The sequence below is a fragment of the Cervus canadensis genome, chromosome 10 (assembly GCF_019320065.1).
Source record: "Cervus canadensis isolate Bull #8, Minnesota chromosome 10, ASM1932006v1, whole genome shotgun sequence".
Taxonomy (NCBI): domain Eukaryota; kingdom Metazoa; phylum Chordata; class Mammalia; order Artiodactyla; family Cervidae; genus Cervus; species Cervus canadensis.
In genome coordinates this window covers 46604851-46893208 of record NC_057395.1, presented here as the reverse complement: position 1 = coordinate 46893208, position 288358 = coordinate 46604851, and the positions used below count along the sequence as shown (strand labels likewise).

General features: G+C 47.2%; 2 protein-coding genes and 2 long non-coding RNA genes across 7 annotated transcripts; 2 read left to right on the top strand and 2 right to left on the bottom strand.

The window, feature by feature from the left end:
• Nucleotides 1-114751: 114751 nt before the first annotated feature.
• On the bottom strand, nt 114752-120954 carry LOC122447905. Its single transcript, XR_006271451.1, has 3 exons — nt 119752-120954; nt 119409-119468; nt 114752-115257 (listed from the first exon to the last, which is right to left on the bottom strand). It is a non-coding gene; the product is annotated as an uncharacterized LOC122447905 (long non-coding RNA).
• Nucleotides 120955-132911: 11957 nt separating this feature from the next.
• Nucleotides 132912-136447, top strand: LOC122447906. Its single transcript, XR_006271452.1, has 3 exons — nt 132912-133172; nt 134832-134971; nt 136321-136447. It is a non-coding gene; the product is annotated as an uncharacterized LOC122447906 (long non-coding RNA).
• Nucleotides 136448-139414: 2967 nt separating this feature from the next.
• Nucleotides 139415-188310, top strand: LOC122447904 (phosphofructokinase, platelet). Of its 2 annotated transcripts, XM_043478641.1 has the most exons (22): nt 139438-139711; nt 148877-148950; nt 159504-159581; nt 163469-163658; nt 164833-164998; nt 165932-165976; nt 166134-166242; nt 167823-167918; nt 169188-169280; nt 169842-169967; nt 171912-171976; nt 172427-172496; nt 172781-172927; nt 173289-173359; nt 174919-175006; nt 175507-175659; nt 182049-182213; nt 183229-183290; nt 183528-183639; nt 185134-185233; nt 187812-187914; nt 187996-188310. In XM_043478641.1, the coding sequence occupies exons 1-22, from the start codon at nt 139597-139599 to the stop codon at nt 188141-188143; spliced, it is 2376 nt and encodes a 791-aa protein (XP_043334576.1). In that variant the 5' UTR covers nt 139438-139596; the 3' UTR covers nt 188144-188310. The 2 variants fall into 2 exon arrangements, with proteins under 2 accessions (XP_043334577.1, XP_043334576.1); XM_043478642.1 differs by lacking the exons at nt 182049-182213; nt 183229-183290; nt 183528-183639; ... (1 more) ...; nt 187812-187914; nt 187996-188310 and adding an exon at nt 180537-181956 and having other exon boundaries at nt 139415-139711.
• Nucleotides 188311-188777: 467 nt separating this feature from the next.
• PITRM1 (pitrilysin metallopeptidase 1) lies at nt 188778-215904 on the bottom strand. Of its 3 annotated transcripts, XM_043478638.1 has the most exons (28): nt 215804-215901; nt 213422-213521; nt 209778-209884; nt 209451-209602; nt 208893-209007; nt 208718-208814; nt 207951-208111; nt 205965-206091; nt 205637-205725; nt 204898-205026; nt 204219-204332; nt 203962-204058; nt 203041-203175; nt 201660-201798; nt 195644-195760; nt 194479-194611; nt 193612-193732; nt 193435-193511; nt 193058-193223; nt 192712-192812; nt 192052-192172; nt 191800-191856; nt 191237-191349; nt 190531-190656; nt 189677-189822; nt 189363-189465; nt 189175-189283; nt 188778-188974 (listed from the first exon to the last, which is right to left on the bottom strand). In XM_043478638.1, exons 1-27 carry the CDS (start codon nt 215854-215856, stop codon nt 189184-189186), a joined length of 3096 nt encoding a protein of 1031 aa, XP_043334573.1. In that variant the 5' UTR covers nt 215857-215901; the 3' UTR covers nt 188778-188974; nt 189175-189183. The 3 variants fall into 3 exon arrangements, with proteins under 3 accessions (XP_043334573.1, XP_043334572.1, XP_043334574.1); XM_043478637.1 differs by having other exon boundaries at nt 188778-189283; XM_043478639.1 differs by lacking the exon at nt 213422-213521 and having other exon boundaries at nt 188778-189283; nt 215804-215904.
• Nucleotides 215905-288358: the final 72454 nt, after the last annotated feature.

Genomic DNA, 288358 nt, shown 5'->3' with positions numbered 1-288358 from the left:
TATCTCCATGCTTGCTAAGTCACTTCAGTCGTGTCTGATTCTTTGCAACCCCATGGACTGTAACCTGCTGGTCTTCTCTGTCCCTAGGATTTTCCAGGCAAGAATACTGGAGTGGACCACCATTTCCTTCTGCAAGGGAGCTTCCTGACCCAGGGATTGAACCCAAGTCTCCTGTTGCTCCTGCATTGCAGGCAGATTCTTTACTGCTGAACCAGGAGCCTCTAAGTAGATTTGTCCCATAAACTCTTGACTGGTTTTGAGACTAATCCCTCCTGGGAGAGACAATGTAGGGACCCCCTCACCAGAGCCCAGTTCAGCTACACCATTCAGGTTGTGGAGTGCTTGACCAGGATATATGCTTCCCCTAGAGATGGAGGCAGGATTTTCCAGAGGTACTGGTTTCCCTTTGCGATCCAGAAGAAATCAGGTTAGATTCAAGTCTCTGGAATGAAAGAAAACCTTCAGTTTTCTGAAGTGGGAAAGTCTATCTGCTCCAAGCATAGCTTGAATGAAAGGAAAAGCGTTACAATATATATCAGCTTAGTAAAATTGGAAAACACCCTCATTTTGCCTCATGAATACCTGGGAAGTGCAAGAAACAGGTAAGGCTGATTCTTCAGAAAAACAAACACCTATGGAATTGGATCCTGTGCCACTGCCCTTATGTTACCACACACACACCCCCTGGTCCTTCTCATCCTTTGCAGGCTCTCCGATGCTTCTACATGGCTTTTGACCCCAACTGTGCTTCTGCTCTTTGCTCCTACAGGGACAGGAAAAGAAACTCATTCCCATGGGTTCTGCTTGCTAATATCTAATCTGATAAATAAATCAGGCCCCACATTACTAGTAAATGGATTCTTTCCTCTTGAATAATATTTGTGTTTTAATCTCTATCAATTATGTAAATTATTGAGACCTATAGTAGCGACACTGATGATAGAAATTGTAGGCAGTCCGGCTGGAAAAGGGGCTTGGGGGGAAAATGGAAATATAGGAGCCACACTTGTCACATCTCAAAAATAGGTGCCAATGGGAACAGACTCTAAATCCATCTTGAATAGTGTTAACATATAAGAATTGGTATTTATGTTCTATGTAACCAAAGAGCTTTAATTGTAAATTCTCAGCACTGTTCACCTAGTCTAAAAATCAAGAGCTGTAAATATAAGTAACAAATAAAATATAAAATGCTTTTTAAAAGCTATGGATTTTTAAATCCACGGTGGGGGATTAGTGGTGGGGGTAGTGGTGGTGATGGTTTTTTGTGAAGATGAAGACATAATATTTTACTGAGGCACCTGCACTTGAGGTAGCTTGAGCTGTGATCTTCAATTAAACAGAGGAAAAGAAGCAGTCGATTGTCTTTAATATCACTGGCTCCTTAGAAATTCTGATCTGGTGAGGGTCTATATAGTCGAGAGGAGAACACATGAGACAGAGTTGGTGGCTGGATTGGTTGTTCGGCCACGTGAACCACCAGTGTGGACAAATGCATGAACAATGCAAATAGGTAACCAGAATTAAACCCAAAACAGGACCTGAAGCAGTCATCATTCTCCCTTCTTCCCCGATGAATATGACAAGTTCACATGTTTGTATTGTTTGCTTAGAGGCAATCAGATCAAACTACTTGATACCAATAAAATATTTTTTTTTCATTTACTGGAAGAGCATAGTTAATAAGATGAGATATTTTGTCTAAAAGAAAGTGCTCCCTAATAGCAGAATTTTTATATTCTATCCCCTTTTGTTTTCTGTATTTGTATTCTGTGTTTGTATTTTGTAGTCTGTATTCCATTCCCTTCTCTGGGTGGGCATAATTGTTCAACTCCATTGTAATTATATGTTTGTCTTTATCTCCTCACCATTTTGTCTAACTCAAATCAGCTGAAAGTGGCCTAAAATTTTGAGTTATATTTGGCAAGAGAGACCAGACCAAATCTATAAGCATTTTTTAGGACAAACGGTGGAAATATTTCGTTCCCCAAAGAGAATTGACTGTGCTGACATTAAGAGAAACAATGACAACAATGCATGGATCAAACTCGCAGGATAATTGACAAATCTTCACTTCATTTTGCACTGTGACATGGGGATCTAATCTCTTTTGCTATCTTAATGATCAATACCATTTGCTACAGCCGAATCAGTCCTGACACAATCCTGATCAATCGTGAAGGTAGCTGAAGTGACCAAATCAATTGAGCGGCTCAATGCAGCCCTCGCCTGCATAAAGTCTTCCTTCTCTTTTTGTGTGTAATTTCTACTGATTTCAGACACAATTTCAGGCTGTGTATATTCCAGACTTTACAGAAACACATTGCTCTGTGTCATCCCAGAAACCAGAGCTGAGTTTAAAGCACACACCCATTGGCTTCATCCAGCCCCGCCCCTGCGGGCACACTTCACCCTGACAAACACGGATGGTCACAATTGTGAAGCTCTTGATATAAGGCTGAAATACTCAGAAAAAAAAATCTCCCAGAAGGTTAATTATTTTCTCAACATCCACATGTCAGGCTGAGGTCAATGGCTACTTTAGAATGAGAGGAAACTGAAGATTAAAGAGAAAACTAAGAAAGAAAGGAGAAGAGGAAGGAAGAAGGAAAGGAAGGACAGGAAAGGAGAGAGGAAGAGAGGAGAGGAAAGAATTTAGATCTGTCCATATGTATGGAAGTTATTTCAGAAACGACTGTGACCCGTGGCATCCGAGCCCTTGCTAACACAAGCAAGAAGAGAACATCTCCCCAAGGAGCGAGTCAGATAACAGACCTGGCGAGACTCCCACCCCAGTGCTTTGCCCTGCAGAACAGGGGTTGAAGCCAGAAGAGCTTGGCTGGCAGAAGCCACCAAGGGTTAGCCTGCAACTGATCAAAACTGATCACACAGCAGGTGTTTCTATGGTGATGGGAATAAGCTGGGGATTTAAGGATTATAGGAATGGAATCTGGACGGCCATGGGAGAAAGGAGGATGGGAGGAAATATGCCAAGCCCCGAGTCTCCGTAGCTGAAAAATATTGATTTCTATATCATATTAATCTCCACATTTTCTGGAAAGGGACTTAAATTAAGCCAAACTGAGCTGTTCCTGTGAACCTTTTAATTTACTATTCTAATGAAGAGGGTGAGTGATAACTCTTAAGGTTAAACAGACAGTGGTTTGCAAATCACAAACTGCCAGCTTTATTGATTCCTTATGAAAGCTCTGTTGAGCATCACTTGCTGATAAACTTTATTGCCACGTTTAGGCACTCATTCCTATTTCCTTTTTCTTTCTTTTTTTAATCCTCTAGCACTAAAAAAAAAAAAAAAATAGCCTTTTCTAGTAAGATTTTACTTGTTTCTTTTCAACTTCACCTCTCAGATTGATGTGATGGGCAGAACAGCAAATTCAAGCAACACAATGATTAAACTTTTCATTCCAAGAAGGATTCAGGACAGATCATCAGAACTTATAAGTACCCTTGTAACAATTATATCAGAGCTCAAACACAGTTGAACAAGATATTTGGAGAGCCACTTAGACCCATTATTCCTGGAAAACGGATTCTAAAATTTCTCTATGACATGTCATCTCTGGTGAAAGAAAAGCATAGTGATATATTTTAAATTATTTTTAAAATATCTAAGCAGGCATGAAAATTTCAAAAGGACCAACACACTTGTAAATCGTTTACAGTGTGTGTGATCCAAATTCCTTCCATTATATGGGTTTCTCAGAGCATATTCTTTCCAGTGTTCATTGTACCCTCAGGTTTTCTAAGAAGATGACACACTTTCTTAGAAAAATTTGCTCCAGGATTTTTATTTTAAATGTACAAAGTGTATAAGAAGCAGAAGAAATATCACAGAACACCAAAAAGGGTGGCGGGGACCTTCTCAGGAGTGTTCTCTGGTACCTCTGTTTACCCCTTCCTCCATGCAGCCTTCTCCCATTTCCTTCCTTCTGGAGGCCCTGGGACCTTGATTCAGCCACGCTGGTTAAGCACTCCCTGTGCTGTTTCTACAGGTAGCCCCCTCCTTCTGTCTGTAAAAGCTCTTTCCTCATGGGTTGCCAGTGGAGGGAGGAGGGGAATTGGCCTTTAGACAGACATTTGCCATCCCCACTCCCCAGCTGCCAGCATCTGAAATAAAGCAAACTTTCCTTTCCACCAACCTGGCCTGTCTATTGGCTTTTGAGCAGCCAGCAGCCGGACCTCACTCTCTTTTGGTAATAGTAACAGCTGAAGGACTACTTAGGGGAAATTTAGTCTTAAATGCTCACACAGAAGAGAAGGAAGGTAGGAAATTGATGCATTAAGCATTTGACTTCAGAATACACCCAAAGAATAGGAGAATAAACCCAAAGAGAATAGAGAATAGAAAATAGCAAAGAAAAGGGCAGAAATCAATAAAATAGATAGTAATGCAAGGATTCAATAAGAAGCTTACAAATGGGTAGAAAATTGTTTGAAATATTCCAAATTGTTAACAGCAATTGCCACTTTTTAGAGGGACAAGTAAAATTGGGGTCAGAATTTGGAGGTGAGATATAAAAAGAAGAATTTTCATTTTGCATTATATTATATATGTACTTTGATATGATTTATATCCTATTATGTATAACATTTTTATAGTAAAAACTTATTTATTTTAGTGTTAAAATATAGAAAAAAATAATATATTATCCATGTTACAAAAACTTTTTAAGGAAGATGTATATTTGCAGGCTAAAGTCACTTCAGTCGTGTCCAACTCTTTGTGACCCTTGGACTGTAGCCCTCCAGGCTCCTCTGTCCATGGGATTCTCCAGGCAAGAATACTGGAGTGGGTTGCCATGCCCTCCTTCAGGGGATCTTCCTGACCCAGAGATCAAAACTCGTGGTTCTTAGGTCTTCTGCATTGGTAGGCGGGTTCTTCACCACTAGCATCACCTGGGAAACCCTTTAAGGAAGATGGAAAGAGAGAAAAGAGGGAACAAAGTTAAGAATACATAGTTATACCTATGCATGATGTTATGAAAGCAATCTTGATCGCTGGCAGAAAACATCTGATTAGGTCCCAATAAAGTATTGAAGGTATTTGACCAACCTCATGATATTTACCTTTTAAAATCTTGCTTCTGCAGCCAAATGAATCTCTAGATGGTGTAATATCACTCAAAAGGAATAAAGTGAAAGTAAGTCACTAAATAGATATTTACTAAGGAGGTACTATGTCCCAGGCAGTCAGCTCAATTTAGTTTTACAAAATGAAAAACCCCACAGAAAAAAAATAATAGATGTTTCCTCATAAATTGTACATAGTGGTTTAAAACAAAAAACATGGGGTATTTCTCGCGGTCCAGTGTTTAAGATTTTGACTTCCAGTGTGTGGAGGGTAGTGCAGGCTCAATCCCTGGGTGGGAAGCTCAGATCCCACATGCCTCAGGGCCCCAAAACCAAAACTTAAAACAGAAGCAGTATTGTAACAAATTCAATAAAGACTTTTAAAAAATGGTCCACATCAATTCCAGAAAAATAAATGACCCAATCAAAAAATAGGCCAAAGAACTAAACAGACATTTCTCCAAAGAAAACATACAGATGGCTAACAAACACATGAAAAGATGCTCCACATCACTCATTATCAGAGAAATGCAAATCAAAACCACAATGAGGTACCATTACACACCAGTCAGGATGGCTGCTATCCAAAAGTCTACAAGCAATAAATGCTGGAGAGGGTGTGGAGAAAAGGGAACCTTCTTACACTGTTGGTGGGAATGCAAACTAGTACAGCCACTACGGAGAACAGTGTGGAGATTTCTTAAAAAACTGGAAATAGAACTGCCATATGACCCAGCAATACCATTTCTGGGCATACACACCGAGGAAACCAGATCTGAAAGAGACACGTGCACCCCAATGTTCATCGCAGCACTGTTTACAATAGCCAGGACATGGAAGCAACCTAGATGCCCATCAGGAAACGAATGGATAAGGAAGATGTGGTACATATACACCATGGAATATTACTTACCCATTAAAAAGAATTCATTTGAATCAGTTCTAATGAGATGGATGAAACTGGAGCCCATTATACAGAATGAAGTAAGCCAGAAAGATAAAGACCATTACAGTATACTAACACATATATATGGAATTTAGAAAGTTGGTAATGATAACCCTATATGCAAAACAGAAAAAGAGACACAGATGTGCAGAACAGACTTTTGGACTCTGTGGGAGAAGGCGAGGGTGGGATGTTTCGAGAGAACAGCATCGAAACATGTATATTATCTATGGTGAAACAGATCACCAGCCCAGGTTGGGTGCATGAGACAAGTGCTTGGGGCTGGTGCACTGGGAAGACCCAGAGGGATCGGGTAGAGAGGGAGGTGGGAGGGGGGATCGGGATGAGGAATACATGTAACTCCATGGCTGATTCATGTCAATGTATGACAAAAATCACGACAATATTGTAAAGTAATTAGCCTCCAACTTAAAAAAAAAAAATGGTCCACATCAAAAACTCTAAAAAGAAAAAAAAGCATGTAAAGAAATAAAATAATTACAGACTATGCTGTGTTCTCTGAAGGGTGTGCATATAATGAGAGGCAGATAAAGTTAAGGTTATTTTCAAGATGGGAAGAAGTGCACCCTTGAAAGTGTCGGGCAGAGGATGCTGAGGCACATGGAGGAGATCATGAGCAAAGGCCCTGAGGCAGGAACAGTCTTCACTCCAGTGAGCAGAACAGAGCAGACTCATGTGGCTGCAGCATGATGAGTGGGAGGGACAGGCAGAGAGACTAATCAGAGATGCGGGCAGTGGCTGCATCACAGGGGCCTTTGGGCTACGAGACACTGCATGGATTTTATTAATATTGAGCTTGGAGAATATATTTAGGGGCTGCTTTCACTGTGACAAATCTTACCCACTTCATCATGTTGTCTCTTTCTGGTTTTGTGGTTATTTTATATAAACGTGTATAAATCTCAACTCCCTTCTAAGTTATGCAGTACCCCCTCCCAAACAAGGGGCCTATCTGAACCGTTTTTGATGCCCATCCCAGGATGCTGGGAATGTATCCGGTCTTTAGCTAGCTGGAGAGAAGGAACGAATTTCTGCCCCTCCTGAGAATGCCTCCCGGCTGCTTTTCCTGCTCCCTGCATTACTGAGCTCCCAAGTACAATCGGTGAGGCTCTCGATGTGTTCATAAAAGTGGCGCTCAAAGTCCCGTATCCCCTGCTGCTTTATTGCTCTTGACACGGCTTGTCCATTACACTTAACAGCCCTGTCCTCACTGCCACATTTCATCCTTACCGCACCTGGCTGGACCACACGGAGGAAGCCCGCGGGCTATGCAAGATTACTCCCAATTTAGAGACCTCTGCCACAGTCTGGGGAAAAGGAGCCAAGAAAGATCAGGAGCTTTGCCTCTGAAGCATTAGAATGAGCCCTTCCTGTTAACCTAACCACGTGCTTCAAATTGAATATGTAAAGCACCACTCAGGTCGGCAGCCCCGTTAGAGCAATCAGCACAGACAGTGTTCCATCCTGACTGTTCCGTCTTGTCTTCACCCCACGATGGCACTTGTAATCAACCCTGACCTCAGAGATCAAGGAAATCTACATCCCTGACAAGCAGAGTGTAGACATCCCCTTGCTCTTCCATCACAAATAGCAAATCTAGGTGAGAAAATGATATATTTGATTGCATCGCCTTTTCTTGAGGAATTTTTTTCTCCAGCTTATCGCATAGCTCGTAAACATACCAAGGAGACAACTATTTTAACTAAGAGAAACTGACCAGATAGCGACTTCTACCAGTTACACCAAATTAACTCAAATAGAGAAAATTTGTCCAAACACTGTATCTTCCTAGGTTTTAAATCCCAGATCATTGTGACCATCTTCACCTTCAGTAAATCATAGTTGAAGCTTATTAAGCTGATCTGGAAATCAGACTCCTAGCAGCTCCCGTTATTTTGAACGTATCCATCAGCTTGAAAGCAAATGAAAAGCTTCTGTAAGAGTGAAAGATCTGCCACACACACAAAAAAAACTGAACCTTTTTTCTAGCAGAGGACTGTTCTGCTTGTTGTTGTTGTTCAGACATTCAGTCAAGTCTGACTCTTTGCAACCCCATAGATTGCAGCACACCAGACTTCCCTGTCCTTCACCATCTCCCAAAGTTTACTCAAACTCATGTCCATTGAGTTGATGATGCCATCCAACCATCTCATTTTCTGTGGTCCCCTTATCCTCCTACCCTCAGCCTTTCACAGCATCAGGGTCTTTTCCAATGAGTCAGTTCTTTGCATCTGGCTGCCAAAGTATTGGAGCTTCAGCTTTAGCATCAGTCCTTCCAATGAGTATTCAGGGTTGATTTCCTTTTGGATTGACTGGTTTGATCTCCTTGCCATCCGAGGGACTCTCAAGAGTCTTCTCCAGCAGCACAATTCAAAAACATCAATTCTGCCTGTTTGAGCCCTGTTCAATTATAGTCACCCACTCAGTAAGGCAGAAAATTAGCAGCTGAGGCTATTGACAAAAAGAGGAGTGAATGACTGACCCTTGGGAGGGGTCTGGGGAGAACTGTACAGACCAGAGCAAGACTTCGAGTTAACCTTGTGTAGTTGTGTGTGTTGTTTGAGACAACCCTTTTTTATCATGGAGAAGCTAAATTACCCTGAACTCTGTCCTTATGAGAAGTAAGCTGTTTACACCTTTACATGTCGCACTACAATTTTAAAAGTTCGGCTCTACCCAATACATAAAAGCTGGCCAGACTAACACAAAGCTAAGCTGGTGCTCCTCCAGATTTAAAGCAAGTTGCACCTAAGGAAACATTTACATTTCGGGGTGACCAGCCCAAGTGAGCAGGAGCAAGGGCTTTTGGTTTTAACCCAAGATAGGTGAAGGCAAACTGGGGTAAGTGGATCACCTGCTGGGCCTGACACAAGGTTCGAGATGCTTCACTGCAATGGAAGAGCACTGTCTGTTGAGAATTAGAGCTCTGGGGGCTTCCCTGGTGGTCCAGTGGTTAAGACTCTGCACTTCCACTGCAAGGGATACAGGTTCGATCCCTGGCTGGGAAACTAAGATCCTGCATAACAGAGGTGTGGCCAAGAAAAAAGCAGAGGGAAAATGAGATCTCTGTCTTCTTCTCTGTTCCAAGCACCTGAACGTGGTCCAGGAGGGAAAACTTCCTTTAGTTTTTAGAAAGTGAAATTGAAGTATGAGAAAATGATGGACATAAAGAGGAGCCATGAATGAATCCTTCTGTGTCCTTACAGACTTCTTGGGGTTGAAGGCTGGCAGGAGAGGCAAGGTGGGAGAAGGGAGCTTGGTTGACCATGAGTGGCTGTCTTCAAGGTGTGGAAGCAAGATGGCGAGGAACCTACCTCTCCAGGACAAACCCAACCTCCTGGTAAGTTTACTCTTGCTTTATTCCCAAGAACGTGTTGGAATCCCTGCTAATCCTCCTGTTTGAATCATGGATAAATCACAGTGAACTTGATGAGGCTCCTTTATCAGCTATATGGAAAAGTGCATAAAAGAAAACTCTTACCCAGCCCCCTGTGAGTTGACTCTCCAATCAGGAATTCTCTGTCCCATGATGCTGTGATTTTTCCGGGTTCTTTGCCCTGAGAAAAAGTCTAATCACAGCTCTCTAAGTAAGACAGAACTTTATTTACAGGGTTTTATTTCTGGTCTCTGTGTGTATTCTGCCAAGATCTTGAGAGAAATGAAGCACTGAGTTATAATCATACCTGAACGTTTCTTTCTTTTTAAAAAATTTTTAATTGAAAGATAATTGCTTTACAATATTGTGCTGGCTTCTGCCACACATCAACATGCATCAGCCACAGGTATTCACATATCCCGCCCCCCCACCTCCCTCCCATCTCCCAGGCCTCTAGCTTGTCAAAGAGTACTGGGTTGAGCTCCCTGTGCACACAGAAAATGCCCACTGGCTATCTATTTCATACATGGTACTGTATATGTTTCCATTCTACTCTCTTGATTTGTCCCACCCTCTGCTTCCCGCTCTGTGTCCACAAGTCTGCCTCTCTATTACTGCCCTGCAAATAGGTTCGTCAGTACCATCTTTCTAGATTCCATATGTTGAACCTTTCTTTCTTAAAAATCTCCCAACAGTCCCACCAGAAAGAGTAAATCTTTCACAAAACCCTGAAGTCTTGTCAAGTTGCCAGATAATGTGTATGCAAAAGCTTGGTAAAAGACAAACTAGATCAACCCACTTAAATGAAACTGTAGGGCTCTGCTGGTGGCTCAGACAGTGAAGACTCTGCCTGCAATGTTAGGAGACCCAGGTTGGATCCCTGGGTGGGGAAGATCCCCTGGATAAAGAAATGGCAACCCATTCCAGTATTCTTGCCTGGAAAATTCCATGGACAAAGGAGCCTGGCGGGTTTCAGTCCATGGGGTCACAAAGAGTCAGATACTACTGAGCAACTAATACCTTCTTTCAACACATTTTACTTTTGAAAAATATCAGCAAGTTGGAATCCAACCTTAAAGTGTAGGAAAGTGTCATGATAACCAAAACAATATTTTAATAGTATTTACAAACTAGGACATTCCCAAAGCTCTCTGTTCCTCTTGTGATCTGAGCATTTACAAAAATGCCATTGGTTACAGAAATATTTAGGAAAAAAAAATGAGCATTTTTTTGTTCTCTGTAAAGACTGAATGAGTATTGTACATAGCATGGATCAGAAGACAACCAGGGCTTCCCCCCTCTCCCCCTCCACCACCCCCAATGCCTCTAGTTGTGTGTTTTTTTTCTCTGTTTTTTTATTTTTAATTTAATTCTATTTTTAATTGGGGGATAATTTAAAATGATCTCTCGTGTGAGTGACTGGGCTAATGCGGCCTGGCCTGGGAGGGGGTATGAGAAAGGACCTCAAAAAGCCTCTTTTCCACAAGAAACTTGTCAACAGAGCCTTGGCACGCTTGAAAGCATCACTCCTCTCTGTAAAGACCTCCATCCCCTAGGCGGCAGGGGTCCTCCTGCTTCAGGTTATAAATGACTGGTCCGTGAGCTCCAGGTTCCCCAGCCCCCGGCCCGGCCAGTGACCCCCAGAGAGCACCGAAGCGCATTCTTTTCTTGGGTGACTCACTTCCCACTGCCCCGACTCCAGCATGGACACAGCATTTATATAAAAGGCTTTCCTCAGCTCCCGTGCCATCCAGGTTGCAGGCCTATTTCGTAACATTAATTCTCTCCCTCAGCAGCGGCCACATCAATTCAGGACTTTACAAACTATTTCAGGGATCCGATTTATCAGGCCTGACAGTGCTGCATGCTGAAATACACAGCCCAGCCTCCTATTTGTCATTATTTAATTCAAGGGCCTAAAATCCTCTGACATTATTAATAGTAAGATGAATCACTGGAAAACTACAGAATCTGTGACCAACGAGGCTGAAATAATCCATTTTGGTGGAAACGTCCATGCGGAATTGCACTCCCTGACGGCGGGCCTCTCTCATTAGCACGCGGGGTGGGGCACCGGAGCCTGAAGTCCCTCCAGACAGAGACCTAAGGCAGTTCTCCTCCAAGCAGCTCCTGCCAGCGCCGAGGGAGGGGGACAGAGGGAGGAGCAGGAGGGTGCAGGTGTCAGCAGGGTTCCTCCCCTTGGTCTGTCACCGGGTTTTCTGTGGACTAATTGAAGCTGTTTTGCACTTGATTAACTTGAACTTGTCTTGGCTTTGAACTTGGATGGGAGCTGGCCCTGGAAATCTATCGGTTAATGATGAGAACTGGATTCCTTAGCCCCTTCGGAGCCACCTTCCTTCATCATGTGGTCAGCACACATTCTGACACCTGACTTTTGCTTTCAGGCCTCATTATTGGCCTGCTGTCTCTCTCTCTCTCTGTCTTTTAATTTAATTTAAAGGAAAAGCTATTTCCATCTCTAAATATGAGTTTTCTTTTTTAAAAGACGCCATTAGAAAAAAAATAACTAAGGGTATATTTGCTCATCTTTTACTCTAAGAGCTAGAGAAACAATGAACATTACAAGTGGATTATCAGTGGGACAAGGGGAATGGTCTTTAGCAAAGCTGTGGAGTGGATGTAACAATAGAAGGATCCTTCCAATAATGATGTGTTTCTTTTTTAAGCCTAGAAGGATAATCTTCCTGAGAGAAAAGTCTTTTGAAGTGATTTTTAAATATTATAATTTTATAGTTGACCCAAGCACTATCAAGTAGGATTAAAATTAAGTCTTCCCAATCTTAAATATTTGACGGGAAAGAAAGTACTTGACTTTTCCCAGCAAACGCTCTCAGAAACACCAGAGGGTTATTTCTTATAATTAACTTCATCTAACTGTACTAATACAAGCCCATGTCCTCAAGGTCTATTTTGTGGAGCAAAGAAAGAATGTTCAAGCAGTGTGCTTCACATAACAAAGTCAGGGTTTTTTTTTTTCCCTTTAGCAAGTGTGTACCAGGCACTGTGTTAAGCAATGAGATTAGGGCTACATATTCACCGTTACTTATGTTTATTGGTGGTAACACGTACCAGGCAGAGACTCTGTGTTTGCAATTAGATTTCAGTCACTTCTGGAGGAGTATGTCATTCGGTAATATAGCCATGGAGGACCAGACCTGTCTCCCCAAGACTGAGCAATCCCCAGATTTCTGTTGGTGTCTCCAAGATCTAAGTTGGCAATTTCTGAACTGTCCCAGGTGCTCATCGGGCTTCCCAGGTGGCTCAGGAGTAAAGAACCCACTTGCCAATGTAGGAGATGTGGGTTCATCTCTGACTCAGAAAGATCTCTTGGAGGAGGAAATGGCAACTGACTCCAGTATTCCTGCCTGGGAAATGCCATAGACAGAGGAGGCTGGTGGGCTGCAGTCCACAGGATCTCACAGGCAGGCAGACAAGTGCTCACCTCCCTTTCTTCAATGTTCCTCCTACAGTTGACAGGGTCAAACCAAAAAGAAAATAGCACAGAACTGTTCAAAAATAAAGCTCTGCTTACCTGTCAGCACCTAATATTTTTCTTTCTGTAAGATTAGCCAAATTCTGTGTTACCAATAGAAGAGTTATTGGGAAGTCTTTGGGGGCAATGTTGAAAAGAAAGATAAAATGAATTGATTCCTATGTTTATAGATAGAGCTTTGTTTAACATGTCTACCAAAATGTGTCCTTATTAGCTGTTATGTCTTTATGGCAGGTGCTTTTTACACTGATGAAGGAGTGACCATACTCACTTCGAACAGAACTGATCTCACTGACTTCCAGTTTCTGGTCCATCCTGTAAGGAGCTTAGAAGTCATAATGCCATCATTATAAGAAAAAGCAAAAAAACTGAGCAAACTGAAAATCAACAACTCTTCTTAGATTCAGCAAAGAATCAAGGCCACAGGGAAAACTACTGCCCTCGGTATTGGAAAGACAAGTGGACACAGAGAATCCCAACTTACTAGAGTGGAAATTCACAAGCCACAACCTCCACAAGAACACATTCCTTGTTCTCTTTACCCAGTACATCATGTCTAGCTTTCAACAGAAAATCACAAGGCAATTAAAAGACAAAACACAAAAGCAAGCATCAGAACCACCTTAAGTTATATGCCAGGGGTGCTGGAACCATCAGAGCCATGATTACAATATCAAGGTCTAATACACACCTTATCTTACTCACTTTTCATAGGACAGGAGTCCCTATGACTCTCCTGTGTCTGAGTTTGCATGCAAATAATCCCCTAAGAAAAGGAACATGACTTAGAAATGTAGACTCAAGAAGGCAGAGGAACTCTTTATAATAGAAGGGTGTTGTTTTTTCAAAAAAGAGAAAGAACAAAGCAAAGTGGAATTGACCCACCCATGTGCCTATTCAAGCCCAGGAGGCTGCAGAGGTTTCTTTCAGCCACTCTGCCCGTGGCTCCCCTATGCCTGCATGATTTCCATGCCCTTGTCCTCCACTCACCATGCAGAAGACACCTCTCTGCTCTAGCTCCCACTAAACAGTCAGGCGATCGTGTGATGCTCTCTGTGGCTATTCTGAATTCTCTGCTTCCTTATATTGGTGGGAATCACAGTGTGGACTCACAGAGACTTCCCCTGCAGCCTGGATCATGGAACAAACATCTCACTTCATCTCAGGTGTTGGCTATGGGCTAGTCAACGTGATTTTGTTGTTCAAGATTCAGAAATAGAACTTGCATTGCCTGTGAGACAAGGAAAACTCTATAAAAGAGCTTCCGTGCGAACACAGAACCCAGGGTTCAGGGCAGCGCCTTCCTCGGCCACGGGTCTGTTGGAGAAAATCCTGTCCTGACGGTGGGGAGGAGGCAGTAACTCAGAGTCCCTGCTTTGTCCTGGGGATCCAGACATTCAGTGTGCTTGTTTACGAGAAGCCCACTCACAGTTTGACTTTTTTCTCTGTATATTGAAAAGCAGGGACTAATTTTAGACACATAATCACAGACTTTACGTTCTTCCATTCTTCTCAACTTATTTATCACAGTATCTATGACAACTTTATTTTCGTCCATCTATGTTGGAAACATACTGAATTGAGTTCAAAATCAAAGTAGTCATTTCATATGCTATTAATAGCCATACTACACTCCTTAAGTTCAAAGGAGAAAAACACCTATTTAGAAACTACAAAATATGTATGTTACATATGTCAGAATTCCTTTCTGTATTCGTGTTACAGCCAAATCCAAGGATTTAAGATTAAATTTTAACTGATGATTGAATTACTAAAGATCCATCAGGAAATTAGAGATATATATGAAAACAATATATATTTTTAAGAGTTCCCTAGAATAAAAAATTCACATAATTTAATTCATATATATGATTTTTCTAATAATTGCTACAATCTCTATGCATGTAAAGCTAGAAATGATAAAATCCATCAAAAAAACCATGAAAGCACTTTTAATTCTCTCTAAACCCTTTCATGATTTCAAGTAGTTAAAGAGGCTCAGTTCAGTTCAGTTCAGTCGCTCAGTCATGTCTGACTCTTTGTGACCCCACGAATCGCAGCACGCCAGGCCTCCCTGTCTACCACCAACTCCCAGAGCTTACTCAAACTCATGTCCATCGAGTGGGTGATACCATCCAGCCATATCATCCTCTGTTGTCCCCTTCTCCTCCAGCCCCCAATCTCTCCCAGCATCAGGGACTTTTCCAATGAGTCAACTCTTCGCATGAAACTCTTAAATTAATACAATACGTATACATATATAAAACAATATTACACATACACACAACAGAAGATATTTAAATAACATCTAGATTTAGGCTGGAAGAAATTTGAGATCGGCACCATCTCACTGGAAAGGCATGAGACAGAAAACACTTCTAAATTTATTCTAAGTTGCTTCTAAGTAGCTCAGCAAGAGATCTTCATGGAGACACAGCCTTAGAACAAGAATTGGATAAGTACAAAAAGCACATTTCATGATTTTTAAGCTTATTGTGTTAGATCTTAAATTTCTAAGCAGCACTTATGACACAAATTCCTTTTAATTTCATTAATTTGAAAATACATACTTATCAATAAAATAAGCCTAATATTTTAAAAGAAAAGTTTGTCTTTCTTTTTCATATAAACCCCAATTTTGTCTTCTATTTTTGAGACAGCTCTGAGTCCTCCAGATGCTGCGCGGGGGCAGACTCTGCTTTCCTGATGTCTGTCTTAGTCCTTTTCCTCCTTATCAGGGCCGTCCCCGGGGAGGCCAGGACAGAGGCAGGACAGAGGTGCAACACGCATCAGCCAATTTGCTGCTCATTAGCTGCTCTGATGAAAGAGCTGATGGAAGGGAAGTGGTAACTACTAATTTAGGTGAGAGCTGAATAGTATCCACTGCCTGCACCCCATTAACATGGGTAATGAGAGTCGCCTTTAATACATCTCTTTTAATTTGTACTTCACTATTTTGGAATTTGTGAGAAGCCCACCGTGCCCAATTGGAACTCGGTTTCACACGACTGAAAAAGAAGTTTGCTAAATCAAAGAAGAATATAAATAGTCGTTAAGACAATTTTTTAAAGCAACGAATTAAAAGCTTTGAGAAATGAAGCCTTTGTGTCAGCTAAAGGGATCCACCACATGGTGAAACTAGTAAACTTGTAGGGACTTCCTCCAGCTCATCAAGTACCTCAGGCCCTTATTTGAAATTCCAAAATCCAGGGTTTAAAAGCCAACAGATTTTTTGTTTTTTGTTTTTTCTTAAGTCATTTGGTGGCAGCGCCTGGCTTAACCTGAAATAAATGGATGGTGAAATCTGGCCTGCTATGAGGTCATTAAACTTTCCTGAACTTGAGCAAAACTTGAAGGAATGACAGCCGTTTCTATCTCCCTGAGATAAAAATACGTCTCTATCTCCCTGAGATAAAAATCTCTGAAAATCAGGTTGCAACAATGTAAGTTGCCATTTTTGGTCAACAACAGGATACTAGCAGCTTCACAGGGTTCAGACTAATAACTATTTTAAACTTGGAGAAAGTCAAGTCCCTGAAAGGCATGACCCAAATAGGGACTCAGTCTGTGAGCGGCTGTGGAGCGTCTTCGGATGTGTCTTTCCTCAGAAGTTGGTCTCTTCCAGCATGGGAACAAAGGGCTCTTTAAGAAGACAAACCCTAGGCTGGCTCAGTGAGAACCAGCCTCTCCCAATCCAAGGCTGCCCTGAAAAGCCCCCTGAGAGTCTCTGTTTCATGGAGACGCCAGAGCCAGAGCAGTGCAATGGGGGCCAGGGTGGGGAGACAAGGCTCCTTGCTGTCTAGTATCTGACTGACGGGACTTCCCCTCCAGATCCTAATCACTAAAATTGGACACAGGAAAAGACCTGTTACAAATGGATGAAATATTTTAGCCACCAGCTGACACCTCAGAACATTCTCTGGATGGTACCTCTTTTCAGGATCACACACCCCTTTGCCTGCATCATCCCTCTGTTTGGGATTGCTCCCACTGGCATAATAATATACCAATATTTTCCTTTAAAAAAAAAAAAGCTTTTATTGTCTGTACCTCATCCCTTTTTTCCAGCTACCTACTTGTAACTTGTAACAGGAATCCTGTGAATAGTGCAGGTGAGGGAGAGATGCCCATGGTCATACCGTATGGTTCCTTTCTCTCTGTTCCTCCATAAACAACCTCAGTCATGCCTCTGCTGTCTTCTGGCCCCTAAAAATGCCTTTGCCACAGCACCTGACAGCCTTAGCTTGCCTGATACAGTGGTGAATTCTGTCTTCTTTCCACTTACCAATGGCCAGAGCAAATGGTCACTCTTTCCTTCTTGAAATTCCTCTTTGAGCTTCAGGCTACAACCTTCTTCTGATTTCCTTCCTACAAAAGGGGTCCTTTTGTTCAACACTTTCCTTGGCTTTTCTTCTCACTCTGTTGGATTCCCAAAGGTCATTTTACACACGTATTCGATGCTAATCTCCTTTCCTTCTCAAGTCACACTTTCCAATGGCCTGCTGTTGTCACCGTGAAATCACCGTGTATCAGTGAAAGAACTCAATATTCTCATTTCGCACTTTGACCCAGAAATTACATAGCCCATCTGGCTATCACCTTGAAGCCAGAAACTAGCAAACTTGCATCTCTAGCCCTAAACTCCCCTAAATTTCTGACCCATACATGCAGCTGCCAACCTGACATCTCTGCATGATTAGGGTCCCCAAGCATCATGTGATCACACAGTCTTCGGATTCACTACTAACTGACCCCTCCTGCTTCCTTCTCAACTCAACAAGCAGCAAGTGCATCTGTCCAGATGCTCAGAGCAAAACCATGGAGTCACCGCTGATTCCTCTTATTCTTTTATACAAATCATCCCCTTTACCAGAGAGACCTATGACCTCTGCCTGAACACATAAGCTATCCAGCATCTGATAACTTCTCAGCTTTTGCAAAGCCTTCCAACCAAGTCCCCTGCTTCACTTTTGTCCTCCTCACCATTCATTTTCCATAGAGAAAGCAAATGCTATTTTAAATGAATATTCTATCCTGCCACCCTCCTGCTTGCCCCAGGCCACACCACTGCACTCAGAGTAAAACCCAAGTCTTTACCCTGGTCCACACAATACCACCATGTCCTGCCCGCCTTCCCAATGGCAGCCCCATGGTTCTGCGTTCTGCACCAGGTACAATTAGTCTCCTCGTGATTACTCCTGTTTGTCCAGGGATTCATGTGTCTGAAAAACTCTGATCTCTGCATAACTGACTTGGTGTCATTTGAACCTCCCTTCAACATCCCTTTCTTGTCCCGTTGCTTGTTTACTTGTATAATCACAAGTTGCCTGTCTCCTTAATGTTAACTGATTTAATCACTGGAAATTAAATGTGTCAAGAGTAAAGATTCAGGCTGATGTGTTGGCCACGGACTGTGCTAGGCTCAGAGTGATGCTGTGAGCACAGTAAACCCTTAGTCGAGGCTTGTTGCGTGGAGGGATTTGACTGCTCTTGAGACGCATAAATATGTATCAACTGCCCACTTCTGCTCTCCAGAAGACACTTCTACAATTTCACTATTATATTTCCTAACACTGTAATTCATTAAAACAGAAGGAACACTAACTTTTATCTGCTCTCAACCTTCAAAAGTCCTGAACCATCACATCACAGACGACAGACATCTGTTGGTATACACACCGTGCCCCTGGCGGGCAGCTTTGCTTTCTAGGTGAGTGCTAGTTCTCAATGGCTCAGTCATGTCCAACTCTTTGTGACCCCATGGACTATAGCCCACCATGCTCCTCTGTCCATGGGATTCTCCAGGCAAGAAGAGTGGAGTGGATTGCCATGCCCTCCTCCAGGGATCTTCCCAACCCAGGAGTCGAACCCATGTCTCTTAGGTCTCAGCACTGGCATTCAGGTTCTTTAACACCAGCACCACCTTCAGACCTCATCAAAACATTAACTTTACACATCCAAGTTCTAATACTGCATGATTCACCCATGCTCAGAAGTTTTCAAGGAGTTGTACATGTCCTTAATAGGACTCGGAATGCAGCTTGTGAGCAGTCATTGTTTTTAGGAAGAAGAAAGAGGCTTTAAAGTAAAGCTAAATGAAAAGTTCTTCTACACTGTAGAAAATGCTCCAGGTCTTAATGTTGTAACTTTCTCAATCATAAGCCTTGGACCTTTCACAGAGAGCAATTTCAGCCTCTGAAATGATGATGTGTTGTATTTCACACCAAATTCTGAAGAGGGTTGCCAAGTACAGAACCCTGGAGACCAGCCAGCTTCAGAGAAACCCAGCCCTGGGAAGTGTGACAAAGTTCTGCTGAAGTCAGCCTCTGCTTGAGACAAATACTTTGAACACACATTCTCCTTGGCATCATCATTAGGAATAAGAGTGAAGACAAATGGAAAATAGACCAGAAACTGCCCTCTTGGCTCCATCCTTACCTGGAAGACCCAGGCCCAGCCATCATTTGATTCAGAACAATTGACAATTTCACTTCTTTACTGGTAGCCCTGCCTGCCTCTGGATCAGAAGCTCATTTTATTTAACATCTCTTCTTCATTAAATAAATTTGAAAAATATGAAAATTATAGAGAAGCAAATAAAACTACGCAATCTCACCACTGAAGTATACTCAAAGTATTCCTTTCAAGTCTTAATCCAAGGCATGAATTTAGGGGAAGTAACTTTGTTTTTACATACCTATGGGCATAGTCCATATAATTTTGTCTCATTTTTTTGCATAATATGATGGCATAAGCATTTTTCATGTTATTTTAAACACTTCATGCTTGGTAATAACAGGCACTTAGTATATAGTTGCAGTATAAATTAATTAAATGGCTTTATTACATGTCATCAAGTTACTATGCATAATTTACTCTAATATGACCTGATATTTGGTCAACTGAAAGACTCTCTTTTTTTTTCTTTGATTCTTTCCTCTGTACTTACACTAATTTCTCCTTAAGTATATTTCCTAAAAGGAACCGCTAAATCAAAGAGAATGATATGGGTATAGATAAGTCTTTATACATCTATCTATAGCTTCATCTAGTTCTTGATACACATAAAGAGCCCTCCACATAGGCTGAAAAAGAAGTTTAAGTTGTAAGAAAGAGAAATTAAACTATAAGCAAGGTGAAAAGACAGCCTTCAGAATGGGAGAAAATAATAGCAAATGAAGCAACTGACAAATAATTAATCTCAAAAATACACAAGCAACTCCTGCAGCTCAATTCCAAAAAACTAAGTGACCCAATCAAAAAAATGGGCCAAAGAAATAAACAGACATTTCTCCAAAGAAGACATACAGATGGCTAACAAACACATGAAAAAATGTTCAGCATCATTCATTATCAGAGAAATGCAAATCAAAACCACAATGAGGTACCATCTCACGCCGGTCAGAATGGCTGCTATCAAAAAGTCTACAAACAATAAATGCTGGAGAGGGTGTGGAAAAAAAGGAACCCTCTTACACTGTTGGTGGGAATGCAAACTAGACAGCCACTATGGAGAACAGTGTGGAGATTCCTTAAAAAACGGGAAGTAGAACTGCCAAACAACCCAGCAATCTCACTGTTGGTCATACACATTGAGGTAAGCAGAATGAAAAGAGACATGTATACCCCAGTGTTCATCGCAGCACTGTTTACAATAGCCAGAACATGGAAGCAACTTAGATGTCCATCGGCAGATGAATGCATAAGAAAGCTGTGGTACATATACACAATGGAATATTACTCAGCTATTAAAAAGAATGTAATTGAATCAGTACTAAGGTGTACTGAGGTGGATGAAACTGGAACCTATTATACAGATTGAAGTAAGTAAGAAAGAAACGCCAATAAAATATACTAACGCATATATATGGAATTTAGAAAGACAGTAACGATGACCCTATATGCAAGACAGCAAAAGAGACACAGATATAAAGAACAGACTTTTGGGCTCTGTTGGAGAACATGAGGGTGGGATGATTTGAGACAATAGCATTGAAACATGTTTGTTATCATATGTGAAATAGATTGCCAGTCCAGGTTCGATGCATGAGGCAGGGTGCTCAGGGCTGGTGCACTGGGATGACCCTGAGGGATGGGATGGGGAGGGAGGTGGGAGAGAGGGTCAGGATAGGGAACACATGTACACCCATGGCTGATTCATTTGAATGTATGGCAAAAACCATCACAATATTGTAAAGTAATTCAGTTCAGTTCAGTCACTCAGTCGTGTCCGACTCTTTGCGACCTCATGAACCGCAGCACGCCAGGTCTCCCTGTCCGTCACTAACTCCCAGAGTCCACCCAAACCCATGTCCATCTAGTCGGTGATGCCATCCAACCATCTCATCCTCTGTCATTCCCTCCTCCTGCTGCCCTAAGTCTTTCCCATCATCAGGGTCTTTTCCAATAAGTCAGCTCCTCATATCAGGTGGCCAAAGTATTGGAGTTTCAGCTTCAACATCAGTCCTTCCAATGAACACCCAGGACTGATCTCCTTTAGGATGAACTGGTTGGATCTCCTTGCAGTCCAAGGGACTCTCAAGAGTCTTCTCCAACACCACAGTTCAAAAGCATCAATTCTTCGGTGCTCAGCTTTCTTTATAGTCCAACTCTCACATCCATACATGACCACTGGAAAAACCATAGCCTTCACTAGGTGGACCTTTGTTGGCAAAGTAATGTCTCTGCTTTTTAATATGCTATCTAGGTTGGTCATAACTTTCCTTCCAAGGAATAAGCGTCTTTTAATTTCATGGCTGCAATCACCATCTGCCATGATTTTAGAGCCCAGAAAAACAAAGCCAGCCACTCTTTACAGTGTTTCCCCATCTATTTGCCATGAAGTGATGGGACCAGAAGCCATGATCTTAGTCTTCTGAATGTTGAGTTTTAAGCCAACTTTTTCATTCTCCTCTTTCACTTTCATCAAGAGGCTCATTAGTTCTTCTTCACTTTCTGCCATAAGGGTGGTGTTATCTGCATATCTCAGGTTATTGTTATTTCTCCCAGCAATCTTGATTCCAGCTGTGCTTCCTCCAGCCCAGCGTTTCTCATGATGTACTCTGCATATAAGTTTAATAAGCAGGGTGACAATATACAGGCTTGACATACTCCTTTTCCTATTTGGAACCAGTCTGTTGTTCCATGTCCAGTTCTAACTGTTGCTTCCTGACCTGCATACAGGTTTCTCAAGAGGCAGGTCAGGTGGTCTGGTATGCCCATCTCTTTCAGAATTTTCCACAGTTTATTGTGATCCACACAGTCAAAGTCTTTGGCATAGTCAGTAATGCAGAAATAGATGTTTTTCTGGAAATCTCTTGCTTTTTCGATGATCTAGTGGATGCTGGCAATTTGATCTCTGGTTCCTCTGCCTTTTCTAAAACGAGTTTGAACATCTGGAAGTTCACAGTTCACATATTGCTGAAGCCTGGCTTGGAGAATTTTAAGCATTACTTTACTAGCATGTGAGATGAGTGCAATTGTGCAGTAGTTTGAGTATTCTTTGGCATTTCCTTTCTTTGGGATTGGAATGAAAACTGACCTTTTCCAGTGCTGTGGCCACTGCTGAATTTTCCAAATTTGCTGGCATATTGAGTGCAACACTTTCATAGCATCGTCTTTCAGGATTTGAAATAGCTCAACTGGAATTCCATCACCTCCACTAGCTTTGTTCGTAGTGATGCTTCCTAAGGCCCACTTGACTTCACATTCCAGGATGTCTTGCTCTAGGTGAGTGATCACACCATCGTGATTATCTTGGTTATGAAGAACTTTTTTGTACAGTTCTTCTGTGTATTCTTGCCACCTCTTCTTGATATCTTCTGCTTCTATCAGGTCCCTACCATTTCTGTCCTTTATTGGCCCATCTTTGCATGAAATATTCCCTTGGTATTTCTAATTTTCTTGAAGAGATCTCTAGTCTTTCCCATTCTATTGTTTTCCTTTATTTCTTTGCTTGATCTCTGAGGAAGGCTTTCTTATCTCTCCTTGCTATTCTTTGGAACTCTGCATTCAAATGGAAATATCTTTCCTTTTCTCATTTGCTTTTCACTTCTCTTCTTTTCACAGCTATTCGTAAGGCCTCCTCAGACAGCCATTTTGCTTTTTTGCATTTCTTTTTCTTGGGGATAGTCTTGATTCCTGTCTCCTGTACAATGTCACAAACCTCCATCCATAGTTCATCAGGCACTCTGTCTATCAGATCTAGTCCCTTAAGTCTATTTCTCACTTCCACTGTATAATCATAAGGGATTTAATTTAGGTCATACCTGAATGGTTTAGTGGTTTTCTCCACTTTCTTCAATTTAAGTCTGAATTTGGAAATAAGGAGTTCATGATCTGAGCCCCACTCAACTCCTGGTCTTGTTTTTGCTGACTGTATAGAGCTTCTCCATTTTTGGCTGCAAAGAATATAATCAATCTGATTTCAGTGTCAACCATCTGGTGATGTCCATGTATAGAGTCTTCTCTTGTGTTGTTGGAAGAGGATATTTGCTATGACCAGTGCATTCTCTTGGCAGAACTCTATTAGCCTTTGCCCTGCTTCATTCTGTACTCCAAGGCCAAATTTGCCTGTTACTCCAGGAGTCTCTTGACTTCCTACTTTTGCATTCCAGTCCCCTATAATGAAAAGGACATCTTTTTTGGGTGTTAGTTCTAGAAGGTCTTGTAGGTCTTCATAGAACTGTTCAACTTCAGCTTCTTCAGTGTTACTGGTCAGGGCATAGGCTTGGATTACCACGATATTGAATGGTTTGCCTTGGAAATGAACAGAGATAAAGTAATTAGCCTCCATTTAAAATAAATGGAAAAAAAAAAGAGAAATTAAAGGGTGGAGTTAATTTTAGAAAGTCCCACAAACCAGGTAGCCCTTGACACCATTTCAACAGCCTGAAATTTTCCAGTAATACTTCCATGCCAGCCAGCATCTTTTCAGGTCTTGCCAACCCTATACCACCTCCTTGTCCGGTCAACTGCATGAACGCAATGACACCACCACTTCTGAGACTCAGGGCTTAGCCAGCCCCCATCAACGTGGTCAGATACTACCTGCTTTGTTTATTTTTCCTCCAAACCCTGATGCATTGTTTGCTGTTGTGGTTGGACAGGCTGACCTTCAGTAACATCATGTGTCCAAGTGTCTAAACCTAGCTCTTAGTCTGGCTCATACACACACATGGAACCCCTTCATCCTACTCTTGCTTTTCTAAGGATTTCCACCCTTCCAGGTCTACTTGGAGGAACCCTGCTCCCCGAGACTTGGCTTGCCAGCTGTAGAACAGACCCCTCTCCCTTCCTCTGAATTCACAATCTTCTGCCTGCATCTGTCTAATTCCATTCGAACAGTTATGTTTTGAAATGTTACCCACACTGCCCCAGGCACTGTGTCACTCCAGCTAGATTGTAATCTCCTGGAAACCAGAGATTCTGCCTTGATTTCTTCCATATCTTCCCAGACCTTAGCTCTCAGTCCAGGGCTATGAACAAAGATTAATCTCCTCCAAAAGACAAATGAATCTGGTCACGCATTTTTCTGCTGTCAGAGATGCAGTCTTGGTGGGAGGGAGCTTCCTTTCTCTGTCTCCCTTTCCCAGAGAGATACCAGCAGGACCCCCTTGGGGCTCCTGGGCCCTAAAGCCTGTGTCCCCCATTCCTTGATTATAGGAAATAGACTTCATTCAATCCCAAAGACCTTCCCTGAGTTCCAACAGGCAGGTTCAAACAGATGCTAATTAGGGGAGGGAGGAGCAGCCTAGAGAAACTGTAGTGCCCCTAGGGGCAGGTCCTGGTTCATGCTCAAGGGATCAGTTCAGTTCAGTTGCTCAGTCGTGTCTAACGCTTTGCAAACCCATGGACTGCAGCACGCCAGGCTTCCCTGTCTATCACCAACTCCCGGAGATTGTTCAAACTCAAGGGATACACACAATGTATCAAGGGATACATGGCTCAAGGGATACACACAACCATGTCTTTGAACTGTTTTGCCAATACTGAAACCCCTACCAGGTGGGAGAAGTTAACTGTGTGCTTCCCACAAGCACGAAGGCCCAGAAGGGCTGTAACCGGAAGGATGATGATGTTGACTCCCACTTACCTCACCATCAACCGATCAGAAGAATCCACAAGCTTATCATGCCCTCTTTGAACCATTACTGTCAGACTCCTCATTACCATGCCCCCCACCCCGTTTGGGGCACACAGTTTTGAGGACAGTAGCCCACTGTGGCCCCCCATTGCCTGGCAAAGCTATAAAGGTATTCTTCTCGACTTCATCCAGAACTCGGTCTCGGAGAATTAACTCAGTGTTGGGGCACAGATGCTGGCTTCAGCTTCAAGAGGAAGACACTCATGAAAACAGCCCTCTGGACTCCCTGCCCTTCCTCCTGCCTGAGGAAACTGATGATAGATCTAGAGGAAGATCTAGGTCTGCCCAACTTCTCTGACTGTGGAAACCAGCTGCCAGCAGGGTCCTGCCCCTCCCTGCTAGGATTCTTAGAGGCAGACCTGCTGGCGTCTGGTCAATGCAGCTCGTTTATTATGAAGTGGTGGACAAGTCTTCTTAATCTGGAGGTGAAATAGGAACATGACCACTGGCTGAACACCACGGTCCTCAGCAGGTTTTTCACATCTGTATCTGCCCGATTTGATTGTCTGTTTCTAGACTGATTTCAAATTTTCATGGAGAAGAGAGAGATTAATTGGATCCCTTCTGCCTCCCTGACACAACAGTGCCCACCAGCTCTTCATACACCTCTTCTGGTCACCACCCCACTGGTAGAACCTCAGGCACCCAGGCCCCCCGGCCATTCCTGGGTCACAGAGAGCAGAGTCTCAGGCAGGACCCTGCCTCAGGCTCAAAGGGATGAGGAGAATTGTCTCTGGCTGTTCAAGGCTGTAAGAACAGAAGCTCTCAGGAAACCTTTGGGCAGTGCTTGGAATGCTCAAGTGAGGAAACTCCTTCCCAGCCAGGGGTGAGAGTTCTCCAGCCACCACTGCTCCCCTAACTCTTAAAAGACCTCTCATCCGCCTCTCCCATCTAGCATCACCTTCAGGGAAGACCAATCAACGTTCAAAGTGGCCAACCCAACCCAGAAGCAAATGCCAATGAGCTGGAGAGGATCATTTTTTTAGACTAATTCCCCAGAGCTGGCCACAGTCCTGCCTCCCCAGCTCCCTGTGGGTATCTGGGCTTCAGGAGGAAAGTATAAGACAGAAAGAAAAACTGGAACGCTCTGCAAGTGGGAAACTCTGGAGCAGAGCTCAGTGGAAAATGTATCCTCATATATATTTCCTTTAAGTGAGTAAATGTTTTCCCATCGTCTAGAGAAGAAATCCTAGAAACGTCTCCAAGAATAGAGCTGATTATTTTGAAGAAAGTCGTGCAGGAAATTTAAAACAATGATTACATTTAACATCGGAAATTGGCTGCTGTTGTGCACATTTAGATTCTCATTGCATAAGAATGTTCTTTGCATATTTTGTCTAAATAAAGCACACACTGGTATGATCAGCTATTTCAATGAGGGTGAGCACTTGGGGTCTCTCATTTGAAGAACGAGCTTTTCAACATGTTTCTAAAAGTGTGCTTTTCTGGCTAGCAAATAATCTACATTTTTTATATGTCCCCAAAATGATTTACATTATCCTCCTTTTAAAAATATTGTAACTATGTATTGACATGATAAAGTATGATTTGATTCTACTATCAACTCATATTTCCATGAAGAATATTTCCTCCTTTTAAAAAAATGCAAGAAAAACAAAGGAAATTTATATAAGTTTTACTCCCCATTTGTGCATTTTAACTTAATCCACATATTTATTCTGAAATATAATCAACTGATAACACAAAAAACAATCATTCATAAAACAAAATATATATATATATACCTTTAATTTTACCTCTGCAGTAGTGTCTGCAATTTGCTAAGAATAAGCTTCTTATGTGAAGAAACCAGTCAGGCTTTTGCTAAAGGAGGTCATATCCAGAAGGCTTATATCATCGGATTTAAGAAAAATAATAAATTTTAAAGGTAGAACAGCTTCAGATTTACAGAAAGGTTGTAAAGATAGTACTGAGTGTTTCCATATGCCTCATGCACAGATTTTCCCCTAATTAACATCTCACATGGGTATGGTACATTTGTTACAACCAATGAACCAGTATCGATGCATCATTTTAAAGACGCATCCATGGTTTAGTCAGATATTCTTAGACTCACCTAGTGTCCGCTTTCTATTCCAGCATCCCACCCAGGGTACCATGTTACATGTAATCAGCCACCCATGTCTCTTTAGGTTTGTCTTGGCTGTGACAGTTTCTCAGATTTTCTTTCTCCTAGACAGTTTTGAGGAGTACCTGGCCAGGTATTTTGTAGCAAGTTGCTCATCTGAGTTGGGTCTGATGGCTTCATCATGATTAGACTGGGGTGATGGATTTTACAGGAGTGATAACAGGGTAATCTTCACTTTATATCATTATTGTTTATATTCCTTTCGTTGTTACCAATAATGTTATGAATCTAGTGATTAATAGTATCCAGGACTACCAAGACATCTGGTCAAGTAGGAACAGATTGCTGTCCAGGTGGTCCAGTCATTAGGAGACTGCTGGTCTCCTCAATGAAGACAAGCTGTCTGAGTCCTGAGGACAGAAGTCACCACAAGCCAACAAGAGTGCTTTGAAGCAAAGGTTGCAATTGTTTCCAGTGGTGTGAAAAGGGAAAGATTCAGGAGTAGGTGGAGAAGCAAAATGGGGTTAAATGACAGTTTCGTTGTTGTTGTGCTTAAATTAGAGCATCAGTATGTTTCCCAGTGGAGGAAAGGGATCCAGAGAAAGGGGAAATGTGAGAGAAAAGGAGTCAGAAAGGAATTCAGTGCCCCCAAGGAGAAAAGAAAGGGTCAAAGTGAAAAATCAGAAGAGTTTATCTTGAGCAATAGAGACCTTCACTCTTCGTGGTGGAGCAGAGAAAGCAAAGTGACTGTCCCCACATGTACGTTTATAAAGAGAGGGTTTGCATGTAAATGCTGAGTGAATGAGAAATGTGGCATCTTCTCGGAGACCTGGAGACAGTGATGATGACAATTCAGAATGATAATCACAGGGACTGAAAGAGAGAGCTGTTCAAACAAGAATTAGGTGCAACTCCATAGCACAGAAAACCCAAAACAGCAGCAACCAAATAGCAACTATGTCTTGTTGTATTTTGGACTTCCTTGGTGGCTCAGATGGTAAAGAATCTGCCTGCAATGCAGGAGACCTGGGTTTGATCCCTGGTCAGGAAGATCCCCTGGAGAAGGGAATGGCAATCCACTCCAGTGTTCTTGCCTGTTTACCTCTCATGGAGAAATCAATCTGAAGACACCATCCAAGGCTGGAATGGCAGCTCCATGGTCCACAGTTCTTCTATTTTGTGACTCCAGGATCCTTCGAAAAGGTGGCTTCTGAGATAGGAGTCAGAACACAGGAACAGTCCTGTATAAGTGGTCCATCCACTGACATTGTAATCCTGAGGGACTTCTCTGCCCCTTCAGTTTCCAATAGTACTTTGAATTTGTTCCCTCCCATCCACTGATAGAAGGAGCTGCAAGTGACATTCACATGTATCCATAGAAGCGACTCATGGTTAGTGCTGGATGTGTCCAGTAAAAATAAGAGCCAGTGTCAAACAGAGGCTAGAAAGAGAGAGGCTTCTGAGACATTGTTCTGTATCAGAGGGGGTCCGTACCCTCAGCTCCCTTCCTGGTAGGCCTCACCACTCACTGTCGAGTAAGATCTACTGTCCCAAAAGACAACAATGAATATGACACAATTGTCTAAAACACAATGAAACGTGAAATCAGCTACACAAATCCGGAGGCGTACATTGCAGTTCCATTTGTTCCATGAAACGATGAAAGCCCACATGTTTATCAATAGAGACATGTGTAAAAAGCATTGTTAAATGAGCAGCAGTCCCTGTGAGAAGGGACTCTCAGATGGGATTACGCCTTCCCCTACACCTGCTCCACTAGTGTTTAGAAGGTCACCAGAAGCACCCATTCCTGCCTCAGAGAAGACGGGTGCTTGTGCACTAAATGACATTCTCTTCATTGTCTAAAAATGAGCTATTTACTTAATTCTTGTTCCTTGATTTTAATCCAATATCCCATAATCAGTTTCAATTTTTTTGCAGGAATAACAGCTACTATTTATTGATCACATACACTGTGGCCGACAAAATATATACATTATCATCAATCTTAAAATGGTGTCATTAGCAACATTTTCCCGGAAGACTCAGAGAGATGAAACAAGTTGCCCAAGGTTACAGGGAAGGGAAGTAATGGAGCTAGGTTAAACCAGACCTGCCACTCTCCAAAGTAATTGTCCCCTACAAAACACAGGTATGTATAGACCTACTAAAAACAACACAGCAAAAATAGACCTACTGAAGTAGAAAGTGGCATGACTTCACAATTGTGGAGCTTGCCAATAAATATAAGTCAAACAGGTTGAGAGTGAGCCAGTTTTGTGGATGTTGGTTATTCCCCATCGTAATTAGAATTTTTCAAAGATGCCCTCTAAATTTATAGCACACCTGTGCCCATGACACAAGTGAAGATATATCAAGATGAGTGGGTATTGACAAAAAATACTTGACATGATATTTATGTGATAATTTTTAAAATAAATTATTGGAAATGCTGGGCTTAGGGTTCACAGAAAAAGTGTTGCCATAAGACAATCAATCTCCTGATTTAGCAAATAAATTGGACCACATTCTGGTTATCTAGATATTTAAGGTCAATGAGATGGATTTCATTTAGTGTCCTGATTGTTGATCAATCCTGGTTTGTCCTTATTATATGATACTGCTTTGGACTTAATTAGATCAAGCACCTCCCCTTGTGATAAAGAACAGAAAGGCAAAACTTTTCATGTACCTAAATTACATGGTTTTATTATTTCAGACTGTAAATTGCCCAACCTACTGATTATTGTTCCAAATTTATTATCAGAAAGAAATGTTCTAAATAAAAATCCTTAAATCAAAAATTTAGTCTTTATAAGCTGTCCAGTTTTTAAAAGGATGCTATTAGTTGCATAAAAGTGATATATATTCATTATAAAAATCCAAGGAGTGTCAAAGAATAGGAGGACTGTGCCATTGATGGCTCCTGGCAGGATGAAGTCGTGAAGAGTCTTCCTCACTCCAGTCCTGCACCCACTTCTGTCCCTGGATCTTTATCTTGGTCAATCATCTTATTTCAAGTGTGGGCTCTTTGCATCCTTTCAGAACACAAATGTGACTCATACACACATGTTATATGTGAGTGCCTGCAGGTACATTTTTTGGGCATTTAGCTTGCTGGAAGTTTCACATACACAAGTTCATTTAATTCCCACCACAACCCTATGAAACAAATGGGCTGTTCATTACTTTTTAAAGTCAGGCATACAAAATAAACTTCAAAAGGGAGTAAATAATACTGCTGGTACATTGCCAACTTCAAACTTGAATCAAGGTCTCTGACCACAATTCTAGTCTTTTTCTCACCACACTTCCTCACTCACATGGGTGCACATCTGCAGAAAACCCTCCCATTCATGAGAGATGGAAACTCCAAAGATATGGAGTAAGAAACAACAGGAATATCCTTTAATAATAGGAAACAAGCTACACATAAGAATGTGAATCAAACAACTGATTTTGTATTTTGGCCAGGATTCCAAAAGTTACTAAGGTGTAATGAAACCACAAATAATATTTTAAAAAATCAAAAGCTTTCATATATGCTCTGCTATGGACTGAGTGTTTGTGTTCTCCCAACATTCATATATTGAAGCACTAATCCCCATCCAAAGTGATGGTGTCAGGAGGGGGGCCTTTGGGAGGTGATTATGCTGAGGGTGGAGCCCCCATGATGGGATCAGTGCCCTTATAAGATGAGACATCAGAGCACTCCCTCTCTCTCTTATTCTTTCTCTACACCCCACCCCCACCACGTGAGGCTATAAGGCGAGCTTGGCCCTCTATGGACCAGGAAGAGAGCTCTCCCCAGAATCTGACAAGGCTGGCACCCTCATCTCAGACCTCCAACCTCTAGAATCATGAGAAACACACTACTGTTCTCTATAAATCACCCAGTCTGTGGATCTTTTTCACAGCAGTCCAAGCTGAGTAAGACATCTTTAACTTAAAAAATATGAAGAAAAAGTCCTGATATAGGAAAGAGATTCCTGACCATTGGAAGATATTCTGCCCCCAGGGCCCCTTTTCCACATGACCTTTACACAACCAGGTGGAAAACTGACTTTCGACAGGGTACCTATCTTCAACCCAGAAAATTAAACTGTTAAACTCAGTAGTTTCAAAAGTTTCATGATCTCAGTAGTTACATTAAATTATCTAAAATATTCTCTTACCAGTAAATTAGTGATAGCTGAGCAAAGTTTCAAAACCATGGAGAAAATTAGAACTTTTTGGTGGCTGTAACTTCAGAGGAATCTTTTATCAGGAAAAAAAATAGTGAAATGATGTATGTGACCCTTTCAATATATTTTCCTATTGAATCTATCACAAAGGAAGAGAAAAGGTAGCATTTTTTTTAAAGGAAAAGAATACTGAGTGTCGATGAAGTCTATCAAATAATGAATTCTGGTCTCCTCATGTCCTTTTCACTTCCCCTGGAGGACATTAGTTATGGCTTTTCCCTATTATGGGAGATGAGCATGGAGGAGATGACATTAATGCAATCAACATAATTTCATCAGCTTCATTTTTCTTACTTTCAGTACCTGCTGACAAGCACTGAAAGCACTTTGAAAGATTGAGAACTTCTTTGAAAACCTTTTCCAGTTACAAATTCAAAAGAAAAGTTTTTCATTTGTAATGCTTCTCCTTGCCTTGTAAATACACTCTGCCAAGCAGGTAACGTTTTCTCCTGTAACACTCAGTATTGATTTTTTTTTTTTTGGTAGGGGAATGGAATTTGGGTATACCTGCTATGAAGTCCATAACCCAGTTAGAAGGGTCCCATTCTAAGTTAGAAAACAGAGGTCAGGGAACACAGCAGAGCAGGTGAGCTCACAGATTCCTGAGCCCTCACTGGATTCTCATTCTTCTCAACCTTCAGTTCCCCTTGGGTTCTCATCCTTCTCCAAACTAGCCTCTGTGTCACCTTCAGCAGCACTTCACAATTCCAGACCCAGTTCATCTCATGCAAAGCATTGATAACAAAATAAAAAGATGAACGCTTCAATATTTAAGAGCTGAGACCTGTGCTTGGCATATACTAAGTGTTACATGTGTTTGCTTAATAAAATGCATAAATAAACAATCAGATTACAGACACAATCACTTCTGATGCTGAGAAGACTCTTTCTACCACACCCCCTCCTCCCACATAAGTTCATCTTTGGTACCTTCACAGATAATGTTACTTTGACGATCTCAACTCACTGTCATCAAGTAAAATAAAACTCTTACTAGAAGGTGATACAATGAATCACATGGAGAAAAGGCCCATTAAGAAGATTTTGAAGATGAGCAATAAGGGTGTTTTCATTTTAGTGAAATGGCAAACCTGAAGTAAATTCTAACTGTTCTCTGTGCCATGCCTTCTCATTCTAGCAGCCTGCAAAAAAATAATACCGGAATAATAATTTCAAAATAAAGAAATAGACAAGTTCACCGCATTGTGAAAGATGAGTTATGAAATCGAAGTTCAGAGAAAATAATTTCAGGAGAAAGAATGTAACATTGAGTTAGTTTGACTCTGCTATTGTTAATACATGAAACTACCTGTTGTTCAAACAAAGTATTTCAAGGTGAGGCCTTACATAGGCTCAAGAGAACTTTAAAATTAGTCAGTGATGACGGATCCATATTGGTGCAATAAGAAATTAGTGATGTTCAATTAACAATCTCCAGAACAACTATGATGTTTAATAAAACATACCTGATTTATGCTGGGAATTCTGAGTTCAATGAGCTATTGCTAAAGATGTGGCATAGTGCACTTTCAGACAATTCCATTTAAGCCAGTAAAGACATAACAAAACTAACTTATTTTTCCAGAAAGAAGATTCTGATATTATGTAATTGTTTTCATTTCTGTTTTTTAAGCCTGAGGAGCAAACCAAGAGCCACAGATATATAGATGTGGGATGCTGTGTTGGCAGAAAATTCATCTATATCTGCTAAGAAGTAAAACTAATTCCTCAGGAAATCTTAAGCCAACAGTTGAGAAAAGATTTACGAGTGTCCTCAGAATTATGAGGTAGTCTATTAACTTGCCATAGTTTGTAATTAACACGCATAGATAATCAGTGTGTCCTGGGTGAAGATTCATGTCGAGGACACAAACAATAAAAAAGGAAAGAAATGACTCAATGTGAACCGCTCCATCATTCTCCTCCATGAGGTATCGAAGGCTTTCTCAGACATTTTGGACCAACCTAAAACTTATTTCTCTCTCTTATACTTAAGCACTGTTAACAGATGTCCCTGCACCAAGATGAATCCTTTCAAGGCAAAAAAGGATTTACTAAGTCAAACCCAGCTGGCTGATAACCTCAGCAGAAGTTCCAAATACACGAATTGCACCAAAAAGGAAAAACTGGGGCAGTGAGAAGGCGAATATCTAGCTCACTCAGTGTGAGGTCTGTATCTGTAGGTAGATGGTATCAACCTTCTATTTTAGAAAAACATGACTTCATCTTAAAGACAGTCTATTTCCAGGCCAAGGGAAGTACAAAACTAAAATAAGTTTGCTTGCAGAACTGAACAACATAAAAGATAAACAATTACCCTGGGGTTAAAGTTGATGCTTATGCTCTGGTTTTGGGGTTTTTGTGTTGTTTCCTCCCAGGGGGTTAACACATTTCGTTTAGTTTTGAACAAACTTACCAAATAAGGAAACAGGGTAAATTTAAACTTCAAAAATAATTCCTTTGTAAGTTCTAAGGGGGAAATAAATAGTATAAGATAATAAACCATACAAGATAAAAAAAATAGTAAGAGTGAAATATCAAAACCAACCTGTTCCTTACCTTCATGGAAGAGAAGGCACATCACAGTAAAATCATTTCAGGAAGGGTCCTCAAGTTTCACAGCAGGAAGGGAGGCATCTTCCCCTCTTGGCTCCAGCTCAGACAGACCCGCCATGGTGCCCTGAGGACCCGGAAGTCCTTCCTCAGGAGGAGGGCGCTCTCCACCCCACCCCCACCCACCCCTCCCGCTAGAATTGAAGATGGAAGACAAGCAGATCCTGGTGCTTGTTCTTCCCACCCATGCTTAAGAAATCTGCTGATGGCAGAAAGCCATACAAAGAGATAACTCTTTCTAGACAGTTATTTCTTTCCTTATTTTGGAGGCAACATCTTTTTAATAAATTCATTAATGTCTCATAAAGCTGCATACACAAACCTTGCAAACCTCAGGTGCACATTATACAATTCCATTTACATGAAAGTGTAACTACCTGAAGACTAAAGTCACCACAGTGATGTAATTTGTTATTACATATTATATATAATTTTGTATATTATAACCTTTACTATTGTATATTATGTAATTATATATTATTTATTGCTATTATTTTTACATATTACATATGTAATTGTATATATTACATAGCTACAGATAGTGTATGCATATACTGCATATACATATTATGTGTATATATGCATACATATGTGCACATGCTCAGTCACTCAGTCGTGTCCAACTCTTTGCGACCCCATGGACTGTACCTGCCAGGCTCCTCTGTCCATGGGATTTTCCAGGCAAGAACACTGGAGTGGGTTGCCACTTCCCCCTTCAGGGGATCTTCCTGACCCAGGGATTAAACCCAGTTCTCCTGTGTTTCCTGCATTAGCAGGCAGATTCTTTACCACTGCTCCACCTGGAAAGCCCTATACATACATGATGCATATGTGTATATAAATACATACATGTATATACACACACAGAGACACTGAATTTTCACCACTGTGTCTTGAGTTGCTTCATGGTTTTATTCATAGACTTGAGGAGCCATAGAGACCTAAGTTAGTTAGCTCTCCTCTATTTGTTGAAAATCCAAACATTTCTCATCCATACATTAAACCTTGATATGAACAAAGACTGAGTGATGAAGGGCACAGCAGGTATAGAGCCCTCTCTAAGACAGGGGACCAGGAAGAACAGTGAAAATAAACAGATGGTAAACACAGTCCACCACCCACAAGGTCTGTATGCCTTGCTCAGGTGAGGGAGGGAAAGAAGAAGGCTGAACAGGAAAGAACAGCGGGGCATAACCATCCTGCAGAAAGCACCCTCCTGGTTAGGGCCACTCCGAAGCCCTGCCTGATCAGGACGCTTGGAAGGAGGTGTTCTTCCTCCATCTCTGGACAGGAGCTTTGTGAGCTTCTCTGCGGGTAATTGCTCCAGATCCCCCCTCCCCACCAGGAAAAGTATAGCCTCTCCTGGTGCAGACTCTGTCTTCTGTCCTCACTCATTCCACATTGCCTGGCAGGACCATGAAGAGATAATCAGTAAATCGTTACTGAATTGAGTAACCAATACAGTCTTTTCATTTCCCAATTATGTCATGAGGTCCCTTAAGCCATGTTGGCAAATTTACATTATTCTGCTGATAACATTCTGTTTGTTTATGCATAAAAAAGTTTCTTGTAGCTTAGGAGAAAGGTCCTTTTCTTGGGCCAACAGTGAGATCAAGAACTTCCTTCTTACCTTTATTGATTCACAATCTTTTTCCAAAACTGACTGTACTTGCCTGCCTTTGCAGATGATGAAACAAGTAATCAGAATAGAGCTATTTCCTAATGAAGAACTTTCATCTGGCTAGTCTATATCTTGCACTGAGGTGATGGGACATTTATGAATGGATACAGTTTCCTCATTAGTTAGTTTTCTTGAAGCTATGGAGTTCACTTTTTCAAACTGTTTTCTTTGGCAAGCACGTATTTGTGCTTGCACATAGCAAAGGAAGGGCCTTCCCGAGTGGTACAGTGGTTAAGAACCCCACTGCCAATGCAGGAGGTGCAAGAGTCCTGGGTTCAATCCCTAGCTCGGGAAGAATCCCCTGGAGGAGGAAATGTCAACCCACTCCAGTATCCTTTCCTGGGAAACCCCATGGACAAAGGAGCTTGGCAGGCTACAGTCCATTGGGTTGCAAAGAGTCCAACATGACTGAGCACACACGCATAGAAAAGGAAGGAATAAACGTTTCTATTTGCAGGCGATAAGATTGATCATTGATGAATCCAGACACACACAGACATACCATGTTTGCTGTGGGTTTTTTTGCACAAAGGTGTACATGCAATACAATGTAGGAAAGATGACCTTTCAGCAAATGATGCTGGGGCACCTGCACAGCCATGAGTGAAAAGAATAAGAAAATGAATGCCATCATGTCATCTCAAGTCTCACACTTTATACAATTAACCCAAAGCAGATCACAGATTTAAGTGTAAAGTGTAAAATTATAAAAATTCTTACAAAAAAGTAGAAAAGATTGGGGAACTTAGACAATGAGTTGTTAGGCTTAATACAAAAGGCACAATCCATTAAAAAAATGATAAATTAGATTTCATCAAGATTAGAAGTGTTTACTCTGCAAGAGACCCTGTTAAGAGGATAAAAAGACAAACTACAGATGGCGAGTAAGTACAGGGAAAGATGTTCAACTTTATTAGCCATTAACAAATGCATCCTAAAACCACGGCGAGATATCACTACACAAACCACTATTTGAATACACTACACAAACCACTACACATCCACAAACCACTATTTGAATAGCTTAAAAATATGTAGTAACAGCATCAAATACTGACAGAGTGAAGGGAATAAATGGTTCCCTCAGACATCATGGCAGGAAAGTAGAATGGTATGGTCACTCGGAAAACCAGTTTCTCAGAAAACGACACCTGGAACTATGACCCAGCAATTATATTCTTGGGCATTTATCCCAGGAAAATTGAAACATGTTCACAAAATTATCCATACAGAAATGTTTACATCAACTTTATTCATAGTAGCCAAACACTGAACACAATCCAAACGTCCTTCAATGGGTAAACAGTTCAACAAAATCAGTGGGTGAGGATCCTCCTCAGCAATAAAAAGGAATGAACTGTTGATACACACAACTTGATCTCCAGAGAACTATGCTGGGTGGAAAAAAGCCAATTCCAAGGCTTATGCACTAATTCCACTTATATAACATTCTTGAAATAGAGAATAGATTAGTCATTTCCAGGAGTTAAAGATGGGGCGAGGTAGTGAGGATAGAAGTAGATGATTTAATAAATCATGGGACAAGGGGCCCACATGGTGATGGAAAAGTCCTGTATCTTGACTGTGGGATGGATATACAAACCACACACACAATAAAACTTCATGGAACTAAATACATACATCTATAAATAAGTACCATCTTCCCAGGTGGCTCAGTGGTAAAGAATCTGCCTGCTAATGCAGGAGATGCGGGTTCGATGCCTGGGTTGGGAAGATCCCCTGGAGGGGAAAATAGCAACCCACTCCAGTATTTCTGCCTGGAGAATTCCATGGACAGAGAAGCCTGGCGGGCTACAGTCCAAGGGGTCAGAAAGAGTCGGACATGACTCAGCCCTGCATGCATGCACACATAATTAAGTACAAGTAGAAATGGGGAAAATGTGAACAAGATCAGTTGATCATATTAATGCCAGTCTACTGGTTGTGCTATTACATCATGACTTTGCTCAGTGTTCTCAGAGAAGGACTCTCTGTGAAACATATATGGGATTCCTGTCTTATTTGTTACACATGCACATGAATCTACAATTATCTCAAAATAAAAAGTTGAATTGAAACAGTTTTTAAAGTATTTTCAGACAGAGCCAAAGATCTCAGATAGAAGCATATGCCAGGTGGGGATGGATGGACGGATTCCTGGCAGCTGCTGGTGTCCTGCTCCTGTAGGACGCGGTACCGCTACGATGCGTCTCTACCCCGTGTTCTTTCTACTTGGCTGCGTGACAGCTTGGGCTGGGGATGTGCACATGGTCTGTGCAAATGACTATATTATGTCTCATTAAGCATCATAAATGCCAATCAACCTAATCACAAAAGTACCGTTTCTGTGTTCATATGGCTATTTAATCTGGACGATAGTGACAAAGAGGAAGAATCTTATTCTGTTAATCACTGCATTTACTGCTGTGGAGGATGGGAGTGCATCCCTTTCGCTGTTTTGAATATCACATCTGAAATTTTGTTTGTGAGATTTCTTTAAAAAGAGGAAACAGAGGAGAAAAGAGAGGGAGGAAGAGGGGGAGAAAGAAGAGAAGAGGGAGAGAGGGAGGGGGAGGGAGGGGGAGGGAGGGAGGGAAGAAAAAGCTGTCCTTCAGAAATAGAAACAAGATAAAGGCTTTCCCTTTCAAATAAAAGTTGAAGGAGCTCATCACCACTAGACCTGCCTTACAAGAAATGCTGAAAGTAGTTCTTCAAGCTGAAATGGAAGAACACTAATTAATAACATGAAAGCACAAAAGCACACAACACAGTGGCAAAGGTGAGTATACAGTCAATACAAAATACTCCAATAACATAATATGGTGATGTGTTAACCACTTAATTCTAATACATAGGGTAAAGAACAAGAGTATTAAAAATAACTACAATTGCAATCATTTGTTGATGAGAACACAAAAGAAAAATAGGCAAATTATGACCTCAAAAGAGATGATAATTACATGGCATTTTAGCACTGTTAGCTAACTGCCAATGGTAATTATATCACATTGTAAAATGTATCAAACCAGCACACTGTAACACTGTAAACTTGCACAATGATATATGTCGATATACCTCATTTTTTAAAAAGGGCATGAAAAAATAAATAAAGACTGGAATCTTTGTATGTGACGGAAGTTAATTTGTTAACAGTATAAAATGGACTGCTACATCAATATGCTCAGTCGCTCAGTCCTTCCCGACTCTTTGAGATCCCATGGACTGTAACCCATCAAGTTCCTCTGTCCATGAGATTCTCCAGGCAAGAATACTAGAGTGGGTTGCCATTTCCTTCTCCAGAGGATCTTCCCGACCTAGGTATTAAACCCGGGTCCCTTGTGTCTACTGCATTGGCAGGTGGATTCTTTACCACTGAACTTCATGGTATCTATCCACAAAGCAAAATCCTAAAATATATTTAAAAAAAAAAACAAACATGTAAACAATCTAAGAAAATCAAAGCTATCACCAACTACCAAAGGAAGACTGTGATAAAGAGAGAGAAGGAAAGAGAAAATGAAGGAACTACAAACAGCAAGAAAACACTTAGATGCCAATAGTAGGTCCTTACCAATCAGTAACTACTTTACATATACATGGACTAAATGCTCCAAGCAGAAGACATAGGGTAGCTGAATGGGCTGAAAAACAAAAGACCCAACTATGTGCTGCCCACAATGGACTTACTTCAGTCCTGAGGACACATATAGACTCAAAGTGGAGGGATGGAAAAAGATACTTTAGATGTTCTTCATCAACTGTGACCAAGGAGAGCTGGAGTAGCTATATGTGTATCAGACAAAATAGACTTTAAGTCAAAACTATAACCAGATTTTTTGGGACACTGAGTCCATCATCTCCCCAGATTGCTGGCATTCTGATTAAAAGCAACTTTTCTTTCTACCAACAAAAGCAAAACAAACAAACAAACAAAAACTCTACACAGAGATAAAGAAGGTCGTTAGATAAGGATAAAAAGTCAGTTCATCAAGAGATGATAACAATTATAAATATAAATGCACACAGTATCCGAGTACCTAAATATATTTAGCAAATACTAACTAATATAACTCTTGAGAGCACCTTGGACAACAAGATCAAACCAGTCAATACTAAAGAAAATCAACCCTGAATATTTGTTGGAAGGACTGATGTTGAAGCTGAAACTCCAATACTTTGGCTACCTGATATGAAGAGCTGACTCGTTGGAAAAGACCCTGATGCTGGGAAGGATTGAGGGCAGGAGGAGAAGGGGACGACAGAGGATGAGATGGCTGGATGGCATCACCGACTCAATGGATGTGAGTTTGAGCAAGCTCTGGGAGTTGGTGATGGACAGGGAGGCCTGGTGTGCTGCAGTCCGTGGGGTCTCAAAGAGTTGGATACAACTGAGAGACTGAACAACAACCGGTAGAAGGGGCATTCTTTTAAGTGGGATAAATCAGACAGAAAAGCCAAATATTGTATGATTTCATCCGTAACATTAGAAACATTGAACTCACAGAAACAGAGTCGCTGGGTGGTTGCTGGGGCCTGAGGGGATGGGGAGATGTTGGTCAGAGGGTACAAACATTCAGTTACAAGGTAAATATATCCCAGAGCTCTAAGAGCAGTCCAGTAGTTGGGACTTCACCTTCCACTGGGAGTGGTGCAGGTTTGAGCCTTGGTCGGGGAGCCAGGATCCCACAAGCCTCATGGCCAAAAACCAAAACATAAAACAGAAGCAATATTGTAAGAAATTCAATAAAAACTTTAAAAATAGTCTACATTAAAAAAATATTTTTTTCGAAAAAGTAAAAAAAATTTTTTTAAAGAAAATGATGTTTCTGTATTACATTTCTATAAGAAATATCAACAAAAGTGCACATTGTTTTTATGTCTGGCTTTAACCAATCAATCAATAGACAGTCATCAGAACCACATTTTCATGCTGTAAAATGAATAATAAGCTCATATAGTTAGCAGGGCTGAGTTTGAACTCCCCTGCTCAAATGTGCAGAGTCTAGCGTGTGACTCATTTTTCCCTCCTGCACATCCATTTTCTCATTTGTAAGATAGAGACAATACCCTTTTCACAGGGTTATCATGAGGATTAAATGTGGCACTGGGGGGAAAAAAAAAACATTTTGCTAATTATGAAATGCTGTAAAAACACAATGCGTTAGATTAATAAAAAGGAACCTGGGCTGCACTTACGCATGACCATGCCTCTTTTGTTAAAATCTCTTGGAGGCAACTGTCACGACCCAATAGAATGATAGATTAATTTGGCTGGAATGAGTTTTCTAGCTCCTGGCTAGAATAATCATAATAAATATTTAATGTGGCATCTTTATAACTCTTTTTTTTAATTCACCTTTATTCCCCTTGGATCTTTACACATTTTTCTCCTCATAGCTGCTGGATAACTTAACATTTTTTTTCCTCAGTCAGACCTGGGATATGAGGAAATTGGGCTTTCTTATTTCCTTTCTCCCACCATCCTTCTCCACTCAACGTATCATATCTTGATCTACGTCTGCATTCACAACAGACTTGAGCTGTCTCTCATGCTGGTCCCTGCTTCTTCTCCAACACATCACTTCCTATTTACCAGGACGATGCTGTAAGTCACATCAGATCCTGCCTCGGATACAGCGGCTTTCACACATCACTGTCAAAGTGCTTTTCATGATATCGCGTTTCTCTTACTGCCAGCGACGGAAGAGCTCTTGAAGAATTGCGAGCTTCTTTATGACAGCATCTGCCCTCCAACAAGGAGCCCATACTGTATTGTGGAGCCTGGTCTCCATAAACAGTGACCGTTCATTTGGGTCAATAAGCCTTTACAGGGCACTTAGTGCCACAAGTCATGGCACCAGAGGAATAAGTCAGAATTCTTGCCTTCAGGAAATTTAGAGTTTAACAGGAAAGGTAAGAATCAACACAGAAAAGTCTAACAAAGGTAGAACAGACTTCTCAGGATATGCAAACACAACATGATAAAAAAAGGAAAAAAAAAAAACCTGTCCAACTGGTCCACCTGAACTCGACTACAAATTTCTTTTCTGCATCTTTTTACAAACATTAAGCAAGATCTTTTCAGAACATAAATTACAAAGAAGTATTAACCCATTTGGATCACCTGGATTTTTGATAAATCCTCCCATGGTTTTTTTTTTTTTTTTTTCCCCTTTGAAATCATTTCAATTTAAGTGTCTTACCAAGACACTTAAGTTACTCCAGAATTCTGGCAAAATGTAAATTTGTAGGGTAGCATTAACACATTCAGTTGAATCTGTTTTGTTTTTACTTGTAGAAACCCTTAATACTTATGTTATAATACTTATAATATAGAATAATATAGAATATAGTACCATATAATACTTACAGCTCTCATTTTATCAGATTCTGTTTCTTAATTTTCATCATATTTTTAATATGTGATTAGCTTCTACTTACATGAAGATTATTTTAGCTTATTTTAACTGATTTACTGCAAGCCAATTCATCATCTAGTATAGTTACCATTATTCTTCTTAAATGTCTTTTCTCACTGTACACTGGCACTAAAAAGACTTTCCATCTTTTATTGGAACTCATAGTCTCCCTTTTTCTGGTCCTTTTCTTGTTCCCAAACATACCTTTCACATTGTGATGACAAAGGACAGTAAATTAGCACACACATTCCTATGCCACAGAAATGTTAAAACCTGTTTTCAATTATATCTGTTGTTGCTGGTGATTTTTCACACTTGAATGATATTGTACATATATGAGAACACTCCCTCAACTTAAGTACTGCTTACTGTGGGCACCCTCTCTGAAGTCTCCAGGCAAGTATTAAAATTCCCTTGTGCACCCATTCACTTTAGACATGCTTTAACTAAAGAGCTTTTAGTATGATACAGTGTTCAGGAGTGTGATGTGTATGGCATGACTAGACTGTCAGGACTGGTCACTTTTTGTCAGCAGCCTGGTGACTCCCTCTGGAGGCACCTCCTCCCTTTCCTACTCACCCAGTGCCTGGCGCTGACATATACCTCTTCTCACTGGCCTACACCTGGACTTGGAGAAGGAGGCATCTGGAGGAGATGGAAGAAGGAAATGGAGCAAGGTTGGAGCAATGTCTCTGTCAGCTCCTGCTGCCATAACAAAAATACCATAGTCAGGGTGGCTTATATAAACAGACATTTGCTTCTCACAGTTCTGGAGACTGGACAGCCAAGATCAGGGTTTCAGCAGACCTAGTGTCTGGTGGGGACTCTCTTCCTGGTTCACAGATGGCATCTTCTTGCTGTGTCCTCCCTTGAAGGGAGAGACAGGGAGCTCTCTGGGCTCTCTTCTATAAGGACACTGATCCCATCCTGGGAGCTCCACCTCTTGGCACCATCACCTTGGGGGTCAGGACTCAACATATGCATTTGCAGGAAAACACAGACATTCAGTCCATGGCAAGACTTCATCCTCTTGAGAGGGTAACAGGCAGGAAGGCCAGGGGTCTCCAAACGGAGGAAATAGGCTGCAAGTGTCAGACATTTTTTTTCTCTCTTAAGCAGCAGAAGGAAACAAACTAGTGATATATTTTCTCCCCTTCTCTATACCCTGACCATCAGACCTGCAGATCTACGGGGTCACTAGCTCCATTCTTACAAATCTCTGACTGTCTTTTGTTTGATTTTTTTCCTTACAACCTGTCCACACTTTTATAAAAAGCTCCTTCATTAAATTCTTTCAAATACCCCATTGAGTATTCCTACTGTCTCTTTTGGGGGACTGTTTCTTTTTTCTGATAGAACAAGTGACCAGCCCAGTGCCTGGCAGGTGGAACTGGCTTATTAGTTGAATTAAGTAAATAAAAAGACTTGTAATGTGACCATATTTCCTTGGGAAAAGGATATTGAAGAAAAGAGAATGGCCTCTAGGTGATAGGGCAAACCAGAAGGGTGTCAGATAAGCAACTTATTTGCTAAATTTAGGTCGCCACGTTCTCAGAGGCAGAATCCTAAAGTAAAGAGTTGCACAATGGCTCACGCCTCTGACCTCGATTTTGCCTTTTTTAAAAATAAATCTGATCTGGAAAACATATATTTTGAAAAGTGGCCTATTTTATGACCCAGTTGGATTTCCTCAATGAACACATCAAAGACTAAGGTCAAGGTAGAGAGTCTCTTCTTGACAGAGAGGGAGGGTGATGTGGTCCCCAGCACAGGAGACCTTATAATGTATTTAAAGGGCTTAATAATACAGGGCCTGTCATGATACTAATTTTAATCAGTAAATGGGTCATTAGCAGATTAAATGGTATAATTTCACCTTCTTGAGACAAATCCTCTGTTAAGACATAACGACTCCCATGAAGCCTGGCTAAAGTGTCCCTCTCTTGGGAACCAAGGCCTCCAGATGAACAGAGCCAAGTTATTAGGGCGGAAATGATCTTTCCCAAGTGGGTTGTCACCGGTCAAGGTGAGAGGGCCAGTCCCATATCTGTCTCTTGTTACCCAAAACAGTGTTTTTCCTCCCATTGGAGGACAAGGTCTCTGAAATGCAAAGACATTTTTGTTTAAATTTTGTCACTTTTTTGGTAGACATTTGAAACCAATGCCATCTGAAGCCAATAGTCTTGCTTAAAGAAATTACAAAGTTGTACATGTGTTCTCTTCCTTCTCAAAAACCATATTTATTTTCTCCATGAAACAGAGCTGCCTGGAAAGACTTGAACCACAGTGGAACACCCAGAGTTATCTTCAGTTCATACAAGCAGGGCGTCACACCCAGGCTAGAGCATGGTGACTCTTTAAGAATCCACATATTTCTGATATCACCTGACATGGTCATCCCAGCAGACCCTAAACATGTCTGAGAAAGTCAGTCACCCACTTTGAACCTCCATTTCTTCATTTATTAAAGGTTCCAGAAGCTGTGACACATTACATTGTAGGCAAAGGAGATTCTGATTCAGATGAAATTAAGGGACTTAATAAACTAACCCTAGATAGGGAGACTCATTTGGATTACCCGGAGAACAGCAAGGATGTGATCACAAGGGTCTTTATACATGAAAGACAGAGGCAGAGAGTCAGCCTCAAGTAGTCCCAGGACCAGTAGCTTTGTTACCTCCCAGGACAAAAGAGGCTTGAGGGTGTGGTTAGAAGTACAGACCTTCAGATGGGAGATGCCCCTGGGCTACCTAGCAGTCATCTAATTACATGGGTCCTTACAAGCAGAGAAGCTTTACCATCTGAGTTAGAGAGATGAGACAGAGAGGAAGGAGGAGAGACTGGAAGGTGAGAAGGACTCGACCTGCTGTTGCTGGTTCAGAAGATGGAAGAGGTCCTGGGCCTGGAGTGCCGCAGTCCCTGGAAGTCAGGTGCGGACAGCACTGTGCGTGAAGTGCTAATGACAGCCAGACAGCGCGGTCTCTATTCAGCTGCCCTGACAAGATGTCCTCTACCAAGGGGCATTCATCTGCACCAGACATTCATCTCTCCCAGCTCTGCAGGCTGGACATCCTAGATCAAGGTGCCAGCAGATTCTGGGTCTGGTGAGGATCTGCTTCTTCCTGGGTCACAGGCGACATCTTCTCATGGTGTCCTCGCCTGGAGGAAGGGGCAGGGGGGTCTCTGTGGCTCCCTGATAGGGACACTAATCTCATCCTGGGAGCTCCACTCCTGTGACTTTGTCACCCCCCAAAGCCCCTACCTCCTAACACCATCACATCAAGGGTTAGGTGTCAACCTGTGCATGTGAGGGGACACAGACACTCAGACCACACACACGGCTGTAAGTGGAAGGAGTGACATGTTAGAGTTTGGTGATGACTTCGTGTCTCTTCGGTAGATCACTGTATTTCTGTGACTTGGAACAGCTGACAACGTGTAAAGCTGGTAGATGCCCGTCAGTAGCTAATACTCCCCGAAGCTTAAGCAGCTGGTAGGCAACAAACAAACACAAGAAACTTCAAGGGATGGGGAATACATGTAAATCCATGGCTGATTCATGTCAGTGTATGACAAAAACCACTACAGTATTGTAAAGTAATTAGCCTCCAACTAACAAAAATAAATGGGGAAAGAAAAAAAAAACTTCAAGGGGAAAAAACCTCTTCAATACAATAGTGAAGGAGCTGCCCCAAGGCAGGTTCACCGTCACATGAATGAGGCCAGCTGTGAGAGCTCTGTGGGTCCCAGGCATGCAAGGTCAGCCACGTCCACAGTAATATTTGCTGAACGTTCTGCGCCATCCACCCAAGGTGACCCCTCAACATGGGTGTGTCATCCTCAGATACAGGACCACCTGACACAACTCTGTGCTAGAGAAAGCTTCGGTCATTAATCAGGCATTTGTAACTCCCATTTTAGGCTTGTTAACCCTAATAATAGATTCAAAGAAGTGAAGAAATTACTTATATTACCAGGTTCTGTGTGAATCAGTGCTCTCTACATAAGACTCTTTTCTTCAACATGGTAACTGGGATAAAATAAAAAGAGAAGGAAAGCTGAGTCACTTTCTACTTTAATCAGTTTTTAGCAGAATTTTTAAAGATGAATTTCTGCTTCCCTGCTTGGTGCTGAGAGGAGTGGCAGGAGAGGCTGTCGCCGTGGAGATGAGGTTTTCTGCTGACTGGGACCACACTGATGTCTCTGATCACTAGGCTGCCATTAGCTTCAGAGGCTGCCTCTTTGCAGCCTCGAATATATATTTATTTATCTTGCTGTCACTTATATTTCGGAAGATCCACCACACTGAGCCTTCTCCATCTCACCCATAAATTTCCCTGAAGGTGGCCTGCCTCCTGTGCTCTGCCAACACAGCCATCGACCCCTACACACACAGACACACACACACACACAGACACACAGACACACACACACACAGACACACACACACATACAGACACACATACCCTTTCTTCTCATGTTCCAGTTCATGATAACTGTAAACCCTGTGTAAGTTTTATGTGTACAACATCATATTTCTACTTCTGTATACCCTACAGCAAGCTCACTAAAAATTTAATTTCCATCCATTACCCTTTGGAGGAGGAAATGGCAACCCACTCCAGTATTCTTTCCTGGAGAATCCCCATGAACAGAGAAGCCTGATGGGCTACAGTCCATAGGACTGCAAAGAGTTGAATACTACTGAAGTGACTTAGTATGCTCACTCATCACCCTTTACCCATCTCTCCCTCCCCTGCCATCCCTCCCCTTATGGTAGCTACTACTTTGTTCCCTGTATCAACGTGATTGTTTTTGTTTGATTTGGTTTCCTCATTTATTTAGGGTTTTTTTTTGTGTGTGGGGGGGGGGGCTTGTTTGTTTATTAGTGTTTTAGATTCCACATGAGTGAAATCATACAGCATTTGTCTTTTCCCATCTGTAAAGAGTCTTCTTGCAATGCAGGAGACCCCGGTTCGATTCCTGGGTTCTGACGATCCCCTGGAGAAGAGAAAGGCTACCCACTGCAGTATTCTGGCCTGGAGAACTCCATGGACTATATAGTCTGTGGGGTTGCAAAGAGTTGGACACAACTGAGTGACTTTCACATTTGACTTAGTTCACTTAGCATAATATCCTCAAGGTCCATTCATATTGCTGCTTTTTGCTGCTGAATAATACTACCTTGAATATATATATATATACATATATAATCTTTACCTATTCATCTGTCAATGGAAGCAACAACTTAGTTCTGTCAGAAAAAAAGACTTCCATTACACTTATAGTTGAACATTTTTAATATTTCCTATTGATTCCATGATATTTATTTAAAAATATTCATAAATATTCTATCTTTATTGGAGATGATCAGACTTTTTGCCTTGAACTCTACTTTTTCCTATTTAAGAATGCATTATTTTACTTGCATATGCTTAATATGTATTTGCTAGCTCTTTCATTTTTATCTTCTCTATGTTATTTTCTTATATCTCTTTGTAAATAAATATCATGTTTCTTATTCCATATGAGAGATTTTGTCTTTTACTATCATGAAAGTGAATACAGCTGGTATATCAACTGTCGTCATAGTTACAATTTCAGTTTCACTGTTTCATTTTCTTGCTATAAATTCTCACACTTTCCCTGAAGTCTGATGTGATTCTCAAGCCTTTCTGATATCCTCTTTTTGTTTTTTCCAACTTATTTGGAATTGAATGTAACTGATTTTTATCCCACAAATACAGAAAGCATGTTTAAAACTCCATTTTCCACCACATCAAGAATAATTGACTACACTGAGGCTCACTCTCTGTGCAGAAAACTTGGTTGTTTTATTACCTATTTCCCAAACACATTTAGAAATCCCATTGGAATAACCAGATTTATTGACCCAGTGATCATCAATATATCTCATATTTATCTTCTTTGAATGATATTTATATTTGCATAAAACTTACATTTTATGTTTACATAAATGCAATGTGAATTTTTAGATTTATTTATATTTTATATTTTTGTATATATATTTTATATACATGTTATATATTTCATAAATATAATATAAATAGATAAATGTAAATATGTTACATTTATACAAAAATTCATGAAAGTTCAACAGTAATTTTTTTAGAATAACTTTTATTTTTATTGGTCAAATATTCAATGGTGTTGCTCCTATATCTCACTCACACCCAGATGAGCGTTTTGATGTGTTGTCTCTGAGACAGCTCCGTATCCCCATCTCTTATGTTACTTTTGGATCTGAGGATAATTTCCACAGCTGTTTCTTTCTGCAATAAACAATCAGCTGTTTTAATTCAGAAATCAGGTTTTTCTACTGAAAGCAGTATTTACTAAACTTAGTTTGTTCTGTTTTGATAGATGTAATCTCAAAACTGAAGAGACTACAAATCATAGACTGTGCTTTTTTTGCCCCGTTATTTTTCATATTTTCATATTCTGAGGTTATTTTAGTGAGAAAGAGAAAGAAGCAGAAAGCAGGGGCCCCAACCATCCTCTTACATCTTCGCGTCGCATCCTGGGCCTGCCATCAATCAGTCTCCTTTCTCCACAAGTCCCATGATCCTGGGACATGAGCACCAGGCCTCTCACTGCAGCTCAGACGCTAGTGTGTGCCAGCACTGGGTTTACCAGGATGCCAACTCGGTATGGGCCTTCCTTGTGGCTCAGCTGGTAAAGAATCCACCTGCAATGCTGGAGACCTGGGTTTAACCCTGGGGTTGGGAAGATCACCTGGAGAAGGGAAAGGCTACCCGCTACGGTATTCTGGCCTGGAGAACTCCATGGACTGTATAGTCCATGGGGTCACGAAGACTCAGACAGGACTGAGCGACTTTCACTTTCAACTCAGTATACAAGCCATTTTGTTCTGACCAAGCTGAAAAGCAGCCTCCTGAGTAGCCCTTTGGGCTTTCTCCATGGACTGGACTCCCTCGTCCAAGCAGATGTGGGCATAACTGGTGTAATCACCTTTTGTTTGAACAGTTCAGGGCTGAGTGACTGAATTCCTGCCCCTTCCCAACATGGACAAGTAGATTTTTCTCTCTTCTGCTTCTTCCCCTCCTCTGGACCAACCCCAGCATGACTGGGGAGCAGCGAAAGGGTGTGGGCTTCCAGCCAGTGGCAGAGGAGATGCTGCCTGAAGCGCAGAGCACATGGGATGACAGGCGATGCAGACTGAGCAGGACTCCAGTCAAACAGCTGCCTGGAGAAAGAGGCAGCAAACACCCGCTCCAGACTCAGGATGGTGTCTAGGGTCTAGAAATGCACAGGATGGGCAGCGGCAGGTCCGAGGAGGACAGGCTGTGCGACGGACGCGGCTCCGGGCCCAACCTCTCTGTGAAGGCCGTGCTCTGCTCCTTCATGGGGCTGCCTTCCTGCGTTTCCTGCCCGCTCCTCACAGACATCCCCTCCTTGCCAAGTCGGGCTGTCAGCCTCTCTGTCCCTTGTTCAGACCACGGCTCTCGCTCCCAGGACAGGCTCACATCCTGAGTATGCGAAAGGCAGGAAGGCATTTGTGCCCCAACTCAAGCTTTGATGTCCTATTAAATCCACGTTTGCATTTTTTTTTTCGCAATCCCTCTCTGTAATACAATGTATTGATCAAAAAAGTGGCTTCTGTCCCTGGAGAGAAATGGAGCTAGGCGTCTGGCTTTTGTTTGTTTCTGTTTCCTAATGTTTTGTACTTTTGCATTATTCATGCACCCAGAGGCTCCACATGACGGCCACATTTTTATAAATTCCTCAAATAAATAAGTAATAGCCTACTTAGGAAGGCTCCTTTGGTTCACCCAGGGCTGTGGCTGCTCGTGTCCGATGAGGCACATCTGGCCATGCCAGCCAAAAGACAGGTGACAGCAGTGTCCCCGGGCGTGCTTCAAACATTGAAAGTAAAAATTATAACGTCCCTCCAAGCATCAGGTGGGTGTGGACATTGCAGGGCACTTGGCTGTCCAGCCTTCCTCCTCTGCTTTCCTGAGATATCCAGCTCACTCGTGAATTCTAGACAGCACACGGATAATTGAATGACAGGTGACTTTATGAAGGCTCTTTCATTCAGAATAAATAAAGATATTTTTGTTAAAAAGCACTATTTTTTAACAACTGTTTGTCCTATGACCCATGAAGTTAATGGTCACTCCACAGAGATCTTGCAAGGGTTGATTCACTTTGGCAGACCGAGATAGAAAAGGAAGATAATTTTCCTCATTATGCTTTTGTTACTGAAGAAAGGAACAGAAGACGTGAGTTTAGGTGCAAATCTGACATTAATTCTCTGGGAAATTCCTCAAGTCTCCAAGAGCCCAGACTCCTCTCCATCAACCTGTTCACCTTCAGAACGGATGCTTGTATATGGACCACTGCATCCCTTTGCTGTCCACCTGAAACTATCACAACACTGTTAATTGCCTCTACTCCAGTATAAAATAAAAAGCTAAAGAAAAAAAACCTGTCACCCTCCACAGCTGTGTCTACCCCTGAGACACAGACCACGGCTCTGATGCCCTTACCCCACGTGACTTGCAATGAATAAAACTCATTTAAAAGGATTCACACTGCATTAAGATATCTTCTTCTCCGAAGTCTATCTTAGTCCTCTAATTGCAAGGGCAAATCTCCATGACAACCTGCTGGGTTGTCAGGAATCCAGGCTATATGCCGGATTCCGTGGTTCTTCCTTCACTGGACCGCCCCAGGAGGGCACCAGGCTTCTGGGCACTTCTGTCCCACCCCTTCTGGAAGCTTCACTTTATAAAGCACATTTTATGCATACGTCCCTCACTCTCTCCTTTGTGGTGAAACGCATTAAACTTTCCCTTAGTTTCACTTTGGCTTAAGATCAATATTTCGACTAAATTCATATCTTTGATATATGGCATTTCACGAGGAGAGTATAAGAAGTCATATATTATTTTGCTCTTAAGAAAAATGGGAATCTGATCTGGAGATTACCTGCTAAGCGGTTGTGAGGATTTATTTGAATTCCCCTAAGAACCTGTTAGTGTATAATTTGCTGCACAGGATTTATGACCCTCCCAGGAGATTTCATTCACCGCGTAAGAACATTTCCCTGACATGTCAGAGATGTGGCACCGTGCCCAGGAGTTTTGTGTATTCACAATGGGGTTGCCGTGGTGCTTCTTGTGAAGACTTGGCTACTCCAGGCGCACTTGCTTCAACGTGGGGACCACATGGCCCTTCCCTGCCAGGGAGCCCATCTGCATCATCAAATTCATCAAATTGTAAAATCCACCCCAAGTTGGCCCTGATGGTCTTTGTCCTCTCAAATCTCTACAGCATTCATTACAACAAAAAGGTCTCTGGCAATTGTGTCCCTGTCAATCCCAAACTCCCCAACTATCCCTCCCCACTTCCCCCTGGCAACCACACAGTCCTTCTCTAAGTCTGCAAGTCTGTTTCTGTTTTATAAATAAGTTCATTTGTATCAATTTTTTTTAAGATTCTGCATAGATGATACTATACAATATTTCTGAATCATGGAAATCACGTAGGTTGGGCTCAGCTTATTTAAGTAATTATCTATTTTTTCATTTTCAAGATACTTCTGGTCTAAATGTATCCCTTGAATCTAAGCCCCCAGTTTGCTTCTTTCTTGCCCCCAGCTACTGTGCCTCTGGAGAGTGAAACTGTCAACAGGTGGAATCTCCTGGACGGTGATGAGAAGCCCCACTGGCCTCCCCTGGGTTCCCTGGAAAGATAAGTTCCAATAGGCCAACAACACAGCATTAAGTGACAACACTCAAATGAGGCAGGGCTTTGTGTCCCTGTCCTTAACCTGAGGGTCATGGACTAGATTTCTCCAAACTCTCCAGCAGCCCCAGGGTTAGAGTAGACACCACTCACCTGTGAACCTCTTTGGGGCTTTGTGCAAAACCCAGATGTTACATGGCTCTTCCTTGGAAAGGAAGCAGCTGTCCTGCTGATCCAGAAACTGCTGTTTCCCTCAGCCTCTCGCTTCTCATTAGGGTGAGAGGGACCAGGATGCATCCCTCTCAGAAACAACCCCTCACATTTAGACCAGAAGAAACACTGGGAAGTGTTTCTAGATCACAGACCGGAGTGCTTGATAGATGTGAGGACACACTTGTCAAGATTGGAAAGTGCCCTGAGCTCTGGAAGACTGTCCTTGGGCTGGCCCTCACTCCATGGCCCAGCGGAGCCTCCAGAGCTCTTACTGGAGTGTCCTTCTAACAAAGAGAGTGAGAGGAGAGCCATGAAACCAGGGGAACATCAAGGATTCAGAGAAGTAGGCTCACAGGAACGAGGAATGGCCAGCAAGACAGAGGCAAGTTCCACTAGGGAGGTGGGGTCCCCGAGCTGCATGCGTGACCCTGGGTCCAGACCCCCATTCCTCCCATGTGAGCCCCCCAGTTGAACCCAGCTGGCCAGGTTGTGATCCTGAGAAATCCAGATGCTTCCTCATGAGAGAGAGTACAGGCCCACACCTTGTGGCTCCAGCTGCCGTGGCCTGTGCCACTGTGGCTGCGGGCAGCTCCGTCCGCCAGCTCCCGAGGTCCGGCCCCGACTGTCTGTCAGGGAGACGGATGGCAGCTCTTTTCTCCACCTCATTTCCAAGTGACTTCTTTTTTTCTGTAATTCATAAATCCTTACTTTCATGTGAGGCTTCTTTATGATACTTTATCAAATGCCTTTTGAAAGCCTCTGTAGAAAATAGAACCTGTGTCCTGGACTTCCTTCTCTCAGCTGTTTCCTCAGTAATGGAATCAATTTTTTAAAAGGGAGACATGCAGTGGGGCAGGACAGCTCTCGGGTACACTGTGCCTCCCCCATGCAGACCCCAAAGCTCTTCATGCAGACTCTGTGTAATTTACCCTCATCACGTACTCTCTGTGACAGGGAAAGATAAATTCTAGGTTCTTCCTGCCGTGAAAACCTCCACTTCCCTGAAACCCTTTAATAGGAGCTCTCAAAAATAATCCTACACCCCAAATTGGTAGGAAGCATAAGTTGTCTTCCCATAATGACAAACGGCAGGGTGTCGGGAAAACACCTCTGAGACGGGGCCCCCCGAAATATTGGCTTCTGAGTTCTTCTATTGCCTTGGCCTATGGAATAAGGGGCTTTCTCTTTTTTAAAAAAATATTATTTTTAAGCAGTTTTAGGTTCACAGAAAAATTAAAGGGAGAGTATGGAGGTTTCCAGGCTTTCCTGGTAGCTTGGTGGTAGAGAACCCACCTGCCAATGCAGGAGACATAAGAGATGAGGGTTTGATCCCTGGGTTGGGAAGATCCCATGGAGGAAGAAATGGCAACCCACTCCAGTATTCTTGCCTGGAGATTACCATGGACAGAGGAGCCTGGTGGGCTCCAGTCCATGGGGTTGCAAAGAGTCAGACACGACTGACGCAATGGAGCACCTACACATGCACACGCCGATTTCCACACACCTCCTGCCACCACACGCATGCCTCCTGCCATCAACATCCCCACCAGATGGTCCATTCGTTATAACTGATGAACCTACATAGGCACATCATCATCACCCATGTCTTTTCAAGGCTTGAAACATTTCTTTTTAATGCTGAATAGTGGCCTTTATCTGTGTGGATCACAATAAGTTGTAGAAAATTCTTAAAGCTATGGGAATACCAGATTGCCTTACTGGCCTCGTGAAAAACCTGTATGCAGGTCAAGAAGCAATAGTTAGAACCAGACATGGAACAATGGACTGGTTCAAAATAGAGAAAGGAGTACATCTAGGCTGTATATTGTCACCCTGCTTATTTAACTTATATACAGAATACATCATGCAAAATGCCAGGCTGGATGAAGCACAAGCTGGAATCAAGATTGCTGAAATATCAATAACCTCAGATACACAGATGACACCACCCTTATGGCAGAAAGCAAAGAGGAACTAAAGAGCCTCTTGATATAAGTGAAAGAGGAGAGTGAAAAGCTTGGCTTAAAACTCAGCATTCAAAAAACAAAGATCATGGCATCTGGTCCCATCACTTCATGGCAAATAGATGAGTAAACTGTGGAAACAGTGAGAGGAGAGACTTTATTTTCTTGGGCTCCAAAATCATGGCAGATGGTGGCTGCAGCCATGAAATTAAAAGACACTTGCTCCTTGGAAGAAAAACTATGACAAACCTAGACAGTATATTAAAAAGCAGAGACATTACTTTACCAACAAATGTCCATCTAATCAAAGCTGTGGTTTTTCCAGTAGTCATGTATGGATGTGAGCATTGGTCATAAAGAAGGCTGAGCACCGAAGAATGAACTTTTGAACTGTGGTGTTGGAGAAGACTCTTGAGAGTCCCTTGGACTGCAAAGAGATCCAACCAGTCCATCCTAAAGGAAATCAACCCTGAATATTCATTGGAAGCACTGATGCTGAAGCTGAAGCTCCAATATTTTGACCACCTAATGCGAAGAGCTGATTCTTAGAACGAACTCTCATGCTGGAAAAGATTGAGGGTGGGAAGAAAAGGGGGCAACAGAGGATGAGATGGTTGGATGACATCACTGACGCAATGGACATGAGTTTGAGCAAGCTCTGGGATATGGTGAAGGACAGGGAAGTCTGGCATGCTGCAGTCCATGGGGTCGCAAAGAGACAGACACAACTGAGCAACTGAACAGTAACAACAAATATTCCATTATCTGATGGATCAGTTTATTTCCGCATCACCTACTGAAGGACAACTTGGTTGCCTCCAAATTTGGCCATTATGAATAAAGCTGCTGTACACCTCCGTGTACAGATTTTATTGCAGACATAAGCTTTAAGCTAGTTTGGATGTGATTGCTGGGTCATGTGGGAAGAGTATGCTTAGTTTTGTAAGGAACTTCCAAACTGTCTTCCCCAGGGGCTGCTCCATTTCACATTCCCACTAGCAATGAATGAGAGCCCCCAGTGCTCCACACTGTCATGCATTTGGTGTTGCTGGTGTTCTGGATATTGGCCATTCTAATAGGTGTGTAGTGTTTTCTCAGTACTATTTTATTTTGCTTTTCCCTGATGATATAAGATGTGGAGCATCTAGTCACATTGCTTATCTGCCATCTGTGTACCTTCTGGTGTCAGGGGTCTTCACTTCACAGACCATAACCATAACCTGGAGACCACACCCTGTGCCTTGCCTGCCCTCCCTCCTGAACCCTGCCTGCCTCCATAACATCTCTGTTTGGAATTTTAAATACAGCCCTAGGCAAGGAGTGACTCCCACTTGCATCACCACGAACCAATCAGAAGAATTCCATGAGCTGATCATACCTTCTTTGAACCATATATATAAAACTCCTCACTGCCCCCTCCTAGGGCAGGACACACAGTCTTGAGGGCATAAGCCCACTATGGCTCCCTTTGCCTGGTATATTCTTTTCTACTTCACCCAAAACTCTGTATTTTAGACACATTAATAATTCTATGTCGGGGTATAGAGGCTGGATTTGGCTTCAATGTTCACACAGAAGGAGTCACACACGTGAGACCTTTCGCCTTAACTGTTCCTACATTAAGTCGGTCCATAGGAAGAGAGAACACTGTCTCTATGCCCTAAAAAGAAAAGCCAAATTCAAATAGAATTCATTTATCTCACACTTTGGGAAGAAATACAAATATTTAAATTCACCTCTTGATAGAGAAACTTGAGAGAATTTTTTGAATAGCATTCTTTAAGAACAGCCTTTATGTTAGCATTTATATGATAAGAACCTAGGACAACAATAGCACAGTGATTTGGGGCCAATTTTCCTTAAACACATCTCCTGTAAGGTACTGAGCCCTTCTGACATGTGGAAGCCTGGGGACTCTGTCCTCTGAAAAGGCTGCATAAATTAAGGAGTGCTCACAATGAGGGCTGATCTGGTGTCTCCCACTCCTGATGTCTCAGTGGCCCATGGTTCTGGCTGATGGACCGTTCAGCCAGATCTCTGTCACAAAGGCAACTTCAAGAGGGGCTGGCTGCCTTCTCTTTATCAAACCCCTTTGTCAGAGCATTATAATTTAGCTGTAAAAATCAGTGTGGGCCATAGCTCCATCTATACAAGCTGAGGAGACCTTCTTTAAAAGTCACTTAAACTTCATCTTAAAGCATTGGGAGCTTTAGAAGGTAGAAACTGGCAATGAGAAAAAATAACACTTTATCCCTTGTCTCAATTTTCTTAACCCAGATGTCTGGGAGGAAAGGTTGATATTTTTCCAAAGCATTTCTGACTCCAGGAAAAATACCTTCCTTCTAAAACTTCAACTATTTCTTTGGATGAAAACTCGTTATTCAGAAGGAAATCCCGCCCCCCCCCAAAAAAAGGGATATATGTACACGTATAGCTGGATTCACTTTGTGGTTCAGTAGGAGCCAGCACAACATTGTAAAGCATCTAGACTCCGATAAAAATTTTAAAAATCTCTTGATATTTAGAACGTGTAATTGTTCATAAAGTGTCTACCCCAGCGCTCCCTTATCTTTCTTTCCATTTGACCATGTCATGACTCAGCGCTTTCTAGAGAGTCTGGGCCCCCTGGGTTGATGTGACATGGCCCCATGCAGCCATCAGCAGAACCTGAAGACTTGGACAGACAGGAGACGGTCCTGACCCATGAGAAGCCCACCACCCCCTTTCAGAGTCCCCCAGGGCACCTCAATTCCAGCCCCCACAGCCCCCCTCAGCCACCTGTATACAAAGGGCTACACGGCTATAAGCTCCCAAATTCATTACTTATTGAATAAATTATCAAAAAAGCAACAAAACACTAAGAGCCTGACATCCTCTTTACATTGTTGTAAATCAGCTATCCTTTCGCTTCTGTTTCTGTTCCTACTCTTAGTTTTATTTATCCTTTTCTTTAATTTTTTAACACTAAAAGCATTTTGTATTGGGGTATAGCCAATTGATAATGTTGTGATAGTGTCAAGTGAACACCAAAGTGACTCAGTCATACATAAACATGCATCTATTCTCCCTCAAACCCCCCTCTCATCCAGGCTGGCACATAATAATTGAGCAGAGTTCCATGTCCTATACAGTAGGTATTTATCCTTTTTTAGAGTTAGAAGGGACCCCAGAGGAGAACTTGATTTTACAAAAATCCACTCTCCACTTCACATAACACACTCCGGCTAAACAGAATAAATAATGAGAAAATATGACTCACAGATGCCACATCTCCTTCAAGGGTTAGAAAACAGTTCATGCATATCCATTCAGGGATAAAAGTGTCTTGACCACAACTGGCCAAGGTAACATCACCTTGGAGATAATTTGTGGATTAGCAATTCTAGATGAACCTGCTTCTGGTTTTTATCCAGTCAAGTGAGAAAATGGGGTTAACCCTGCAGTCCTGGGGCCTTAGGAGTGGGGAGGTCAAGTGTGCAGTGAGGTCAGGTTAAGTGGATCATCACAGCAGGTCTGGAGGTAGTCAGTATTCAGAATATTCTTTAGAAGTAGAATTTCCTAATTACAGACTCTAGACAAATCACTCTTAGTAAGACTGATATTTAGGAGTTATTCCCCCTCCCCCACCTTCATTCCAGCATGTCCTGTCTGCAGCTGACCCCTGGAAGCAGAGACATTCCTCTGAGTTTAAGATCTATAATTTGCATTATATTGAAAACAACAGCTAGCTGTGCGTTTTTAAACTAAACACCCTTCCTGAGAGGATTTGCACCCCTCCACCCTGTCCCTTCCCAGCTGAGATGAACAAATTAAACCAGAGATACCGCCCTGGAAACCCCCCGTGACTCTGAAAGCCACCAATTGACCCTGCTCACCCAGAGCACTCTTGCTTCAGGAACCCTCCACTAACCACTAGTCATAATAATTTATTGATCCTGTAGCCAAAATTTGGGCTCTGTACTCCACACACAAACACACAGAGTTTCTTCTCCAGTCCCATGAAATGACCTGGAGCCTCATGCTTGTCCAAGGGTTTGGGGGAATAAAGTGGGTGCACCAGAGCAGGGAAAAAAGTGGAATGCTCATGGCAAACAGGAGGGGGAAAACAGGAAACAGTGACCGATTTTATTTTCTTGGTTTCCAAAATCACTGTGGATGGTGACTGCAGCCATGAAATTAGACACTTGCTCATTGAAAGGAAGGCTATGACAAACCTAGACAGTGTGTTAAAAAGCAGAGGCATCACCTTGCCAACAAAGGTATGTCTAATCAAAGCTTTGGTTTTTCCAGTAGTCATGTACAGATGTGAGAGCTGGACCATGAAGAAGGCTGATCACTGAAAAATCGATGCGTTCAAACTGTGGTGTTGGAGGAAACTCTTAAGAGTCCTTTGGACTGCAAGCGATCAAACCAGTCCGTCCTAAAGGAAATCAGTCCTGAATATTCATTGGAAGGACTGATCTAAAGCTGAAGCTCTAATACTTTGGCCACCTGATACAAAGATCTGACTTATTGGAAAAGACCCTGATGCCAGGAAAGATTAAAGGGGAGAGGAGAAGGGGAAAACAGAGGATGAGGTGGTTAGATGGCATCATCAACTTGATGGACATGAATTTGAGCAAACTCTGGGAGATAGTGAAGGACAGAGGAACCTGGTGTGTTGCACTTCATGGGATCGCAAAGAGTCAGACATGACTTAGTGACTGAATAACAACAACTGGTTATGAGAAGGTTCTGACCTCATGAACTCCTTTTTCCCCTAAGGGAGTTACAGATGAACTATGGGATGGTGGGGAGACTGGTAGAGAATGAACAGCCTTGATTGTCTCCTGAAGCTCTTGTTTTGGAACTGGAAAATCAAGCCTTCTGTTCTGAGTATGCCTCAGAAACTCCATGCGTCAAGTCTTAGAAAGTAACTTCCTGTGAATTACAAATTCACCACATCTACTCTTTTCGTTGACACAGAAAAGTTTTGTCTTCTACAATCTTTGGTGTCTTGTCACTGTGTCCTTATGGAGGAAGAAGGGAAGGACTCTCTGGGGGCTCTTTTATTTGGACATTAATCCCATCCTGGGAGCTCCACCCTTATGACCTCATCACCCCCAAAGACACCTTCTGACACCTGACCTTATGAGTCAGGACTGAACACATGAATTTGAGGGGGATACAGAATTCAGTCCACCACAGGAAATATAAAAGGGAAATAGGGATCTGAAAATATAATATCTGAGTGTAAGGGATACAACATTAGAAATAATTTATACTGAAATGTGAACATGTAATTTCACTGGAGTAGATTAGCAGTAGGGGAAAAAAAATACTTGCATTTATAGTATTTTCTTTACTTGCTTTTTCCCTCAAAAATATCAGCTGTAAAAAAATATCCTGTAAAAAATCTGAAAGACAGTGTCCGTGAACTGCGCCCTTTGGCAGCAGAGCCCCATAAATCTGGAGGTTGTTATGGTGCCCAGGAGAGGTTGCCAGGTCAACAGGGAAAAGACAGGACCTGGGGAAATGATGCTTTTGTCAGAACCCTGGTTCCATTGTTGTCAGCCCCAGCGGGGTCTGTGAGAGTGGAGCGGGCAGTAGTGGACAGTCCTCGGTGCGTGGAGGCTGAGCACCATGCTCCTCTGTGACCTGAAATCCCACTGAATTTCTAACTCTGAAAGCTTTCCTTCTTGCTATGTTTCAAATCTATGTCTCTGATTCATCACTGGCTTCAGCCCAAGTCCTCCCATCCACTCCTCAATGCTGGCAATGGCCACCACGTGCCACCCAGACAGTAGCACCCACCCCCACCCCCTCCAGGACCAGCTCAAGATGGGAGCCAAGTGCGTCTTGATCTGGATTCTGTGAGGCTGGCACGTCGGCCTCACAAGACACACTGTCGGCTTTTCTCTGGTACAGAGCCTAGGAGACGATAGCAATCTACCCAGAAAGGGTTTATCTGTCCTGCCCAGATGGACAAAGCTTTGTCAGTCTCCCCGGGAAGGTTTAATCAGATGTCTTTGAATATGTGAGAAGGAATACAGCCCGCTTAATAAACATGTCTTGCTTAAAAACTCTTTGTAATAGCTCAAGATTTGTTTCCTTTTCTTCCCTCCACTTTTTTTTTTTGATGCCTTTGAAAGCCGCCATCTGAAGCGTCTGATGTCTGAACTTTCCCTGCTCTGCGTGCACACAGATGAGAAGAAAAGCCGCCTATTGTGAGCCTGCTCTTCTTTTGGCGTGAGAGATAAGGCTCGGAGAAAGCTGCCACGCCGTCCTGAAATTTAAGAAGACATGCAACCCAGAAGCGCCCGGCGCTAGGCTTTTAGGAATGCTCTTATATTATTTATACGAAGAGACAAAGACACACACACACACAAAAATTCCCCTTAGATGGGAGAAAATAGGGCACATCAACACCATGAACAAACTCATCAGCCACCGGGAGAGCATGAAAGTGAAGCAGACACAAGCTTTTTCTTAGGATGAAACTTTCAGGGCACCGGCTGTGTTGAGATGCAGAAAAGAATCATTGCTCTGGTTTGCTTTTGTCCTCCCTCGAAAACTGGAGCTCCACGTTCCCTACAAAGGTTAGTAAGAATCATGGACTGTTTATAGTCTCCCCAACACACAAAAATAATGCACATTGTGCTTCAAAACTTCCAACTGCCCGGGTTATCCACACTCACATCCCTAGATGCATGTCGTCCACCAGGGACAGCCCCTGGCTCATGGACATCACTGCACAGACATTTCTCACCATCGTGTCAAAACCGTAGGTTAGTGGTCCAGCCAACTTGGAGAAATGTGTCATTTCATTTCACACACCTGCGACCTTGGCCTATGGACTTCATTCCTCTGCACCCTGGGCCCTGTCTGCCAATGGAGGACCACCTCACAGACCTGGGTGGATGTAAATGAGATATGAGAAGGAAACAAGAAAGGGCCCGGCGCTCACATCACATCCTTCCAAACGGTCATGCGCATCAGCGATCTTTCCTCCCTACATCCTCCCGTAGGCCAAAAGGATTCCCATTTGTCTAACATCTGGCCTGAAATGATTTCTAAACAGACGGGCTCAAATGGTCTGAATAACTTCCTTTGCCACTGTCAGCTCCTCTCTGATTTACAATGCATTCTGACACATTTTTGCATCAATTCACAAATCACCCTCTAAAACAACATTCCCTGGGAAATGGTGAATTTATGAGATGCTATCCTAGGCCAAAATGACTCAGGCCGACAACGTGAAATTAATCGGCCCCCATCCATCTTTATGATAACGTCCTCTGCTCACGTGTGAGCCTCTACCCTGTGAACGGAAGCTGGTGACCCTGATATGTAGGAATGAGCTGTGAGTCCTCACTCATTAAAAAACAGAGATGCTGGGGCTTCCCTGCTGGTCCAGTGGTTAAGAATCTGCCTGCCAGTTGAGGTGACAAAGGTTTGATCTCTGGTCCGGGAAGATCCCATGTGCCTTGGGGCAACGAAGCCCAGGCCCCACAGCTACAGGGACCATGCTCAAGTCCGGGAGCCACCACAAGAGAAGCCACCACAGCACGAAGTCCACACACCACACCTAGAGAAAGCCCACACACAGCAATGAAGACCCAGCACAGCCCAAAAATAATGAATGAATGAACACATTTTTAAAAAAACAGGAGTGCTTTTATGTAAAATAGCACCGGGTCTGGGGCAGTGATGTTGCTCTAGACGTGATGACTCCTGGCTTCGCTCCCACCCCGCAGGTCCTCAGAGCTGATGCCATTCCCCAGCCGCCCTCACACCCGCAGTGTGACAGGACACGATGCTGTCCAAGGAGACAGCTGAGGTCACACGTGGCCTGTGATGGTTCATCTCACATGTGGACCTGACTCGGCTGACAGATAGCCAGCTGCTGGTAAGACTACTTCTGGGTGTGTCTGTGAGGGGCTCTGGAAGAGGTCAGCGGATGGAATAAGGACCCTTCTCAGCAAAGGGGGACCAGTCAGTCCCCTGGGGGCCCAAGTGGATCAGAAAGGCATCGGGGAGTTCATGCTCTGCCGGAGCTGGGACAGCACTTTCTCCAGCCCTTGATCAGCAGAGCTCCTGGTTCTCAGGCTGCCATCAGACTCGACTGAACCCACAACCCACTCTGCGTCTGCATGGGCGATGGCGGGTCAAGGGAGTGCTCAGCTTCCACTCGTACAACAGCCAGTTCCTGTGAGAGCCTCCTCTGCCGTCTAAGTCTATCAACTATCTTCCTCCGATTGGTGTGTTTCTCTGAAGAACCTTGACGGGTACAGGATTCTAGGAAATTCTTCTTTTCTGATTCAAGTCAGTCTGAGGTGCTCTCCCTCCCACTTCAGGATTATCTTGTAACTCAGTTGGTAAAGAATCTGCCTGCAATGCAAGAGACCCAGGTTCGATCCCTGAGTCAGGAGATCCCCTAGAGGAGGGCATGGCAACCCACTCCAGTATTCTTGCCTGGGAAATCCCATGGATGGAGGAGACTGGTGGTCTACAGTCCATGGGGTCTCAGAGAGTCGAACACGACTGAGCAGCTAAGCACAGCGCACATACCCTATCACTTCTGCCTTGAGCGTGAATGGGCAGCCTGCAGCGGGTCAGCGTCTGGCAGCCCTGAAACACCAAATACGCACCCAAAGTCTGGGGAGGCCTCCCCCCACTGGACAGCTAGATCCAGGACATGTTTTTGGTGCTAAAATAGGAAATGGAATGCAAAAGCATTTATGGAATTATTGTAGCCGAGTACGGAGGTGTCTGTTTTCCCAAGGTGAACAGTCTGCTCTGAAATGGTGACTTACTTTAGTCTTCTTCTATTAATTAATACAAGTATTCTTTTTAAACAAAACTAAGGATATCCATGTTGCATTTTAGATAGTCTCAAAGTCATGAAGTCTTTGGTGACCTTGAGAGAGACTTTTGGGGTCAGCTGGGTCATTTACTCTTCCTTTGTTTTTGTTATTTACTAACATTTCATTTTTAAATTCAGTTCAGTTGCTCAGTGGTGTCTGACTCTTTGGGACCCCATGGGGTTTTTTTTTTAATTAGCAAATACAAATACATCATTTCTTATATTCTTATATTTATGCTATTTTCTTCTATATATAAATGTAGTTAGTAAGTTTAGCAGTTATTATGAGGGCTTTCAAAAGTTACTTCATTAAATGCTCTTAAATATTTCAAATGGCATTTATGAATTTAATTTATTATGGTTTCCTTATATTCCTTCCACGGTCTCGATTATAAGCAAAAACTTCCCACATATTTAACAACTCAAGTAAATGTAATAAACTGAATTTACAAATATAGTGATTCTCAAGTTCTCTTAGACATTCCAGTCCTGTATACAAGTGTTACTAAATTATCTTATGCCTTTCAATTTAAAATAACAAGTCTAAATTTAACTAAGCAATTACACATTTTAATTTGGAATCATGAGTCTAATCTCTTAGACACTCTGTGTGTCAGATTCTCCTAAATATTACAATTACTTGAAATACCAAATATAAACAGATTGTTCCTAACACCCACAAAGTGTTGATGCTCTGGATTGGACTTACTTTATGTTCATAGTTTTCATTCTAGATCTTTCCAAGGTTAAAAGCATGTGCCTGTTAATACAGAAATGATACCAGCCCAAGGGAATCAAGCACCCCCTGGTGCCCCAGGAGCTGAGATGGAGGAGGAAGCAGAAGGCTGACACCCCAGAAGTTTTACCGTGACCCCAACTGTCACTGTGAGCCTTATTTAAAAACAGTTGCTGCTCCAAAGAGGACTCTCAGGCTATTCCCTCTGATTGGGTGATTTTCCAGCCCTTTTTCCTCCCAATTCGGTTGCTTCTGGCTTGATTCCTCTGAAACCTCTTTCAACACCCTCACCTGAGCTGGGCATTTGAAATCCCATGACCGTCCCCAGATCAGGGCACCAGTGCCCCAAATTCAATAACCTATTTTCCTCTGATTTTGCAGTGTCTGATCATAGTCTCTTTAATGGTAGAAATGTAATGTTTTAATGAGTTTCTTTTTAATTCCTTCCATGCAGTGAGCTTCATCCTCACCGACGTGATTCCCAGGTGACTCCCAGGATGTAAAGGAAAGCTGAACCCGACATCTCCCTCACATTCCCAGATGAGTTCTTCACTTGGAGTTAATTAATTTCAAAAAAGAAAGCAGTCTTCCTTCATCTACAAAAAACTTCACCACAGTTGAGTGCTGAATAACCTCTTCCAAAATCTCTCTGGCTTCCTGCACACTCAGTGACTTTCAGCAGTCCCCTGGACTGACCTCATCTCAAAAGCTGTGAAAAACGGAGTCTCAGAAAGACTACACTATGATTCTAAACTGTATCACATCAGTGCCATGAAAACAGAACCAGCTGTGGCCCTGGATTCTCCTCCTTAATGTGAAGGAGCATCTCTTCTTCTGAGTAGTAAATATCTACCTATGAAAACAGAACCAGCTGTGGCCCTGGATTCTCCTCCTTAATGTGAAGGAGCATCTCTTCTTCTGAGTAGTAAATATCTACCTATCTACATATATACATATATATAGAGAGAGAGGGATTTAAAAATATTGACTATGGCTTTAGAAGCTCCAAACTGAAAGTTTTTCCTGCTCCTCTGTAAGCTGACTGACACACTTTCTCTGAACTTCAGTTTCCTCATATGTAAAAAGATTAGTCTGGACTAAGGGTTTGCTTTGTTTATTAATTTTTAGTATATTGGATAGTTCTGTGTGCTACACTCATTGGCTTCAGTTGGGTCCGACTCTTTGCAACCCCATTGACTGTAACCCACCAGGGTCCTCTGTTCATGGGATTTCCCAGGCAAGAATCCTGGAATGGGTTGCCATGCCTTTCTCCAGAGGATCTTCCCAACCCAGGGATCAAACCTGCATCTCCTGCAGCTCCTGCATTGCAAGCAGATTCTTTACTGCTGAGCCACTGGGGAAGCCCTTATGTTGGATATAGTTGATTCATAATGCTATGTTAGTTTCAAGTGCAAAGTGATTCAGTTATACATATACATACATATATTCTTTTTCAGATTCTTTTCCTGTGTAGGTTAATACAGACTATTAAATAGAGTTCCCTGAGCTAAGGTTTCTTCCTTCTAAAAGATCACAAGTTAATGGATTGGCCAGAGAGAGCAAAAAGAACCCAGTAGCAATTATTTTTTATCATAACCATTGTAAGTGGAAAGCCAAAGAGGCTGGAACTTTCCCTTCCAAATCGCTTACTTTACGGTTGCAATATTTTCATAAACGGACCTGAACTTCCTGAGATAAGAAAAAACATGAACTTTCAGATGACCGAAATGGAATATTGCAAGGGGAAAATACTGTGAAAATTATGCTGAGATTGCTATCCTGATGGAAATTTGGCCAGGTTCTCCTTATCCTGGGGAAGCCACTTATGATCAGACAGTCACAGAAAGAGGAGGGTTTTTTTAAAAAAGGACACACTACAACATTTCCTGGACTTGCTCCTACATCCAAAGGTTTGAGAGTAAATCCTCGTGTGAGATGCTGCCACGATGCACACTCCAGCAAGAGCTGTTCCTCCAGGAGCCACAAGAGAAAGGAACCAGGTTTGTTAATAACAATCAGAAACACGGGCAGTGTCACTACACTGCAAACACTGTTCTGAGAACATTTGTTGTTGCTGTTTAGTCACTAAGTCATGTCCAACTCTTTTCCACCCCATGAACTGTAGCACACCAGGCTTCCCTGTCCTTCACTATCTCCAAGAGTTTGCTCAGGTTCATGTCCATTGAGTCGGTGACACCATCCAACCTTCTCATCATCTGCTGATGCCTCCTCCTCCTGCCCACAATCTTTCTCAACATCAGGGTCTTTTCCAATGAGTTGGTTCTCTGCATCCGGTGGCCAAAGTATTAGAGCTTCAACATCAGTCCTTCCAATGAATATTCAGGGTTGACTTCCTTTAGGATGGTCTGATTGACTGAGCACATTATGGACATCATTTAATAATTCCTATGTTATTATTCTTGTGATAAATGCAAGAAATCCTGAGTCCAGAGGTAAAGTCACTTCTGAGACACCAAGCTGGTAGCTGAGGGATTCAGGAGGGAACCCTCTGAGTTCAGAGTTAGGGAGGGTTTGTGGACCTCTGTTGGAGTGTTCTTCAAATGACCCTTTGAAATCAGATTTTCTCCCTTTTCATACAATGCAAGTGATTGCTTGAGGGTGGGTGCTATTTATAATTTCATGAGAACAGTTTAATTCTAGACAGCAACCTACATTTCTGTTACAAAGATTCTTCACCTTGAGCTTCTTTGGAGAGAAATGGGTTATCTGGAGAAAACTGCTTTAAATGTTTGACTGGGTATCTAGGGCAAAGGAAGAGAGAGGGATGGGGAGTTCATAGAATGAACAAAGAGAGCCTCTAACATACCAGCCAGCAGTAAATAAACCAGGGGAGAAAATGTAAAGAAAACAAAATGCTTAAATGTCATTAATGTAGAGTTCATTCACATGACTCCACTAGCAGAGAAAGCTTTCAGCAGACCTATACCCAAATTTATAGTTTTTCTAATAGTCATGTACAGATACGAGAGTTGGACCAGAAAGAAGGCTGAGTGCCAAAAAATTGATGCTTTTGAACTGTGGTGTTGGAGAAAACTCTTAAGAGTCCCTTGGACTGCAAGGAGATCAAACCAGTCAATCCTGAAGGAAATCAGTCCTGAATATTCATTGGAAGGACTGATGCTGAAACTGAAGCTCCAATATTTTGGCCACCTGATGCAGAGAACCGACTCATGGGAAAGACCCTGATGCTGAGAAAGACTGAAGGCAAAAGGAGAAGAGGGTGACAGAGGATGAACTGGTTGGATATTATCACTGACTCAATGGACATGAGGCTGAGCAAACTCCAGGAGATAGTGAAGGACAGGGGAGCCTGGCATGCTGCAGTCCATGGGGTCACAGAGTCAGACACAACTTAGCAGCTGAACAACAACAAAATTTCCAAGGCTCAATATTTGGCCAAAGTGTGGTGAGTGGCCTTCAGCTTAATGTCTGAGGCTCTGGGAAAAAAGATCTTACAGCTGTCCTTGAATCAAGCTGTTTCTACTTTGATTTATAATACAAGACTCTGAACCCATGTTATTTAAAGAAAACAAGAACAAATCAGCTTTAAAATAACTTAAAAAGTTGATTTCATCAACCCTTGTTCTGTGACAACCTAGAGGGGTGGGATGGGGTGGAAGATGGGAGGGAGGTTCCAGAAGGAGGAGACATATGTATACCTCTGGCTGATTCATGTTTATGTTTGTCAGGAACCAGTTAACATTGTAAAGCAAATATCTTCCAACCAATAAAAAAGGTATTAGAAAAAAGTGATTTCAAGTGACTGAACATCATATTAATAGTACTTTTCCTTCAGGAATTCTGAAAACTTCTTCTTTTCAAGGAAGGGATCATTCATTTTGTAAGATGGGAAGAAGAAATTTTGTTTCATGCCAACAGCATCTATTATGCAGATCTGGTTCCATGAAAATTTTCATAATCACCTTAAACGACATGAGGACCTATGGAGCAATGGGAGTGGTGGGCCAACCCCTCCCTAACTGTCCTGATTTGCAGTCTGGTTGGCCACTCTTGCTTGACTTGCTCTGTTTCTCAGCATGTACATCTTCCCTTCCATGCACTGCCATGCTCTACCTCTCTAACCACATACATGTGTGAGGACTAGGAGCACACACATTAGCACTTCCACAGCATACAAGAACTATGCAAATAACACAGGGCACCGTCAGGCACTCTTGATGGTAAGCCGTTTGGGTGGTTGGGTTCATGGTGACCACAGGGCAGCAGGTTCTATTATAAATATAATAAGCACTTCAACAACTAGTTTTCTTTCCCACTCTTATTTCAAATCTTATTATATCCTGGGTGGAAACCATATTTCCCAGAAGTGACTCATTGAGGCCTTCCTTGACAACTATGCCAGACATTTTTACCAACTCTGTCTATTTCTGTTTTATTGACTATGCCAAAATCTTTGACTGTGTGGATCACAATAAACTGTGGAAAATTCTGAAAGAGATGGGAATACCAGACCACCTGACCTGCCTCTTGAGAAATCTGTATGCAGGTCAGGAAGCAACAGTTAGAACTGGACATGGAACAACAGACTGGCTCCACATATGGAAAGGAGTATGTCAAGGCTGTATATTGTCACTCTGTTTATTTAACTTATACGCAGAGTATATCATGAGAAATCCTGGGCTGGATGAAGCACAAGCTGGAGTCAAGATTGCCGGGAGAAATATCAATAACCTCAGATATGCAGATGACACCACCCTTATGACAGAAAGTGAAGAAGAACTAAAGAGCCTCTTGATGAAAGTGAAAGAGGAGAGTGAAAAAGGTGGCTTAAAGCTCAACCTTCAGAAAACTAAGATCATGGCATCTGGTCCCATCACTTCATGGCAAATAGATGGGGAAACAGTGGAAACAGTGTCAGACTTTATTTTTTGGGGCTCCAAAATCACTGCAGATGATGACAGCAGCCATGAAATTAAAAGACGCTTACTCCTTGGAAGGAAAGCTATGACCAACCTAGACAGCATATTAAAAAGCAGAGACATTACTTTGCTAACAAAGGTCCATCTAGTCAAGGCTATGGTTTTTCCAGTGGTCATGTATGGATGTGAGATTTGGACTATGAAGAAAGCTGAGCACCAAAGAACTGATACTTTTGAACTGTGGTGTTGGAGAAGACTCTTGAGAGTCCCTTGGACTGCAAGGAGATCAAACCAGTCCATCCTAAAGGAGATCAGTCCTGGGTGTTCATTGGAAGGACTGATGCTGAAGCTGAAACTCCCATACTTTGGCCACCTGATACAAGGAGCTGACTCATTGGAAAAGACCCTGATGCTGGGAAAGATTAAGGGCAGGAGGAGAAGGGGCCGACAGAGGATGAGATGGTTGGATGGCACCACTGACTCTGTGCACATGAGTTTTGATAGACTCCGGGAGTTGGTGACCAACAGCGGGGCCTGGCGTGCTGCGATCCATGGGGTCACAAAGAGTCAGACATGACTGAGTGACTGAACTGAACTGAACTGAACCAAAGCTGTCAGTATCCAAAGCATGACTGTGTTCCATAAAGAAAACACAGCCCAGTTACTGGTGCCCAGCAGAGTTGAAGAAGGGAGAAAGGGCATGTTAGGAGGGGAGATTTCATCTTGCTTGACAATAAAATCATCCAGCAGAGTGATGGGACCCCACTCTGGGAGAGAGCTACAGATTCATTAAGGTGAGTGTCTTCTGAAGGGACGCTGCACAGGGAGCTTCTCAAAGGACTATGAGAACTGGAGAGGGACCAAGAGAGAGGGGCTCCAGGCCTAGGCCTGGGGAGAGTGGGCGAGGCCAGTGAGTGAACAACAGAAGCCGCACCCTCGGTTCCAGGGCTGCGGGTCTCCCTCTAAAGATGGGACACAGCACACAGGATATCCCAAAACATCAGGAGGACTTCTGAACTGAGTCCTAATCCCTTCCAGTTTCTGTGCAGATTCTGTGCCATCACCCCACTGGGCTTCACAGTGGGTGCTGAACCTGGTGATAGACAGGACCGGGAGGGTCTAAATCTTATCTTGTTCTCTTTCTGGGGCAACAGAGAACAGCAGCTCTCCAATCCGGCTTGAATGCGTGTGTATGTGTATCTCGGAATCCCTAAACATGCCCATGAAAACAGAACTCCAAGGCGGGACTAACCATCCATCCGTACTTGTAAAGCTCCCTGACACATGGCTGAGGTCAAGACCCCACGCTCCATGCAGCCTTGGAGATGCAGGTATGTACCTGGGAGAGTCTGAGGACACGCATGGGTCTAAGTGAGCAAGTACACAGTTGTGTGAAGGACTGGAATCTGTCTGAAGGATGGGGACAGTATGGCACAAACGGAAATGGAGGGTGGGTGGCAGGTGCTCCTGATGGCCCTGCGGAGGACAAATCCCTTTCTGCCCCCAGGTGAGCGCTACCTGTGGTCTCCACTGCTGGTGTGTGCAATGAAAACCTGCACTTCCGCAGCTCCTTTTGAGCTCCTCAATTTTGAGTCTCATGTTTCGTGAACAACCATAGCAGGAAAATCAGCTACAACCTCCCAAGCAGATGTTCGTCAGCTACTTTTGTCACAATATAGAAGCCTAGGATTTTCTTCTTTTTTTTAAGAAGGGGAAGTTAAAGGGCAAATTTTAAGTAAGAAGGAATTTTACCTGGTAATTAGGAAAGAAAAACAGTTTTGAAGCCTGAAGCTAAATCTGATTTTTGCCAAGGTTTCTGACTCCTGGCTCCCGGCTTTCTGAGCCTCCATGTCAGCTCTTGGGTATGTTCTGAGCATCCTCTTGTGGAAGGAGGAAGTATCGCCTTTGGAAGCTTGCAGAACGCCTTGCTGGGGCTGCACAGCTTGTCCCAAACCTTTGCATTTGGGATGGGAAGCGAGCCGAGGGCTTGCTAACGGGTTAGTCAACAAACACCCAGAACAAAGAACCATCTGCTTCGTTGTTCTCAATTAGGCAATTTTGCAAGAAGATTGAGCAAATTATCAATTTGACACTGCAATTACCAAAAATAACTGAATTCTGTCTTCTCTTCTTCCTACGTCAAATCATTTTAATTTACAAGGGAAAGGGAAGGAGACATTAGCAACTTTTAATTATCAAGACTGCTGATTTGTTTTTTCCCCTGAGAAACTGTGAACCATTAAAAGTCAAGATGCAGCTCAGGTCAGAGTGATGGCCACTCAAGCGGCCCCCTCCATTCAAAAGAGATTGACTTTCATCAGCACCACACTGGAGATACAAGCGCATTATGTATTCATTTCCTTTCCTCCTTAGCCTGGCTGCACTAGGGGTTCAGACTCAGGGACCCAGGGTCTGAGAAGGATGTTTCTCTAAGTGGAAAGTCTGTGTTACTGTTCTGCCTGCATGTGTTGGAAGCCCCATGGCCAGAAGGATGTGACCTTGGATACAATTTCTCTCTGGTTCCTTTAAAGTGTTAGATGTTCTAAGGTCCTGAGGAAGTAAATCATTTGTTGTTCAATCACCAAGTCGTGTCCAGCTCTTTGCCACCCCATGGACTGCAGCATTCCAGGTATCTGTCCCTCACCATCTCCCAGAGCTTGTTCAAACCTGAGAAGGTAAATCAGAGTAATTGACTAACCCAGACTGTTGGATCCTCCATGGATCCCGAACATGTACCTTAAAATTTTCCCACTTGGAATCTTGATGAGTTTGTAGAAGAGATCAGACCAGGGCCTTAGGTATCACATTATTGTGTGTTTATACAATACTATCAGCAGGCTAAGCATTTCATATGCATTATCACAGTTTACCTCAGTGGACACGTAAGGTGGATTTTAGCATTATCCTTGCTTCGTATATGACACACAGAGGTCAGAAGCAGGGAGCATCTTTCCCGAGTGTCAGGAGGCAGTGGTGAACGTGGGACTCTCTTAACTCATACCCAGAGGTCATCTCTGGTCATAATCTGCCTCCTCGGAGTGTTTTCCATGTCAGAGCGCTAGGAAATAGGAGAGCTACAGCCTTAACCTGGACTGTCTGACTCAAAAGGCTAGGCCTTCAGCCCGATTCCTCTAGGGTAGAACCTGCCCACCTTCTGGGTTCTTCAGACCTGTGGGATCCTGTATTCCAACCAGGATACCTGTAAAATTAAGTGGAAAAGAGCAACTCATGGTGGTGAAACCATGGCAAGAGGAAGGCTGCACCTACGTGGAAAGGCAGAAGGCTGGTCTGATTTCCTCGACTAGGGGAAGATCAAGACTTTGGGAGGCTGCCACACAGGTGTCTGAGTTGGCTGGCCACTGACCTGGCTTTGCTTGAGGTGAAATCACTAAGTCTGATTCTCTCTCTACCCTCTGTTCTTTAAACTACCATTACATGCATTATGGCTCACAGCCTCAGTGAAAAGTAGGGTTTTCAGAAGAAAGTCTTCAATTTTCCTTTGTACTATTCTGTCCCTGCTGTAATTTGCTCAGTCTGTGTTTAAAGGTTTTCCTAATTGAACAGGTGCAGGAAACAAAAGTAGTGGGTGCTGTGTTTGTACTAAGTGTTACTCCATAGCCATCACTTACAAACAGTTGTTGAGTTGTAAATACTTAGCTCATCTAGTAAAACAGGTATGTGTATATGTGCTATGTGTGTCAAGCCCATGATGTCCTAAGAGAATCATGTGTGGGTAGGGAAGAGGAAGCCCAGTCAGGGACTTCCCTGGTGGTCCAGAGGTTAAGAATCCACCTTGTGATTCAGGAGACGTGGGTTTGATTCCTGGATGAGGAACTAAGATCCCAGGCACCATGGAGTAACTAAGCCCATGCCACAACTCCTGAGCCTGTGCATCACAACTACAGTCCAAGTGCAACCAAGATCCCGCGAGCTGCAACTGAGACCCAACACAGCCCAATAAATAAATATTCTTTGAAATGCTGTAATTTTTTTTTTTATAAAAAGAAAGCCCAGGCAGATCCTGGGCTACTGGTCCTGAAGGTATGCAGGAACTCTAGATTAATTGAAAAACAAAGAATATATGACAGTATATGTGCCTCAGTGTGTGGACTGATAAAATATATCATTTCCAAGGCTATAAATATGATTGTCATGTAAAAATAAAATAAACACATGTTCAAAAATGTACTTAGCTCATTAATAAGTGAAGAAACAAGAGTCTAGTTCAATAGAAACTGAACCGTGGAAACATGCACAGGTGCTCAGAATGCTGAAAGTGTTTGCTAATAGATTCAAAAATGGCTAAATGTCCTATAGGCCAATAGAAAGTAATGCTTGTGCTTATACTTTCTATAGAGAGGAAATCAATTGTGTCTCTACCAGGCAAAGTTTATTTGCATTGATGCAGACAAAACTATTTGCATTATTGTCACTTTTCTGCACCAACTGCTGTGCCTGTAGCTCTATAAAATAGCCTGGTCGATAGAAAGTGAGTGGAAAGAGCCCTGTCCTCCCACAGAATGGGATCCCCAAGGGCCCGCCAGGCCACACTCAGCTCTCCCCAAAAAGGATCCCAGCCTGCTTCTTCACCTGCCCCCAAGTCTTGGAGGTCATCCCCCTGCAGGTGCAGGTGTGTCATGGTCATGGACAAGATCCGAAGACTGAACAGTGGAGTCCAGCCATCAAGTGCGCGTGTCACCTGAAATTCACAACTGGAATCACCACCCCAACCTTCAGTTTGCCACCTGGAGTTATTAATCATTCCCGTGAGACTAATCCTTGCAGGAAAGCATCTGCTGGACTATGGAAAAAATATAACTAAGCAGAGGCTTGGGGAATGCAGTATTAAACAGAAGATCTGCCTAATAGGGAGATCCCAGTTTATCCCCTGGGAGTGAGGACCGTGGGGACAGGTGGTGTTTTCAGGTACCTGGACTCCAAGGGGCAGGCAGCAGGGGCAGTGGCCAGGCTGCCCAAGCTCACGTCTGATCAGAGCTGAGCATGAACGTGTCCAAAAGCTCTTGGACGAGTGAAGCTCTCTGCGGAGGCAGAACGCGAATTGTATTCAATCACCAGAGAAGCACTTATCTCAGATCTGAATGGGCCACCCCAGCATTCACATCTAGAAACATCAAATCAAGGGAACGCATTTCCTCTCTGGACAGTCTTAATTCCTGTGCCTCAGATGGAACTCAGCTGCAGATTTCTGGGAATGCCACTGCTGAGAGACTGACCATCTGTAGGCAGTCATCAAACGCTCCAAAGTGAAAACGATGTTCAAAGACACCACCTAGCCGTGGGCTCTGTGAAAAACAGTTTTTCAAGCAACTATTCTGGGCACCTCTTCCTGTTCAATCATTATTTGCTTCTGACTAGAAAAATAAGGCACGCTCATTGCAAAAAGGAAGAGAGAAACGGGGGAGGGGGTGCGAGAGGGGGAGAGAGAGACGGGAGGATTTTCTTCTGTCTCCTGCAATTCCACACGTTCGGCCAGAGGAGCCATTAATAGTAAGGTCTGGGCACCTCTTTAATTCAGTTTTGCTGAAAGAAATGATGATCCAAATTAGCAATGTTCATCACACCTGAATTAACAGAGATTTCCACCAAATTAGGATCATTTTTGTGAGATTGGAATTGTTTCTGCAAAGCCTGAGGCCCAGAAATGGAGGCATGACAGCGAATAAAAATCAGGACATCAAACGGATCGTTGGCAGAACACCGCCGCTCTTCAGACTGGGGGCCGGAGGCGGGGGCGGCGGGGAGGAAATGGTCTCAGGAAAACTTGACTCAAAGACCGTCTTTGGGAGGGTGAGTTGCACAGGGAGCAGAGACTCCAGAAGCCCCTGCCTTCCCAGAGCAGAGGTCAGCACTGTGGGGACTGATGAGTACCGACCAGCTTGCATCTCCCGCTGGCCCAGTGTGGGCGGGCACTGACTGTTTCTCAGTGCTAGAGCTTGACTGAAAAGTACCCCCATGCATTTGGCATCCTGGAAATACAAGCTATTTTCTATAGCATCCAATTTTAAGGGAATCCATGGAATGAAATGAGTAGGGAGGGTGTCAGTAGATTTCACATGTATTTTGTATACAAGTAAGTTTGTTTTTATCTATATCTATGTACATATCTATATACACATATATGCAAAATCTCTTTGCAGAAATGCACAATTTTTAAAAAGTTAAAAGGGTGTCAGGTAAAAGATGCATTTCTCAAAGTTGGTATGCTATTTAAAAAAATCTTGACTAGATAGGATGCAACACCTTTCCATCGAGCATAAGTAATGGAATCTTAAATTAGGCAGGGAAACCACCCTTCTCTGTCTGACTCCTCATGGGGAGCTCCACTGACTGTGGGCTGCCTGACTGCACTGATGCTTCAGACATAAGGGCGCAGGTGCTGTCAGCCTAGGAAAAAGGAGCTAACTGCTTCCACTTTGGGGGAAAAAATGGGAATTTATATTATTTTCAAAAAAAAATCTGGAAAGCAAAGAGCTCAAATGTTTTAAAAGACCCTCCCCACAGAAGGTAAATGTGCACTGGAAACTTTAAAAAATAGTAGCTCTCTGAAATAGTGGAGATAAAATAAATTGGGTGATCCATTGAAGGAATCTTATTTAATTGTCACCGTTACTTTCTCACCTTTTTTCAAAGCATGTTTTTCCACTTGTGTTCACTAATTTGAAATGGACTTGTACTAACACTGATCTATAAAGGAGAAGAAAGCTCTGGAATTATATATTGGTTCATTATTTGCAAAACAGTTTACTGCAGGTGTCAGGCACCAGGGTTTGTTTCTGTGTGTACGTGTGAATACATGGAATGCTTTTATAAACTTTTTTCAAAATGAAAGAAAAGAAGGAAGGAAGGAGGAAGAGGAGGGGAGACAGGGAGTTCTAAATACAGAAGAACAGTGCGCGACCACAGCTTCAGGTGCATTGGCCCTGGGAACCCCCTGAGATACTCCTGAGCCAGACCCACCCACCAACTCACTGGGCTGCCCGCCGCCCCTCTGAGACTGTGTTTGCATGTTGTCAACACAGGCCTCTCACGCAGTGAGACCTTCCAGTGTCCAGGCCCTTAAAGGTGCTCCGTGATGTCCCCTTTGTTCTCCCTTTCCTCAAGGCTGCTGTCGCTCCATCCATCACGGCACCAGCTTTCCAAGGACAGTCAGCCCTCATCCCCATGAATCCCACATCAGCAGATTCACCCAACCATGGGTCCAAAATGTGGGAGGGAAATTCCTGACAGTTTCAAAAATCAAAACTTGAATTTGCTGCAGGCCACCAACTACTTACATAGCATTTCCATGGTGTTAGGTATTATAAGTCATCTAGAGATGATGAAAGTATACAGGAGGGTGTGCACAGGTGACAGGCAAATCCCACGCCATCTTATACAAGGGACTTGAGTGTCCTCGGATGCTGGTATCTGTGGAGGGTCCTGTGACCAATCCTGAGATACCTGAGTATGACTGCAGCCTCCTGGAGTCCATCTCTTTCTCTTTCACCTCAATCCTGTGCACTTGGCCCATATTAATAACCAGACTTACAGATTTTTTATTCTTTCTCCAAAAATCTTATTTGTTCCTCACCAAATTAAATCTAAATCCATCTTACCAGATTTTTTTATCCATGACTTTTCAACTCTCCCTATGAAATGAAGGTATTATTTTTCACTAATAACAGTTAATAATAAAGACCTTTAAAGTCATAGCAACCATTTAGGTTTGTCATTTACAAAACTGATTTCATGCATATTAATTCTTTTGCCCTTTAATTCAACCCAGCGTCAAAGATGCTATTTGAAATGTGGAAGATTGCCAGGTGGGGTCTGTTGTATTAAACAGAACTGCTTCATTTGCTGGTGACACAAATACGATGCAAGCTGGCCTGCAAGGGAGGGCAGAGGTGTATGGGTGCATCTATAATCCTGTTTCTCTCACTGTCTCTTTTTTCCTTCCCTCTGTGCGTTTTGATCTATCAACCCAGCTGCAGAAGATGAGAAAGATGGTTGTAGCAAGTTCCTAGACTGCCTCTTCAAGGATTTGACCAAAATGAAGTGAGCATCAACCCTCTTCCCCTTGGCAGCATCCACATAGCTAATCTCTGTGAGAATTCAGGTCACCACCGCTCAGGGGATGTCACTATGTACAAAACAGACCACAGGAATGTGGACTGCATAGCTGGGGCACAAGCTCATGGCTGTCCGAGGGATGGGGGTGACCATGAGGGGAAGACAGCCAGGACCATGGGAGGCAGGGTCCTCAAGGAGAGAGAATGCCTCTCCGAGAAGCTGGGCAAGCAAGACCGACCAACAGCAACTGCCTTCCAAGACCTAGACTCCTCTCTCTAAACTCATGCCCATCTCCCACAACAGCTGAGGTCCTCTGACCCTCCCACTTCATCACCAGGGTTGTGTTCTAACTCCAGACCTAGAGGCTCCTGGGGACATTAATCTGCAAGGCTGAGTATCAGAAGCCTCCTATGCTATTGTCGTCTAGGTGAGGAAAGATGTACCTGCTGCAAAGATGAGACCACATCTGTTCATCTCCATCACTGCCATCCAGAATTTGGGTTCCTTGGGACCAGAAGCTTGAACTTGGGCCAGCCACCACTGCCCTGGCTGAGTGAGTCTTAGAGAGTTACTGTTAGTGGAAAGTTACTCTACAAAAATAGAAACAGTCTGAAGGATTTCAAGAGGGGTGGACTCAGCTGTTGTCTTTCCTCCCAAGGCCGTTGGTCAACAACATGTGCAGTTGTGGGGAGAGAAAGAATCGGTAAAGAAAATGTCAAACAAATATTCAAGATATTTGTACATTTCTCCCAGAGATGCTAAATGTTTTGCATGATTCAGTTAATAATTCATTAACATGAATCATGTTGAGCACTTCATAGCCTATTATATACCACCCTCTTGCCTGCCTAAATCCATCCCTTAGTCACGAATGTTTTATACGTAGGTCACTTTTTCAGTCGGGTTTGATGTCTTACACTTCATGTAAAAAGTAAAACTGCAGAGTCACATGGGTTGATGGGTATAGCTGACTCAATCTGTTTTATGTCCCTTCACTATTTACTTTCGGTAGTAGGAACTGAACTGAACTGAGTAGGATTTAAGCCTTTTGCTTTTTTTTACACGTCAATGAAATATTTAGCATTACTCTGAGCTGGTGTTATGGGAAAACAAAAGTGGGTGAAATATGGTTCTTGCCTTCAGTCAGGTAACGATCTCTAGGTATTAGGACACTCTGGAAAGGGTCGGCCCAATATGTGACTTTTTAGTTGGAATCCTTGAGAGTTGAAAGGATTCTGAACTAAAAGGAATGCAGTGATTGTATTAAGCAGGGAGAGACCTTGGGAATATTTTGAAATGAGGATTTATAGATATGAGCATCTGATTAGAAGTAACAGGAAAGTTCAGAAGTGCAGAAAAAAGGAAAAAGTATGATTCCAAGGTTTAGAACAGTATTTTATAAATTATGATCTCATAACCTCCTGCACCAATAGTACCTAAAATTCCCTTTAAAATAGTAAATTCCCAAGCCTCATTACATGCCATCAGAATCTCCATGGAGTAAATTTTGGGAAAGGAATAGAAGATATCAGTTCTGTTTTTAGATATGTGAAGTTTGAGTTGAAAATGACATCAACAACAAGATATGTAGCAGAAGTCCATTTTTTGCTTATGAATATTTAATTGTTTCCAAACTGTTTATTGTCTCTTCTCTATTTCAATACTTTTGCATCTTTATCAAAAATCAATGGCATGTGTGTGTGGGTTTACTATTAAACTCTCTAGCATGTTCCATTGATCTGTTTTTCAATCATTATACCAATAATAGTTAATAAAAGTCCGCCAACCTTATTCATCTTGTTCGACGTTATCTTAGTTCTTCTGGGTATTCTAAATTTCCAGATGAATTTTAAAATCAGTTTGCGAATTTCTACCAAAAAAAAGACTAGGGGGATTTTTACTAGAATTGCATAAATCTATGGATCAATAATGGTAGAACTGACATCTTAGTAATATTGAGTGCTTTGATCCATGAACGCTTACTTCTTGGAAGGAAAGTTATGACCAACCTAGACAGTATATTAAAAAGCAGAGACATTACTTTGCCAACAAAGGTCCATCTAGTCAAGGCTATCGTTTTTCCAGTGGTCATGTATGGATGTGAGAGTTAGACTGTGAAGAAGGCTGAGCGCCGAAGAATTGATAGTTTTGAACTGTGGTGTTGGAGAAGACTCTAGAGAGTCCCTTGGACTGCAAGGAGATCCAACCCGTCCATCCTAAAGGAGTTCAGTCCTGGGTGTTCTCTGGAAAGACTGATGCTGAAGCTGAAGCTCCAATACTTTGGCTACCTCATGCGAAGAGTTGACTCATTGGAAAAGACCCTGATGCTGGGAGGGGTTGGGGGCAGGAGGAGAAGGGGATGACAGAGGATGAGATGGCTGGATGGCATCACCGACTCGATGGACATGAGTTTGAGTAAACTCCGGGAGTTGGTGATGGACAGGGAGGCCTGGTGTGCTGTGGTTCATGTGATTGCAAAGAGTTGGACACAGCTGACCAACTGAACCGAGCTGAACTGAACTGATCTATGAACACAATATATCACCCCATTTATGTAGTTCTTATCTAATTTCTCTCAGCTATGTCCATAGTTTTCAGTGTACAGATCTTGCACACCTTTTGTCAGATTTATCCTCAAGTGTCTCTTTTTTTGGTACTGTTGTAAATGCCTTTGCTTTTTGAATTTCAATTTCCAGCTACTGGTTATAGATATACAGAAATTGAATTAATTTTTGTTTATTGATCTTACATCCTATAGTCTGCTAAACTCCCTTATTGGTGAGTTGTTGTTACTAGTTCTAGTAGTTTTTAGTAGATTCAGGTGGACTTTCTTTGGACTTTCCAGGTGGCGCTAGCGGTAAAGAACCCACCTGCCAATGCAGGAGAAGTAAGAGTTCAATCCTTGGGTCAGGAAAATCCCCTGAAGCAGGAAATGGCAACCCACTCCAGTATTCTTGCCTGGAGAATCCCATGGACAGAGGAGCCTGATGGGCTACAGTCCGTAGGGTCGCAAAGAGTTGGGCATGGCTGGAGCAACTTCACACACTCTAGAAGACTCTGTACAGGAAAGACTGTGTCATGTGCACCTGTGCTTGGAAAATATTTGTTGGATTAATGATTCTGCAGTTCCAACCAAAGCTAGAAAACTGAAAGTAAAAAGTGAAAAGAGGTAACATTTCTAAACAGACCACGTAGTGTGAAAAAAGAAGGGAGAGGGGACAGAGAGGGAGCTGCAGCTGAATGTTATTACCGGAGACTCATGTTGGGGGTGGGGCTCCAGAGACACAGGATGCTCCGGCGTTTTCATTTATTCCTGAGGATCCGTTTCTTTCCCGAGTACGTGTGACTCCCCTGAGCCCTCTGTGCAGCCACGCTTCTATAGACACACAAAACCAGGCAGTGCACTTTCACACGCTATTAACCAGCAGCAGTCGTTTGGACTTGCAAGGAAGTGCAGAAGAAAGAAGTTAGAAATAAGTATCTCAGTAGAAAAAAAATTCCCCAAAACAAAAACATAGGTGGGAAAAAAAACTGATGTTTGAAGGCCATTTTCCTATAAGTTTATGGCTCTGTAAGTATGAAAAGAACAGCTATGACCTAAAAATTCATCAGGATGCTCCATATGTTCTTGCTATATCACTGCGTGTGTGCATGTGTGTGCATTGCTTATGTGTGCATGTGTGTGCACATGTGAATGGGTGCACACGTGTGTGCATGTGTGTTTGCTGTGTGTGCACATACATGTGTGGGTGGGTGTGCACATGTGTGTGTCTGTATGTGCATGTGTGTGCAGATGGGTGTATTCATTGCATGTGTGTGCATGCATGTGTGTGGGTGGGTGTACAAATGCACATGTCTGTGCACTTGTGTGTACAGATGGATGTGTACATGTGTGTGTGCAGATAGGTGTGTGTGTGTTCATTGCATGTGTGTGCATATGTGGGGTGTGCACATGTGTGTGTGGGTGTGCACACGTGTGTGTTCATTGCATTTGTGTGTGCATGTGTGTGCATGTGTGTGCAGATGGATGTGCACACGTGTGTGTGTGCACACATTTGTGTCAGTGCGCTGCCCACAAAATGGAGCCCTATTGTCAGAACAATGCTATTCTCACCACAGGTATTTCTAAAGGCATCAGAAGCAGTAACAGTGTCACTTGTAGAGAAACCCTGAGCAGAAGTAGAATCAAGTATACGATGAGCCCTGGGAGTCTCCAAGCCACAAGACAGAATGAACTGCCTGCAAGTCAATGCAGATGGCCAAGCAGGCGACACTCCAGGAGGCTCTCTTCGGTAGATCAGCCTGTAAACCCGAGTTCTTTCCACGGATTCGTCTGTTTCTCTTGTGAAGGAAAATGACCCTGTAGCTGAAATGCAGACTTTGCACTGCAAGAAAAACAGCATCTGGAGCTTTAGCCGGGGGCAAGGCAGGCCAGGCAATGGGCGAGGTCTGGTGGGGACCGACTGTGGGAGCCGGCGCTGCACCCCGTGTGCCACACCGACAACATATGTTTCCATGCTAATGAACGCCGGGCTCATTTAGAATAAATTTGCATCCATCAAAGTCAAACAGCGAGCGAATGTTCTGTGGTGTGTAAACAGCCCTCGGATACCCGGGGAGTTTGAACCACATTTCCATCTGACTTCCAGGAACCGTGGAAGGGAGTCGTCGACCACAGCGAGAGCTGGGAGCCGCACTTCCAGGGCACCTGGAGTGGCCTTGTGGCTACTGCAGAGGAGCACTGCTGGGAGAGCCTTTGGAGGGATGGGGCGGAGGGGGGGGAGATGGAGAACTGAGGCTGGAACCCCCATCCCAAGGAGAAGTGAGATGCCCTTGCAGGCCACCCGGGTCAGGTCTCACTCTGCCATGGCTTCTGTGGAGCGAAGAGCAGGTTACTTCATGTCTCCAAGCTGGTCTCCTCTTCCGTGAATGGAAGGTTCAACTAGAGGAGCATTCAAGTCACCTACAGCTACCTAGCCCTCTGGTTTGTGGCCTCAGGAGGCCTCAGGTGGACCCAGCCCTGCCCACACCTCGATCTCAGCCTCCGGGACTGGGAGAGAATAGATGTCTTTTGTTTATAAGCTCCCCCAACTGCGGTTTTCTGTCACAGCAGGCAGAATGGACTAAGATAACAATCCAAAAACTTAACATATGTGTTGTTTGTCTAGCACACGTCTCCCACTAGACTGTGACCCTGTGAAGCAGAGGCACAACTAACCAGCTCACCAGTATCGCCCAGGGCCTGGCTCCATGCCCACCATGCAATAGATGTGTAGCCATTATTTTTCAGATGGACACATAGACAGATGAAAGCCACATTAAACAGTGAGTGGCCTAATGTTCCAGATATCTGAGCTGAACCCAGCTCTTACTAGCTCTTCTCCCCAGTGAGGAAAGAAAGCCCTGAGGTTTACACATCACGCAAGTCCACCTCCCTTCAGCAAGTCCGTCCTCCTGGCATGGCCTCCCTGACCTGAAGATGGGTTCTGGTTTGAGCTTCTGCCTCGGTTTCTGAACACTTCTGCCTTTTCCCTCCTGCGCCTGATGGCTCAGAGCTCAGGCTTAATTTCACACCCACAATTAGTAAGATTCATATTCCAGAAGAAAGCTAAATTGTTCATTTGCATTAACTCCGCACTTGGGACCCATAAGCTCACTGAGAGGAAGCAAAGCCACATTTTGTCTTTTCAGAACGGGCCCTCCGTTTTGCTCCAGGAGGATCTCCCACCCTGGGGACCCAGCCCTCTGTGTCTCGCTTAGAAACACAGCATTTTTACGAAAGTCATCTTTCCCGACCAGACATACAGAAATGCAAAGCCATTTTAGCATTGAAATCTTAGGAGGAGAAAAGAGAGGAAAACTCTACGTATATTTATATTTATATAGCTGAATTTTCATTTGATTCTAAGACTGAAATCTATTTCAGCTGAAAATATCTCACTAAATCAAATCTCAGAACACACAAGACAGGGTTTCTTTTCTCTGATGAAAATAACTTCTTTGTTCATACTGTTGAGCATATAATACTTTTTCTGAAGCAGCAAAAACGGACCTCTCCTCGGAAATGAAGACACTCAAGCTGTAATTCATACGAATAAAAGAAAGAAAAGAAGAAAGGGAGGGAGGAAGGATGAGAAAGAGAGAGAAAGAAAGAAGGAGAAGGTGAGAAGGAAATAAAGAACACAGCCCCAAGTTCTGAAGCACAGCTGCTAGATTTATAGCAAATGCAGCGACACATTCTAGTAGCTGAAATGACAGTCTCGCTCTGCGGTTGGAATCTGTGCATGACCGCTGGTCCCGTGTACTTTTAACAGCAAGTTATAAAGCCATTTGTGCAGCTACCAGACCAAGACTTTCTGCCTCATCAGCGGAGACTGAGCCCGGTGGGAGGTGACATCCTGGCAGGAGTTCTGAGGATGGGGTGGGGGGCAGGGTGTGGAGTGAGGAGTCAGCGCCTGCAATGCTTTTCTGGGATAAGCTGGTCCTTAGGACCATGGACCAATCTCATGTGTCCCAGAGCCATGTATTAAAATTGGCTAAAACTCTCAAATCAAGTCAAGGCAGCAGGCAGACAGGTAATTCTACACAGTATCAGTGCGGGAAGGAATTTAAGCTCCCTCACAAATCCACATGTGCAGAGACACACACACGTCTCGTCAGATTGCCCATAATGACACCTCGGAAGGGCCTTCGCCTAAAAGTGATTGCAACCGAGCCAGGTAGACGGCAGGATTCGGCAATCATGCCCACGCGGCATCAATCGGCATGATGAGTCTTTTACATAATGTGAATCACTGTCTAATTGTGAGTCTGATTGCACCTACCGTCAGGCATCGAAGAAGCAAGGAGTGAAAGGAAATGACAAAGGACCAAGCTTTTGAACGTTTTGAAAGGAAAACCACGCCAGTCCCGAGGATCAAGAAGGGGGAAGTCCCCACAGCTCAGCACACGGAGTGAGTCCTGACAAGACAGAACGAAGGACCCACCAGAAAAGCATCTCATCCACCCAGCGACACAGACTCTCTAGGAATTGCCACCTGCTGTGTGACAGGGTGTGATGGAGACCCCAAGTGTCCACACCTGGCAGACCTGGATTCCAACCCTGCTCTGTCACCTCCTGCCTTGTTCACCTGGGCGGTCTCATCTCAGTTTGATGTGGAGAATAAAAAGGATTAAATGAGGTCCTACCACAGATCCGAAACAAAGTGTGGGTGGTTGATCCTCAGCAAATATTAATTACAATCCTTGTCCTTTGTGAAAATTAAGTTCATTTATGAACATACTAGTCAAAAGATCAATAATAAGTTCTCAGTCCTCCCCAACTCCTCTGCTGTTGAGGACACTGAAGTCCAGTCTTCCTTTTGGTCTGTTGCAGAGGCAGTAACTTTGGAGCACTATGGCGTTTGTGCCCAGTTGGCACCACCTTCAGGAACCACCAGTACCTTCAGGAAACTTCAGTACCTTCAGGAGCCACCACCAGGCAAACAAGATGCCAGAAGGAGGAGTAACATCATGGGCCACTGGCCAACACCTCCCATCACAAGCTAGCACCCGACAATGGTGGGCCCGGGCTGGGAGGAAGGTCAGTGGCCATTGCTGTTGGTTCTGATTGTGTCCTGCACCCAAAGACCCACCCAGGTGGGAGCTGTAGTGGGTGAAGGAGACACCAGGGGCCTAGGCAACAGCACCGTGTTTCCCACGTGGTTGCCATGAAGATTTGCCCTCCATATCCTTTTCAGGGAGGACTCTATACCCCACTAGAAAAAGTAGGGTCAGCAGGCAGCCTTAGCAATGACCTTTCCCCCGGGTCACAGTGTCCTGGAGGAGCCTCCATCAGGTGACAGAGCACCCAGCCACACCCAGGAAGCCCTGGGTCAAGCCTAGTAATTTGGTGTGCACTTGCTGGCCAGGCACTGTTCAAGCACCAGCCACCCACAGCAGCCGAGCATCACTAACTTGACGGCAACAATTGCACAGGTGAGGTGTGAAGACAGTCCTTAACCAAGTCCACATGCTTCATCAGGCATTGAGAGTGAGTCACCTGGAGCCCAACATGGGTCAAGACCCCTGTGCTCCACACACCTGTGGGAGTCACCAAAAGAGAAATTAGATTACATACAGACAATCCACCTGATTATGTGGGTGACTTCAGTAGGATTTTGCAGGTCTTACAAGATTAAATATATGTCATCCTGGGGACTTCGCTGGCAGTCCAGTGGCTAAGACTCCATGCTCCCAATGCAGGGGGCTTGGATTCCATTCCTGCTCGGGAAACTAGATGCCACATGCTGCAACTAAAGATCCCACATGCCACAACAAGACCTGGCACGGCAAATAAATAAAAATAAATACTTAAATTTTTTTAAAAAAGTATATGTTTCCACAGAAACATACTCAATAGCAGGATTGTGTACAGTGGTGTGTATGGGATTAGGCGACAGTGTACTAGCTGTGTTAGTGTGTATCTCAGGCATCTGGGGCTGCTGTAACAAGATGCCACAGTCTGGGGGCTCAAGCAACAGAAGTCTGAGGCTGGTATCAGCAGGGCTGGCTCCTGATAAGATCACTCTTCCTGGTATAACTGGCCTCCTCTTTGCTGAGTCTTCAGAAGGATGAGAGAGAAAACCAGCTATCAGTATCTCCTCTTATAAGGACAGTAACCCTATTGGGCTGGGGCCCCACCTTTGTGACTTCATTTAACCTTAGAGGTCTCAACTCCAGATACAGCCACAGGATTAGGGCTTCAGTATATGAACTGAGGTGGTAGGGGAACGGAGGGGTGGGACACGAAGCTGCAGTCCATACAGTCTATGACCCATATAAGCTGGAGCAGACAAGTTAATACCTTCGGGCTTTTGTCAAAGCTGCCACAGTGTCATTTGTCTGCCTCGTAGGGTTTCTGTGAGGATCAAGTAAATATACATGAAGGTGACATTGCAAACTATTAGGATCCACAAATATCTTCTAAGTAAAAGTGAAAGAAGGGCTTCCCAGGTGGTGCTAGTGGTAAATTATCTGCCTGTAATGGAGGAGTCATAAAAGAACTGGGTTCGATCCCTGGGTAGGGAAGCTCCCCTGGAGGAGGGCATGGCAACCCACTCCAGTATTCTTGCCTGGAGAATGCCAAGGACAGAGGAGCCTGGAGGGCTATAGTCCATGGGGTCGCAAAGAGTTGGACACAACTGAAGCAGCTGAGCACACACACAAGAATGAAAGGAACTGTCAGCTAGATACATGATGTGAGCAGCTCAGCCATGCTGGACCAGATCATTTATTAGTCAGAATCTTTCTGCCCTTCGAAGAAGAAAGCAAATGGCTATAGAAAAAAAAATCATCTTTTTTTTTTAAAAAAGCCGGGGTAACAGCATGAACCCTCCCTCCTCGGTTTCCCACATTTCCTTCCAGACAATGAGAAATAAGGCCAGACGCTCATTAAAATTCTAACAATGACAACAAAGTTCACTTGGGGAAGAGCGGCCAGAGTCGTTTCAGAAGGAGCGTCACAACCTACATTGAGAAAAGAGGAGCTTCCATCTAATGAGGACACACAGCTAATCCCATGTCTCTGACGCTCCGCTGAGATTTGGTTATAAATACTTAGCACCTTTGTGAAGGGCAAGATCTGCAGACAGTGCTTTTGAGATCGTCTCTGTGAACATAACCTTTTTTGGGAAGTGGCTGCTTCTCAAATGCGCCCCTATCTGTGCCAGGGATTCCTCCCAGTGTCACCTTATTTGTGCATTCAGACGAGATCAGGCCTGTTTCTCACCCACGGGGCTCCACGTTCCCTATTACAGAAAATGACTGATGGATCCCAGGAGCAAAAGGAAGCCAGTGTCCTAAACCAGATTCCAGGAACTTCGGCTCAGCGTCTGTCAACAAGCCCAGCAATGCAGAGAGCAGGGCAGAGAGTCGAGTAGAGATCCCGTGCTACGTGCACATTTGACCCTTAAATCTAAGTCCCCTGCCTGTGCTGTGCTGGCCCGCTCCAGAAAAACTCAGAGAAACTGTGTCCTGATTGTTTTTCACTAACACAGAGCACCAGTTTACTTAAGCAGAGTGTTACTGAACTAAGGCCCTGAAAGTAGCTGTGTTTCCCACTCAAACTCATTAGAAAGCTAAAGAATTTGTAAGTTATGTTTACTTTATATCCTGTTCATGATAATTTAATCATATGAAGAAGAAATAAGCTGGGTCCCCTATGGAAGCTCTATGCCCCACATAGAATAGATGGCATTTTGGGTTTTAGAAGCAGAGAACAAGTTCCCATGATCCTGAACACTTGGAAATGGTATTAACTTGGGGGTCAATTTCAGTTTCAGCTCTGGGCAAGGGAGGAAATGGGGGAGCCATGAGCAGGAGCCTCTCTCAATCTTCAGGGCCCTGATGATAGAGGACAGAAAGGGACCTCCACTCCCCTCCCCTGCAGCCCCTGGCCCCATGGGATGAGGCTCTCTCATGGGTGCCCCAAGACCTGGGTCATCAGGATGGGTAACATTTCATGCAATGTTTTTAAAATATTTCAAAATTCAAGCAAAAATGTCCATGATAAACAAAAAAGATCAAAACTGTAAGTAAAAACAGGATTTAATAGTGCTGTTCTGAGCCAAACTAAAGTTGGAGGCAACAAGACATGAGCCCCCGTGTGTAAGTGTGTGAGTGTGTGTGTGTGTGCGCGCGCATGTGTATGTGTGTTGTCAGGAATTTTTTCAGTGGTTGATTTTTTCCCAGAAGCTTAAGGTAATTGAAAGCTATTGAAAAATTGAAAAGTGGGTGTGTTCAATCTCACAGCATTATGTGAAGTTCAAATGTTTCATTTACATAAGAAAATAATGTAGTAGAATTTTTTACCTTCCTGCCGTGAATGGAAGGCTGACAATGCAGGAGACCCAGGTTTGATCCCTGGGTCAGGAAGATCTCCTGTAGAAGGGAAGGCAACTCATTTCAGTTTTCTTGCCTGGAAAAGACCATGAAAGAGGTGCCTGGCTGGCTACAGTCCATAGGGTCACAAAGAGTCAGACACAACTGACCAACTAACACACACAAGTGGAAGCAAGTGCATCAATCATATTTTCATTTTTTTAAATCATATTTTCAAAATCTGCTTTTTTGCTTCTCTCATTCTCAATTGAGAGAATTGCCTTGTTGCCAATTTCTCTGGACCATGTAATAATTCCACATTTCCTTAAGCTGACTTTCATTTATTAAACTTCTTTTACCATTTCTTGAGTTAGGGTTCCACCGTGACTCATTTTGTGAAAAAAAATTTTTTTTTTCTGAATACCTCTTCCAAATTTAGATCAGATTTTACTGGGCAGGATTCACAAATGAGTTTTAGAAGATCCAAGCATGATGCTGGTTTTATATTACAACTTATTGGCAAGGCAGGCTGCTGAAAACCAATGATTTCTGATGAAATCTGTCCAGGATTTAGCCTGTCAAGATGTTCAGAGGTGAGACAGTGTCTGCTTTTTGAAAATCAAATGTATTCAAGCAGAACAACTTATTTATAGTTAAAAATTCAAAATCTGAAGATAGTTGGTTTAATTTTGCATTTCTCCATTTCAATGTGAAATGAGGACATTTTATAATCTCCCAAATTTCGATTTGATAACCACGTTTCCTATAATAATTGATGCCCTCATCTGATGAATCATGCATTTCCAATTTCTTTCCTTTGCATTTATTTCCAAATGCAGGAAGAATATTCATGTCTTTTACTAAAGTTTTCAGTTCATCAAACATACTTTCAAAGTCTCATTTGGTGTTATTCACATGACTCATTGAAAATGAGGTCCGAAAAGAAGTTGATTTTGGAAGTATTATTGATGGCTTTGCTTTCATAAACACCAAGTGATGGTGGTGGTTTAGTTGCTAAGTTGGGTCCGACTCTTGCGACCCCATGGACTGAAGCCTGCCAGGCTCCTCTGTTTATGAGATTCACACCAACAAGGGAAGCTATAATAAATTCTGGTTTGGGTATAAATAAAATATGTAAATTAAAATAATGATGTGAGTCTTAGTGCTCTTAATTTTCAATATATTTTCACCTACCTTATTATTTGGAGGAAAAATTAATCTTTAAAAAAAATGTATAACTCCCACATGATGTAAGTTTCTCTTCTTGATGAATACAGCTTATTCTAATCCAACTCTCCCTGAATATTTCAGACTTAACCTATTATCCCGCCTAAATGTAAGTGATGTACTTTTACATCCTAAGGAATGAATCTCTAATGGTGTAATTTCATGCCCCATGACCCTTCCCCCACTGCCCCCCAAGTGGAAGAGAGTGTTTCCTGGGACAGTCCTCGAATCCAATTCTTTATTCTAAATAATGAAGGGGAAAAGTGCTCAGTGACCTGGAGAGGTCTTGCTGGGGCAAGGACTGGAAAGAGCATTAATTTACACCACTGTATTAGTTCCCTAGGGCTGCTGTAACAAACTACACAGACTAATAGTAGCTTATAACACCAGACACTGATGCTGTTCCAGGTCCACAAACCAGAAGCCCTAAATCCCACTGTCCGCAGCACTGGCTGCTTCTAGAGGCTCTTGGGGAGGCTTCTTGCTGCCTCTTTCAGCTTCTGGCAGCTCCAGACATCTTTTGGCTTACAGATAAATCCCTCTATTTCTGCCTCTGCCTTCACATGTCTTTTCCTCATGTGTCTGTGTGTCTGCTTTTCCGTCTCTTTTGAGAACACCTGTCACTAGCAAGCCCTTAGGAAAGATGGCACTGGGAAGAGTTTTACATTATAGTTAAAAGGCTATCTATGCAGGGCTAGTATCTATGGTGTCCCACTGAGTTGGAAGATAAGGAGAGGTGTCCACTTCTGGGCAAAATCAGTGCATTACTTTGGGAAATGATGAGAAGGAGGAAAAAAAAGAAGTATTAAAGGGGTCCAGTGGTTAAGAATCCGCCTGCCAATGCAGGAGATACGGGTTTGATCCCTGATCTGGGAAGATCCCACATATCGTGGAGCAGCTAATCCTGTGCGCTGCAACTACTGAGCCTGCACCCTAGGGTCCAGGAGCCCCAGCTACTGAAGGTCAAGCACCCAAGGGCTCCTGCTCCACAAGAGAAGCCCCTGCAATGAGAAGCCCGTGCGCCACAGCTAGAGAATAGCCCCGCTCTCCACAAGTAAAGTTCATGTGTAGCAACGAACACTCCGTACAGCCAAAAATAAATTTAAATTTTTAAAAAATCTTATTGTTTAAAAAAAAAGGAAGCATTAAAGGCCAGTTCATGCACCACCTATGAAATACTCTTGTTAAAATGTTGGACCTGAATATGCCCGAGATGCTATGAAGCACCATCCAATGGCACTTTCTGCAGAGAGGGAAACGGTCCACATGTGTGTGCCAGTGGAGCAGCCACTGGACTGTGTGGTTAAAGCACTTGAAATGTGGCTGAAGAACAGAATTCTTAATGGTATCTACCTTTAGTTCATTTAAATTCAGATAGCTACCCTGGCTGGCAGCCCTCAAGCAAACTCCCACTGCTGGGAAGTGTGGGGACACAAGAGCCATCAAAGGGCACAGCAAGGAAGCAAGAAGACACATCTAGACTGCAGGTGCACCAAGGCTCTCCAGAAAGACAGAACCCAGAGGAAGCGCCTCTCTAGGAGAGAGATGCGTGTTAAGAGATTGGCCCATGTGATTAAGAGGGCTAGGAATTCTGAAACCTGCAGGGTAAGCTGGCTGGAGAACCAGGGAAGAGCCACGCTGCAGATCACATCTGAAGGCCACCTGCTGGCAGAGTGTCCTTTTGTTCCAGAAAGTGAAAGTGTTTGGCACTTAGTCCCATTCAACTCTTTGCAACCCCATGGACTGTAGCTGGCCAGGTTCCTCTGTCCATGGAATTCTCCAGGCAAGAATACTGGAGTGGGTTGCCATTCCATTCTCCAGGGGATCTTCCCAACCCAGGGATCGAACCCAGGTCTCCTGTATTGTAGGTGGATTCCTTACCATCTGAAAGAAGCCCAGGAAGGCCTATCTTTTTCTTCCACTCAGGCCTTCAGCTGATTAGATAAGGCCTACCCAGTTTAGATTTAAATGTTAGTCTAATCCTAAAAGCACCTTCACAATAATGTCTTGATTTTAGTACCTGTCAAGAGTCATTTGCATTGGTAAGTGTGGAGCTAACAATTAGTTTAGAATTTTTGTTAATAGTCCTTCTATCTGTTGTCCTTTTGCTCTTGTAGCATCAACAGAGATAGAACCAAGTGAGAGTGATTTGGCAATTCAGTAGATATCGTACAGATATGAAGCTGGCAAATAATTTAAGTGGGACTAAATATCCAGGAGTATAATTTATCTTAGAATATTCTTAATAAGCTAAATAGAAAAGCAAATGTTTGAGTCTACTGAGGAAAAAGAAAACAATAAAATTGAATAAAAGCCTTAAAAAACTCCCTCACAGACTACCTAGAATAATATTTGACCAACTATCTGGGTCCCCCATAGCCTAGCCAAGTTTATACATGACATTAACCACCACTGGGGCCTTCTTCAGGCCAGCAGCAGGGAGGAAAAGGCAGAACTGAGCAGGTACAATTCTGGATTCAGAGAACTCTGGTGGATACATGGGCCGGGTCAGATCCTGATCAAAGAGGTCCACTGCAAAAGGATACTGCTGGGACAGTGGAGGAAACTGGATTGTGGCTTGGGCATTAAATAACAACAAGAAGCATCCTCAATTGTGTTAAGTGTGTAATAGCATCAGCAGAGAATGTCCATATTGTTTAAAGATGCAGAGTAAAGCAGGAGATGTTGTAATGATCTTCCACCAGAATCTCATTAAAATCCATAAGGAAAAAAACAGATAAATGAAGCAAATATGGCAAAAAGGCTTCCCAAGTGGTGCTAACAGTAAAGAACCCACCTGCCAATGCAGGAGACATAAAAGATGCAGGCTCAATGCCTGGGTGGGGAAGATCCCCTGAAGGAGGGCATGGCAACTCACTCCAGTATTCATGCCTGGAGAATTCCATGGACAGAGAAACCTGGGGGGACTACAGTCCATGGGGTCACAAGGAGTCCGACATGACTGAGCAACTTAGCATGCATGCATGTAGCAAAACCTAGAAATGTGTTGAGATTCCGTGATGGTCTGTGAAGCTGCATTATACCTTCCTCTCTGTATTGGGTATCCTTGCAGATTCACATAACACATTTTCAGAAGGTGATTTGAAGTGTTATTTGGACCCTGTGGTTAGAGGATCCACACTGAGCATAAATGTATTTGCTAAACTAGTGCTTTTTATCAATATCTTCATGGATCCTCTCACTGTTCTTTTTTTCTATCTGAAATTCATGACTGGAAATAGCAAGCCTGTTTTCTATCTCTCACCACATAAAAGCAATCGGATTTGGAATTATGTTAATACAGTTTGCCCAAGTTGGAGGGAGAGCATTTGCAAATTCCCACTGTGAGAATATCTCTAAATATTAGTAAAACATTAGGTGGCCACAGAACACACGTGGAGGATTTTGAAGTGTGTTAATGGCAGGCTCATGAGCAACTGGCTACTTTGGCTGAAAGATGTTCCAGGGATATTTGTTCATCTTCATTTGTGTTTTATTCAGAACTCCAAGAATGAAAAAACAGTACTATATGTAAATCCTGGAACACTTGGTCCTTTCCCTGAACACACCATCATTTTGGCAATCTGAAAGGGAAGTCACAGTCCTAAAGTTTCACATGGAGCTGTGAGCATGAAATTTATTTTAATGTTTCTAAGTAGCATGTGTACAAATGAGGTTTGCAGTTAGGGATGCTCATATTTTCCCCAAACCTCTCATTTATATATGTGGGGTTTTTTAATGTTTTCTAATACTCTAAAAGGAAATAAAAAGAAGAGATATTTTTCTTTAAAATCAAAGTCTCTTCTCAGTAATAAATTTTCACTTTAGAACTCAGTAGGGTTTCTCATGAAAGGAAATGAAACAGTTTTGTCTTTCTGTCTTAGTGAGCAGAAGATTTCCCAAGCAGTCTCCAAGTCATAATTAAACCAGTAAAAACCCCACAGTGGAAATATATGTTTACACATATCCCTGTGTTTGACCGAAGCCAAAGTTTACCAGTTAGGTGGTTGTCTAGATGTAAATGTTCTTTGTATGGCATCATTGCATCTGGAAGAAAAATGAAAACTCCAGCTAGAGCCTGTCCAAGCAGAGGCAACTGCAATGATATTCCAACTGAGGAGGTGACACCAAAGACCCTGGCAGACACAGCCCTTTTCCCCCCCGCCCCACCCTTCCCCACCCTCCACACCTAGTTGGTGACTCTTCTTTGATCTCTCACCACATCCGGACACAGACCTGCAGTGCCTATCTTGTTTGCGTGGGGAGTAGTAATTGCTGGTAACATCACTGCAGTTGGTGAAGAGCTCGGAATTGATCGCTCCCGTGCTGATCCAGGCCAGTGTCCTATTCACTGTGGGCTCTGCCCCCCAGGCCAGCTCCCCGGTCTCAGGACTCGGCCTCTCCTGTGGGACGGGGCTCCCTCTACGCTCTGGAGGCTTTATTTGTTATCAGAAATGAATGCCAAACCACTGAAAAGAGGGCCTTGGGGTATAACTCCTGGCACAGTCTGATTTCAAACTTCTAAAGAATTCCTATTGAAAACTTCTGGCAAATACCTATTGAAAACTTCTAGCAAATGCCTTTTTAAAGCAGTCAGAAATTCCCATCCGGCAGGTAATGCAGACACCTCAACCAGGTTGATGCCAGCTGCACAGAGTCAAAGAAGAACGTTTAACCAGCAGAGTCAGAAAATGAAACTGAGAGGAATCAGGTCTTTCCTTTGGAACACATTCCTCCTGTCGAATGGATTTTTAAAATTCGATCATTTTTTATCAGGCCAATTTCCACAACAGGCAAAACAGATTCAGTGCCCACCTGGGGATGTTGTTGAGTTGTCCGAGAATATATGTATGTCATTTGTAGCCTCCGGCAACAAACAGACCACTTCACTTGCTCTCCTGGTGCCTGTTGGAGGACCAACAGAGTGAAGCAGGCAGGCCATGCCTTGATCACCGTCCTGACAGCATGCGTGGGGGAAACCAGAGCTCTCTCCCCGAGTGAGCATCGGTGGTCTGATAAGCAGAGGCCTGCACACCCAGCAGACATGGAGGCCCAAGCACCCCTAGACTAACAGCAAGATGGAGAGCAACCTGGGTTTTTAAGCAAACCCACTGGTGCTGCCATTGTTGTTCAGTTGCTCAGTCACGTCCAACTCGTTGCAAACCCATAGACTGCAGCACACCAAGCTTCCCTGTCCTTCACCATCTCCCGGAGTTTGCTCAAACTCTTGTTCATTGAGTCGGTGATGCCATCCAGCCATCTCATACTCTGTCATCCCCTTCTCCTCCCGCCTTCAATCTTTCCCAGCATCAGGGTCTTTTCCAATGAGTCAGTTCTTCACATCAGGTGGCCAGAGTATTGGAGCTTTAGCTTCAGCTGACCTCTTTCCAAAAACAACTGTTGGGTCACGAGCTGCCCTTTTAAAAACACAGAAACACCATATGCGGGTCATTCAGTCCTAGGACATGGAATGAAGCCTGAATCGTCAGGCGTGCTAAATGGACTGCCTCTCATCACCACCCTGCTAGCGAGGCAGCATTCCTGTAGGTGGCTCGTGTGTCACACAGAGTTAGGGGTTAAAGGTAAGGACATGTTAGGAGGAGGAGCATCAGAACCGGTGCAGGTCTATAGTTATGGGACACATGAGTGAGGACCCCACACTCCCTCCCCTGGCTCTGGTTCCTCCTGGGCCAGGGCTGGTCCACCCGGGGTGCGAGTGGTCCAGAGCCCAGGGCAGGACGGACAGGAGGCTGAAATGGGATCTGGACTGGGAATCACAGGAGTGCCTCAGCTCCCAGCCATCAGTTTTCAGTAAATAAAAATAAAATGTAAAGTCCTACTCCCATTTTTATGTACTCTTAAGAGCTTTCTTTTTACGGTTTTGCTTCCATCAGTGTGTGTGTGTATGTGTGTGCACACGTGTGAGACTGGAGTATGTGAAGACAGAGATTAATGGCTCTCCTGCAGATCAAGGCCCCGCTATTAGCTCGCCTGCACCCGAGCCACCACATCACTCATCTAAAACACCTTATAATAGTCTGATTGAATGGGAGGGTGATTTTTATGATGTGAGTTAAATGGAAATTAGGGTGATTTTTGAAACTCTAACATATGGCCCCTACTGATTACTTTTCCCAACAAATTTTTCATGTGGTCATAATCGAAATTTAAATAAGAGTCTCGGGGGGGAAAAAGCTGGTGTATGAACGCCCTGTGCCCTCAGGCCTCCTAGGAGGACAATAAAAACCAAATTTCCTGAAGTCGAAGGAAAATGCGAGGCAAGTGGAAAATTAATGGTCAGGAAAAAAACACCTCCAGAAAAAAAAAAAAACTCCCTGCAAATGTCTTTCCTAACAATAGTTTTCAGCCAGAATTGACAAGAGAGTGGAGATTTTCTGATAAGGCTGCAACCAGATCTGCAGAGCTTTGTGAGGCAATCAGCCCAAACACCGACATAAAACGGCTTTAATTGAGGGCACGTCCCTTCTAGATCATGCCTCCTGATACAATGCATGTGGTGAAAACGTTCCTAAACCATCTATGCAGTCTTGCTCAGTCTAAAACCACCTCTTTTTAAATTACAAAAGAAACACGTGCCCACTGTGGACATTTTTGAAAATGTACAAAAGTATAGAAGAAAAGATAAAAAATAGAGATATATTAATAAAATCCCAAGACCCAGAGGTACAAGCTGTGAGTAGCTGTTACCATCTTCATATTTTCTAGTCCTTTTTTAAAAAACAGTGCCTTCCTCATCTAAAGTATTTGAGATTGTGCTGCTAGTCAGTGTAGTCTGCTCCTTCTCACTTAATTTCACAGGCTCCACATTTTCCAATGCCGTTAGAGACTCCTCATAAAATCCTTTGTAAGACCATAACAACACAGGACTGTCCACAGTGTACACCATCTGCACGGGTGCCACGCTTTCATGATTGCATTTGTAATTTCCCTTCTCTACCACCAAATACTTAGGATTAATTTAACAAAACGTGAAAGTGAAAGTTAGTCACTTAGTTGTGTCCAACTTTTTGTGACACCAAAGACTGTAGCCCACCAGGCTCCTCTGTCCATGGGAATTCTCCAGGCCAGAATACGGAAACACACGGATTAAAAAGTTTGTATTCTTTTTCTTAAGATCAGAGGCAGTTTGGTAGCTGTTACTTAGACACCAGAATACTGGAAGGGATGGAAACTTTCAACATCTTTGGAGGAAGATAGGGGCCGAACACCAGGAATTAAGTCTTAGTTTCAGGAGTGCAGCAACGTGATTCAGAATATATATCTTCTTTTTCAGACTCTTATCCATTATAGGTTATCACAAAATTTTGAATATAGTTCCCTATGGTATATAGTAGGTCCTTGTTGTTAAATACACTGTAATTTTTTAAAAATGTAAAGAAAGAAATTGTCTTTTCAAGCTATATGGGAAGGTTTGATCACTTTAATATAGCACATTCCCAGGGATTTTAATAGATCACTTATGTAATGTGTTGTACCTGTGAAAAGAAAGACATCTTCTGTGGCAAAGGCAGGGAAAGGCTCCACGTGTGTTAGGATCCTGGAGACCGCTCTTGAGTAGGGGGTCAGAGAAGGCAATGGGAACCCACTCCAGCACTCTTGCCTGGATAATCCCATGGACGGAGGAGCCTGGTAGGCTGCAGTACATGGGGTCGATAAGAGTCTGACACGACTGAGTGACTTCACTTTCACTTTTCACTTTCATGCATTGGAGAAGGAAATGGCAACCCACCCCAGTGTTCTTGCCTGGAGAATCCCAGGGACAGGGGAGCCTGGTGGGCTGCCGTCTATGGGGTCGCACAGAGTCAGACACGACTGAAGCGACTTAGCAGCAGCAGCAGGGGGTAGGGGCTGCTGTAAGGTGCAGGATTGGCCCCTTACATTCTCCTCAGTGACTGGGGGTTTTAAAGGGCCGCAGGGACCACTCAAAGGCTGAGTATCTTGCTCATCACAGGAGGTGCTTGGGACAGTCCTGCTGCTGTGGTTACAGCTGCCAATAACAAGCCTAGTACCTATTCACCACAGTGCAATGTATTTGTTATAATAACATAGTTAATGATGGTATGGGTGCTGCTAAAAATATAGTTATTACAACAGTATAGTTATTAGTGATACAATGCTAATAATAATGTCATATTATAACATAGCTATCAATAGTATACTATAATACATAATATGCCACTGCTGAGTCATTCAGTTGTGTCTGACTCTTTGCAGCCCTGTGAACTATAGCCCACCAGGCTCCTCTGTCCATGGGATTTTCCAGGCAGAAATACTGGAGTGAGTTGCCAAGGCCTCCTCCAGGGGCTCTTCCTGACCCAGGGACTGAACCCACATCTCTAACATCTCCTGCATTGCCAGCAGATTCTTTACCACTGAGCTGTCAAGGGGAAGCCTGATACATAGCACACTATGTTAATATTCAGTTCAGTTCAGTTGTTCAGTCGTGTCTGACTCTCTGTGACCCCATAAACTGCAGCACACCAAGCTTCCCTGTCCATCACCAGCTCCCGGAGCTTGCTCAAACTCATGTCCATTGAGTCACTGATGCCATCCAACCGTCTCATGCTCCATTGTCCCCTTCTCCTGCCTTCAGTCTTTCTGAGCATCAGGGGCTTTTCAAATGAGTCAGTTCTTAGTTAGTAACATTTCTTGTCAATGGTGCTGTACAGGAAACAAATGGCATTAATATTCTAAAGATATGATTTCACCTGTTCATTTTCATATGTGTGTTACATATATACTTGTGCATATATGTGTATTAGATATTAGATATGTGGGTGTATAAACTAGACTCCATAAGGGGAAAAAACTAGCTTCGAAAGGACATTGGAGAATTTTTAACTCAAGAGATGATGATTTGGGAAAAATAAGGATGGGTTTTTTCCTAAATGTTGATGCCAAAATTGGCTGTCCAGGTTGGGACAGCAATTGCAGGAAAGATCTCAGAGTAGAGGGAATGGTTTTGGTCCTGGGTGGTCTGGGAATGGAAGATGGTAAAGAGGGTTTGGGAGGAGGTATAAACTAGGAGGGCCAGATCATGGAAGGGAGCCCGAGGAAGTTTATTTTGTTGGCAGGAAACAGAGAAAGGGTTTCTCTGGAGGGACAAGGTCTCAGCCACAGGTCACCAGGTCCGGAGACTCTTCCTTCACCTCCTCAGGCTGAGCATCTGCCTCCCTGCCTCCAGAAGGGAGAGAATTCTACCATCTAAGCATCCTCACGAAGCCTTATTCAGTGAGACTCAAGCCACTGCAACACCCTCAGTGCTGAGACCAACACGGTAACTATTGTTTGAATCAACTTTATACCTGGAGGAAGTTTCAGGAGGAACATGTGAACCCCAAAAAAGAAGTAGAGAAAGAAAGCTGACGTAAGAAGGTGGGTGAGTCCCACTGAGACATCGCAGGGAGGCAAAGGCCAACCTCTGGACCCAGAACTGGCCCGTGGGAAAGGCTCCATCTTAGCCCATTACCTGCAGGTGAGTGTTTAAAAAACCAAAGAAAAACAAAACACCGCTTTCACTGGGGTTCATAATAAATCTAAACAGTTTGCTAATTGCCTGTCATCACTACAAATAATTCGTGTGTTTTCGGGGAGTTTTTATTTTTTTAAAGCCCTGGAAATAAATCAGAACTTTTAACTCATTTGAAGACATGGAGAAAAAAGAGGGGGCAGTGCTCAAGGATAACAGGGAGATCTGGAGCTTTATCTGAAAGGTGCGACTGAGCGAGGTGAAGACAAGAACACTATCGAAAGCCAGCTAGAAACAAGTCTCCCAGACGATGGAAGTGCCGATCGTTTATGTACCATCTCTTCTAATCTAAAGACCTGGGGGAGCACTTGGGCTGAGGGAGGGGAGGTCACAGGGGTGGGGGGACAAGGGGTGGGGGGCAGCAGTTCCCAGAAGGAGTGGATGTGAGACACCCCCACCTTCTCTGCAGGCCTGTGGGACCTGCAAGCGTACGTTTACATGCTGGATTCTTCAGCACCTCCAGATGTCACTTGTGGCTTCATGACACTTCTGTTTTTTCTCAAATGTAGAATTTAATACAGTATCAAATTACATCACTCACTGTGCCTGGAAATAACCTCTTACCTTCCCCAACCAACCAACAGAGACGGCGTGGCATCACAGGGGACGTGTCACCAGAACACGTTTGCTGCCAGTGTGCTGCTGACTTCTTCCAAAAACAGTCGTATTCAAATAAAATGTTAGGAAATGTAAATGCAGAGCTTCGATCCATGTGCCGATAATAATTATCACAGCAAACTCGCTGCACTGAATCCCCTTAGGGTTTTAACAAGAAAAATGTCAAACTGAGATATAAACTTTAGGCTAGAAATTGAGAGCAAATTATTGAGGGATGACTAGATGGAGCATAGAGGATTTTTAGGGTGGTAAAAACACCCTGTGTGACACTATAATGATGAATACATGTCACTAAACGTTTGTCCAATCCCATAGAATGTACAACACCAAGAATGATCCCTGATGTCAATATGGACTCTGATGATGACGCGTCCATGTAGGTTCATCAGTTGTAGCACATGGACCACCTGATGGGGATGTTGATGGTGGGGAAGAAAGTAAGGAGAAGGGGTAGATGGAAATCTCTCCTCCTTCTGCTCAGTTTTGCTGTGAATCCAATCAGCTCTAAGAAATTATCGTGGTTGTTGCTCAGTCGCTAAGTCATGTCTGACTCGGTGACCCCGTGGACTGCAGCATGCCAGGCTTCTCTGTCCATCACCAGCTCCTGGAGCTTACTCAAACTCATGTCCATGGAGTTGGTGATGCCATCCAACCATCTCATCCTAAAAAGTAAAGTCTATTAAAAAATCTATAGCAAATTATTGATCAAGGCTATTAAACTTCATTCAGAATCAAATTGAGGCAGTCTTTTTTTTTTTCCAATGTGACTGTGAATTGCTTTAAACTGGAAGAACTTGTGTGTTTACCTGAGAAGGAAAAAGGATGTGCAAGTCCCTGCCGTCAGGAGAGAGTTTGAGAGGAAGAGGTGGAGGAAGTCTGAGTCTGCCCAGACTGCACGTCCAGCCCTTACAGAGTAGGAAGTAGACTTCCTGCCACCTCCCACCCCGGGGCCACTGGGACCCCGTCCCAGGCCCCAGTTTCCCCTGGCTTCCCCACCCTCTCCTCCACCAGGTCACCATGATCAAACCTTGGTGGTGGAGGACTTCTGGGGTCAAGGACCACACTCAGCCACATGACCATCTGGATGCTGACTGGCACAGGCATCGAATCAGGACTTTGCTGATCCTGGAGCTCTCAGATGGTATTTTTGAAATATGTCAAAGCCACGCCTTCCTGGGAGCTGGAGAGAGAAATATCAGGGTCTGTTTACCGGTCCAGGCACTTGGCCCACCCCCTCTCATTGGTTCCTGGATTAACAGTGTTGACGTCTTTCCACAAAGCCAAAGCCTGGAGGATTTGAGACCTTAATTATTTGTCGGTGAAAATAATTAAAGGAAGGTGACCTTGCATCCTGCTGTTTCATTTACAACATGGTTTTCCAGGATTGCTGCATCAACCCTCGCAACCACCCTGCCCCATGAGCAGTGCTATTACCTCCTTTATATACGAGGAGACAAAGGCTCAGAAAAGCTGAGTAACACTTGAGGTCACAGGGACATGGGGGAGGGGGAAGGTGGGGGCCTCGGATTCAAACCCCAGGGCCTTTCTTTGGCCCTAAGAGCATCCCTGGCCACTCTCTTCTGTTCTAGGAGCTCCGACTGTTTGAAAACAAGAATTGTCTTGTTTGTAGTAGGAAAGCATTTGTATACGTATATATATAAATAGCATGTATAATATAACATATATATTTTAGAAAGCTAATGCATTTTTAAATAGCTAAAAAAGTTGTGACATTTTAATTCCACTTGTTTGACTTAGTATGAATAGAATGCTAGATTTCTAATTTATAACCACTAAAAATTATAATATAGTTCAATGTATTTTGGCATCTAGGATTACTGCTAAAAGTCCAGAATACAAATAAATATTATGTTTAAAAAAAACAAGAAATTAACCTGTAATATAGTATTACTAATTAAAGTAAAATTTAGTTCAAATCTAAAAAAAAAATAAAAAGAATGTTTGTTCCAGGTAAGTAAAGTAACATCACCAATATTGCAATTAAAATGAAAAGAAGGATTTAAAAAAAGAATCGTCTCTTTTTTAGATCCAGTCACATCCCACAGCTGAAGAACCTGTGGGATGGCACAGTCATTCCAGTATTTGAGTCCTCATTAGAGCCAATACAGGTTTAGGTTTAGTTAATAGTATAATAATCAGCAGTTAACAGGCCTCTGGGGCTGATTGACCACATATGAGTGGGTGTAACACAGATCCAGTCTGAGAGTGTGTTTGTAGGTTTTGCTTACACTCACAGCCAAAAACAAAATTAATTCTCTCTTGTTATTTATTATGGAAACATGGCAGTCATGTAAAAAAACAATAGGAAGACAGGTGGAGGCAGTGAATTTGTGGAAATAGAATTGAGGATCCACTACCTGCATGGAAATAAAAGCCTTTCGAGCAAAACGGTGTAAAAATAAAAGACAAATAACTAGCACGTGTTATAAATGATGCCTTTCCTTCCCTGTGTGTCACGAAAAGCTTCCTGAAATCTTAGAAAGTCCAGCCTGGCTGAAATGTAATGAGGAGGAGAGTAACCAGCATCAGGGGGATGTGGGGACCGTGTGGCCACTGGAAACAACCAGGCTCCTGGCCTTGTGGCAGCCTGTGATCCTGAATAAATAGCATGGTAGTAAACCCAGTTAGGATATAATCTGTGCAGCAGGACAAAAATTAGTACCATGCCATCTCTCACTGCTGATTTCATCACACTGTGTATGGTGGGGGGTGACTTTCTTACATGAGGATGAGTTCTTATGAAATATGTACTTTTCCTGACATTTTAAGGGGAGAAAAAGATGTGCCGTGAGAGGCAACGTATTTATTTAAGGAGTAAATGTCTGAATTTTTCAATGAGATGGAGCTGAATGAGCGAAGCCTGAAGCAAGCGGGCCATTAATATGACAAGCAGCTGGGTGTCCACAACCTGAGCACCCATCACCCGGTGGCAGTGAGTTCAGAAAGAGGAGCCTTGCAGGTAGGACCCGGGACTCACTTCTGTTCGCGTTTGATGGATTTACTGATAATTCGCATTAAGACTTGGGCTTCCCAAGAAAGCAGAAAAGAAAAGGAAAAAGGCTTTGTCACATTTCAATAAAGATAAATGATTCGGAGGTCAAAAAACTGGCAGAAATGGGAAATGAGAAAGCTGCTCTGTGAATTACTGGGGGACCTCTTTTAAGTACCTTTTTAACTGTGTTAAATTGAGACTGTGTTCTCAATTTATCCCCCATTCATTTGTCTTCCTTTTGAAAATACTGTAACAAATGCAGAATTCCTTAAGAGAATGCTTTCAACTAGAAATACAAACAAGCACATTGGGAATTTTTAATTTTCTAAAGCACTTTGCAAAGGTAAAAGAAAACAATGAAAGTAATTTTGATAACATATTTTATGTGGGTATTTTAGTTTGGGTAAACTCCGGGAGTTGGTGATGGACAGGGAGGCCTGGCGTGCTGCAGTCCATAGGGTCAAAAAGAGTTAGACACGATTGAGTGTCTGAACTGAACTGAACTGATTTTATGTGGCCCGATACAACTAGAGTTTTAATTCAACAAGCCATTGATACAAAAATGATGTTGATGATGTCATCACACTCTTTTCATGACAAAGAGTCCTCAAATCCAGTGTGTGTTCCACCACATGGTGGATGGGCCACATTCCAAGCCTCCTGTGGTTTTATGTGGCCGGGAGCTGCCCTGCTGAACAGCAAAGACTCTGGATATCTGGCTTAACCAGGTTCTAGAAATTGGATGCTCTAAATAGAATTCTAAATAGAATTTGTTATAAAATATATTCGATGCTACAACATTATTTTCTTGGCGATTAAGAACGGTTTTGAAAAGACAGCAAGGCTGTGGGCATTAAGTCAAATATAACCATATTTAAAGAGACATTTTGTGTTCCTACATGTCTTGACTGGATGACCTCCTACAGATGAAGTGAGTCATAGTTTTCATCATTTAGGAGTTTGGGAGGAGCTGAAGGACTATTAGTGCAATAATTTCAATCTGCTTTTAACAAGAAATAGAGGTTTTTAAAAAGCTGAAATTCATAGTATTAATAACAACAACAGTAATCTAGTGAATACAATAAAATAAAAACAGACTCACAGATATGGAGAACAGACTAGTAGTTTCCAGTAGAGAAGGACAAGATAAAGGTAGGGGGAACAAACTACTATGTTTAAAACAAATAAGCTACAAGGATCTATTATATAGCACAGGGAATACAACCAACATTTCATGATGACTTTAGAGTGTAACCTTTAAAAATTGGGAATCACTGTGGTATACACCTGATACATATAATACTGTACATCAACTACACCACAACAAATAGTAAGATCTAAAAAAATCATAACAGCATAGAGCAGACCCTAGATGTTAAATCCATGGTCGTACAGTCCTCAAAAGTCTATGAAATGAGTACTATTACTAACCTCATTTTAATATTTTTTTAATTGACCCTTAGAGAAATAAATACCCTGCTTACGGTCACAGAGTCGGAGCCATGTGGAACCTGCAGCCCCTTGACCCCCTCAGTGGGCACACAGGGGGCCCAGGCCACCTCTAGGGCGATGCCCCGACACACTGGTGGCCACAACCCCTCCCTCCAACGTCTCCAAGGCCATGCTGTTGCCTGGGATGTGATTCCATGCTGCCTGTGCATCCTCATGACCTCAGAGGGAAGCATTTTCTGGCAGAACAAAGAATACAAGAAACATGGAAAGGAAGCAAAGCTCCTAAGAATTACTTTTGATCAACGTATTAAATGTTTCAAATGGTATTCAGGTATTCAGGAACCAAAACCAGTCACTGCGATTAGAATACGTAATTTGGGTCCATCATGGTGAAAGTGGGCTTGTTCCCTGAATCTCTTTGTTCCCTGGATGCACAAAGCAGGAATTCTCTTGGAAACATTTAGGAAGATTGCCAAGATGAGGGAAGATGATGCACCAGAGAGACGTAGGCAAGGAGGAAGGAAGAGGGGCGAAAGGGAGAAAAAAATGGAAGGAATCAAAAAAGGACAGGATCACAGAGAAGCTTTAGGTTTTGTGTTTGCTGTTTTCCCTCTTGCTGAAGACCTGAGGAGGCTTAGTTCAGTCCGGTGCTTCCCTCTCGTGACCGAAAGGCAGAATGCAGTCATCATGCTCTGAAAAAGATTCGAAAGTCATAAACTCAGACCCTTCCGCCTGACCTGCACAGAAGTGGATCCTTCCTCCATCCTGTGCTCGGAGTCCAGCCCCTGGACAACCAGGCCAGGTTCTGCTCCTTCCCTGAACCAAAGACTCCCCATTGCTTCTGAAACTCCTCAAAACAAATTATCACAAAGATCCTTGAATGCAGAATCCTTCCAGATTTTTTAAAATTTCTCAGTCATATATGGTCATCTCCATGTATCAGATTCAACCTTGTGTTTTAGTTACTGTTTTTTTAAAATATATTCAAGCAAAGCTTCCTGGAGAGAAGACATCTCACCCAGTCTTTCTGATCTCATGTTTCACGGGTTTACCTACTATTTAGTGAGATGGTGGCATTTTCTACTATTTAGAAACTAGGCCTTATCTAATATTTAGTAAAATCATGAAATTGTGGATTACCTAATTCTTAGCTAAATTTTGAAATGATATCAAAACAGAAGACTCCAACTTGGGACCAAGTAGTAATGAATACATTGGTCAAGGCAGCATCCATGGGTGCCCAGTGAGCCGTGAGCATCGGTCAGTGGAGCTTGAGCCCTGGTTGGTGCATCTGTGCTAAATTACTTCAGTTGTGTTCCGACTCTTTGCAACCCCATGGACCGTAGCCCACCAGGCTCCTCTACCCATGGGATTTTCCAGTAAGAAGAGTTGAGTGGGTTGACACGCCCTCCTCCAGGGATCTTCCCAACTCAGGGATCAAACCCACATCTCCTATGTCTCCTGCATTGGCAGGCGGTTCTTTACCACTGCGCCACCAGGGACGCCCCTGATGAGTGCAGCCCATCACATAGGCAGAATCTGAGAAGACAAGGTCCCCCAGGGTCTATTGGTACTGCCTCACCCCTCCGCAAACCCTGCAGTTCAAAGGGCCTAATGGGAACCTGGCTATTATAGTCATGTTAACCTACAATTTCCCATGACCTTACCCGGGGTGAATGTTCAGGAAATGGCCATTTGAATAATAATGTTAATAACCCTGAACCTCTTCCTGAGTAATGGGCAGCCCATTAGATGAATGCTTTCTTTTTCGAGATAGAAATAGCATTGTTACTCATTGTGTCTCATGTCCACTGAACTTGTCAGAGTATCAGGGGAATCCACAAAATATTGAACCTCTGCTTTAGAAAAAAACAAAGATGATAGATTTCCTGAATTTCCGGAGGCAGAAGCCACAAAATAACCAGCTTTTTCCAGTTCTCAGTACCAATCATTCTACGGGCTTTTGGTCTGCACGAGGTTATATCTTTACAAGGTCCTTAGCTTAATCACCCTATGTCTACACATTTTTAGGTTGAAGACTGTTTTCAAGTATTTGAGCATCCAGTTGAAAAAGGACTCTGAGACACATTTAATGAACTTCAGGTTTTGCCCTGTCATTATATAAATAATAACTCTTGTTATTTTTTAAATCAACTTGGGAATAAGGATGGGAGATTTTAATCCTTTATTACTTGTTGCTGTGTCATCTCACTACATCTGCTGTCAGGCCGCCAGCCTGAGGCAATGCTTGCTATGGGACTTAGGTGTGGGATGAAGGAATTCCTTTTCGCTGATTGCCTTTTCATCAGGAGCGGGGGGGGAGGCGCCCTGGCCAAGGACACCTATGAAGTCCTGGCCTTCCCTTTGGGGGTGCAGGCTCTTCCCTTTGCAGGTGGCCTGCTGGGTGAGGAGGCAGGTCTCCTGGTGACTTCTCCTGTGTTCCGGCTCCAGGCCTTTTGCCACACCACCCACTGCCCTTCCTGGGCCCCCAGCTCACAGATGGCAGGTCAGGGCAGGTCAGGTCAGCTCAGGGCCTGCCCAGCCTCTATGACAGCCTGCCAGCCACTCACAATAAACCTGCATCCACCTCCTGTTGGTCTGTTTCTCCTGCCCCTTCCTCCTCCCAGACCCCCACCTCCCACCCCAGCCCAGCCCCTTCTTGGAGTAAGAAGCTCTCAGAGCCCCTAATGTTGGAAAATTGAGCCCCTCTCTAAATGTCCACCTTCTCTTTTCTCTCCTCTGACTGGTTTCATGTCTAGTATTTAATTTGCACTGTTCTCACCTCCCTGTGGGGCTTCCCTGAAAGTTCAGTTGGTAAAGAATCTGCCTGCAATTCGGGAGACCTGGGTTCGATCCCTGGGTTGGGAAGATCCCCTGGAGAAGGGAAGGGCTACCCACTTCCCTGGAATTCCATGGACTCTATAGTCCATGGGGTCACAAAGAGTCAGATTTGACTGAGAGACATTCACTTTCACTTTTCCCACCTCCCTGTAAAAATGAGTCATGTCACAATAATAAAAAATAAAACCAGTAGTGACAATTAAAAATAAAATGACCTTGATCATGAGATCTCTACATTATCACTCATTTTTGCCAGGCCTTAATGGTAACTGAATTCAGAAAACAGAAAACACATTATTACAGGTTTTTAAGTCTTTGCCAAGATGAAATTTTCTCTTTAAATATTGACAAAGAGCTGGTTTCCAGTGTTTAAAGACTTCTCGTGTTCTCCGAAAGGGAACTGAAATAGGGAAAGGGTAACAGAAGAGGAGGAGCCCAGCAGACCTTGTAATGTGAATCACCCCCAGACCCCCTTGCCTCTATCTCCAGCCCTCAGTCATGAAGTGGACGACCCCTCTCTGTCTGTCCATGGGGAGTGTCAGCCATTCCTGGAAGTCTTGTGTTCCTGTGTCTTCCTGGTCACAGTGTTACCTTTCCTCTATTTTCCCTGCTGTTCCTCACTCTCCTGTGATTTTATTTTCTCCTTCCTTGTCCGGTGTCATTTATCCTCTCCTGTAAAGTTCACCTTTACTTTCAAGGGTAAATCCCTTTGTATCAGAAAGACACACAGTTGGTTAAATGGAGCTCAGGTTTTCTCTCTGCAGGAAGACCCCCAGTATGACTAACTTCAGATTCTTCCACGACTCATCGGGACACAGAGCAGGGGGCCGCTGTTCCAGGTCCCATCATTCTGAGACATGCACAAGTCGAGGACAGTTGTTTCCTTTTGGGATCACTACCTTTCCCGTCCCCTATCTTTCCCACCAAGTGAAGCCCACCCACCTAAGGATGAGGCAGAATCTGGAGACGGAAGGGGCAGGAGCTCTGATAGCATCAGCCCGGATCAGCTGAGCTGCATCAGAGCCACCCTGGGCTTCCGGGTGGGAGTCAAAAAAAATAATCAACCACTACCGTGTGTTCATCGACCTAGTTCACATTGCGTTTCAGTGATGCTCAATAAAGAGCCTTTACTAGTACAGTGACACAGCCTCCTCATCCTTCCTAATTTCCTTCCTGCCACATTTCAGATGGGAACAGGCTATGTGTGTTTTACGCAACCAAGGAATCAATCGATTGCACACAAAACTAAGTCAGAACACAACAACACTTCTCATCATGATACTTTATATCATACTTTATAAATAAAATACTGATGAAGATTTCAACCTGTATTACAGAGGACAGCAGATGCTGTATTAAAATATCTTAAATATATTTACATATTGAATTAGCTTGCTGACTCTAAATGCTATGTACATAACCTAAAGAATAGACTATGTGTAATGTTTTATTTAAAAACTATGTGATTTCAAGTCATTAAGAATATATCTTAAAAAAAGAAAATGTCTAAACTTATCATCAATATCAGAGGATTTTTAGACAGAGTATCATATTTCTTTAGAATTCCATTGCCAAATTGTCTAATCTTAACACGTGCATGTGAGCTCAACCATTCAGTCATATCTGACTCTTTGTTACCCGATGGACTATAGCCCACCAGGCTTCTCTGTCCATGGAATTCTCCTGGCAAGAATACTGAAATGGTTGCCATGCCCTTCTCCAGGCAATCTTACCAACCGAGAGATCGAACCCGCATCTCCTACACCTCCTGCATTGGTAGGTAGATTCTTTACCACTGAGCCAGGAAACCTTAATATGCCTTGATATACATCTGAGGGAGACAGAAAGAAAAAAAGAATTTGGAACAGAAACAGACAGACAAACCATGTTACTGAGAAATGTGTATCTGTACAGAGGGTAAGTGTTTTAATAGTTTTCATTACAGTGAACATATATGGGACATATGGACTGTGAGGAAAACATAATATGTACTGAATGACAATATCAAACTTAAAAATGAGACCCTCAATATAATTTTTAATTAGCCCATCTGTATGCAGGTCACCCAAACACATCTCTGTTTGGAAGAATAGCCCTCTCTTACTTTCCTGTGGGCTAAGAGAACGTGGTCAGGTGCTCCTTTCCACTAGCTTGCTGATTTCCCAGAAGAAATCAGACACAGTCTGGGGAGTGTGATCTCATTCTAGAGATTACATTTAAGAAAACCCTCAGGTTTGCCCAGGACCACCAGTCTTGTAGATGCCAGGATGAGTGCTTACACAGAATGCGTCCTCAAGTGCCATCTGAAGCTCGTGGGCCTCCGAGTCAAACACACTGCCTTGTGGGGTTGTGGGGGACTATTTCCTACATCTGGTAGGTGCATTTCAGAGAGAGGAGGGGGCCAGTCCTGAATTTTCCTCATAAGCGTAAGGCTCTCCAGGGTCCAATGTGGCTTGCAAATGTTGATTCTAGCACAGAACAGAGCTGTTTCTATCCCAAAACAGGTTTCCATTCCTGAAATTCATCGAAAATCATGAGAAGCTCTTTAGAGTCTGTTCTGATAGACTTGTCGTTTTATCATTTGCCAAAGAGAGGCTCCTTTGTATGCTGTGAGTTTTATTTGTTAAATCTTTTGAGTGGTTCTGCCCTCTCTTCTCTGTTCTGTTAAAATAAAAATAGTGGTACAGAAAACTCTTCTGAAAGCTTACATTTTTATCTACTTATCACTTAAATGTTGCCTTGAGATTTCAAATTAAAAAAAAATTATTGGAGAATGGTTGTTTTGCCACATTTTTAAAAATCCCAATTTCTCATGAAAACTAGAAGTGGTCAGACTGGGACTCTGGTCATCTGGACTTGAATCGGTCCCCATCTTTCTCCCTGTGTTCACTGTAGACCCCAATAGCTCTGTTTCCCCAAGTTGCAGAACTGAGTCAGTGTCACGTTTGCAAAAATCAGCTCGCTGTGTATGTGAGAATCCGCTTCGAGAACCTCAGTTCTGTTCCACTGATCAACCCTCGCATCAACACTATAGTGCTGGGTCACCATTGCTTTTAAGTATGTTTCAAAATTGGGAAATGTGAATCCCCTAAATTTGATCTTCTTCAGGATTCTTTTGGCTATTCTGGGTCCTTCGCAATTTTCATATAAATCTTAGAATCAGCCTGTCGATTTCTACAGGGCAGAGAGCTGGGGTTCTGATAGGGATTGCATTGAATCTGTAGATCATTTGGGAGAGTACTGCAGTTTCATAAAAATATGAAAATTATATTTCCATCCATTGACTGTTTCTTGAAAGCATGATGAAAGTGAAAGTGTTAGCTGCTTGGTCTTATCTGACTCTTGGACTGCAGCCCACCAGACTCCTCTGTCCATGGAGTCCTCCAGGCAAGAATACTGGAGTGTTGCCATGCGCTTCTCCAGGGGATCTTCCTGACCCAGGGAATGAACCCGGGTCTCCTGCATTATAAGTAGTTTCTTTACCATCTGAGTCATCAGGGAAGCCCAGTAAAGTAAGTCATAAAAAATTTGGGGCTTCCTAGTGCATATAAAAGTCTAGTTTATACTGTACTCTATTAAGTGTACAATAGCATTATGTCAAAAAAATAACATACATGCCTTAAATAATACGCTATTACTCAAAAAATGTTAACCATCATCTGAGACTTCAGCAAGTCCTAGGAGTAACATCAAAGACCACAGATCACAGAACCCATAGCAAATGTAATAATAACAAAAACAGTTGAAACATTGTGAGAACCACCAAAATGTGACACAGAAACACGAAGTGAGGAAATGCTGTTGGGAAAATGCTGCCGTTAGACTTGCTGGATGCAGAGCTGACACAAACCTTCAGTTTGTGAAAAACACAATGAAGCAAAGCTGGATAAAACGAGGTATGTCTCTACTTAGATTTTCTCAAGTTTCTTTCAACATTGGTAGTTGTCAAAGCACCTGCCTTGTACATCTTTTGTTAAATTTATTCCTAATATTTTATTCTTTTTCAGGCTATTGTGAGTGGAGTTGTTTCCCTAATTTCATTTTGAGGATGTTCATTGCAAGTTCATAGAAACACAATTGATTTTTAAATATTGATCTTCTATCCTGCAACCTGGCTGAACCCATTTATTACTTCTCACAATTTTTAGTGGATTCCTTGGGATTTTCAATATACAGGTCATTGATTTTCATTATTTTCTGCATTGAGTAAACCTTTCTATTGTGTATACTGCTTGCCAGCCACTGTTTTAAGCCCTCTGCAAATATGAACTCACCTAATCCTCGGAACAGCCTCTGAGGTGGGACGGTTTCTAGCCCCCTTGGCAGCTGGGGACATGATCCCCAGGCCATCTGAGATCTGGGCAGGGACCGTGACGGTCATTCCCAGCTCACCCTGCCCTCCGTCCGCCCTGTGCTCACCCGGCAGCACACCGCCCCCCACCCCCCCACTCCCTGCGGTCATGATGCCGAAAGCTCAGCTTATCTGTGCACTGGTGCCAAATCAAATCTCAGGGACAGAGTTTTGGGTGAAGTAGGAAAGGATAGCTTTACTGCTTTGCCAGGCACAGGGAGATACGGTGGGCTCAGGCCCCCAAAACCAAATATCCCAACTCGGGGAGATAGCAAGAAGTTTTATAGTAATCGTTTAAAGAGGGCATGGCCAGTCCACGGACATTCTTCTGATGGGTGAGTGGTGAGGTAAGAAGGGGTCAGCCTCGTCAACCTTCAGGTCAGCTGGTCTGGGGTCTCCCTGCTGGTGGGCAGCCATACCATCATTAATAGTTAACTTCTCCCACCTAGAGGGTTTTCAGTCTTGAACAAAAGAGCTCAAAGACGTGGTTGTATGTATCCATTGATGGGAAACCAGGACCCTGCCCCAAGACTGCTCTTGACTGCTTCTCCCTGGTCTCACCTCCCCTCCTTTCCCTAGTTAACAATGGCTTGAATCTCCCCGCTGGGACTCAGGGAAGGTCATGGAGGCTGAATGAAGGCTGTTCCCTGTAATCACAGAAAGGGGAACACAGAGGCCTTGTGCCAGGAGCTCCGCTGGGCCCGGCTCGGTGTCATTCACTCCATCCAGGCTTTGCTCCCCCCACCCCACCCTCTCACGGGTGAAGCTTCTGCTCTCTGGCACTGCAGGGTTCATGCTCCTCCAGTTTTCTGGGAGTTACCTGGGTGCTACGTCATTTCTCTGAGGGTCAGCGTCAGGCAGCTCCCCGCCATCTATGGGACACAGAAGGTCACAGGCAATCCCAGGAAATCAGTGTTACCAACCATGTGGATTTGAGTCCCCAGCCTGCCCTGTGTCCCTCAGGAAAGGCTCAAAACTTTCCGGAGGAGATGCCAGCAGAACCCATGTGGGCAAGGAAAGAGCCACCCTCCTGCCAGATGGTCCTGGCGCAGACGCAAGTGCGTCCTCCAGAGTCCAGGAGTCCACATGATCCCAACCCCTTGTTTGTATAGGTTTTCTGACACATGATATCCTTATTTTGTATTCTTCTCTTTTTTAAGCAGATAGTCACCTTTCAGAGAGTGTGGTTTAGCCTATGGGATCTAAAAAAAACCCATCAAACTCCAAGAGTAGAGAGTGGAGGGGTGGTCTCCAGGGGCTGGGGCTGGGGGTCAGGGTACACACTTCCATCATTGGGTTCATAAGCCCTGGGGTCGAACCACAGTTGAGACTCTAGTTAACATACTATTGATCGGAGACGTATTAGCTCACAGGTTTTGGTTTCTGCAAAAATCCCATGGTCAATAGTATGTTAGCAGTAGTGCACTGCATACTTGAAGTTTGCTAAAAGAGTGGAATAGTGGATTTTAAGTGTTCTCACTACAAAAAGAAAATAAAAACATAATTATGGAAGGTGATGGATGTGTTAATGTGTGTTGTAGCTCAATTGTGGCAATTATTTCACAATGTACATGTATCAAACCACCACATCATACACCTTAAATAGGCACAATTTTTATCTATCAAAAATAAATAAATGAGTAAAATTTGGAAGACAAATAGTTACACTTGGACCGAGAGAGCAAGTGGTTGTGAACGAGGGGCGGTCAGAAAGATGCCGTTCAGGTTTATGAAGACAGGGCAGGTCCAGGGCTGCCCAGCTCAGCATCCTGCCTGTGGAAGGGGGTTTCTTCCTAGCTGATAACTAAACTGAGTCCCAGAAGGAGTAAGAAACTTGGGAGGGTGACCCAGCCAGGGTTTCGGTCCTGTGGTACTCTCAGCCCAGCTCTGTGCCCTGCTCCCGGCGAGGCCCTGACCTGCTCAGTCTGGGCTCTGTCTGCACCCTCCCGTGTGGCTGTGTGAGGCCAGAGGGCCGTGGGTGCCAAGCCTGGGAGCCCTGCTGGCATGTGGGAGGGGATGGCCTGCCTGCTCAGCTCTCAGCAGGATTCACTCCGCATAGCACATATGTCCCGCGGGTCACCCAGCCAAGGTTGGGGGACCCTCAGGGCCATGATGGACCCAACCAGCTGAGACCCAGCCAGACCAGAGTACCCAGGTTCAGGATGAGGGGAGTCACGGTCTCACCGGACCAGGTCAAGGGGTGGTAACAGGTCAAAGGAGGTATGGTGACCCAGCCGAACCCTGCAACTCCCAGCAGTGGGCACTGGGTCTGCTGTTCTCCACCTGGGGCAGCATCAACCACTGCTCCCAGGAGGGAAAGGTTTGCATTTCCATGACAATTCATGGTGTTGGTCTCTTTTGCTTCCTTGGAGAAAAGAACAATCTGTTGCTGGTGCTCCTGGTTTGTGCCGGCCCGAGGGATGCTGTCAGCACAGGAACCTGCCCGCTTCTGTCCCTCATTCATTTGCATTTTCCTGATTAGCTCTTCATGCTGGACACTGCCGGTGGGATCAGAGGCTGAGCTGTGGGCATCCACCTGTGGAAGACAGAATGAATGGGACCAGGCTGTACATGCGTGCGTGGTCCAGCGTCGTGCTCCCTCTGGAGGTCTCATGCAAGGCTGCACATCCAGGAAACAGGGCGACACAAGCAAAAGTGCCCAAGGTGTATTATTTATCCAACAACACTGGACATGAGGAGGCCTTCACCACAGCACATGATTCCTTGTGCTACAGGAGTGACTTAGAATAAAAGGATTGAAGGGGTCATAGTTTGCCTCCAGAGCTGCCTGCCCTCTAGCATGAAAGGGCAAGGTTTGCATTCAGCTCAGTTCAGTTTTGGTTGCTCAGTCAGGTCTGACTCTTTGCAACCCCATAGACTGCAGCGCGCCAGGCTTCCCTGTCCATCACCAACTCCCAGAGCTTACTCAAACTCATGTCCACTGAGTCAGTGATGCCATCCAACCATCTCATCCTCTGTCGTCCCCTTTTTCTCCCACCTTCGATCTTTCCCAGCATCAGGGTCTTTTCCAATAAGTCAGTTCTTCATATCAGGTGGCCAGAGTATTGGAGTTTCAGCTTCAGCATTAGTCCTTCCAATGGATATTCAGGACTGATTTCCTTTAGGATGAACTCCTTGCAGTCCAAGCAACTCTCAAGAATTTTCTCCAACACCACAGTTCAAAAGCATCAATTCTTCGACTCAGCTTTCTTTATGGTCCAACTCTCACATCCATACATGACTACTGGTTTGCATTAGTGTGAGACTTTCAAAAGTCAGCGTGGATCATATGAACCAGTTATAACCATCAATGCTACAGAGTTTCATCTACATCGATACAAGAGGTCACAGTGCACGGAGCTGGGGACCCAAAGGGAGCTCAGGTGTGTCCAGGGTTGCACAGGGCAGGTACTGCTGGAAATCAACCTCATTTGATGGAGTGAGAAGCTCCCAAAGGAGCAGACTCTAGTGTTCGTCCCTCTTACCAATAGGCTGAGGGAGGTTGGGCGGTGGAAGACGTGGCAATGCCTGGGTTCCGCGCAGCCTGCTGTGACAGAACACAGACTGGGAGGCTTACAAACTACCGACGTAGACTTCTCCAGCTCTGGAGGCCGGACTCCAAGATCAAGGCTCCACCTGGAGCCTCGAGGGCTAAGCTGCCAGCCCTCTGGGGTGAGGCTGGAGTCACCAGGCCCCAGCATACAGCCCAGAACCGTATCAGAACACAGATTCAGTATCTGAACATGGATTCAGTATCCAAAAGAAAGAATTTAATGTCTCCAAGATTAATCCACCCAGAAGTGACGTGGAAAGGACATTCAGTAATTTATTCGCCAAAAATTGATTTTAGGCTTCCGAGGCTACATGAGAGTAAATTAGGGAGGCTTGTGCCCTCATGTCCAGGGTCATGTGGGCAGCGTAGCAGCCAGGGCTCATGGTTCGAAACCCTAAAGCCATGCACACAGGGCTAAATGCTCAATGCTGCCTCCCTGAAACTGTGAACAAGGCCATTATTTCTCAGGGACCATAAAATGCAACTTCGATCTAGGATTCTTAGACTTCCTGGAAAACGTTCCCAGTGCACAGCTGTATTTTTAGCAGAGATGATTAACACATTGGTAAATTGTCCTGTATAGTCAATTTATGAAGAAACTGCTTTCAGGAACTAAAAGTATGACATTGTCAGAGTCTAAAAAAAAAAAATAATACAACATCAGGACAAGGAGGCTAACATTGAAAGAAATAATGTCTTTATTATCTTGGTAAAATATACATAACATAAACTTTATCATTTTAATCAATTTTAAGTGTGCACTCAGTGGCATTAAGTTAATTCACATTGTTGTAAACCATCACCACCGTCATCACTAGAACTTTCTCAGCTTCCCGAACTGAAAGTCTGTCCCTATTATTCAACAACTCCATGTTTCCCCTTATCCCCAGACCCTGGCCCCTACCATGCTACTTTCTGTCTCTATTACTTGATTCCTCTAGGGACGTTATGTAATGATTCCTCATGGATTCATACGGTATTTGTCTTTTTGTGACTGGCTTTTTTCACTTAACATAAAGTCTTCATCTGTGTTGTAACATGTGTCAGAATTTCCTTCTTTTTCAAAGTCAAATAATATTCCACTGTGTCTATCCAGTTTTGCTTCTCTATTCATCTGCTAGTAGACATTGGGTGGCTTCCATGTTTTAGCAGGCTTCCCTTGTGGCTCAGTCAGTAAAGAATCTGCCTGCAATTCAGGAGACACAAGAGACTCGAGTTCAATCCCTGGGTTGGAAAGATCCCCTGGAGAAGGAAATGGCAACCCACTGCAATATTCTTGTTTGGGAAATCCCATGGACAGAGGAGCCTGATGGGCTACGGTCCATGGGATTGGAAGAGTTGGACACGGCTTAGCCACTAAACCACCACCAGTACCATGTTTTAGCTATTGTGAGTAATGCTATGAACATGGGTGTGCAAATATCTGCTTGAGTCTCTGCTTAACATTGTTTTGGATAAATACCCGTAAGAGGACTTGCTGGATCATATAGCAATTGTATATTTAATTTTTGAGAAGCTATCATTCTGTTTTTATGGTGACTGTACTGTTTTCATGCCCACCAGAAGAGTACGACTGTTCCAATCTCCACATCTTCACAACACTTGTTATTTTCTGTTGTAAGTTTTTTTTTTGTTTGTTTGTTTTGTTTTGTTTTTGGTAATAGCCATTCTGACATGTGTAAGTGGTATCTTACTGTGGGTTCGATTTGCATTTCCCCAGTGATTAGCAATGTCCAGCATCTCTTCATGGTCTTTTTGGCCACTTGTGTATCTATTTTAGAGAAATGCCATCAGCTCCTTCTCCCACTTTTTATTTGGATTTATTTTTTGCGTTGAGTTAGTAATGTTAATCTCTTAACATACATCGAGACCCTATGGTAACATTCCAAATATTCACTCATGAAAGGTTTTTATTTAAAGATGTCTCTAAGGGGATTCCCTGGGAGTCCAGTGGTTAGGACTCTGTGCTCCCACTGCAGGGGGTATGGATGGGATCGCTGGTTGGAAAGGCAAGATCCCACATGCCACACAGCATGGCCCAAAATTAAATAAATAAAATTTTAATAAAATAAAAATGTCTCCAAAAAAAATCTCAGCTGTGAATTATGAAAGCTTACCTTTATCCAGGGAGAATTATGAAACCTCAAGCAAGTTCACATGAGGTAATGTAACATTCAGTCCATTAAATGCTTAATTCCCTGTGTATAAGGTCAAACCTATTAAACAATTTTTTTGTGACTAGAAATGCTCCTTTTTGCAATACAGTCAAGACAGGGACATTTCTACAGAGGTCTCTCCTGATTCCTCACAAAGGAATTGTGAGGAAGGAGTTCACAATTCACAAAGGAACTCACAAAGGAATTCTAGCACACTTTCTAGAGTAAAACCTGGCTGATTTCTTCCTAATTATCCTCATCACGGTGCGTCTACCCAGCAGACCCATGGCACCATGCTGGAGACAGCTCACGCTGCTTCATGGAGTCTGTCACACGAGCCACACACGCCCACCCAGGTGGGAAGCGACAGGATGGGCACGGAGCCTGGCCACCTGGGAGGAGGTCCTTTGCCCCACCCCCACCTCATCACAGCGCAGACCCCAGTACTGACGCTGCGCTTGTCATTCCTGCCCCTCCCAGCTCAGGAAGGGCCACCCCGTCCTGTCTTCAAAAGCAGGTTAAATGTTTGAGAAAAAGGCCAGGGTTTTCCAGAGAAGCAGAACCAAAGAGAACCAACAGAATAAAAAAAAAAAAAAAAAATATATATATATATATATATATATATATAGAGAGAGAGAGAGAGAGAGAGAGAGAAATTTATTTCAAGAAATTGGCTCATGTGATTGTGGAGACTTGGTAAACCCCCTCAGGATGGGGGAGGCCAGTGCACTGGAGGCCAGGGCAGCTGGAACTCAAGGATGTCTGCTGGACAATTCCCTCTTGGTCCAGGGAGCTCAGTCACTGCTCTATCCAGGCCTTCAACTGATTGGACAAGACCCACCACATTTGGGTGGGGGGCACCTGCTTTACTCAGGGTCTGACCATTTCAACAATACCCTCACCCATAAACAGTTTCACAGAAACATCAAGAACAGTGTTTGAGCACATTTCTGGGGCACATTTATTCCATCTGTCACAGAAAATGTGACACATGGAATAAACCATCATAGCCGGATAGGAGAACAGTTTCATGAGAGAAATCACCTGCAAGAAGGGGAAAATGGAACGTAAAAGCAATAGCTATACAAACATGGACACGCTGAGTTCTCTTTATTTATTCACCTATTTCTGTGACCTCTGGTTTTCTTAGATGGACTGAATGACCACAAGGAAACAAGGAGGCAGGCATTTGAAAGGAAAGAAAGACTCGGGGTTGAGAACCACCCAAAGCCACATCCTCCAAAGTGTGAACCAAGTTGTTTTTCCATCTCGGAAATGTGTCTTCCCCCCACCCACCTCTAATGTAATTTTCCATAGACTCAGGAAGGCAGAATGAGGAAGAGAAGACAGCCCTGGCCCCTCATTCCAGTTGTGTGGGAGGAGACAGGAGAGAAACTCAGTTCTGTTCCTGAGTGCACTGAGAAGCTGTGTGAGGACAGGAGGAACTGAGTGGTCCAGGACTGAAGGAGATGCTCCCCCAGCACAAGACGAGGATGCCCATCTGACTTAGCACTCATTCTCTGTGCAGCATCACTGACGGAGCAGGTGGGGTGCAGGCAGGGCAGGGAGCGAGGGGGCATTGCTCATATGACTCACCTCAGCCACAGAATCCACACAGTAAACCCGCATCTCACCTGTGTAAAACCTGGAAATGAGAGAAAGTAATACCCTGCCCCTCTATGGGGTGGGGCTGCCCAGAGCTGGCCAGGCTGTTCCTCTGGATGCATATCTTGGGTGCAAAGACACCCAAGCTCAGCTATTAATATATCTCACTTGAATATTTACTTTTTAAATTTCTTTCATTCTCCATCAACTGCTCTAGCAGGAGAGGAAAATAAGAACTTAAAGTAAAAAACGTAAAGCAAAAAAAAAAAAAGCAAGGAAATTGGGTATGAACCAACCTTTCAGAGCCTTGTAGATTTTGTGTGGACCTAAGTTACCTACATGGGCTTCCCAGGTGGCGCTGTGGTAAAGAACACGCCTGCCAGTGCAGAAGACATGAGATGCAGGTTCGATTCCTAGGTTGAGAAGATCTCTTGGAGGAAGGCATGGCAGCCCACTCCAGGATTCTTGCTTAGAGAATCCCACGGACAGAGGAGCCTGGTGCGCTACAGTCCATGGGGTCGCACAGAGTCAGACATGACTGAAGCGACTCAGCACACTCACTCCTACACACCTCACAATGAGCAGAGTTACACCCCTGCCCTGATCCCTGGAGCCTGTGAGCGTGAACCTAATGGCAGAAAGGACTGCATCAGCATGATCGTATTAAGGGTGGTGAGAAGGCGAGGTTGTCCTGAGAAGCAGTGTGACCACAGGGGCCCTTGTGGGAGAGAAACCAGACAGAAGGGGCTACATCCCGGCTTTGGAGAGAGAGGGGGCCAGAGCGGAGGGGAACAGGAAGGACCAGGTTCTCCAGGAGAACCCTCAGCAGGAACCCTCAGCAGGAACCAGCCCTGCCAAGCCCTTGGTTTTAGCCCCAAGAGACCCACTCTGGATGTCTAATCCCAGAACTGCAAGACTGAAATGTGTGCTGTTTGGGTTTTTTAATATTTGTTTATTTTTATTTATTTGGCTGTGCCGGGTCTTAGCTGTGGCATGTGGGATCTAGTTCCCTGACCAGGAATCAGGCCCCCTGCATTGGAAGTGCAGAGTTTTAGCCACTGGACCACCAGGAAGTCCTTTTGTGCTGTTTTGAGCCACTGAGTTTGTGGTCATTTGTTACACTAGCAAATAGGAAACTGAGGCTCCTCTGTCCATGGGGTTCTCCAGGCAAGAATCCTAGAGTGGGTGGTCATGCCCTCCTCCAGAGGTAGCATGCTCACTCACTCACCTGAGACCAGGGAGGAGTTAAATAGATTCCCACAATCATCTGGGCAAAACACTAGACCAGAGCGAGGACTATGAGCACCTTGGAGCAAAACTGGTGGGGACCTCCAACCACAGCAAGTGCTGGAGTGACCTCGGGCTGGGAGTAGACTGGACACGGTCCTAGCTCCACCAGCTGGGATGTCACCCTACCTGTAATACCTGTGTTTACCTGCCTCACTCCCGCCTGAGAGGCAATATTGTACTGCAGTTGACATGACCAATCCGGGGCCATATCTGAACCCCAGATGCAGTTCTTCTAACTGTGCAACCTAGAGGTTTGTTACATAACCTCTCTGTGCCATGATTTCACCTTCTGCAAAATGAGGAAATCACTGTGATCTGTTGTAGGGTCCAGTTCTTAGCCAAGTACCTGCAAGTACAAGACAGAAGACCCGTGGGAGCTGGGTTTTATGATGACTGAGATGATGACAGAAATGTTTCAAAGAAAAGCAGTGCTGTATTGATTTAGGATCTGCTGTAAGCATTGAATGAAATCAAAGGACAACTTCTCTATTTTCAAAACCAAAGTTCACTCTTTTTTGTGATTAGAGCCTAACATTCTGGTTTCATTTCTGATAAAGAGCATGATTTACTGCATGACCTATTTTGTATATGTGTGTGACTCAGTTAAACAATCTCAAGAAGAAACTTACCAGGCATCTGATTGCTTCCAAATCTCTCTTCCCAGGAACAGATTTACTGAAGATGCAAAGACAAGTTTCCTTTTCTATCAGCCCTCCAGGACTGGGGATGTGGCCAAAGGCATCCTGGAAGCTTCTACCTCGCAGGCACTGGAAACAAAATGCAGAGTGAATGTGACACTCCTCAGAGCAGTGGCTTCTCTCAAAGGAGCATCTATGACCCCAGTTAGGAGCTCCCCATGTCCAAACTACACCATCCTACCATCCCACCCCCAACAAGGACCCAGGAGGGGCCGGGGTCAAAAACAGTTGCAATAAAGGAAACAAAGATTTTCTTCTTGCTATCAGATCTTAGTTGGCTCTACACTGCCACTGTATTACATTTAAAGTATAAAAATGGTAAATTGTTAGAGTCGATCCAAAAAGAACTCCCTGCACATGCTTGCCATTAAGCCAGACACGTAAGGTTTAACGGGCTTCACTGTTACATTAGAACATCAGATAATACCAGTGAACAACAGTGACTCAGAACACCAACATTTAAATAATTTAAAACCTAAGGGATTGCTTACAGAAGGGATAATGGTATCGATTCTTTATAGACATGAAAGAACTGCTTCTTGACTTAAAACATAATCTACTGCTTTGACTCCCTTGGCGTCTTAACCATCAACTTTAAGTTTGAGAAGAAACAAGGACACTTACCTTACTGATTAGTTTAGAGGGACAATTCAAATTACTGAGCGCACATCTTGTGGTTTGTACCAAAAAGCTTAAGACACAACTGATAAACCATTAGTACCTAAAACTCTGTGCTGGGTGACAGTAGAAAATCAAGTTTGCAATGGCCCTGACCTTGGAAAGCAACTTACAAACTAGTATCAAATATGACATGTACATGTTACAAAGTAGAATATAAAGTATAACACCGAAAATGGTGCATAGATGTGAATGTAGTTCAGAAGGGAAAAAATGGAGGTTAAGGGGGGACTTATTAGACTTATGTTAACTTCTAGGACTCAAGATGCAGTGTACTTTCCTTTGAACCTGTGAAAAGATAAATTTTCTGCATCAATAGTGTGTTATTCCACAAATACCTTGGAATGTACTTTGAACCTGATCAAGAATATGGGACTTCCCTGATGGTACAGTGGGTGAACATCTACCTGCCAATGCAGAGGCCGCAGGTTCAATCTCTGGTCCAGGAAGATCCCACGTGCCGCGGAGCAACTAAGCCTGTTCACCACAGCCCATGTGCTACAGCTACTGAAGCCTGCGTGCCTAGACACGTGCTCCACAGCAAAAAAAGCCTCTGCAAGGAGAAGCCCGTGCACTGCAACTAGAAAGGAGACCCTGTTCTCTGCAACTAGATAAAACCCATGTACAGCAAAGAAGACCCAGTGTAACCAGAAATAAATAAATATATACATAAATAAAAAAGTAAAGGGACTGAACTTAAAAAAAAAAAAAAAGGATGTATCTTGGGAGGAAGAGGAGACCATCAATATGGTACCACTCCTGCTCACCCACAACTGAGAGGCCTGGTGCCCAGTGATGCTGCCTTTGTAATATACAGAGGCTGGTGGACTGGAAGAATGGAGATTCTGTGGCTTAATTATTTGTGTGCACGGAGGTGGTTTCCAGAATTCTTTGTTATTAGCTGTACTTTTCTCTATGCTTTTATGTCTTGCTGTTAATATTTAATCAATTGTTATTAATAGCTCCTTCTAAAAGACTACAAAAGCCCAAGTGCCAGGCTGGCTGGTTAGTGCCCTATCTCTAATTAAGTCAGTAGCTCAGTGGGTTGGCTTATTCTTGCCTCATAGATAAGAAGACACCGAGCAAAGGCTCACCTTGCTAGCAAGCGGCTCAGCTAGATGCCAACCAAAGTCTGACTCCAAAGCCCAAGCTCGTTATCTGTGAATTATTGTTATATTTAAAGGTGCGTCACTGTGTGAGGAGGGCCTCGAGAGCAGCGGCAGAGCGTGTGGCTGGTGCTCGGGCCACACTGCCCGCACCCGCCCGTCCCGGCGGTGGTCTTGAGCGAGGTCACTGATGTCAGTCAGTGCCCTTGCCCGGTTAACGGGAATGAACAGGACGTTGAAAGGTTATGAGGATGGTCACAGGAATCAGACATGCCTAAAGGGCTTGGTTAGCACTTGGCGCCGAGCCCCAGGATCACTGGGAAACTGTTCAGCTTGATGCACCCATTGCCAAAGACACACTCAAGTTGACAGCCTGTGACAGACCCAGCCCCGCTGTGCTGAGCTTGTTCAACAAAAGCTCCCCAATGGGGGCAATGCTAATCTGACTTGTATCGTATTAGTATCTGCACAGTATTTGTTGGCTGTGATTTATAAGCATAACCAACATGGGAGGGGGAAGAAAGGTTGCCAAAGACTAAGCCCATGAGTTTGTTGTCTACCCTCAATGATGGATGCAGCCCATGTCTCGAAGGGTTGCAGTGAAAAGGAAAAAAGAGGAATGAGTCTTTCTTTCCTGAAAACAAAGAAAATAAAGAGGACAGTGAGCAGGCCTGATCACTCTACGTTTTACTTTAACTGATCCTCATCTGTTGTCTGTAACTAAGTTTGCTACCGTCCTTTAGCTCTATGTTAATTACATCCTGTATCTGGTGCTCACCTTTCCAGCTCTCTTCAAAGACCACCAGTGGTAGTTCTTCTCTATTTGCATTACAGAAAGAGGGAAGCAGTGTAATGGACCCAGTTACTGGGGTTACCTGACATCAGCCCATGATCTTTTTTTTTTAAACAACACAAGAGAAGAATATAAGGTCCTTACACCTTTCTTCCTCATCCCCTCCCCCTGACTGTGAGCCCTCATCTTATGTAATCCCCCAGCCTCCTCATGGTAAGGGGTGAGGGGGGAAGGGGGGAAGGGGGGGCAGTTGAGGCACGAACTTGCTGCATGTCCCGCCTCTGTCGGCCGAGTATTAAAACCACCCTTTTCTTTCCTCCGAACTCTGTTTCCATAATTTTTTTATTCGGCTTCAGTGGGCAAAGAAAGCCAAGATAGGGCACAGCAACACCAGCACAGCGTGGCGCCCTTGTGAAGACACTTTTAAGCGTACAAATACTGTCCTGGGTCAAATAAGTAGAACAGGTACTTAGGAAAAAAATCTCAAAGATCTCAAGATCAAATATATGAGGCATTAATTCTTGTTCCACAGAGTAGAAAAAAATAAGACACAGTAACGAGTTGTAGTTGCAAGTTCCTCTTTGTTACTGGATAATTTTAAAATAGCTTTGTTTGTTTTGATAAGAGAGTTTGAGGAACCCCGAGGCAACAAGTGAGTCAAAATGACCCTTTCCTCCAAGGAGTCCTTTGTGTATAACTCGGAATTCCATTCGGTCACTGTGACTAAAAGAGGTGAACCTGAGAACGAGACCTTTCAGTGTGGACATTCTCAGCTTCCCCATCTGAAAAAGTTAAAAAACTTGAAATCCATAAATCACAAAATTCCCAATGTTTTCAATGATCACATCAGAACCCAATCACTCCTGTAACCATTGGACTAATTGTTCCTAAGCCTTGGGGTGTTCTCTGTGTGTAGTTTTAAGTCAAGTCTTTCTTTTAGGAATCTTTCCCCTCTTCCCATTTTAATATTTAATGAATCAATTTTTCTATAAACATGGGAGCTTCACATGAGGGAGAGCTCAGCTCCAAGAGGCATTCATCATGACTCAGCATCATCTTAAAAGAGACTGCTCAGAGGACTCAGAGCCATAATTAATTCATGTCTCTCCAAGGCAAATACTGCCTTCATTAGGCCCAGAGAAACACTTAGGGCTGAGTAATGATGCAGCATGTACACACTGCTGTATTTTAAATGGGTAACCAACGCGGACCTGCCGTGTACCACAGGGAACCCTGCTCGGTGTTATGTGGCAGCCTGGATGGGAGGGGAGTTTGGGAGAGAACAGATACATGTGTATGTATGGCTGAGTCCCTTCGTGTTCACCTGAAACTATCACAACATCGTTAATTGGCTATACCCCAATACAAAATAGAAAGTTTTCTTCTTTTAAAAAAAAAAGAAGAAGAACACAGTATATTTATATAACACAACAGTATCAGTCTGAAACCACCGTCCTGAAGCCCAGATTCTGCGCAGGGGGATTGTTAGCACATGTTCTAACATTCCTTAGCACCAGATTCTTCATTGCCAACAGCCAGTGTCAACCCAGGACATCTAGAGCAGTTTATTTTAAGTGGAAGTTCCTGAAAACAAAAAGCAGCAAATTATTCATAATATTCAGTGGAATATGAACATAGAGACATGAAAGGGACTTTAGTTCTAGTCACTCACAACTTCTCAATAATTGATGATCACCTTTATCTTCCATTATTCAGGAACATTCTCTCCTGGTCAAGGACCTGGATCCCACTTAATTCTCAGACCCCATTACACTGAGGTGTCTACTTCCCCTTCCAAGGCTTCTATTCCAAAGTGTAGTCTGTGCCTATAAACTTGTCCAAAGTACAGTTTGCGTATCCAGTTGATTTATGCTAAACTGTGCTTCTCTCTGGCACGTTCTGGCTGACTTGGCTCATGGCTTACAGGAATGATGCAGCTCTCATCCGAGTGTGTCTTCTCTCCCTGTAGGAGGATTTGTTTTCCTCTTTCTGCTATGGCAACGGGGGTGGGGTTTTAAGCTCATTTTATTAGGAAACCACTTTTTACTTAGAAAAGGGATTGAGAATGAGTCCTTTGTTCAAGTAGCACTGTGACATGTCCTGGCTTCCCAAGTGGTACAGTGATTAAAAACTGCATGCTAATGCAGGAAACGCCAAGAGATGTGGGTTCAATCCCTGGGGTGGGAAGATCCCCTGGAGAAGGAAATGGCAACCACTCCAGTATTCTTGCCTGGGAAATCCATGGGCAGAGGAGCCTGGCGGGCTACAGCCCATGGGGTCGCAAAGAGTTGGGCATGACTGAGCAACAGAACACACACACATGACGAGTCCTACGTGTAAGACTAACACCAGACTCTTTTTCTCTCTCTCACACACACACACACCAGTACTATTCAAAAACATTGTTGTTTATTTCGAGCTCAATGTCATGTGGGTTAAACACAATTATAAAGCATCAGAGACTTGATGATTATATTTACATTTTGGCTGACCAGATGTATAATGAGAACCATTCACTAGAGGACCCCATGCAACATTATTGCTTCAGCATTACAAAAGAGAGCTCCAACCTAACCATGATGAATAACTACTTTTTTTAAACAGGACAACACCATCTGTGCTGAAAAACAGTTGACTTCTGAGTCAGGGAGATTTTTCAGCAAACTTGAAATTTAAGAATCTGAAATAAAATACTGTTTGTCTACATTTACAAGTGACTAATGCTCTGCATTTACTATAATAAATGCATGGCTATGTACATTATATGCTGCTAAGGGAAAATATTTTGCACAGATACATTATCTTATAAACACTGAAGCAATAAGGAGCCATTTCATCCTCAAAGCAAATCTGTTGGAGCGTAAGATACAGAATTCCATAGCTTTAGCCTAAACTGTTTCTGTTTGAATATAACACAGAATCCATATTTTCACATCATACAGAACATATCCCTCACTTCTCTCTAGGCTCGTTTGCACGTATTTCCCTTGGGGAGAAAGATAATTTCTGGAGAAGTGTTTTAAAATGCAGGTTTTATTATTATTCAGGGATGGTGGGGCCAACAGGTCAGGAGACATTGCCCTTGACAAGATGATTTGCTCCTCATGGCTCCAAGAGGAGGGGGCCCCTGCCACACCATGCAGGGCCCTGAGGGCTGGCCACGGAGGGGCCAGGAGCGGGGACTGGGGAGGCAGAGGGAGTAGGGGTGCGTGGGTAAGAGCCCACAGTGGAAGGGCAAGTAGTTTTAGGATTGGTACTTTGAATAATTTCTGTGGGTTCAGGGGAGAAGAGGCTGGTTGTCAGGTGCCTGGCCCTGTAATTAAGGCAGGGGGAGAGAGACCAGGCATGTAAAAGCTCAAGAAAGAGGCAGTCTGCAGGGTGGGCTCTGACTTGATTGGTTTGCATACAAAAAGGCACACCCTCAGACAAGTCCTTCAAAGTGTCTAGGAACAGCTACCCCCTGGCCGGGCCAGGGGTAGTGGTCAGGTCCTCCAGGACCCTAAGGCCCCCAGATGTCAACGCATCAGGAAAAAAAGGCTTGTTTAACACACTAAGGAAGCATGAGTGTCTGAACCAATGCCTGTAAGGACTGCATCATTTCAGAGCCTTGGGGAACAAGACTTCCAGGGATTTTAGTGAAAAGCAAATGGAAACAGAATACAAGCCCACAGCCAGGGAGGTACTGGAGGAGGAACACAGAACAAACTGGCAATTCAGGACTGTATGCATGCATGCATGCTTAGACACTTCAGTCGTGTCTGACTCTTTGCAAACCCAAAGACTATAGCCCACCAGGCTCCTCTGTCCATGGGATTTCCCAGGCAAGAATACTGGAGTGGGTTGCCATTAACTGTCCCTATAATGGGACGGTCTAGAATCTCTTAGACTCAAGAACATTCATGTAGATTCATACCAAAGGTCAGTGCATCAGAAGCCACAAAAATATCAAATACTGGGGTATAAAAAATTTCATTTTCTTTTTTTTTTAATTTCATTTTCTATCACTGTCTCATAACAATAAAAGAAGTAAAGATGGATCATGAATAAAAGACGGTTATCCAACTTTCTGTTGTCATTATTTAGTTGCAAAGACATGTCCAACTCTTTGCAACCCCATGGACTGCAGCCCACCAGGGTCCTTTGTCCATGGGATTCTCCAGGCAAGAATACTGGAATGGGCTGCCAGTTCCTTCTCCAGGGGAAATTCCTAATCCAGGGATTGAACCCACGTCTCCTGCTTGGCAGGAGGATTCTTTACCACCGGGCTACGAGGGAAGGACTGGTGATCAAATACCATCTGTTCAAATACAAATAACTTTCAAATTAATTTTAAAGCTTTCTTACCAAATAGTGGGGAAGGACTTTTCTAGAATTGCAGCTAGACTCCTGTGGTCCAGTAACCAGTGTCCAGGAGGAGGGGCCTGGGCGGGATGGAGGCTGGGGGACGCCTGGCCGGCGAGGCCCAGCTCTGCTATCAGGCCGCGTGGACTCTAGTTCTGGCTCCTGAACCACTGTGTGGCCACCTGAAAGTTGGGAGCAGCTCTGACCTTCAGTTTCCACAGTGATGAAATATGGGTCCTGAGAGCCCTGCTTTATAAGATGGTGATGAGGGTTAAATAAAATCATACACATGCATTGCTGAAACCAGTGTCTCGCACACATCATAAGCTAAATAAGCTTCAGCTCCCTTTGTATGGCAATAACATAATTCTAAAACCCTGAGGAGATTGCCTGTGTCTCTCTAGCTGTCCATCTGGTGATTCCGTCCTGTGATGAGCAGATTAACTAATGAGGAAGGGGCCACGGTGAAGGTCAGTGAACTTCCCAATGTCAGAGGGAAGAGTGCTGTGGAATCTGAACCAGAAAGAGGGGAGAGTCCAGCAAGTCCATGCCCACCAGCCCAGCAGAGCACACGGGATCTCCTCCAATGGTTCCTTCCCACTGAGAGAAGCTGAGTATCTCCAGGAACAAGTAAGAAAAGAAAAAAGTGTAAGTTGGTCCCAGGGGCCATCTATGGATCTGGCATATAAAGGCACATTTCCTAGTTTTCATAGCGAAGCAGAAGCAGTCAGTTTCAGGGGAAGAAATTCTGCTTATTCATGAGGTCGAGATAACTTCTGCTGTTCTGGGGACTGTGTGGCCACCGTGAACCATCCTTCTTTGTTATCTTTCTAACAATTACTCTTTTCCCTTCGTACCGTGAAGCTCATTATTTAACATCTTACTATGTCCAAGTAGGGCCTATAGTACAACAGTTTGGCAAACAATTTGGTAGTCTATTTTAAAATTAAACATGCATGTCCACATCACCCAGTCATTCCCCCTCCCTGGTAATGACCCAAGAGAAATGACAGCAGACTCCTACACAGAGGCTTGTACACCAGTGCCTATGGCAGCTTTATTTGTGCTAACCAAAACCTGGAAACAACCCAACACCTATCAACAAGTGATGCCCATACAATGGAAAATTGCTCAGTAATAAAAAGGAGAATTTTCAATACATGCTAAGACGTGGTTGAATCTCAAAATCAGAATGCTCAGTAAGAAAAGCCAGCAAAAATAGTGTACATAGTGCATTACTTCATTTGTATAAAATTTTAGGAAATGTAAACAAGAGGCGGCCACTCTTTCTGTTGGGTTGGCGGGGGGAGGGGGGAAGGAGAGAGGGCTCAGGAAACGTCTTGGGGTGATGCACACCCCACTGAGTTCTTGCTGCACACAGATCAGAACTCATCAGTACATAGTATCAATAAGTGCAATTTGCTGTGCTTCAATTATGCCTCAATAAGGCTTAAGAAAGAAAAAAAAGAGAGTGCTAACAGAATGGCAAAAAATCAAACATACTTTGTTCTATTTAAGCCTTAAACATTTATGATAAAGCATTACAACATTCAAATTTGAAGGTAGAGTCATTTGAAATACTGAGCTCAGAGGTACTTCTGTAAATTTTGGTGTCCTAAAAAAAAAAGAATAAATTTATTTCAAATCTACACGACGTCTAAGAAAGCCTTTTTATTGAGTGGAGAAAGGCCATGTGATCTAACGGGAATCTATCAATCCCTGACTACATGGGGGAAAAAATCCCGGGAAGTACATCGATTTCAAGTCTGTTCTTTAGGGGAATTATTCATTCTCTTCTAACCTTTTATCGAGGTATAACTGATGCACAGCAGTTAAGAAGAATACATTCTGGGGACCTAGTGTAGCGCATGGTTGCTGCTTGAAATTTATTGAGTAGAATTCACGTGTTCTCCTAATGTTTTACTCAGGGAATCAGTATGAGGTAGGAAGGGTGGCTTAGGTCTCTGCATTCAGGGCTCTGGGGCCATCATGTGGCGAGGAGGGTGAGGAGATGTCAGAGGCTTGTGTTCCAGGAAGAGCAGGATAAAGACAGAGAACACTGTGGGGAATGGCGGGCATCCAAAGCTTGGGGGTCTTCTGTAAGACTGGGGGGCTTCCAAGGTGGCGCACTGGCAAAGAACCTGCCTGCAGGTGCAGCAGACCAAAGAGATGCGGGTTCAATCCCTGGGTCAGGTAGCTCCCCTGGAGGAGGGCATGACAACCCACTCCAGTATCCTTGCCTGGAGAATCCCATGGACAGAGGAACCTGGTGGGCAACAGTCCATAGGACTGCAAAGAGTCGGGCATGACTGAGCACGCACACACAAAAAATAAATAAATAAAAGCTTAGTGATGAGAGCGCCTCTTACATTTTAAGATGCATAAAATCACTTGGAGAATGAGGTCTTAGAACCTGCATCTCTATCAGGCCCCGGGGTGTGGATTCCTGGGGCACAGACTATGCTTTGAGCAGGGGTGCAGAGGCAGTGAAGAGAGATGGAGACAAATCCCAGAGGGTTGTTTTTAATATCTTGAGACAAATCCGGAGAAGAATGTAGTATTGCATTACATCGCACGCGCACACACACACACACACAGTTTCTCTGACTTCAGTGAACAGCTTTGGCTAAGTTTAGATCTCAGGGTTCCCAGACAGGCTGAGCTGGAGGAGGAGAAGGACTCTTGCCAATGAAATCCCATCTGCTTGGTCAGGATTTTACCTTCTCAATATTCCAGCATGGTAACACTTACACAAAGCTTGTTTGAAATTGCTTTTCAGGTACATATATAGTCTCTAAATTCCAACGTGAGCTAGGGGACGGAGCAAAGATGGCATGTCTAGATTCCCATTATTCTCAACAGTAAAGGTGGAAATGCACACGGAGCTCAGCTCACGCTCGGGAAGGATGGTCCAAGTCCAGCATACATGGGACCAGGTCCCTGGGACACTGAGCACTTCATCCCCGTCCTCAAACTCCCTGTCCCCAGGCTGGGTGGAGGCTGTGAGGATGAAGGGGCATTTCCCCTGTGGACGTGGATGTCCTGTCGTCCTGCTCCTTGTCCCACTAAGTGGCCCTTTGGGGCCTGGCCCCAGCCTTCAGGGAGGAATAGACTCAGAGCGGGAGATAAGGGTGGGTGGGGAGGGAGAACGAGAAGACCTGCACTGTGCCTGGCGTTCAAATGATCTTTTTAACAAATCCACTGACCCACTGACCCAGAACACGCTCAAACCACGACCGCCAAAATCTTGGCTTTCTCTGCCCACCGCTGCCAGAATAAAACATATGGAGACAGGGCCTGGAGGAAATAGAAAGATGGCTTTAATCCTAGGCTGGAAGAGGGGCAAGCTAGCACCTCAAGAACTGTGTCCTCCCCCCACCTAGGGGAACCAGGGTCTCACGGTCTTAGGGTAAATGATAAGGCTCAAAGTAAAGAAGCTCTTGCATTTTTCACAGCGTCAGGCAGCCGGTAATTGGGCCCATTTGTCTCTGGGGGGTTATCTTCTTTCTGCAAGGCAGACAGCTACTAGGGGTGATTTGCTGGGAGAGTTCGGGAGAGCAAATACCAGGACAGGATGTTATTTACATAGTATTAGGGGGAGCTAGGTTGGCTCCTCCTAAAGGCAACAGTTAAAGCAAAAGTAGGAGCGATTAACTCTTTCAAGCCCGCTCACGTTTCTTCTCTGGCCTGTTCACTGTTCCCTTTACTTCCCTTGTTCTCAGGAGAGGAAAACTGCATTTCTGCTTGTAAGTACAACAAAGCCACATTTGCAAACCACGAGTCACACCAAGATAGGAGTCTCATCTGACCAACACACCTCTGGAAGGGTTTCACAAACTAGCAGCTACTCTTACTAAAGGCGGGGCGTTCACATATCGTCTGTCCTTTGCATTAAAGGAAATACTCTGGTCACCACCACTCTCGATCCCGCTGCCTCCCTCAAGTTGATTCCACCATCCCCCCCCACCCTGACACCCGGCCCTGCCACCTGCAGCCCCTCCTCACTGCCTAAGAGAGGCCTGAGTGACCAGGCCTTGTGACCAGAGACTGCAGCCCCGCCTGTCTAAGTGTTCTCCTCCAGCCCACCCTGGCCCTGGAATCTGCCAACCCCACCCTAGATGGACTCCTCTGAAGGGGTCCAGGGTGCTGGCTCACAGCTCTGGGTTTGGCCCTGGTACAGGGTAGTCAGGGTCCCCTGGGGAGGGAGGCTGGGAGGAAGCGGCAGACAGCCTCCTTGGCAGCACTCCGCATTTCACTCTGATGTGTTCTTTGGTGGAAAGTCACAGGCCCTCACTGAGTGAAAAGAGTACTATCTGCCCTGAAAAGAGTACAGGAACCCCAAGGTCTGGAAGGAGGATGGGGTGTATTAATTTCAGCACCTCATGCCCAGTACTGCAGACCTGACAGCCCAGGTCTGTCCTGGCCCCAAGGGTGACCAGCAGGGGGGTGTGGGGACAGTTTCAGCATTGCCAAGAAGCCCTGACTCCAGGGCACCCAGCCTAGCACAAGGACAGTCCCTCCTGTCTCCAAGGGAACCCCAGGGGCAGCTCCCTGCAGTCTAGATGCTCAGGGTCCCTCCAGGGCCAGCGCCTGCCCAGCTGCCAGCCACTCTCTGTTTGCCCTCCCCCATCTGCCCCCCCACCTGCTGGCTGCCTTTCCCCCAGCTCCCCGACACCCCTCTGGGCCACCCCCCAGCACAGCACCCACACAAACCTCACTCGCTTTGTCCGCACTCACATCCTTCCTTCCCGTGGCCTCCGTCTGGCTAGGGTGCCCCCAGCCCTTACCTGTCCCCTAGTCACAGGTCACATCACCCTCCTGGTAGCTGGCTTGAAGCCCCAGGGCCCTGGCTGGACCCCCAAACTCACTACCACTCAGCATGGTCCTCTTCCTGAGCTGCAGACCCAGAGGCGGCAGCAGAGACCCAGCAACACAGACACGGCAGGCCAGCAGGAGGCGGAGGAGGCCAAGGCCCAGGCCAAGCCCTTGAACAAGGTCCCCCAATCCCAGAAAACAGGCTGGAACATGGCTGGGGCAGAACAAGGGGCGACAGCTCCCCCTGCTTCCGCCCCTGAAAGCTGGGGACGCAGGAAGCTTGTCGACCCTCCTGGGGGTGTGTGTGTGTGCACACGTGTGTATGTGTGTCTGCACACGCTTACATAGTACTGAAGAGACAGGAGTCAGGGAACAGTGAACCTGGAGGAGCTCTCAGGAACTCATAAACACAGCCTAGAACCAGCCTCCTCCAGGGAAGACTTCCAGGAGCCTGTCTCAGGAAAAGAGATCTGAGGGCCCCCTTGCTAACAAGACTGGAGTCGTTCCTGGAACGTCACCAGCACAGAGCTAACAAGATACAAAAACAAGCTCCCATCACAGGACCTCGCTTTCAAAATGGAGAGCGAAGAGCAGATCAAGAACAGCCCGAGGGTGGAATGTTCTAGAAAAAGAGCTTCAGCACCAGCTGCACCAGCCTCTCCCCAGAATGCTGGTGGTGGGGAGGGGATGGAGTTGGGGGGGGCTGGGGGGGGCTGGACAATTGGCCAGGGTCTCTGAGGGGAAGTGATAAATTGCTGTGTCTCTCTTTCCCCATCCTACCTGCCCCTTTTCCATTTCATATTTCAGTAGAAAATTCTCTCAGATAACCCATCATCATTCATACTCATTTCATTTCCAAATGGGCTCCTAATTCTCCTGCCCACCTGGGAAAGCCCACACTGCTCACAAGAGGTCCTGTTGTCTTACTTCTATGACTCCTAGTCTCTAGAAGAAAGTCTATACACTGTTCTATGGCAGAAACCAACACAACATTATAAAGCAATTATCCTCCAGTTAAAAATAAAAATAAAAAAAAAGAAAGTCTATAAAAGGCATTTATCAAAAAGTAGGAGCTGACAGAGAATCCTAGCATTTCCTTGCTGTTTACATTTATTTTGTTTCCGTGGTTCTCGTCAAGCGGGGAAGCTCACTGCCCAACATGCCCCAAGCATGGTGTGCTTATCCACGTGCATATTTCATCACCTGAAATTCCCACTTGCATCTGACTCACCTTACTTTAGATGTGTCCTTTTTTTCCTAGTTGCCTGACTTTAAAAAAAAAAATCTGAGAATAAGTTTTAAAAAACAAGTTTCTGTACCCTCCACTGAGGTCGGAATCTTGGAGGCAGAGTGGGAGACTGAAGCGGGGCACCTCCTGCCCCAGAAGCGACAGCCGAGGGAACAAAGGTTTCTGTGTGCAGCTCCGGTGCAGGAACCTCAGGAAGTGAGTGTGTTCCAGCCTGGGAGGCCGGGTCAGGTGAGGCTCACTCCCCACCAGCCTGGGCGTGGGGCCCTCAGGCCCAGAAGTGAGAGCTGGGATCCCCACTATCTCCTTTCTGGGAGGATCTGAGGCTCTTGACACACCGAGCCGGGAGGACCCTGCCCTTCACGTCTGTTCCGTGAGTGCTGGGGTTCTTTTAACTTTTTATTTTGTACTGGGGTATAGCCGATTAATAAAGACTGTTGTGATAGTTTCAAGTGAACAGTAAGGGGACTCAGCCATACATATACATGCATCCATTCTCCCAGCTCCCACCAGGCTGCCATGTGACATTGAGCAGAGTTCCCTGTGCTACAACGTAGGCCCTTGTTGGTTATCTATTTTAAAAATGGCAGGGTGTACATGCTCTCCCTAGACGCCCTACCTAACTGTCCCTTCCTCCCAGAAGATGGTATTTTGAATATTGGTACTTAACCAAGTCCTCAGCAACCTGCAATGCAGGAGACCCCCATTCGATTCCTGGGTTGGGAAGATCCACTGAAGAAGGGATAGGCTACCCACTCCAGTATTCTTGGGCTTCCCTTGTGGCTCAGCTGGTAAAGAATCCGCCCACAATGTGGAAGACTTGGGTTCGATCCCTGAGTGGGGAAGATCCCCTAGAGAAAAGAAAGGTACCCACTGCAGTTTCTGGCCTGGAGAATTCCATGGACTGTATAGTCCATGGGGTTGCAAAGAGTCGGACACAACTGAGTGAGTTTAAAAAAAAATTAAAACCGAGTCCTCAGCAACCCCCCACAGCTAGACGAACTATCTTCATGTTTCTAGTGACTAGAAAAATTTTGCCTTCTTTGCTAAGGGAATCCACCTTCAGGCTGTTTTCTGCCCTTCCTACTGGGTCTAACCTGTGAGCTGGCAGGTATTCTTAGCCCCTCAGAACTTGGCAGGGCAAGGAGTATCCTTGAGGGGCGTCAAGTCCTGTGAGTCAATAATTCCGAGTCAGAATATGCTAAAGGGCATGGAACAGATTGTATGGGACGAACCAGAGGTCCCAAAGCATCTTCCTTCCAGAATCTCTGGGACATAGGACATAGAAGGCACCAAACCAGTGTAATAAAAATGTGAAAAATGGACCATTTGGATCCAAGGAGAAACCTTGAAATTCATGCTTACTATCTGGCATTTTATCTGCCACAAAGCAAGTCTAAATGCTAAGGTCCTCATTGTAACTGTGAGGAAAGGAGCCCCAACACTCTCCGTGAGGAGGAGCCTGGGAGGACAGAAATCAGTTCTAGGAACATAACATTCCTGAAGGGCTTCATCTTCTCTTCATTTACATTCACCATCGTTATTTGTGTTCTCTGTTAACTCATGTAAAATCACAACCAAGAAAATCCAATTTACAGAGGGCATTAGGAGGCGGTGTTAGGAAATAGCACCATAGAGTTCAGAAAAATATCAAGAAAAAGTCGAGTAATTGGTTGCACAAGCTGTTTTATTCGCTGGTTGTTTGGACTGACAGTTGATGACAATCAGAAGTTTCAGAGGCGGAACTGGGGAACCTGAGGGAACAGCGGAAATTTTAAACATTTTTGGTGGTTGTCACAAGCAAATATAAGGAATGTTGTGTTTTTGCTTTCTCTCTCTGCCTTTCTGTATATGTCTCTCCTTTGTGTGTCTCTGTCTCTCCGCCCACATCTCTCAGCTTCCTTTGTCTTCACAGTGCAAACTCTGCCCCTGATGACTCAATGACCCCAGAAACGGTCCTTCCAACGGGCTCCGGGGTTAAAGGCTGGAGTGGGGGAGTCTTGAGGGCTGGGCTCTGTTCTCTGCCCCCCAGGTGACCTGGACAGAGGGAAGGGGCAAGCTTCCTCCACGACCTGGAGCGCAGCTCCTGTGACGCGCTCCCCACCAGGCCCTGGAGTGGAGGAAGGAATAGAGAAGCAGACCGCAGGGCAGAAGGGACTCAGAACAAGTCAGGTGAGAAATGATCAGCCCTGTCTGCTGCAGAGGTGCCTCATTTGCCGAAATATGGCCCTAAATGGATGGCCCATTCTGGTAAAAATGTTTTATAGACTCAAGAATAGTCTGCCCCAGGCAGGATCACAGGACTACATCATCAGTGGAAGGAGAGCTGGCGCTCTGAATGATGCTTTCCAAATAGCATCGCAGGGTGGGGGGGTGCAGGGAGACTCCCCCAGATGCAGGACTGAGACCCCAGCAGGGAGACTCCCCCAGATGCAGAACTGAGACCCCAGGAACTGACTCTCAGATCCCATCTGGCCTGGGTTTGGCTTAGGCTCTGAGATCAGATGGGGTCCCAAGGCTGAACAGGGAGCAGCCAGAGGGAGGCTGCTCAGGAGGACTCAACTTTCTGCTCCTGGGACCTGGGGCCAGACTCCATCCTCTGCTCTCTGTCCACCCGAGTCACCAGACTCAGGAGTTCCCTAAACTGTATGCAACAGGCAGGGGTTGTGTGCATATGTGTGTATGTCTGGGTGGAGAAAGAGGTGTGTAGTTTATATGGGAATCTCAGACGTTTTATTTGCCAAAAAACCCCAAAACCCCTGCTATAAGCCAGCACTGCTACTCACACACGCATGGTCCATGTGGGCCCGTCTGCAACCTGAAAAAGCACTATAGTTCAGAGCTGTTGTTTTGGGTTTTTCGGCATGTTTGCCCTTGACTGCTGGCCCTGAACCGCTTCAGTTCTGAGGTGGGAGGAAGGGTGCTTTAAGATCCGTTATTACAAACTTGAACATGTAAAATGCCGCTGGGGACACAGGCCTGTGTGTGGACAACAGCATTTCACAACTAAAACACAGAACGAATGTATTTAAGCTGACTGACTTGCCAGGATTCTCCAGTGAAGCAGAACCAGCGAGACATGTATATTGATACATCTGATAACATCTAGGGAGAGAGAAAGACCACAAGCTCACCTTTACTCAGACCCTCATGGGCTGGCTGAGGCCCCCCTAGCCCCACATGGAGAAGGGATGCTTCACTCAGTTCACTGATTCAAATGTTAATCTCACTGGAAAGATTCAAATGCTAATCTCATTGGAAAGACTTCACAGTCACATCCAGACATAATGTTTTGCCAACTATCTGGGCACCGATGATCCGGCCAAGTTAACACATAAAATTAACCATCACATGGCAACACTGCCAGAATCATAATTTCCTTTCCTAACTGGGAAATCCCTATGTAACTCATTTTTCAAAAGAACCATCCATCTCTCCTTTCCTCTGTTTCCTGAAGTAACTCAGCAATTACAAAGATCAGTTTATTCCATCTTATCAGCACCTGTGCTCTCCTTTTGCAGGAAAAGTGTTGGAAGTATGAGGAAGTTGCCGTGAACCAGCTTTCAACATCGCACAGGAGAAGGAAATAGTTTTTCTCTGAGAGGGTCCGGTTCACATCACCAGTGACATTTCCCGGAGGGGTTAAACTCTTAATGGCCACATACTCTGCAGAAATAATGAGTCTGGCTTTCTTTCCATTTTTTTCCCCCAGTGTCTGGATATTGACTCTAATTGGTCCAGGACAACATGGCTCTGCGTCAAGGTCTTGGAAAGCATCCAACTGTTTCATATATAATTTAAAGTTTATCTGCCGGACATAAAGCAGAATTATTTTTAAGTTTGGACAAGGACACTGAAAAACAACTGTAGGCTGGGGGAGGGACAGGGCCTGAAGGCAGCATTTCCTTGTTTAGCAAGCCGGTTCATTTAATCTTGGACTTTCCCAAGTCTAGGGAAGAAGGGGCGAGAAGATGAGGCACCAGGAAAATGGCAGATGGTGGTGGAGCTGCGGTTGTAGATTAGCTGAAAATTAGCTCAGGGGCTGGGACAGAAGGGAGTTGCTAAGATGAGGGATCAGAGGAGAATCAGGACCCTGGCGACACTTCTGCAGCCTTTGAGACCCCGAGCAAAGGGCCCAGCAAAACCCGCCTGCATGCCCTCGCTGGGATGGTAAACCTGTGATATAAGTGGTCATATAAGCCACAGAAGCTCGGGGTAATTCTGCTTGGGGTAAGCAGTGGAGAACCAACACACTGGAGGTAAGCTGTGACCTCAACATGGCATGTGATTCTCCCTCTTGTATCAGAGAAGCCTCTTCTAAGGCCAAACAAACAAACAAAAAACCCACCACCAGCTGAAGAAATACTAAAATAAACACACTGCAAAAGAAAAAGAAGGGAAAGATGGCTGTATCTTTCCACAGACTCTGTGCATGCTAGGTCGCTTCAGTCGTGTTTGATTCTTTGCAACCCTGTGGACTGTAGCCCCCCAGACTCCTGTCTGTGGGATTCTTCAGGCAAAAATACTGGAGAGGGTGCCATCTTCCCAACCCAGGGATGGAACTAGAGTCTCTTATGTCTCCTGCATTGGCAGAGGGGTTCTTTACCACTGCACAGTGTGGGAAGTCCCATAATAAGCAGAAGAAAGGAAAACATCTAAATTTACATATGCATGTGTGCGCACACGTTCACACAGTTTAATGGTATTTCTGACTCTCCTTCATTTATTAACATATCCTAAATATACTTCCGTGTAAATGGAGATTTGTCTTCATAATCATACCAGCAATAGAAGGCCACGTGTATATTTGCATCAAAATGTACTTAACCCATTGTTTGGACTCTTAGTTTGTATCTATTATTTTTTATTAGGTTGGCCAAAAATTTCATTCAGGTTTTTCCATATCATCTTACAAACTGTTTGGCTAACTCAATATATTACAGACACTCGATGACAAATGGCCAATCCTCTAAATTACAAAAATGTCAATTTTATAAGAAGATAAAGACTTTGGAACTAAAATTCAAAGTGCAGAATGCTGCAGAAAGGGATGGATGATTCTGGAGGCCAAATCCTGGACTGGGGACACCTCTGGCTGGAGAAATGGGAACCTGGCTCCACTCTCCCAGCCAGGACAGGGAAGGGCAGCCTCCCGATGCCCAATGTCTTCTCAGCATCGCTGCTCAGTTTCACTCTGTGGAGCAGGTGCGCTCAGACTCTGCAATCATAAGAATGTGCTGCAACTTGTTGAAAATACGTCTTTCCAGGCAGCATTCCCAGAAACAGGGCTTCTGCGGTTCTGGTGGAGCGGGAAAAACCAGGCCAGGTGATTCAAATGACCACGGTGGGGTGGGGTGGGGGGCGGGGTGGGGTGGTTGGTGGGTTTAGAAGTTGCTCCATCACTTCTACTCCAGGGTAGAGATCAGACCTCTGGCCTTGTCCATGGCAGGTATTTGTATCTTTTATGCAAAACAATTGTGATGCTCAGAGAAAGGGCAGGAGGATAAGGCAAGTGCCAGATAGAAGTGCGCGCACACACCGCTCTGTCCAGGGCAGCCAGGAGTAAACCACCGTCAGGCTGCTACGGGTGGACGGGACGGCCTTGACTTAACCTCTTTTCCCTGTGTCCACTCGGCGAACATTTGCTGCGCAAGTAGTAAGGGGAAACTGTGCCGTCCCCACAAGGGACTGATGATGCGGCCGCTTATGAAACTCTTTTTTCTGGGGGTGACCGTACCCCAAGCTCAGCGCTGTGCGCTCCGAAAGACTGCGCATCCATCTGCACCCGCGGCAGGAACCGACAGGGACCAAGCTCCCTGTTCATCCCTCACCCAGTGGACCAAACACTAGCGCCTCGGCCGGCGACCCCGGACAACGCGGCTTCCAGGGTCTTATCGCCTCGCCAGGACCTTCCTGCCCTTCCCCCGCCCCTTCCCTTCCAGCGCCCAGCCCGGCGCCAGCAGTAGCCAGAGTCCCCGGGTGTCCTCCACGACCCCAGTCCGCCTCCTCGTCGTGCTGCCAGAGCCCCGGTGGGGACGAAGCCGGCGCTTCGTCCTCGCCCGCAGGCGACGCCCACCGACTCGAAGATCCGCAGGCCGTAGGAAAGGCTGGGGCGTCCGGGCCCCGAGATCCACCCGGGCAGGAACCCTGCGGGAACTGGCGCGCGCCTAGGCGACGGTTCGGACCCCCCAACCGCCAGTGACCCGGCGGCCCACGTGTGTCGCCCCGCACCTCCACCCGGCCTCCTGGGCTCCCCCAGCGGGATGCTCTAGCCCACCTGCCGCGTTCCCGCGACCACGGTGACCCCGCCCACCTATAGTTCCGCCTTGCCCCCGCACCCTCCAGTTGCCAAGACACCCCTCCCAGTCCGCCCACCTTCGCGGCCAACTCTCTGGCGGTGCCCTCCCCGCGGCCTACCAGGGATGCTCCGCCCACCTGCGGGGCTGTCCCCTCCCACCTCCGGGCTGTCCCCTCCCACCTGCTGGGTGTCCACTCCCTCCGAGGCGCTTCCGGCTCGTAAAGCTCCTCCCATCTGCGATGCATACCGCGCCCCCGAACCATGTGGCTAGCCCCGGAGGGGTCCTTCCTGCCCACCAGGCTCCGCCGCCCCCGGAGCTCGCCTCAATCAGGCGCCCCCAGCCCCGCCCGCGCCACCGCCCCCGCGTCCCCGCGCCCGCCCCAGGCCGCCCATTGGCGCGCGCCGCGCGGGCGTGGCCGGCGGTTCCCGTGGCGGCGGCGCGGGCGGGGCGCAGTGCCTACCGAGCGCCCTCCAGAGCGCGGTCTCCGGCCTGTTCACGATGGACGGCCACGACAGCCCCCCGACCCCCAAGGGCTCTCTCCGAAAGTTCCTGGAGCAACTCTCCGGAGCTGGCAAGGCCATCGGCGTGCTGACCAGCGGCGGGGATGCCCAAGGTGCGCCACCGGGTCCCCGGGTCCCCGGTCCCGGGCGGGGGGCGCAGGGAGGGGACCAATGAGAAGGGATGTGGGGGTGCCGGGGAGAAGGGACCCCTGAGAAAGGATGAGGTGCCAGGAAGAAGGGATTGGGGGCCCGAGAAGAGCAAGGAGAGGGGTACCAGGGGTAAGTGACGGTGGGAAGAAGCCCGGCGCCTGGGAACCTCGGAGGTGCCTTCCCGGGGCGGGAGCCGGTGCGGCCTCGGAAGGAGTCACTGCGGGACCCGCGCGGAGGGCGCGGAGGGCGCAGGTGTCCCTTACCCGGAAGGTCAGTTTTCCATCTCCACGTTTATTTCCTAAATTACGACTGGCGATGGGGTCGCCTGGACCTCGTTCGCCTGTCCCGCCGCTTCCGCGAGGCGGGATGAAGCCGGACGCCCCTCCAAGGCTTGGCTACAGCGCGGCCACTTCCGATGCCGCTGCTGCCGCCCCGGCTCCGTCCCCGACTCCCCACACCTGGGGTCGCGGGGAAGACCGCTGCGTCCCCGCGACGGGTCTGCAGCCCCGCTACCCCCGCGCGGCGCGGGCGGGGTCCCCGCTGCTGTCCCGCGGCGTGCGGCGGCGAACGCACGGGGTCCCCGCCCGGGTAGCCGGGCCGCCCGGCACCGCCTCGCGTTTCCGCTGGGAGATTTTAAAAACGGTTTTCCGCCGCCCTCATCTCCTCTCTCCTTCCGGCTCGTCACCAAACCGAAAACCTAAGCGGATCACTAGGCCCTCCCCACCAGCCTCCCCTGGATGGGAAGGACCAGGAAGCGGGGACTCCGGGGTGTCGCCAGCGCCGGGAGCGCGGACTTGGGCGCCGCCCTCCACCCGCGAGCCTGGAAGCTGGTCTTGGGGGAAATGGGGCCCCAAGGTTGGGGCCAGCGGACAGCCGAAGCGGGGATGACACGGCCGCGCCCCTAGCACCGGGCGCACGTGGGGGCCCGGGGATTCCTGATCCTCGTAGATTCCCGGGTGGGGCGAGCCAACCGCTAGAAAGCGGGGCGCTGCCCATGCGCTCGGAACCTGGAGGACCGCAGGCCAGAGACGCCTCCCGCGCCAGCTTCTGGCGTTTCTTTTACCCCCTTCCTCCTATCCAGATGAGCTGAAAGGCCCCTTGCCTCTTTCTCACCTCATCTCACCACACGCGGTGCAGGGATGCTTAAGCGGCTGGCCCGCGCCCTCGCCTCCGCGCACGCTGCTGGTGACCTTCCCAGCGTCCTTGAGAGGGGCGGGCAGGGAGGGGGGGCTGCAGGTGGGGAACTGTGGCCGCAGCCCCGCCTGCCCCGCGCGCGTACGTGATGCCGGGCCCGTCGCAGCCCGTGCGCCCCGGACCCCGGACACCCCGCGCGCTGCCGGCAGGAGGCCAGGGGACCCTGAGTCCCTGGAGAGCCTCTCCCTGTCCTGTTGAAGGTGGTGCGCGCTGCATCTGTCACCGCCCCCGCCCCACAAGCCGGCTGAGCCCGAGCAGGCTGGTCTAATTTGGTATTCTAGTAAAGTGGCTCCAGTAAAGACAGAGAAAGTGATCCAGCGAAGACTCTGTCTTCGGGGGAAATGGCAGAGTGAAACTGATGACATATAGCCCACGTTACTTACCTGATGTGCTGGATGGGGTCCCGGCCGGGTCGCTGCTGGGCTAAGAGCGGCTTCCCGATCAACGCGCTTCAAAAAGCACCTGCGTCCCGAGATGTAGGCTACCCAAGTTAGGAAGCATACTGAGTGACTCTTACTGTGGGCTTGGAAAAAGATTAAAATGCTGGCACAGAAAAAGGAACTGGTCTCTTAATCCTCCAGCTTTCAAGGTCAGAGTTGCAAAGTCATTTAGAATTAAGGTGTTGTGTCTGTTCAAAAAAAAAAAAATGTAGGTCATTCACTTGAGTCCTTTTCCATAAATTTGCTCAGCTACCTGGTAGCTGGTGTAAAGGCAATTGAGGTGATGATGCAATAGACAGAATCAGCATTTTCTTTGCTACTTACCTGCTGCTTATCTCTGTCACCTGTGAGCAGTTGTGAATAATAGAGGTCAGTAAGTCCATACCTCTTCTTCTCAGTGGAAAAGGATACTTTGAGAATCAGAATTATATGATAACGTCAGATGGTATGGTCAGGGTGATGGGAGTTGTCCTGATGCCTGGAATGGGCTCCTCTGGGTGGTCCCTGCTGGAGAGCCCCCCGGTGGCCTGGCGTTTGGGCATCTTCCCTGGGGCAGAGCTGAGACTGTTGTCTGTTTCTTCTTGGACTTCATGCCAAGTGCCACTTGCTGTTCGATCCTATCTGGAACCTGACTGAACAGGGGCATACATTTCTTTCTGAGAAAGCTCGCCTCGCTATGTGCACCAGGGGGCTGGTCTCCGCAGCAGCAGACTTAAGCTCCTTGAGGAGGTGATTCCTCGAGATGATGTTGCTCCCCCATGCTCTGCCATTTTGTCTTGACTGTATGATAGCCATGCTTGATTTTCCCTAAGATAAGAGAGGTTTCCTCATAGCTAAAGACAAAGGAGAATAACCACAAGTCTTAATTTCAGCATAGTTTTCTACTCAGATGTGAAACAAAGATAAAATTCCACGAGAAGAAGGCTATAGCTGCTGGTTCCTGTGCACAGTTCATGTCCTAGGAGCTTTGTGGTTTTCGTCTCCAGGCCTGATTACTGTCTTGGTTTTGGAGGTGGGGAGAGTAGTAACCTTGTTAAGGTGGCAGGCTCTTAGGTGGCCCTTGGTAGGATTTAAACCAAGTTCAGTCTCAATCCCAAATGTTTTCCAGTAAGCCCTGCTCTTAAGGCTGTAACATCTAATTAATACTCAGAAGCCAAGTTTGCTCAAAATTATACAGGTGATTTTTTTTTCATGACACCAAACTTTTCATTAGTAAGGCAAGTGGCATTTTTCTTTCTGTTCTGCAAACTATGAAGAAGTAATTAATTTGCCACAAGTAAAAACATTTTCCCTCAAACTAGAAACAAAAGAAGTTAAAACTTTTAAAAGACTCAAATGGAGTTTAAGACTGTGCTTTAACAAAGTACACTGGAAGACAGGATCACTGTGAAATTTCTTTTACTAAAAATATATAAACTACTTAATTGGTATAAAATGTCTTAATGATTTCCTCATGAAATTAATGAAGAAGTAAACTGTAATCATCTAAAGGAAATAACCTAAAATTTCAGATAGATACTTAAACATGAGACAAACTGCCCTACTTACCAGTCAGAAGAGAAAGAAGATATTACATAGGTTATACAGATGATTTTTAAGCAGCTTTGCAAGTAGAAGATAAAATGCATTTGTACAATGAGAGCATCAGGGTGGCTACATTGATGTCACACCTGAGACTAAAGTGATGAAGCACTTATTTCCAATGCAATTTATATTATATAATTGTTGAACAAAACGAAAATCCTCCAGCTATATTCCTGACTCCCCCAGCCCTGGCTACAGAGGAAGACTATTTATAAGGCTAATTATTATTATTTTCATTCTTTGGGTTGCTTCCATTGTCACAAGGAATGTCTGCAAATTTCAGCTGATTTTCACTTTAACCTACAAAAAGTTTCAGGTCAGTGCACAGACTTACCATAACAAGGTACCCACCCCCGAAGCAAGACTGCGTCATATGCCGAAAATGACTCCTTCCTTGTCTTAGACTCAAATTGAGGGCTTCTGGAGGGCCCAGTAGAGATGAACGTGCAGAGAAATGGACCTACAGAGTAGACTGAACAGAAAAACTGAGTCTTTTGACCTATAGCAAAGTAAGCTAGTGTTTACAGAAAGCTGATGGAAATCAACCCTGAATATTTATTGGAAGGACTGATGCTGAAGCTGAAGCTCCAGTACTTTGACCACCTGATGCAAAGAGCTGATTCGTTGGAAAAGACCCTGATGCTGGGAAAGATTGAGGGCAGGAGGAGAAGAGAGCAGAAGGATGAGATGGCTGGATGGCATCACCGACTCAATGGACATGAGTGTGAGCAAACTCTGAGATAGTGAAGGACAGGGAAGCCTGTGTGCTGCAGTCCATGGGGTGGAAAAGAGTTGGAAAGGATTAGCGACTGAACAACAACATATGTAGATGGAGTCTGTATAAGCCTTTCTACTAATAGGAAGGGTTAGCCATTAAAAAAAAAAAGAACGAAATAATGCCATTTGCAGCGCAACAGATGGACCTAGAGATTACCATGCTAAGCACGGCTTTGTGACTGAACAAGTCAGACAGAGAAAGACAAATACACAATATTACTCGTGTGGAATCTAAGTTTTTTAAAAAAAAAAACAAACATAAATGAGCTTATTTACAAAACAAAAACAGACCCACAGATTTCAAAAACAAATTATGGTGCCCAAAGGGGAAACGAGGGGGGCGGGTAGTAAATTAGGAGTTTGGGATTAACATACACACACTACTATATATAAAATAGATGACCAACAAGAACCTGCTCTATAGCACAGGGAACTTTACTCAATATTCTGTAATAATCTATAAGGAAAGAGAGTCTGAAAAGGAGTGGATATATGTATATGTGTAACTGAATCACTTTGTGTGCACCTGAAACAAAACACTGTAAATCAACTCTACTCCAATTAAAAAAAAAAAAAGAGTAACATTTAGTGATCATTTGCTTAGCAGTAGCCACCAATGCTTCCATGCAGTAACTCAGATGTTTCACACACGAGCAAGTGAGCTCTGAGATGAGCTGAATGGGCCACGTGGCTACAGTGGGAAGCGGTGGCCCAGGACGTGTGTCCATTCACCAGGGTGTTTCTGGCGCCCAGGGCAGTATTGGGGGCACCTGGCAGGTACCCAGATGTTTGCTGAATCTCCCTCCTGGAACCTCACCTAGAATGGACTCCTTCCTTCTGCAAGATGGAGGTGACTAATCTGTCTTCTGGCTGTCTTTTCTCATGAAGTCATTTTGATGAATTAAGCCTTCACTAATCAAATGCACTCTTTTTTTTTTTTTTTTTTGGTGCCTTGCCACATGGCTTGCGGGATCTCAGTTCAACCTGGGATTGAACCCAGGTCCTACACAGTGAAAGCTTGGGATCCTAACCACTAGGCCACCATGTGCGTGTGTGAGTGCGTGTGTGCTAAGTCACTTCAGTCGTGTCTGACTCCTTGTGACTCCATGAACTGTAGCCCTCCAGGTTCCTTTGTCCATGGGATTCTCCAGTCAAGTGGGTTGCCATGCCCTCCTCCAGGGGATCTTGCTGACCCAGGGATCGAACCGGTGTCTCCTGCAGCTCCTGCATTGTAGGTGGATTCTTTACTGCTGAGCCACGGGGGAAGCCCACTAGGCTACCAGGCCACGATTGTGTCAGTGGATTGCCCAGCAGTGCCAGCAGAGAGAAGACACCCATCCATGTGTCCTGGATGGACAGACAGTCGACACCTCTCAGGGATTTGTCTCACTGGTGTCTGACACAGGGCTCGGTGATTGGACACGGCAGGTTGCTGAGAAGGCGAGGTTGGTAATTGGTCACAGGACACCTTCTCCTGTGGACTGTTTGTCCTTCCCACACCTGAATCACTAAAACAGGGAGGGCTGCAGGAGCAAGAGCAAGATAAACTGTGTTTTAAGTTTGTTTTCTGACCTGTGCTGACGTCCTCCCTTTGGTACAAAGGTGAAAACCCCGTGGTATCAGGGAGAAGCCAGTAAGATTAAGCCCTGGATCTTATTTTTCAAAACAGAATTTAAATGTTGAAATTAGTCAGGGAGTGGTTGTGGGCCCTGAGAACTATGCAGGGGAAACGGCTCAACATGGTCTAAAAGGGCTAAGCAAGGATGTTTATTAGGCTTTTCAGACCATGGGGAAATAAAACAGCCCCAATTGTTTTATTAGAAGCAACACAATCCTCATTTCTTACAAATTACTCGAAGTTTAAATTTTATCAGAACGGAATCTTAGAAGCCTCTCTTAGAGGTTGCTGGCCTCCCTGGTCAGAAGGAAGAAGTTATCTTAATGACTGTCTTACATGTACCATGCTTTTAGTAAGAAGCTACTTGAGGATACGTCACGGCAGGAAGACAGTCTAACAGTCCCTTCTTTCTATCACACCTAATTTGCTCACATTTCCCTCTTAGCTGTTCCCTGGGTTTTTCAAGGTTTATTTTTGGTTCCCGTAACAAGCCCAGTCATTCCCTGAGGACCAGGGTTCTAATTTTTGCGAGAGACGAAGAGGTTACTCTCCAAAGACTAAGGCACTTTCTTGGTAGCAGGATGATGGTTCCCATGGAAACAGTTATGGAGGTTGTTTGAATTATGGGGCCTGGCTGCCAAAACAAAACCAAAAGGAAAAGGAAGGAAACTGACTGTGTCTGAAGGTTTACTAAAAACAGCTGTTGGAGTGCCCTGGAACCTGGGGCTGCTCTCCCAGGAGACCTCAGACACCAAACCCAGCCTGGACCCCACTCGTGTGTCACAGAGACGGTCGGTGGAAACTGGCCTTTCCTGTTGCCCTCTGTTTCTGTCCTCTGGACACTTTCTGGAAGGCACCCACCTGCGGGGCCAGTGCCAGACAGCAGCTCTGCCCTGTGGGCCCCAAGTTCAAGCTGACAGCCGGCCTCTCCACAAACATTTACACAAGAAACCGGGCCCAATGGGCGTTTTTCCCTCTAAGTTTCCTTCCCTCTCGAGGCAGTTATTAGTACAGTGGTTTTTAAGTTACAATAAGGGGAAGAGTAGGGCTTACACCCCAGCTTTGCCTTTTACTCGTTTTGTTCCCTTGGCTATTAATTGATTCACTCAGGGACTGACTCTCTGGGCTCCCAGGAGGACCAGGTCCCCAGGGCTTTGTGGGCACATCCGCCCAGGTTTGCAGAGCACTCAGCCCTGGTCATCACTGAGCCCCAAGCAGGATGGCTCCGCTCAGGGCCCAGTCAGAAGGGGCCACCGGGGCTGCTCAGAAAAGCCTGCCTTGCAGCAGATTACTCTAACTGCCCTCGAATAAAAGCCCTGGGGGCTGGGCTCTCTGATGCCTCTCAGATGCCAGGACTTCCTCTCACAGGATCTTGCTAGAAATGGGTGCTTAGGACCCTCCCCAGACCCTGCCTCACGGAGCCTGCTGCAGGCTGAGGGGACCAGCTCTGAGAGGACAGGTCGGGTTCCCAGGTGAGTCCGGGTCAGCCCCATGGGGCAGGGGAGGAACTCAGGCCGTGGGGCTAGCAGGAAGGTGGTCAGGCCTCTCGGGTGGGGGTCACCCCAGCTTGTTATTTCACTTGGGGGTCCCCTAAGGTCACCTCTGACAGTCTGCTGCTTGCCATTCTGCTGCCCCGTCTTCCCCACTTGCATGCTTTAAAATCTCCTATGTCCTCTTCATTCCTGCCTTTATGACACCCACCACCAGCATCAAGAAGTCTTCAGAAGTGACAGCAGTGGGGGGCGGGCAGGGGTCTGTATCATTCGTGCTGGCATCCTGGTAATGAAGGGCTGGTGGGGCCCCAGTGTTTGGCGGTCGGGCTCTCAATTCCAGGGCCACAGAATGAAGTTCTGGAATCACAGGGTCTGTAGGGAGGGCACAAGGAGGCGCGTTTGTCCGTGGGGTCGAGGCCCGAGGCTGTGGTGAGATGGGCGGGTGTGAGCGCCCATCTGGGAGCAGTGGGACAGCCACGTTTAGCGTGCATTTATTTATTTAATGTGGATTTATTTGTTTAACATGCATTTATTTGTTTAACGTGGATTTATTTCCAGCTTTTTCAGCTCCACAAACCTGATAACCTTTCAAAATTGTCACCTTTCAGAGGCAGCAGTCTTAATCCCACATTTCCAGACCTGGTTCAAAGAAATTTGAAAGTTTGTAATCATCTTCTGAGCCAGTTTACCCTCCAAATGTATACAAACTTAGTCTCCTTGTCTGTGGAGTGTATTCCTGGGACCACAGGTGCCTTCATTTGTTGCTTTGTTTACCTGTAGCACCACTTACTTTATGGTCCACCTTCTCCAACACCTTTAGTCTGGATGTTTGTCCCTGAAATTTAAATTTATGAAGGCTACAGATTGAGACCTTTGGGGGCCCAGGGGCTATGAGTTTTCCGAGACTCAGGGCTCCCTCCTTTCAGAGAGGAATGGTCCTCCCTTCTGACTATCCTCCTGATGGCTTCACTCATCACCTGGGGTGAGGAGACACAAAATCCTGTCCTGTTCATGTAGGTCTAGATTATGGTCCATTTCACAGATGACTGCCCAGAAACGGGGCTTCAGGGGAAAGCAGAATGTGGATTTGTTGTTCAGTTGCTAAGTCATGTCTGACTGTTTGTGACCCCATGGACTGCAACACACCAGACTTCCCTGTCCTTCACTGTCTCCCGTAGTTTGCTTAAACTCATGTCCATTGAGTCGATGATGCCATCCAAATGGGGTGTAGCAGTTTTATGCAAGGATACTTTGCACTTTTAATTTCCTTTAAGGCTCTGGGGAAATATGGAAAATGGCCTAGATTTTATCTTGATTAGGTATTACTTATAGTATATTGGTTTAACTTGAGCTTTGGTTCATTGGTTAAAGCGTCTGCTTGCGATGTGGGAGACCTGGGTTTGATCCCTGGGTCAGGAAGAATCCCTGGAGAAGGAAATGGCAACCCACTCCAGTATTCTTGCCTGGAGAATCCCATGGATGGAGGAGCCTAGTTGGCTACAGTCCACAGGGTCCCAAAGAGTTGGACATGACTGAGTGGCTTCACTTTTTTTCCTTTTAATAGGATTGTTTGATTTGTGTTTAAGGCCCCTGATTAAAATTTTATTCTTTAACATTGGCAGTGGGTGACAGTGTTTCATCTCCTCCCCAGACCAATGGGCCTCTTCAGTCTCGTTTTCTTTGAATTTGGCTACCTATAAGAAAGCATCTCTCCTCTCTGTTGTTCTGCAATTGCATGGAATCACCTGCAGATTCATACCAGATTGAGGTCGCGCGTGTCCTGAGTGTGTTTGCAGCGAAATTCTAAACAAACATCCTGGCTCCGTTGTGATGCTCCCTGCAGTCCAGCCTGTGACTCACTGGTCTCTGTACTCCTGTCCCCCGCTCCCTGCACTAGTCCTGGGGGGTTCATGTCGGGACCGCTGTTCACAAGAGGAGGCTTCCGAGAGGGTGCATGGTTTTCCCACCGTCACGGTTAGTTAACTAGGGCCTCATCAGTAACTACTGTGCCTTCCTCTGCAGGCATGAACGCTGCTGTCCGGGCCGTCGTGCGCATGGGGATATACGTGGGCGCCAAGGTGTACTTCATCTATGAGGTCAGTGTCACGTCTCTTCCCACTTTCTCTGTGGGCATCGTGCCTGCCCAGGGCTGCCGACCACAGGCAAGGGGTGACGGGCACACAGGGTACCAGCAGGGGAGCCTAGGTACCAGGAGAGCCTCCTGGGGACGCTGGGGTCACGCCCCCTGGTCTAGATGCCCATCTGTGAGATTTGTCTTAGGGAGCAGGGCTCCTAATCAATAAATGAAACAGGGCTCAAAATGCCATTTTGACATCAACTTAGTAGACTAAGGATCTCAAGCTGGTCGTATTTATTTGTACTTCCCATCCCTATAGATATATTCACTGAAAATGCAGCCTGAATGTGAATAAACATTAAGGTAAATGGGAGAAAGCAGCCTCTTTGAACTTTTCATCATAAATGAAAAACCCAGGCTACCTCCCTAGTGTCTGTTTATACCTTAACTTCAAAATGGAGCACCTGAAAGCAAACAGCAGGGATGGTTGATTATCCTGCTTTTGAGGTCCTGGAAGCTTAGAAGGCAATGGCAACCCACTCCAGTACTCTTGCCTGGAAAATCCCATGGACGGAAGAGCCTGGTGGGCTGCAGTCCATGGGGTCTCGAGGAGTCAGACACGGCTGGAGCGACTTAGCAGCAGCAGCAGTAGCAGCAGCTTAGAAGTAAGTTGTGTTTGTCGGGAAGGCACCCGTGTAGCTTCAACCACATGGTTTATTTCAACAACTATTAGAAAAAATAACTTATCATTAGTTTTTAAATTCATAAAATATAATAAAGCTTTCTAAAAATGAAAATTAGAGAATGGTTTTTTTAAATTGCTTAATTCTTCCCAAATCACTGTTAGCATTTTATTCTGATTTCTCCTAGTATTATATATGTTAAAGACTGGAAGGAAATATTTACATTATTAACATCATAGTAAATATATTTTATGTACTGTATGTTTTATCTGCCACTATGTGTAACAATTTTCTATGTCTGTAAAATTCCATCAACCTGATGTCTCATCATTTACCTCATGTTCTCATGCCACCAAAATGCATATAGATCACCACCCATTTTTCAGCTTTCCTAACACAGCAAGCCCTAGATTAATATTTGAAGCTGCTCTATACTTTGCATTATTGCTGTGATCCCAAGAGACAGCATCTGGCCAGGTTAAAAGGGATGGTTCTCTTATGGGTCCTGCCAAAGTGTTCCTTTGTTCCGGCTCCCACCCACTGCCCTTTTGTTTTATTTTGCCTTGGGGCGGGGTTGTGTGCCTTGGAACTTGAGTGTGGGCCCTGCAGCCTGGGCTGATAGGAGATCCTGATGCATGAATACCTGGGTTAAAGGTGTCCTCGGGTTGCAGCCCCCTCAGATCTGGCTTTTCTGTTACGCATAGTAATTCAGACTCACTGGAGATGAACAGTCCTCCAGCTTCTGGTTCCGGCATGTTCCCCGGGAAGCCTTTGATTGCTTGGCCAGCTGCCCCCCTTGTTTCCCCTCTTGGTGGGGGTGGGGGTGGGGGTGGGGGTGCAGTTCTGTCCCTCCTGGGACCTTTAAGACCGCCTTGCCGGGAGGTGAGGGAAGTCAGTTGAGTTACTTCATTGAAGAACCTGAGGGGTTGTGGGCGGTACACTTCCTCTGTGTCACTTCTCAGTCACTGGCGGGACTGGGACAGGAGCTGGCCTGCACAGCAAAGCAGTGATGGGGGCGTGTCTCACCCCCAGGCTTTGTTGCCTTGGAGACGGTTTTGGGTCCTCCTAGGATGAGGGGCATCTCCTGAGCCAGGGATGCTGCTTAACATCCCGCGTCCACAGGATCCTGAGGGCCAGTGACGCCCTGCCTTCAGCCAGGGGCCACACCTGGGTCTGGTGTGACTGTGGGATGGTGGGGAGAGGGTGTCTGTGGATTCTGGAACCCACACTGTAACTGGTCAACTTGAAGTCGCCCTTCTCAGGCTGAGGATTTTCTTTGTGTGTTTGTTTCTTTTTTTTTTTTTTTTCTATTTTTTTAATTTTTTATTAGTTGGAGGCTAATTACTTCACAACATTTCAGTGGGTTTTGTCATACATTGATATGAATCAGCCATAGATTTACACGTATTCCCCATCCCGATCCCCCCTCCCACCTCCCTCTCCACCCGATTCCTCTGGGTCTTCATGAGACAAGTGCTCGGGCCTGGTGCACTGTGTGTTTGTTTCTAATTGGCACCGTGTTCTGCGGCTGCATCTGTATTTGGGGGATATTTTGGTGTATCCAGATGTACATCCACCAGACTTTGCACTTTGCTTAATGAAGGAATTGAGGCACATCAGGTGTCCCGGGCCTCCACACACCTGGGCTTCCTTCAAAGAATGTGTGGGGTCTCTCTGGAAGAGTCTCAACACCCAGAAGCTGAGTTCCTCATGAGTAACGGGGTCCTCCTGCTGACGCCATTGGGCTGAGCTCTTCATGACCTCTTGGGGTGGGGGTGAGGGGGCGCGGGGGCATGGTGGGCCCCCAGGAGCTTGGTGTCCTGCCCTCCCTTGGGAGGGCCACAAGGCCTCCTGAGTCTGAACAGACCCCCTTCACAGGAGCAGGGCATTCTGCAGTTCCTCGGTCAGGAAGAAGTCAGAGAGAACCCTGGGCAGAGCTGCACTGGCGACTCTGATTCTCACAATAATCACTTTATGGGGCATCTCGGTGTCTAGCTGAGTGCCGCCTTTCGAAGTCGGTGCTACAAATGACCAGAACTTGAGGGTCTTACATCCTGGAAGGAAAAAGAAATAGAAATAGGAGTGTGCGGTTGAACCGAAATCACCTCTTTGGAGGTGATGCCATGCTTGTCATGACACCCCTCCCCCACCCCAAAAGGAGAGCGATTCTGGTGAATGGGGCCTGTTCTTTCCACCCCTGTGGAAGGGAGTCCTTGGGGTCAGCCTCCCCTCAGGGCCCACTTGAGATGGGAGTTCTCATTCAGCCTTGATCCAGGGCCTGGGCATGAATGGTATCAGTACCATCCCCCTGAATTCAGTCATCCCTCACTGCAGGTATGAGGACCCTGCACCCATAATTCTGAAATCCAAAAATCTCTCAAGTTTGCTTGAGTTCATTTGGGCAGCAGTCCTTGATGGGGCTGCCTGTGACAGTGCCCGCCGCCTAGCATGACTGTCCCAGGATGCGGGTGAAGCCTGTTCACGCTGTGTCCACGGCGCCAGGTGACCTGGACGTTCGTGCTGCTGCTGAAAACCTCAGCTTCTGAGTCCCGCACGTCTCTGACCTGCAGGCCAGGGGGAACGGTTGAGGGCCCACGTCTGTAGCTGAGTGACGGGAGATCCACATGCTCACCTTCTGACCTGTTTCCTCGTCCATCACCTTCTGCGCTTGGAAGGACTTTCTGCACAAACCAGGCAGGGGTCATCATGTTCCAGGCGCCGCTGACTCTGCTGGTTGTGGCCAGGTGCAGAATCGGGGGCTCGGATGACTTGCCTCCCTGTGGACCATCTCAGGACTGTGGACATCCATGTGCCTGGGTCACATCCTGACAGACGTGCCTCCTTCTGGCTGTAGCGCTGTTGGCACCTGCAGGATCCAGGTGTGGGGAGCATAGCTGGGCTGTGTATGGTGGTTAGAGCACCCCTGCCTCAGCCCCCCAGAAGCCAGGACCACCCCCAGTCCACAGTAGTGACAGCCAGAAATGTCTCCAGAAGTCAGCAGTTGTCTCCTGGTTGGGGACCACCGTCCTGTACCCAGTGGGGCTCAAATTTAGAGAATGAGTTTGTTTTTTAAAGTATCATTTGGTAACTTATCCAACACATTTTTTCATCCCTAGTTGAATTTCTAAGTTTAGCTGGAACTTTGAAGGTTGCCAACATCAAAACAGTTAAACAGGTCTGGAACAATTACTGAAATGAAGGTGCTTTGGCTTTTTCTTGGGCAAAAAGCATTTGGGAAGTGTATTGATCAGAAAACACTGGTATTTCTGCTGAGGGTCTGGCATGGACGTGTTCTGTCTGGCTGACACCGGGCTTGTTGTAAATCTGGGACGAGTCTACGTGTGGTGCATGCCAGCCCTTGGGCGCCTTCCGGGAGGGATGGGGCGGGGTGTGGATTAACCCATTCTCTCCACCTAGCCCGCTGTAGATTTGTTTGTGTTTTTTTCCGTCTTAAGATAGGACTTTTCCTTAGAAGCGTACAGGTGCCTTCAGCTTCTTGGAGGCAGTGAGGGCAAGTGCATCACATGCCTTTTGCTCAGGGTGGACCATCCCAGGTCTAGGTGGATAAGAAGTGGAGTGGGGAGAGTCCGTATGTTGCTTGCTGCTCTGGTTTTGGCTGTGGAAATGGTCTAGTTGTGTTTCATTTAATACACGAGCTCAAAACGGGATGCTCATTTTCTCGAAGATGGCTTCCCTGATAGCTCAGTTGGTTAAGAATTTGCCTGCAATGCAGGAGACCCTGGTTCAATTCCTGGGTCAGGAAGACCTGCTGGAGAAGGGATAGGCTACCCACTCCAGTATTCTTGGGCTTCCCTTGTGGCTCAGCTGGTAAAGAATCTACCTGCAATGCAGGAGACCTGGGTTCGATCCCTGGGTTGGGAAGATCCCCTGGAGAAGGAAACGGCTACCCACTGCAGTATTCTGGCCTGGAGAATTCCATGGACTCTATAATCCATGGTGTCGCAAAGAGTAGGATATGACTGAGTGACTTTCACTTTTCCCAAAGATTTCCTGGTGGCTCAGATGGTAAAGAATCAGCCTGCAATTCAGGAGACCCTGGTTCAATCCCTGGGTCAGGAAGATCCCCTGAAAAAGGGAATGGCTATCCCCTCCTGTATTCTTGCCTGGAGAGTCCCAGAGGAGATGGACAGAGGCGCCTGGAGGGCTATAATCCACAAGGTCACAAGGAGTCAGACATAACTGAGGGACTAACACTTTACCGAAGATTAAAAAAAAGTCACCATTCTGGTTATATCTCTTTTTAACTATGACTAATGCAAAAGTCTTCCTCTTTAAAGGAACTCTTATCGGCTTGCCCTGCTCAAGCCCAGCATTTGTGAATATCAGGGTTCACCCATCATCCTCCACACATTGAAGACAAGCTGGAAGTGGAGCTTCACTTTAAGCGGCTGATCTTATTATTACAGACAATACATTCTAAGTGCATTAGGTGAGTCAGGACTTTGAACTATAAAAGAACAGTGACATCGGAGCCAGACCAGGAGTAGTTAATGTTCTCGTCTCGCCGGCCGTCAGAGGAGGTCCAGTGAATGGCCTTCTCACCGGAGCTTGGGGCCCCTCAGACCAGCTTGGAGTCTGACCTGCACTCACCTGGGACCTGAGCATTCCAGTCGGATGTTGTAGGAACATGAACAAGCTTTAGTGGAGCCCTGTCTCCCTTCCTCACCTCCACTTTATTTTCTTCTTGGATATGATGAACTGTCCACTTTCACAGTTTTTCAAGTGACAATTGTCATGTTGTGACCAAACAGCAACAAAGCTCACTTCCCCGGGGGGACAGAGTGGGCTGACCTGCCCAGAAGCCCAGGCTCTGCTCTGTAGTGGGGGGCTTACCCCAAAGGGGATTTGAAGCTGGAGGGAGGGGGACACAGGTGGCTGCGCGGGTGTCCTGTGGCCCCAGGCCGTGTGGGCATGGCAGATGGTGACGCTGCCGCCCGCACAGAGAGCAGGTTAGAAGGTCTGCTTTGGGGACACGCCTGTCCTTTTCTCTCACCCGTGGTCACTGCCTCTGCCTGCCCCCTCAACAGTTCTGTGAAAGCCAAGGAGATGACCAGAGTCCCATTGTCTCATCTCCTTGAGGTTTTTACACTTCCTGTTTCTGCATTTTAACTTCCTTAAAGACAGAACTCCTTAATCACTAACTAAAAACAGCCCCAGTGGTGCTGGGAGGTAGGCAGAAGCTTCGCCTGGTGGCTGAGAGGGAGGCAGTGCTGCCTGGTCCTTCGGCCAGCATGCCCCATGCCAGGTCGACTGGTCCAGCTCCTTAATTTAATTCACAGCAGGCCGGTGACCTGGGGAACGCAGCGGGAAGCCTTCTCGGCAGGAGGCTGACTTGTGTCCACCTGGAGTAGTGACCCATCACAGCCCTGAACATGAAAGTGTTAGTCGATCGGTCGTGTCTGACTCTTTGCGACCCCGTGGACTGTAGCCCACCAGGCTCCTCTGTCCATGGGATTCTCCAGGCAAGAATACTGGAGTGGGTAGCCATGCCCTCCTGCAGGGGATCTTCCCGATCCAGGGATTGAACTCAAGTGTTCTGTATCGGCAGGCAGATTCTTCTGAGCCATGAGGGGCACCTCTGTAACCACACGCTGCTCCCCGCCAGGCTCGAGCAGAATCCTTCGTGTGTGACCTGGCTTGACCCCCACGCTGTTGGCATCACTCCCACGGCCTCAGACCATTGAGGGCTAACTCTCATTTTAGTGCTCAAGTTGCAAAAATGATCATGTCTCCCCCTACCTCCGCCCCACCCACTGATATCACTAATTAATCACATAAGTCACTGAGCTAAGAAAGCTGGCTTTATCTTGCTATGACTTTTGGTTTACCAGGAACTGTGTATTATGAGCTTTGGCTTAGAAATCTAATAACACCAGAGGGCTCAATAAATCACATCGGTTTATTATCGGGTTTCAAAAGCACAAAGTGCAGGGCTGTGCCGTGACTGTCGTGTTCCAAGCTGCTGAGAATTTTGGAGTTGATCACATCTCACTGAGGACAAAGCCAAGGGCGTTTTCCCTGAAGCCATGAAGTCAGCAAGCAGGAGTGACGGCTGGTCCTCTGGACTGGAGTGTCCGTGCCTTTAGGACCTGGTGGGGCCTCGCAGGCCCTGGGCCTGGTTGTGGGGAGTGTGTGGTCTCAGGTTCGGCACTGACTCTCCTGCGGATGAATAGAACCATCATTCCTACACCTCGAAAGCCGTCCACATGGCGAGCTGTTCCCGCCTGCCTCTCCAGTACCCACAGCTGGTCCAGCACCATGGACTTGCTGGCCCTTGAGCAGTTCAAAGCCGACCTGTGTGCTGACTCTCAAATGCAATACACGAGATGCTTTATTAATGACGAATTGACTTGGGAGACCTTTATTCTGTGGGAAACAAACGTGGGTGTTTGCTCGGGACCCCTGGAGAAGCCTCTGAATGTATGTAGTTACAGTATCTAGGAAATACTTCTGAAGCCCGGTAAGCTTTTTAGCAGTTGTTTCATCTGGTCCTTGAAAGGCTTGCCATTCAAACCATGTTGCTCCCCAAAGAATCCAGGATTTAGGAAAAGCACTGCCAAGTTGAGAAGACATGAGGACCCATGCGACACTTTTCTTTTGGAAAAGAAACAGCTTAGCCTGAATGGAGCAGAGCATCTTACCTGGCTTCAGTGCAGAATTGGTCTCTAATCTTCTGTATAAAAGAAGTCAGCTAATTCAGTGGACTATAAGTAGAAGAGACTATTAGATGTCTTCTCTTTAAGAGTAGTCAGAAAAATGAAGGCCAAATTGCCACCCAGTAGAGTTAAAATACCAGTAACTTTCCTTCACTTCCATCTTTGTCTTCAATTTGTATAATTATTGCAAATATCTTTTTTTTTTAAGTTTTATTAAGGTGCAATCGATACACAAAGGACTCTATATAGTAAATGTCTAAAATTTGAGTCTGGGCTTATGCAAACACAAGTGATACCATCCCCACACCAAAGAAATTATACCTTCCAGAAAATAAGATAAATTAAAAATACATTGTTAGGGACTTCCCTAGCAGTCCAGTGGGTAGGACTCTGCACTTCCATTGCAGGGGGCACAGGTTCAAGCCCTGGTCAGAGAACCAAAATCTGGCAAGCATACAGGCATGACCAAAAAATAATTTTTTAAAAAGCCAACTTTGTCGTAGCCCAAGATTGGAATTTCGCTCTGGGTCTTTAAACAGCACTCATGAGATTTAAGAGAAAACCACCCAGGTGACCAGCTCTTGCACTATTAGAACAGATTTAACAGATGCTTAAAAATACCCCTATGTGTGGCACCATCTCCTCTATAACCAGCTAGGAGACTGTGCCTGTTTTGTTCAAACTGATCTGACAGGGAGTTAAGGCGGCTTCAGAGCCTCGGACATGACTGGTGTTGGACTGGATCAGACAGCTGAGGGTCTCCTGGGTCATCATGACCAGCACCAACGATATGGCGTTACTTTTGGTCCAAAACTAAGCGAGCTTCAAAGGTTGTATGGTTTGTTTTTCTTGTGTGAATGAGTCATAGAACTGGCTCGGAAAGGCAGATTCCAAAAGAGAATTTTAGAAAATATTTTGAGCTTTGGTTACGTTGAAATAAGTATTCAACCTTGTACGGAGACTTGAAAAAGCTCATCAGAACTGATAAATTACAGTAACATCTGTGTAAAACTAGTCTTTCTGTCTCAGTAACATCTTCCATGTTAGCAAAGGATAATTTAAAACCACAGTAGGTAGTTCTTCAGATGTTCCACGGGCCTAACAAGTTTGCAGTTAACAGGGTGAGTCACTTCCTATGGCCCAGCCCATGGGCGCAATGAGAGGTTTGGAGAGCAACACTGGCAAGCTCATCCCCTATTCCTTAGTCACTTTCTTTATTGTGTGTATCTAGGCTGCACAAAGTAACCAAACCCTTTCTGGAGAACATTTTATGTCTCAGAATAAGTGTTATGGTCTGTAGAACAGTTTTCCATGTTCTTACTCTAGGAGCAGAAGGATTTGCAGATTTTTTTTTTTTTAAATTAAATCCGTATTTAAATTCTCAGAAATCATCAGCTCCCAACAGGGCAGTTTTCAGCAGTACACCACCAAAGTGTTGGAGCTTCAGCTTCAGCATCAGTCCTTCCAATGAATATTCAGGACTTATTTCCTTTAGGATTGACTGGTTAGATCTCCTTGCAGTCCAAGGGACTCTCAAGAGTCTTCTCCAGCACCACAGTTAGAAAGCATCAGTTCTTCAGTGCTCAGCCTTCTTTATGGCCCAGCTCTCACATCTGTACATGACTACTGGAAAAACCAAACCATAGCCTTTTACCGACCTCTCTCATCCATCACATATCAATTACCTCCTACCTAGCTGTCCCATCACCTGCGTCTATGATCTGTCCATCATCTGCTAGCTGCCAGTCTGTCCTCTGTTTTTAACATTCTGCGGAAACAAGCTCCCTGGAGTCCCTTAGAAGGGGAGAGGGCCTGGTTTTTCATCTGCTCCTGGAGCAGCAGGGTGCCCTGCAGGCCAGCGCCTGCCTCAGGTAGCTGACATACCAGGATACAACTGAAATAGCACCTCTGATAAGCACTCCCTGTCCTCGAGGAGGCCTGGATCGCATCACACTCAAGCTTATCACCCTTGCCTTCCAGGGTGACAGCCGCACTGGGCTCAGGGCTTTCAATGGAGCAGGCTAAAAATGTGCACCCTCTGTGGTTTCCAGAAAGAAAGAAGGGAGATAGGGACAAAAAGATAAAAGTGATCCTTGGAGTTGACCCGAGATGTGTCTGGAGTAAATGCCACTTCTTCAGCTTGAAGGCAGGGCTGTGGGTACCCCTGTCCCAGCCTGTCCTGAGGCTGAGGAAGCATCGTCAATGTGTGTAACCCTAGACTAGACACATACGTGCAGGTGTATATGTATTTATGTACAATATTGATGTATAATGTGCTTATATAATGTATGTAATTATACTCTCTCTAATGAAATGAAAGTGTTAGTCGCTCAGTCATGTCCAACTCTTTGTGACCCCATGGACTGTGGCCCACAGGCTCCTCTGTCCATGGAATTCTCCAGGCACAAATATTGGAATGGGTTGCCATTCCCTTCTCCAGGGGATAGAAATCCACAACAATAATTATTATAAACTGTCCTAAACAGCCAGTACCTTTAACTTTTCAGGGGTAAAATGCCCTGCAAAGTGAGTCACGTAGACAGAGATGCAAGTGAACATTTCCGTCATTGTTGATCTTATATATTCTGTGGGGAAAATGGGCTGCTTTTAGAGTTGAAAGGTCAGTGTCTCTGGCCTTCCGGCCAGATGTTCATGGCTGTCCAGACCCGCTCAGGGTCTTGCTCAGGGTCATGAGCTGGCACCAGCCCCAAGGTGAGGCGGATGGGGGTGGGTGGCATCAGCTATGCCTTCAGACCCTGTTCACGTGCCTGGAGAGTTGCGGGTCACCTGGTGGATGGGAGGCCCTCCCAGGTTACCGAGCGGATGTGTTCCTGTACTTGGTGTGGTTGACACCACTGTTCTCAGCAAGTTTGTGTGGAATCACCAATGGTGTTGGGGTCATTCCATCCCTTTTCAATCTCTCGGGAGCCAGTGGACCACAGGCAGAATGCTTCTGTCTCTGCAGCACCCTGGATTAGTCTGGGCAGACATTCTCATTACTGGAGATGACATTTGAGGGGCTCTCTCACAGTTCTGTGCCTGGGAAGAGCATTAGCACCATCCCTATAACTCATGTCACGCTGGCTCCTGAGCTTCGGGCTCCTAGAAATTCGGCTCCATTGTCCCTGGTGTTTCTGTTTTACATCACACATGGGTCGGTTAATGTGTCAACTCAGTTGAACCTGGTCATAATGCTGTCCTTCCCTCCTCAGGGCTACCAGGGCATGGTGGACGGCGGCAGCAACATTGTGGAAGCCGACTGGGAGAGCGTCTCCAGCATCCTGCAAGTGGTACGTGCTGTGCTCGTCCTGCTGGGTTCTTTGAGTTCTCTCTGGTCTGAAACCTTTCCTGCTTGTGTTCCAGGAGCACTGAAAACAGGTGAATGTGCTGCCTGGCATCATGGAAAGAATACATTCTTAATTTTCCATTTAATTTTTTTTTAAAAAAAGCTTTGCACACTGAGGAGTTATTCTTGCAAGAACAAGTTGTGTTTGATGGCTAGTGGTACTTGTGGGGGATCTTTTTTTTTTTTTTTGGAGCAGATCAGTGTTGAGACAGTTTTGGTTTGTTGGTGCTGCGTGTTTAGTGGTGCATCTCTTTGCCTGTTGGGTTTGGGGCGCCGTTTGGCATCAGTGACTGTGGCCTGGGAAGGCCCCTGACCAGCAGCCTCCGAGGGCTGTGGCTTTAGTGGGGACACAGCATCTCCCCCTGACTCAGGGCTGACTTCCTTGGCATGTGCAACGATGAGGTAATTACAACTGCAGGCGAAACAGCTCTTACACAGAATTGAAAAGAAGCCTGCCCGAATATGTCATGCCCAATAAATTCCAGGAACAATGCAGCTCAGTGAAGGCTCCAAGTCAATTAAGAAATAAAGAGATTACGTGGAAAGAATGGACTTCATGAAAAGTGTTTTACTTGCGGTTTGATCTTTTGAAATGTATGTGTTAATATTAATCTGTGACTTGTCTTGAGTTTTTTAGAATTTTTATTGGCATACAGTTGTTCTACAATGTTGTGTTTCTGCTGTGCAAAGTGAATCAGTTATAATATGTATGCATGGATGCCCTCTTTTTGGGGTTTCCTTCCCATTCAGGCCACCTGAGTAGAGTTCTCTGTGTTATATGGGAGCTTCTCAGCAGTTATTTTAAACATGGTATCAGTAGTGTATATGGGTCAATCCCAGTCTCCCAGTTCATCTCTCCCTCCCTCACCGTAATCATAAGTTTGTTCACCACACCTCTTACTATTTCTGCCTTGCAAATAAGTTCATCTGTATCATTTTTCTAGATTCCTTGTATAAGCAATACTGTATGTGTTTTTCTCTTCCTGACCTCACCCTGTAAAACAATCTCTCAGTCCATCCACTTGTCTGCAAATCACATTATTTCATTGCTTCTTATGGCTGACTATATTCCATTGTATATATGTACCCCATCTTTATCCATTCCTCTGTAGATGGACATTTAGGTTGCCACAATGAAAATCGGGCGTGTGTCTCTTTGTGAATTATTGTTTTTTCCCCAAATACGCCTAGGTGTGGGATGGCCATATCACATGGGAACTCTGTTTTTCATTTCTTCAGGAATGTCCACAATGCTCTCCATAGTGGCTGCACGCACTTACACCCCACCAAGAGTGTAGGCAGACCCCCATCCCCCAGGCCCTCTGCAAGGGGTCTGCAAAAGATCTACAGGCCCTGTCTGTAGATCTTTTTGATGATGGCAATCCTGAAAGGTGTGAATGGTACCTCAGTAGTTTTCATTTGCATTTCTCAAATAATCAGTGATGTGGAGTATCTTACCATGCTCTTTTTATTTGGGTAAGTATCACTGGCTTCCTTCTCCTTCTCCAGGAGAAGGAAATGACAACCCACTCCAGTGTTCTTGCCTGGGGAATCCCAGGGACGGGGAGCGTGGTGGGCTACCATCTATGGGGCCGCACAGAATCGGATACAATTGAAGCGACTTAGCAGCAGCAGCAGTGTTGGTTTATTGGAAGTTGGCCCTGTTGTGATCTTTGCTGATGATTTTCTCCAGGAAATATATTGAGCAAAGGTCTCATTTCCAGCCTCGATGACTCTTGAACATGAAGACCCCAGCAGCGCCTATTTTCAAGGTGTTGTTACAAACAGCGGTCACAAGGCAGCAGCGTTTCTCCATGCCCAGCTCTGGTTTCTCAGGAAGCTGACCTTAGGGCAAGTCCTGTTCCTGGTCGTCCCTTAAGAGTGGATGTGTCAGAGGAAACACCCAAGGCTCGTGTCTCCTGACTTCTCCCCCTTACCCTTTGCCCCCTGAACACCTCCGCATTCTTGCAACAGCAGTCTGGGGAGGGTGCTGTCATCCGTGGGTGGGGGGGCCCTCAGGAAGGAGGCTGGAGGTGGGAACCCCACCAGCAGAGCCATGGAGCCCAGGCGACTGTCCAGAGCTCCTGCAGCCCTGAGGCCACCCCTTCCTACTGGGGCAGGAGGCCTAGACTCTGCAGGAGGGACCGCCCCCCACATCCAAGACTGTGGCTCGTGCAGAGTGTCCATCAGGGAGGGCTTGTGGGCCGGCACGTCGTCCTGCTCCCTCAGCCCAGGACGGTCTGGCTTGGGGACCCAAGTGTTCGGGCTCCAGGAGTGTGACCCCACCCTGGGTCACCAAGGCCTGAGGGGGACAGAGCCAGCATTTCTTTCTTCTTTTACTGTTTGTTTTGAATGGGAGTATATAGGTGATTTACCATGTTGTGTGGTTTTGTTTTTTAGGTGTACAGCCACTTGATTCACCTGCACTTAGTCATATATATATATATGTTTTTCTGGTTCTCTTCCCATATCAGTCATTACTGAGTGTTTTATAGGGTTCCTGCACTACCTAGTTGGGTTTTTTGATTAACATATACACACCATTATTTATCAAATAACCTCAACCTGCTAGTTTCTCCCTGCCCACCACCATTCCCTCTTGATAACCATACGTTTCTAAGTCCGTGAGGCTGGTTCTGCTTTCTGAAGGAGTTCATTTGTCACCATTTTTAGATTCCACTAGGTCATGGTATCTTGGAGTTTTGTCTTTCTGATTCTTACTTCACTTCGTATGAGTATCCTGAGACTGTACATCCTCCTGCAAATGGCATGCTTGCTTTCTTTTTCATGACAGAGTCATATTCCATTGTGTACATGTATCACTTGTTTTTATCCATTCGTCTGGGCACAGTTTGTTTACTCCCATGTCTTCGCTGCTGTAAAGCTGCTGCCGTGCCTGCCTGGGTGCACGGTTTTCTCCGAGTCTGGTTTTCTCCTCATATACTCTTAGGAGTGGGACAGCCAGATCACAGGGCAGCTCTGGTTGTTTATGTTAATGCCTTCTAAATGCACTTCCATATTGCCGTCACCAGCTCCATCCACCAGCATCATTAAAGGGTCTGCTGTTCTTACCCCGCAGTGTACTTCTGTGGATTTTTTATAGTGTCCTTTTCCGTTTCTCTGAGGTGATACCTCATTGTCATTTTGATCTTCTCATCTCTGATAATTTGCCATATTGAGCCATTCCTCATGTGCTTTAACATTGTGAACTGTATGTAGCTCATACTTTTTTTGACAGTTTGCCCTGTTTTTAATTATTTTTGATAAGTTACCCCTGGATTTTTTGAGGGCAGGTATTATTTAGAGCCCAGCAGTCCTGCCTTGTGGATATTGTGTCCCTAAGCAGTAATTTTCTGGTTGCTCCTGTGGGGAATGGGCAGAACTCAGATTTCTATTTTGCTGGCACTTGTGGTGAGCCTGGCTAAGAAGGGCAGCCGTGTTACCTGGGGCTGCTGGACACGGGGTTTCTCTGGCCGTGGCTTGTGACTGGCCCTGGCCCGCCTTAGGCTCAGAGAGCGTGCGGGGTCCCCCTCCCCATGGGATGGCCGTCGTCCTCTTGTGGACTTCGCCCTGCTCCAAGCGTTTAGCTGATGGCTGCGTCCTGGTTTTCCTGCCCTACTGTGTCCCCCGTGGGAGTGGGCCTGTGTCTTTAGCCATTGAATTCCAGTTCGGAGCTAAAAATGGAAAGACTCCAAATTTCCACGGTTGATCAACTGAAAAGACGAAAGGCGGGACATCTACACCAAATCCTGTGTTTATACCCAGCACGCATGTGTTCAGGGGTCTGTGCAGTTGGGAGGAGACAGATAAACAGGTTTCTTTCTCTTCCAGGGAGGGACCATCATCGGCAGTGCCCGCTGCCAGGACTTCCGTTCTCGGGAAGGCCGCCTGAAGGCCGCGTGTAATTTGGTTCAGCTGGGCATCACCAGCCTGTGTGTGATCGGCGGGGACGGCAGCCTCACCGGGGCCCACATCTTCCGGACGGAGTGGAGCGGGCTGCTGGAAGAGCTGGCCCGAGACGGTGCGTCTCTGCTGCCCACACCTCCTCGTCAGAGCGCTCCCACCACTGACATCCTGCCCCATGAACTGTCCCATAGGTGTTTGTTGCTGGCGGTGCTGCAGACCTCAAAGCTGCCACCTCAGGACTCAGATTTGTGGCTCAGATAATAACAAAAGTGACTATAAGGATAACGTTTATTCCAACATCCTACATGCCAGGCATAGCTCCACTTTGACCCTGGTGGTTTTATGCCCGCTCAGGACAACCATCCAGAGCTTCTGTGCCAGTCCCTACTTTACAGAGGAGGGTCAGGGGCTCAAGGTGAAGCCACCTGGGCATGAGTGTGGCCCCGCTCACACCAGCCGTCACACGCCTGCGGCTGCCCCCGCCAGCTCCCGTGGGGTCCCCTCCAGCCGGTAGTATAAGACTTGGTCCTTTATCGCTTCCAAAGCTGTGTAGGAAAGGATTTTCAAGAATCCTGTATATCCTGTGATTTTTATCTTTTAAATGTGTTTTTATATAATTCCAATTTAATTTAAAACATGACGAGAGGAAGCCAACTGAAGTAATAATAGCAACCTTGTGAAAGGTGTAAGCTTGAACTAAAGTGACAACCCACACATTCCATGAAGTCTGTCTGGGGAATGGAGGGTGGCTCTCACGCCAGCACCACGGGCCTCGTGATGCTTCTGCACCACGTCTGCTGTGAGGCAGGTGGGCATGGAGGTGACTTGGGTGGGGGGAGCATTGTTGCCCCTGCCTTGACCTTGACCTTTGTGGTGCCATTTAAGCAGCTCTACCAACCCTGGTGGTCTTTCCTGAGAGCGCCAAGTACATCTACCAAATAATGGGGCCCCACAGGCCTGTCAGGAGTCAGGGTACCAGTTGTACCATATCCTTGAGGATGGGCTTCTGGCATGGTGACCCGCCATATTCAGACAGGCGTCAAACAGAAGTCGCATCTTTTCCACCTGTCTCTGTGTGCGCCTCTTCCCTCCTCCAGCTTCTGTTCCTGGGTTGGTGCTCCTGTCTGGGTGTCAGGAGACTGCTCTCCTCTTTGTCCTCCCCTCCACCTCCATCTGGCTTTTACGTCCGTCAGCACGCAGGGTTAGGATGTGACGTGGTGGGTAGGAGATGCATGTAGGAGCACGCACTCCCCCGAGTCATCCCGGGCCTGCGGCTTGTCCCCACACAGGCAAGATCAGCACAGAGCAGGTGCAGAAGCACGGGCACCTCAACGTGGTGGGGATGGTGGGCTCCATCGACAACGATTTCTGCGGCACCGACATGACCATCGGCACGGACTCAGCCCTACACCGCATCATCGAGGTGGTGGACGCCATCATGACGACCGCCCAGAGGTGGGGGACGTGGGGACCAGCAGGAGGGGGCTGTGTAGACCTCAGTGCCAGCTCTGGAAAGTTCCACAAGCCTTGTTGCTTGATATTAGAAACAATTTTATATTGGTGCCATCAGTGGTTTTCGTGGTTTACTCTTTATTTTCAATTTTAAGAGTCACTGCTTTCTGATTGTAAAAGAAACTCGTTTATTGCAGAGAATTTAGAAAAACGAAAAAAATAAATCATCATCACGTCAAGTCCTGCACAAAGCTCCCCTGCAGGGGTGGCGGACCGTAGAGCCCCGGGTTTGCACGGCCCTGGTCAGAGCTGGGCGAGCCCCTGCCCTGCGCCTTCCTCACCTGGGGTTCCCTCCAATGGATGAGGAGTGACCCCACGTTCCGGGTTGTAAGCTCAGGGCTGAACCTTTCCCATCACACCCTCCCTGGCTTCCTCAGGCTTCCAAAGCACCTTCACCAAAGTCAAGTGAGAGAGACAGTGAAACACGTGCCTCTGTCATGGACCGGCCACTTGCCACCGTCTTGGGGCCACCCCCGGGCAACCGTGGCTGGAGACAAACCTCGGCCCCTGCTTGGGTCCCAGGGTTACTGGTGGCAGTTAGTTTCCCTTTCGTGGAAAGGCCGTGGTCCCGGGCGCAGACCTGACTCTGTTGCTCTCGTCTCCCGAGCTGATGTGGTTCTGGCTGGAGAAGCCTGACTCTGCCTAGTGGAGCCCTCGTCCTGGGAAGAGCATACACGCATGTCCTGGTGGCGTGAGCGTGCCTGGCACGAGAACACAACCAGGGGCGCTCACTGCTGCAGCCCGTTCGCTCAGAAGAGCCTGAAACACACTCGCCATAGTGTTTGCTTGTGTGCAGAGTGGGTCGTCTGAGGGGGACAGCTGGGGCCCTGCTGTCTGCCCGCTGTGCCAAGTGGACGCTTCTCTGTCTCTCTCCAGCCACCAGCGGACCTTCGTCCTGGAGGTGATGGGGAGACACTGCGGGTATGGTCACACAGATGCAGTCGGGGTGGGGAGGTCCCCGGGGAGCCCCACACCCCAGCGTGAGCATCCTGGGAGGGGCATGTCCTGTCTGTGGGGCTCTCCTGGCAGGGGCAACCTGGCCCCACCCCCTTGTGAAACCCCCGCTCTCTGCCCACAGGTACCTGGCCCTGGTGAGCGCCCTGGCCTGCGGGGCCGACTGGGTCTTCCTTCCCGAGTCCCCACCGGAGGAAGGCTGGCAGGAAAACATGTGCGTCAAGCTCTCAGAGGTAACTCGCCTTCTGTCCCCTGTGGCTGCCGGCCTCTGGTCGCGCCGCCTGGCCTGCGGCGTGGTGGCCGTGGGCATGTTCCGTGTTGACGGAGCTTTCAGCCCTTGGAGGATCTCTGCTCAGAGTGGCTTCGGGCTTGTGGCTGTGACCTGGGGGTGTCCCGTCCATCCACCTCCCACTGTGGCAGAGACAGGTGAAGGAGAAGCAGCTGAGCTTTTGAGCCACTCATGCAAAGCGGGCGCTCAGCCATCCTTGGAGGAAGCCATGTGAGAGCCAGGGTCTGAGGAACAAGGTGCTGCTGTCCCCTCAGAAAAAGGGCCTGTGAGTTAAGTCCCCCAGCTCTCTGCAGGCCAGGCCCCGGCAGCTCGCTCCCCAGAGCGGACCCCCCCTCCCAATGCTGGCCTTGCTGTGGGTTTGGCTCAGGCCTTTCCTTTCTTTTATCTGTGAACTGTGCTCATCTCACACCGTGGATCACTGTCAACATGCGTATTCTGTCCTTGTCAACATGCGTATCCCGTCTCTGGTGTCAGGCAGATTTCCTCTGTGAGGCATTGCAGAAAACAAGGGGGCTTTCAGGATAGAAACTCTACCCCAATGTGTGGACTTTCCCTCCTCTTGATTTCATGACCATCTCACTACTGTTCTGTAGGCAAAAAATGGAAACCTATGGCAGAGGCCAGTTATCATTGTATTCAGCAAGCACATAAGCACTGCATGCAACCAGGACCCATGAGACATGGCCTTCGCCTTCAAGGTGATGGGTTCCAAGAGCGCATTTCCAGCAACTAATCCAATACACTTTGACTCAAAATCCTGTGTAAGAGACTTGGTAAAGCCATCCCTTGGCTGGGAAGTTGATCCCTAGGTGGGGAAGATTCCCTGCAGAAGGGGAGGCCACAATCCGAAGATATATTTTTTGCAATACTTTAAAGTCTGCATTGGCTCTTGAATTATAGTATTGGCTGGGAAGATCCCCTGGAGGAGGGATAAGCTACCTACTTCAGAATTCTTGCCTGGAGAATCCCATGGACAGAAGAGCCTGGCAGGCTCTAGCCCATGGGGTTGCAGAGTTGGATATGACTGAGCAGCTTAGCACGCATGCATGTACAGCTGGGAGGAATCAGCCCTTTGAGTCTGGAGTCTGCTGCACAGGTCCCAGCGTGACCGTGAGCACTGAAGTAACCCATGAGCTCACGGTCCCTTGCTTCTGGCCTGGAGACGTGCATGGTTCTCTGCTTCGTGAAGACCAGGCTGGGGCCCGGTTCCCAGGGAGATGACAGGAAGCTCTGTCTTCTGGGGTAGCCAGCAGGCCTCGTCTGCAGGAAAGACCCAGGAGCCCAGCCTTGGGGCTCATCGCCATCTGGGGGTCCGGGTCAGAGACACTGGGAGCTTTTGACCTCCTGTGTCTGCAGGCCTGTCCCGCCTGTTCACCCTGGGCGCCTGGACCTGCTCGTGTCCTTAGGAAGCGCTGCTGATGAAACCGGGTGACCGTGTGTCCCTGGAGAGAGCCCAGTCAGTTGGGCAGAGGCCCCCATTCAGAGTGGTTTAGGCATCAGAGCATTTCTTCTTCCATCTCCTAGAACCGTGCCCGGAAGAAAAGGTTGAACATCATCATTGTGGCCGAAGGGGCCATCGACACCCAGAACAAGCCTATCACCTCGGAGCAGATCAAGGAGGTGAGTGTGCTCCACGCCATGCCTGCCTGACAGTGGGCGGTTCCAACACTCGGGCAGGGTGAGGTTTGGAGCCGGGTGCCGTTAGGTAATTATTCCTGTTCTTCTTGATGGTTGAAAATACCACCTTCATGATGACTGTGGCGTCACTGGCATGAGGATCTCACAGCTCCTGACTTCTAGGGAGCCCGTGCCTGTGGAATACTGTTGGGAATATACCCGAAGTCCCCAGGCTCTCCTGACAGACACAGAGAACATGAGATTGGACGGGGTTAGAAGGTTCCAGGAGCCAGGGGGTCAGCACAGCCATCCTCTCTCCTGCTGGAGCATCAGCTGAGCCTTACTCATGGAGGAGGTGCTCTGCTGGCCTTAGTGACTGCCGTTCCACCCTGTGGGGGGCCGGCCCCATGCTCCTGTGGCTGCAGGGCTGCTCATCCGGCGCTGGCTTGTCCGGCCTGGGAGGGATTGCCTGGGCTCCCGGTCACCCAGGTAACCAGGCAGGTTCTGGACGTAGCACTGGGGAAGACGCCCACGGGCTCTGGTAGAAGCTGCCCATCAGGGAAGACATGTTATCAGCATGGCTTTGCAAGTTGGCATCTTGGCCTTTTCTGTGCCCGTGACCAGCTATTCACCTGGTGATTAAAATATCATGAGATCTGTGACAGTTGTCTGCTGTTATTTACGGGAGTAATGAGTACGATCAGAGCAAAGATCTTCTTTCCCACCTAACTGAAGTTGAGATTGGACTGTGGAGTATGAGGGCCGGGGAGGGGGTGGGGGGCGGACCATAGCAGTCCCATGCCCTAGCCCCGACATTTTTATAGAGTAAATGAGGGCCACGGGGGACAGGAGACCTGGCCTGGCCACCCGGCTGGGTTTTCATGACCCTGGCCCTAGGTGATGCCTGGAGTTACTGTGTTGTGCTTTTCAAATACAACCTTACAAATGTAAGGTGATTCATGGAAAAGTTTACATTTTTATAAAGTATCCATGCTTTTAAATACAAGCTATAGAGACAGTATCTTTAAAAACCTGTTTTAGTAATGTTCACTGGCAAAGTAGGAGAGACAATGGTTTTACCTGCAGTTAAAGCATTCTCTTTAAAAAAAAAAATGATTTTGGCAAGCTGTTGAACGTTCTTTGAGGAAGTAAAATTTAGAAACCAGGACATTCTTGCACATAGATTTGCATAAAGGGTGGAGCCCTTCCCCGGTCCCCAGCCCCTGGTCCTGGATGAGATGACATGCCCAGCCGTGTCCTGTTTCCCCTCAGCTCGTGGTCACGCAGCTGGGCTACGACACGCGAGTGACCATCCTTGGACACGTGCAGAGAGGAGGGACGCCATCAGCCTTTGACCGGATTCTGGTGAGTGAGGCTGGAGCTGGCCAGGCATGTCCCAAGGCAAGGAAAGCTTCTGGGATCGCAAAGGGACCAGGTTGCTACAAAGACTGGGTGGAACCATCAGTGAAGGCATCTCTGCCCACAGTGCTGAGTGACTTTTCCCTGAAGTCCCTGGGAGATCTGCTCACCAGGAGCGTTCCTTGGCCCCCAGCTACCCACTGGGAGACCCCACCAAACATGGGGGACAACACCCAGAAGGTGGAAAGGCAGTTTTCTTGTGCAGGTTTCTAGAAATGGACCCAGGGACCACAGAGACCCAGAGTGCAGTCTCTGTTTCCTGCTTTGCATGCCTCTGAGCCCCCAGCCCCTCTGGCTGGTTCTGACGAATCGAGCTCTTTGTTGGAGGGGGGTTAGAAGTAAGGGGGAAGGACTGAGTGACTAACAGAGACTCGGGGCAGGAGAAGCGAGGGGGAAGCTGAGGATGCAGCTGGTCTTGTCTGAACCAGGCAGGCCTCTGCCCAGGGCAGCAAGCTGGGCTGCAGGTGGGCGGAGGGCTGGCTCTGACCATCGTAATGTCATTTCTAGGCCAGCCGCATGGGGGTGGAGGCCGTGGTTGCCCTTCTTGAGGCCACCCCCGAGACCCCAGCCTGTGTGGTGTCACTGAGCGGGAACCAGGCGGTGAGGCTGCCACTGATGGAGTGCGTACAGATGGTGAGCGCGGGCACGGGCTGGGTTCACCACAGGAGTGAATGACCTTCCCGAGGAACCCCCATCCTAGGGGGATGGATGGCAGAATGGGGGTGTCGGCTCCTGTCTTGGTCCTGTGACATGAGCACGCTACGCCACCTCCACAGCAAGTCTAGCCTATCCTATGGGAGGGCATCTTCTGGGCACTTGTGTGCTTCCTGGGAGGCTGGAGACAGCCCAGGGACCAGGGTCTTCACAGGGCAGGAGGGACACCGTCCAGCCTCTCCAGGGTCAGCCCCTCCTGCCCTCCCATCCCTGAGACCCTCACATCTTTGATGTGATATGTAGGGGGGGGGCCTCCCTCAGGTGACACCCTGACGTGCAGCACCTCCTCAGGCCCATTTCCCAGTGAACTGTCCACTAGGTGAGGCGGCCGTGGAGTTGCATTAGAAACTGTTACCATTTATTTTTCAAAGTCTCTTCATGACTATCAATTTATTTGGTCTTCTCAGTGGCTCTGAGGTGTGTGTATTTTATAATGTGTACAGAGAGGTGATTAAGTCAAGGGACTTGTTGAAAGAAACCTTAGAAACATACTTTCCATAAGCCTGTGGCAGTAAGTGAATCCTGTATGTGTGCACGTGTGTGCATCTGTGTCTGAGTATGTATCATTCATGTGTGCCTGTGAGTGTGTGTGCAATGTGAGTGTGTGCACGTGCTGTGCATGTATGTGCATGTGTGCGCACATGCCATGCATGTGTATGAGTGTACACGTGTCATGTGCTTATGAGTGTGCACGTCATGCATGTGTGTGCACATGGGGATGTTTGTGCACATTTGTGTCTGTGTACATGTCATGTATGTGTGTATGAGCGTGCACATGCCATGCATGTGTATGAGTGCATGTGTGTGTGCATGCATGTGTCATGTATGTGTGCATGCTTGTGTACATATGTCCTGCATGTGTCTGTGTACACACGCTATGCCTGTGTGTATGAGTGTGCACATGATGTGTGCACATGTGCATGTGGGAATGTGCGTGCACACGTGTCTGTGTACACGTCATGCATATGTGTGTATGAGTGTGCACATCAGGCATGTGTATGAGTGCACGTGTTGTGTGTGTGCACATGTCATGCATGTGTGTGCATGCCTGTATACACGTCATGCCTGTGTGTGTATGAGTGTGCACATGTCATGTGTGCATGTATGAGTGTGTGCACGTGTCATGCATGTGTGTGCATGTGTGGAGTGTGAGGCTGTGGCTCAGAAGAACAGAACATGGAACAACATGCAGTGGTTTACCGTGAGCACATTCATTTCTTCTGTCCAGTCTCTGTCAGTTTGGAGACAGAGGCGGCTGGTACCACTGGCTTGTCCTCGAACGACCGTGCATTATGGTGTCTCAGCCTGACGGTCGCAAGGCCACAGCCGGCCCCTCCCTGACCAGCTGCTGCTCACTGGGTCTCTTCCTAAGGGCCGGGCGTGTGGTCACCACCACACGGCTGAGGAAACTGAAGTTCAGAGAGAGGGGTGACTTGCCTGGGTCCCAGGGCTGAAAGGGGGAATTGGTGCTGGACCCCAAGTGCTCTGGCTCCAAGACCGCCTGCCCCCAACCCCGTCCCTCTGCCCCTGCTCCCCAGGGAGCGAGGTGGTTTCTGTTTGCTCTTTCCTCACCAGAGTCAAAGGGGGTCGTTCAGAGCCTGGCCTGGAAGACTCACCTCCTGGCCTTGCTCTCAGGGGGCAGGATCCCTGAGATCTCAGGACCTACTTACCCTGGCAGTGCCTCTAATCCTTTTCTATGAAGCAGGCTGGGTGGTGGCCAGGTGGTGTGGGCTCGCTGACCCCAGTTGCCGGCTGCAAGTTCGGACCCGAACAAACCCGGGATGGAAGGGCCCAGCTGGTTCTGTGTCCCCGGCCCAGATCCGGGGACACGCTGAGTCCTGACACATTCTTTCTTCCTTACAGACCCAGGAGGTACAAAAGGCAATGGATGAGAGGAGATTTAAGGACGCCGTGCAACTCCGAGGAAGGTGACTATTCTGAAAACTGTTTCCCTGAAGCCTCTGTTTCTCAGCATGTGCCCAGGTCGCGTTGCTTCTGTCTCAACATAAGAAGCCAGAAATGAGACAGGAGGCACTGCTTCTGCTGGTGGATGGTCTGGGTGACTAATTAGAGGGAAATGTGTTTGTTTTTTGGTGAGGTGGGGGTCATTCAGAAGCTGAGATGAGAGAGAGCCTGACTCCTGGCTGCTAGCACTCCAGGAAAGAAACTAGCTGCGTCCTGGACGCAACACCCTCAGCCCTTCACACAGCGTCCATCCCAGTCACTGGGACTGTGTGGGACTCCTCTCCAGACACGAAGCTGGCACCACAGTCAGCCCTGCCCCACGCAGGCATCGTCTGGGGCCCCTTCTCCCCGGGAGAGCCCATCTACTCTGTCCTGCTCTCTAGCCTGTGGTCTGACTCTGGCCTTTGTTCCAGGAGCTTCGAGAACAACCTCAACACCTACAAGCGGCTGGCCATCAAGCTGCCGGACTCCGAGATCCCAAACGTAGGAGACCTTGCCCCCCGCACCCACCTCCCACCACCCTGATCCTCTCCTTTGCCTCAGGCAAGGCCCACGTCCTGCCCGGCTCGGTTCCCGCTTTGCGGAGGCCACCCCTTGCTGCTCCAGTGCGTCATTCCCACCCCCGCCCAGCCAGACCTTGCAGCCCTGGAGTCCCCGCGCCAGCCCATCACTTGCACATGCACTCGGGATGCAGCGGTGCCAGGGGGTCGGGGGGGTGCGCCTAGCCAGTGACCTGCACCCCCCCCTCCCCGGCCCCCGACTTGCAGAGCAACTGCAATGTGGGCGTCGTGAACGTGGGTGCGCCCGCCGCTGGCATGAATGCAGCCGTGCGCGCCGCCGTGCGTGTGGGCATCTCCGAGGGACACAAGATGTTTGCCGTGTATGATGGATTCGAGGGCTTCGCCAAAGGCCAGGTGGGTCCTGGGAGCACCCACGGGGAAGGGCTTCGGTGAAAGGCAGGTTCTGGATTTCTCAGAGGTGGTGGGGACTGCGTCTCTGGGGTCCCAGAACCGGGGCATTAGGTGGGAAGGGGAGCAGGTGCACGTGAGGTAGTGGGGAGGTGTTCTTGGGATGCTGGCACCCTTAACTATGGGACCTCGGGATCCAGCTCAGGCCCCGGCTCCTCCCACTTCACAGGGAAAGCTGTTTCTTCATGTTCCGCAAATTCTTACAGACACGCAGCCTGTTAGAGGTGCAAACTTTGAGCTGTTTGTAAAGCCTTCTCCTTCCCTTTTTTGTTCACTTCAGTTGTTTCTCTATGTGTTTGCGCCTTAGATAAAGGAAATTGGCTGGGGAGATGTCGGAGGCTGGACGGGCCAAGGCGGCTCCATCCTTGGAACAAAACGGTACTTCTTCCGTCTTGATACTGACCTGCTCTCAGGGAGCAGGGTGCCGCATCGCGGGGAGAGGAACTGTGCGTCATTCATGTCCTGTCTGGGATCCGGGAGGGAAGGGATTGGCACCAGCTCGTGTCCGGGCCACACTCTGGGAGGGACCCAGGCCAGGTGTGGGGAGCCAGTGAGACGTGGCCTTGAAGAGACACCAAGCAAAGGACCTGGGAGGGCTTCCCCGCTGGTCCCTTATTTCCCTCGTCGGTAGAAGCCAGTGGTGACAGAAAGCCCTCATCCCACGTGGGGCAGTGCAGACGCGGGCGCGTAAGCTGTGGTGACCGCGCCCTGCAGAGGAGCTGGATATGGCTCAGTGTCCAGGGAGCCCAGCCACCAGGTCCCCACTGCCCGAGGGAGGACCCGAGGGGCTCCACACAAAACCATAGGTTTCTGAACTGTGGCTGCTCCTGTTGTGGGCACAGTGAGGCCCAGAGGTGTTCCCGCCAAGGTGTTGATTTAACACGAGGCTGTTTGCTCTCTCATCTCTGGGTGCAGCCATCACTGCATGTCCCATGTTATGTGGCAGGACAGTAGTGGGTACCTGGGCTCTAAGGGGTGTTGGATTCCACACAAGTGGTAGCCTGTCGTCCAAAGGAATCATCCCAGCCTCTACCCTGCTCTGAAGCTGGGTACCCTGCCACCAGTGCTCTGCGGAGCTGACCTAGGTGTCCAGAGCTCTTGTGTTCCTGTCCCCCCAGCGCCCTCAGGGATGGTGTTTTGATGGCGGAGCTCCATGCAGGGAATGGGGCCCCCTGGCTGCCTCCTGGGCCTCTTCAGACCGAGTGTGATACCCCAACTCGTCTGTTTCATGAGCCCCCCATCCCAGGGGTTGCTCTGGGGGCAGCGGGGCTGGAGGAGTGGCTGGCAGCATGTTCTCACGATGCTTAGATGCTGGGGGACCTTCTAGTCGACTCTACATCCACTCATGTGCCGTGAGCACCCAGCCCTATGACCTCTGTACACCTTCCCCGAGCGAAGCCCACCCCAAGTGAAGCCGTGATGCCCAGGGGGCACAGCAAAAAGGTCAGGGTGGGGGCCGGGCGGGCTCTCTTGATGGCCGAGTATCCTTTGCCTCCTCCACTTGCGGCCGTGTGTGGACAGAGGGTGGAACAGGACAAGGTGAGCAGGTGTGCATGCAGGTGACTTTGAGTGAGATTACTCTGGATGAATTGTGTGTACTCTGTACGTGACTCGAGAACTGGATGTTTCCATCCAGACAATTACTGCTGTGAACATTTGATAGCTTCCATGGTTCACCATGTCCCTAACCAAGCAGTGGGGGTTTCTGAGGTCCAGCTGTGAGGCAGCAGCAAAGTTTCTTCCCATTTTCTTTTGAAAAGACCCTCTTTTGAGACCTGACTCCTGGCCGCGCCCACCGTGGGTGGCTCCCCAGCCACGCTGTCCCCCAGCCACGTGGCCTGGGGTGCCTCCTGCCCGTGAGTGTCATGCCACTTGGCCTCAGAGGGTGGGGCGCAGAGAGGGGTCCTGCCTGAGCTCGCCCCCTTGAACCTCCCCAGCACCCTCCCTGGGAAGTACCTGGAGGACATCGCAGCGCAGATGCGAACCCACAGCATCAACGCACTCTTGATCATTGGTGGATTCGAGGTACGTCTGCTCCTCTGCTGGCCAGCACTGCGGGTTTGAGAGGGGACCCCGCGCCAGCTCCTGTGAGTGCCCTGCCCTTGGCTCCTCGTCGGGACCGGGGGCCATGGAGCCGCGGGCCCAGATGCCACTGAACACTGGTGATGCAGAACTCAGGGCCACTCGCCTACCCGACCCCGTGGCTGGGCTGTCTGCTCAGTGAGTCCTCACGTCTGCCGGGTCTGTGGAGATGACCCTCTCTCTCGAGCTGGCAGCCCATTGGTTACTCAGAGAGGAAGGCAGTTATGGGGCCAAATCTTTTAACTACCTGTTGGATTGTCCACCTTTGTTTTTAAAATCAGCCTCATGATGACCTTGACATTTCCTTTAAAGAAAACATGAGAACCTCAAACAGTCAGACGCTTGCCCGTGAGCAGCTTAGTCTTGCCCTGGGCCGACGCCCGGATAGAAATGCATGGCCACCCACCACCCACCCGCCCCCCACCTCACACACTCACCCGCAGGCCTACCTGGGGCTGCTGGAGCTGTTGGCTGCCCGGGAGAAGCACGAGGAGTTCTGTGTCCCCATGGTCATGGTCCCTGCCACCGTCTCCAACAACGTGCCCGGCTCCGACTTCAGCATCGGGGCGGACACCGCCCTCAACACCATCACCGATGTGAGTGTGGGCAGCAGGGCAGGGGCTGTGGAACTAACCTGGGCGCTGACCCGCTTTTATGTACCGTGTGCTCGAGACAGGCTGGTCCCGGGGTCTGCTGAAAAGTTTTTCTTTTTTAAAATAAAAGGATGTTCCTGGCGGCCCAGTGGCTAAGACTCCACGCTCCCGAGGCAGTGGGTGCAGGTTTGATCCCTGATTGGGGAACTATGGTTTTGCATGCTGACACGGCCAAAAAAGAGAAAAAAAAAAGCTTGACAATCTACAATTCGGCCCCCAAAGATTTTCACCTCTGTTTCCCTTTGCTGCAGTTGGGGTGACATCATCTGTAGTTCAGCTAGTTTTGAGTCACAGTGATGTGGATATTTGATTAAACCCACCCCCTTTGTTTTTTGGCTGAGCTAAATTTCCCCCAAGCCTATAACACGTTATTGTGTTATTGTGATGAAACCTGGGTCCAGGGGCCTGTGCTTTGATGTTTGAGGGTAGGAGCTGGACTGAAGATTTTGTGAGTTCATTCACTGACCTGGATCTTTTTAAATAATTGTCCTCCTTCTCCTGTTTGTGGACTGGGGATGATAAACCATATGTAAAAGAATACTGATGGTACCTGAATGTTTTTTTATCCCCCTAAAGTCCATAGAAAGCATAGAAATACATTTTAATTATCATAAATTTAAATCATACTTGGGAAATGGCTTGGGCGTTTGAAGATCAGTGAGGATCAGAATGCATAGCTCTTTTCTTTTTTTTTCCAATTCAGTGTCTAGGATATTCTGGTAAATTCTCATGTTTTATTTTCCTTGGGAGACACAGGCCTTGTGGCTGTGTTTCTAGCTTTTTCCCCTTAAACCAATGGGCATCAAATCTGTCTCTAGTGCCGGTAAATAAAAGAAAAGCTTGTAAAGTAGGATGTATGCGGTAAGCGGTGCTTGGTGCTGGTTCCTTGCTTTCCTGAACCTCTTCAACTTTCTGCAGTCTCTGTACTAAAAAGCCTTCCAGCCTGGCCTTGGCCGGTGTCTGCGTGCTGGACCTCCTCACCCGTGTGCCCGCCCCTTGTGCCCCCGGGGATGCCGTCTGTGCTTCCACTGCCGTGGGACTAACTCAGCCTCTGACGGCTCGCTGCTCAAGGTCTGAGTTGAAAGGTCGTGTGTCATTACTGCTCCCGCATAGCTGGGTCTGAGTGCTCTTGCCACGCTTGCAGTAGAAGCAGCCGGAGTTCGTGTCCTAATTGTCGCGTAACGAGACCCCGGGGGTGGCAGGAGCTCCGGGGGTGGTCGTTGGTGGGTCCTGACCAGGGTCGGTGTGTGTCCCCTGTGACCTTCCACACACTCTCAGCAGGACAGGGTGATCCCACTTCTTCATCCCAGGCTCCTCTGCTACGAAGAGTTACTTTTCCAAGTGATAGAGAGTCCCTACACGTGGGTTGTTGAAAATCTGAAAACTAGGACAGGTCTGGGGAAATTCCACATGGTCCATCCTGCTTCCCTTCAAGGGGTTTTGAGATTTATTACATGGCCCTTAACACTCAGGCTTTTCTTTACTGGAGCTTCTCGGAGCCAAGGTCACTGTTGGTGAGGGGCCAGGGCCGCCCCACAAAATTGGGGTTGCTGCTCTGCTGCTACGTTCGTGCCTAGTGGTCAGGCGGTGGTTGGGATGACCCCGTGCTGGGCCTGATCAGTGGGTCCTGGAGCTGGGGGATGGGAGGCCGACTGGATCCTCAGCTTGTGTGTGTTGAGCCACAGTGCAGTTCAGTCTCTCAGGAGGCCTGGGTTTGGTTGGCCCTCGGCTGGGCCAGGCACATTCAAGAAAGGGGCAGCAGGCAGAAGCGTGCTGGGGGAGGGCTCGAGGGTCATCGTTCCCAAGCCTCCCCGGGAGGCAGGAGGCTCTCGGGCTTCCAGAGCCAGCTCAGCGTCTGTTCGTCTGTCTGGTCCGCCGTGCTCTCAGGACAGGCCTCTGTGGCCTGGGATCTGGGGTCTGGATGGTGGCATTGCCACCTCCCGGCCTCGGGGACAGCCTCAGGCACCTCCTGTCCCAGCCGCTCTCTTCCACTCACAGGCCAGGGTGGTCTGGCGGTGACTTTGTCCCCAAAGTCTGCGATATTTGGGGACACCCTGGCCGTCAGAACTGGGCGGCAGGGGGTGGGGAGGTGGGGCATGGTGTCTGGTTAGTATCGGCCTGGATGCTGCTGACCCCGTGATGTCAGGATGACCCCGCAGCCTGGGGTCCTCAGCTGGAATATCCCAGGGGGCCGAGGGGGTGAACCCTGAGGTGACCTGGTGTCGCCAGGTGGCACATCCTCTGGACACTTAACCCTTGTCCTCACGTCCCCTCCTCGTCAGTCTGTGTGCTGAGCTTATGGATGCATTCCTGGAAACAGATCCCAGGGGACTTACTCCATCACGAGGTCCCAGGGTCCTGGGGTAGCGCTGGTCCTCAGGGCTCGGGTTCAGAGAGTCTGAAACCAAAGCGGGGGCTGTGTCTCCTCCTCTGGGCCGCACACTGGTCCCCTTCGGAGCCACGGCTGATATGAGCTCAATGCTGCCCAGGCGGCTGGCTCACCCAGCATTGCCCCCAGGACCCTGGGCTTATGTCCTAGGCAGGGTTCTCCTGGCTCTGAGTGTCCGTCTCATTCTCCAGAGATCAGAGGAAAAGCAGGGAGTGATGGGGGTCAGAGAGAGGGTGGGAAGAACGAACAGGTGGAGAACCACCGTCAGATTTCAAGGTGTCGGCGCCCTGCCCATCTCCTATGCTGGGTGCCCCCCACCCAGAGCATCCTGGGGGGTGCAGCCAGCCTGGGAGCCCGTCTAACCAGAGGGCTCACCACCCCTCCATCCAGCGGGCATCCGGGCAGCCCCACGGCGGCCCTGAGCTGCATGGGGGCTGGGGAGGTTCCCCGTGGGGATCTGGGCTGGACTGTGGGGGGGGTGATTGAGGATGGTGGTGGGGCACGGGGCTGGTGAGCAACCCCTTGACCTTCCTCATGGCCGCTCCCTGGACTCACCCAGCGTGGGCCCACCATCCACACCTCTTAGGGCCGTAGCCCCCAGAACCCAGCCTGTCTGGGAGTCTGGGGATGGAAGGGGCAGGGCCAGCAGAGAGCCATGGTTTCCGGAAAGCCCGGGTCATCCTGCTGGGAATTCCCCGCACAAGACGTCGGAAGTGGCTCCAAGTGGGAGGAATAAAGATGGGGGCAGAGGCCGGGTTCTGTGAGCGTCTGGCCATGGGGCATTGTGGCCTCAGGGGTGGGTGGTGGACCGGGACACTAACAAGCTACTTGCACTAACGCGGAGGTGGGAGGTCTGGGCCCTGGTTGTGTGCTTGAGAGCAGCACGCTTTTCTGACATCGGAGCCCAACGGTTTCCCGGGGATCCCGAACCCCGCCGTGGGCTCTCTGTGAGGGTCACATGGCCGGGGCGGAGGGGGCTCTGCGGGCGTCCGCTTCCCCACTACCTCTCCGAGGGGTCCTGGCAGCCTGGCCCCTAAGGTCCCACCAAGTGGCCGCCCGCATCTCCTCCTGATGCCAGAAAGGCCTGGCTGCTCGTCCACCACTAACCCCGCGCCGCCTTGGCCCTGCTCTGCTGCCCACCTGCCCAAGCCTGTGTTCTCTGGGCCTGTACCCGAGTCCCTCCTGCTGGTCTCCCCTGCACCCCCAGTCCCCCCTGCTGGTCTCCCCTGCACTCCGAGTCCCCCTGCTGGTCCCCTGCACCCCGAGTCCCCCCTGCTGGTCTCCCCTGCATCCCAAGTCCCCCCTGCTGGTCTCCCCTGCACCCCGAGTCCCCCAGTGCTGGCCTCCCCTGCACCCCGAGTCCCCACTGCTGGTCTCCCCTGCACCCCGAGTCCCCCAGTGCTGGCCTCCCCTGCACCCAGAGTCCCCACTGCTGGTCTCCCCTGCATCCCGAGTCCCCACTGCTGGTCTCCCCTGCACCCCGAGACCCCCAGTGCTGATCTCCCCTGCACCCCGAGTCCCCCAGTGCTGGTCTCCCTGCACCCCAAGCCCAGTGCTGGTCTCCCCTGCACCCCAAGTTCCCCCTGCTGGTCTCCCCTGCACCAGTCCCAGTGTGGTCTCCCTGCACCCTGAGTCCCTGGTCACCCCTGCTGTCTCACCTTGCACCCCGAGTCCTCCAGTCTGGTCTCCCCTTGCCACCCCGAGTCCCCACTGCTGGTCTCCTCCCCTGCACCCCGAGTCCGCTGAGTCCTTGCCCTGCACCAGAGTCCCCCCTGCTGGTCTCCCCTGCACCCGAGTCCCCCAGTGCTGGTCTCCCTGCACCCAGAGTCCCACTGCTGGTTTCCCTGCACCCCGAGTCCCACTGCTGGTCTCCCCTGCCCCCGAGTCCCCCTGCTGGTCTCCCCTGCACCCGAGTCCACTGCTGGTCTCCCCTGCACCCTGAGTCCCCACTGCTGGTCTCCCCTTGCCGCCGAGTCCCCACTGCTGGTCTCCCCTGCACCTCGAGTCCCACTGCTGGTCTCCCTGACCCGAAGTCCCATGCTATTCCCCTGCACCCAGATCCCCACTGTTATTTCTCCCCTGCAACCCCGAGACCCCAGTGCTGATCTCCCTGCATCCCGAGTCCCACTGCTTGGTCTCCCCCTGCACCAGAGTCCCCACTGCTGGTCTCCCCTGCACCCCGAGTCCCACTGCTGGTCTCCCCTGCACCCCGAGTCCCCCAGTGCTGGTCTCCCCTGCACCCCGAGTCCCCCAGTGCTGGTCTCCCCTGCACCCCGAGACCCCCAGTGCTGATCTCCCCTGTACCCCGAGTCCCCCACTGCTGGTCTCCCCCTGCACCCTGAGCCCCCCTAGGTCTCTCCCCTGCAGCTTCCTCCCCATTGGCCATCATGGATGTGGGTTCCCTGCTGACCTGCCCCCCCGCTCCGCTCAGGCTTTCCAGAGCTTGCTGGCGCTGTCGAAGGAACGCGACAGCCACCCTGAGTTTTGCATCCCCGTTTGTATGGTGCCCGCCACCATTAGCAACAACGTCCCAGGCACAGACCTGAGCATAGGCTGTGACACGTGCCTGAACGTGATTGTGGAGGTAAGATCTTCGCGTTTGCTCAAGGAGACGGCCCATCAGGGGTCCCGTAGGGTCTGTCTGTCCCACTCAAGGAGAACCGGAACGGGGACCTGTTGGATGTTCCAGGGTGAATGAGCCCTGTTTCTCATCAGCTTGGGTTAGCACACAGTTTCTGCCCGGCCTGTCTCGCGGAGCCCACCTGTGCCAACTTGCAGTGGGCTGTTCCCTTGGGGGGCTCTCGGTGAGCCTGCTCCTGCCTACCAGGACAAAAGCCCTGAGGTGCCCCCAGGTGACCAGCGGCAGCGTGGTGTTGGAGGAGACAGAATGCAGAGCAAGGGGGTGGGCAGAGGGACCCGGTGCTGGGGGTATGAGAGTCCAGTGGAGCCTGGGTCACAGGGAGGTGGGGAGGAGACGCCCTTCCTGAGGGGCTTCACCCACAGTCCCTTCCAGCCCCTTCCGAGTGGGGCCTCAGCAGGCCGGTGTCACCCAGGCTCCGAGAGACCAGCATCTCCAATCCTTGCCCACCTGGCATCCATTGGCACTGACCCTTGCCCATCGGCACCCTGCTGCCTGGCCTGTGCCGTGGGCAGTGGGACCCGTGTCCTCCCCCAGCGGGGACCAGGTGCAGACCCCCCTCTGCTGGAGGGTTCCCGTCTCAGCTGGGCACAGAGCCCCAGTAAACGGGCACGTCCGGGTGGGGCCGAGACTTGGGTGCGTGGGCCTCACAGGAGGGGCTTTGCTGGCTGGTGGAGATAGCTGCTGTTCTGGGTCAGGAGGGGAGCCCATGAGACCTGCAGCCCAGGGGGCCTGTGCATCCCCCAACCTGAATTCCTGAGACAGAGGCCAGGCAGGCAGGTCTTAGTGCTCAAATGCCGCATGAAGGACCCGTGGACACCGCAGCCCTGTGGGTCTCCCCACCCAGCCAGTCACCCCCAGGCCTGAGCACCAGGAGGACAAGATGGGCGCGTTGACGTGGTTTCTTTTCCTGTCTGGGCTCCTAGAGAACGTGGAGCTTCCCAGCTGCTGAAGTGCACCCTGGGTTTGGATGAGATCAGTCTGTTTTGGGGGAGGGTGGTGATCCATCACAGACACTGGAGGGGTCATCAGGGGTGACGGAATGGGGCCCGTCTGTCCTCACAGTGCTTGTCCACGTTTAAAGCAAAGTCTTCAAGCAAAGGTCTCCCTGCTGGTGGTGGTACACTTGGGTGCACAAAGCCGCCTTCCCCCCATGTGTCCCGGAGTGTTTCAGGAGAAAATAGAGCAGGGACATGCCTGCTGATGAGCCCTGAGAGGCCAGGGCCCAGGGCTCAGCACACCGCCCGAGGTCAGGGCCGGCCACGGAGCGGTGTCCGCGTCTCCTGACTGTGTCCCCTTGTGCAGACGTGCGACCGCATCAAGCAGTCGGCCAGCGGGACCAAGCGGCGCGTGTTCATCATCGAGACCATGGGCGGCTTCTGCGGCTACCTGGCCAACATGGGGGGACTGGCGGCTGGGGCAGATGCTGCCTACATCTTCGAGGAGCCCTTCGACATCCGGGACCTGCAGGTGCGTTGACGCGGGGCCCCGGGGGTCGCTGCCCAACAGGTCCAGGGTCTCAGGAAACCCCACCCCCCGACGTCGAAGACACCAGGGAGGCACTGTGAGCTCTATGGGCGGGGACAGGGCGACCCCTGGAACAGGTTCCGGGGTACCTGCTGCTTGTACCCCAAGCTTGTAACTGTCTCTTACACACTCACCTGGGAAGCAGTTAACGCCCTCCCTGGAGGCCCTACACTTGCAGGGACACGGACGTGCTAGGCGCCTGGGGCCTTGCCGGCTTATGGCCACCACGTCCAGGCCTCGGGTGCGCAGGCGGCCAGAGCTCGGGGTCCCTGTGGGTCTGAGCTGGGGGAACTGTGCAGCACTGGAGGACAGACCCCCGCCCGGAGGAGCCCCTGGTCCCCTGTGGCCCAGGACACAGGGAGGACGACGTGGGGAGGGCTGCCCAGTGCCCCTGGGGAGGCTTGCCCTGGCCAGGATGCAGCCGAAGAAAGTGTCACCCGCAAAATCAGGACAGGAAACTCAGTCTGCCTGCTCTTCTGCAGCCGGCTTCCTTTGGAACCTATGCTCATGTGTCCTCGCTCCCTTTTTCTTGCACACATCCTCTCTCAAGCTGTGTTCTTCCTTGGAAAATTCTCGTGCCTGAATGTGCCTGTTAGGCAGGGTCAGGAGTCTCTGTGTAAAGCCGGGTAACAGCCGTGTTCCTCTGAGATAGCAGGGGCAGGTGTTGGCCAGGGGCGTGGGGAACAGCCTTAGGTGAGCACACAGTGACGTGTCCATGGGACGGCTCACCTCTCAGTCGCCTCTGGACACCGAGCGGTGCACTGACGCCATGACCCCCTCCCCTCGCCGCGGCTGCGGTCTCCGTGGGCCGCTGTCCCCAGTGGGTATCACTAGCTGACACGTCACTGTCCACTGTCCCCTCTGCCATGAGGTCAGCTCAGAGCAGCCACGCCGGCTACACTTGGGGCAGTGCCCGGCACACAGCAGGCGACTAATCACAGTGTCCTGACTTTCCTAGTCCAACGTGGAGCACCTGACGGAGAAGATGAAGACCAGCATCCAGAGGGGGCTCGTGCTCAGGTAACGGCCCGCGGCCCCTGAACGCGGCTACTCCTCCTCCGCACGGGCTTGCTCTGCTCCGCGTTCAGACTAGCTGGCGTTTAAGTGACTCAAGGGCCATTTTTAGAGATCCAGTTTTGCTTGGTTGTCAGTTTCTAAGATTCTTTCAGTGGTTTCTGTCATGATTCCACCACAGTGATAAGGAGCGAGGGTGGCATGGTTGCCGGGGCAGGACGATCCTGGGCTCGTGTGTTGCAGGAATGAGAACTGCAGCGAGAACTACACTACCGACTTCATCTACCAGCTCTACTCCGAGGAGGGCAAAGGCGTGTTCGACTGCAGGAAGAACGTGCTGGGCCACATGCAGCAGGTGGGCTGTGGGCGGGGCATGGCCACACCCCTGTTCTCACTTGGATGGCCTGTGTTAGCCGTTTTGTAAAAAGGAAGTGTATTCCTAAGTCAGTTCCACAGTGATTAAAATCAGCATCTGAACTATGTCATTATACCAGCGATCATCAGCCTCAGGAACACTTTGTGTTCTGACAGTTGAGCAGATAGGCTTTGTCAGAAAACCGTCCAATTCCATATATATAGTGACACCAGCTAAGTGAAAAGATGTGTTCAAATTAAGTACTTGATTCAGTCAGTCAATTCAGTCGCTCAGTCATGTCTGACTCTTTGCCACCCCTTGGACTGCAGTACGCCAGGCCTCCCAGTCCATCACCAACTCCTGGAGTTTACTCAAACACATGTCCATCGAGTCAGTGATGCCATCCAACCATCTCATCCTCTGTCGTCCCCTTCTCCTCCTGCCTTCAATCTTTCCCAGCATCAAGGTCTTTTCCAGTGAGTCAGTTCTTCACATCAGGTGGCCAAAGTATTGGAGCTTCAGCTTCAGCATCAGTCCTTCAATGAATATTCAGGACTGATTTCCTTTAGGATGGACTGGTTGGAGCTCCTTGCAGTACAAGGGACTCTCAAGAGTCTTCTCCAACACCACAGTTCAAAAGCATCAATTCTTCGGCACTCAGCTTTCTTTAGAGTTCAGCTGTCACATCCATACATGACAACTGGAAGAGTCATAGCTTTGACTAGATGGACCTTTGTTGGCAAAGTAATGTCTCTGCTTTTTAATATGCTGTCTAGGTTGGTCATAACTTTTCTTCAGTAGTTTGATTCAGTATCAGGCCTTCATACCCATTTAAACTGGAGTGTCAGGCAAATGACAATTCTTCAAGACCTGCGTGAAATCAGAGTGATTTGGACATAATCTTGGGGTATGCACGTCAGCACACCCCAGACAGTGCAGGCGGTGGGAGTGGAGTCACGGGACCCGGTCCCCCTGACAGCAGGCTGCCCGTCACGTCTCAGTCCCTGTCTCAGGAGCTTGTAGTTCAGGGTCCATAAACTCACTGACTATCCTGAAGTTACACGATGGTGTGTATGGTGGGCGTATGTAGGTCTTTCTGAAAGCGAGCCCAGAAAGTGAGCCCAGAGAGTGGACCAGCTTCTTAAGAGAACTGTGACTCTTCCCCACGGCCTCCCCAAGGCAAGCTGAAGGGGTCCTGATGAAGATGCTGACATTAAGGGGTCTAGTTGATTAAAAGCCGCCTCCTCTCGAAGCAGCAACACCTGACCCGGGGGTTTTGGCTGCAGGAGTGACAGGGTTTCTTATGGTTTGTTTGATCCCAGCCACATACAAGGAGATAGAAACAGACCCCCCAAACTCGTACTTACAAACCATAGAGTTTCTTAGAAATAGGACGTGAATTTTGTTAGTCATTGTAACTTCTGTTCCATTTTAAAAGCTAACAGCCAGGAAGGTGCTGGTGTCTAACTCTCATGTAACTCTGACCACCCACAGGGTGGGGCGCCTTCTCCGTTTGACAGAAACTTTGGAACCAAAATTTCCGCCAGAGCCATGCAGTGGATCAGCTCGAAGCTGAGGGAGTCCGCAGGGAAAGGTACCGAGTGGTGGCAGGCGGCGTGGGTTGGGAGGGCCGTGCTCTGCGCGGGCGCGTTTCTGCCCTGAGTCCATCTGGCCTTGGGCTGCATGTGACTTCTGCGGCTGCTGCCTGTGACTCAGGTTATAACTAGGAATAAATGTACTTAAGGAAACAGAATGCTAATTACTGCAGGAGGCGCTCCGCTCATGTAGGAAGAAAATGCCTGCTCTCAGGGCCCCAGACCCGCTGTGACCTTCGTTTCTCTGCTGTGCTGACAGTGTGTTGGCTTTTACCTAAGACGCTTGGCACCTTCCATTATTCCTTTATGGCCTCTCTTTTTGGGGAAGACGGCAAGGGATGGAGAGGCTCCTGGCTGGCTTCCTCCCGGTGGGTCCTCCCTCCACCTCTGAGCCCCTTCCCAGGGCAGCAGCCTTGCAATCGTTCCTTCAGGGTCTGACTTTGCAGGATTAAACCTTCAAAGGCTCTGGTTTTGTGGTTTACATGAGGGGAGCTGGTCTCTGATATGGCCTGGGACCCACCTGGCCCTGAGCGACTGGCCCCGTGGTCAGAGTCGCTGCCCAGGCCCAGCTAGGCCAGTTCTCCAGAATAGTCTTGCCCACCACATGCTCACTGGTGGGACCCTGCCCTACCTGGGGTCACCCATCCGTGTCACCTCTGAGCTGTTGCTGTGATGGTGGATGTCCGATCCCCCTGTGGATGCCAGAGGCTGATCCTCCAGGTCAGCAGGGAGATGCCAGGCCCCTCCTGCTGGTCCAGCACTCTTGTTTATTCTGTTACCGCTTCATTTCATCTGATTGTTTGGGCTGTGTTATTTCCTAGAATTTAAAAACATTTTAAGAATTTTTGATATTGTATGTTGGAGAAGGCCATGTTTTATATTCTGTGAGTCACAGGTTGCAAACATGTATCTCCCATTTGGCAAACCCTGTCATTTTCTGTTAAGGTTATCTTTTAATGAAGAAGTCTTAATTTAGTAGTCAGTTTTTTTAACTTTGTCCTTGAAGGTTTGAGCTTTTTGTTACTAAAATATTCACCTTTCACATTTGGTTTTTAGCCCACTTGAACTGGTATAACATGTAAGGTCTAATTTTTTTCCATGTGAATAATTACTTGGGTGCTGGCCACTGAAAAATCCATTCCCCACTAATATGCAGTACAATTAATCTCCATCCAAGAACAGGAAACCAGAAACTTAAGGGACTGTTTCTGGCTTGTTTGGTTCTTTTTTGGCAGTTAGCAATCTTGCCAATATTCCAGCTTGACGATTACTGTCACCAGGTAGTCCTACCTGGGCTTTCTTCCAGCTTCAGCTATTCCTGACTCTTTGTGTCCATCAGTTCTGTTGGAGTTTTGGAGGTGGGGATTACATGTAAATAACAAATGACATAAATAACGAATAATTTGGAAGAAGAACTGACTTTTTAAAAATATTTATCTTCTAATTCATGAACAATTTAATCTCCATATTTTTAGACCCTTTGTTACTAAAGCATTATTTTTCATAAAGCTATTGACTATAAGTTTATTCCTGACTTAGTGATTTTAAAAATATCTTACTGTAAAGGGTATTATAATTTCTTACTGCTGGCGTACAGAAATACAACTTATTTTTATACACTGATGTAAACTGTAGTAATTATGCGTAAATGCATCTTTTCTTGGTTTTCTCACAGCATCTGCATGGATGTGTCTTATCTTGGTTTTCTCACACACAGCATCTGCATGGACGCATCTTGGCTTTTACACACAGCATCCGCATAGACGCATCTTTTCTTGGTTTTCTCACACACAGCATCTGCATGATGTGACTTTTCTTGGTTTTCTCACACACAGCATCTGCACGGATGCATCTTTTCTTGGTTTTTACACACACAGCACCTGTATGTAAATCTTTGTTCTTGACTTTTTGTGGATGAGTTTCCTCCAGAGAAACCCCAACAGACGTAGTGACAGAACTCCTGTCTTGTCTCCTGGATAACACAGGGAACACTTCAGTGCTTCATTACTCAGAATCTCACTAATATTTAAGTGAAGTCTTTCTGCAACTTATTTGCTGATGGTCTTTGGTGGATACTGGATGCTTTGATGTTCACTAAGGATTGTTTCAGTTGTGACAGCTAGGACACACTTTGGCATTGAATGAGATGGATGGTCCCTTGAATTTTCTTTAGCTGATTTGCTCATGTTACATTCACTTTGCCTCCTTGGGGTGTACCCCCAACACCCGTAGGCTGCATCCCCTGTTCCCCTCTGTGTAGAGGACAGGCTTGTTCTAGCATCCAATAGGCCTCGGGGTTCCCTGGGGAGAGCGTTTCTAAGAGTCCTGATTTTGGATGTTTGATAAACCTCTGCCTGTGTCCCGGCTGTGCTTCTGCTGTAGGGAGAGCTGATGGCTGCATGTCTTCCATGTTTACAGACCTGCTTTTGTTTGAATCTGGGTATGAAAATAGACAATTTACCCTCTTCTCTGTAGTGCCTATAGCTCTCCGTGCCCCCTGCTCTCCAGACCTTGGTTATTTGTGCCAATACCTAGACCTCATCTCGTTTTCTTACATCATCTTTCTACCTTTCATAGGAAAAAAATTTTTAAGTGACGACTCTGTGTGTGTGCTGGGAATCAGCAAGAGAAAACTGCTCTTCCAGCCCGTGGCGGAGCTGAAGAAGGAGACAGACTTCGAGTAAGCGCCTGAGGTCAGGGGCGGGGCGGGGGAGGCCTGCCGGGTGGGCCCCACCCCAGCTCAGCCTGGTCTCCCCCGCAGGCACCGGATCCCCAAGGAGCAGTGGTGGTTGAAGCTGCGGCCCCTCATGAAGATCCTGGCCAAGTACAAGGTCAGCTTCGAGGTGTCGGATGCCAGCCAGCTGGAGCCTGTGCAGCCCCGGGGCCCCGAGGAGCCGGCCGCTATCTAGCTGCTGCCCGCTTGCTGTCGTGGTCCAGTTATTTATGAGCACTTTACGCGAGCATCGTCCACGTGAAGCCTGACCCCAGGCCCTGGTGCACGGGCCACCTGTGCTGTCCTGTCTCCTGCTTCACAACCTGCGGATCCCGCAGAATTAAACGTTTGCTACAACTCCAACCACCATGCCCAGTGTCTTTATTTTACGTGGGAGTTGAACCTCGGGGTGTGCGGGCAGCTCTTAGGGTTCTGTTGGCAGAAACAGGCAGGTGTTTTCTAGGGAATCGGACCTGACCACAGGCAAGGCAAAGTCACTGGAGGAAATAGGCGGTGCTCTGACCTGCAACACGTGGGTGATGCCCAGCGCACAGATGGCCCTGGACCAGGGAAGGCGATGCTGCCAAGGAGGAGTGGGGGCATGCGTCCCAGAGTCTACAGAGAAGGGGCCCCTGCCCACACCCTGTGTGCCTGGAGGAGGGGGATGGGGGAGAGTCCGTGCCCTTTGGAGCAGAGCCTGACTGGACATGGTTGCCCCGCAGCCAGTGAGTGGAGGGCAGCCTCGAGACACCTCATGCGTTTCTCCATAAAGTCCCTAAAAACTACTTCAGAAAATAGTCATTTAAAAAAATGGCTAACGCACAGGTAGATCAGAGTTACCTTTTAATTTTAAAAGGCATGCACTAGGACAGTAAGGTAAAACAGTACTTAAAGCTTAAGAAAGCCTCAGACTATATACTCTCTCCGTCTCTGGCATTTGGTGAGTGATGATTTCCGTTAATTTCTTCGTGATCACGATTTCCTTCTTCAAGACAGAAGAGTTTTCATTTGACTTGCCAGACAAGACCTTAGGCAAAATTTTAAGAATGATATCAAATGATATCATGTATATACGATCATATATATTTGATATATAAATAATATATACACATGATCAAGAGTTTTGTTAAAAAAATAACTTAAAAGCTGAGGAAAGCAAGGCACTCAGCATCAGGAGGCAGGGTCACTGCTGTCTGATGACCACGACAGCTGCTTGGCGATGCTCACGTTGTCTAGTCACCGCTGTCTTATGACCCACGACGGGTCCTTAGCGATGCTCGCGTTGTCTGGCCCGAGCAGAGCCACGCCGTGTGTGCTTCTCCCGGTGTCCAGGTACCTGGAGGCAGGGGGGGAGTGGTCAATCAGGTGCCATGGGGTCACAGGGACTGGACACTAAGCACCTGGCTCCCACTCACCTGTTGCTCACGTTGACCAGGTCTTCATGGCAGACAGCGAAGAGCTGCTCACGGTGTACCTGCTTCATCTCGTCTGAGAGGCCATACAGGAAGTGGTCCAGGCCTGAGAGCGAGTACAGGGGACGGGATGGGGTGGTTGTTGGGACACACAGCCCCTCCCGGCTTTCACGCCCCGCTGCCACCACAGGTCTCAGCACTGCCCCTCATGTCCACTCCTCCTGACTCGGCTGAAACGTTGGGCAAAGGGGGAAGCACAATTTTGGGAGGATGAGCTCAAGCACCGTGGCTCCCGGTGTGTCTGCTATACTATGCACCTTTATCTGAAGGTGCCACCGGAGCATCCACAGCAGAGAAGACCGAGAGCTTTGCCTCGTCGATGTCTTGCTGGGTGAACCTCCCGGCCTTGGCCCAGTCGATGGCCTTCATGAAGGACTGCAGTGTTTCCATGGAACGTGGATCCCTGGAGACCCAAAGGGTCAGACACTGACATTTACCAACAAGGGACAACCAAGTATGACGCATTGGTCCACACTTTGGGGTCATCAGAGGCTGTTTTCACATGGTACAGACGGCCCAGTGCTCTGGACACTGACGAGTGGCCGCACAAGCCACCAACGCTGTTCCTGGAGACCCAGCCTGTCACCCTGCTAACTATACCTCTGCCACCAGGACAGGGACTGGCCAGAGGGAAAAGAAGACACACGTCAGACACCCCAGACGTAACAATGGCCCCTGTGGAGGCCGATCTCGGGCATCCTCCCTGAACACAGAATCCTCCAAGGTCCTCACTCACACAGGCATGTGGTCCCCAGAGCATCTGTGAAGAACGCCTTGTTTCTGACCCTCTGGAGACCCATAGCCCCTGCACGACTACAACCACGTCCAGCCCGTGAGGAGCAGAGGGAAGCCCCTGCTTTGGAGGTGTCAGTCCTGCCCTGGGGCAGCAGGGCTATAGGACGGAGACGTGAGCAGGCAGGAGAGTCTGTGGCCCTGGGGACCCAGCCCGGCCCCGAGAGTGTCCAGGTCGTCTCCCACGTACCCTGGTCTCCAACCCCAGAGCTGTTTCAGGCCCAGGGTTCCCAGGATTGTCTGTCCCCACTGCTGGTGTGGTGAGAACAGGGGACTGTCTTTCTGAAGCTGGCCCTGTGCGTAGCGCGCTCAGATTCACCTGTACGAGTACAGTGCGAACATCCCGCCATAGCTGAGCCGGGCGCCTCCGCCATAAGCTCCACCTTTTTCTCGAATTTCCGTGTGTAAGAATTTAGCAGTCATCAACCGTGCCAGGATCTTGAGGCTGAAAAGATAAAAAGATGCACATTAACAACAGCACAGCTGGCAGGGCAGGAATGAACATAACAGCGTGATCCATGAGGGCAAGAAAAATGTGAGCAAGGTGAGGCCTGGGTGACAGGAGGGACGGGGCTGGCCTACTCCCTCCTGCCCTGCTGCAGTACTCGAGCATCTTAGGTGCGTGGCCTCCACCATGAGCGTGACCCTCCCTTAGAAAACATGCTCCAACAGGGAAAGTCTGCCAGGCCCCCGCGTCCCCACGACGTCCACCGTGAGCAATGACAGCGCGCCGCCCCGCCCTGGGTCTTCTCTATGGCAGGGGGCGCGTGTGGAAGGTTAGCCTGAGCTCCTGGGAGGTGGGGCCCCACAGATGGCTCTGCTACCTGGCAGGGACAGGGGGTGGGGAGGCGGGGTAAGGAATCCACCCACCCACAAATCTTTTTTCAGGAACTTCTATTTCTGTGATGTACGGAAGTTAAGTCCCCACACCCAGGGAAAGTGGTCCCTATCTGTTTCTAAACCCACATCTTGCTACTCAACAGAGCCACACACAGTCCTGCTCCTGAGGGCCCAGCCCCACGCACCTGGCGTGGTCTGGGGATGCATATGGGGCGGTCCTGATGCACTCGGCAACGTAGTTCACAGGGAACGGGAGCAGGAAGTGCGTCTTCATCTGGCAGGGCTCGAAGGTGGGGTCCTGGGGCAGAGGCCAGGCTGTGTCAGTACCGTGTGGCCAAGACCATTGAGGACCCAGAGCCCTGACCATGATGCCCTGGGCAGCAGCAGCAACCCCATCCACACACAACAGCACTGCCAACCTTGCCCCACACAACCTCTGCAGGGTGGAGGTGACACATCCCAGCCCACCCAGACCCCCTGGGTCACCTCACCCCACTCCCTTCCAGGGCCCTGAGCATGTGGCCCCGTCTGGTCACTTTCCCGGGATAAGCGCCTTTGCCTTTCCTGGGGTCATCGGTGAGGGGGTGGGGGGTGGGGTGGGAGGTGACGTGATCCTGATACAGCAGTGATGTTTGAACAGAGGTGGACTGAACACGAGGCATCCACACAGACAGCACCTGGTGGTCTCAGACAGGCTGGCCATGGAAGGGGCGGCAAAGGGGGCAGGGTGCGAGAGGAAGGGACTCACCGTCACCAGCCTCCTTATGACTGGGCAGCTCCCGCTGGATGCCTTGGGTGCAGGTTTCTGGAAGTGAAACATTTCCCAGAGAAATGAGTAAACCCTGAAACGCACGTGAGCAGGTTAGGTACATTCCGGAAACAGCCTGGACGCTTAGGGTCCAGGCAGGATAGGCTCTGCGGCCCGAGTATTCTTCCATCGTGAAACTCGGGGAGCAGAAGTCCCCTTGTCTTGGACCGCAGGGCGGGCCCCCAGCCTCACCTCCACCACGTGCGGGCACACGGGCCTCTGCTGCTTCTCACTCCAGCTGAGGCTCCTCAGGAAGGCCTCCACCGCGCCCGCCGCCTGCGACATCTGCTGGGCAGTCGCGTTCACAGAACATCTGTTTAAAACAGCGTGTGCACAGAACCATTACTGTGAAAAAATTACCAAACTGTAAAAACATATACATGTAAATGTACAAACAAAAGCCGAATAAACCAAAAGCCAAACATCACAGCCGTCTTCTTTCGCCACATGCTTTCCGGGTATGGAAAAGCCTGACCCTGCTCTCCGCCAGCTCAGAGCTCTGTGTCCCTGAGGACAGGAGGTGCAGAGAATAGACCCGCCCATAGTGCCTTCAAGGCCATGGTCTCAGAACACACACTGTCCAGAGAAGGATAAACCTTCATTCAAGTAGCACTGTTAAGTAGTCACAGGATGGTGGTAGTTCTCCACCCTCTCAGAAAACATTTCTCTGTGGTTCCTCCAACGTCCACTGAATCAGACACTATCATAAAAAAGCATCTGACAAACACTGAGAAGACCTGGGCTCTAGGATGCACACTGTGGCCGCCCCCAAGCGCTCCCTCTGAAAAGCCTCTCCACACCACACTCAGCAACAAGGAGGTAAGCGCAGCTTGGAGGCCGGCGCGGCCCTACCTCAGGCTGTCACAGCTCAGCAAGTGTTTCCAGATACGCAAGAGCTTCCCCAGGACGGGCTGCAGGTCAGTCATCTCCGCAATTCTCTTCATCAGCAGCACCTGAGTCAGAGAGCCCACAGAGAGAGCCTGACCAGACGTCCTGACACAGGGACACGGGGCTGTGTGTGTGGTTCTGTGCACGCATGGGATTTGCACTTGCCCAGCTTGAGGGCAGGGAGCTGTGGGCTTGAGAACATAAGGTGAGAGAGAACATTTTCCGCCCCCCCTAGCTCCGAAACCTGGCCAGTTCATGGTGGCCAATCTGTTAAGAGCCCTGGAGAGCCAGCCAGCCTGAGCAATCTCACCTGGTCCATCCCCCCGAAGGTCTCCTGCAGGTCCCCTGCAGGTGCCAGCGTCCTGCCTGCCCTGATGGACGCATAGAGGTGGCCCGAGTCAGGGACCCCATTGGACAGCTCCTGCGCGGCCATCCTCACCAGCACACGGAAGTGCTCCTTCTCCTCAAGGCGGGGGCTGCAGCGGAGAAAGCCATGATGAGCCCTGGGACCCAGCCATGTCCCCTTCCCCAGTGGGAAACCTGCCGAGGGCAAGTTCTCAGGGGAGGAAAGTGTCGAGACTCCACCAGCGACCACAGGACCAGGCTTGCAACCAATCACAACAGGGCAAAGTGCTCACAGGACTGGGTCTCTGGTATGTCTGAGGTCATGTCTTTGCAAACACTTACTTGTTCAGTATCTCACTCCACAGATGCATCATGTCTGCTAGGTTTCTATCGAGGCAGAAAGAGGAGAAGAGCACACCCTAAACCAGGAGGGAAGAAAGAATTCTGACCTTCTGAAAAAGAAAAAAAGACACAGGGAAAACCAACCCCCGCCAGCCTGCACCCAAGGAAAACAGTCACCTGCTCATAGGTGTTGAGGTGTGAGTCGTCGGGGAGCACCTGGGGGGCGGCAGCCAGGCCACCTGTCTTCAGCTCCACCTGCTGGGCCAGCTCCCGGTAGTCAAGGCTGCCGCAGCCCAGCCTGTGCAGGAAGAGCGTGGAGTCACAGGGCAGAGGGTCCTCTGGGCAGGGAGTCCCCCGACTGGGCTCCCCGCCCACAGCAATGCCTGCCCAGCAGCTGGGCTCCCCAACCCCAAGCTCTGTAGCCCCTCAGGTACAGGCAGTCTTGGGGGTGGGGGACCTGAAAAAAAGCTTCTCTGTACTCTCAAGAAGTCACTTCAACATGGATGACACCTTGGGAGGGAACACCCTCATCACTGCCCTGAGTGCAATAACTAACTGTCCCAAGTAAATGAATAACTAACTGAAGTCAAGGTGACGACTGGGCTCTCCGGGAACCCTCTGCCATGGAAGGCAGGCGGCGGGAGCGGGCCGTACTAATGAAGGGCGGGGAGCAGTGGACAGGTTCTGCGGGTGACCCCAGCCCTACATGTCACGTTTAAAGCTTAAAGCTTGTGATGAGAAGCATTATTCTCTTCATCATCTTAAAAAGAATTTAATTGAGATAGCTGTGTATTATGTTCACGGTTTATAAATGTATTTTAATGTACTACATTATAGTAAGAAAGTATGATGTCCAGAAAGAGAATTCTCAACAAATACATCACCCACCTTTCTGTAACAACACTACGAGATTTGAAAAATAAAACCACTCACTGACAGGTGACACTGATTCCCTGAAACAGGACACACAGTGAACACCCCCGAGTAACCAGGGAAGACGTGCCGAGCTCTAGAGGTGCACATCCGCCCCATCCAGCCCCTTACTTGGTGAGGACGCTGCAGAAGAGCGGCACGTAGGGCCGCAGCTCCACTGGCAGGGCGTTGAGGCTGCAGAAGGCTCTGAAGTAGACCACGCCGTTGGTGGGCTGTGCGCAATACTGGACCGGCGTGTCCCCAGCTGTGGGAACAGGGGTACTTCTTCATATTCTTACCAGCAAAGTTTTAACCATGTAACCATCATGTAATATTTTTAAAACGCTAAAGCTTTTCAAGGATGGAGTTTTAAATTTTTTATTAGCAAAAAAATGCTATTCATTGGCTGTACATCATTCAGACAACTTTCCCTGCTATACTTTTGTCATGGCAAAACCTGGAAGTCTTAAGTTGCTTTGTGAGGAACAAGAGCAGAGCAGGGACACTCTTGGGGTGTCTGACCACCTGCGGTCCAGCACCGCCGCTTGCACTCAAATCCTGGGCATGGGGGGATGCTGGCGGCCCCTCCCACAACACACGCCCACATAACCTCACCCCGCCCACCCCACATGCCACTCACCCCCCAGACCCCTCGGGCACTACCCTGTGTTCTCATTTTCACATCCTGAGCGCAGTGCCTGACCTGCAGTGGAGCTGGGCACTACTGATGATGAATCACGACACTGACTCAATGAACTTCACTGATAAACCAGACCTGAGGGGGACGCTGACCCAGCTTCCCAGAAGCTTGGGCCAGAGGAGGGGCTTTGCCAACACTCACACACAAATAACAACAGACACATCATGAGTCAGGGGTGCTAGTGCACAGCCAGAACTCTGACTAGACATGGGCACCATGAAGGCCAGCGCTGGGGTCAGACCTGCTCTGGCAGGAGGGGCTGTCGTGTAACGGCCACGGGGAGCAGCACCAGCACCATGGGCGAGGGCCCTGCGTCCAGGGGAAGCAAGCAACAGGGAGCAGCAGCGACCCCTCTGCATCCCACAAGGCAACACCCAGCGCTGTGGGCCTCCGGACCCCTGCCCGACTGGGCTGTGGAGAGGGCGGAGGGGCCCGGAGGACACCGTGCCCTTGAGAGCCATGTGAACATACATGGTAGAACCCAGAAGCAGGGTGCTCAGCACTGCCAGACCCAGGGCTAGAAACGGGGACTCAGATGTCCTCTGAGGACGTCTACCAGTGGCTCTCCTCTCAGGAACACCAGGACCCGCCACTGACCTGCCTGCACCACCTCCAGCTCCGTGACCGGGATGCGGGGCTCGATGTCCGACACCCTGAGCGCTGGCAGACACGACACGTCCGGAGGTTGACTCTGCTGAGCCTGTAGTTCCAAACCTATGGGAGGGGGAGTGGCAGTGAGCATCCAGGCCGGCCCTTAGAAGGCCCTGCTCAGTCCCTCTCCTGTCCATGAGTTTCTGTAGTCTCCCCTGGGTGCAGGGAGCCCCGCAACGCTGGGGTCGGAGGTTGCCAGAACCAGAGACAGCAGCACAGTCAGCACCCAGCAGCAGTCGTCTCCCCAGCCCATCCTCAGTGGTTTCAGAGGATAGGTTTGCTGGGGAGGGGAGTTTGTGCAAGCAGTTCCCACCCCCATTTTATACCACAGACTGAGCTTGTGGGTTGAAGTGCACTAACTCTGTACTCGTTTACTTGTATTTCATTTTCACTCATCTTGGCAATATGCTGTGTGATCACATAAAGTTCACAAATTAAGAAATAGGTGAACACACTTTCAGGGCCCGATCTTACACTGATGTGATGGAGGGGTGATAGGGGACGGACGGACACCCTCTCCTTGAGTCCCTGCTCAGACCAGGCAGCCCATGGGGAGGGGGTGTCACAGGGTGAAGTCCTGTCAGCCTGAGTCACCTCACCCCCACCCTGAGTCTCCAGTACCGGGTCCCCACCTGGCCCCACGCAGGCAAAGGGAGCCAGCTCCACGTACTTCTTGGAGCCCCCACACCTTCAAGGCCCCTACCCGGCCATTTCCTCCATCAAGTGGAGCACCCCAACCACTGTGCCTCAGACATGTCCTTGCATCCTGAGAAAGCCCCCTTGAGCCCTCTGTCCTGGAGAGCACAGGGCAGAGGCCGCCGTCACCTGCTCCATCACAGGCCCCGGCGGCCCAGCCATGCCCCTGCACACGGTACACACAACACAAGCCCCAAACTGGAAGACTGACTTTTCCAACAAACTAACCTCCCATTCCCACTTCTCACTGGTACTTATCTGCAGACTGGACCCCGATTCACAGATTCTTTGCACTGAGTCCACACTCAAGACTTACTGGCCTGATGCAATGGTAAATGCACTAGGCTGTATCCTATGTCTCCAGACCACTTTGCCATGATCCTGTAACCAGGGCCACCATCCCTCCACAGGCAGGCATGGGCTGGAACATACAAGTTTTCTTAACACAAGACACCCCCACGGCCAGGCCAGGCTCCTGATAACTCAGGGAACACACGTCTCTGTGCTTGGGTGTGGAATTACCTTCTGTGCCACAAACAGCTTGGAAAATGGATGGACCACATCAAACTAAAAACCTGACAGCAAAGGACACTCTGTCAATATGAAGGGGCTGCCTACACAGCAGGAAAGTATTTGCAAATCTAATGTTACCTGGTAAGATATCCAAAATATCCAAAGAACTCAGTAGCAAAAACCATCCAATTAAAAATGGGCTGAGGACTGAACAGGCATTTTTCCAAAGACAAAGATGGCCAACAGGAAAAGATGCCCAAAACCACTCACCAGGGACATGCAAATCAAAATGCACGAGCCGTCACCTCACAGCTGTCAGAAGGGCAGACAAGAGCTGCAGCAACTGCTGGTGAGTCTGTAGAGGAAAGGGACCCTTGTGTACTGTGTGCGGAAATGGGGCCTGGTGCAGCCACTACGGGAAACAGTGTGGGGGCTCCTCAAAGTAGTAAAACCAGAACTACCATATGGCCCAGCAACCCTGCTCCTGGTTATCTGAAGAAAATAAAACACTAACTGCAAAGGAGACACACACCCCTGTGTCCATGGCAGCACAGCACTATTTACAATAGTTAGGATGTGGAAACGACAACCTAAATGCCCACCAATGATGAATGGGTCAAAATGCACACACACACACACACACCACCACACCACTCCACACCACACACCTCAGAATACCACACTCAGTCATAAGACAGAAGGAAAAATTTCCATTTGCAACAATGTGGATGAAGCTTGAGAGTATTACACTCAGTGAAGTAAGTCAGACAAATATCTATGATCTCACTGATATGTGGAATCTAAACAATAAAAACACAAAAAAGCAAGCTCATATAAACAGAGAACAGACTGTGGCTGTCAGGGGTGGGTGGGGAGAGAAACGGATGAAAGGGGTCAGAGCTACAAGCCTGCAGCTATAAGTTCCAGGCATCTCATGTATGGTATGGTTACTGAAGCTAATAATACTGAATTTAGATTTGAAAATTGCTAAGGGAATTTAAAAGTTCTCATCACAAGAATTCTAAGTATGATAATAGAGATTACTGTGTGTCTATCATTGTGCCCACAATAAAGGACAGAAACGGTAAAGAACTAGTAGAAGCAGAAGAGATCAAGAAGAGGTGGAAACAAAACACAGAAGAACTGTACAAAAGAAGATCTTCATGACCCGGATAACCACAATGGTGTGATCGCTCACCCAGAGCCAGACATCCTGGAATGCGAAGTCAAGTGGGCCTTAGAAGTATCACTACAAACAAAGCTATTGGAGGTGATGGAATTCCAGTTGAGCTGTTTCAAATCCTAAAAGATGATGCTTATAAAAGTGCTGCACTCAATATGCCAGCAAATTTGGAAAACCCAGCAGTGGCCACAGGACTTGAAAAGGTCAATTTTCAACCCAGTTTCCAAGAAGGATAGTACTGAAGAATGTTCCAACTACTGGACAATTGCACTCACTTCCCATGATAGTAATGTTATGCTCAAAATCCTTCAAGCTAGGCTTCAGCACTACATGAACCGAGAACTTTCAGACGTTCAAGCTAGTTTAGAAAAGGCAGAGGAACCACAGATCAAATTGCTAGCATTCGCTGGATCATACAGAGACCAAGGGAATTCCAGAAAAACATCTACTTCTGTTTCATTGAGGGGTACCTTTGACCCCTTTAATCCATTTCTCCCACCATCCACCCATCCACAGCCTTTGACTGTGTGTATCATAAAAAACTGGAAAACTCTTAAAGAGATATGAATACTAGACCACCTAACCTGTCTCCTAAGAAACCTGTATGCAGGTCAAGAAGCAACAGTTAGAACCTTATATGGAACAAATGACTGGTTCAAAATTGAGAAACAAGCATGACAAGGCTGTATATCATCACCCTGTTTATTTAACTTCTATGCAGAATACATCATGAATAGTGCCAGACTGGATGAGGTACAAGCTGGAATCAAGACTGCTCGAAGAAATATCAACAACCTCAGACATGCAGATGATACCACTCTAATGGCAGAAAGGGAAGAGGAGCTAAAGGCCTCTTGATTGAGGGTGCAAGAGTAGAGTGAAAAAGCTGCCTTAAAACTCAATATTAAAAAAAATCCAAGATCATGGCATCTGGTCCCATCACTTCATGGCAAATAGAAGGGGAAAAGGTGGAAACAGTGACAGATTTCCTCTTCTTGGGCTCCAAAATCACTGTGGATGGTGACTGCAGCCAAGAAATTAGAAGAGGATTGCTTCTTGGAAAGAAAGCTACGATAAACCTAGACAGTGTATTAAAAAGCAAAAAACATCATTATGCCAACAAAGGTCCGTATAGTCAAATCTATGGTTTTTCCAGTAGTCACATATGGATGTGAGAGTTGAACCATAAAGAAGGCTGAGCACTGAAGAATTGATGCTTTTGAACTGTGGTGTTGAAGACGATTCTTGAGAGTCCCTTGGACTGCAAGGAGATCCAACCAATCAATCCTAAAGGAGATCAGTCCTGAATATTCATTGGAAGGACTGATGTTGAAGCTGAAGCTCCAATAGTTTGGCCTCCTGATGTGAAGAGCCAACTCAGTGGAAAAGACCCTGATGCTGGGAAACACTGAAGGGAGAAGGAGGAGGCAGAAGATGAGGAGATGGTTGGATGGCATCACCAATTCAATGAACATGAACTTGGGCAAACTCAGGGAGGTGGTGAGGGACAGGAAAGCCTGGTGTGCTGCAGTTTATGGACTCGCAAAGAGCTGGAGACGACTGAGCAACAACAATAGAGATTAACTGGACGAACTGTGGTAATCATCTCACAACATATAAATACATCAAATCATTATGTTATACATCTGGAACTAATATGATGTTATGTCAGTTACTCCTCAGTTAAAAAAAAAATTAGGCGCCTTTCCTGGTGGCTCAGTGGTAAAGAGTCCACCTGCCAATGCAGAATACATGGGTTTGATCCCTGATGAGGGAAGATCCCACATGCCACAGAGCAACTGAGCCTGTGCTCCAGAGCCTGAGTGTCGCAACGACTAAGTCCATGCACCCCAGAGCCCATGCTCTGCAACAAGAGATGCCACCACAATGAGAAGTCTGAGCACAACTAGAGAGCAGCCCCCACTTGCTGCAGCTGGAGAAAAGCCCTCGCAGCGATGAAGATCCAGCACAGTCAAAAATAAATAAAATTATTTTGAAAAATAATACTTATGGTTGCTGCTGCTGCTAAATCACTTTAGTCGTGTCCGACTCTGTGCGACCCCATAGACGGCAGCCCGCCAGGCTCCCCCATCCCTGGGATTCTCCAGGCAAGAACACTGGAGTGGGTTGCCATTTCCTTCTCCAATGCATGAAAGTGAAAAGTGAAAGTGAAGTCACTCAGTCGTGTCCGACTCTTAGCGACCCCATGGACCGCAACCCACCAGGCTCCTCCGTCCATGGAATTTTCCAGGCAAGAGTAGTGGAGTGGGGTGCCATTGCCTTCTCCGAAGCTTATGGTTACCAAAGGGCAAAGGGAGGTGGGGAGGGATAAGTTAACAGATTGTAATGAACATATACACACTAAAGTACACAACCAACAAGGACCTACTGTAATAGCACAGGGAACTGCATTCAATAGTCTGTGATAAACTACAATGGAAAAGAATCTGAAAAAGAAACAGAACCACTCTGCTGTACACCAGAAACTAATACAACATGGTAAATCAACTATGCTTCATTTACACTTTAATTAAGAACAAATTTATGGAAGAGCTTAAGGTAACTCTCTGCATATGTAAAGAATTCAGAGATTAAACAGGTTACACATCGACATTAACCCTGTCTTTACAAAATCAAATCACCTCAAACTCAGCACAATCAAGTCATGCTAGAGTCAACTCCACCTGCCGACATGCCTGATAAATTCTTTGTGTAATCCCAGCCAACTTCTCAGGGGTGGGGGGGTGGGTGGATGTGTATGTATTCCTGTACTGTGTACATATGTAAACGTCATATGCTACAACCTGCAACTGCCGTACAGAACCCAGTGGCTCTGACAAACGCACAACGTGAGTAGCACACCACCATCAACGGCAGATGTCACCGCCCCAGAAGGCAGCCCCACCTGCTCTGGGCTCACGGCCTGTGAGACTCACGGACCCGGCATGTCCCAGTGTTCTGGCCTCAATATGGCTGAGCAGAATCCCACCATGTGGACATCTCAATTACCTCTCTGTGTGGACACATGTGGGGCATGTCAAGTCCCGTGTGGACAGACGCTTTCACTTCTCTTGGGTGAACGCTCAGGAGTAGGACCGCTGGGCTTCACAGGCGGTACAGGTTTACCACTTAAGAAACCACAGACCCATTTCTGTGTTCACAGCGCCTGCACCACAGGCACCCACGGGGGCTCCGTGAAGAATGCAAGGCTTGCATCCCCCCGAGACCTGCCACCCTGAGCCCACAGCGCACTCCGTCCCCACGACCCGTATGCAGTCAGCTGCAGACTGCCACGCAGCACGCACCCAGTGGCCTATGCAGCCTCGGTAAGGAGAAGGCGTCTGTGAAGTATATAAATGCATAAACCCTGTGAAGCCACCTCTCTCCCAGAACTCTGGCCTCTCCTGCTGAATCACAGAGTGTAGTTTCTGAGGAGAAGGTCAGTCTTGCTGGGGTTAACACAGAACTCTGTAGGCAGCCAACAGAGACCTGCTGGCTGAAACCAGCTGCCTCCTTAGTGCTGGAAGCTCAGTGGGGCTGGGTGAGGGCGGGGCAGCTGCCAGACCTGACCTTTCTCATAGATCTGCTGCTTGTCTTCCGGGGAAAGAGAAGTGATCTTTTGCTGCAGTTTTTCTGTTTCCATCTGTGCTTGCTTCTCGGAATACCTGTCGTCTGGTTTCATGGATAAAGTCAGCTTGTGCTGATTATTCTGCAACAACCAGAGCAAGAGAAAAGTCAATTAAAAACAAGGTCTTATGGAAGCCAGCATTGAGCCGGCCTCCAGCAGGGTGCACTTAGCCCCATAGTTCTGTTTTCCCATTTCTCACGGTGATGACACGAGGCTGTGCACGCAGAGCCCGGGAGCCACAAGCAATCCTTGAGGCCACCTGCTCTGCAAGGACCATGTGGTCTACATGCCAAGCTCTTACCATCTGGAGCATAGTCACTGTAGTTCCCATGTCTTAACTACAAACGCATAGACATTGAATGGTGCCTTTACACCTTGGTTGTACAAAGAAACCACCTGCACCTTTTAATACCATAATAAACCTTTGGCTTTAGTCTAAGTTGAAGATAACAGAATAAAATAATTTTTTTACCAAGTCTTCATCATACTACTAACTTCTCAAACCAAAACTAAACTCTCCACTCAGTATTTTATAAACCATGAAGACATCTAACATGACTCAGGTGACACTGGGCCCCTTGACTTACTGCAGCCACTAGACACACACGCCCACAGAAAGCTCAAGTGCGACACCACAGAGCGGGAGGACCACAGCACATCAAGCACCGTGTGCAAAATGGCTTGTGACCAGAGATGCAGGACGAACGGCCACAGCATGGGCCCCACTCCCAGCACGGGTGCCCAGGACCACGACCTCATCACCGCAGGACAGTCCTCCCTACCCCCATCCGCCCAGGGCAACGGGGGAGATGACATTCCCCTCCATCAGTGACGGTCCACCAGGGAACACACACAAAGCACAAAAGCCCACAAGTCTGTGGAGACAAATGAGCACCGAAGAGTCCTTGGTAAAAATAACCAGAACATTCACACATTTGGGCCACTCTTCTCACGTTCTATACAATCTATTAGCAAAACAGAACAAATATACAGGGCGACCCCCTGGGGTCCAGGTTCAATCCATGGTCAGGGAGCCAATATCCCGCAAGCCAAGAAGCGCCCTCCTCACCAAAGCAATACAGGCAGATGCTCCATTAAACAACCCCCCACACATTCATACACAAAAACCCACCTGCATGAATATCTGGAAAACACAATTTTTAAAGCTAATATGACCATTTACATTTTTAATCAACAATTAAAAAATTAAATCCCCTATTGTAAAAAATCAACTTATACAACTCAGAGTATATTTCTAATGTTCCCTTCATTATTATAAAATTCAACTTCAGAATTACAGACATAAATTCTCAACTTTCTTACCTTAAAATACTGTTTTACTTTTTCTTGCAAAAACCTTGGATTTTCCTCCAGGCACTTTCGGAACTGAGCCACCTGACTTCCGAGCTTCAGGAGCTCTATGGGGTCCCCGTCGTGGTTCCAGCAGGAAGCAATGTACTATTGGGGGGCAGGTAGGGGAGTCACAACGAGCCACAGTGACCTGCAAACCCTGTGTCTGCCCAGCAAACATCCAAGCCTGCCTTTTCATCAGGACTCAGCTTCTAGACTTAAAAATACCACAGATGACTGCTCATGAAGAAAATTAAATCATTTTTTGGCTAAAAGAACTAAACTCATGATTTTTTTTCCCCTAACAAATTAGAAAGCACAGATTTAGAAACTACTTTATGGAAAACATAATTATGAAGTCATGATAAATCCCTATCCATTTAAAGCACTCTCTAAATCTATTAAAAAATAAGACATCAGAAAGCTAAAGAAGCAAATAAAAACACGAACAATGTATTACAAAACTAAATTAACAGTAATTTTATATCAGATCCAAACACCGTAACTTCCCCGGTTCTAATGAAAGTTGCTGTGAATAACAATCTGGATTTTCAAGAACCGCTAACTGGGCTTCCCTGGTGACTCAGCGGCTAAGAATCTGCCTGCCAATGCAGGAGACACAGGTTTGATCCACGATCAGGGAGGATCCCACATGCCGTGAAGCAACTAAGCCTGAGCCTCACAATTACTGAGCCACATGCTGTAGCTACTGAAGCCCAAGTGCCTAGAGCCCGTGCTCTGCAACAAGAGAAGCGACCACAATGAGAAGCCTGCACACCACAACTAGAGAAAAGCCCGCACGGCAATGAAGACCCAGCACAGCCAAAAATAAATAAATTTAAAAAAACCACGAACTAACAAAAAAGAGAGACTGAGGAGTTTAAAAATACGCACAGACGTCAGGGTGAGTCCAAAGCTGACAGACTGGTGTTTCATCTGTATTTCAATTTTATGAAGTAACGCTTCAATGCGATCCTCTTCAAATCCTTTCCTACAGAAACATCAAGAACTCAAGACGCTGAAAAATCCACATGTCTGAACAACAAGGCCACAAAGGTGACATCCAAACAGCTGCCATGGAGGAGTGCGTGTGATGTGAGCCTGTGTTTGGGAGTGAGGACCCAGCCCAGCCCTGCAGATGCTGCACATACTCGATGACGTCATCTAGCGTCCGGTCCACGATGTCCCGGACCGTCTGGACGTCCTTCTCTGCGATGCCCTGCAGGCCCACGCTGAAGTAGGCCTCCCGCGTGCAGCCATTGTATCTGGTACGAAAGCAAGTGACGCATCAGAATCTGCACGCCCCTCCATCGCTGGTTGAGGAGACGCTTCACTGAGATCAGAGCCTCTACAGGACTCGGCCAGGAGAAACCAGGAGGGCAGCTCCTCAGGGACCCGCTGCTCAGATACGATGGTTCACATGTCCTTTTAGTTTTTCCAAAAACCACCACAATTAAAATTCCAGAGCAGAACAAATCTAGAGAGTGTTACCAAATGCTATGGTTTCCAAGGACTTCTAAGGGCCTGACTTTTCAAGCAGGCAGCAGCATGCCACTCTTGGAAGAGTTACCTTGTTGGGGTTTTTTTGCCAATTGCCCACTGCAGGGGACATCCAGAGCTTGTGCTGGAAGCATAGCTGGGGCAGGAAGAGGGCCCTCCCCTAACCACGGGGTGTGGAGCTGCCTATACCAGTGACCCCTCCTCCCCCGCTCCACGAGCGGCCAGTAATCCCTGCCCTGCAGGGACCAGCCCAAAATGTGTCCAGACACTATTAGGTGTCAGAAGGCCCCTCACTGCTCAGTAATGATCTGATCTGACAGTGACACGTACCCAACGTCAGGGGAGAAGTCAGTGCCAAGTCCGGATTCAATGAGGGCTTTGTAGAAGGGGGCGTTGGGGCCACTGATCAGGAGTGAAGACAGAAGACTCAGCGTGAAGGCTTCAAACGTGTCGGTGATGCTTGATTTATAAAGAGGGTGGAAGAGAGGGAAATGGTTGGCCTGTGGAAATGTTTTCAAAACTACTAAAATGTCAATCTATGGCAAAAACCACTACAATATTGTAATTAGCCTCTAACTAATAAAAATAATTGGGAAAAAAAATAAAACTATAATAACTGGGAAAAAAAAACTACTAAAACCACAATAAACATTTTTATTTTCCAAAACAGCTGAAATTCTACTGGAAATTCTTACATTTCAACCTCTATTTTAATAGTTATGTGGGCAAAAGAGCATTTCTTGACTTGCAAAGCTCTTACACTGTGGGACCTCAGGGGTCTCACACCATCAGCAGACCGTGACAGCGTGGCAGGAGCCCTCCCTGCCCACACCCCTCAGGCCAGGCTGCTGGGGTCAGTCTTGTGTGAACAAAGCTTCTCAAGGTCAGAGTTCACAGGGCTCTTCTCACATGCAGAGGCACTGTGACCCCAATACTAAACCCAAACCGTCCCGACGCTGTTAAAGACACCCCACATCTAATAATACCACTGGAGGCCCAAATGCCGCCACCCACGTGCTCCCAGGGGCGCATCCCCACAGGGTGGGCAGCGTGATCCTCACACACTCACTCAGGCAGGAGGAAGCTGACGCTGATGGTCGTCTGCCCTGACGGGCCCTCAGCCAGCGAGTCCGGGGCGCATGTGATCTGGAACTCCCTCTGCAAGGGCACAGGCGTGCGTCAACGGATGCAGATGGGCAAGGGCACCCGACGTACAGGACATCCCCTGTGCTTCTCATCAGGGCAACTGTGCTTCCGGACAGATCACTACTCTTCCGGCCGGAGAACCCTCACACCCACGGCAGGCCCGCGGCGCTGGAAACCCTAGGAACACGCACCCGACCTGCATGTCACATGCTCACAGGCCTGCTGATCCGTGACTCGGACCCAGCTCTCACCGGCTCATCCCAGGGCTTCTGGGCTGGCACTGACGTCCGTGGCTCAATTCTCTGAAATTTACTCAGGGCCTCTTTGTGAATTTGCTTCAGATGCTGCTCCAGTGGAAAGTTGCCATAAGTGAAGAACCTGAAATTTGAGAGAGCACCTTAGTCTACATCAGGCTTTGACTGAACCAGAGGGTGTGCAGGATCTAATAGCCAGAACACGCCAGTCCCCACGCTGATGTCAACTTCACACAGGAACGCTTGTTTAACCACAACACTGAATAGAGAGACTTCTGCTCTTTTCTCAAAATGTGGTTCAAACAAAGCACAGATTGTATAAAAAGGATTAATTAAATAAGATCGGGCAAAAACTGCTCTTAATTTTGAATCTACTATAAATGTGTTACAAAAACCAAATAAACTACACCTTAAAATACTTAAAATCTAAGCTACAGCACCAGAATAATCCATCTAAGACTAACAACAAAATTTAAAATGTCACAAATGTCAAATCTGGGTCACAAATCTCAGATCACCCATGTTTTTAGGACAACACGTTACTCACTGGGGTGAAGAACATAGTGCATAACTCATCTTTTTAGCAGAACACAGTCTGAGCTACGATTAAGGGCCTGGGAGCTAGTATTCTAGAGATCCCATCAGCCTCCCTCTCAGAGCTGAGAAAGTGTGAAGCCAGCAGTGAGGAGCACCGAGCTGTGCACACTGGTCCCCGCACACCCAGCTGGTTCAGCCCCAGAACCCCTGGAGGAAACACGGGTCTGGAGCAGGAGGAGGCCTGCCTTTGGGCCAAGGCAGAAATCAGAAGTCACTGAAGATGTCAAGGATGACTGTCAAAGAACTTCCTGAGGCCACCATGAGGACAATTTGAGCACTAAAACATTTTTAAATTTCATCTGGTGATCACATGGTCTTAAATATATACACATATGAAAATATTTCCATGAGGTCATTATGGTCCATGAGGGGGCACCATCCCACCAGAAAGGGTGCTTAAGGGACACAGCAAGGAAAGGCTGCCTGTGGGCCTTGACTGATCAAACATCTCAGGGACAACTGGAAATCAATGTCGGTTAAGGCATAGGTGGTTTTATTCAATCATTTATTCTGTTAAATGTGAAAACGGTGTTATCTCATGTAAGAGAACATCCTTGTAAACATCTATGTGTATCCGTGTATGTCTATACATGTATACATGTCTGTGTGTATCTATACATGTCTAGTTGCCTGTTTATACACATGTCTACGTGTCTATGTGTGTCTACACGTGTCTATGTACACACCCAGAGGACAAAGTTACAGGCTGAGCACATAGGGTTCACTGATCTACTCCCTACACTCTCCTGAATGATTAGGAGTTTTCATAATTAATTTTTTAAAATTTTACACTTAAAATAGTTTTCCAAATAACTTTACATGACTGCTTAAAGTATTTGTAAACTACTGCTGTTTAGTCACTAAGCCATGTCTGACTCTTTGCAACCCCATGGACTGTAGCCCGCCTATCCACTGTGGGCTCCTCTATCCATGGGATTTCCCAAGAAAGCATACTGGAGTGGGTTGCCATTTCCTTATTCAGGGGGTCTTCCTGACCCAGGGAACAAACCCACATCTCCCGCACTGCAGGAGGATTCTTTACCACTGAGCCACCAGGAAAGTCCTTGCAAACTGTCAGCGTTTTATTATCAATCATACCTGAAACGGTAATTGATCAGAGATTGAATGACACAGCTCTCTCTCTGGGGGCACCTCTCCAGGACTGCATCAGCCCTAAACCACGGCCTCCTGTTATACCATCAGCCTAAGGCTGAGCTGCAGAGGCGGCAGGCAGGGGCCTCGCCTTGTGGGTCTGAGGGCACGTCCACACACAGCAGGCTCCCGTCCACTGCCCGTGGTCGTGAAGGAAACCTCCCAAGCCCAACTCAAGAGAAGCAGGACACTGGGGGAAAGCAACCCTGCATCAGGCTTCCCAGGCAGCATCACCTGGCGTTGCTGGGGTGGTAGTGCATGGCATGGAACTGTCTGAGCTGCTCCCACGTGAGGTCAGGGATGCACAGGGGGTCCCCTCCGGAGACCACCGAGTATGTGTGGTCAGGAAGCAGGCGGTTCTGAAGGTGCTGTGAGAATATCCTCTCGTTATCTGTCTTCAAGTGAAAATACACATGTATGTGAAAACCAGCACACACTGTTCACACGATTCAACAAAGTAGCCGCGTCCTGGGAGTCCCCCTGCTGACACCCCCAAGTACCCACCCAGATGCTCCTTTCAGCCACGAAATGCTAATTAAGATGTCTACATTGTTTTTTTAGACATGGTGCTATAGCACACTTGAACTCCAGAGTACAGTGTCGGGAAACAAAAACTCCCTGTTACCTGCCTTCCTACAACATTCACTGCGTGTGGTCGTCTTTACCATAACTTGAGAGACATTGTTATCTGTGAACCCACCCTACACCGGGGCAGGAAAGAGCGGAAAACCAAGGTCCCAGGATTGTCAGCAACACGATTTTCATCTGGCCAAGCCCCAAAGACCAGAGGTCACGATGGTCCCCACACCCCCGCTGAGAACTGCCGTCCAGCTCATCGCCCAGTGGTGCCAGCTCACTGCACTGTCCACGCTAATGCAGGTTCTCACAGTGAGGATATTAAGTGACATAACAAGATGCCAGCCATCTGCAAAGACTGTTTCTACTCCAACATTTTATACAGTAGGATAATTTAACACAGCACGAGAGAGGGAAACACTCACAAATGCTCCCTTCATTTCATTGAAGACGACGCCTTTAAAGACCAAGGGCGTCTGGGGGTCATTCGGGTCCTCATGTTCTAGTCGCCATCCTTCCTGCCTGAAGAGTGACAGACGATTAAATGGTGGCAGTGACTCTACCGCTGAACTAAAGATCAATGAACCAATCTCTACATACCAGAAGTCCAGTTCCCGCAAGCATGGAAAAAAGGCTGCGTCCAAATACACAGACAGGAGGTTCTGGAAGTCCTTGGGGTTTTGTGTGGAAAATGGGTACAGGGTGTAATCGCTAGCTAGACACAAAGAAGAGGAGGGTTTTAAACACAGCGGTTTCCCCAGGTTCACACCAGCACTGTCTGTTTCAGCCTCACAGCAGGTCCACGCTGTCAGAGGCACAGAGACAGTAGCACCCGCTGCAGGGCGGGGGGTGGGATTACCCACAGGGTGCCTGCCACCAGCCCATACCCCCTGCTTCCTGCAGCCACAACCCAGACACCAGCCCTGCTAACCAACCTTTACGGCATTATTCTCCAAAGAAAACAGCCGTCACCTTTTCCAGAAAAAATTCAGATGCATTTTCCCTAAAATCTCAGGTTTTATAATCAACCCCAGTATGGTTTTCCTAAGGGATTACGCAACAACAGCCTCCAAACAGAAATTGGAAACTCGACCCCAGCCTCAGGACTGCCACCCCCCCAACTGAGACCAGGCAGCTCTGGCCGGGCCCACGTCTCACCCGTGAAGGCGTTCATGAATGTGGACAGCGACCGGTTCAGCATCTTGAAGAAGGGGTCACGGCAGGGGTACCTCTGAGAGCCGCACAGGACCGTGTGCTCCAGGATGTGGGGGGCGCCGCTGCTGTCGGTGGGGGTGGTGCGGAACTGCACACTGGGGACATAGCCGCACGGTCAGAGCCCCTCAGGGTACAGGCCAGCCGCGTCCCTGCCTGACCCGCGGGAGCCGAGGGGGAGATGTCCCTCTTCTCCATTCCTGCTGAACCGCTGCAGGTGCGGCAGACGCCCTTGCAGAGCATCCAGACCGTGAGCCCAGGATGCACACACACCTGAACAAGTTGTTTCCATCCTCGCGGGCCAGGTGCAAGTACTGTGCTCCCGTGCCATCATGGCTGAGCTTCACGGCTGTCAGAGACAGCTCGGGGACAGGTGTCACCTGAAACAATGAGGAAATGGGGGAGCTCGACTTGGCTGGAAAGGCATGCAGCACGGGGATGCTGCGTCTGTGGGACCTGGAGGACCTGGCGGGAACCTCCAAGTCCAGAGTCCACAGACCAGGAAGGCAAGACCTGGGGCTGAGGACAGCACCACCATCTCTCCTGAGCACCCACTGTCTGCTAGCATCTCCTGAGTGTGCCACAGGCGACCCCGGGAGGGAGGTATCCCACCCCACTTACAGATGAAAACTGAGCCTGGGGCTAACGGGACAATTTGCCAAGATCACAGAGCCTGGAGTCAGACCCCTTGTGTTCCACCGGGCTGCCCTTGAAGAGAGTGGACTCGCCTGGAACGCACCACAATGAAGAGGAGCCCTGCTCAACACAAATAGAGAAAGCCCATGCAAAGCAGACTCAGGACAGTCAAATAAATGAAAAGAACTACTCTATTATTTAAAAACAGCAAACTCTTCCTCACCCCCTGGGGGAGGTCTTATCTGTGAGCACTGAGTAACTTCCACTGTCCTTGGTACTGAAGCAACTGTGTCAAGGCCCTGCCTGTAACCTCAGCACCTTGTCACCATGACCACCACTGGGTGTGACAGGGACCTGTCTTTACTGATGCAACTTCCTAGCAGGGCAGAGGTGAAAGTTCTGCTGTCCTCAGCCTGCTCTGGGGGCCCTGCTACAAAAACTATGTGCTTCAAGTGGCCTACTGATGCCCACATAAGTTACAGCAATGAAACTGTTTACACCTCATAGTTCACAACTGTACTTCTGTCAGATGGGATCAGTGTTATTAGGTTGGTGCAAAAATAATTGCGGTTTTGCAATGTCGAACTTCACCACTTGTTATTAGAACACAGTCTTAAATGCGGCTATATCATACATCATTTTAATGTGCATTTCTTGCTTCATGTTTTTTGCTAATGACTTATTACTTACTGTGTATTTTATATTTAGACTATGAAAATGATGTTAGACAAAAAGCAAATCTGAGCGATTTTCTTATTCTAATTCAAAATGGGCATAAAGCAGACAAGACAACTCACAACATCAATAATGCATCTGGCCCAGGAACCGCCAGTGAATGTACACAGTGCAGTGGAGGCTGAAGAAGTTTTGCAAAGGAGATGAGAGCCTTGAAGATGAGGAGCATAGTGGCCAGTCACTGGAAGTTGACAATGACCAACTGAGAGCAATCATCGAAGCTGATCCTTCTACAACTACACAAGAAGTTGCCAAAGAACTCAACGTTGACCATTCTATAGTCATTAAGCACTTGAAGCAAATCAGAAAAGTAAAAAACCTTGATAAGTGGGTGCCTCATGAGCTGACTGCAAATCAAAAAAAAAAATCCTTGAAGTGTCCTCTTCTTTTAGTTCACATGACGAATCATTTCTCAATCAGATTGCGACATGTGACGAAAAGTGGATTTTATGACAACCAGCTCAGTGGTTGGATGGAGAAGAAACTCCAAAGCACTTCCCAAAGCCAAACTTGCACCAAAAAAGGTCATGGTCATTGCTTGGTGGTCTGCTGTGCGTCTGACCCACTACAGCTTTCTGAATCCCAGCAAAATCATGACATCTGAGAAGCAAGCTCAGCAAATCAATGAGATGCACTGAAAACTGAAACGCCTGCAGCAGGCAGTGGTCAACAGAAAGCCCAATTCTTCTCTGTCACAATGCCTGACCGCAAGGTGCACAACCAGTGTTTCAAAAGTTGAACGCACTGGGCTACAAAGTTCTGCCTCTTATGTCATACTCACCCGACCTCTCGCCAACTGATAACCACTTCTTCAAGCATCTCGACAAATCTTTCACAAGGAAAATGCTTCCACAACCAACAGGATGCAGAAAATGCTTCCCAAGAGTTCACTGAATCCTGAAGCATGGATTTTTATGTGACAGGAATAAACAAACTTATGTCTTGTTGGCAAAAATGTGCTTATTGTAATGGTTCCTATTTTAATATATAAAGATGTATTTGAGCCTAGTTATAATGATTTAAATTTCATGGTCCAAAACTGCAATTATGTTTGCACCAACCTAATATTTAAAACCAGTCTACCTCTGGACTTCCCTAGTGGTCCTGTGGTTTAGAACCTGCCTGCCAAGAAAGGGGACATGGGTTCGATCCCTGGTTCAGATTCCACATGGCAACTAAGGGCATGTGACACAACTACTGAAGCCTGTGCTCTAAAGCCTGGAAGCCACAACCACTGAGTCTGAGTGCTGCAACAACTGAAGCCCTCGTACCCTCAGCCCGTCCTCTGCAACGAGAAGCCACCAAAATAAGAAGCCTGCACATTTCAACTAGAGTAGCCCATGCTCGCCACAACTAGAGAATGCCCGTGCATGTGTGCTAAGTCGCTTCAGTCGTGTCCGACTCTTTGCAACTCCATGAACTGCAGCCTGCCGGGCTCCCTATCCATGGGATAGGGAGAATACTGGAGTGGGTTGCTGTGCCCTCCTCCAGGGGATCTTACCAACCCAGGGATCGAACCGGCGTCTCTCAAGTCCAACCTGCATTGGCAGGAGAAAGCCCATACACAGCAGCAAAAATCCAGTGCAGCCAAAAATAAGTTAATTAAAAGTAAAAATAAAATAAAATAAAACCAGTTTACCTCACAAACAGCTCTCACAGTAATTGTTTCTCAAAAAGGACCATGGTTTATTATGAACTAAGTTTCCACAAAACTTGAAACATACAGGAAAAGAATCATGCCTCTGAAGAAGGTATTATTAACCAGAACTATACAGAAATCCCAAGTCTCTTGAGACTTCTTTAGGGGCCCCACAACCATGAATCCCTTTAAGTGGTTCAGAGACCCTGCCCTGAATATGCCCTGTCCCTGTTCCTGGAGACAGATGGTGGCTCTCCTTTACTTCTCCACAAATCCATCCCCACCCTGCTTGTGCCCAGCAGACCCTCCTGCATCTTCCTGTTGCACACCCAAGTCCTTCCGACTGTGAGCTGCCTGCCTGTTTTTATTAGTGTAAAGTACAGTGTGAAACCAACATCCAGTCAACTGTATCATGTACATCGTTGTCAATTACAGCATTAAAGAAAAAAAAAAGTTTAAGCCAAACAAAACAAGATATTTTAACATAAACTAAGTACCTATAGGCCCACACAATCTCTTTTGTATAATCCTGAAACCCAAATAGCTCAAAACCAGAAAGATTTTGCCCAACTTTGGAGCAAACTTGGTTGATGGTAGGAACTTGACCTGAGTAGATGTGGGGCCTTCAGTCTTAACACAGGTCATCAGCAATGCAGAAACAAAACTGTGTTTATTTGCTCCCTAAGCTCTGCAAAGAAGTGAGACCTCAGGCACTCTGGGAAGGGGTTAAGGGGTCTGCTTTCATCTGAGAGTCAGGAAACCCTTTCACTTGCAAACTCTGCTCCTTTGAGCATCTGCTGTGAAACTGAAGGAAGCTGGGGGCGGGGGGCGGGCTGGGGACACAGATGAACAAGCCCACCCACCACATCTCTGCTCTGAGCTGACACAGGAGGACCCCCAGGCCCACCTGGCTAACGGTGAAGCCGTGGATCCTCTCTCCAACGCGGTACTGCAGTGCTCGCTCACAGGCCTTGGTGCTCCCCCACCTCCAGGCTCCGAGGTGGGCACTGTTACATTAAAGGAAAGGAGTCAGATGATCTGCTGGAAGACTGGCTAACATAATTCAGCAACATAACAAAAACACTGCCATGTGACCAAGAATTCTAAGAAAAATGAAAACCTGCATCTTCTAAACACATTTCAGAAAATCAGTTTCCATTTAAGTCCTTTCAATTGTATCTCAACTCACCTAAGCCTTGTAATATCAAACACTTAATGATGAAAACCTTTTATTTCTACATGTCCATAAGTAACTGTAATACAATCATGTCACCAATTTCCCTTGATTCTGGGGAAAAAATACAATTCTCATGTCAAGATCACGGTATCCCAACGAGCTCAGACTACAATAAAGTTTCATCCCACACCTGCCAAATTAGTGAGAATTAACAATCTAGTGTTGTCAGGGGCTCACATGGCCACTGGGTGTGCACACTGAAGGAAGACTTCAGAACAGCCCTGTCCTTATTAGATGAGCAGTTCATTCCCCTCAACGTATGTGCCCTGTGACCTGTACTCACTTCCTGCTGCACGAACACACAACAACATGTACACCATTCCCAAGGGCCCCAAAGCCAGCAGCCCAAATGTCCAGTAACAGAGAACAGATAAATTGAACTATTCAGTTGATAAACTTAGCCTTAAGAATGAATGGACAACAACTGCATGTATCAAAGATGTGGGCACATGATGCTGAAGCAAAAAAGATGCCATCCAACCAGGTAACACCATACTGCAAGACTATACAGGGATGGTAAAAATACAGAGGAAAGCAAAGTTACTTCTGTAAACCAGAAGAGCAATTTCATTTAAGAGAGAGGGAGAGTTAAGATGGGTAAAGGATAAGCTTAACCTGGGTAACAGGGACACAATTTATAGTATTTTCTACATTAACATTAAATCTCACAAAAATATTCTTTATAGAAAGTAATATTCTTTATAGAAAGTATGCGCTGAAAACACTGACTCATTCAACATCATGCAATAGTATGGGTCTATTCTATAAACAACCAACATTTCTGTCCTGGATTTAGCCAATTCTAGAATTATGGGATAGAAGAGTTTAACCCAAATACCCACTAAAGACAGCCCAAAGACAGACACCCCTGTTTCCTACCCTGGGCAAACAGCAGCTAAACTCCACCATAAAATAATTCTCTGAATCAGCATGAAACTAAACAATTTATGTTTCTTTAGAAAGTAAAAAGTTACAGATGTACAGAACAGACTTTTGGACTCTGTGGGAGAAGGCGAGGGTGGGATGTTTCGAGAGAACAGCATCAAAACATGTATATTATCAAGGGTGAAACAGATCACCAGCCCAGGTTGGATGCATGAGACAAGAGCTCGGGGCTGGTGCACTGGGAAGACCCAGAGAGATCTGGTGGAGAGGGAGGTGGGAGGGGGATCGGGACAGGGAATACATGTAAATCCATGGCTGATTCATGTCAATGTATGGCAAAAACCACTACAATATTGTAAAGTTATTAGCCTCCAACTAATAAAAATAAATGGGGAAAAAAAAAAAAAAGGAAAAAAAGAAAGTAAAAAGTTACATTTTACAAAATCAAAAGGAATGATGCTGATTCGGTTTGAAACTAAATGCATTCTTTTCCCATAAATCCACTCATTAAACACGAAGTTTTTAATTCTTTTTAATTCCCTCAGACAGGGAAAAATCCACCTGCCAATGCAGAAGACCCAGGTTCGATCCCTGGGAGAGGAAGATCCCCTGGAGGAGGGCATGGCAACCCACCCCAGTTGGGCCTGGAGAATCCCGTGGGTAGAGGAGCCCGGCGGGCTGCGGTTCAGGGGCCGCGAAGAGTCGGACACGCCAGAGCGAACAGCCCTCTACCCCGGAGGCCCCACTCTCAAGGCCGCAAAGGCGCTCAAGACCCCGACCACAACCGCGGGGAAAGGAGCAAACGCCCAGCGAGAGCCCTGCCCGCCGCCCCTCGTGTCGCTCGTGTCAGCCCACTTCAGAGGGTCTCCGCCTCGGAGGCCCGACGACCGGTTCGCGCTGGGTCCTGGCTGGTTTCACCCCGCCTTCGCTGGCCGCAGCTCCCCAGCCTCGGTAACCGGACAGGGGCTCCCTCCCTCCGGGAAGAAGGTCACCACGGGGCCCGCTCTGCCTTCCTCGCACCGCGGCCTGCGAGGGCACCGCGGCTGGGGGCCGGGCTCTGAGAGCCGGAGCCCCGCGCGAGGGGTCCCTGGTGGGGTAGCCCCGCCGCCCCGCCTCCTCCCCGCGTCACCTTCCCCTCGCTCCCGGCCCCCAGGCCCGCCCCCTCACCCGCTGCTCAGCCTCCGGAGCGCGCTCTGCGCCCTCCAGCCGCCACGCCACATGCCGCCAGACTAGCTCGCTGCCGGCGTGACCCCGTGCAACCCAACGCACGCCGTGGGGCGGGACCAGCCGGCCGCCTCCCAATTGGCCAACGCGCGGAGCGACGGTCTCTCCGATAGGCTGGCGGGGGAGGGGGCGGGGCCTGGGCACGGTGGGTGGGGCCTGGGCGGGGAGAGAGAAGGGCTGCGCGCGGGAGATGCGGACTTACCCTAAGCCAGGTGACTTGCCTGGTCCTCAGGCCACAGGTAACGCCAGTCTTTGGGACAGACGTTTGGGCGCCGGCACTCTGCCAACTCAGGCGTCCATCAGCAGCTCTAGGGCAGTGGACCGAGTAGGGCTTCACCTGTCGGGTGCTTTAGCCCCCGGGTGTGTGGCTTCGTGGAGGGGGTCCGAGGCTGGCATCGCCTGCTTTCCAGGGTCAGGATTCCATGATGTCATGCTTTTAGGAATGGTCCTAACAAGAATGTCCCCAGCCAGAATGGATGCATGTATATGTTTGGCTGAGTTCCTCTGCTGTCCACCTGAAACCTATCACAACATGTTAATCAGCACCAATATAAAATTGTTTTTCAGTCGCTCAGTCGTGTCCAACTGTTTGCAACACCATGGACTGCAGCATGCCAGGCTTCCCTGTCCTTCACCATCTTCCAGAGCTTGCTCAAATTCATGTCCATTGAGTTGGTGATGCATCAAACCATCTTATCGTCTGTCATTCCCTTCTCCTCTTGCCCTCAATCTTTCTCAACATCAGAGTCTTTTCCAGTGAGTTGACTGTTCGCATCAGGAGGCCAAACTATTGAAGCTTCAGCTTCAGCACCAGTCCTTCCAATGAGTATTCAGGACTGATTTCCTTTAGGATTGACTGGTTTGATCTCCTTGCAGTCCATGGGACTCTCAAGAGTCTTCTCCTTCACCACAGTTCAAAAGAATCAATTATTCAGTGCTCAGCTTTCTTTATGATCCAACTCTCATATCTATACGTAACTACTGGAAAGACCATAGCTTTAACTATACAGATCTTGTCAGCAAAGTAATGTCTCTACTTTTTAACATGCTATCCAGGTGTGTCATGCTATCCAATATAAAATTAAAAGGTTTTAAAAAAACTACAAAAGAAATGTCCCAGTAAACTTCAGGGCAGCTCCCCACCTGCATTTGTGCCTGTAGAGACTACACAGGTAGCCTTCTGGAACCTCAGGGACTGGCCCCAAGAAGGCAGAGCATGAGTGGGTGGGCCAGGTAGGTGGCTGCAGGGGTGGGAAACCGGGGGCACTTGGAAGAAGGCAGGACCCAAGTCTGGCCTCAGTTTCTCAAAGCTTTGGCTTCCTCCCTTCTCTCAACTTCCTCTTTCCTCCCAACCCCATCCCCTGCCCACCCACTACTTTAAAGGGACTCAAATCCCATGGCCTCTTCTTCTAGGTTCTAAAGAAAGAATGCTAAGTAGACAGGTGCAGTTGGTCTGAACACATGATGCTTTTCCAGCATCCTAGAAAATAGTCAGCAAAGTCTACAGAAACCTCTCCGCAGCACAGAGGATTCTGCAGTTAAATACAGCACCTCTTTGTTCAGAGGGGACACCCGTGGGTCCAGGACAAGCAAGGGTGATGGTGAGACGCTGCGACATGAACACTCTTTGTGCAAATACCTTCCCTCTGATGAGAATCTGGCTGATGAATGTCTCTGAGTCATCACAACTTCTCTGTGATCTTGGGGGACACAGCTTGGCATTGTTAACCCTGTAGTGATTGTGCAGGAAACTGAGGCACTGAAGGTTCTGGTATTTTGATCTCTGAAGAATAAATGCTGCATAAACCCAGTAATTGCCACTTAGTAGAATGTTCCTACAGGATAAACCTCATTGATAGCCAACCTGCACATACACAATAAGAATTTATAAATCATTACTTTGAGATGCACTGTTAGTATTCATATGTAATCTCAATTTACATTAACACAAATCACTGCCATGTAGAAAAGAAAGATCAAAAATTGTCTATGCAATATCCTTTATTACAACGAAACATTGTGTTAGACTAGTGAGCATTCTCAGGAAAGTATGACTGGGACTTAAAAAGATAATCAAGTTAACACTGGCGTGTCAGGTGTAGAATTGCATTCTCCCCATAAAGATATGCTGATGTCCTAAAAAAACCTCAGAATGTGACCTCATTCAGAAAAACTGTCTGTGCAGAGGTAATCAAGTTAAAATGAAAATCCAGTATGACTGGTGTTATCATGGGGGGACAGTTGGCCACACTGAGACAGACACAGAATATCACATGAAACTGAAGGCAAAGATGGGGGTGATGGATGAAGATGAAGGCAAAGATGCAAGTGATGATGATGAAGATGAAGACTCAGATTGGGGTGATAATGAAGATGATGGCAAAGACTGGGGTGTTGAGGAAGATGAAGGCAAAGATCAGGGTGATGATGAAGAAGATGAAGGCAGTGATGCTTCTACAAGCCGAGGTGCCCAAGGATTTTGACAACACCAGAAGGCGGGGGAAGAGGTAATAGAACAGATTGGCCCTCACAGACTCAGGATGAACCAACCTGCCAATACCCTGAGCCCTGAGTTCTGGCCTCCAGGACTACGAAACAGTAAGTTTTTGTTGTGCTAAGCCACCCAGTTTGTGGTACTTTGTGAGGAAGACCTAGCAAATGAATAGCAAGATGTCAAAGTTATTTTACCTTCAGAAGAAAAACAGGCAGTGGTTTAACTGACTTTGTTGTTTTCCAGGATTGCATGTCATTGACAAAATGCATTCTTTTGCAAATCCTTTATTTCTGAATCCATCATAAACAGCAGTCAAGTGAGACTGCTGGAAATGCAAAGTGCCTCCGATGTTGGCATGACTGAAAGGGATAAAATGTCAACAGAATCCAGTGCTGATAGCACACAACCAGAGGAAGAGCCTCAGAGTTAAACCTGGACTGCAATCCTAGCAGTCTTTCACTTTTTCACTCAATAAATGTTTATTCCATGTCACTTGTTTGCCAATCACTGAACATTTCATCCAAAGAGTGTGTAAAGCATTTCATCTTTTGTTGGGTTTGTAAAAATGGGCCCATCTGTAAAGAGAAAGAGGCCCTGATTTCCTCCCAGTTGACTTTCAACCCTAAGGTTCCATAGTTTTATCATTGTGGGTCTTAATTTTGACATTGGTCACACACTGACTTCAGCTGTGTTCTTTTTGTCTGTTTAAAATGACCCATTCAGAAATTCGGGTTAATTTGGCAGATCTTATTTCATTTCTGCTTCCAGGTACATTCCCTGACATTCATCCTGATGCATGTCACATCTTCACTGAGCTTGGTTTAACTCTGGATGTCTTAAGTAGTTTTTTAGAAAACCCAGGATGTTGTTGAGAGTCCTCTTGGCTAATGTCTTTAATAATAATAATACTTATAAAAACTTTACAAATATAGATATAACTATGAAAAAGGACCAGGATTAATGGTTTAGAAAAGGTATATTAAAATAACAATGGGGCATTATCAAATGTAACAGTTTGATAAAACTCAAGGATAGTGAGATCTGTGAATTTAAAGGGATCAAGTATTTGTATGCTCTGGGGGCTATGTGGTACTATATATATTTTTTACCTCTTGGAAAGTACTTTGGAATCATTTATACAAATGTTAAATGCACATCACTTTGCCCACAAAGGTCTATATAGTCAAAGCTATGGTTTTTCCAGTAGTCATCTATGGATGTGAGAATTGGACCATAAAGAAGGCTGAGCACCAAAGAATTGCTTCAAACTGTCATGATGGAGAAGACTCTTGAGAGTCCCTTTGACAACAAGGAGATCAAACCAGTCAATCCTAAAGGAAATCAACCCTGGATATTCATTGGAAAGACTAAAGCTGAAGCTCCAATACTATGGCCATCTGATACGAAGAGCTGACTCACTGGAAAAAGACCCTGATGCTACGAAAGCTTGAGGGCAGGAGAAGGGGGCAACAGAGGGTGGAAGACAACTCTTTCACCAGAAATTTCTCTTTGTGAAAATTACCCTATAGCTATATTCTCTCAAGGGCACAATGACGTATAAAGACAGATATTCCCTGCAGCACTTTTTGGCTACAACAAATACTAAACAACATACAAGTCTACCAAGAGGAGTTTTCTTAAATAAATTATAACACATTATATAATTAGACATTTGTTGTTGTTGTTCAGTTGCTAAGTTGGGTCTGACTCTTTGTGACCCCATAGGCTGCAGCTCACTCGGCTCCTCTGTCCTTCACTGTCTCCCTCAGTTTGCTCAAATTCATGTCCACGGAGTAGGTGACGCTCTCTACCTATCTCATTCTCTGCTACCCGCTTCTCCTTTTGATAGTTAAAAATAGTGATATACATCATCTTTCACATATCTATATAAATATCTACATCTGTCTGTCTATCTACCTACCTACTTACCTATCGCAAATTAGTAAGAAAAAAAATTCAGGGGGCCCTCTGGTGGTCCAGTTAGGACCCTGGGCTTCCATAGGAAAGAGCACAGGTTTGATCCCTGGTTGGGGAACTGGTGCAGCATGCCCCCCCCCCCCCGCCCCAGAAAAAGGAAGAAATCCAGATGCATCCTGAAGCTCTCACTTGAGTAGGAAAAATATATTTGCATTTGAGTGGAATGAGTCAAAAAGGAGATTTTAGTTGTGAATCAAATATAACACTTTAATGAAAGGTATTTGATAAAGACCTAAATAAAGGGCAAGACGTTCTGTTTCCGTAGATAGGAACTCAGTGGGATAAAAACATCATTTCTCTGCAAAAATGCAGTGGGATTCTGGTAAAGATCTCGACAGGTGAGGAGCACACAGCGATCCTAAGAAACAGGTGAGGAGAAAAGACTCAAGAGGAGGCAAAGCAATTCTGAAGGATAGTGTGGGAAACTTACTTTAGCAGGAATTTTTTTTTAAGTATTTTATTAAAGACTTTTAGACTTAAGTCAACAAAGCTATAGCAAATAAGACTGTGTGCATTAAGCACATAGGGAGAGAAAGCAAACAGGCTGAAGGAATCTATAAAAAAGCCAGGAATAGACACCTAGAAGTAGGTCACTGGAGAACAAATTCAAAAATTCTCGTAATTTATATAGGGGGAAAAAACTGAATTGCTATTTCAACTCTGCACCTACCCCAATGCCATAGTGATATACTTCTTCTAAGGGTTTAAAAGTTTTACTTTTCTCACTTATGCTTGTCTCTGCTTCCTGAAATAGAAAAACCCTGAAGATTAAAATGCCCTCAGAATAAGTCACTCAGGGTGCAATTTTCAGAAGAAGTTGAGGCAGAGAAAGGACCTCCCCTGCACATCACCCCCAGCGTTCACTCATTGATGCCTGAACTACTCCAATGGGAGACAGAATTACACTTCTAAGTCAGGAAAAGGCTTAAAATGCAAGTAATCATCTTCTCAAAATTCTTCTGTGAGAGTGAATGACTTGGAGAAACCAGCCCCGCCGACAGCCTGATCTTGAACTCCCAGCCTCCAGGACTGGGAGACAACAAACATCTGTTGTTTAAGGCCTCAGGTGAGATATGTGTTCCCTTTTGGCCCTAACAAACCAGCACAGAAGGCCACTTCTCAAGAGGGAAGAAACAGATTGACCTCAGAAGCCCAGTGTATCGTGTCCAGAAACAGACCCGGAACGTATGGAATTTCATGTGCAATAAAAAGCATTTTAAATCATTGAGGAAAAGATTATTTAAGAAATGATATTGAGATTAAATTAGCTTAATACTGACCCGTTCTTTATACCAGAAGAGATTCCAGATGGATCAATGAGTATAATGTAAAATGACCTCATAAAAACATAAAAGATAAGCAAATGCAAAACATAACTTAGGAAATATTTATAAGTATGGTATAAAAATGGGAACAAGATTTAATGGTATAAAATGGGAACAAGCTAATGGGAACAAGATTTATCTCGAAGAGTCAGACACAACTCAGTGACTTCACTTTCACTTTTCACTTTCGTGCATTGTAGAAGGAAATGGCAACCCACTCCAGTGTTCTTGCCTGGAGAATCCCAGGGACGGGGGAGCCTGGTGGGCTGCCGTCTATGGGGTTGCACAGAGTCAGACATGACTGAAGTGACTTAGCAGCAGCAGTGTACTAATGGGCTTCCCAGGTGGCTCAGTGGGTAAAGAATCTGCCTGCAATGCAGGAGATACTGGAGATACGGGTTCGATTTCTGGGTTGGGAGGATTCCCTGGAGGAGGGCACGGCAACCCACTCCAGTATTCTTGCCTGGAGAATCCCATGGACAGAGGAGCCTGGCGGGCTACAGTCCATAGGTTGCAAAGAGTCAGACACAACTGAAGCGACTGAGCACAGCACATAGTACAAAAACCCAGAATCCATAAAGGGAAAACCTGGCACATATGTCAGTATAAAATTTTAAAGTATAGGTGCAAACAAAAGTATCAATATAATGTCAAAAGACCAACAAACCATAATTTTTTTTTTGCAAATATCATGACAGAAAGAGCCCTTAGTATATAAATAAGTCTCATAAATCTTATAGGAAAATACCAATAATCAAAAACTTTGGGGGACTTCCTGGTGATCCAGTGGTTATGAATCTGCCTGGCAATGCAGGGGTCTCTGGTTCGAGAAGATCCCACATGGCCCAGGGGCAACTAGAGCCTATGCTCTGCAGCAGGAGAAGCCACTGCCATGAGAGGCCCGGGTGCCACTCCTAGAGAGTAGCCTCCATTTGCTGCAGCTAGAGAAAGCCAACGCACAGCAATGAAGACCCAGTGCAGCCAAATATAAATAAGAATTCTTTATTTATTTATTGGGGAAGTTGGCTCAAAAATAGAATTACAAATGACCAACAAAAAAGAAAGACCCTTAAACTGACAACTAAGAAAATTAAAATTGAAGTGTGAAACCAGTTTTAGCCAATCCAGTTGGCAAAGGCGTAGTGTCTGAGAATGGTTAGGTGTCTCTGGGAACTCCTCCCACATAAATTGTGGGAGTATTAACCGCTGAGGACACTTTAGAGCAGCACTCAGTAATTGACCAAATGATAAAATAATTCACATTCCTGAGACTGGGCGTTTTACCTCGCATGGTTTACCATGTGCGTATATTCACACATGAATAAAGTAGAATTTCCATCAGATTGCAGAGGATTATCCTTTACATGGAAAAAAGCTGCTGTACTGAATAAAGCTTTGTAGTTAGAAACGTCTGGGGTTTCCCTGGTGGTCCAGTGGTTAAGAACCTGCCAGGCAATGCAGGGGACAGGGGTTTGATCCCCAGTCTTGGAAGATCCCACATGTCACAGGGCCGCTAAGCACAGGTGCCACAACTAGTGAGTCCATGGTCTGGAACCTGTGAGCTGCAACTACTGAAGTCTACGTCCTTCCTCACAGGGAGTCTGCGAGGTAGCGATTTGGAGGAGTGATTCTGGTCCAGCGAGAGACACGTTTTCTGGGGTCCCTCAGCCACTAACAATGACTGTCATCTATAGGAAAGATAAAATGATTTCCTCTCCAACAGAGCTGTCTTCCCAAAGCCGTCAATTTGATTTTCAGTAACAGCCACTAGATGGTGCCTTTTCCTTAAATTTCACCATTTCCATGGCAAGGATTCTGCTTTTGAATAAATACGTCCTTTACACGGTTTATTTATTTTCACTGAAACTGCTTTCATGACAGTTATTCACACCTACGACTACTCCAGCCTGCTTGGCTGGCACTGTAAAAAGGACAAGTGAGACAAAGCCATGGTCACTGTAAATAAACCAGAAGTAACAGGGAGTTTAGAACCACTGCGGATTTCTTTTTTTTCTGAAGTTTTCTATTGCTTTGTTCTTTGATCATTTCTCCAAGCAAATCTGTAAACACAGATACTTCCCTGGGTGTCCAGTGGCTAAGATTCCATGCACCCAATGCAGGGGAACTAGATCCCACATGCTGCAACTAGAAGTTCAAATGTCACAACCAAGACCCAGCCAGCCTAAATAGATCATATTAAAAAATAAAAAGCAAGGCCCAATTATAAAAAAAAAACCCTATAAATATAAAAAAGGATTTTTTTGGAGAAGGCAATGGATATAAAATCTATCATTTGAATGACTGTATTGTAACATATAACTTAAGACATATTTCCCAACATTATTTATGTTTTTATTGCACCTCGGTTCTATGACAATTCTTGTTTCATAACATTAATTTCCTCCTCTCATGTCCAACAGTGAATCAGAAGCTGCTTATTCCCTAGATCCATCCTCCTTTCCTGTTCCGTCACTATGAAAGTATAAAGTGGGTCTCCATCATTATTCTTTTGGGGAATCTATCCTAAGAAAAAAATCCAAAATTAAAAAAAAATTAAGACTCCTCAAGAAAAAATGGGGAGAGGATTCAAATCAACAAGATAAGAAATGAAGAAGGAGAAATTACAACTGACATCACAGAAATACAAAGGATCATAAGAAACTACTACAAGAGACTATTAATACTATGCCAATAAAATGAATAACCTGGAATAAAAGAAAAAATTCTTAGAAAGGTACAACCTTTCAAGACTGAACCTGGAAGAAATAGAAAATATGAAGAAACCAATCACAAGTAGTGAAACTGAAAGAGTGATTAAAAATCTTCCAACAACAGAAGTCTCAGACCAGATGGCTTCACAAGTGAATTTTATCAAATATTTAGAGAAGAGCTAATGCCCATCTTTCCCAGACACTTCTGAAAAACTGCAGAGGAAGGAACACTCCTAACCTCATTCTACAAGGCTGCCATTCCCCTGATACTCAAACGAAACAAAGGCATCACCAAAAAGAAAATCATGGGCCAGTATCGCTGATGAAAACAGACACAAAAATCCTCAACAAAGTACTATCGCGCTTTTCCAATAAACACATTGATAGCGGTGCTTTGTGGAGGAGAAGGGAGTCCGAGGTGGAGGAGGGACTGGGAGGTGCATGAGGACTGTCTGTCTCCACGGGGTCCGTGAACTTCCCTCCTGGTCCCCGTCCTCCTGCACACACCCTCCAGCCCTCTCCGTGTGAACGGTCTATCTTCTCACCCTGCAGGCCAGAGCACTTGTGCGTCCACCGACAGGAATTGGTTCAGGAGTGGAGCAAAGCCTTAAGCAACCAACTCCTTTCCGAGGACATTCCTGGACTCGACAGCTGGGGAAGCGGGCAGACAGTCCTTCCAGAAAGCTGAGTGGTGGAGCAGACAGTCAGCCTTTGTGCCCAAGTGCTCTTAGCTCTTGGGTTTTGACCGTTTCCTGTCTTAAGCCATTTCCTTTTCCAGGCAGCCCAAAGTCCTGGTGCTATAAAGTCCAAAACCATTGCTGATTTTCTGGCTGTGGGGGTGGAAACGCCCCCTCCCATCCTTCACACACTGTGTTTCTGAGGTTCCCTGGCCAGTCTTGGGCAAAAGGACCTGGCGCCTTCCTGCTGGGATGGCAGCTTCTCGTCAGACGTCGTGGACGTGGCTCCGCCTGCATCTCAGGAACGAGCAGGCCCGTCTCTCAGACCCAAGGGTATGAAATGCATCCTCCACGTGTGGGCGTGGGTCTCCTCGTGTCTTTACCTCATGAGCCCTTGGCTGTCAGCTGAGTGCCACCCAAAGGCCACCCTCTGTGCCCAGACTTCTTGGTGCCAGCCCAGGTCTCCAGAATGACCTGACAAGCTGATCTGTGTTCCCGCCCAGCCCTCCCTGTGTCAGGGACTGTACCTGCGGTGTCCTCACCCAGAACGGTCTTCTCCCAATGCCCGCTCTCTTCATCCATCCTTACAGGGCTCCCGTGGCAGCTGGTGTGAAACAACCCCTAAGCCTGACCCTTCTCCCTCTATGCATATGTCCAGCATTCCTCCATGTACGTGTTTGTAGAGATACGGTCAGACTCACTGCTTCCATGCTCTTTTAGCTCCTGCGATGTCGGAAACTTGAATGGTTTTGCAGCGTCACTCATGTGACCAGACTCAACCCTCTGCAGCCTGCCTGCCTTCCTGCCACCACCACGGCCACCGCTCGCCTACATCCGGTTGTCTCTTAGCACACCCTCATCCAGAGACTCAAACTTCAGGTTGCAATCATTTTGGGGAGAAACTATTTCAACAGGGAATGGCCACGGGACTGAGGACTTTGGCAACAAGTTGACCACACCTGCAGACAGACGTGGCTCCCATGCTCCCTTCCCTGTAGGCAGCTCCTCCATCCAGGGCAGGAGGCTGACAAGGCAGCTCTGTGGGTCAGGGGACGTTAATTCCTTTCTCGGTTCACTTCTCCATTTGTCACGGGTAATTCATGTGAAGCACGTACATTAATCTGAGATTGGATTTTGTGTTGACTATTTTGGTGAACTGTGAATAGTTTCACAGTATCATACTTGGGAAACCACTCCTGGGAGACTGGTTTGGAGAAAGATGATAACAGGGATTGAATATTAGGTGATTAAAATTCAGAAGTTAACCTTTTGGTACTTAAGAGTCCCAACTAATGAAAATACCATAGCAAGTTCCATCTCCAGGTTTTCACTCTTATTACAATAGAAAGCAGAGTCTGACAACACTTCTGTTTTTGTTAGCCCAGAAAGACTGCTATCTCGTTTCTTCCTCAGTTATGTCTCTTCTTTTTAAAAAAACTCACACCAGTCCTGTTAACCCACAACGGACCCTTCTACTTGAATACACATATTCCCACACTTGCCTGTACCCTCATTTCGAAGCTGAATTTTATTCCACAAGGAGGCAGAATATCCTAGCTCAGTCTCGGTCTGTTTTAACAAACGTCTCCCCAAATCACAATAAAGTCTCTCTTGAAGTGATTTTATGAAAGCTTCCCACTTCTTCCACCTGTTCTCTCAAGCTGTTTTCCCTCCAGTCACTGACTTTTCCTGAATCAATCTACATTTCCTTCAAGAAGGCATGAAATATACAGGAAGGAGGTAGCATTGAGTCCCTTCGATGTGATTGCTTTGAGAGGCAAACATAAAGCAATTAATAAATATTTATGGGACACGGGCCATTTGCCTGGGCCTACACAACATGACAGGAGGTATGACAGGATCTTCATGTAGAGGAAGTTCAGAAGAGTTTACACGACTAAGTGCCAAACATGTTCCTACGTTTCATACAGGAAATATGTGGTTGTTGCGACATAAAAATTAATAAAACTCTTAGAAGCCTAGTTGATTCTTGCTTTGGAGAATTAAAACCTGTGAACATGACACAGTTTCTCTTCTGAGAAAGAGGGTGAGAATCACAATCCTTAAGTCAAGGGCTGTGAAGGTCAGTGAGTGGATTCACGCGGAGTCCCTGCACAGAGCATGTGTGACTGGATATACCTGCTCCTCCTACTGCTGTCCTCATCTCCGCAGCTGGCTCAGAGACCGCCACATCCCTGAGGATCTGAGAGTGGTTCGTACATTCCTGTCTATCATCAGTACTTCCTGAGACTCTCCCCCAAGCACCCCGCCTGGACACCCCCATTGCAAGGGTCCTCTGCTGCTCCTGGTGGTCATCCCTGTGAAATAATAATTCCAGTGGAACCAAGAACAGGCTCTGCTCACCTGGCCCCTGGACATGAATCCAGAAATGGGCCAACCCACCAAAAATCCATTCATGGCTGACCCATTCCTAGAATGTCCAGTTTGCCAGACGTCCATTTGCTGAGTGTGGTTCCCATCCTGACCTCTGTCACATTTCCGTCATTCAGTGAATTGTGTATGAGTGATTCCAACCTCAGTGTGGCTTCTGTCACCTTCTCTGACTTTCTGGGGTTTCCCAAGACCCAGGCCAGCAATCGTGGGGACACTTCTGTGCAGTGACCACAGCTGCACCATGTCTGTGGTGATGGGGTCCCTACCCACAGGGCCTGTGGGCCTGTCATCCATGGAGGTCCTGATCCCAGAGGCCCGGGGTGCAGGCGTCCCCTGATCCCAGAGGCCCAGGGTGCAGATGTCCCCTGATCCCTGACACCTGGGGTGCAGGTGTCCCCTGATCCCAGAGGCCCAGGGTGCAGGTGTCCCCTGATCCCTGACACCTGGGGTGCAGGTGTCCCCTGATCCCAGAGGCCTGGGGTGCAGGCGTCCCCTGATTCCAGAGGCCCGGGGTGCAGGCATCCCCTGGTGTTTCTCTTGGAATGCCCCGCCCCCTCCCCAGGTTGGGGGAGCAGGAGAGCTGAGAAAAGAGGGCTTCCAGGGCTTCCATTTGGAGCCTCCCACCTTGAAGGCTGATTTTTGGGTTCATTTCATCTGATTTCACCACAAAAGAAAAGTGCCTGACAGAGGGAGGACCAGAGAGGGAGGGCTCAGTGGCTCCTGTGAACTGTCTTCATCCTGGGGTTGCGGGGTCCCCCACCCCCAAGCCCAGCAGCTCTGACCAGGTCTCGGCCCGCCCCCTCCACCTGCTGGCGAGGGACACTGCGTGGCCGCAGAGGCCAAGGTGACCAGCGGGACACGGGGGAGGCGCTCAGGTGGGCTTCAGCTGCTCCACGGCCAGCTCCAGCGGTTTCCCTGACACCCGGCAGTCAGCACGGCGAGAGATGGCTCAGCCGGTGGAGAAGCAGCAGAAAGCTGTGCCGGGGGTGAGGGGTGGGGGGCCGGGAGACAGAGCCAGAGCCCTGGCCCCCCTGCAGAGCCCAGATACACTCCTGCTCGCTGGGTTTAGTTTTAACATAAACCAGAGTGACCGTTCCAGAGGCAGGCAGGTGACACAGGACAGCACAGGTGGCCACCTGTGTGCCATGAGGGCAAAGTGAGGCAGAGACAGGAAGGACGGCCTGGAGTCCGCCCCTGCACTGCAGGCGAGAGCGGAGACCCCTTCCCCACCTCGGCCCTCTCCCCGCGGACATGAGGCCCCCGCAGCCCGCCTCTGCTCTGAGCTGAGCTCCAGAAGCAGCCCTCCAAGCGCAGGGATGCTCTGTCCAGCCTGGGGCCTCCCGCTGCTCCAGCCCAGGACACCCCCCGGAGCATGCAGGTCCCCCACCAGGTCAGGCTCTGGTTCCCCAGGAACCCAGAGTCGGGCATGAAGAAATGCTGTCACCTTGTGGCTATTTCCTGTAACAACTTTAAAACCAGCTCTTAATAGTCACAAGGCCCGAGGGGCTGTAAATGACCCCTGCCTGCAAGCTCTGTCCTGGGGTAGATAGCAGAAAGAGAAAGGGTAGACCTTCAAGAAGCCAGTTTCAAGAGGTAAGTTTTACTCACAGTGTTTTAAATAAAAGCTAACATGAAAAGATGCCTGACATTACTTATTAGCAGAGAAATGCAAATCAAAAGTACAAAGAAGTATCACCTTGCTCTGGTCAGAATGACCCTCATAAAAAGCCTACAAGCAATAAATTCTGCAGTTGATGGGAATGTACATTGCTAACAGCCACTCTGAAGAACAGCACAGAGGCTCCTTAAGAAAGTGAAATTATGGCTTCCCAGGTGGCTCAGTGGTAAAGAATCCTGACAACGCAGGAGACACGGGTTCAATCCAGGGTCTGGGAGGATCTCACCAGCTGTAGAGCAGCTAAGCCCGAACACCCCAACTAGAGTGTACCCCCACTCCCTGCAATGAGAGACACTAGAGCGTACCCCCACTCCCTGCAACGAGAGCAAGCCGGTGCAGCAATGAAGACCCAGCACGGCCACAAATGAGTAACTAAGATTATTTTTAAAAGAAGGTAGAAGGAGAGCTCCCAGAGGTCCCCTGGTCGGCACCTGTCTCTGTGCCTCACTGAGGCCTCTCAGGATCAAGCAGCTGCCTGGGGCCCTGGGCCATCTGACCATGGCCTGATGGAGGCCTGCAGACCTCACAGACCTGCAGCGCCCTGTGTGGGGGCGTGCTGGGGTTAGGAGGGGAAACACAGGTGACGCACTGACCCACAACTGCAGAGGCTTCCTCCCTTGAGTGACAACCTCAAGACAACTCGACTTGTCGACAGATAACTCAACAGCAGCCCTAAGTTCTGGAGTGCTCCTGAACCCCACAGCTGTTCTTGGGGGGTGGCGCCCAGGTAGGGGCCCAGGTGCCAGGGCCTACAGTTTGCTGAGGCCCCAAGTCCACCTTCCATGTGAGCAGGACTGACCCAGCGAGGGCGGTTTGGAGGCCCAGGGTCCCAGGCACTCTGTTCCTGGTGAGGCCGTCCAGCTGGGGAGGGGCCCGCGTCAGCAGGGACCTTGCCTGTGGCTCCTGCTGCTTCCTATCTTCTCCCTCCTGTGCCCCCTGCCCCCCATGTAGGTTCTCTCATCCTCACCACCTGCAGTGTCCGGCACCTTAGGACGCCTCAGCACAAATTTGATAGAGAATGAAATAGATGCGTCCAAGAATTTCAGTCCTGAGATCCAGAGTGGGGAGCACCTGGCCCAGGGCTGGGCCCTGGAGTCTAGTGTGGACCCAGCCCTGGGAAAACCACGAAGGGGCAGTCCTTGACGTCCCCGAGGATGGAGGACCCAGAGCTGCGAACACACCACGAGGAGCCCTCACTTCCCCAGCGGCAAGCAGCTCCTTCCTGGCCTCAAGGGGAATCTTCCGAAGCACAGGGGTGAGGGGAGCAAGCCAGGAAAGACTGACTCAGAGGTCGGGGTGGGATCTACAGACAAATCTGGTCCCACTTTGCAGTGGTCTTCCGGGCAGGTGAACATGCAGAGCCTCGGGACCACGAGAAGTGCATCTGGACTATCTGCTATGAACATCAGGCCGGCAGGTGACAGCTCAGAGTGGGCTGAGTGGGTGGTGACCTTAGGGCAGAGCTGGTGCTGGGGGCAGTGGTACTTGGGGCGGGTGGAGAGGTGGGGACGGGAGGACACGGGTCAGGGACCTGAAGCACCATGAACTGCTCAAAGAGACAGTGGATATGTGGATAAGGAAGGGCCCCAAACACTTGGGATGGGGGTGGCGGTGAGGGTTCTTTCAGACTTCAGCCTGGCCAGGGCACAGGGCACAGCGAAGGGTGGAAGAGTAATAACTGCCTGTGGGCTGCTCCCACCTCTAAATAATGCACACAAGGTAGATGCACTTCTGAATGTAATAAATCACTTACCTTTCCTTCATGGATTCCTTTACTCGTTCACTCAGTGAACACGCATGGGGCATGGAAATTCGTGTGTCAGGCCATGCATGAAGCTCTGAAAATAGCTTCAGCTAAACAGGTTAGTTCTGGGTGGGGTGGCTGGTGCTCCAGCCAGAGGGACCAGCTCATCAGGGGTGAGGAAGCCGTGAGCCTGACCACTGCTCTGTGGGGGCGCAGGCTAAGTGCACTGGGAGCTGGGAGGGTTGGGGTTAATCTGGAGAGAGCACCCCGCTCCAGACTTATGCAAACAGCACAATGAGCACTTCCCTGGGGTCCAGGGTTAAGACCTCGTGTTTCCACTGCAGGGGGTGGGTGCAGGTTCCATCTGTGGTCAGGGAACTAAGATCCCACATGGCACTACCACAGCCAAAAAAAAAAAAAAGCACCCATGAGAGTGAGCTTCCTCCTCGTGCTGGTCACTGTAACTCAGTGAGGCATCAGCAGGTTGCTCCATCACAGAGCCTGGTCCCTGACCCATACTGTCCCACGGAAAGGACCCCAGGTGTCCTTCCATTCAGAGAACTCATGTCCGGGGCTCACCTGTCTCAGGTATCACTGCCATTCTCACCCAGCCATCACACACACTCTCAGATGAGAATAAAGCATCTTTTATGTGAGCCCAGTGGGGCCTGCACAATCGTTTGGAGATGTTTATCATGATGTCTGAAATGCACTCATCGTCCTCTGGTCTTCAAAGGACTCCAGGCAAACAGCCTGAGTGACTCCTGACCCTGCAGGTAGTAACTGTGTCACCCGATGGGACACAGAGGCCACAAGGGCCCTGGTGACACACATTCAGTTTGGCTTCAGCCAAGCTCAACTCTGTTTCCCGAAGACCGTCTTCACCTGTTTCTCGAAAAGTACCCGCCGCCCTGCTTTAATTCCTGTCGCCTGGGTACACTCCATTTCCTGAAATGGCCTCTAAGAAGTCTGTGAAATGAAAAGAAATCTCCCAGATTTCTTCCTCTTTGAAAAATGTTCATTGTTCTGTGTTCCGAGTTAGGCACAATAGTGAGAACATTTCTTTGGGGCAATAACAATGGAATATCCGGAAACCTTTGACCACAGTATAGACGCAGAGACGAGGCACCCACAGGGGTAATGCAGGAATCAGGCATTATTAAGGTAGCAGTCATTGAAGACGACAAGCTCAACACGAAGCGTGCCTTCCTCCAAGGTCAGGCTGGGTCAGAGGACTCGACTTCCAGGAGTGAAGTGGATTATCTGTCCAATTTTCTCTCTGCTGACGAATGCTTTCCCCCATCCTTCCAGTCCACAGAAGAACCAAACTAGCAAAGTATCAAATACTGTCCCAGGGAGATGCTGAGATACATGCATTTTGTTGAGTTTTATTAAAAACAAATACATCACTAACTGAAGCTACAGTCTTAAAACAGCTTTCTTAGAAACATAGAAAGTCCTGATCTCTGTCAGGATCCAGGCAGGTAAGAATTGTGCTAGGATGTAACTGACAGCTTTATTCTTAGGGCAGAAGAACTCTTGCAATCAAGAGTTCTTGATCAGTGATGAGTGATCGGATTTTCCCCTTGGGATCTTTCTGTCTCCCAAACTGAAGTGTCGTAAGGACATAAGTGAAGTGAAGTGAAAGTCACTCAGTCATGTCTGATTCTGCGTCCCCACGGACTATACAGTCCATGGAATTCTCCAGGCCAGAACACTGGAGTGGGTAGCCTTTCCCTTCTCCAAGGGATCTTCCCAACCCAGGGGTCGAACCCAGGTCTCTCGCACTGCAGGCAGATTCTTTACCAGCTGAGCCACAAGGGAAGCCCATAAACAGGGCTTAAGGACACAAACAGAAGACCTAAAATTCTGTGGTGGTGAAGGTGTGGTGCAGCCAATACAGAACCCACAGGCCGCTTCCAGTGTCCCCGTGTGATCAGACGGGCACTGGGCAGCGGCTGGTCACCCGCTGGGCACTGCCTGGGGATGCCAGCCTGATCTGACACACAGTGAATTCTCCGTCGTAATATAATAAATAACACCCACTCCAGCACCCACGATCAGCATTTCATTACTTCTGCACACAAACTGTACACTGCTCGTGGCTGTGATTCATGGTGGTGGGGTGGTTCTAATCCCTCCCAGGTAAATTGGGAGTAAGGGTACATGAGCGGGCAGAGCCAGCTATTGGTTTATGAGAATCTGCTGTTAGTCCACCAACATCTTCTTAACCAAAGTTTTCCTAATGTTTTCTTGGGGTTTGGAATGTATTTGCTCACCTTCTTTCAAGCTGGAAATCTCAAGAATTATTCGTGGACTTTGACCTCCTAAAATCAACTGTACATTTTTTTTTTGCACGTATCTACATCCAGACTTTTTTAAGAAGAGGGTCAAGCAGCTTTGATCATATTCTCTGACATTAAAAAAAAAAAAACCCAGTGCTCTAAGGACTCACTAGGGTATAGACAATAGACAGGAAATTTAAGTGTGAATTCCACACAATAAAAGGAAAACTAAGTTTCCAACAAAGTAGGCTACAGGACGTTCCAGCCAGATGCCAACAAGGGCAGGACGGCAGCAGCTGAGAGGCGTGTTAGTGCCGGCCTCTGCCACCTGGAGGGCAATGAAGGGGTCCTGTTGGCACGATCCCACTGTCCTGGGAACCCCACTGCCTGGCTGGAGAGGGCAGTGCTAGGACCCAGGGCACTTCCACAGTTGAGGGAGAGCATTTTCTCCTGAAAGTGAGAACTGCCAAGGGTCAGTTGTTCTGTCGTGTCCTCTTTTGTGACCCATGGACTGTAGCCCGCCAGGCTCCCTGTCCATGGGAGTCTTCAGGCAAGAATACTGGAGTGGGTAGCCATCCCCTTCTCCAGGGGATCTTCCAGACCTAGGGATCGAACCTGGGTCTCCTGCATTGCAGGTGGATGCTTTACTGTCTAAGCTACCAGGGAAGCCCGTGGCACTTCCACAGCTGAAGAAAGTGATTATCTTTCTTCAGGTGGACCCCTTCACTGGAAAGCCCAGGACAGGGAGGGCCTCAGTCATCACCCTTAAGACAGCCGCTGACGGACTCTTTACTTCTCTCAAATCTGGGCTCACTCTACTGAAAATATGAAATCGAAAGAGGGGATATAGAACTCTTTTCAAAGAAAACAGGCCAAAGATAAATGAGGACACTGACATAACTTGTTGAAGAAGAAAAAAATATATATGGAAAAAGAAATATTTAGTACATGCCAAATCAATCATGAACCCATGTCTGCACGACTGCCGTGAGCGAAGACCGGACGGGTTAGAAGCTAGTTCGTCACGTGGATCAGGCAGTTCCCGCACTGCACCTGTGACGAGAGACACAGCAGCATTGAACCCATCTGCTTCCTGCCGTGGCTCTAAAGGAACAGAGGATCTTCATGGCGATGGCTCAGCAGATGGTCCAACCCAGCATCTTTCCTCCTTCTGTTCCCAAGCCCTCTGCCTCTGCACAGCAATCCACCTCTAAGCAGTCTTCCATTGTCTTATACGTTCAGGGTTATTTGTATGTTTAGCTTAGAGAAGGGAATGGCGCCCACTCCACTATTCTTGCCTGGAGAATCCCATGGACTGAGGAGCCTGGCAGACTTCAGTCTACGGGGTCGCAAAGAGTCAGACACAACCAAGCAACCACCACTTTCACCTGTGTTGTTCAGTTCAGTTCAGTTCAGTTCAGTCACTCAAGTCATGTCTGACTCTTTGAAACCCCATGGACTGCAGCAGGCCAGGCCTTCCTGTCTATCACCAACTCCTGGAGTTTACTCAAACTCATGTCCATCAAGTCAGTGATGCCATTCAACCATCTCATCCTCTGTTATCCCCTTCTCCTCCTGCCTTCCATCTTTCTAAGCATTAGAGTCTTTTATAACGAGTCAGTTCTTTTGCATCATGTTACCAAAGTATTGGAACTTCAGCTTCAGCATCAGTACCTCCAATGAATATTCAGGACTGATTTCCTTGAGGATTGACAGGTTTGATCTCCTTGCAGTCCCAGGGACTCTCAAGAGTCTTCTTCTACACCACAGTTTAGAAGCATCTGGGATAATGAATTTCACCCTTTTCCTCTCACCACCTCTGAAATCTGAGCTCCCTCCTTCCCAACACGTACATTCTGCTCAGTTCCAAGCTTTCACTCGGGGCTTTCCTGTCGGCTGTCTTTCCAGTTGGGTGTGGAGATGGTGGTCTCTGGGGGTGGACAGTCCTGCTCCCCAGGATGGCCTGGCTCTGCAGGTCGGCGCTGCCTGTCCTGGGGTGGGGTCGGGGGTGTGGTAGGTGTTTGGGAACACCTGGGACCTTCCAGCAACACCACCTGGTCTCACAGGGGAGGAGGCACGTGCTTTGCTCTGTCATGGTCACTCGCATTGCTGAACCTTGCCCATCCCAGTGCTGACCTGGGGGTTTTCTGGAAGATGAAGCCCTCCATTTCCCACAGCAGCTTCACAGTCAAGGGCGGGTACAGCTTCCAAAGCCAAGCGCCCTGCTCTGTTATGATTCTGCCCAAACCTCGCTCTTCCCACGAGCTGTCTCCAAGAAGCGAGGTCCTTCAGGACGCTGCCAGGAGCCGACTCAAGCGGTGCCCTGCGGGGCCTTTACGTAGTCCACTATTTTCAGGGCAGAGGCGACACCGCGGGGCTGGCCATCACCTCCTCGGTGCTCACTGCCCCACGGAGCAGGACCCGGGTCTCAAGCAGAGGTCAGCTTGTGTAGGCAAAAACCTCTCACGTCGCCCCTCAGGGCAGGCGCGTCAGCACAACATGGCTGCGGCTGCTGCCAGGGGTCTGACTGGTTGTTGAATATGAGGCCAGATCTAAAAGCTTCCAAAGGTTTTAAACTTTGCCTTTTGAAAATGACCATGCTGTGTTGCTCAGTTTGCATTTCTGTCCATGCCATCTGTCTTCTGAGACAGGAGAGGAGGCCTGGCTGGAGGGGCAGAGGCCTGTAGAACTGTTTTGACCGCCGTCAGGCCAGTGAGCAGCTGGGGAGAGCTTGGGGCCTCTGCCCCTACACTGGGGTCATTGTGAGTGCCTCCCAGCCTGATGCTCTGGACCCCACGGCTTTCTGAGTCATCCTTCAACCTCAGAGTCTCTGTAAAGTGAAAGGCAAGTAGCCGCCTCTCCAAGGTGGGGCCTCCAGGACTCTACTCAGGACTCTGAGCGCCAGGGCCTCCTCAGGTCATGGGATGGAGTCTTTTCACCTTCTCAGGCTGGCTCTCCCGCCCCAGGGGCTCAGACACAGAGGCCAAGGCAGCTCTGGCCTGGGTTTCTGCAGGCACCTCGGTCCTTCAGTGGAGCATCATTTGGAAAAGTTCCTAGGCTCTCTCTGGGAGTAGAGGTCTCAGGGTACGGAAGGATGTGGGAGGGCAGATGGCTGGGTCTCCAGGCCCCCAGAAGGGGCAGAACCATGTCCCCCAAATTCATACGTTGAGCCCTGACCCCATGTGAAGGCATTTGGAGTTGGAGTCTCTCGGCATTGTTTTGGTTAAACAAGGTGGTAAGGGTGGGCCCCTGATCTGAAAGGACCCTTAAAACAAGAGGAAAGGACCCACAAGCTTCTCCCCACTGTGACAGCTCAGCGAGAAGATGCTGTCTGCAGGCCAGGAAGAGGGTGCCCACCCACCATAACCAACCCAAGGGCACCCTAATCTTACACATGGCTGGCCTGCCCACACTTCATGTATGTTATCATGTTTACTTTAGCCACGGTCTTCTCTGCACCTGCTGTCCCTGAAAACGTGAGATTCAGTGAGGCCAGCAGCTCAGGGGGGCTGAAAGGTGCAGAATCTGTGCAAGGCCTCATGGGAACTTCCATGGGACATGCGGAGTCCTGGCCCCACTGGGGCCAGCAATTCTTCTGAGCACAGGCATACGTGTGTGTACACACACACACACACACACACACACACATATCACACAGAGACACGTGCACATACACATAAAGACATACACATGTATACATACAACACACACACAGAGAGACACATACACCAACACACAAAGACACACACACAAAACACACATGACACACACACGTGCACACACACATACATACACACAACAGAGAGACACATACGCAAAGACATACACATGTACACACACAACACACACACAGATACACAAAGAAACACACAACACACAGAGACACAGACATACACACCACACACACATACACAAAGACACACATGAGCACGCACACACACACACAAGTGTGTAGGTGTGGGAGCCATGGCCTTTTTTCTTCTCCCACCAGGAAGGAGCACAGGGCAGCAGGGGACAAGCTAAGCTCTGTCCTCATTGAAGTTTTTCCTAAGAAAAGTAATTGCAGGTCCAGGTATAATTCTATTTAGAATTAAGAAAATGTACAGTTTACATAGTTTCCCCTCTGGATTACCAACAGTGCAAACATTATAAAAGGAAATCCCCTGTCGCCTTATGATTTAAAAATCAGAGTAAGTACTATACAAAGTAAATAGAGCCAAGAACCAAATTACCACCATCTAGAAACTCTTATGATGCATGTTTTTAAAAGATAATCAAACACAATCACCAAGAAAAATCTTTGATCTAAGATATGCCACTTTTTTGGCCTCCAAAGTATATTATTTTCCCCTGATTATGTTAATTAAAGAAGATGACCTTTAATAACATGGAGATATTAACCTGTGGTTCCCATTTGCCTTGAGCACTGAGGAGGAAAGCATCCTCCTCTTTGCTTGTGAAAAGTGACACCCCCCCACCCCCAACCCTGCAGACCTGGGCAGCAAGCATATCACAACCAAAGTGCACGAAGCATGGACTTCACACCATCCAGAGTACAAGCAGGTGGATACACTGATTTAAGGAGACAGGATTCTGGTGTATGAGAAGAAAATGGAGAACACTGCTTTTTCAATCAGGTGAAAAAATTAACGAACACTGAAGTGCTAATATCTGATGGCTAATATCTGGAGCCATCAATGAATATTGACTCTTAGTGGCCCTTGTTTGCAGAACTGTTTAAGCAGCCCTCAAAACTGCCCTGGGTCATGTATTTCTTCTCACTTGGGGCCCCTTTATCCCCATGTGACCTTGCATCCCAGCCCCTTGGGCAGCTTATACTCAACAGGTGTGCACTTCTCCCAGTTCTGGAGGCTGGGGGTGGGGTCCAAGATAAAATACCAGCAAACAGGGTGTCTGGTGAGGACCCATTTCCTGGTTCACAGACCCGGGCTGGGGTCTCTACCGCCTTGATGTTTCAGTCCTGTAACCTGAAGCCCCAGGGTTTATGGAAAGGGCTCCCCAGAGCACCCACAGCACCCCCAGTGGCAAAACAGCCAAAAGCTGCTGAGCCAGAGATGTGTTCTTTATTTTCCCTGCTTTCCAGATGGTTAACTAGTTACTCTAAGTTTCAGTGAGGAACAGCCAACTGAAGCAGAACCAGACCCATGGGGCCACCTAACCTCTCTCCTCTCCTCCTGTTTCTTCTCAAAAATGCTAGTAAAATTCTGTCTGTGATCAGAGAAAGGAGCCCTTGGGGAGGGGTGAGTGGAACAGAAATAAAGCCTAAAGGAAGAGCCAAGTTCATAGGCCAGAAAGTGACGTCAACCAGTCCGAGTTTGGTCATTGTGCGCCAGCTCCCAGCCTCATCCTTCATCCCAGCCCGCGCCGAGGGCCTGGCGTAAGAAAGCAGGCTTCCACGGCGTCTCTCTGACATGTTTATGGCTCCTGCTGTGCTGTCCTTCTCAGTATTTCAAAGCCCTGGTCAGCCGTCCTCTTAGTGAAGCCAAGGGCTGGATTCCTTTGAAAATGAAGCAACTCTGACTTGACCTTCACTGCTCGGGGTGAAAGCCTTTCCAGAACTGGCTGCACAACTGGGGACCCTGTGCTTTGTGAAGATGTTCAAGGTGGGGCCGCGGGGCGTGAGGCCCGTCAGGCTGGGAGCCTGCCGAAGTCAAGGCGGGGAAGGCAGCTCTGGTCATTGGGCACAGCAGGCACCTCTGGCCTGAACCCTGCACAGGTCTCCAAAACCCCATTTCTGTCGACCTCGGTTTGTACCTGTGTGTACAGAGGCGTCCGCAGATGGGGGGTGGAGACCTGTGTGTGCAAAAGTGTGGGCCGCATGATAACAACCCTGGTAGATTTACGGTTTGTTTGGGGCAACATCAAGCAAGACCACAACATCACAGAACCTCAGAGAACCTGGAGAGTCTGTCCCTTTGGGCTCAGACAGGGGCCTGACGCCTCCACACTGCACGGGTCTGCAGGGGAGTGGCGTCTCTTGCCAACATGCCTCATCCTTGGCCATTCCAGGGCTTTCCTGAAGGCTGTGATGGTGTTCTGCTTATTTTTCTCATTTTTAATTGTGATAAAATATATACACATAAAGCTTTCCATTTTTATCTTTTTCTAAGTGTACAGCTCAGGGGAATTAAGATATTCACATTGTTGTGCAACCATCACCACCACCATCTCCAGAACTTTTGCGCCATCTCACACGGAAGCCCCCTACCCAGTAAATCCTAGATCCTCACCCTCTCTGCCCCCTGTCCCTGCCATTCTACTTATGAACCTGAGCGCTCTGGGCCCTTGTGTAACAGGAAGCCAACAAGGTGTGTCCTTTGGCACCTGGTTTATTTACTTCACTCAGTATAATATCCTCAGGGTTCATGCCTGCTGTAGCCTGTGTCACAATTTTCTTCCTTTTTAAGGGTGAGTATCATTCCACTGTATATTTACACTGCATTCTGTGTATGGCGTTATCTGTTGATGGACACTTGGGTTGTGTGCACACTTGGCGATGGTGAGTCACACATGGCTGTACAGACAGACCTTCGAGTCTCTCCTTTCGTTTCCACTGGTCTTGTTTATTTTTGTATGCCTCACATGCTCCAAAGTTAGCAATAAAACCAACTTCTGTCGGATGATAATGAGTAAAGAAATGTCCTAGAGTAGATGGTCCTTTTATTGCTTATAAACAGAAACAAAACATACCGCCTCCCCTTTAAGGCAGCAGAGTATAGACATCTCGATCATCTTCTCATCCAAAGTGATCCCCAGAAAACAAGAACAAATCCAGAGAGCAGGGGCTTCCTTGGTGGCTTAGTGGTAAAGAATCCACCTGCCAATGCGGGAGACCCGGGTTCAGTCTCTGGTCTGGGAAGATCCCATGTGCCCCAGGCCAGCTCAGGCCTGTGCAATGGCAGCTACTGACGCTGTGCTTCTGGGAGCTGCAACTACTGAGCCACACCCACCTTTGTTCCACAACAAGAGAAGCCACCGCAGTGAGAAGCCTGCACACCGCAACTAGACAGGAGCCTCCACTCGCCACAATTAGAGAAAAGCCCGTGCAGCAACCAAGACCCAGCATAGCCAAAAATAAATTAATGTTAAAAAAATTTTAAACATTCATTAAAAAAAACCCAGACAGCAGATTCTCTTCCATGAAGCAGACAGCACAACCAAGAACCACAGTGAAGGGAAAGGTCGTCAAACGCGGTTGGATCAGGTGGGGCCTGAAAGACCCTGAGAGTGGACCCCGCCGGGGCCTGGCACAGTTGGCAGCACCCCAGGTTTTCTGTGTGACGTGGGCCCGGCTGGAAGATGGGCGTTGCAGACATCTCCTGGCACCCAGAGGAGCAGAGACAGCCCACAAAGAAGCAAGCAACTGCCCATCTTGAGCACCAGGTGTCTGTGTTAGGTGTCGCTTTAAACAGCGACACTACTGTACCCTCTGCTGGAGGCCATGGATCAGGGTGGGGGTGGGGGACAGACCGCAGATGGAGCAGCGCAGTCCTCACTCCCTGCTGGCTGGGCCGGGACAACAGAAATGTTGCACGCATACACATGCACACAGGTACACATGTGTGCACATGCATACACCTGCACACACATGCATACATGTGCACACATATGCATACCTGCACACACTCACATGCACACCTGCACACACCTGCACACACTCACACTGCCCTTAGTCACCAAGAGCTTCATTTGTATCTTGTGTAAATAGCTGGTCCAAAAAAGGCTCCCTTTATTCAAAGGTGAATTTAACAAGAAAGAAAAAAGCAGGCATCTAGGAAAGATACTATTTAAGAAAAAATAAAAAGAGGGAAGGGAGAAGTTGGACAAAGGGGAACCAATGGACTGGAGTGAGTGCTGAGACCAGAGAAAGGCTCCCCTCAGGACATGGGGGACACTCAGGCAGGTGGGGAGAGGGGGTCACTTTTGGCCCCTCTGCCCGATCTGAGGGACACGCAGGTCACAGCAGATGTGCAGCCACCGTAGGAAGGGCCAGTAGTGAGGAGGAGGATGGAGGCAGAGGGCTGGACATGATGATGTCAAGGCCAAGAGGGGGAAGAAGTCAGAAAGGCAGAGGCTTAAATCAGACTGATACAGAAAGAAGCATAAATTGCCACATGCAGACCGCAGGCCAGACACTAAGGAAACACTGACCGCGGGTGAGGAACAGGCATCAATAAAAGATGAAGGAAAGTTCCTTTAGGTGTCCAGGCCAAGGAAACAAAGAATGAGATGTTCCTAAGGGAAATTCAGTGGCCCTCACACTCTCCAACGATGCTCATTCTTTGGAGGGAGTAAAGCCACCTGGAGCATGCAAGATCCAGGGGCTAGTCCCTGGGACCCCTCCTGGGGGCATCTGGAACACGGCTCTGGAGGGAATGGAGAGGCTCACATGAAACATGGGCCATGAGCCCTGAAGCCAGTTAAATGTAGGAACAAGACCGGAACTATGGTGAGGATTACGGTGACACAGCGGAATATTACCTGCATCACTTGTCGTTTTGATGAAATGTGTGTCAACTCCAGACTAGAGCAGGGGAGAGACCCTACCTGTTTGTACCGCCACCCACGTCCCTGACACTGTCTGGGCCGCAGCATCTCACTTATGACATTCTGCTGTTATGCTGTCAACACAACGTACAATAAACAAGATACTGTCCAAAGAGGATTAAGGATATCACACAGGTAGTTTAAAGCTGCAAAAATAACTATATAAAACTACAAAAACTGTAAGTAAAATGTCAGTCAGTCAGTCAGTTCAGTCGTTCAGTCGTGTCCCACTCTTTGTGACCCCATGGACTGCAGTACGCCAGGCCTCCCTGTCCATCACCAACTCCCAAAGCTTGTTTAAACTCATGTCCATCAAGTCTGTGATGCCACCCAACCATCTCATCCTCTGTCATCCCCTCCTCCTCCCACCTTCAATCTTTCCCAACATCAGGGTCTTTTCCAATGAGTCAGTTCTCCACATCAGGTGGCCAAAGTATTGGAGCTTCAGCTTCAGCATCAGTCCTTCCAATGAATATTCAGGACTGATTTCCTTTAGGATGGACTGGTTGGAGCTCCTTGCAGTCCAAGGGACTGTCAAGATTCTTCTCCAACACCACAGTTCAAAAGCATCAATTCTTCTGCGCTCAGCTTTCTTTATAGTCCAACTCTCACATCCATACATGACTACTGGAAAAACCATAGCTTTGACTAGACAGACCTTTGTTGGCAAAGTAATGTAGTATAAACTACTAGCAAGACAAAAAACCTTTAAATTAGCACAAAAGAAAGGGCACCAAAGCACATATAAAGACCATACAGTAGGCCACACAATGAAAAATTAAAAAAAAAACAGGACAAGAAGAAGCATTAAAAGCAGAAGGCAAACTTTAGAGCCAAACTCTGCAATTCCACTTTCTCCAATAAGAAGATATACTTAATCCTTTTTTGGACAGTATCTTACTTATTTTATGTGGTGTGAACTGCAAGGAACTGAAAGCAGAGTCTCTGGCAGATACTTGCATCCCATGCTCTCAGAGGCACAGTTCACAAGTGCCCAGCGGCGGGCGCATGGATAAAGGAGTGTGGTCTGTGCACACAGTGGAGTATTATCCAGTCTCAAAAAGGAAGCACATGCTAAGAGGCTACAACACGGATGAAGCTCGAGGACATTACGCTCAGTGAAAGAGGCCAGACGCAAAAGTACAAACATGATGCCTGAGGTCCCTAAGACAGTGAAAATCAGAGACAAAAATAGAATGGTGGGTGCTAGGGGAGGGGAGATAAAGAGCCAGTGTTGAATCAAGACAGAGTCTCATTTTGGGAAGACGAGAAGTTTCTGGAGACGGTGGAGGGGATGGCTGCACAACAATGTGAACGTACTTAGTGCCACTGAGCAAACACTTAAAAATGGTTAAGATGGTGAATTTTGTTATGCATATTTTATCACAGTTAAATTAAAAAAGCAAATACACACTCACACACGGGAAGTATAACATTCAATGGAGGCACGACCCAGGACAGCATAAGAGGTCTGCTTAAGAACTAAAATTCATAAACACCAACAACCTCGGCGACCTGGTGACTCAGATGGTAAAGAATCTGTCTGCAATGCGGGAGACCCGGGTTTGATCCCTGGGTCGAGAAGATCCCCTGGAGAAGGGAATGGCTACCCACCCCAGTATTCTTGCCTGGAGAATTCCATGGACAAGGAGCCTGGTGGGCGACAGTCTGTGGGATCGCAAAGAGTCAGACACGACTGAGCAACTAACAGACACACACACACAGTGACCTGGAAAGACAGATCAGAACCTGGTCACAGTGAGTGAGCAGAAGACACACTCATCTGCCTGCCGACCCTTTAGAATATTCAGGTCATGTACCATGCATCTTTGCAGAAGTATTCAAATATACCCCAAAGCAAATGACACTGTGAAAGAATGCCCCTGACACAGTTTCCATAAGCTAATAATATTATATGCTCACTCCATCAGTCTCTCTTAGTACCCAGAGAACCAGAAATAACATTCTATCCAGAAACTCACATACTGCCCGTGTATTCCGTGGGCTCCTGGGACCACACTGATGGAAGCGCTTTTGTAGCATGATCCCTGGGCCTGGGCCCTGTCACCAACAGCCTGCCCGGGTGTCTGTCCATATGTTCTAGCAGGTGTGACCTCTGCCACCGGCCACGCGAGGTGCCCGCAGTGCTGACAGTCATCCCCAGAAAAGGCTTTGTGCTGCAGGTGGATGCTGATAAGTGGTTCTGACTGGCTTTGCAGATAACTGGTTGAAGTAATTCTTTCCAACTAAAGGGTTCTACCCTATTGCGTTTTTGTGTGTAGTATAAAACCACTCTTTGGTTTTATAAAACATGTTGAGATGATCCAGAGCTACTGAATACTCTCAGTTCCCCTTCACATATCCGATCACTCTGTCTCCAGAAGTGACGTACTTTGGGGTTTAGTTACATATCACAGTGATTTTTTTTTTAAAGGTTTTTTATTTTTAGAGCAGTTTTAGGTTCAGAGCAAAATGGAGAGGAAGGCATGAAGATTTCCCACACATGCCCCATTCCTGTCCCCCTCCTCTACTATCAACATCCCCCCAGACGGCACACCTGTTACACCGATGACCCTACATGAACACGTCGTCTGCACCCGAGTCCACAGCTGACACCGGAGGTCACTGTGCTGTACGTCCCGTGGGTTTGGACAAACGTCCAAGGACACGTATCCACCATCACAATGTCATACTAAGTAGTTTCACCACCCGAACATCCTCTGTGCTCTGCCTAGTCATCCTTCCACCATCATTCAATTTTTTTTTATTCTGAATTAAAAAATCATAAGGAGGTAGATTTTTTTTTACCAAGAATTTGGACCACAGCTGTGATAAATCGCTCTTGCTTTACTGACAGTCTTACCGGTTCAGTCAGAAAGTGTCTGCTGTCCAGCCCCTTTGAGCCATTGCTGTGTTTATTCTGAAGGGTGTCCCTGTGTTTCTGACTCTGCTGCATACCTCAGGTTCTCTGTGCGGGTTCCCAGGTCAGTCTGGCGGGACAGCATCTCCTGGGTATTAACCTGGTGCACTCGTCTCCCTAAGGCAGGGAACCAATGTGTTTAAGTCACTGGATAAAAGGCAGGAACAGCCTCATTTTAGATTTGGCATCACATCACCAAACTCCCACGCGTGAACTGACTGGTGGCTCAGTTTGTAAGCAGTTGTTGTTTAACTTAGACGTCGATGGAGATTAAGATCATGGTCTCAACCACACGTTTCTGAGAAACTACACCTGCCTTCATAATACAAAAGTATTTGTCGTCTAATTTTCCAATTTTCACCAGGGTAACATCTCACACATGACTTTACACAAACAACGCATTTTTCAGTTGAATTAAATGAGCTGCTGACATGTAAAAACGCTCAAATCAGATAATTTAAAACTTGAAGTGCATTTGACCAAATACATTCTAAAAGCTGTTCATGTATGAACTTCACTTTGTGAGGCCCAACACAGTTATGTAGATTTTAGGATGCTTGGGGTTTAACTGAAATGAAAACTGAACTTGATTCAACTCACCCTCAAATTTTCCTGCTGCCTCAGATGGTAGAGAATCTGCCCACAGTGTGGAAGACCTGGGTTCGATCCCTGGGTCAGGAAGATCCTCTGGAGAAGGCAATGGCAAAACACTCCAGCATTCTTGCTTGTAAAATCCCATGGACAGAGGAGCCTGGCGGGCTACAGACTATGGGGTCGCAGAGTCAGACACGACTGAGTAACTAACACCTTCACCTCACTCAGGATAATGACTCAACTTCCATCTTGTGTGGCTCCCATCTGTTTATGATGGAGAAGAAAGCAGATGCCATGCTGACCAGCAGCAGCCAGCAGGAGTGGCCCATACATCACACTCTCAACTCTGTTTACATAGAGAGGTGCACGGGCGACCGCAGGGATGGGACTGAAGGGGTAACTCAAGACGCCAGCTGCGAGCCAGATGGAAGTTCACACCTTTGAATTCAACATTGAGACTGAATCAGAGCCTGGCCATCTCCAGAAATGCACACACTGTCGTTCCTGAGACTGGAGGATCGGTCTCCACATTTACAGAAGTGGGACTTCCGTGGTGAGGGCCAGAAAACTTACCCACTTGTCACCAGTGCAGAAAGTGATTGGGCCAGGACAAGCCACTTTGCAGAGATTTGAATGCATTCAAAGGTAAAATGGGCTTTTCATTCTGAATCCACTGGTCTAAGAACACAAGGTCCATCCATCTAATCCTATTGTCTTGGACTGATGAAAACAGTAAGTTATCAAAATGCATTAATTCAGATTCTAATCACATTAATGCTCAGTCAGCTCATTAATAATGGCCCATCAAATGAAATGCAAATGACGGGAGGTAAAATTAATCGTGAATTAACAAACTTCCTCTGTGAAGTAGCTTCCAGGAATTTAGCTAATCAGTTCCAATCTGTACATTCAGACACAGACAACAGGTCTCTCGGTGTCCCTTGTAGATTAGTCACGGGGGTGGACGCTGTGTGAGGTCATCACGGGTGTGACAGGCTACCTCAGAATGTGGACTCTCAAGGCAGCTCTTCAGCACAGGTAACCATCCTTATGGTCTGAATCATGGACCGACCTGCAATGTAAGATGGACACAGCTGGGGTGCCAGACACACAATGCAAGATGGGTACAGCTGGGGTACGTGGGGAGACAGAAGGGGGGCTGGGGGAGAGGTCAGGGAGCAGGGCCTCTCTGTATGCCCCAGGCCCTTGGGCTGTGACTTCAGAGACAGCTGGTGCTTCCCTGAGGGGTGGGGGCAAGGCTGGAGGTCTAGACGTCGGGCCCCGAGGTGCTCTGCTCTGTAGGGGGGCTGCTGTGAGCTGGGGTGTGGTGAACATCCCAGCTTCCGTGTGCCCTTTGCGGGATCCTTCAAGGGGTGGTGGCTGAAGGGACTCAGCTGAGTTGGGATTTTACCAGCAGCTGTATTAAGAGAAAATAGTACTTACTCACTTATTTTGTTGAAGCCTCTAATAAGACACGTAAGATACTGAAGCCCCTGTGCACTTCTGACAGTGTCTTCATGTTCCCAAATTCAAGTGCAGTAACCTAACCCCAAGGGGGTGGTGTCAGGAGGTGGGGCTTTGGGGGGGTGGTGATGGTTTGAGGGTGGAGACCCCAGGATGGGAGATGTCCTTATGAAGGAGACCTCAGAGAGCTCCCTGCCCCTTGCTCCAGGTGAGGACACAGGCTCCCTCCCTTGGCTCTGTCCCTGACATCCTCTGAGCTCAGCAGGTTGGTTCTCCCCAGCACACGCCTAGCCTAGTAGGACTCCTGCCCTCAAGTCAGACTCCGATGGTCAACGGGAGGCTGCTTTTGAGCTTGTCGTCACTCCGAGGGGACTGTCGCTAGATGATCTGAAACTCCAGGGCTGGCACACATCTGCTGGAGAGCAAATCCCTCCCTAATCATTCTCTCTGTTGCTTTGGTAGTCTGTGCTGCTCCTCAGGTTTATTTCTGCCCTTGTTCTCAGCCCACAGAGGTTGGCGTTGCTGACGTTAACCCTCAGGGTAGGAGTGTGGGCCAAAGTTATGGAGCATTTTTCAGCTTTTCAATGTAGCTTCGAAACTGTTTATTATTTCTAAATATCTTGCTAAGATACCAGTTGTTTGGGGGAAAAAATAGATTGCTCTTAAACCAAATCAGCTTTCACACAGGTCCATTGTGGTGCTACTGTAATTGGACTTGATGTTTTTCCTTTAAATGAAGTCACACGCTACTAACAACTTAAACAAACCTTACTCTTTGGAGACGAGATTGAAAAATGCACTGTGTGGTGAGGTTTGCTATTCAAGTTGAACTTTGTAATAGAAAAAGGAGGAAAGCAGGTTATCTGGGCTGAGTAAGACTGACCTCCACATTGGCTGGGCAGCTGTCTCTTTTCTCACCCAAGCGACAGTGGCCGGATCCCTGTAGACAGATTCTGTCCTTCCTGCATCCAGGCCCATCCTTTCAGTAAGGGTGTCTGGGCGCTGCATCTTCAGACCTCTTGGAAACAGCATTCTTGCTCTGCTATCTTCACAGACTGGTATAGAATCCCCAGACCAAAAATGCAGCCTCGCTTCTACTTCATTCTATGGAATTTAGTGTTTTGGGTGAGTCCTTGCATGGACTGGGTTGATATTCTGTCCCAAACTTCCATCTTCTCCATCCTGTGCCAGTTATCTTGGCATCTGCTTTAAGTAAGTATTACTGCGTGTTCGTTTGTACGTGCCCCACATGATACACTTGGGATATTGTACTCACTGTAAATTGCATGCCCTGAAATAAAGCTTTTTCTTTTTGCTTTTTCTTTCCACCCTGGAGTCTCCCCTTGAAAGGCGTTGATTTGTAAACCGTTTCCCTGTCTTTTTACAGCCTGGCTCTTTTTACCCACACTTGGTCTCTTCCTCCTTTACCTCTGTGTTCTCAGGCATACTGACCAAGTGACTGGCTTAATTTTCAGCAGTTTAACTGTTTTGTTTTGGTTTTTTTTTTTTGGTCTGTGTTGGTCCTAAATAAAACTCTTGGTCCAGTTGTGTAGAGGTTATTTTCAAATTCAGGTTTGCTGCTGTTGGAGGTGCTTCCGGTCTATTCTCGTCACTAACGTGACTCACATTTTCCGTTGCTTTTCCATCCCTGCTTTTTCCCCATCACCATGTGCTCCTCTCCTGGGGGAGCCCTACCTGGGTGCTGTCAACTGAGAGGAGTGCTGAAGGGTGTCTGACAACCTGCCTCTGTTTCCCTGGAAATGACTCTAGAGGTTGGACCTTCCTCTGCCTCCCACACGCGTGTGCACACACACTTCACACAGTTTTTTTTAAAGGTTCTTGTGCCATTCGTTGTCTTTTCATTCACCTTCAAAGCCGCAAGATCTGGGCAGAGCTGGTGCTTGTCAACGTCAGGTGCTAGACTACCAGCCTAGGGGCAGGAGCCAGGCCCCGTCTGCCCATTGGTCCCACTTGCTAGTGGTTACTGGTCTTCCTCTCTCCACTGAGGTTGCATCTCCATCTTCAGTCTCACTCCATTGCTTGATCCAATAGCTCTTTGAGAAAAGTAGAAACTGTGTATCAAAACCCATAATTTTCAGTAAAATACTGTTACGAACATTCTCCTGCTTAAGGGCATCACAAGCTCATGCCTGACTCCCCTGTGTATTTGCCCAAGTGCCAGGGACACTGGTGCTGCTGCTGTGATGGCGTCTGTGAGGGTGTTACTGACGGGAATGGGGTGGGGATGATTCTGGTGACATGAGTGATGGTGTTGATGATGGGGATGGTGAAGGGTTGACACTAGGCCCTTTGACCTCAGCCCACTTTACAAAACAACACCCATGAGCAGAGAAGGCCAGCTGTCCATGTACACATCTAAAGGAGGCGTCTAATCTTAGGATTTCCTAAGGAAGGTAGACTCGGTGTTTAGCTACATGTCCTAAATAAGGGTGCTCTCCAAAATAAAAAAAATAGCTGTGACCACTTAAAATTGCTTTGCAGTTGTGTCACTAACTCTGCTTTTTCATGTTCTCTCCTCCCACTGCAAAGTGCATTCCCTAGAAGATAAGAAGGACTAACTCTAACAACAAACTCTCAAGAGGAATTTCTCTGTGATCTTGTTCCAGGACTGGGAATGCGTCTTCCAAGAAGTGCATTTGGGTGTATCTGTGCATGCCCCACGGCCTGTCGCTGGTGTGCGCTCCTTTCTGGAGCGTCCACAGATAGCACAGAGCCCGATCCTGGGCTCAGCTCCAAGGGGACAATAGGGTCTTTGTGTGCGTTCTGTTGCTAAACCCACTGCTGCTGTTGTTTCTTTCCTTACTGTTCCCCTTGCTCTGATTTCATCTTTCAATTTATTCTTTTAAAGTCCATGAATTTTTATAAATCTCTCCTTGCAAAGGACAAAGACTATGTGAATAACAACGGGAGGAAACCTAAATTCAGTGTCAGAATGAAGACAAAGGGACAAGTCAGGAGCAGCCTGGTTCCCTTCCACATGGAGACGTGGTCACACGGCACATCAGCCCTCATCAGCCACCCCTGCCCCAACATTTCATCTCTGCTCCTGCAAAGGTAACGGCATCGATTCAGTGTCTGAACTCCCGTGTAAAGTCAGGGATCTGCTCAACGGATCCATGTGATCCATTCTCAGGCCTTCCCGGGAGGCCAAAGTGGGCTCTGTTCTTTGTCACGGGGGGCACCTCATGATGGCTGCCCGGATCAGTGATGGGGGCTCAGAGACCACCCCACCACAGACACTCCCTTCCTTCCAACCATCCTGACCCCTTTTCCTCCTTGTCATAGTGCTAAGAGAGGACAGTCTTCTGCTGCATAGAAGTATTCTGAGTTTCAGAAAGTTCATATATAAAATAACAAGGACCCCTAACAGTTAGCTTTAATAAAAGAAAAGATTCCTCCCCCCACCCTGCCTCACCGACTTTGGCTTGCTTCCTGAACTCTTTAATGGTCTTGGACACATGGACACAGACTTTTTCCCTAATTATGTCAGGTGCTATGTTTGAAAGCTGCAGTGCTCTTACTATTTCTGGAATTTAGACGGAGTCCGGTGGTCTGACAACCTGCTCTGACAGGTCCTAAGGGGCACAGATGGGAGCAGATGGGGTGTGCTGCTCAGAGGTGGGCGTTTTATATGGAAAAATGCAGACATATGTAGAAGCAGAAAGAATTATAACCCCCTGTGTATTTATCAGCCAGCTCTCTGAATTTGCTGTTCATGGCTGAATTGTTTCCTCTGTGCCCACTCCGTCCTGAGTAAACCCCAGAGACGCGCCCTTTTGCCAGGAGGACAAAGTGAAGCTCCCACTGAACTAACCTGCGTGGTGCATTTAGACTGAATTCAGAACAACTCTGCCCAGCATCCCATACCTGGGTGTGGTGCACACACAGCATAGCCTTGGTAACCGGAACTGCGGCTCCTGAGAAGACGGGGGATGGAAACACACATGTCTGCCTGCAGTGCCAGACGCCTAGGGACGACGGGGACTGGGGGTGGGAGGAGCCGCTTGCCCATAGCTCTGCCCCGAATCGGTGCTGCACTGACCCTGAGTCACTGGGAGGTCATATTTCATTGCCCAAAGTGCCCCCAACATTAGGCATCAACTTCAGAAACTGGGGACAGAACAAGATACCCCATCCCTCCCCTGGTCGCAGTCACCTACTGGGTGTCAATAACTGAGATGGAGGCAGGAAAGTCAGAGGAGAAAGCAGCCCCAAGGCAGCCCCACCTACTGGCTGCAGCCCTCCAATGTCACAGAGATCTGGGCCCACAGAGACCCTTGACGCCACGAGTGACCCTGGTCCCCCCCAGAGGGACAAGAAGCCGAGGAAACAAGGCCCTCTCTTTGTGCCGTATGTAAACAAGAAGGAAAATGGCAGGGAGAACGGACTCCCAAAGGGGACAATAATGGCTGATCCCACCTTTGTGCTCAGACACTCACAGTCCACACAGAGGACAGTCCACACAGAGAAAGAAAGAGGGGCTGTCCGGGGCTCCTACGCCGGCCCTCCACCTGAGTCCTGAGGAACCACGGCCAGCACCGGATGTCCGGGGAGAGGCTGTGGACTTGCAATCAACACGGTGCCACTTACTCAGCTCTGAAGCAGGTCAGATATCCTGGGTCACAAGAGTTGTCAAAGTGTGGGGTGTCAGCACAGGCATTCACAGTCACCAGCATGTAAGCTGGGTGAGCACATGCTCACCGGGTCCCCCCGCCACCCTGTCCCCAGTGCCCTGGACCCCTGCAGGGGAGGAATCTCTCACATAAACTGGGGATTAGGACCCACCTAAAAGGAGACACACTGGAGACTGGTGTCCCTTAGATGAAGGGCACAAGATGAGGAAACCCTGAGGGCTGGCCTAGGGACGAGCCGGGGGAGCTGTAGAAGACAGTGCAGGATCGTCCCTGCAAAACCTGACACCCCTGGCACAACAGGAAACAGCACCTGCTCCATCAAAAGGGCTGCTGGGCATCAACCCTGTGATACAGGGCCCAATGGGCCAGGGCCTTCCTAGACCAGGCCCATCAGCCTGTCATATCCCGTCCTTCTGGGAAGGAGGCCCAGTGGGGAATACAGGATGGGGCAGGACCTCAGGGCAGACAGGGAGGCCCCCGAGGACACACGTCCTGTGTCCCTGATTCCTCACCCCGCTGGTCACGCTGCTAGATCGTGCGTTAGGTTTAAAGGATGCCTTCTTTTGTGTCCTGTCATCCTCCAAGTCACAAGAAATGTCTGCTTCTGAGTGCCATGACCCCAAACACACAACCAGAACAATACATCCGGACAGTGCTGCTCCAGGCCTTCAGAGATGGTGGGGAATCTCTGGGGAAATGTCAGTTGAAGACCTAAAAGACTGACATCTAGAGGAGGGAGCCTCCTCCAATATGAGACAATGTTCTGACTGCTGGTCCTACAAAGGAGGCCTCTGACAAAGTTCTGTGACCGCCCTGACTGCCCTGATAGAGGACAGAAGATATCCAGGGAGAAGCCTCAAATATCACAACCAGGGCCCCAGGGTGTCCACCTGGGTTCCATTCTCACAAAGGGTCAGGGAAGCGCACCCAGGAGAGGGAAGAAGCTGTCTGCAGACCACCCCATACCCCAGAACTAGAAGACAGCTTAGGGGTTTCCAGGGGTGGCTGGGTTCCCCCGCATCTTGATCCCTAACTAAGGTCTAACAGCAATGCCTCTACATGAAAAGCTGCAAGGAAAGGATGATGACTGTTTTAAATGGAAGTCAGAATTCGAAGGGGCCTTTCAAGATTGAAAAGGCAACTACTTCAGGCCCTGCCCTGGCCTACCAGACTCAGCTAAAACTGAGACCTTCACATTCATGAGAGAAGGGAATCATCCTTAACTGTTGGGTCAAACACTGGGGCCCCCGACTCAGGTGGTTGGTTATTTCTGTAAGCAATCAGATCAAACCACTAGAGGTGACCACCTTGCCTACGGGCAGCAGCACCTGTGACAACTCGCTAAGGAGGCTGAAGAGTGGACGTGTGGTCAGTCTGTCACTACACGGACCCCACGCTGGGTCCAGGCTTTAATGAGTCCTGGGGAACAGGACAGCCATCCCCCCAGTTTGGTTCAAGTTCAGGGTGTGCTTTCAGACAACCCAATGGTGACCACAAAGCCTGTCACATGCTAAATCCTGTCGCCCTGCTCCCCACAGAAACAGGGCCCCCAGAGCATCACTGTACACGCACACAGACATGATCTATTCCAGCCGCCCTGACCTGGGAAGCCAGCGTCTCCCGAGGTGAGGAGGAGGGTCCACAGATGAACAGCTCTATTATGTGAGGGACTCCCAAACCCAAATCCCAGACTGCCTCCCCCACCCCACCCGGGGCTTCGGCTTGCAGATGGAGCTGGGAGCCCTCACCCAAGCCTAGAGCTCAGAGGGAAGTTCTCACGTGTTTACACAGAGCCCTGCACGCACATGGGGAACCTGGAAGGAAAGAGACATGCCTACTGTGGAGAAAAAACAGGTGAAACAGGCTGGCAGCACAGTGAAACTCTTTGAAGCAGTAGGCCTTCTCAGAAAGGGAAGCATCTTGTCTCTGGGGGCCTCCCTGGTCAGGCTATGGGCTGACACTGCTGTCCCCCCAGTTCGTGTCCAAAAGGTGTTTCCATGTCCAGCTGACATCTGTCCTTGCCCCTGGGTGGAGGAGATGAAGCTACTGCCCGCTCTCTACCCTGGGCACACAGGACTTCGGGTGCTAAGCTGGCCTGAGTAGCCAGGCCCTTGGACCTGTCTTTCTGCCCCAGTGGCTGTGCATAGGGCTGGGTCTCCACAGGAGTGACCTGCAGACAGGCAGCCTTGGTGTCTGTTCGCCCGGACCTCCGCCTGTCTGAGAATCCTGCCCTCTCCTTGGAACGGGGGCCGGGGTCCCCTCTCAGGAGCCCACCAGCATTTCAATGTTTTGTTTTGTTTTGTTTTCTCTCAACTGATCTGCGTTCTCCATTTCCTCCCATTTAGGAAAACAATTCTAGCCTAGAAGCAGGGGGAGAAAAGAGCTGGCTCTGAGATTAAAATACCCTTCCACACCTATTGTTCTCAGTCTCTACTTCCACTTTCCAAAGCCACGATCTAGGAACACGCCTGTTGCTGCTCCTGTGAGAGGTTTCCCAAGGCGGCCGAGACAACCCAGGGCTGTATGAACAGACAGAGGGTCATGAGCAAGAAAAGGCGGCAGACATTGTCCATCCACCAAGACCCTGCTCCTCCACAATGCTTCTGCGAGCCCCAGAGTGTCCCACGCACGGCTCAGGAAGGAGTGTGGAGCGGGGAGATATCACTAGTATTTTCTAACAGGGCTTGGGGACCCCAAAGATGAGTCAGAGGGTTTTCCCACTCAAGAACATGGCCTGGGAGGGGCTTTATGGAGGACAGCATAGATCCCTGTGCCCTGGAGACAGAGGTGCTCCTCTCCTTGTGGCAGAGGTGAGGCAGTTCTCCTGCGAGGGTCACTGGTGACTTGCTTCAGGGGAGGCCAGAGAGCCCCCCTGCACCTGCTGTTGCTCAGACTTCTTCACTTGGAAACACTCCATGGGCCAAGGTGTCATATTTTGGGGAAGCATGTCCTGGACCTCGTCATGGCGATGGACAAGCCTGGCTTAGCACCTGACCATCAGCTTTGCTCCTCTGCACCTGCAGACAGGGGACCTGGCTGGGCTCAGGTCAGAACAGTTGCACTAGCCGCCTACGGCAGGTGGGTGCAAGAGCCTGAAGAAGGATCCCAGGTGTTACAGCTCAAATCTGCACGGGATAGGAGAGGGTCCAGGTGCCGAGGCCAATGACCCCCACCCTGGCCCCATTCTGGGGGCGTCCTGACACCCCCCCGACCCCGCCACCAGCTCCTGCAGTTTGAAGCCAAGAGAGGCCTTCACGGTTTCCCTTGTGTCAGCTCCTCCCTTTTCTCCCAAGCATCTGCTCCCAGGGGCTAAGAGTCCACGGGTTTTCTAAGGGCTGTGTTGACAAGTGTCTCTTTTTCACCATTTTAAGTTAAAAAATACATGTGAATCACCATCCATGCCGAGGCATGAAGGCAGCCGCTTTCTGTCAACATCTAAATAAATCTGACTAACTTCAATTCTTCTTCCATATGACAGAAATGCATTGCAAATCTTTATGTTACGGTATTTTGCAATTCATATATTCCGTAGCAATAACAATTTTCCTTCGTGAAGGCAGAAAGGGTTTCTATTTCTCTATCACAATTTCAGCGCTTTGCTAGGAAGGATCTTAATAGCCATAATGATAAAACAACCCAAGGAAGAATCCTCCTGGGGGGAGTTTGTGAGCTTCTGTGATCAATAAGTGTGGGAGGAGGGGCTCTTTAGTCTATAAAATCATAGCTTTTGTGAAACAGAACATCAGCTGTATTTCACCTAGTTCGGATGCCCTGGGGTGCAGGTGTTACTGTCTTGGTGGGGAAGATACACTGAGTTCTTGGGGACAGCTGGCCTTGGGTCAGACCTGCAACATCTGTCCACAGGGTCTGGCTGCCTGCCCTCCTCCCAGGATCTCTGCACAGGTTGGTGGCCTGTTACCCGGCAGCTGAGAGCATTGCCATCACACTCTGTCTCTGTGTCTGTCCTGGAACGTCTGGAATGCTAACTCTAGACGGGGACACAGGGGACAATGGACTGGGTGAGGTGAGGGGCCCAGAACAGCACCTGGCAAACAACGCAGATGAATCTGAACCACAGACTTCTGACTGAGTCTGGGGCGAACAAGACTGAGTGCAGGTTAAGATCTTCTGCGTGTAATATCTTTCCCCAAAGCATGTCACTTAAAACTTGCTTTATTATTCCAATACTTCCATAGATGAGACACCACTTGTTGACCTCATGTGACCTAGAGCCCTGGAAGCAGGTTCCCACCAGACACAGCAAGCTGGTGCCTGATTCGGACCCCTGCCTGAAGGACCCCAGGAAATCACCTGCTGTCTTTTAGCCTGAAGCACTCCTTTCCTGGGGTGAGGCATGACCTGTGAGGGACCAGTGAACCACCTGGGTGTGACATTTAAGGAGGCACCAAACAGAGAAGAAAGACATAGCCACTCTCAGGAATAGAGATAAATACTATCTTAATGTAACATGTCAAAACATCAAAATTAATGCAGAAAAATCATGATGAACAAAAAACAAAATCTGACATAAAGACAGCTTTGTGATGAGCCATATTGAAGCCTGAGGCAAGAAGAAATCAGGAATAGTAATCCTGTCTTTATTTAATATGTTGATTTTTTTTTTTTTTTTTGTCGTGGGGTTTGCATTAATTTGGGCTTTTTTAACATTCTGCATTAAAATGGCAGGGATCAAGAGGACAGGGGCTCTGGGCCCAGGCTGAGCCTTCCATTGCCTCACTCTCCTCTTGACAGGCCTCGAGGGGAAGGGCTGGGGGTCACCTTCAGAGAAGACATGCTGTCCCCGCCATCTCTTCAGGGATCCAAAGGGGCGGAGCCAGGGGAGGGGGAGACAGGAAGTGAATCAGGACTCACTTGTTCTACCTCATTTACTTGTTCACCGGTTTGCTCATTTCTTCCTTCATTCATTTGTTGATCAATTCCACTGCTTATTCACTTATTTGCTCACCTGCTCACTTTCTTGCCCAATCCCTCACTTTTCTCATTTGTCCACTCACTCCTTCACTCATTTATTCGTTCACCACACAGCTGTCTCCTGGCGCAAGGTCAGCACCTGGTTCTAGGACTGGAAAGGAGGTCCCGTCCCCCTGTGCCTGCTGTGAGCTCAGGCTTCCTGACAGGCCTTCTTGTGTTGTGTAGCACCTCTGCTAGTGAAGGTGCATCCTTCCTGCCCACCAGGTCTCAGGGCACAAGCTCGGAGGAACCACATTGGGCTGCCCTACAGGGTCTGGTGGGAGGCATCCTGGGTGGCTGGGAACACCAGGTAAGGGTGAAAAGGGCACCAGCTGGAGTTGGGGGGGCATCACTGGTGAACTACTCTCCTCCGGGGACACGGTGCCCTCCCCTGGCTGTGGGGCAGGGCCTCAGGAGACGCATCTCTGGGGTAGAGGCTCCAGGCTGAGCTGTCTTCTCTCTGAGACACGAGAGCAAATGGGGAGAAGGGCTGGGCCCAGGGCGGGCGACCCACGAGACACTGGGATTTTCAAAAGGGGGATAGATGAGAAGGAGGCTCTTCCCTCTTGAGTTGGGGACCCACGTTCTTTGATCCCAGGCCCCCTGGCAGTTGGGGGCAGTTGTTTATAGCATGGAACCCTTTTTTTTTTTTGGCATGGAACCCTTTTGTACAAAATGAGGGCCACCCAGGCTGCAGGCTGCACCACACTCCAAGTGCGTGCTCTGCTCCTGATTGGGATCCTACTGATGTTTGCAAACAAATACAACATGAGGGTAACAATGACTACGTATAACCTGTGTTTCTGCCACATCTCTCCGCAGTGGAGCAGGTTTCCAAGAGCAAGCTCCACAGGGAGTGGGCTGAGAGGGGAGAACCTGACCCGACAGCCACTGGGGTCTACCTTAAACCAGCAGGAAGAGAGCCTCAGTCTTTACACCCTTGCCATCGAGTCTAGTGATGGGAAGGGCAGCGCGGGCTCCCTCGCTTCGCTGGGAACCCTCTTGATTGTCCCCAGGCTTCCTGGCCGCTGTACTTGGTCCAGGACACAGCGGGTGGGGTTGGGGTCCCCAGGGGCTGACCACTCCCAGGACCCAGGGCCCTGCCCCACACACCCGCCAATTGCAGAGGGATGTTTCCAGAGGCCTGGAGTGTTTTCCCCTGTGACACACCTTCGCATCAAGATGTTAACCTGCCAGCACGAAGTGCCCCTCAGGGGCTCCCCAATGGCCCAGCACCCACCCGTGCTCCAGCCAGCATCCACACGGGCAGGTGTAGCGCTTCCCTAAAGGCCCAGGAGGTGGCACCCACATCCTCAGAATGAGGCCACCGCCCCCAGGGATGCGGCTGGAGTCCAGCTTGCTGCTCCTTAGTGGGCAGGTGCCTCAAGTTACTCCATTGTTCAGCGAAACCACGCTCCTCACCTGCACAAAAGGCCCCTTCAAAGCTCACTCAGTGAGTCTGTAGAAGCTGGGCTCCTCTGTCCTGCCGTGGCTGTGGCCACCCTAGCTCTGCGTCTTGTCACCTGACGTCCTGGGCCCCGGCTCACGTTGGGGGTGGGAGGTAAGCTGTGTTACCCAGGCAAGGGAGAGCAGCTTGGGGAGGGTTCCCGAGGCTGGAATGCGGCCGGACCCTGACAGAGGGAGGCCGCCTGCCGTTCTCAGGTCCCGGGAGCTCCCAGACAACCCACCAAGTCTAGGTCAGTGTGGGGGTCAGACCCGGCCCCATCGCTGCCCCTGGTGCCCCCGCCCCCGTCCTGCAGGTGACTGAGGAGAAGCCCCGTGGGCAGGTGGAGAAGATGCTCTGGGCGGCTGGTCTGTTGTGTTGAGGGTGGGGCCGCGCTGAGCCCGATGGTCTCTGAAACCCCCGGGGACCAGACGCAAACCTGCGAGTCCTCTGCGGCGTGAGTCCCTGAGGCGCGAGTCCCTGAGGCTGGCTGGTTCTTCCTGGGGCGGACTTGCCCTGGGCGCGCTGCCCCGCCGGTGCAGGAGGAAGCGGGCCGCACTCGGGGGGCCTTTGGCCCACTCTGCACGGGAGACAGCTGGCCTGGGCGTGGAGAGCCTCGGCCCAGGCTCAGACACGACCCGCTGAGTGGCTTAGGGGCGCCCGCACAAAGCTCCGCGGGGCGGAAACCACAGCCGGCTGGCAGGGTGATGGGGTACTTTCCGCGGTTGGATTCTGCACTTTGGCGCTTGCTCCAGGGGGCTCCCTTATTTCTAAGAACTCTGGCCCAGCATCATTAAAGGAGGCATTATTTTGTGTTTAGCGGAGCACCAAATTGGTGAAATACGGTTGCGAACCCGGAGATGAGTACCCCCTGTTGCCATGGCGACCGCACCATCCTGCGTTTACCTGGAGACCCTCACGTGCTGAGAGCATCAGGCCCCCGAGGGCCGCAAACCACTGCCTTGCTCAGACAGTGCTTCACTTCACTGCACCCTCAGGGAGCACCCACGTTCTCAGTAAAACAGCAGACGGCTAGTGAGTCCCTAGCTGAGGCGGCCCTACACTGCTGTGCCCGCCCACTGCCCACTGCAGGCCGGCCCGGGCCCGGGGACACACGTCTGCTCCCGCACGTGATTACAGGCGGATGGGCACGGTCGCACACACATAGGGCCACACACAGACTTGGGAGAGAAAGAGTTACATTTGTGGGGAACAGGGCTCCCTAGGGCTAGCCTCTCGGAGCAGAGGAGGCCAGGAGGAGGCCTGGGTTCTGACGTGCTGCGGTGAGGCCTGGCGGATACCTAGTCCGCAGTGGCAGGGACGATCGCTCAGCTCTGGAGGGGGGGCTCTGTGCCCCCACCTCCTGGGGACTCAGTACATGCCTTCACCTGCCAGGTGAGCTGATCCTCATGACCAACTGTGGACATCCACAGTTGTGTGACCGCCACGGCCATTGGAGAGGCAAACCCACAGCATCTGTGTCCCTGTCCTCCAGCCACATCCCCACGCCCCCACAGTGCCACTCACCCACTCCAACCCTGGTCAGGCTGCAGCATCAAGATGCCCATGAACGAAGCTGCTACAAATTGCTCTGATTCACCAAGAGGGGCATCTCACAGGATTAATAAACCACACAAATAGTTAATAAACCGAGAGGGAGTGCTTGAGAGGGAGGGTTGAGGAAACTAATCAGTGGCTTGGATGGCTCAGGACAGCTGTGTCTACCAGTAATATTTTGAGTGAAAACAGGAAAAGCACATTTCCAGAATTGGTGTCTTGTCAACATTAGAGCAAAAGCTCAATACTTAGAATCGTATAAACGGAGTAAGGAAGCCGGCCATAGTGGGACCAACCAACGAGTGCCTCCCTGACACAGGGGAGCCTGGATCCCAAGGGTGGATGGACCGTGTGACCCCTGCCACTGGCCATGGGGCTCCCACCTGTCCTCCTGGGACCCTGTTTGGGGTGGGGTTAGAGGGGGCTCTGGTCCCTGCAGATGTCAGACATCCTTCATCACAGCAGAAGCTGCTCAGACACGAGGCCCTGAGGAGTTTGCCTCTAAGGAGGTTTCACGTTCCTGCCTCCGTGTTATGACTTATGTCACAGTCTGTGAATGAAGGCTGTCTCTACCTGGCTGGCAGTTCCCTGCGGGCATCTGCCATGATCGTGGTGGCTGGCTTCTTCTTCTTCAGTTGACTGGCTTGGTGATTATGCACAATATCAGCCTTCCTGCCCAGCGAAAGTGCCTTGTTTATTTTAGCAAATGTTCTTAATAGCCTTAATCTGCTGTCCAGTCAATAAGGTGCTCATCGACTTTCATGATAAATGAAATGTTTCCCTGCAAGAATCCAGATGAAGTGCTGGTCTCCAAGGACATAAAAGGGACACACTGTTTTCTTAACCTTTTAATACTGGGTGTTGGGACAGCTCGAATGAGGTCATTCTCAACTACTCTGTTCACGAGCTTTCACAGTAGCTGACCTAATTCTTACAACCTTTCAGAGAAGTAGGAGGTTAGCTGCAGAATATCGGACTCTACAGGTCACCTTGGACATACCAAGAGCCCCAGGCGGCCAGCTTTGATGGGTCTGAGAACCTAAATGCTAACGTTTTCTGGGTGTCCTCACTAGTGTGCTCCTTTGAGTCCAAACACTAAGCCTTTAGAAAGTACTGTCTCTGGCACAAATTGCTTTTGATGTAATAGCAGCTTCTGGGTGATGGAAAGAGGCCCTTGGTCCTCCCCAGGGGCTGGATGAGGGCCTGGACACAGGGGCGTGGAGGCTGGAGGCCCGGAAGCCAAACCATGGAGCTCCACGCCACACGGCCTCGGCGGTCCTGCCTTCAAGTGCGCCGGGAGGTTTTGTGGGGCTAGGTCAGGGAGCCAAGAGGCCAGGGATCCTGAGGCAGTTATCCAAGCAGAGGGGAAGTTGGGACTAAAATTCCCAGCACAAGTGATAGCCTTTTGCAGGGGCCTGCCCAGCCTTGATTCATGAGTGGATATGGTGTACTGTGAGCGTGCACCTCCCGTGAGCCTGGGAGGTCAGAGTGGGGAGTAGAGGCCTGGGTCAGAGCCTTGGGTGGGGGTTAAGGCTGACCCAGGGGCTTCATCACTTCTGGAAGTCCCGTCTTGCCACGTAGTCCGATGTGCCCAGGGGCCTGCAGGGTGACTGCCCGTGGTGAGTGGGTGGTGAGGAAGCTCAAGCAGTGGGAGAGAGCCAGGCGGCCACAGCACAGCCGCCTATGCTGAACAGGGCTGAGACCGGGCTGCGCGTGGCTACTGGGTTGACAGGCGCTCTGACACTGTCCTGGCTCGATGATCGTCCAGTGGATGGACACCGGTCAGGACCCCAGCCTGCACTGGCATTCCCGCTTCGAGCTCATGGAGGTTGTGGTCTGTGCTAGGGTTTGGTCTCGTCCATTCGTTAATGAAAGCACCTGCCCCCCAGGAAGCAAGAAGCACTCTGAATATCCCTTGAACGTCTGTGTCCGTTGTGTTATGGATTTCTACCAGATATCAGATGAAGAGACTTAAGAAAGGTTTTGTGAGAGTTGGTAGAGTGCAGCCACTTGCTTTTTCAACAGGAGGCTTCATCCAGTGTCCTGAGCACATGCTGGGCCCCAGGGTCGTGGGAGCACCGCTGAGGCTGAGGGTAAGAGCTCCTCCTCTGCAGGAGGAGCGGGAGCAGAGCCAGGGATATGTGGACAGAGACAGGCGCTTACCCAGGCGAGCCTGGCGGCCGGCTGCCCACCATCCACCTGCTGGAGCCCCGGGAGGCCAGGTCGTTCAGTCCTAAGGCCTGAGGTTCAGGAGCGCTGATGTCCGAGGGCGAGAAGATGGACCTCTCTGTAATGTTCAGCTTGGATGGCGCCCACCACGATGGAGAGGGTGGCCTTCATCACTCAGTCCACAGATTCCAAAGCTGCTTGCTTCCAGAAATACCCTCACAGACGCACCCAGGCGTCCCATTTCACCAGCTGTCTGAGCCTCCGTCAGCTCTGTCAAGTCGACACATTAACAGTTCATTTAAACTGTCACAGGAAGTTAAAATCCTAATACAAGAGAGATTAGCATAGGCAATATAATACAGATGGTACAATGAGAATATGGTATAGATATATATTAGTTGTGTTATTTTTAGTGAATTCATTAATTTAACAGACATAGGAAAGCCCCTATGTTACAAGCCCTTCCTCAATTCACAAAGAGAAAAACAGCAAAACACCACAAGTAAGTTCCGAGCAGTTTGGGGGACATTCTTACATGTTTCTGTAACTGGTTTGGTCTTCATTTGACCTTTCAAATGTAAAAGGGAGTTTTATTGTTCGTCTGAATGTCCAGTAAACTCGGTAAAGTTCAGCCGTCCCAAGACCATGGCCAAGAGCAGACAGAGGTCCCTCAGCGAGGGTGACCACTCAGAATTGCTGGGCCAGCTTTCCTCTGACTTCAGGTTTTTATCCAGAAGACAGAATGGACAGGATGTAGCTGAGTAGGCATGTAGGCAGTTTGGGAAAGTGACCATGGCTGATTTCAGAGGCCGCAGTGGACAGCACTGTGTTGTGAAGGGCACCTTGGTTTACTTTTCTGGTTATTGTCACTCTGATTAACGCTGAACTTCAGCTCCCGAGTCAGGGCTATGGAGACCTGGTCATGTGCTCAGTGAATTCAGTGTCAAGTGTTTTAAAGTGTCATCTCCATGTCATTTGCACAGAAACACAAAATACAAAACATACCAAATTGTTTTCCTTCTGATGATTTGAGTCACAAGTAAGAATGTAGAAATAAATGCTTTTCCCCCAGCTTTATTGAGGTATATTTGACAAAACTGCATAAACTTGAAGTGTACAATGTGATGATTGATATATGCATACATTGCAAATGATCACCACAATTCAATTAACACATCTGTCACCTCAAATTGTTGTTCAGTGGCTAAGTCGTGTCCAACTCTTTGCTACCCCACAGACTGCAGCACGCCAGGCTTCCCTGTCCTTCACCATCTTCCTGGGGCTTGCTCAAACTCATGTCCATTGAGTCGGTGATGCCATCCAACCACCTCATCCTCTGTCGTCCCCTTCTCCTTCCACCTTCAATCTTTCCCAGCAACAGGATCTTTTCCAATGCGTTGGCTCTTTGCATCAAGTGGCCAAAGTATTGGAGCTTCAGCATCAGTTTTTGTACTTGTGAGAACATTCGTGATTTACTCTCAGCAAATTTCAAGTACACAGCACAGTATTGTTCACTGCAGTCACACGCTGTACATTTGGTCCCCAGACTTATTCATGGGATAAGGGAAGTAGGTGGGCCTGTGCTGGCTCGGGGGTGAGCCCCTCCTCACTGGGATTCCTGGTTCTTGAAGGTCAGGCACCTGGCGCTCTGGCACCAACTCATTCCTTGGGGTCTGGGGTCTTTGTGCAGCCTTCCCGCTAGCTGGTGATGCATCTGGCCCCCTCAGCACAGAAGGGATGCAGCTCCAGACCCTGAAGCAGAGCGTATCACTAACCTCTGAGGGTCCTATAAACATGGCAAGGACTAACCGAGCACAGATGCCTCAAAGGCGGCAGAGATGGGCCAGAGGAAGGCAGCAGGGATGCTGGCTGTCCCGGGATGCATCTTGCCTGAATCCCAGAGCCAAGTTAGTTTCAGCCTGGTTTGCGCTGTTCTGCGCCTACCCTGAGCCCTTCCAGTCACCCCGGGAGCCCTCCCCCCAATCCCTCACATGAACTGTGCTGTCTGGTCCACTCAGGAGCTGCCCAGATCCTTGGAGCCAGGTCAGAGGAGATCTGTGCCTCCCCCTGGCACACATGCCACCACCGGCCACGATGGGGAGTAATCTCATGTGAGTCAGCTTCAGCTCAGTGTCCCACCTGGAAAGGCATTTTTACAAACTGTGGGTCCTGACCCACTAGGCTCACAAGATCAATTTCGTATGAAAGGAAGGAGAGATGGAGACACAAAGAAAACAAAATAGAACAGAATTAAGTGCACTGCATGTGATAAAGTATCATGTCACAAAGTGTTAAATGGTTGTGTGTGTGTGCATGTGTGTGCTTACACACATGCACTGGATCGTGATATAAAATCTAATTAAAAGAGTTTGTGGTCACTGAGATAATGTGATACAGTTCAAGTAACATATACATAGGGCTCTTACATCTGAATTTTTTTCCTAAAAATAAGAAGGAATTGTCCTATATACTACAAAAACATTTATTTAAATTACATTTACAAACATCGAGCAGGATTTTTTTCCATCAACTTCCTTCTTTTTCTATCTTCTGTCTTCTTTTGTGACAATATCATCTAATATAAGTAGTTTTTGTTTTTTGTTTTTTAATTTGGCTGCATCAGGGCTCAATTGCAGCATGCAGGATCTTCTTTAGGGTGCACAAATTCTTTAGTTGTGGTGTGAGAGGAGAAGGGGACGATAGAGGATGAGATGGTTGGATGGCATCACCCACTTGATGGACATGGGTCTGAGTAAACTCTAGGAGTTGGTGATGGACAGGGAGGCCTGGTGTGTTGCAGTCCATGAGGTCGCAGAGTCGGACATGACTGAGCGACTGAACTGAACTGAGCTGAGAGTTCAGTAATTGTGGCATGGGGACTCAGTTGCCCTGTGGCAAGTGGGATCTTAGTTCCCTGACCAGGGACCAAACCTGTGCCCCCTGCATTGCAAGGCAGATTCTTAACCTCGGGGCCACCAGGGAAGTCCTGTACATAGGGTTGTAATGAGCAGACACACAGTGGGCTTGAGTCCCTGCGCGGTCAGCAGCTTTCAGTGAAGACTCACGTGGTCGGGCACAGACCTGAGTCTGTGTAAGATGAGGGGACAACAGTCCAGACGGGGAGAGAGAGGGCCAGGTGTGGTGTGTGTGCATGTGCGTGGGAGTCCTCTCAGATCAGTTTTCTCCAGGACTTTTCATGGGTCTGAGCTGCCGCATCAGGGGTGACTGAATGAAAGGCTGTTTTGCTCTTCACTGCTCCCCCCTTACTTGGATGAACTGCCTTGTTTTAAGTCTACTCCTCCTGCTGACATGCAGTAAGTCAGTTCTTCCTTTAAGGAAGAGCCCTTTTATGATACACTCACATTACACAAGCCTGTGATTAGAGCTGTTTGGGAAGGTTCATTCTCCTTGGTTTTCTCCTCTTCTCCCGAGAGTGAGCAGCGGTCTGGAGTGGAGCAGAGGCAGCTCTGACTCAGCCCATCTTCTGTGTGGTTTATGCTCCACAATCAGCTGTGGCGGCTGGCTGTTTGCACAGAAACTAAGGCGGACCCTGGAGAAAGTGTCGGGTGTGCGTGGAGCCCCAACCCCACTCGTGGTTTAGGATCATCCCTCCTTGATGGCTACATGAAAAACAGTTTTTGTTTCCCAAAAATTCAGTGTTTATTTCAAAAATTAAGATCTAGCGGGAGGAATGAATATTTTCTTGTACGATTCCTTAATTCATGGTTTCTCCTCTTTGCATAGGAGAGCCCCAGGGCAAAATACTTTACCAAAAAAGGGAAAAATCAAGTTTGCGGTTGCAGTGACGAGATTTGTAAAAGACATGGTTTCCTAGTGGATAAGAAGGGAATGACGAAGTCGATGAATATTTAGTTGAGTGATCCACGCAAGTTCCCTGAAATAGCAGACCTGGCTCAGTCGAGTAAAGTAGGATATTTTGGGCCTGAAACCTCTCAGAAATACAAATATTCTGTGAGGTGAGGTTCAGCCTAAGAGATCTGTCTTTCATGACTTGTATTCATGTGAAAAATAGAATGTCTTCTGACATACAAGAATCAAGCAATTTAGGATTAAACCCAAGCAACAAAAATTACAAAACCAGAGGCAGTGCTGAGGGATGTAACTGATGTTAGGTTGGTCAGCCACCTGCACTTACGGGCTGGACTTAATTTTCTAAAGTGACAAAGTGATGCTTAATCATTGATCACACGTTTCTGAGAGAAATTTAGTTAGAAAGGGCAACTGCATTCTTCCTGTTTGCTGGTACTTTCTTTCACCCTCATCCAGGAGCCCGTCTGCATTGGGGGTGACAATTAGGATGTGCGCAGCCTGTGATCAGCAGCAGGTGGATGACGGGCTGAGCTTCTGAAATGGCTGGAGGAGCCACTTCAGCCCTGCAGGTTGATGTGTCTGGTCGCCGGAGCCCACGGTCTCAGCGGTCGGAGCTGGGGAGCTCGTGGGTGCAGTGAGCAGCGTACCGTCCGTGTTCCGTGTTCCCCACACTGACGCATGCCGGGTCTCTGCATTTGAGGCGGAGGACTGGGTTCTCGTGTTGAGGCCAAGGTCAGACTGTGCTCTGCGATCTGGATGCTTCATTGTCATTTTGTCACTTTTACCAGGAGCCTGGGGTCCCCCGAGGTGATGAACTTGTCAGCAAGGCTACCAGTCCTACTATTTTCTGCTCAGGCCTGGGGAAGGGCTGAACCCTCACACGGCTGCTGCTGGGGCAACAGACAGGACGAGGACAGTGTCAAGCAGACTCTGATGATGCCTCCACCCAGAAGGCAGCATCAGGGGCTCAGATCTTCCCTCGGGGGCAGCATTCATGGAGCATCCGGGCCTGGTTTGATCCTCACCAGGACCCCATGAGAAAGGCAAGTGGGCACCCTCATCTCATTCCCCAAGGGCTGATGCCCAGAGGGCACGTGTCTTTGCCAAAACCTTAGAGACAGGGGTTAAGTCCACTCTGACAGGACCTGCGGTGTTCCCCCATGGGCGGGCATGACTCAGTCAGGCAGCTGCACCCCACAGGGCCAAGCAGTTGGAGGGCACACCCAGAGGGCAAGGCGATGGCTGCTTCCACCGAGGTGCCCTGGCTCTGGTGCCTGGAACTGGGTGTCACCAGTGGTAGCATGCAAAGGAAAGGAAGGAGCCTGATATTCCGCCCGTATTTCTCCACCCTAACCACCCGCGTCCCGACTCCTACAGGCTGCTGAAAGCTCTGGCCTCCACCTGAGCTGATGTGCACCCCCGTCTCTTTGTGGGCAACGTCCCAGACCCTCTCTCCCCTCCAGATCGTCTTGGGGCTGCTGAGGTCCCCATGCCTTCCTCTGCTCTCTATTCTGACTCTCAAACCACAACGGGCGTGGAGACACCACTGTGGACGCTTCCACCGGGTGGAAGGCTTGGAAGCATTCAGCCGTCTCCCAGTCCTGCCAAACCCAAGGCAGGCATGGTCAGCAGGGCCAGGACGATCTCAGGCTGTTCCTGCTGGAAACAGAACCACCCAAGAGAAGACGCCACCACCCGCAACAGCTTCTGAAGTGAGGGGTGGAAACTTTTCCTTTCCTTCTGTAGATTTTTACGTAATTCGGTCTCTGATTTTTACGTAAATCTGCCACTCAAATCCCACTTCCCAAGGCCCGAGGCACCTGTCTACACAGCAGCATAAATCCCACTGCCCAAGGGCTCTGTTTGCATAGCAGTGTAAACACAGTCACTGCATTGGGAGCCCACACATTGAAAAGGCCTGTGAGTCCCTGCTTCACACAAGGTGCTACCAACACCATCTGGATCGCCCTTGGTTTGGTTATTTTTCTTACTTGTACTTGATGACATCTTTAACATCATGGTTTCATTCTTGCTTTGCTCAACTTTAAGTTTTCATAAACTCTGAAGTTGTATTTCTCATAGATATTTACAGAAGCCTACAACATTTATCAATTTAGATCCCCAAATAGGAGGTGTGCCATATATTCAAAGGAAAAATATGCAAAACAGGAAGTAAAATTTAGACTCACTATTGTCAGTGGAGGAAATGTAAAGAAGGGCTCCATGGGTCATCCCCGTGGATGCATCCCCATCCCCATTCCCATGCATCAGTCCCGCTCGTGCATCGGGCGCCTCGGCGTCCACGGCCCAGCGACAGCTGCTCCGGGGTCAGGTGGCCTTCACTGTCACAAGACAGTCGTCCGCAAAGTCATGACATCATGTTGATAGAAAATGCACACTTTTCGTTGTCCTTTCTGGGTGTTCACTTCAGTTTTATTTATGCTAAACAAACTGAGACACCTTGACTCTGGAAATATTATTGTTGGATTTCAGTCTCTCAGAAACAGTTTTCTGTTGCATTTCTGCTGAAAGTATCCTCCACTTTCTGAGGCTGAGCACAGTCACACCCCACATGGGAACTTTGGAGGATCGATCAGAGGAGACTCAACCGGAAAGTGCTCACGACAGAAGGAATAGTTCCCTGTCTGCAAGAACGTTTACGGACCCTTCACTGAAAGCAGCAGATCTAAAACAGTGAGAGCAAGGCACGTGCAGTGACCCTTCTGACCAAAAAACTTTGGCCATCAGGGATAACTTGGTTAAAAATGTCTGCAGTGTTCTATTTTTTTTAAAGTTATTTTACACTGGTCAGAATGGCCATTATTAAAAATCTACAAATAACAAATGCTGGGCAGAGTGTGGAGAGAATGAAACCCTCAGTTGGTGGGGATGTAGACTGGTGCAGTCACTGTGGAGAACAGTATGCAATTTCCTTAACTGGGTGCACACCCAGAAAAGACGAAAACTTTAATTTGAAAAGATACATGCACTCAATGTTCACAGCAGCACTACTGACAATAGCCAGGACATGGAAGCAACCTAAGCGTCCATCGACAGATGAGTGGAATAAGAGGATGTCGTATGTATATACAATGGAATATTACACAGCCATAAAGAAGAATGCCATTTGCAGCAAGAAGGATAGACCTAGAGATTATCATATTAAATGAATTAAATCAAACAGAGAGAAATATCATATATCACGTATATGTAGAAACTGAAAAATTGATACAAATGAATTTATTTGCAAAACAATAATAGACTCATAGACATAGAAAACAAAACTTATAGTTGCCAAAGGGGAAATGTAGTGGGGAGGGATAAATTAGGAGTCTGGAATTAACAGATACACACTACTATATATAAAATAGGTAAACAATAAGGACCTACTATATAGCAGAGGAACCTATATTTAATATCTTGCAATAACCTATAATGGAAAAAAATATGAAAAAGAGCACAGGGACTTCTCTAGCAGTCCAGTGGTTAAGATTCCATGCTCTCAATGCAAAGGGCCCAGGTTCAATCCCTGGTCAGGGAACTGGATACTACATGCAATAACTAAGATCAAGTAGTCAAATAAATAAATACATATTTTAAAAAGGTAAAAGAACATATATGCATTTGTAATACTGAACCACTGTGCTGTAGACCTGAAGCTAATGTAAAATTGTAAATCAACTATACTTTAATTTTAAAAAATAACATTTAAAAGCTACTTTAAAGAGAATTACTGGCCTGTTTTCTTTTTCATATCAGTATATAATTAAGGATAACAGCTCTCACATCTGTGATTAATCCAACATTGAGGACTTGTGACTTCTCATCTGAACGGTGGCTGACATCTTTCCTTATGAATATCTATGGTTATGCCACAGAGCAGAAACAAAAGTCAGTGCTCAGGTAATAGGCCTGACTGTCTGTCTGTCTGTCTATCTAAATGATCATCTATTGGGCTTCCCTGGTGGCTCAGTGATAAAGAACCTGCCTGCAATGCAGGAGCACGGGAGACATGGGTTCAATCTCTGGGTTGGGAAGAGCACTTGAGGGAGGACATGGCAACCCACTTCAGTAATCTTGCTGGAGAATCCCATGGACAGAGGAGCCTGGTGGGCTATGGTCCATGGGGTTGCAAAGAGTCAGACATGACTGGAGCGACTTAGCAGGCACTCAGTCATTTATTATCTCTCTATTGGTCGACAGTCTATTTTCTCTCTCATCTGTGTGTCTATCGTGTCTGTCATCTGTTGTCTAGTACCTTGTGTCTATCATCTATCATTGTCACCTATTATCTATCATCTATTTATCATCTGTATATCTAATCTATCATCTACCTATTATCCACATGCCCATCACCTATCTCTATCATCTGTCTATCGAATCTATCATAGTCATTCAACATACCATCTTTCCTATTTCTCAATCTTTCCATGAACCCGGCTTTTCAGCTTTTTGTGTTGCAGAGAACTTGGTTCCTTCACTGCTTTGTTTATAAGGAGGAAGCGGGTGTGAGAGAAGTTGTTAGGGAGAGAAGAGCTGAAGGCTGCACAGCTAGGACTGGAGTCAAGGTCTCTGGGCTCAATCATGCCACTTTTCATCAAGTCAGACAAAATAACACTAGTACTTCTGTTTTTCTGAGACTTGGATTTTCAGTAAGCTACATGCAGATAATGAAGGCCCGTCATCCTCTTTCCATATTAAAGACTATGATTTGGAATGGGGAAGCAATGGTCAACTCTTAGCTGTTCACATCCAGAAATTTTTTTAAAAAATGCCAGAAGAACAGTATCCTTTACTGTTCCAAGCATGTGCTTTTATCATCAAATAGCCTGCCTACGTGCTGCTGGTTACACAGAACAATCTCTCTCGCCTCTTTTATTATCTTGAGGTGCTTCTATTATTTTTTAAAGAGGTCAAATGTTATTTAGCAATTTATCCTCTAGGAGAAAGTTTCACTCTATTCTCTTCTTACTGAGTTTTAAAATTAATTTTGCAACATTTCCTGTTGCCTGCGGATTGAGAGCAGGAGTCAGCAACATGCACGCCATCTGCTTGGTGACAACGATGGACACTTCGCAACATCAACTGAAGGACAAAAATGTTTACCCAAGGGACCTGATCATGTAGGTGGGAACAGGTGGCACCCCCTCCAGGCAGTTCCTATGGCCTCAGACTCTAGCACTGAGATGCCCTGACCACTGCTTCCTCTGTCCACTCGTGGTGGACAGGCCAAAGCTGAGCTCATTCTTGTGGCCAAAAACCCCTGAAGTGTGGTACATGGCTCTCTCACTCACCATCTAACCTGGTAGACAGATGCCAGAGGGAGGATGGGCTCGGATCCTGGGCCAGCGGGGTAAGGCAGGCCCATCCCCTGAGCTCCAGGATGGGGGTCCATCCCTCTGTCCCAGGGCACTCTCCCTGTCCTTGCTCTGCGCTCTCAGCATCATCAGCATCACAGAGACAACGAGCAAACTCTCTCCTCTTCCAGTAAGGAGGCTGTTTCAGAGGTGAGTGAGACCGAGCAGCTTGTGAGTGAGAATCAGCTCTGGGTGTGTTCACAGCCTCCTGCCCACCATGGACTTCAAGGGAGGCCCTGATGGACCGCAGGTTCCCGGAGCAAGCGGTCCTGCGGAGGTCACTGGTCCTCTCTTTTCTCCTAATAACCCGTCCCTGGCCCTTTGTGGCTACAGAGTTACTGCACACCTGCCTCCTTTCTCGTTCAATAGAATAAGCAGGGACTGCACAGGACTCCGGGCTTCTGGTGGGCAGGGCTCACAGACGGGGTGCCTCCCCCAACTAGAGGGGCTCCAGGGAAGGAACAGAGAAGAACCAGCACGGCTGGTCCAAGCGTCCACCTCACACAGCAGCAACCCCCCCCAGCACCGCCCCCTGCCGGGGAGCAGGGCAAGACCTGGGAAAACGGGTGGAGGGCACCAGGTTCCGGACAGAATAAAGCTTACCTTCCTTCCCCTCTGCCAGGATTCTCCAGTTCTGCTTTCATGGTAATTTCTGAGAGCTCTCGGTCTCACTCAGTAGTTCAAGGGGACACACCCTAGACCTTGGGCCACAGGGGTCGTCCTAGAAAACAGACATGGCACGGACCCGCTCTCCATCACAGTGGGAGGTGCCCTGGGATCTCGGGGGTTCTGGGGGGTCCCTACTCTACTGGGCGTGTGTGATGCCTGTGTTCTCGGCCAGGCCGGGCCAGAATGGCAAGCACAGAGCTGTGTCAGGCCGGTGTCAGGTGGTTCTGTCTCTCCTAGTGCCCGCAGGGCTCAGCCAGGCTTCCCTTCCCTCCCCACTGCCCCTCCCTGGGGAGGCCTTGCCTTCCATCTCTGCACCGGGTCTCCCAGGGGATGGAGGAAGGAGAAGCCATCACTGCTTCCCCGTCCTCAACGCTTCACACCTGTTCCCGTGTTCCTTAGCGCGACACAGAGCTGGTTCTATAGACAACAACGTAAACCTTGGGCCAACCGAGCAGGTCCTGGCAGACTGGCTGACTTCGAGTCCAAGGGCGGAGCTGACTGACAGAAGGCACGGTCCCCCCACCCCTCGCCCCACGTGGTCCAGACCTCACTGATCTTGGTTCTCTCAGTGTGCGTTCTGCGCTCATTCCCGCCTCCACGGAAGCTGCTGGCCACAGCCCAGAGTCAGGGGTCCCAAGCAGGTTGCCTGGATGGGCTGGGCCAGGCCCTCCACACAGGCATTTCTCTCACGGTCCTTAGGAACATCTAGAAAACACACACAGTTATGAGGAGGGTAGCAAAAGGCACTCACCAGCCACCAGCAGCCTCTGATCCATGATGTGGGGGCTTTTCCTTTCCAGGTTATGGTCGCTTGTGTACAGTGCATATTTAAGATGATTTGGTTCATACCACACTGCGAGGACCGTCCTGTTTTTCATTTGAGTGGAGGACAAAGTGCCTTTTCCTACTAGTCTCCTGGGTTTCATGAACTGAACTGGCACAAGACAGACTGGCAGAAGAAAAACACATTCATTTAATGTAAGTTTTATTGATATTAATGTTTTTTGGCATACATGGGGCGGGGGCTTCACAGGAAAGAAGTAAAAACCCAAAGAAGTGGTTGGGCTCAGAGACTTCTATACTCTTTTAACAAAGGGCAATAAGTGGTGGGAAGTGGGATGGGCTTCCAGGGGCAGGACATTGTGAACAGGTAAGCACAGGGGGAAACACAGACAGTATGAGCCACTGCAGTAAGTCTTGTTTGTGAGGATGCATCTCAGTGCCAACTTTGTCTTCTTCTCGGTCAGCCCAACCCCCATCCAGAGCGGGAATCTATGGCGTCTCATGTTCAGAAGCTCTGCCTTGAGTCAGAGGAGGGAGGCTCTTGGAAAGCTGTCTTCTGCACCCGCTGACTCCCAACCGCCTTCAGCTCATGACGGTGCATGTGCCAGAGCAGCATGTCCCAGGGCCCTGTCCACACTCCCTTCACATTCCAGACGTGGGCGGGTCCACATGGAGAACCCAGACTGAGACGGACAATGTGTGCTGTCGCACAACCTTTCTGGTCTCAGTTCACTTGGTCCTGGAACCAAGGCAGAAGCTTTAATAATACAGCTGACCCTTGAATAACGTGGGTGTGAACCATGGGGTCCACTTATACAGGGACTTTTTCAATAAAAAAGCACTAGGACCACATGATCCAAGGTTGGTTGAATCTAGGGAGTGGAACCAAGGATTCAGAGGCCTTACTATAAGGTGAGAGGTAGATTTCCATGGCTCGGGGTCCGTGTTCTTCCAGGGTCATTGGCAGGGCTCCAGCCTTCCTGGCTTCATGGGAACCACTCTATCTCCTCGGCCTCCTTAGGGGGTGACAGTCACCATCCCCATTTTCCTGAGGAGGCAGATGAGCCTTGAGAGTCTGGCCTTGGCTGAGGCCCGTGGGTGAGTGGCCGGGGGGTGTGGGAGCCAAGCCTGGTTCTAGCTCACATGTTCTGGACCACAGTGCTGATGGGACCCCCTCTGGCGACTTCTGATCCAACCCCAAACTAGAGAGATTCCAATGGTCCTGTCTGTGTGCCAGGTGACACGTGGGTGCCTTTCAAGCAACAAGGAAATCTGGGACAGAACCCTGTCCCTTTGTCTAGTTTTCCATCCAAACCTGAACAATCAGACAGGAGTCGCTCATGAAGGCAGAGAATAAACTCGGGCAAAACCATGGGTTCAAAATGCACTATTTTTAAACAAAGGATAAACTCACAGGGCCCACAGGAAAGGTCAGATCTACAGAGCCAGACCAGTATCTGTTCAACTGCGCTGAATGAAAGATGATTTGGCTGAGGGACCAGGGAGAGACCTTTTATTTAATCTGATTTTATACAAACATTTCTGCGCTCGGAGCAAGAGGGATGGTTCCAGAGCCATATCACAACCATCAAATGTCTGTTCCAAATGTAGTGTTTTGGACGCTGACTTACATCCACAGCGATAACCAGGGCTTAGTCTGTATTGGATGCACACAGCTGTGGGCACATGCCTGCAGGTCTGCTTAGGTGGCAATTTTGACTGTTCAAATTGAAGTTTGCAAATAGAGAAGACGTGGATCAAGGCTCTGCAGTGGAGGGTTATTAGAACCTGCTGGGACAGTTGGTGGTTTTAAACAGGCGTCATCTTCAGAAGGAAGGCTGGTGCATCAGCAAGGCAGCCAGGGGCTTGCAGACAGCCTCAGGGCACACAGAGACCCCAAGACGGAGCCCGAGCAGCCTGGTCTCCACTGAGCTGCCATCCCTGCACTCAAGTATCCTCAGCATCGTGAGGGGAGCCTTGGTTCTTCTCACCCACAAGCACTGGGCTCCCAGGCTCAGCCAGGAATGGAAAACTGGCCTCTGGAGAGCCTCAGGCCAGCACAGTTGGGTAAGATGATCAGCCTTTCAACAGCAGGACGCAGAATACTGCGCTCATCGTAGGATGGTTTTTATTTATCTGGCATTTCATGGGCCTATTCACGAGGAGACACTGGGTGTGCTTTCAGCAAAGACAGCTACGTAGGACACTGAAACAGACGCAGGCACTGAGCAGTGTTCTCTTACAGGTTTGCCTACTTGCCAGTTACAAAAATTTTTGATGAGTTTAAAATGGGCCTTATTCCCAGAATCCCAGCTTTTTCTATTTGCAGCAGTTAATACTCGACCTGGATTCACAATGAGGGTTAATATTCACAACTTCATTATTTGGCAAAATGCTGTTAGGCTGATGTTGCATGTTCACAGGACAGGAGAGTTTGATGAGGTGGCTCCTTTCTGGATGAGGAGGTGTGTTCTTATTTCCTGATTAGAACATGGAAAATTCTAAACATCTCTCATTCAGAGACCACTTCCTCCCTGAGATTTTAAGTCACTGGGATTTTACTGTCAAGGTGTGGCTACAGCCTGACACTGGATTTGTTCTCAAAACCGTTTCTTATGTGGCCACTCGGTGCAGCCTGGTTAAGAAATTTAAACACTACTCACTGAGCGAGCCTCTGGAGGGAAATGTCTCATTTTAATGAGCCCCCTGGGAGGTGAGAGCCGCACGCTGCCTAACGGGGATTCTGTGTTATGCTTTGTGCTAAAAATAGCACGCGGCACACTGGCTACCATCAATGTTAGTGCAATCATGGTGATCACAGTGTGATCCTTTGAAAATGGCAAAGCTTCATTAGGTGAAAGCAAAACTCACATTTCCCTTAAACACTCCCTTCTGTGCACACAGGAGAACAACCCTGCTGACTGGGAGTCAGAGCTCCTCTGGCTGGCTCACGCCGTGGCTTCTTCGCTTCTTCCTCGTTACCTCTGGCAGTTCCATTTACTAAGCACAGCCTGGGAGAGAAAGGGGCTGGTCTTCACCAGCCTGGAGAAAGTGAAAGTGAAAGTCGCTCAGTCGTGTCCGACTCTTTGTGACCCCATGGACTGTACAGTGCATGGAATTCTCCAGGCCAGAATATTGAAATCGATAGCTTTTCCCTTCTCCAGGGGATTTTCCCAACCCAGGGATCGAACCCAGGTCTCCTGCGTTGCAGGTGGTTTCTTTACCAGCTGAGCCACAAGGGAAGCCCAAGAACACTGGGCTTGGGTAGCCTATCCCTTCTCCAGCAGATCGTCCTGACCCAGGAATTGAATCGGGGTCTCTTGCATTGCAGGCAGATTCTAGCCTGGAGGGAATCCCTAGCCTGGAGAAGCACGGCCAATTAAGTGGATAGTATGTGTGATGTCGAGTGTCTCACCTGCATAAAAGCAGAGACTTTGCAAGGTGCGCGCTGTGAAGCATTGCCAAACCATCCATGGGGATCGACATGCCAAGCCCCCACGGGCCATGGTGAGTGATAAGCAAACCCATCTGTAAACCCATCAGATTGCACTCAAAGAGTGAAGGAACAGGACGCACCAGGCTACAGCCTAAGGTCTGAGGTGGTCGGGGGGCTGTCACTTACTCAAGCAGAGCAGATTTTTTCCTGTGGCAGTGCTTCCACGTGTGAGTGACCCTTCATACTGCTGAAACAGAGCAGGACTCTACGGTGTTCACCTGCCCACCCCTCCATGACCTCACCCTGCCTTTGTCTGTGGACAAACTTTAGCCAAAGAATAAATTGAATCAGAGAAATGACAAGATGCAGAAGGAAAGGAAAACAGTCAGAGGAGACCGAATAATTAAGCACAGTAAAGGACCTTTAGTTCCTACTCAAGGGCAACAGATAATAGTCCGAGCCACATTCTGTGAGCTGTCTTATAGACACTGAAAGCCCCACCAGGCAGAAGGAGTTAACTACACAATGACTGGACTGTAATCACAATGTGAGCTGCCACAGTTCCGAGAATTTGCCTCAAAGAAATGGAAACAAACTGATCCTGGAACTGAAGACTAACCGTCCCGAGAACAATCACGATGACACTGGTCAGACCACTGATGACCAACTTCAAGTTGACTGTCAGAGCAGACTGTGCTGTTTCTGCGTGGAGCCCCCTCCCTCTGTCTTTGAAAGTGCTTGCCCATTGACTGTCGGTGGGGGATAGAGGGTGTCAGCCTTTGGACAGGCAGGTTGCCAGCATTCAAAATAGAGTGAACTTTCCATTCCACCAACCTGGCCTCTTACTGGCCTTTGAGTGGCAGGCAGCCCTTTCGGGTGACACCACTAACAATTTTGCAGCATAAAAAGAGATACAGAGCCTTCCTGACTTGTGAATTAGCCTGTAAATCAGACGATTCCTTGTCACGGTTCTTTGTTGCCACGTCTCACAGAAGTTTCACTGATGACCAGAAGCAGCAGAAGTGCTGCTGGCACTTGTGGGTGTATCAGGGCTGGCTGTGGCACCCTTTGCAATGTTTCCGAGAAGGCTTCTTGGCTTTCTTGCAGGCGCAACTGTTTGTGAGCATCTGGGAACAGGCTGCAGAAAGGAAGGGAGAAAGAAAGCACACGCTAGAAAGGACCACTTTGTCCAAAAGTGAACACTTGGTAAGAGGCCAGAATTAGTCAGAGGGTTTACTCTCCTGTGACTGGCATCTCCTACTTGACTGCTCATGACTTTCGTAAAAGGGTTGAGAGCCTGTATCCTTCCATTGTTTTAATATCATAACGGAAGAATGCCATTTGCACAACTTCTCTTCACATTAACATCTTAAGTATTAGACAATGGGATGAAAGGGAATGAAAGACTTCTGAATTATTAATGGATGCTCTTAGCTTAATGTGTATATGATATCTGAATAATAGTTACTAGGATAATATTTGCCTGTAATAAATTCCCACTTAAAAGAATTATTGTTAAAACGGGCATAAGATACAACTCAAATAATATTATTGCAAAAAACTGTTATAAAATAAAACATTCCTTAAGCCTCAACTCTGTTACATCTTGATCATCCAACCCACCCTCCTTCTTCCCTCCTCTCTTGTACAAGCAAGAAAAATCCCAGGGTTGGAGAAGAATCTGATCATTACTGCAAGTTAAATTGAAGCTATCTAAAGCTGATAAAAGCTTTTCTTTGATATAAAGCTTCTATAAAGTCTTTTGCTTCTAGTTGGCCTTGGGGGGTGATCTCAGTATGGTAAGATTCTTTGGTGCTTCACTGATTAAATCTCTTTTGTCAGGGTCCTTCAACCTAAACAAAGTTTTGCCTCACACCGTCCTGCAATGTCTGTGTTTATCTGCAGTGTTTCTCGGGTACACCTGTGTTATCTCCCTCCTTCTGCAGAAACCTGAAGGCTCTTCATTTTTATTAATACATAAAGAAGATGCGACTCTCCACAGATAAGTACACAAAGAAATACATTCTTTTGCATCCTTCACACTCATATTTTTAAGAATGTATTTTCTCAGTTCTCTTTGGAATTGGCCTTTTACTAAAATATTTAGGAGAACACTTTTGCATCAACTCTTCCATGAAAACACTTGGTTTTACAGCAGGCCTTTTATTTCCAATGAATACAAAGGACAAAACTGCCCTAGTGAATAAATTACATGGGTGAGTCAATGATTGCTGCAAAATCTGTCACATTCTTCACTTGTTCTATGAATTCTCTAAGGGCTTCCCTAGTGGCTCAAAGGTAAAGAATCTGCCTGCCAATGCTGGAGATGCAGGTTCAGTCCTTGGGTTGGGAAGATGCCCTGGAGAAGGAAACAGCAACCCACTCCAGTATTCTTGCCTGGTAAATCCCAATGGCAGAGGAGACTGACAGGCTATAGTCCATAGAGTCGCCAAAGATTTAGACATGGCTTAGCAACTAAACAACAACTACGGTGAACCTCTAAACACAATACTATACCAGGCATGACAGTATTAATAATATGTACAGTATCCTATCTCTGTATAGTGCCTGATTTTTGCAGTTCTCCTTTTGTTGCTCTTCAGTTTGGTTTTACAACTAGTTAACATGGTTTAGGGCTTTGTTAATCCTGATTCACAGGAGAAGGAAGTGAAGTCCAAGGAGAGGCTGCCCAAGGTCACAGCCTGAGTCCACGGTGGGGCCAGGTTGGACAGTGGCTGGCGGGGCATCTTCACTTTGTCTTATTAGAGTGATGCCGAAAACTTAGCCTCTTTGCAGTGTGCTGAATCGAAGCTCGGAGACAGAGATGGGTGAAGTAGAAAAGAAGAGCTTTAATGCTTTGCCAGGAAAAGGGGGCCGCAGCGAGTTCCTGTCCCCGAAAACTATGCTTCCCCACCCGGGAGAATATGATGAGAAGTTTTATAGCCAGGGTTCAAGTGAGAGGGGGGTGGCTGACAAGGTCAGGGGCTGTGCAGGGCCTGTGCTCCTCTTATCTGGTCTCAGGTCACCTTCTTCATGAGCTTCTCTAGTTCTTTTAATCTTGCCTTTCGTGGTTTCTTGGCTCTTGTTGTTCAGTCTCGAAGTCATGTCCAACTCTTTGTTTCCTGTCCTTCATTATCTCCCAGAGCTTGCTCAAATTCATGTCTATTAAGTCAGTGATGCCATCCAACCATCTCATCCTCAGCCTCCCCTCTTCTTCTTGCCCTCGACTTTTCTCAGCATCAGGGTCTTTTCCAATGAGTTGGCTCTTTGCATCAGATGGCCAGAGTATTGGAGCTTCAGCAATGGATTTTCAGGGTTGATGTTTCTTGAATCCCATGAACAGTATGAAAAAGCAGTGGTTTCTAGACTGCTCCTCTTTTGATTAGCAACTATTGGAAACAACCTTTTGGAACTCGGGGAAGGTCACAGAGGCTGGAGTCTGTGCCCTACGAACAGGAAATGGGGGGCAGAAATGCTTCCATGTCCAGGAGCCCCATAGGACCCTGCTCGGTTCCAAGGAGACAGTTTTGTTTTTTCTTTCCCAATCCTCATGCTTGTTAGTCTTACACCTTCCTCGGCAGGCGGGCACCTCTGAGACACTGGGGAGATGAGTGGAGAGCATTGTTCCTATCAGCTCCTGATCTGGAAGGGGCAGATTTCAACATTTAACAACAGATAGGATTTTGTTCTGTCTCACTTTGTTTTGTTCTGCCCCTTATCAGATTTAGGACATTCCCTTTTCCTCCAGGTACACAAGTTGATTCTGTGTGTCGGATGGGGTTTGTCTCAGATTCACTCTTCTCAGACAGTGGACTCTTCATATACCAGCACCTTGTGGTCAAGACTATCCTGTTGAAGCCCCCCACTTTGTAAGTCTCCAAACTTTAAGAGCCCATGGAGTTTTATTTCTGCTTGGTTGAGCTGGTGCCTGCAGGGCAATAACAGTCGGCGCCTAGCTAGACCCTCCAGTTACAGGCTTATAGTCCATCCTGATAGTTACTTACCCTGTCAGTTGGTCAATAACTTAAAAACAAGCTTCTTTAGAGTTGAATCATCATTTTCTCACTTGCAAAAGGGAAGATGATCTGAATACCCTGAAGGGTCTTATTTCTGGAAACGGAAATTTCTCTACTTAGCTTCCAAAATGTAGCTTTTCTTTCCTATCCTCTATAAAAGAAAATTTGCGAGTTTATATCTTTCAAATAATCTTTTTTTCCGTATTTTATAGTGGGAGTTCAAGAAAGGGCCAAAATGAATGTGCGTTATCCACTCCCTTTCTAGAAAAGTCCTGTCCGCATTTTTTCGCTGTACCATAGTGTTCTTCTCTGGCCAAGGAAAACCTATGGGACTCCAAAAATAATATGGGGGTAGGGGGTGTGGGAAGTCCACTGAACTGAAATCTGGAAAGAAACATTTTTTAGTAAGAAAAAATTAGCCAGGGAAATTTCCCCAGGTATGTTTAACTACATGTTACCACTTTTCAAGAAAAACAAAATAAAGCAATGTTTATGGACTTTAAAGAAACATACTCAGAGGTGTAACTGAAAAGTGGTTGCCTCCTTCAGGATAATCCCTTAGGAAGGAGGCATATTTCCCAAATGAGGCAGCCTGGGTTACACAACATATTTTTGGACTTTCATTTTTTTTTTTCCTTCTTCTCTTTTCTTCCCCTTTCTCTGTCTCTGTCTCTTTCTCTTAGAGTTTAATTTTTTAAAAATTAACCTTAGCAGTACATCTTATGAAACTTACGTTGATTTTCACAAAACAGCCAAAAGTTAGATTCAGTCAGGTATGGTGAATAAGAAATATCTGGTTGGCACGTTGGCGTTTTTAATAATGGCGTGTATATGCCTGTGCATACACACAGTGTGGGCACATGACTCTAAAGGATGATAATTATTAGGAAATGCTTTCTTACATGACTGAGGGCAATTCTGAGAGGAGGTTCCCACAGATACCCGGAGGATGTCTGGGAACCCAGTGGAGACGAAGGGCTTCGTCTTCAGAGGTGATCGTCGCAGCCCTCAGGGCTCGGCTGGGCTCCCTCCAGGAGAAAGGCCCCTGGGGCATGTGACCCTGTGCCCACCCTGCTGCTCTGAGCGCTCTCAACTCAGCTCTAACAGCTTCCTGGATGTCCGGCAGCTTCCTGTCCCTTCAGAGGGCTTCTTCTTTCTTCTGTGTTGCTCTGTCTCACACACAGCTGTCTGATAATGAAACACTCAGGATGGTCTGGATGCATGGACGCCTGCTCTGCTGAGGGCACCAGCCTTCTGGAGGCATCAGGTCATTGTGGGGAGATGTGACCTCGGTCATTAGCACATTGCCAGATCCATGTGTGTTTCTAAAGCTACGTTGGCTGGTCATTAAATAAAAGTTAAAAATAATCAAAATCTTTTCACCTTGCTTATAGTTTCCTTCATTGTGCAAAAGCTTTTAAGTTTAATTAGGTCCCATTTGTTTATTTTTGCTTTTACTTCCATTACTCTGGGAGGTGGGTCATAGAGGATCCTGCTGTGATTTATGTCAGAGAGTGTTTTGCTTATGCTTTCCTCTACGAGTTTTATAGTTTCTGGTCTTAAATTTAGCTCTTTAATCCATTTTGAGTTTATTTTGTGTATGTTGTTAGAAAGTGTTCTAGTTTCATTCTTTTACAAGTGGTTGACCAGTTTTCCCAGCACCATTTGTTAAAGAGATTATCTTTTCTCCATTGTATATTCTTGCCTCCTTTGTCAAAGATAAAGTGTCCATAGGTGCATGAATTTATCTCTGGGCTTTCTACTTTGTTCCATTGATCAATATTTCTGTCTTTGTGCCAGTACCATACTGTCTTAATGACTGTAGCTTTGTAGTATAGTCAATCAAAAAACAGGCCAAAGAACTAAATAGACATTTCTCCAAAAAAGATACACAGATGGCTAACAAACACATGAAAAGGTGTTCAACATTACCATTATCAGAGAAATGTGAATCAAAACCACAATGAGGTACTAGCTCATGCCGGTCAGAATGGCTGCTATCAAAAAGTCTACAGACAATAAATCCTAGAGAGGGTGTGGAGAAAAGGGAACCCTCTTATACTGTTGGTGGGAATGCAAACTAGTACAGCCACTATGGAGAACAGTGTGGAGATTCCTTAAAAAACTGGAAATAGAACCCATACGACCCAGCAATCCCACTGCTGGGCATACACACTGAGGAAACCAGAATTGAGAGACACATGCACCCTGGTGTTCATTGCAGCACTGTTTACAATAGCTAGGACATGGAAGCAACCTAGTTGTCCATTGGCAGATGAATGGATAAGAAAGCTGTGGTACATATGCACAATGGAGTATTACTCAGCTATTAAAAAGAATGCATTTGAATCAGTTCTAATGAGGAGGATGACACTGGAGCCTATTATACAGAGTGAAGTAAGTCAGAAAGAAAAACACCAATGCAGTATATTAACACATATATATGGAATTTAGAAAGATGGTAATGATGACTCTATATGTGAGACAGCAAGAGACACAGAGGTAAAGAACAGACTTTTGGACTCTGTGGGAGAAGGCAAGGGTGGGATGATTTGAGAGAATAGCATTGAAACATGTATATTACCATATGTGAAATGCAGGAGACAGAGTGCTCAGGGCTGGTGCACTGGGATGATGCTGAGAGATGAGATGGGGAGGAAGGTGGGAGGGGGGTTCAGGATGGGGGTACACATGTACACCTATGACTGATTCATATCAATGTATGGCAAAAACCACTACAATATAGTAAAGTAATTAGCCTCCAATTAAAATAAATAAATTCATTTTAAAAAAAGCAGCCTCACAGTGGTCCACAAATAAATAAATAAATAAAAATAAAAATAAATTAAAATCTCCACACTGATGCTTATTTTTTGTACATCTAATTTTCACTAGCTCTTATATTTAATGTCATAGGAGATACAATACATTTCTCAAAGATGAGAAAAAAATGAGAAATAACTGGAAAAAAGATGTACTTTAATTTTAGAGCAAAAAGGATATAAATAAAGCCATGGAAAAATTACTTGTAGTAAAAAAAAAGTTCAATATCACATGTTTTACAAAAACTGAGCGAAACTATATCATAGATTTAAATGTAAAACATAAGACTGCATAATATTTAGAAAACAACACAGGAACAAATCTTCAGGACCTAGGATTTGGTGAAGAGTTCTGAGATATCACACCAATAACACAACCCATAAGAGAAAAACTTGATAAATTGGACATCAAGTGAAAAACTTTCACTCCATGAAAAGCATAAAGACTCTGTTCAGAGAAAGATCCAGTTAACAAGCTACAGATGGGAGAAAATATCTGCAAACCATATAGCTGATGAGGGACTAGTATCTAGATTATGTGACGAATCCTTAAACTCAACATTAACAAAAAGCTCAATTAGAAAATGGGCAAAAGATATTAAGGGGCATTTCACTGAGAAGGGTATGTGGATGGCAAAAAAGCACATGGAAAAATGTTCAACATCGTTAGCTATTAGGGAGATGCAGGTTTAGGAACCATACGGGAGTACTTCCCTGGTGGTCCAGTGGTTGAGAATCTGCCTGCCAATGCGCAGGACACAGGTTCCATCCCTGACCCAGAAGAATTCCACATGCCATGGGGCAACTAAGCCAAGGGCCACAAGTACTGACCCACTCACCCTAGAATCTGTGCTCCACAACAATAGAAGCCACCACAATGAGAAGGCTGTACACTGCAGCTAGAGAAAGCCTGTACAGCCAAAAATAAATAAATAACTAGGAAAAAACCCCATATGGGTTGCACCACACACCTGTTAGATCAGCTAAATAGCATCAACATGAAATGCAGCAACTTGACTTCTAATAGAATGTCCCTCAGCAAGTGGATGGTTCAATAGACTGTGGTATGTCCATACTGTGGACTATTACTCAGCTAAAAAGTAAACTGAAGATAGCTGCAACAGGGATGCATCTCAGGGTCACTGTGTTGAGTACAAGAAGCCAATCATACCAGGTCACTGATATATGCACTGCCACTAATATAACATCACGAAAATGACAAAATTAGAGAAATGCAAGCAGATGATGGTTGTGGGGGGCTCGGGGTGGTGGGGTGGACAAGGGACTGACACGTGTGACTATGAAGAGGTGTGCACTAGTTTTCTAGTGAGTTCATGACAAATGATCACAAACTAAGTGGCTTAATAGAAACTTGTTCTTTTGCAGTTCTGGAGTCTAGGAGTCCAACACCATGGGAGAATTTGGTTCCTTCTCTGCCTCTTCTAGCTCCTGGAGCTGCTGGTGGTGGCTGTCTTTCCCTGGTTTGTGATGCCTCATTCCATCTTCATGTGATCTTCTCAGTTGTGTGTGTATGTCTTCCTTTTCTCTTCTTATAAGGATGCCAGTCATGGGGTTCGGGGCTAATTCAGAATACCTCATCTCATCTTGATTACATCTGCAAAGACTCTATTTCCAAATAAGGTCATGTTCACAGGTACTGGGGGGCAGACTTGAACACCTCATTTTGGAGGACATGAGTCAACAGGACAGCACCACTGAAATGGTGGTGGAGTACCTTGCGTATCCATTACCACTGTGGTTACACTAATATGCACAAATGACTAAGTGACACAGAGCTAGGCTCGGGCATTGTATCCGCATCAGTTTCCTGGCTTTGACATTGTACATAATTATGTAAGGGGCAACCCTGAGAGGAAACTAGGTGCAGGGTCTAGAGGACCTTCCTGCATTATCTTTGCAACTTCCTATGAATCTACAACTTTTCAAAATAAGAATTTAAACAAGTCAACATGACAAAACTACACATGTATGTTTAGAGCAGCTTTCTTTGTAATTGCCCCAAACCTGGAGGCAACCAAGATGTCCTTCAGTAGGCGGGTGGATAAATACTGTGGTACATCCATCCAGGTATTGGAATACTATTCAGCACTAAAAAGAAATGAGCAATCAACTATGAAAAGACATAGAGGAAACATAAGTACATATTACTAAGTGAAAGAAGTCAATTTGTAAAGACTACATCCTGTATGTTTCCAGCTCTATGACATTCTGGAAAAGGCAAAACTGTAGAGATAGTAAAAAGCTCAAAGGTTGCCAGGGGCTTGGGGGAGACATAGGGATGAAGAGGCAGAGGACTTTGGGGGCAGTGAGCATATTCTGTACCATACTGTAACGATGGATGCAGCAGTTATGTATTTGTCCAAACCCACAGAATGTACATCAGGAGTAACCCCACTGTAAACCACAGACTTCATGACGATGATGCGTCAGTGCAGGTTCATCAGTTGTAACAAAGGCAGCATCTGCTGAGCGATGTTGATGGTGGGGAGGTTGTGGGCATGTGGGGTGAGGGTGTATGTGGGAAATCTCAGAACACCCCTTTCGAGTATGCTGTCAATATAAAACTGCCTTAAAAATAAAGTATTTGGTTTTTAAAAAGTAAGCAAAAAACATCTCACTTCTGCCTCTCCTCTCTTCCTGTACCTGCTGGCTGAATTAGGTTTACATAGCCTTTGCTGTGTGGGAGACACACTCACACACCCACACCCCATGTACAAACACAACACCCCACATCTGTGTTATCTGAGGGCTGACTTGAGTTCTGGGTATCTGGGTTTCTCTGTAGAAGATGACAGCTCTTTCGGTTGGAAAAACACTTGGCAGGTGAGGAAATGGTGAACACTGGCTGGAGAAAAATTCCAAATTGCTTCACAAAACTGGAGCATTTTCATGGTTTTCCACTTGCCTATCTTGTACCTGATTTCTTTCAACACCTGAGCAGTGGGTGAACCTAGCAAGAACAGGATACTGAGATGTACCCTTGAGTGAAAACCACTAGGATTCTCCTGGCTCTGTCAGAGAGAAAAATCTAAGGTTCCTGGTATTTTTGGTGACCCCAAAAGTCATTCTTAAAATCCAATTTACCTCTAAAGCCACTATCTATTTAGATCTGAAAAAAAGGCAGGTCAGTGTGCTCACAATGTGTTATTGGGTTGGTTTATTTCCAGCAGTTACATTCTTTTGGAATGAACTGGAGCCACTGATTCAACCTAGAAGGAAAATGACAACCAGCAGACTTATATTCCAACTTTTTCCCTCATGTGACAAGGCAGTCACTTTCAATGTGAACCTAATGAAGACTCTTTCGAAGCCTCATCATGTGGAAATTGAAGACAGGGTTTCAGCCATAAAAGTGTAATAGCTTTACTGGGGAGAGATGCTGGAATTTCTGGCTGCCTCTTCCCCTGGTTTTGGATGGCATGGAAGGCAATGTGTTTATTTCCTGTCTCATTACTGATCAATAAACAATATGGCAAATACCTTATTCTTTATTAGTGTCATATACATAAAGGGTTGGAGCCTCAATGGGCGGTTTTCCTGAGCTCTGATGATCTGATAGTGCAGCCAAACTCACCATGTGGAAAATGGAACATTTTATGAAGTTCATACATTTTCAAAACTGCTCCCACAATGCCGGTTTCATTTTGTGTTAGGACTGAAATGATGGCTTCTATCTATTCCAGAAAACTTCAGCATTGCCTCAAGTGAACAGGAAACGCTTACATTTCAAGGCCACTGACTGGAGCCCATTTACATGTCATGAGGGAACACACGCCAGCTCGCTTTTTGGTCAAGGAAACAGTGATGGAGCAGTGACTCCCCAGCCTGTCTCTCTGTCAGTCTTCCTGTTCTGCAGATCAGCTGCCTGGCTTCTGCAGCAGGACCAAAAGGTGCCCTGGGAGACATCTCAGGGAGCTAGTGAATCCAATACTCTTTCCCTCTCTGTATGTAAATTCCCCTTTTTAGTGGACAGACCTATTAGTTGATGGAAGTATTGACATTTTTATGGAATTGCTTTTGGAAAAGACTAACATGTAATTCTAAATTCAACATATGGTCGTGGTCAAACTGTGCTCCTACTGTGTAACATGCTTGAACAGTAACACATGCATTCTTTTGGCCAGCCCAGAGAGAGAAGCTCGATTAATTTCACCAGTGCCCTTAATCTCCTTCCCTGGCTCCTAGCCCATGCTGCAAGGGCTGATAAATCTTACATACCCTGAAGATTATTACAGTTCCTAATAGTCTCATGACATTGGAAAGAAGTGAGGCTCAATGGAACAAAACACATCCAACAAATGAAATCACATAAATAATTTAGGTTTCACAATCTAATTTTTATAGGGCACTTTTTGCTGTTGCTATTGTTTATGGAGCATAATAAGGATTGTTGGCTTAGCCTGCAATAAAGGAAAAAGCAACATTCTACAGAAAAACTTCAGTGCTATTGCTGTCTTTCACTGTTGGCAATTCTCAACCACTCAATTCCAGCCTAAGGTCACACACATGTTCGCAAGTAATACCATCAGAGAGGCAAACACTCACACACACACACACTCAGACATACAAACACAGACACATAAATTTGCTCTCCATTTATTGCAAGAGGAGTGAATTTGCTCCTTTTCTTTTTAGAAATATTTTCCTTTCATGAGCATAGGGCAGATCTTATGTACCTTTGTCTGTTTTGAAATAACTTGTGCTGACTTGTGATCATCAGGAAACATTTTCTAAGACTCCTCTGGCTCTTAACACGTGGACTGAGCTCTTTCTGTGCCAAGGCTTCTGCTAAGTGTTACGATGGGTGTCAAGAAATCACAATGCTCGTCCTGGTCCTCAAGGAGTCAGCCCTTCATGAACATGAGAGCAGTTAGGTGGAAAAACATAAAAGCTTCCAAATAACACCAGAGCTGATGCAAGAAAGCACAGGATTGACAAAGTGATACAGAAGAGTCTGTTTGACTCCATAGGGGTAGAGCTTGGGCTAGGATTTTGCTTTAGACTAGCTTTCAATTAGTTCAAATAAAAATACTTGTGGTGAGCAACATGCAAAATTTTACATTGCATTTACAATGCAATTAGTGGACACATGATACTTAAAGGTATGTATACAAGTCTGCTGAGTGGCCATCACTGCTCACGTTTGAGCTGATTGAAGACCAGCCTGAAAACTAAAGCAGATGTTGAGGCTTCGTTCTGTTCATAGAGAGCTCAAACATCTGATGCCACGTGCAGTGCTGACACTGGGTACGGACGGGGGGAATCAGCACCTTCCCTCCCCGCCTGCCCAGTGCGCTCCAATCTGTTCTAAGGATGGGAGGTGGGAGGGAAAGGACAGAAGGACACATCCATTCACTGGACACTTGCTCTTGTCCACCAGGCCAAACACCTACAGCATGGTCTCTCTCACACACATGTAAGGACTGAGCAAGAGTGTCCCACCCTCATTGACAAGTGGGGGTCCCGTGGGCATGACTCTCGAGTCTGTGTTTGGCAGGCAATGGGGGGCTGGGCTGGAAGGTCCAAGAAGGTCCCCTTCCCAGGCTAGGCCTGGGGGTCCTGGGTTCTCCTCCACTGGACTGCTGTCTCCGGGAGACCAGCGGGCTTCTTGCCATGGTGCACAGGGCTCTCAGAGGGTGAATATCAATTGCCTGGGAACTTGCCTCACAAGTCACAGCATCACTTCCACCACATCATGTTGTCAAACCAAGTAGCAAGGTGATTCAAGGGGAAGGAAAAAACACCCCACCCTGGAGGGAGGCAGAGGTCTCTGCAGACATGCTCACATCTACCTCCACACACCACCCCTTCTTCCATCACAGGCCTCTTTCAGAGGAAGGCGATTCATTATTATTTTTTATGTTTTTTTTTTTTAGGTGAGAAGACAGAAGGTTATAGAAACGAAGAGATTATTTAACTTCTTGGAGTCCTCCAAA

Bases quoted from the DNA above. Each gene is read 5' to 3' on its own strand.
- LOC122447904 (XM_043478641.1), top strand. From the start codon at position 139,597: ATGGACGGCCACGACAGCCCCCCGACCCCCAAGGGCTCTCTCCGAAAG. The intron at 148,951-159,503 runs GTCAGTGTCACG...TTCCCTCCTCAG, and splicing joins AGGTGTACTTCATCTATGAG to GGCTACCAGGGCATGGTGGA. The intron at 163,659-164,832 runs GTGCGTCTCTGC...GTCCCCACACAG, and splicing joins GGAAGAGCTGGCCCGAGACG to GCAAGATCAGCACAGAGCAG.
- PITRM1 (XM_043478637.1), bottom strand. From the start codon at position 215,856: ATGTGGCGTGGCGGCTGGAGGGCGCAGAGCGCGCTCCGGAGGCTGAGC. The intron at 190,657-191,236 runs GTGCGTGGGGCT...TTATCTTTTCAG, and splicing joins GCATCCCCAGACCACGCCAG to CCTCAAGATCCTGGCACGGT. The intron at 189,823-190,530 runs GTGAATCTGAGC...TTGGGTCTCCAG, and splicing joins TTCGCACTGTACTCGTACAG to GGATCCACGTTCCATGGAAA.